The sequence below is a fragment of the Ranitomeya variabilis genome, chromosome 3, assembly GCF_051348905.1.
Source record: "Ranitomeya variabilis isolate aRanVar5 chromosome 3, aRanVar5.hap1, whole genome shotgun sequence".
NCBI lineage: Eukaryota > Metazoa > Chordata > Amphibia > Anura > Dendrobatidae > Ranitomeya > Ranitomeya variabilis.
The window spans coordinates 198,987,719-199,262,829 of NC_135234.1; the positions used below are offsets into that span (position 1 = coordinate 198,987,719).

At 45.5% G+C, this 275,111-nt stretch overlaps 1 protein-coding gene across 1 annotated transcript; it reads left to right on the top strand.

Annotated features, from left to right (window-relative positions):
- Positions 1–41,538: 41,538 nt before the first annotated feature.
- Positions 41,539–243,573, top strand: LOC143818061 (uncharacterized). The gene is made up of 2 exons (XM_077299491.1): positions 41,539–41,846; positions 243,256–243,573. The coding sequence occupies exons 1-2, from the start codon at positions 41,744–41,746 to the stop codon at positions 243,477–243,479; spliced, it is 327 nt and encodes a 108-aa protein (XP_077155606.1). The 5' UTR covers positions 41,539–41,743; the 3' UTR covers positions 243,480–243,573.
- The last annotated feature ends 31,538 nt before the right edge of the window (positions 243,574–275,111 follow it).

The window sequence follows — 275,111 nt, forward strand, 5'->3', positions numbered from 1 at the left end:
AGGGCCTGAGCTGTGCATTACAATAGCGTATTTTGTGGACCCCGATTCCCCACCTATGCTGCCGAAATACGTTACCAAAGTAGTCGTTTTCGCCTGTCAATCAGGCTGGTCTGGTCAGATGGGCGTGGTGTCTTCCTCCAGATCTTGCTTAGTTTTCCGTTGGTGGCGTAGTGGTGTGCGCATGCCCAAGTCCAGAATCCACTGCACAGGGGAGGGAAAAGAGCGCGATCTGCGCTATTCCCCTGGTGATCGGTGGGGGCGGCCATCTTCCTGTGGCCGCGCGTGCGCAGATCGAGCGCTCTTCTGCCCGGGGCTTCAGAAAAATGGCCGCGGGATGCCGCGCGTGTGCAGATGGAGATCGCGGCGGCCATTTTTCTGAAGCAGAGTTCGCATCTCGGCTTCAGGAAAATGGCCGCCGCGATCTCCATCTGCGCACACGTGGCATCCCGCGGCCATTTTCCTGAAGCCCCGGGCAGAAGAGCGCTCGATCTGCGCACGCGCGGCCACAGGAAGATGGTTGCCCCCACCGATCACCAGGGGAATAACGCAGATCGCGCTCTTTTCCCTCCCCTGTGCAGTGGATTCTGGACTTGGGCATGCGCACACCACTACGCCACCAACGGAAAACTAAGCAAGATCTGGGGGAAGACACCACGCCCATCTGACCAGACCAGCCTGATTGACAGGCGAAAACGGCTACTTTGGTAACGTATTTCGGCAGCATAGGTGGGGAATCGGGGTCCACAAAATACGCTATTGTAATGCACAGCTCAGGCCCTATTTAACAGTATTTTTATCTCATACAGAAAAAACGGGGTGACAGGTTCTCTTTAATTTAATATCTTTCTCTCAATTTTTCCCTCAAATGCAAGAATTGTTTTATCAAATCTAGGACGTCACTATCTTTATGGATAAGGAAGGTGACCCTAGCCCTGGGATATCAAACTACAGTCTTGTGACAAGGTTATATGTTCATTTTTTGGTGTCTTAAGTTTTGTCTGTTTAATGTCCAGTGTGAACATACTCTATTTTGCATGCATACCAACTTATACTCCAGTTAATTTTTTGGTTAAATTTCACGTCTCTGCATTTAGTGCAGGTAAGGGTGTGATCTCCCTTTCTTTGAGCTGGACATTACAATTATATAACTTTCCATTTGCTAGGTATGCATATTTGGGACCCGGTCCTGCTCGGCCCTTAAGGTACCGTCACATTAAGTGACGCTGCAGCGATATAGACAACGATGCCGATCGCTGCAGCGTCGCTGTTTCGTCGTTGTGTGGTCGCTGGAGAGCTGTCACACAGACAGCTCTCCAGCGACCAACGATGCCGAAGTCCCCGGGTAACCAGGGTAAACATCAGGTTACTAAGCACAGGGCCGCGCTTAGTAACCCGATGTTTACCCTGGTTACCAGTGTAAATGTAAAAAAAACCCAAAACAGTACATACTTACATTCCGGTGCCTGTCGCGTCCCCCGGCGTCCGCTTCCCTGCACTGTGTAAGCGCCGGCCCTAAAGCATAGCGGTGACATCACCGCTGTTCTTTGCTTTACGGCCGGCCGGCGCTGACACAGTGCAGGAAGCTCTGAGCAGCAGCGCGGACGCCGGGGTACGTGACAGACATCAGGTGACTATGTACTGTTTTTTTTTTTACTTTTACAATGGTAACCAGGGTAAATATCGGGTTACTAAGCGCGGCCCTGCGCTTAGTAACCCGATATTTACCCTGGTTACCATTGTCACGGATCGCTATCGTTATCGTTGGAAAGTTGGTCAGTGTGAAGGTACCTTTATTCCCATTTATGTCACTTTGAATCATGATAAGGTTTTAATACTAGAGGTTATTAGGACCATTCTGATTTGTGTACACCTTTGTGCTGATGGGATGGCTTTTACGCAATTTTGTTTAAAAACTGTGTTAAATAAGTAACCTTTGTTAGTTATATGCGCTACTGCTTTTACTTATTTATTTAGAACAGGGTATATGTTCATTTTGTTCCTCACGTAGGTTTTATGCATTGTTTTAACATTAATGAGGTATCTGATGGGCTCCAAATTTGTTTTACAGCAAGCCCTTGACCCCAAACATACAGAAATGTTACTAAAAACTATCTTCTATGTAAAGAAAAATAAGGAGTCCTGGAAATGATGACATGGCCCTCACAGAGCCCTGATCCCAACATCATCAAGTTTGTCTAGGATTACATGTAAAGATAGCCTCTTTAAAGAGGAATAGGACTTGAACTCTAGCACCACCTATTGGATGTAACAATTCTAAAAGTTAATATTGACTCTTTAACCCCTTCACCCCCGGAGCTTTTTCCGTTTTTTCATTTTCGTTTATCGCTCCCCTCCATCCCAGCGCAATAACTTTTTTTATTTCGCCGTCCATATGGCCATGTGAGGGCTTATTTTTTGCGGGACGAGATGTACTTTTGAACGATACCTTTGGTTTTACCATACCGTGTAACAGAAAATGGTAAAAAAATTCCAGATGTGATGAAATTGCAAAAAAAGTGCAATCTCACACTTGTTTTTTGTTTGGCTTTTTTGCTAGGTTCACTAAATGCTAAAACTGACCTGCCATTATGATTCTCCAGGTCATTACGAGTTCTTAGACACCTAACATGTCTAGGTTATTTTTTATCTAAGTGGTAAAAAAAAAATTCCAAAGTTTGCTAAAAAAAAAAAAAAAAAAAAAAAATTGCGCGATTTTCCGATACCCGTAGCGTCTCCAATTTTCATGATCTGGGGTCGGGTGAGGGCTTATTTTTTGCGTGCCAAGCTGGCATTTCTAATGATACCATTTTGGTGTAGATACGTTCTTTTGATCGCCCGTTATTGCATTTTAATGCAATATCGCGGCGACCGAAAAAACGTAATTTTGGCGTTTTGATTTTTTTCTCACTACGCCATTTAGCGGTCAGGTTAATCCTTTGTTTTTATTGATAGATCGGGCGATTCTGAACGCGGCAATACCAAATATGTGTAGGTTTGATTTTTTTTTTTTATAGTTTTATTTTGATTGGGGCGAAAGGGGGGGGGTGATTTGAACTTTTATATATTTTTTATTTTTTTTATATTTTTAACCACTTTTTTTTTTTAATTTTGGCATGCTTCAATAGCCTCCATAGGAGGCTAAGAAGCATGCACAACTCGATCGGCTCTGCTACATAGAGGTAACATACAGATCACCTCTATGTAGCAGAAAGGCAGGTGTACTTTGAGCGCCGACCACTGGGTGGCGCTCAAAGCAATCGGCCATCAACAACCATAGAGGTCTCAAGGAGACCTCTGGTTGTTATGGCGATGCACTGCTGACCCCCGATCATGTGACGGGGGTCAGCAGTGCGAGCACTTCCGGCCGCGCGGCCGGGAGCGCTAGTTAAATGCCGCTGTCAGCGCTTGATGGCGGCATTTAACTAGTTGATGGGCGCGGGCGGATCGCGATTCGGCTCGCGCTCATTGCGGCTTTAAGGTGGGCTCGCCGCCGGAGCCCACCTTAAAGCAGGGGATCTGCCAGCTGACGTACTATTCCGTCAGCTGGCAGAAAGGGGTTAAGGAGCCAATCCACATGACTTAGGATAATAAACCAATCCTGAAACTCCATTTGCAGACACATTTTTAAGAGGTGATTTCACCTCAGTGCAAAGCAGGTTATCTGATTTGACTAGGTTATAGGCCTCTGACTGGGGGGTTGAGGGCGCATGTTTCTCCTCGTCGAGAGTTCCAAGCAAGCAAAAGGAGACCTATAGGCCATGCAATGCTCTTCTAGGAAGTTAAAAATGCAAATTTAGAGGGGAAGAGAACCTGAAGTCTAGCTCTACCTATTGGATGTAGAAATCCTAAAAGTCAATATCAACCGTTTAATGACCCTTGCCAAATTACTTAGGATAAGTAGCATTGATGAGCAGAAGTGCTTGGATAACGTGTGTTTTATCCGAGTATCATGGGCGTGCTAGGATAATATGTTTGAGTCCCGGCGGCTGCATGTTTTGCAGATGTTAGACAGTCACAACACATGTGGGGATTACCTAACAAACAGTTATAACAAACGGTATCCAAACTCGTTCGCTCATCATTAATAAGTAGCCAAACTTCAAACTCTATTTGCAGACACGTGTTTCAGGGTGTTTGCCCCTCCTCAGCGCAAAGTAGGAGATCTGATTTGGCTAGGGTGGGATTACATGAAGAGACAGAAGGATTTGCAGAAGCCTAAATCCACAGCAGATATGTGGGTAGTGTAAGGCAGCTACCGGACACATGGTTGATGTGAGGTATGTATCACAGAGATGGTTGTCATCTGTGATGTAATCCTGAAGTATTGCTCTAGTGCAGATAGCACTAAGAGGTTTGTTTGGTGTATCTGAACCAGGTTTTATGGGCAAATTTGGGTTGACAATGGCGCTAGCGTATGAAAGGGGAAAATAAAACTGCTGCAAATATTAAAACAACACCACCTGGTTGTCCAACACTAAATGAAAGTTAAAAATATATAAATATCTGCGCTGAGTATATACCCCTAGGAATGAATAAGGCTTTTCCTCGCAATTGCTCACAGAATAAAGTGTTGTGGATGACAAACAGATAGTTAGGTTACCTTGTGTAGCAGAAGTGGAGGTTTGGCTCAACGTTCAATCTTTCGTTGATCCTGGGTCCGGGGTAGGGTGAAGATCTCTCAAGAATATTTACCAGTTGCGGTTCAGGAAGTCTTCAGGAGCGCTGTTCCGGCTGGTGACAGGTGCTCCTCTTGCTTCGCTGGTAGATTCTTACATGAGCGATGAGCGCTCGTGGCAGAAGGTAGCAGAAGACGGCAACGCACGTCCCTGATGAAGGAATCCGTGCATTCCGAAACGCATAGGAAATTGGCCACACGGAGCTATGTACACCTTCACGTACCCGATCACTTGATCAGTGACGTCACGCAAGGTCCTGCTTGCAGATCACCGGCTTACCGCGCGTTGCCGTCTTCTGCTACCTTCTGCCACAAGCGCTCATCGCTTGTGTAAGAATCCACCAGCGAAGCAAGAGGAGCACCTGTCACCGGCTGGGACAGCGCTCCTGAAAACTTCCTGAACCGCAACTGGTAAATATTCTTGAGCGGTTTTATGGGCAGCCTGAGAGATGCAAGGGACTGGCTGCCCACATACCTCACCTCTGGGTGTGGTTAACATGTTAAAATGGTGTCCGTTGTTTGACAAATGGTTGTGTGTGAAGGGAGAAGGCCTCCTGTGGGGTATATCCAAACCGAACTGGTGTACTGCACGCTATCCAGCCTGTGTGACCAGGACTGACTCTCAAGAAACTTAATCAAATGTAATTAAAAGGGAAATGCTTCCTGTTTTGCCTCCCAATAAATCAAACTGAGTAACATTCCTACTGTAGTTATACCTGATTTTACCTGTTTAGTCGTGTCTGACTATTGGATACAGTGGCTTACAAAAGTATTCACACCTTTGCTTTTTACCTACTTTGTTACATTACAATCTTTGTTTACATATTTTTGTAATCCAATTTGTGTGTGAGGCATCAGCGCTAAGTAGTCTAAGTTAGCGAAGTGAGAAAACTAAATTAAATTTATGGGATCAAATAACTAAAAATTGGCATGTACAGATTTTTTCCCCCCTTTGCTATGAGACCTCCCAAAAATTTCTGGTGCAAGCAATTACCTTCATAAGTCACATGCTTAGTGAAAGGAAGTCCACATGTGTGAAATCTAGGGCCCCCTTCACGTCTGTTTTTTATTTCCATATGCAGACCATTTTTAACCCCTTCGTGCCATGCGCCGTACTAGTACGGCGCTGCCGGCACTGCATTAGTGCCAGCCGCAGTACTAGTACGGCGCCCCGATCACCGCGGTCTCACGCTGAGCGCCGCGGTGATCGGGTGCGGGTGTCAGCTGTATATGACAGCTGACACCCCGCAGCAATGCCCACGATCGGCGCTGTCGCCGATCGCGGGCATTTAACCCCTCTGATGCCGCTGTCAATAGTGACAGCGGCATAGAGGGGGATCGCGCAGGGACGGGGGCTCCCTGCGCTCTCCCACCGGAGCAACGCGATGAGATCGCGCTGCTCCGGTGACCTGGAAGGAGTCCCCGGATCCAAGATGGCCGCGGGACTCCTTCCGGGTCATAAGATGACCCTGCTTGCCGGCGTCTGCTGAGAATCCTCATAGCAGGCGCCGGCAAGCCTGTGGAACGTGCCTGTCACATCGGTGATCAGACCGAGTGCTATGCACACGGTCTGATCACCGATCTGTGATGTCCCCTCCTGGGACAAAGTAAAAAAGTAAAAAAAAAAATTTTCCAAATGTGTAAAAAAAAAAAAAAAAAAATTCCTAAATAAAGAAAAAAAAATATATATATTCCCATAAATACATTTCTTTATCTAAATAAAAAAAACACCACACAATAAAAGTACACATATTTAGTATCGCCGCATCCGTAACAACCCCACCTATAAAACTATATCACTAGTTAACCCCTTCAGTGAACACCGTAAAAAAAAAAAAAAAAAAACGAGGCAAAAAACAACGCTTTATTCTCATACCGCCAAACAAAAAGTGGAATAACACGCGATCAAAAAGACGGATATAAATAACCATGGTACCGCTGAAAACGTCATCTTGTCCCGCAAAAAAAAAGCCGCCATACAGCATCATCAGCAGAAAAATAAAAAAGTTATAGCTCTCAGAATAAAGCGATGCAAAAACAATTATTTTTTATATAAAATAGTTTTTATTGTGTAAAAGCGCCAAAACATAAAAAAATTATATAAATGAGTTATCGCTGTAATCGTACTGACCCGAAGAATAAAACTGCTTTATCCTTTTTACCAAACGCGGAACGGTATAAACGCACCCCCTAAAAGAATTTCAGGAATTGCTGGTTTTTGTTCATTCCGCCTCCCAAAAATCGGAATAAAAAGCGATCAAAAAATGTCATGTACCCGAAAATGGTACCAGCAAAAACGTCAACTCGTCCCGCAAAAAACAAGATCTCACATGACTCTGTGGACCAAAATATGGAAAAATTATAGCTCTCAAAATGTGGTGATGCAAAAACTATTGTTTGCAATAAAAAGCGTCTTTTAGTGTGTGACGGCTGCCAATCATAAAAATCCGCCCAAAAAACGCTATATAAGTAAATCAAATCCCCCTTCATCACCCCCTTAGTTAGGAAAAATAATAAAATTTTTAAAAATATATTTATTTCCATTTTCCCGTTAGGCTACTTTCACACTAGCGTCGGTACGGGGCCGTCGCGCTGCGTCGGCCCGACATACCGACGCATACTGTGCAAGCGCCGCACAACGGGGGCAGCGGATGCTGTTTTTCCACGCATCCGCTGCCCCATTGTGAGGTGCGGGGAGGTGGGGGCGGAGTTCCAGCCGCGCATGCGCGGTCGGAAATGGTGGACCGTCGGCACAAAAAAAGTTACATGTAACGTTTGTTGCTGCCGGCGGTCCGCCACAACACGACGCAACCGTCGCACGACGCTTGCGACGTGTGTCAATACGTCGCTAATGTTAGTCTATGGGGAAAAAACGCATCCTGCAGATGACTTTGCAGGATGCGTTTTTTCGCCAAAACGACGCATTGCGACGTATGCAAAAAAACGCTAGTGTGAAAGTAGCGCTAGGGTTAGGACTAGGGTTTGGGCTAGGGTTAGGGTTAGGGCTGGGGTTAGGGTTGGGGTTTCAGTTAGAATTGGGGAGTTTTCACTGTTTAGGCACATCAGGGGCTCTCCAAACGCGACATGGCGTCCGATCTCAACGCGTTTGTTTGCGTTAAAAACGCATGCGTTTTTATAGAAAAAAAACAGAACACACTGAAAAGTCACCCACCACCATCAAGGTGATAAAGGGATCCAAACCCTAACCCTAACCCTACCCCTAAACTCATCCCTAACCGTTTAATGAACATTTTCTGACAGTCATAGTGCCACGTATTTCAGTGCCACGTATTTCAGTGCCACGTATTTCAGTGCCACGTATTTCAGTGCCACGTATTTCAGTGCCACATATTTCAGTGCCACATATTTCAGTGCCACGATATTTCAGTGCCACGATATTTCAGTGCCACGATATTTCAGTGCCACGTATTTAAGTGCTACGGTATTTCAGTGAAATACGTGGCACTGAAATATCGTGGCATTTACGTGAAATACGTGGCACTTAAATACGTGGCACTTAAATACGTGGCACCTTAATACGTGGCACTTAAATACGTGGCACTTAAATACGTGGCACTTAAATACGTGGCACTTATATACGTGGCACTTAAATATCGTGGCATGTACATGAAATACATGGCACTTATATACGTGGCACTTATATACGTGGCACTTATATACGTGGCACTTATATACGTGGCCACTGAAATATCGTGGCACTTATATACGTATATACGTATATAAACGTATTTCAGTGCCACGTATTTCAGTGCCACGTATTTCAGGTTAGGGGTAGGGGTAGGGTTAGGGGTAGGGTTAGGGTTTTTTGGTTTTTTCTTGTTTTCTTGTGTTTTTCTATAAAAACGCATGCGTCTAAAAAACGCATGCGTTTTACCGCGATTACATGCGTTTTTTCACACATGCGTTTTTAAAAAAAACGCAAGTGTGAAACCAGCCTTACCCTTGGGAAAATAAAAACATGGGGGCTAAAATATAATTTTCGTGGAAAAAAATATATTTTTTATTTTCGCGGCTCTGCGTTATAAACTGTAGTGAAGCACTTGGGGGTTCAAAGTTCTCACAACACATCTAGATAAGTTCCGTGGGGGGTCTAGTTTCCAATATGGGGTCACTTGTGGGGGGTTTCTACTGTTTAGGTACATCAGGGGCTCTGCAAATGCAACATGACACCTGCAGACCAATCCATCTAAGTCTGCATTTCAAACGGCGCTCCTTCCCTTCCGAGCTCTGCCGTGCACCCAAACGGTGGTTTATCCCCATATATGAAGTATCAGCGTACTCAGGACAAATTGGACAACAACTTTTGTTGTCCAATTTCTCCTGTTACCCTTGGGAAAATAAAAATGTGGGGGCTAAAATATAATTTTCGTGGAAAAAAAAATATTTTTTATTTTCATGGCTCTGCGTGATAAACTGTAGTGAAACACTTGTTGGTTCAAAGTTCTCACAACACATCTAGATAAGTTCCGTGGGGGGTCTAGTTTCCAATATGGGGTCACTTGTGGGGGGTTTCTACTGTTTAGGTACATCAGGGGCTCTGCAAATGCAACATGACACCTGCAGACCAATCCATCTAAGTCTGCATTTCAAACGGCGCTCCTTCCCTTCCGAGCTCTGCCGTGCGCCCAAACAGTGGTTCCCCCCCAATGTATGGGGTATCAGCGTACTCAGGACAAATTGGACAATAACTTTTGTGGTCCAATTTCTCCTGTTACCCTTGGGGGAAAAAAAATTGCGGGCTAAAACATCATTTTGTGGAAAGAAAAAATGATATTTTGATTTTCACAGCGCTACATTCTAAACTTTAGTGAAACAACTGGGGGTTAAAAGTGCTCACCACACATCTAAATAAGTTCCTTAGGGGGTCTTCTTTCCAAAATGGTGTCACTTGTGGGGGTTTCCACTGTTTAGGCACGTCAGGGGCTCTCCAAACACGACATGGGTTCCGATCTCAATTCCAGCCAATTTTGCATTGAAAAGTCAAATGGCGCTCCTTCCCTTCCGAGCTCTGCCATGCGCCCAAACAGTGGTTTATCCCCATATATGAAGTATCAGCGTACTCAGGACAAATTGCACAACAACTTTTGGGGTCCAATTTATCCTGCTACCCTTGGGAAAATAAAAAATTTGGGGCAAAAATATCATTTTTTGTGAAAATTAATATTAATTTTTTTTTACGGCTCTACATTATAAACTTCTGTGAAGCACTTGGAGGTTCAAAGTGCTCACCACACATCTAGATTAGTTCCTTAGAGGGTCTACTTTCCAAAATGGTGTCATTTGTGGGGGTTTCCACTGTTTAGGCACATCAGGGGCTCTCCAAACACGACATGGGTTCCGATCTCAATTCCAGCCAATTTTGCATTGAAAAGTCAAATGGCGCTCCTTCCCTTCCGAGCTCTGCCATGCGCCCAAACAGTGGTTTATCCCCATATATGAAGTATCAGCGTACTCAGGACAAATTGCACAACAACTTTTGGGGTCCAATTTATCCTGCTACCCTTGGGAAAATAAAAAATTTGGGGCAAAAAGATCTTTTTTGTGAAAATTAATATTAATTTTTTTTACGGCTCCACATTATAAACTTCTGTGAAGCACTTGGAGGTTCAAAGTGCTCACCACACATCTAGATTAGTTCCTTAGAGGGTCTACTTTCCAAAATGGTGTCACTTGTGGGGGTTTCCACTGTTTAGGCACGTCAGGGGCTCTCCAAACACGACATGGGTTCCGATCTCAATTCCAGCCAATTTTGCATTGAAAAGTCAAATGGCGCTCCTTCCCTTCCGAGCTCTGCCATGTGCCCAATCAATGGTTTACCCCAACATGTGGGGTATCGGCGTACTCAGGACAAATTGTACAACAACTTTTTTGGTCCAATTTCTCCTGTTACCCTTGGTAAAATAAAACAAATTGGATCTGAAGTAAAAATTTTGTGAAAAAAAAGTTAAATGTTCAATTTTTTTTAAACATTCCAAAAATTCCTGTGAAGCACCTGAAGGGTTAATAAACTTTTTGAATGTGGTTTAGAGTACCTTGAGGGGTGCAGTTTTTAGAATGGTGTCACTTTTGGACATTTTCTGTCATATAGACCCCTCAAAGTCACTTCAAGTGTGAGGTGGTCCGTAAAAAAAATGGTTTTGCAAATTTTGTTGCAAAAATGAAAAATCGCTGGTCAACTTTTAACCCTTATAACTCCCTAACAAAAAAAAATTATGTTTCCAAAATTGTGCTGATGTAAAGCAGACATGTGGGAAATGTTGTTTATTAACTATATTATGTGATATAACTCTCTAATTTAAGGGCATAAAAACGAAAAATTTGAAAATTGCTAAATTTTCATAATTTTCGACAAATTTCTGTTTTTTTCACAAATAAATGCAAGTCATATCGAAGAAGTTTTACCACTATCATAAAGTACAATATGTCATGAGAAAACAATCTCAGAATCACCAGGATCCGTTGAAGCGTTTCAGAGTTATGACCTCATAAAGTGACAGTGGTCAGAATTGTAAAAATTGGCCGTGTCACTTAGGTGAAAACAGGCTTTGGGGTGAAGGGGTTAAGGACTGCAAATACGGACACACGCACACCCATTGTATTCAATCGTGGTGCACACATGTCAGGTTTTTCACACGGACTGTGAGTCCTTGTGAAAAACGTCAGAAATGTCCCTTTTTGTAACGTACCACAGACGAAATGCGCACTGCATATGTGCACACTGATGACACAGAGATGACATCCGTGTGTCATTAGTGTGACATGTAGCGGCGACAGTGTAACAGTACAATTAGTGCTGTTCCCAGGCGCCGGGTGCTGCATGCAGCTCTCATCATTGTTGTCTGGTCTACCTGGAATCAGTGAGATCAGGCAATGCTGATGAGACTTTATAATATACACCAACCTTGCGGATATATTTTTTATTATTATCCCTTCTACCCCGTGTGCCCATTGCACACAATTGGGAAGGGAGAAAGGGAGGGCAAAACTCCCACATAATATACTAAATAAATTCAAGAGAGCATAATGCCCCAAAGCAGGAAATACACAGCATAATCAATTTGTTATGCAAAAGTATAGATTTATTAACATAGTACAAAACAAGATAACACTGGTATTTTGAGGGTGAGGTGTATGACTCATAAGTACACCAGCATAGGAATATGCACATCAAATCATGTGACAAGGGTAGAATGATAGAACCGCAGTTAATGTGTGTAATACCGCAGAGAAACGGGCAAAAAAGTGCAAATTGGGGATGTATAACTATGGGTAGAAAAAGGGGAGCAAGAGAAATCTATTTTTAATGGCACAATGGCCAGTCCACAAAAACCGGAGGAAAAGCCCCAATAACCAACTACCCACCCTCTATTGCAATATGCCCGGAAGAAAAAGTATGGCTAAGCCATAACCCATAAGCAAAGCTTACCCATGCTGATGAGACTTGTAGTCAGCACCCACTGTGTAGCGTGTTTTAAATAAATAAAAAAACAACATGGCGCGTAATTTTGATAACCAGCTAAGGAAAAGCTATGGGCTAGTGGCCAAAAGCCAAAAACGTTCCTAGGCTTGTAATATCAGCTCACAGCTGTTTGCTTACCCTTTACTGGTTCATATAGGGGAGATCCCTCCTAAAAAATGTCATGGGGTCCCCCTATTTTTACTAACCAACAAAGGCTAAACAGCCAGTTGCTGGTTAATATTAACCCCTACACGACTTGCACTGTACATGTACTGCTCATATCGTATCTCTCCCTTTCATGTGGTCTCTGGCACTGAGCACACATCTTTCCTGGCACATGTCAGCTGTTTTGAACAGCTGACATGTGCTCCTAACAGCTGCGGGTGGAATTGCAATTCACCCGTGGCTATTAACCTCTTAAATGCCACTGTCAATCTCTGACAGCAGCATTTAATGTGATCGTGCCGGAAGAGCATCACTAATCCCACCCATTGGAGCCCTTGTCACATGACCGCGGGTTGCCGATGGGTTGGCATGGCAACCCGGAGTATGCAACAGACCCCTGTGGTTGTTATTGTCGGATTGCTATGAGTGCCTCCCAGGGGTTGGCTATCGTAGCAAGTGAACACTTCTGCCACATAGAGGCAATCTGATCATTGCCTGTGTGTAGCAGAGGCGATCAGAAGATCGCAGCTTTCAGTCTCCCATGGAGACTATTGAAGCAAGTGAAAAGTAAAAATAAATGCTTTTAAAAATATTAAAAAATAAAAAAATATAAAAGTTCAAATTACCCCCCTTTCGCTCCATTCAAAATAAAGCAATTAAAAAATAACAACACATATTTGGTATCGCCACATTCAGAATTGCCCGATCTATCGAGATATAAAAAGAATTAACCCCTTCATGACCCAGCCTATTTTGGCCTTAATGACCTTGCCGTTTTTTGAAATTCTGACCAGTGTCCCTTTATGAGGTAATAACTCAGGAACGCTTCAACGGATCCTAACGATTCTGAGATTGTTTTTTCGTGACATATTGGGCTTCATGTTAGTGGTAAATTTAGGTCAATAATTTCTGAGTTTATTTGTGAAAAAAACGGAAATTTGGCAAAAAATTTGAAAATTTCGCAATTTTCACATTTTGAATTTTTATTCTGTTAAACCAGAGAGTTATGTGACACAAAATAGTTAATAAATAACGTTTCCCACATGTCTACTTTACATCAGCACAATTTTGGAAACAATTTTTTTTTTTGCTAGGAAGTTATAAGGGTTAAAATTTGACCAGTGATTTCTCATTTTTACAACAAAATTTACAAAACCATTTTTTTTAGGGACCACCTCACATTTGAAGTCATTTTGAGGGTTCTATATGGCTGAAAATACCCAAAAGTGACACCATTCTAAAAACTGCACCCCTCAAGGTGCTCAAAACCACATTCAAGAAGTTTATTAACCCTTCAGGTGTTTCACAGCAGCAGAAGCAACATGGAAGTAAAAAATGAACATTTAACTTTTTAGTCACAAAAATGATCTTTTAGCAACAATTTTTTTATTTTCCCAAGGGTAAAAGGAGAAACTGGAACAGGAACGTTGTTGTCCAATTTGTCCTGAGTACGCTGATACCTCATATGTGGGGGTAAACCACTGTTTGGGCGCACAGCAGGGCTCGGAAGGGAAGGAGCGCCATTTGACTTTTTGAATGAAAAATTGGCTCCAATCTTTAGCGGACACCATGTCGCGTTTGGAGAGCCCCCGTGTGCCTAAACATTGGAGCTCCCCCACAAGTGACCACATTTTGGAAACTAGACCCCCCAAGGAACTTATCTAGAAGCATAGTGAGCACTTTAAACCCCCAGGTGCTTCACAAATTGATCTGTAAAAATTAAAAAGTACTTTTTTTTCACAAAAAAATTATTTTAGCCTCAATTTTTTCATTTTCACATGGGCAACAGGATAAAATGGATCCTAAATTTTGTTGGGCAATTTCTCCTGAGTACACCAATACCTCACATGTGGGGGTAAACCACTGTTTGGGCACATGGTAAGGCTCGGAAGGGATGGAGCGCCATTTGACTTTTTGAATGAAAAATTATCTCCATCGTTAGCGGACACCATGCCGCGTTTGGAAAGCCCCTGTGTGCCTAAACATTGGAGCTCCTCCACAAGTGACCCCATTTTGGAAACTAGACCCCCCAAGGAACTCATCTAGAGGCATAGTGAGCACTTTAAACCCCCAGGTGCTTCACAAATTGATCCGCAAAAATGAAAAAGTACTTTTTTTTTCACACACAATTTCTTTTAGCCTCAATTCTTTCATTTTCACATGGGCAACAGGATAAAATGGATCCTAAAATTTGTTGGGCAATTTCTCCTGAGTATGCCGATACCTCATATGTGGGGGTAAACCACTGTTTGGGTGCACGGCAAGGCTCGGAAGGGGAGGCGTGCCATTTGACTTTTTGAATGGAAAATTAGCTCCAATCGTTAGCGGACACCATGTCGCATTTGGAGAGCCCCTGTGTGCCTAAACATTGGAGCTCCCCTACAAGTGACCCCATTTTGGAAACTAGACCCCCCAAGGAACTTATCTAGATGCATAGTGAGCACTTATAACCCCCAGGTGCTTCACAGAAGTTTATAACACAGAGCCGTGAAAATAAAAAAATAATTTTTCTTTCCTCAAAAATGATTTTTAGCCCAGAATTTTTTATTTTCCCAAGGGTAATAGGAGCAATTGGACCCCAAATGTTGTTGTCCAGTTTGTCCTGAGTACGATGATACCCCATATGTGGGGGTAAACCACTGTTTGGGCGCACGGCAGGGCTCGGAAGGGAAGGCACGCCATTTGGCTTTTTGAATGGAAAATTAGCTCCAATCATTAGCGGACACCATGTCGCGTTTGGAGAGCCCCTGTGTGCCTAAACAGTAGGAACTCCCCACAAGTGACTCCATTTTGGAAACTAGACCCCCAAGGGAACTTATTTAGATGTGTGGTGAGCACTTTGAACCCCCAAGTGCTTCACAGAAGTTTATAACGCAGAGCCGTGAAAATAATAAATGTGTTTCCTTTCCTCAAAAATATTTTTTTAGCCCAGAATTTTTTATTTTTGCAAGAGTAACAGGAGAAATTGGACCCCAAAAGTTGTTGTCCAGTTTCTCCTGAGTACGCTGATACCCCATATGTGGGGGTAAACCACTGTTTTGGCACACGTCGGGGTTCGGAAGGGAAGTAGTGACGTTTTGAAATGCAGACTTTGATGGAATGCTCTGCGGGCATCAGGTTGAGTTTGCAGAGCCCCTGATGTGCCTAAACAGTAGGAACTCCCCACAAGTGACTCCATTTTGGAAACTAGACCCCCAAGGGAACTTATCTAGATGTGTGGTGAGCACTTTGAACCCCCAAGTGCTTCACAGAAGTTTATAACGCAGAGCCGTGAAAATAATAAATGTGTTTCCTTTCCTCAAAAATATTTTTTTAGCCCAGAATTTTTTATTTTTGCAAGAGTAACAGGAGAAATTGGACCCCAAAAGTTGTTGTCCAGTTTCTCCTGAGTACGCTGATACCCCATATGTGGGGGTAAACCACTGTTTGGGCACATGCCGGGGCTCGGAAGGGAAGTAGTAACGTTTTGGAATGCAGACTTTGATGGAATGGTCTGCGGGCATCATGTTACGTTTGCAGAGCCCCTGATATGCCTAAACAGTAGAAACCCCCCACAAGTGACCCGATTTTGGAATCTAGACCCCCCAAGGAACTTATCTAGATGTGTGGTGAGCACGTTCAACCCCCAAGTGCTTCACAGAAGTTTACAACGCAGAGCCGTGAAAATAAAAAATCATTTTTCTTTCCTCAAAAAAGATGTTTTAGCAAGCAATTTTTTATTTTCACAAGGGTAACAGGAGAATTTGGACCCCAATATTTGTTGCCCAGTTTGTTTTGAGTACGCTGATACCCCATATGTGGGGGTAAACCACTGTTTGGGCGCACGTCAGGGCTCGGAAGGGAAGTAGTGACATTTGAAATGCAGACTTTGATGGAATGGTCTGCGGGCGTCCCATTGCATTTGCAGAGCCCCTGATGTGCCTAAACAGTAGAAACACCCCACAAGTGACCCCATTTTGGAAACTAGACCCCCGAAGGAACTTATCTAGATGTGTGGTGAGCACTTTCAACCCCCAAGTGCTTCACAGAAGTTTATAACGCAGAGCCGTGAAAATAAAAAATAATTGTTCTTTCCTCAAAAATTATGTTTTAGCAAGTAATTTTTTATTTTTGCAAGGGTAACAGGAGAAATTGGACCCCAACAGTTGTTGCCCAGTTTGTCCTGAGTACGCTGGTACCCCAAATGTGGGGGTAAACCACTGTTTGGGCGCACGTCGGGGCTTGGAAGGGCGGGAGCACCATTTGACTTTTTGAACGCAAGATTGGCTGGAATCAATGGTGGCGCCATGTTGCGTTTGGAGACCCCTGATGTGCCTAAACAGTGGAAACCCCTCAATTCTAACTTCAACACTAACCCCAACACACCCCTAATCCTAATCCCAACTGTAGCCATAACCCTAATCACAACCCTAACCCCAACACACCCCTAACCACAACCCTAACCGCAACACACCCGTAATCCTAATTCCAACCCTAATCCTAACCCTAATCCCAACCGTAACCCTAATCCCAACCCTAACCACAACTGTAACCCCAACACACCCCTAACCCTATCCGTAACCCTAACCACAAGCCTAATCTTAACCCTATTTCAAACCCTAGCCCTAATTCCAACCCTAACTCTAATTCCAACCCTAACCCTAAGGCTATGTGCCCACGTTGCGGATTCGTGTGAGATTTTTCCGCACGATTTTTGAAAAATCTGCAGGTAAAAGGCACTGCGTTTTACCTGCGGATTTACAGCAGATTTCCAGTGTTTTTTTGTGCGGATTTCACCTGCGGATTCCTATTGAGGAACAGGTGTAAAATGCTGCGGAATCCGCACAAAGAATTGACATGCTGCAGAAAATACAACGCAGCGTTTCTGCACGGAATTTTCCGCACCATGGGCACAGCGGATTTGGTTTTCCTTAGGTGTACATGGTACTGTAAACCTGATGGAAAACTGCTTCGAATTCGCAGCGGCCAATCCGCTGCGGATCCGCGGCCAATCCGCTGCGGATCCGCGGCCAATCCGCTGCCGATCCGCTGCGGATCCGCGGCCGATCCGCTGCGGATCCGCTGCGGATCCGCTGTGTATCCGCTGCCGATCTGCGGCCGATCCGCTGCGGATCCGCTGCGGATCCGCTGCCGATCCGCGGCCGATCCGCTGCGGATCCGCTGCGGATCCGCTGCCGATCCGCTGCGGATCCGCTGTGTATCCGCTGCCGATCCGCGGCCGATCCGCTGCGGATCCGCTGTGTATCCGCTGCGGATCCGCGGCCGATCCGCTGCGGATCCGCGGCCAAATCCGCACTGTGTGCACATGCCATAACCCTAACCCTAACCCTACCCCTAGTTCTAGTTCTAACCCTAGTTCTAACCCTAACCCAAGTGGAAAAAAATATATATATATTTTCTTTATTTTATTATTGTCCCTACCTATGGGGGTGATAAAGGGGGGGGTTTATTTATTATTTTTTTATTTTGATCGCTGTGATAGAACCTACCACAGCGATCAAAATGTACTTTGCCGGCCGGCAGATGCGGCGGGCGCACTGCGCATGCGCCCGCCATTTTGGAAGATGGCGGCACCCAGGGAGAAGACGGACCGACTTCGGGAGGCTCGGTAAGTATGAGGGGGTGGTGGGGGGGTGGATCGGAGCACAGGGGGGGGGATCGGAGGACCGGGGGAGCGGACAGGAGCACGGGGGAGCGGACAGGAGCACGGGGGAGCGGACAGGGGGACGGAGGGGGGTACCGGAGAGAACGGAGGACTGGGGAGGAGATCGGGGGCGGTGGGGGGGGGGCAGAACATGATTTCCAGCCATGGCAGATGCTATTGCAGCATCGGCCATGGCTGGATTGCAATATTTCACCATTTTCATAGGTGAAATATTGCAAATTGCTCTGATTGGCTGTTGCACTTTCAACAGCCAATCAGAGCGATCGTAGCCACGTGGGGGCAAAGCCACCCCCCCTGGGCTGAAGTACAACTCCCCCTCTCCCTGCAGATCGGGTAAAATAGGAGTTAACCCTTTCACCCGATCTGCAGGGATGCGATCATTCCATGACGCCACATAGGCGTCATGGGTCGGATTGGCACCGACTTTCATGACGCCTACGTGGCGTCAAAGGTCGGGAAGGGGTTAATCAGATCGGTGAACAACGTAGCGAAAAAAAAGTCAAAATGCCAGAATTACGTTTTTTTGGTCGTCACAACATTGCATTAAAATGCAAAAATGGTCGATCAAAAGATCGTATCCACACCAAAATGGTTAAAAACTTCAGCTCAGCATGCAAAAAATAAGCCCTCACCCAGCCCCAGATTACAATAAATGGAGACGCTCGGAAAATGACAATTTTTAAACAAACTTTGGATTTTTTTTCACCTCTTGAAAAAGAACCTATACATGTTTGGTATCTACAAACACATAATGACCTGAATCATAATGGACAGTCAATTTTAGTATTTGGTGAACATGGTGAAAAAAAAACCTGTTGTGGAATTGCACTTTTTTGCAATTTCACCTCACTTGGATTTTTTTTCCCTGTTTCCCAGTACATGATATGGTAAAACCAATGGTGTTCAAAAGTACAACTCGTCCTGCAAAAAACAAGCCCTCACATGGCCATATTGTAAAAAAGTTATGGAAAGCAGGGGAGCAAAAAACAGAAACGCAAAAACGGAAATGGGCTGCGGCATGAAGGAGTTAATAACCTAGGAAGGGGCCATGGATACTGGCCCCTTCCAAGACTAAAAACTTCAGTCCTCAGCCTCCCCAGAAATGGCGCATCTATTAGATGAGCCAAATCTGTCACTTACCCTTCACTCTTCCCACTTGCCCTGGTGTTGTGGCAAGTGTGGTCATACAGGTGCTTCTCAAAAAATTTGAATATCATCAAAAAGTTAATTTGTTTCAGTTCTTCAATACAAAAAATGAGACTCATACAGTGGGGGAAAAAAAGATTGGCAAGATGTATGTCTTGTATGTCTTCCATTTTCTTATTATTGTTCCCACAGTTGATTTCATCACACCAAGCTGCTTGCCTATTGCAGATTCAGTCTTCCCAGCCTGGTGCAGGGCTACAATTTTGTTTCTGGTGTCCTTCGACAGCTCTTTGGTCTTCTTCACCATAGTGGAGTTTGGAGTGTGACAGTTTGAAGTTGTGGACAGGTGTCTTTTATACTGATAACAAATTCAAACAAGTGACATTATTACAGTTAATGAGTGGAGGACAGAGGAACCTCTTAAAGAAGAAGTTACATGTCTGTGAGAGACAGAAATCTAAGTGCTAAGTACCATATATGCTGGTGTATAAGCCAAGATTTTCAGCACATTTTTTTGTGCTGAAAACGCCCCTCTAGGCTTATACACGAGTCATTGTCGGCGGAAGAGGAGGGGTGGGGGAGCAGAAGACATCATACTCACCCTCCTGGTGTCATAGCTGCATATCAGTCCCTGCATCTTGGGCGCCGGCATCTCTCTTCCTGTCTTCCTTTCTGTGCTGAGCGGTCACGTGGTACCGCTCATAGGTGTGGAGCACATATTCATTACTTTAATGTGCGGTATCACTGACTGCTCAGCACAGGAAGGAAGACCGGAAGAGAGATGCCGGCGCCCAAGATCCAGGGACTGATATGCAGTGCCAGGAGGGTGAGCAGGACTGGAGGAGGGTGAGCCATGCAATATTTACCTGTCCTCTCGCTGTGACATTCAGGTGAGAGGGCGCGATGGCTTGGTTAGTGCGCGCCCTCTGCCTGAACAGTCACTGCAGAGAGCAGGCGACGCTGAGGAGCAGCGGGCAGTGGCGAGAGGTGAGTATGTCAGGTTTTTTTTAAATCTCTGCAGCGACATTATATGGGGCATTATACGCTGCAATGCTATCCACTGGGCCACCGTGCTACCCTGTTAATGATGGCCCCATAAGATGCTCCATACAAAAATATGCCCCATATAATGGTGCATAAAAGTTAATGATGGCCCCATAAGATGCTCCATACAAAAATATGCCCCATATAATGCTGGATAAAGGTTAATGATGGCCTCATAAGATGCTCCATATTAAAATAGCACCGATCGTGGGCACTGCTGTGAGGAGTCAGCTGTCACATACAGCTGACACCCGCACGCAATCGCTGCGGCGCTTACCGTGAGACCGCGGTGATTGCAGCGCCGTACTAGTACTGCTTGTGGCACAAATGCAGTTGCCCCAGAGCAGTATTAGTATGGCGCATGTCGCTAAGGGGTTAAGTGGGAGAACTTGCACAATTGGTGGCTGACTAAATACGTTTTTCCCCAGTGTATATAGAGTAATTACAAACAGAGTGATCTGTTTAAAGTGTTTATTTCTGTTAATGTTGATGATTATGGCTTACAGCCAATGAAAACCCAAAAGTCATTATCTCAGTAAATTAGAATACTTTATAACAACAGCTTGAAAAATGATTTTAAAATCCGAAATGTTGGCCTACTGAAATGTATGTTCAGTAAATGCACTCAGCACTTGGTCGGGGCTGTATCAATGTGATGTGGCATGGAGGCGATCAGCCTGTGGCACTACTGAGGTGTTATGGAAGCCTAGGTTGCTTTGATAGCAACCTTTAGCTCGTTTGCATTGTTGGGTCTGGTGTCTCTCATCTTCTTCTTGACAATACCCCATAGATTCTCTGTGGGGTTAAGGTCAGGCGACTTTGCTGGCCAATCAAGCACAGTGATACTGTTGTTTTTAAACCAGGTATTGGTACTTTTGGCAGTGTGGACAGGTGCCAAGTCCTGCTGGAGAATTAAATTTCCATCTCCAAAAAGCTTGTCAGCACAGGGAAGCATGAAGTGCTCTCAAATTTCCTGGTAGATGGCTGTGCTGACGTTAGTCTTGATAAAACAGTGGACCTACACCAGCAGATGACATGGCTCCCAAAACCATCACTGATTGTGGAAACTTCACACTAGACCTCAAGCAGCTTGGATTGTGTGCCTCTCCACTCTCCTTCCAGACTCTGGGACCTTGATTTGCAACTGAAATGCAAAATTTACTTTCATCTGAAAACAACACCTTGAACCACTGAGAAACAGTCCAGTTCTTTTTCTCCTTGGCCCAGGTAAGATGCTTCTGACATTGTCTTCTGGTCATAAGTGGCTTGACACAAGGAAAGCGACACTTGTTGCCCACATCCTGGATACGTCTGTGTGTGGTGGCTCTTGAAGCAATGACTCCAGCAGCAGTCCACTCCTTGACAATTTCCCCAAATATTTGAATGACCTTTTCTTAACAATCCTTTCAAAGCTGCAGTTATCCTGATTGGTTGTGCACCTTTTTCTACCACAGTTTTTCCTTCCACTCAACTTTCCATTAATTTAATAATGATTGGATACAGCACTTTGTGAACAGCCAGCTTCTTTAGCAATGACCTTTTGTGGCTTACCCTCCTTGGAGTGTCAATGACTGCCTTCTGGACATCTGTCAAGTCAGCGGTCTTCCCCATGATTGTGAAGCCTACTGAAACAGACTAAGAGACCTTTTAAAATGCTTAGGAAGCCTTTGCAGTTTTTTTTGTTAATTATTCTAATTTACTGAGATAATGACTTGCGGGTTTTCATTGGCTGTAAGCCATAATCATCAACATTAACAGAAACACTTGAAATAGATCACTATGTTTGTAATGACTCTTTATAATATATGACTTTCACTTTTTGTATTGAAGAACTGAAATAAATTAACTTCAGTCTGTCCATGATTTGAGACTGGGATGGATGTTCACCTTCCAACATGACAATGACCCAAAGCATACTGCTAAAGCAACACTCGATTGGTCTAAGGTGAAAAGTGCAAATATTTTGAAGTGGTCTACTCATTGTCCAGACCTTAATCCAATTGAGAATCTGTAGTCAGACTTAAAAATTGGTGTTCACCAGAAGAAAACATCTAACTTGAAGGAGCTGGAACAGTTTTGTCTCGAGGGGAGAACAAAAATCCCACTGATGTGGAAAGCTCATAAAGACTTATCCAAAATGACTTGCAGCTGTAGTTGCCGCAAAAGGAGGCTCTACTCAGTACTGACTTTAGGGATGTGAACAGTTATGCACGCTGAAGTTTTCAATTATTTTGTCTGATTTGTTGTTTGCTTCAAAATAAAAAGAAAACCAAATGTTCACAGTTGTTGGCATGTTCTTTACATGAACTGAAGCAAACCCTAAAAAAACAGTTACATTCCAGGTTCTGAGGTAGCAAAACACATAAAATGCCAAAGGATTGAATACTTTTGCAAGCCACTGTATGCTCTAGGCCATTTCTCATCATGCTTCCCTGTTTTCCCTGGCTTTCTTCAATTGCTTGATATTCATTCCTGTGCTACTATTTACTGTGTCCAGCCAAAGTGCATAAGTAAACATAAGTATTATATAAGTGTGTCTATGTAATCATATGTTCTTGAATTACAAAATCCTGCAAATGTTCTGATCAAAACCATGCCAAAGTTAAACTGACCTAAATACCCATAGTAACCGATTAAGATTTTTTTTTCTGTTCAGGGTAGTTTAAGAATTGTGAGATTAGCTCTCACTAGTTGCAACATAGTCAGTTTTTCTTTTTACACATAAGGCCAGCTGCTTTTTAGAGGTCATGGAAAACAAAAGATTTCCTAAATATAACTTTATAAATCTTCCAAAAGATTCCATTTTATTTTGCAAATTGGAACACTATATGTAGTTTCGTTACTCCTTTGGACACAAATCTTCCACAATTATAGTAAATGGTCCATAATGAGTAAAAGAGAGGAAAAGTAATGAGTAGCTTAATGCTTTAATTCATCTATCATCCTAATTAACAACATTTGACAAACTATGAAGATACGCCAATGACACCACACAATTTCTGTTTATGCATCTGGGCAATATATTCTGGTCTTTACATAAACTTCCACTGGACAAAGGCCAGAGAGTGTGAGAGAAAGGATTGTGTATCTGACAGTTTCATTTGTTACATCTTGGCTATGCCTTTGTGATTATGCCTAAATTCTACTAATCACTATTTGTAGTTGATAAATATGTGGATGGTAGACCTCCACGATGTCTTTAGTCCTCAAATTAAGGTTTATTTTTACTAATTAGTAATTAGTCTAATTAGTTTGTGTAACAATATAATACTCATGAATAACCATACAAAAGTTGAAGCAGTTACCAAACAATAGGTGTTATTAGCAGGGGTTTGCTGTTGGATCCCAGAACTAGACCATGGCTTTTAAAGAGGTCCTGTCACCTCCAGGGAAACTTGATGATGCAAAATGAGACCAAACTAAAACCTTTTGTCGAAGAAAGATAATTAGGAAAACTAAACAATGCCCTTACTAATTTATTATACTAGCTGTGGCCTTTTAAGAGAGGGAGGTTGAAGCCAGGCACTGCCTCCCTATTTTGACAGCTATATGAGAGCTCCTGTTTCTGAGCTGCAGGGTGCCATTTTATTGAGGGACACTGCATTGCATATACAGACAGGAGATCCTGGTTGCTGTTCATGCTTGGTATATTGATATGCAAAGCAATGAGAGATGTATTATTGTGTAATATGGAGCAAGAGAAGGAAGAGACTAAAAGAAACAACTATAGAGGCGAAGGCTGACACAGCTACTACTCTGTGTGTCTGCTGTGGGCTACTTGTGTGTGTAGTGAGAGATTTAGAAAAAACCTTCAGAAGCAGCTACGTCCTCCTCCAATAGAAGAATCGGCGCCCTCTTCAAAGTTGGCATCTCTCAGAGAAAAGAATCTCACCACATCTTGCACTCTCTGGTAAAACGAAAGCAAAACCTGTGTCCCTGTGGTACTGATGTTATTATTCTGATTTGCTAATGACATGCATTTTTCAAAAACCATAGCAAAAAAAGAAATGTGATTTTACCACAATCACAATTTAAAAATTGACCCTAGCTGCATTATGTGAACGCAGCCTAAGGGTATGTGCACACATTGCGGATTTGGCTGCGTACCATGTAAACCTATGGAAACAAAAATTGCTGTGCAATGCTGCGGAAAATTCCGCGCAGAAACGTAGTGGTTTATCTTCCACAGCATGTTAATTCTTTGTGCGGAAACGCAGCGTTTCTGCACCCATTACTATACATTGAGTAAGGCAAATCCGCACATCAAAAAATGCAAGACAATAAGCAACAAATCCGCATCAATTCCGCATTAAATCCGCAACCATTTTGGCCTGTGTTTTCTGCCAAGAGATGCGGATTCTGTGTGGAAAAATCCGCATTCAAACATGTGCACATACCCTAATAAGTTCATCAGACGTTTGTATTTTTCTCAAATTATGGAACCTTTTTATGGGTAGTCCATTAATGGTGCTTTGAGCATTCGGTAGGTCTTCCTACTAAAGAACTGTTAGTTCCTATTTCTTCAAAAGGTTGATTCTCATGTGAATTCTTACCAGTAATCATGATGTCTGATGTTTCTTTTGTCTTTTGTAGGTGTCTGAAGAAAATATTGCTAGGCAGAATGTGACTGTATAGTTGCATATTAACAATCAGGGATTGCATTGTGCGACAAATCCAAGCTGTGAGGCATGATGCGTAATCATATACACCATCCAAAAAATCTTACTTGTCTTATTTTTTCAACCTGTTAATTATTTGTTGATACAGTAGCACGTTGCGATCCATCATTGTACTTCTCATCATCTTTTTACATACTGTAGCTACTATTGCTATTGCCATCCAGTTATTACTGCCCTTCCTGCAGCGTGTTGGAACTTACACAATGCCTAGGACTTGCATGCTACTGCACAAAGCACATTCTGCAGCCTCTCCTGTGCCTTTTTCTTTGCTTTACATCTGTTTTTACTAACGATTTAGAATTATCTACTGTATATCAATGCTTCTCAAACTGTGAGGTTTTTGGTGAGAGACATTGTTGAGGGTTCACTTTTTACATAGTTGAATATATAGTTGATGTAAAACGTCTTCACAACCCTGTTAGGGTATGTTTCCGCGTTCAGTGTTTGCAGCGCTTTGGACGCAGCTCCGTTCAAAGCGCTGCCGGCGTTTGTACGCGCGGTGATTCCGCATGTGTTCATTGAACCATGCGGAATCACCACATCCTATACATAGACTGTGATATTTATCTTGTGAAGATAAATGGACATGCTACAGTCTATAAAGATGCGCCACATGTCCGGTTACGCAGGTCTGCCACCTGCGTCTTTGAACGCATAGTGGAGATGGGATTTCATAAAATCCCCTCCACTATGCTGTAACATCTGGCCGCTGCGGATTGGACGGCAGTACGCAGCGTCCAATCCGCAGCAAATACTGAACGTGGAAACATACCCTTAAAGTTCCAGGTTTTTGTCAAGTAAAAGAACCATATCAAGAAGAATAAGTTGAGAACTTTTTCCAACTTTAATGTCACCCATAATCTGTACAATTCAATTGAAAAAAACCCGAAATCTTTTCTGGTGGAAAAAGAAAAATAAAGAATTAAAGTGGTTGCATAAATATGCACAAATAAAATATACTATGTTGACATACCCTTTGAATTTATGACAGAATTTAGTCTTTTTGGGTTGCAGTCTATCATCCCAGCACATCCAAGCATGCAAAAAAGAAACAATGTATTGGGCACCATGTGTGTAATAATGGACTACTAGACAAATTCTGTGTAAAACAAATGTAATTCAAAAGAAAAAATAGACTGGTACCAAAAAACAGTTGCACTTCCTACATTTGAACAATGTAAACCTTTATTAGATAACGAACACAAAATCCAAGACAAGACAAATAAAAACATTTAAAATCGTGCCAGAACCTTTTTCTTAGGCCAAAAATTAGCAGTGGTATACAACCATATGTCTGACATGATAATCAATAGAGCCATGTAAATATATAGGATATCTGAGATTAGTATAAATGGAGACTACCCCTAAAGTGATGTCAAATAGTGTCCTGTAAAGAAAACAGGTGCAATGCATATGTACAGGCAGTAAATAATACAGTATCAAAGATTTCCCCTGACCCACTTCCTCTGGACTGAGCAATGAAACTTGGCACAGTTATTAGTCCTTCTCTACATAGGTGCCAGCTAGGGACACACACTACCCCTGTCTCTTTAAGCAACTGTAAACACCTCGCTTGTAGAAGTTGACGACAGGTTGTTCCAAAAGCCTCAATGTGACTTCGGAAATCAAAGTCTTATCATCTGGAAAATGCTTGCCCTTCAAAAATAACTTCATTGTTGGAAAGAGTTGGAAGTCCGATGGTGCGAGGTCAGGTGAATTACGAGGATGCGGTAGAATCTGAAAGCCACCGGAGCATGCTTCCATTTGGGCAACATGTGAGTTGTTAACGTGCAGAAGGCAGATATCTCTGGTGAGCATGCCACGTCTCTTGGTTTTGATGGCCTCCCGCAATTTCCGCAGCAGTGAAACATAGTATGCCCCAGTGATCTCATCTCCCGAGAGCATGGTGCCGAGATCTCCATCTGCGCATGCGCTCCCCCCGGCCGGCAGCTATTTTCCCTGAGTCCAGTCAACAACATAGGAAACCATGTCACTGCGGGAGGCTCTGGGCTTTCACAAGATGTCGGCAGAGCCCCCACAGCAGCGGACACCATCAGCACAGGACACCAGCAGCACCGAACACCTGCAGCGGTGCGCCAAACCACACATCCGAATACCCTCTCATCCCAGCCTGTGGTCTGCAGCAATGCTCCACTCTTGCCTCCTCCAGTGGCGACCCTGGAACCCTACTTCACCACAGCCACCATCCCCAGTAAGCAATAAGACGCATAGATATAAAAAGCACCACCATTTTATTAAAAAAGGTTTTTTTTCCTACTTTTCTCCTCAAAACTTGGGGGTGCGTCTTATAATCTGGTGCGTCTTACAATCCGCAAAATACGGTATATATTGCTTTGATAAAAAAAAGCTAAAAAGAAAAAAATAGGAAAAACATCTAGAATTGCCAGTCTTTGCCCACTGTTCCTTACAGTAGTGCTCCAAATCTGTCAGATTGTAAGGGCATTACCTGTGTACAGGGCCCTCTTCAAGTTCCCCACAGATTTTCAGTTGGGTCAGGTCTGGGCTTTGGTTTGGCCATTTCAAAACTATGATCTTTTTTTGGCAAATCCATTGTTTTGTTGATTTGGATGTATGCTAATGGTTGTTGAGATGTTGAAAGGTCTAATTCAGAAAGTGGAAATTCCTCTTCCTCTTCAGCTTTGTTTTGTAGACGTCTGAAGATTTTGTTTGTTGCAAAACTGATAGATACCATATTTGAAACTGTTCACATTTTCCTCCACTTTGATTAACTCTCCAGTTCCAGCTGTGAAAAACAGATCCAAAGCATAATGCTGTCTTTACCATGCTTCACTGTGTGTATGTTGTTCTTTTGGTGATGTGCCCAGTGTTGTCTTTGCACTAAACTCACCTTTTGAAATTATTGCCAAAAAGCTCAACCTTGGTATCTTTAGACCATACAACGTTTTCCCACATGCTTTTAGCAGACGTGATGTAGGTTGGGGCAAAACAGACAGGCTTATATATTTTTCTTTGTTAGAAAAGGCTTCCATCTGGCTACCCTGTCCCACAGGCTGTACATATGAAAAATGTGCTAGATTGTTGTCACATGCAGTACACGATTAATATTTGTCAGAAATTCCTGCAGCTCCTTTAATGTTGCTGTACACCTCTTGGCAGCCACCCAGACCAATTTTCTTCTTGTCTTTTCATCAATTTTTGAGCGACGTTTAGTTTTAGATAATGTCACTGCTGTGTCAAATGTAAACTTGAGGTACAAACAATATCAAATATTTTAGTAAAAAATAGGTTATTTTTGTGTATAACTTTTTACATTTTTTTAAAGTTACCTTTTTTGTCTTTGACTAAGATAATGATGACCTTAGGATAGGTCATCATTATCAAATTGGTGGGGATACAATATTTGGCATTCCTCTAATCTACTCTTACGAGGTCCTGCAAATGACGGAAGTAAACAGGGAAGGAAGTTGGAAATCATAGCTCCAGAAATAGTGTAGGTGCTGTTCTCTTGCACTACATCTCAGTTCCCATTCATTTTAACAGGAAATGAGCTGCAGACATAGGCTACTAAACAGTGTACAGAGCTGTAGTTTTCTGAATTAATACACTATGTACTTGTACTGGGTTGTGAGACCAGACAACTGATCGGTGGGTGCGATAGGTGTCAGACACCTACCAATAAACTTTTGTTCATATTAGTTTTGGCACATTTGGCAGCACTGTGATAGAGTAATATATTGTTATTTGGGTGTTGGATTTCCTTGTTCACTATTTTTGTGATTATACTGGTTTGTTTTGTATTCAACTTGTTTTTATTGCACTATTGCACTTTATTATAAATTGAATAATTGATTGTTGCACACAAAGGGGGAGTGTGTGTATATATGGGTATACATACATATTATCCACAAATTTATTTGATTTATTTTTATCACATAATATATTATTAAAATATTATTTGCTGCAATATATTTATTTAATTTTTATACTGATCAGTTTGTATTTGCCTTGTCCTGCACATACGGGATTTATATTCTATCAATCCCTAGAAAACCTCGATTGGAGGAGTTACATAATATTAATATCTTTAATTGTACGTTTTATATTCTTAATAAAGAAATATTTGTTGGATATTGTTTTTAAATATTTTTAATAATAAAATTTCCATATATTTTGGTGATGTTTTTCTGTGATTGCAATTAATTTTAAAATAAAAATATATTTTATGTAATAATTTCTGGTCTGATGGAATTTTTTAAGGGTTAACCTACCAATATGATCAGAGGCGGATACAGATAGAAGAGGGCCTCTGTGCAAGTACAGTATATGGGCCCAATGTGGTCCAATAATAATGCAAAATTCTATTTTTTTGGTTGAAATCAGCCCTCTTACCTCTTGGGCCCTGTGTAGCTGCACATGCTGCACTAATTGTATGTCCGCCCCTGAATCTGATTTAAACTATCTTAAGTATAGGTCATCAGTATCTTATTCCTGAACAACCCATTTAACAATTTTATCTCAATGATACTTGAGCATTCAAAATCATAGTTGCCTTTCGGTGATATACTAAAAGGCAATCTCCAGGGTGATGGCCTATTAGGAATGTCCTTACATACTAGCCAGGAGTCACAATTTTTCCAGGACAATCCTGCTGCTAAAGGACTGGGATTATACAACTGTGCATATTTCCTAGCATTTAAGAATGTTTTAGGGCATAGCCGTTTTGCTCTTGAGGTGGTCTTACATGTGTCAGTTCTTGGCTTCAAAAGATGGATTAATATGCTCCTATGACTGGTCAGGGGGCCGTTGTTATGCTCTTGAAATGCCATGATATTCTTTTGACACTCCACCCAAACTACTCAGGTGTCATTGATACTATTGATTATGTTGTCAAGGGGTAAAATGGCCAGAATCACAGTTACCTCTAATCCTAGTTCTTAGAGTGGAATATTGGCTATATTATGTAGCACAGACAGGTAGGGCAGGGTTATATCCTAGCACTGCAGGTCTTGATTAGATAAACATGACTTGCTTCTGCTAAGAACAAGGGCCTGGGTTCACTTTGGTGAGTCAGTCTGCTGGATGTTTAGCTGAGTTGAGTGTGCTGGTAGTAATTGAGCATCCAAAATGTGAACTGTAGCTTGGAGAGAGACAAACGACGTGGAAGCTGCATCCTGTCCAGTGTGAGTTGTGCATGTACTTGAATACTTCTGTTTGGTGCTGGAAAATGCTGGAGCTCAGATTGAAGGTGATAATGAGGCTGGTGCCTAATCTGTGTATGAAGTTTGCTCCAGGAGAGTGGACTGAATTCTATTTGCGTGAGCCTGCATTAACATATGTGCCTAAATGAACTGTTTATCAGCTGTGATACCTTTGTGCCTAGAAGAGGCTGCTTTTGGTTTTGAATCCCTTGGAGTTTTTTGAAAGCAAGAAAACTATACCTGTTTGGACCAAACCGCAGTGCCTGAAGGCTGATTTTGTCAGTCTGGGAGGGAACCAATTTCCATGACCCCTTCCTAGGCTATTAATATCAGCCCACAGCTGTCTTGTTTAGCCTTTACTGGTTAGTAAATATAGTGGGGACCCCACTTCTTTTTTTGGGTGGGTGCCACTTATAATAACAAGTAAAGACTAAGCAAACAGGTGTGACCTGATATTAATAGCCTGAGAACCTTAAGGACTATTGGCCTCTTCCCAGAATATTAATATCAGCCCCCAGTTGTCAGCTTTCCCTCACCTGGTTATGAATATTAAGGGGGACCCCACGCCGCTTTATCTATCTATCTATCTATCTATCTATCTATCTATCTATCTATCTATCTATCTATCTATCTATCTACATGGATGTCACACGAATGTCACACAGACACGGACCACTGATCTCACCAGGAGTGTTTTTTTCCAGTACAGGAATCACCAGGACCTATAAAGGGGGCTTAAACTGTTTATAAAAAACTATACCAACTAGCTCAGTAAGCTAAATAGTGTGACCTGTGTGAACAATGCCAGTCTTGATGAATCGGGCCCTCTCTCTTTACATAATGCTCCCCTCAGGTAAGGTAGCAAAAACCTAGGGTAGTGCAGTGGTAGCACATTGTGCAGTGACAAGGCTGTGACCCAGTAAAGTTAAAAACAAAATTAATCAATTTACTTCACAGCGTTAATGTCCAACTCACAGCATTAATGTTCAACTCACAGCATTAATGTCCAACTCACCAAAACACAGCACATGATATCCTTCGGATTGCAACAGGGAACCATATCCTCTGGATTGCAGCTGATAAACACGCCAGTCCACCTCTGAGATCAGTTGCCGTGGGTGACTGCACCACTGTGTGCTTTGTGAGTGCCAGACTTCTCAGCTCCCTTGGCTGTTTGGCTTTGCTGGCCTGTGTTGCCTCACACAAGTTGAGCTCTGCAAGGCCGACTGCTCTGCACACTAGCAAAAGCCAAACTGACTCTGGCCCTCACACACCCAACCCTCTGCTTAAAGGGACTCTGTCACCTGAATTTGGAGGGAACAATTTTCAGCCATAGGGGCGGGGTTTTCGGGTGTTTGATTCACCCTTTCCTTACCCGCTGGCTGCATGCTGGCTGTAATATTGGATTGAAGTTCATTCTCTGTCCTCCATAGTACACGCCTGCGTAAGGCAAGATTGCCTTGTGCAGGCATGTACTACGGAGGACAGAGAATGAACTTCAATCCAATATTGCAGCCAGCATGCAGCCAGCGGGTAAGGAAAGGGTGAATCAAACACCCGAAAACCCCGCTCCTATGGCTGAAAATTGTTCCCTCCAAATTCAGGTGACAGAGTCCCTTTAAGGGTTTTTTACAAGCAACCTGTGGCCTTCAGCCACATGGAAAACTTGGCTAGGAAGGAAACGTACTGCACGACTACCATCCTGTAGTTTGTTTAAAAACACAAAAGCCCAAAAGGTTTTCTTAAATCTGTCCTGGACAAATAGCTTGTCCAGAACTAACACTTTCTTTTAATTTCACATTGCAATCACAGCTACTCCTGTGACTGCAATGCACTCCCATGGCCTCAATACGCCTCCGTGCGCATCCTGGGGGGAAAATACAGTGACCACTACATGTAACACCAGTCACTGCCTCACACAAGTGACAGATTCCCTTTAAAAGAATTTTACCAAATTTTTCTGAATTTCTGTTCTTAGTTCCAGTTTGAAAGCCTGTGTGGGATGATAGCTTCCATGATTTGTGATTAATCTGAAGTTTTCCTCTTTACCTACGGAAATCAAGTGTATTTCAATTCTCTTACATACTACAAACTATGATATCCTAGCTATAGTTTGTGTGTTAATGTCAGTTCAAGAGATTACAATTAAGCTAAGATCAAACGAGCATTTAAAAATTAGTCTATTTTAATTCAGAAAACTTGGATGATTTTCATCCATATTGTCATCATATTGTCATATGCAATTTATGTACCATCCGTGTGTCCGTTTGTTACGTCCGTGCTACGTCCGCACAGCATCTGTTTTTATACTTCAGCATTTTAAAATGTACATTATCAAATTCAGCTTCCTTTATTAAGAAATGCAATGCAGTGACAGACACTGATAGCTTGGGACCCTTTTGCAAGAAATATGCCTGGGCCCCTTCCCTGCCCGGAATGCTGCTTATGATGAGGACAAGCTGGCCATGGGAACCACGGAGCCTTGGGCTCTGAGCAACAGGCCAAATTGCCCTCATTATCACCGCCCTGCAAGTAGGGGCGTACATAGAGTTCACAGCGCACTATAGCGAAAGTTCTATTTGGGCTCCCCACCTCTAAAATATATATATATTTATATTTTTGTACTATTTGGTGAACAATCCTTTAAAGAGCCAGGCTGATTTTCCTTTTCTTTACAATTGCAGTATCATACACGAACCAAAAACAAATATGTTCATACATACAGTTCTGGCAAAAATTAAGAGACCACTGCAAAATTTTCAGTTTGTCTGATTTTTCTCTTTATAGGTATATTTTTTAGTAAAATGTAAATTGTTCTTTTATTCTATAAACTATTGATAACATGTCTCCGAAGTTCTAAGCAATAAATTTTGTATTTTCCGAAAATTAGAAATGGTCAAAATAACAAAAAAATGCATTGCTTGCAGACCTCAAATAATGCAAAAAAAAAAAACAAGTTCATAATCATTTAGAAACAACAATACTAATGTTTTAACTCAGGAAGAGTTCAGAAATCAATATTTTGTGGAATAACCATGATTTTTAAATCACAGCTTTCATGAGTCTTGACATGCTTTCCACCAGTCTTTCCCAGTGCTTTTGGGTGACCTTATGCCACTCCTAGTACAAAAATGAAATCAGTTCTTCTTTTTTTGATGGCTTTTGACTATCTGTCTTCCTCTTGATTACATTCCAGAGGTTTTCAATGGGGTTCAGGTCTGGACATTGGGCTGGCCATGACAGGAATTTGATGTGGTGGTCCTTCATCCACACCTTGATTGAGCTAGCTGTGTGGCATGGCTCATTGTCCTGCTGGATAAAACAGTCCTCAGAGTTGGGGAACATTGCCTGAGCAGAAGGAATCTGTCATGATCCTATGGTAGGATTTGAGCAGGAGCCTCGGGGGTTAATGGTGGTGGCCTCCCTTTTGTTAGGGGAGGGCTCTTTATATCTGCTGGAGGCTTGCATTCTTGTCAGTTATACTTCTAACCTCAGCTGAGTTAAGTGACCCCTGTAGGCGTGTGTGTTTGTGCCTTGTACTTGCCTTGTGAGTTTTCATCCCGTTTTGACCCGACCTGTCCCCCACGTCGCAATTGCCTGTCTTTTATGTTCTGTCTGTGGAATATCTTGCTCTCTGACCTTTGCTTGGTTTCTGACTTCCCTTTTGGTTGTTCCTTCGGCTCTGGTAATACCCGCTCGGTTTCCTGACTCCCGCTTGTACCCGGTTACTCTTCTGTTTACATGCTTGTCGGTGCCCCTACCGGTCACCCTCTGGTTGTACCCTCGGTGCTCCACTGATCGCTCTGGGAGCTTCGGCGGCTGGCCCTGCCCTAGCCCCTCTTCCTGTGATCACATGCCGCAGATCCTGCTCGCCTGCGACTGTGCCATTCTGTGTCTGTAGGTGCTATCTACCCATTCTGCGCAATGCGGGACTCATGTCCGGACCTGGACAGGTTGGTCACGGGGTCCCTGACATTATAACTGACCGCAACAGTAACCTTCTGTGGTTAGGGTGCAGTATGGACCCTGTCTGAGCAGGTGACGCACCTGTCTCAGATGCTGCAGAAATTAAACCTAGAGCAACAAGCCCTGGCCCAGTCCCAACAGCAGATGACAGATGCGGTTCAGGGGGCTCTGTCCTCGGAAATTCAGGGGGGCAGGAGCTAGAGAAGTCGCTCTGTTCCTCCCTGAACCCCCGGCTAAGTTACTTGATACGTTTTCCGGTAAAAAAAAATAATTTAGAGTCTTTAAGGAGGGATGCAGGCCCTTCTTCTCCTTAAGACCCTGCTCCTCTGGAGATGAAAGTCAGAGGTGGACATTGTCATGTCTGTGCTTAGGGGGGCTCCGCAAGCCTGGGAGTTTTCTCTTCCCTCTACGGCCCCTGAGAGAGTGTCGGTGGATGCAGTTTTTGATGCCCTAGGGCACATTTACGATGGGCCTGATTGAGTGCATCTGGCAGAGGATATGGTGATAAGTGTTTGTCAGTGAAAGCACTCGGCTGAGTGGTTATGCTCGGAATTCAGACGTTGGGCTGCGGAGAGTTCGTGTGATGATGCCGCTCTCCAGGGCTTGTTCCATAGAGTTCTTTCCGAACATCTGAAGGATGCCCTGGTGCTTCATCCTCCACCTGATTCCCTGGAAGATGCCATTACCCAATCGGTTCATATGGATCGCAGATTACGGACAAGAGGTGTTCTGCAACTGGAAACATCATTGTTCCCCAGTGGAGACAAAGCCGTGGCTACTTTTGAGGCTATGGAGGTGGGGGCTATCACTTTGAAAGAGAAAGAGAGAAGATGTCATCGTGAGACGCAGCTGTGCCTCTATTGTGGAGAGTCGGTACACTGGAAGAGGTATTGCCATTCCTGCCCTTCACCATTCAAGACGGTGGGAAATGACTTGGTCTGGGTGGTGGTCAAGGAAGCCATCCAGACCCTCAGGTATACTTTTCCTCATTTGCTAAAGTTTTGCTACCAGTGGAACTGTTGGTGGACGGCTGTCCTTATTATTCTACAGCTTTTGTGGACTGTGGTTCGTCCATCAACTTGGTCAGTCCTCACTTGTTTTAACAATGCAAGATAGGGACAGTTAGACTCCAGACTCCGATGAAAATGGTGGCCATTGACTCCTCTCCCCTCACTAAAGAAGGAATTTGTTACGTCTCAGAGGTCTTTTCCTTCAAAGTAAGCTCTGATCATGTTGAAGAGATAAGTTGTTTTGTCTTGGGGAACTTGCCTGCTGGGTTGGTATTGGGAATGCCCTAGTTGCAACGACATAACCCTATCTTCAATTGGATGACTGGGGAGATTGTTCAATGGGGTTCTAATTGTGTGAACCATGGTTGTGAATGTGAATTATTATCTGAACCCGTTAAGTCTGTCTGTGTCATCTGTCGGTCTGGAGGGTATTCTGGAGTACCTGAAGGACTTCGAAGACGTGTTCTCCGAAAGTGAGGCTGAGGTTTTACTGCTACATAGAGTGCCTTGCGAAAGTATTCAGCTCCCTGGAACTTTTCAACCTTTTCCCACATGTCATGCTTCAAACATAAAGATACCAAATGTAAATTTTCGGTGAAGAATCAACAACAAGTTGAATACAATTGTGAAGTTGAACAAAATGTATTGGTTATTTAAAATTTTTGTGGAAATTAAAAAACTGAAAAGTGGGGCGTGCAATATTATTCGGCCCCTTTAACTTAATACTTTGTTGCACCACCTTTTGCTGCGATTACAGCTGCAAGTCGCTTGGGGTATGTCTCTATCAGTTTTGTACATCGAGAGACTGAAATTCTCAGCCCATTCTTCCTTAGCAAACAAATCTAGCTCAGTGAGGTTTGATGGAGATCATTTGTGAACAGGAGTTTTCAGCTCTTTCCACAGAAGGTGGAAAGGTCTGGACTTTGACTTGGCCATTCTAGCACCTGGATACATTTATTTGTGAACCATTCCATTGTAGATTTTGCTTTATGTTTGGTATCATTGTCTTGTTGGAAGACAAATCTCCGTCCCAGTCTCAGGTCTTTTGCAGACTCCAACAGGTTTTCTTCAAGAATGGTCCTGTATTTGGCTCCATCCATCTTCCTATCAATTTTAACCATCTTCCCTGTCCCTGCTGAAGAATAGCAGGCCCAAACCATGATGCTGCCACCACCATGTTTGACAGTGGGGATGGTGTGTTCAGGATGATGAGCCGTGTTGCCTTTACGCCAAACATATCGTTTGGCATTGTTGCCAAAAAGTTTTATTTTGGTTTCATCTGACCAGAGCACCTTCTTCCATATGTTTGGTGTGTCTCCCAGATGGCTTGTTGCAAACTTTAGATGACACTTTTTATGGATATCTTTGAGAAATGGGCTTCTTCTTGCCACTTTTCCATAAAGGCCAGAATTGTGCAGAGTACGACTGATTGTTGTCCAATGGACAGACTGTCCCACCTAAGCTGTAGATCTCTGTAGTTCATCCATAGTGATCATGGGCCTGTTGCCCATCTCTGATCAGTCTTCTCCTTGTTTTAGATGAAAGTTTAGAGGGATGGCCGGATCTTGGTAGATTTGCAGTGGTATGATACTCCTTCCATTTCAATATTATCACTTGCACAGTGCTCCTTGGGATGTTTAAAGTTTTGGAAATCATTTTGTATCCAAATCTGGCTTTAAACTTCTCTACAACAGTATCACGGACCTGCATGTTGTGTTCCTTGGTCTTCATGATGCTCTCTGTGCTTCAAACAGAACCCTGAGACTGTCACAGAGCAGGTGCATTTATACGGAGACTTGATTACACACAGGTGGATTATATTTATTATCATTAGGCATTTAGGACAACATTGGATCATTCAGAGATCCATAATGAACTTTTGGAGTGAGTTTGCTGCACTGAAAGTAAAGGGGCCGAATAATATTGCACGCCCCACTTTTTAATTTTTGCATTTCCTTACAAAAATTTAAAATAACCAATAAATTTCATTCAACTTCACAATTGTGTTCCACTTGTTGTTGATTCTTCACCAAAAATTTACGTTTGGTATCTTTATGTTTGAAGCATGATATGTGGGAAAAGGTTGAAAAGTTCCAGGGAGACGAATACTTTCGCAAGGCACTTTATTATCGTAAATTTATGAATGCGTTTTCGCAGGTGGTTAAATCCCTTACAGATCTTACCCGCAAGGGAGCAGATGTAAAAGATTGGTCAGAGGCCGCCAAGGAGTCTTTTTTGGCATTAAAAAATGTTTCAAGTCCGCTCCGATTTTGGTACAACCAGATTCGTCCAAACATTTTATTGTGGAGGTGGACGCTTCTGACATGGTGGTTGGAACAGTGTTGTCCCAGGGACCTGCCACTTTGACTAATATCAAGCCAAGTGCCTTCTTTTCCAAGAAGTTCTCTTCCACCGAGAGAAATAATGATGTGGGCAATAGAGAACTTTTTGCAGTCAAGTTGACATTCGAATAATGGAGGCACTTTTTGGAAGGGCCGGCTCACCCGATTACTGTGATCACAGATCATAAAAATTTGGCATATATTGAGTTGGCGAAAAGATTGACCCCTAGACAAGCTCGTTGGTTGCTTTTTTTACCTGGATTCAATTTTCTATTACTTTTTGTCCTGGTTCTAAGAACGTTAAAGCCTATGCCTTGTCCCAAAGTTTTGAGCCTGTGTTTCCCCCCGAGCCGCCGTCCTCCATTCTTTGTCCTGGGGTGGTGGTAGCAGGGATCACATGTGAGTTGGAATGAGAGATTGTGGGGGCTCAGTCTTTGGCCCCTGCTTGTGTGTTTGTGCCTTGTGCTTGCCTTGTGAGTTTTCATCCCGTTTTGACCTGACCTGTCCCCCACATTGCACTTGCCTGTCTTTTAGGTTCTGTCTGTGGATTATCTGGTTCTCTGACCCCAGCTTGGTTTCTGACTTCCCGCTTGTTCCCTCGGCTCTGGTAATACCCACTCGGTTTCATGACACCCGCTTGTACCCGATTACTCTTCTGTTTACAGGCTTGTCGGTGCCCCAGACGGTCATCCCCCGGTTGTACCCTCAGTGCTCTGCTGATCACTTCGGGAGCTCCGGTGGCTGTCCCCGACCCTACTCCTGCGATCACCTGCTGCAGGTCCTGCTCACCTGCGACAGTGCCCTTCTGTGTCTGTAGGTGCTGTCTATCCGTCCTGTTCTGTGGAGCGTGGGACTCGTGTCCGGACTTGGACAGGTCGGTCACGGGGTCCCTGACAGAATCAACTGTTTTCCAGGATAACCTTGTATGCAGCTTGATTCATATGTCATTCGCAAAGAACAACCTACCCGATTCCAGCCTTGCTGAAGCATCCCCAGATCATCACCGATCCTCCACCAAATTTCACAGTGAGTACAATACATTGTGGCTTGTACGCCTCTCCAGGTCTCCGTCTAACCATTAGACAACCAGTTGTTGATCTGGGGATGCTTCAGCAAGGCTGGAATTGGGCAGGTTGTTCTTTGCGAAGGACGTATGAATCAAGCCGCATACAAGGCTATCCTGGAAAAACAGTTGATTCCTTCTGCTCAGGCGATGTTCCCCAACTCTGAAGACTGTTTTTTTCCAGCAGAACAATGCACCATGCCACACAGCTTGGTCAATCAAGGTGTGGATGAAGGACCACCACATCAAATTCCTGTCATGGCCTGCCCAATCTCCAGACCTGAACCCCATTGAAAACCTCTGACTATCCATCTTCCTCTTGATTTACATTCCAAACAAAGAAGAACTGCTTACATTTTTGTACCAGGAGTGACATAAGGTCAGCCAAAAGCAGTGTGAAAGACTGGTGGAAAGAATGCCAAGATGCATGAAAGCTGTGATTAAAAATCATGGTTATTCCACAAAATATTGATTTCTGAACTCTTCCTGAGTTAAAACATTAGTATTGTTGTTTCTAAATGTTTATGAGAAGTTGTTTTTTCTTTTTTGCATTATTTGAGGTCTGCAAGCAATGCATTTTTTTGTTAATTTGGACTATTTCTCATATTAAGAAAATTTATACAAAATGTATTGCTTTGAACTTCGGAGATATGTTATCAGTAGTTTATAAAATAAAAGAACAATTTACATTTTACTCAAAAAATATAACTATAAAGGGGAAAATCAGACAAACTGAAAATTTTGCAGTGGTCTCTTAATTTTTGCCAGAGCTGTATATGCAAACACACGCACGCGCATTCACTCATATGCACATAGATACATACCCACATATATACACATGCATACACACACACATATACATACACACATACACACATAAACACATGCACAGACAGACACACAGGGCCGGCTCCAGGTTTTTGTGGGCCCAGGAGAAAGAGGCTCAGTGGGCCCCTTTAACACATACTGCAGTTCATTATGCATAGATAAGACATATAAATATAGGTATTTATTTTTCTTTCTTTATTATGCTTTGCCTATATAGCGCTATCGTATTCCGCAGCGCTTTACATAGATTATCATTGCTGTCCCCGTTGAGGCTCAAAATCTAAATTCCCTATTTGGAATGTGGGAGGAAACCAGAGTTCCCAGAGGAAACCCACGCGGGAGAACATATAAACGTCTTGCAGATGTTGTCATTGGTGGAATTTGAACCCAAGACCCCAGCTCTGTAAGGCTGCAGTGCTAACCACTGAGGCACCATTCTGGCCTTATTATAGTACAATGCCAAAAATTTCACATATCGTACTTCTTACATTACATGAGTGATAGCTATTGTAAATTCTACAATATCATACAGCAGAGGGGATTCAGGTGATTGAGGGTCCACAGGTTTCAAGGGTTTTGTAGTATTAGAAGTAAATTGTATATTGACAAATGTACCCCAGCAGTAAGAACTGTCCTTAGCAGTGTACTCTTTACAAAAGTCAATTTCCTCATATATAGTCCTCCATATAGTATTTTGGGCACCACATAGTGCTCCATACAATATTATGGGCACCACATTATGTTCCATACATCATTATGGGCATAGTGCTCCATACAGTATAATGTACCCCATATATTACTTCATTCAGTATAATGAGCCCCATATAGTGCTTCATACAGTATAATGAGCCCCATATAGTGCTCCATACAGTATAATGAGCCCCATATATTGCTTCATACAGAATAATGGGCCCCATGTAATGCTCTATAAAAAATAATGGATCTATATAATGTTCCATACAGAATAATGGACCCCATATAATGCTCTATACAGTTTAATGTACCTCATATAATGCAGAATAATGGGCCCCAATGCCTCATATATGGCTCCATGCAGAATGGACCCCACATAATGCTCCATTCAGCATGGGCCCCATATAATGGTCTACACAGAATAATGGGCCCCATATATTGCTCTATACAGTATAATGGGCCCCAATGCCTCACATAATACTTCATACAGCATAATTTGCCCCATATAATGCTCCATACAGAATGGACCCCATATAATGCTTCTTACATAATGGGCTGCATGCAATGCTCCATGCATAAAAAATAAAATATTTACATATCCCTTTTCCCTCGCTGCTGCAGTCTTCTCTTCTGACTCTCAGCACTGCTCAGCGCAGAGGGCGCACTGTAATGACATCTTCGCACCCTCTACCGTAAGAGAGCCACAATATGTGGAAGATATCGAATCTGTAGAGGAACAGGGAGAGGTAAGTATATCAAACAGTTTAAAGCATGGGGGGGGAGTCATGTGTCCCTTAGTAAGCTAGTATCCCTAATGGCGAGGGATCCCCAGCACACGCCAGGTGGTGACACCGGCCCTGCCTGAAAGGGCCCCCTCCAACTCCGGGCCTCAGTGCAGCTGCCTCGCCTGCATCAGCGGTATGTCCTGACTTTTATTAATGTAACAAACTAAATTCACCCAAAAATGTGCAAAGCAAATTATAAACTTCCCCCCAACATTTGTAGCTGCTCTTTTTTTTGGTTACCAGAGAATTACTTTTAATGAGGACCCCCAAATATTAACTTAGAATTATCTGACATGGTATTAAAGATACTTTTATTGTATTTGTGTGTAATTTTATATTGTAGATTTTTTTGTACATGGCTTTGTCAATCTTGGTTTGTCAATGTCGCTACCATCCTGACTATCAGTAAAATAAACATTTGTTCCTTGGAAATCAATATCAGTACTTAGATTATCAATGCATTCTTTTGTCAGAATACGTTCTGGACTCTGGGTCACTTTCAGATGTCCGTTTTTCATGTACGTGTCCTGTCTTTGTTTTTCATGGATACTTTATGGTGGTGGTCCCATGCCAGTGTTTTTTTTTTGTGGACATGCCATGTTTGATAATCTGTGTTTTTAATGTAATGTGTTGGAATAATGCTTATTACTGTATATATTGCATTTACTACTATTTGATAGTGCATGAGTTTCTTTCTCCAGCAATAGTGTTTTATTGCCAATAAAGCATTGTAGAAAAGAAAAAGGAACCAGGAAGTTCCTGTTCCCTGTGTGTATAGGTGAAGCTCAGTTTTACTTTCAATTTGCAAGTTAGCAGACAAGATTCTAATATCCTAAGCTATAAGAAATACCAGTTGTAAGTTGTGTCATCTTTGTACCTGGATAAATGTATATTCATTGTTGAATGGCTGGATAGTACAGAGATTAATACGCTGCCAACAGATTATGAGCACAGTAACCCAAAGACCCTGAGAACAGCCCAGAGGAGAGAGAACAACAGTGTGCTAAAAAGAAGAAACAAAGATGGCCGCCAGCAGCAACTCTGTGAAGTTCACAGTGTCAAATCTGACTAACCAGAACTACCAATTCTGGAAATTCAAGGCAAAGATGCTGCTGATAAAAGAAGGTACGTGGAAATACACACAGGAGTTTAGACCTGACCCACTACCAGCAGACAGGGTAGAGAAGGATCAAAAGGCACAGAGCCCTTCCTCATTATAGATGATGATCATATTGTGCATGTATATAAATGTGAAACCACCAAAGAAATGTGGGAACAGCTACAGAAAGTGCATGAAAGGACAAATCTCAGCAAAAAGCTCTATTTAATGATAAAGCTATATCAGTGTAAGCTAAATAAGGGCCAAGATATTGTGGAGCACCTGCAGTTCATTGGTAATGATCTAAAAGGTTTCCATATTGCTGCACAATTACTAAGCGGTCTGCCAGAAAGCTATGACACACATGTAACTGCACTAGATGCGCACTCAGATTATGATCTTACATTGGAGTATGTCAGAGAAAAGCGTGTAGAAGAGTATAAGGAGAAAGACAGAGAGTGTAAGCAGCAGTGAGGTATCCAAAGCAGAATTTGCTTTAAAAACCAACGATATACCCAAAAATAAAAGAAAGTACATGTACTAAGTACATGTATGCTGTGTGTGTCTATGTGACTATATGAGGTGTATGTAATGAGCATGTTTTGTCTAGCATGTGTGCTGTGTACTTGTATATAATGTGTTTCTAAGTGTGTAGATTTCTATGTTTATACATTATACATTTGACGCTGAATCACCTCTCATGGACAAGCCGTGAAATGGAATAGTCAAGGAGTCCATGGTCAGAAGCTAGGAGGGTATGTCATAAACAGAAGGAAGAGATAAAGGCGTAGTCAGGTAACATTCTGAGGTCAGAATATCAGGAAATAGCGGATCAGAACAGAAAGGATTAAACAGACAAATGGTCAGATCGAGGTCCAAGGTCAGGCAATGAAAGATCTACAAACAGAACACAAGGCACAGAGACTACAAACCACACAGTAGCTTAATGTGTGTCTGGCAGAGGTCTGGGAGAACCAGCCCAGTTAAGTAGCCTGGCAATCACCTTGGTCAATGAACACCCAGAGACAGCCAGCACCTCCCAGTCTATGGCTGGACGGCCGAGCTGCCCATCCACACACAGACAGCCCAGCATGACCCTGCACTAGACTGGATGACTGAGCTGTCAATCAAAGTACTGACAGCTGCAGTACGCCCCTGTACAAGATTGGATGGCAAAGCTGTCAGTAACTACATCCCAGACACACTGAGAGGTGGAACCATGACAATCCAATATTCAAAATTTGTATGTGATTTAATGGTGCAGTATATGGCATTGTTAGGGAATAAAGACACATAGGTCCCCGACTCATCAAAGTGTGTTCAGCCAGATATCTGGCTTAAAATTCTTTGATAAGTCACAAAATTTTTGCACAGCTCAAGATTGCCTAAAGTTGCAAAATGTTTGCACATTTTCACACTAGTTTAATCTAGCTCTGCTAAAGTAGGCAGAGCTTAGGTGAAAATGGGGCAAGATGCTGCATCTCATCTATTTTGTAATGTTTTTATTGTTATTTTGTTATGTTATATGTTATGGTCCATGGACGTGCACATCACTTTTATGACGCACCATGATAAAATAAGACGTGTAATGAATCCAGCACTTCTCATCAAGCCTTGAATGAACAGCACCTGTCTTGGGACTTGATGAATCATGGCCATAGTAGCTGCCGTCTTGCCTTTAAGGGGTTGTTCAATATTCGGACAACCCCTTCTCAATCCCTATGTTTCCCCCAGCACAATAATATCACCTATTGTCACCTCCAGCGGTGTCTGCACGTGATCTCCAGGGTCTCAAGTGACATTGTTATATCATTCAATCCGGGCCCAGACCAATCAGCTCTGGCTTTGCTCTCCTACGAGCATAATTGATATCCTGAGGAAGTGACAGGGCAGTCAAAGATTTCACTTCCTCTTGATGTCTGAGCAAAGCCTGTGCAGATTGTGTGCAGGGATCACGTGTCATAACAAGGTCACATGATACTCCGGAAATCCAGTGGTGACACTGCTGGAATGGCACCAGCGCTGGAGGTGACTATAGGTGATATTATTGTACTGAAGGAAACAGGGATTCAGAAGGGTTTTGTCATGTCGGACACTGTTCAGACCAGGTCGTCTGACAGACAGCGGTAATTCCGCGTTTGACCACTGTTTGCTCATTGGCGTCGGCTAGTTTTCGTCTGGCTGCTCCGGGGTTAATTTATCTGATCCTCGGATTGGAAGCTGGGCCATGCCCATTTCCTTTAAATGGTTCTCCTGATCTTTGGGCGTCGCCGATTATAGCTTCTGTCTTATCCGTAGTTATCTCGGTCCGGAGTGGAGAGCTGGTTGTTGGAGAATCGTTGCTGGTGGTGTATTTTCGTTTGTCTTATTTACTCCTTCCTATATTTGTATTTATTTTGCCCTGCACATTTATAGTGTATTCCTGATTGACTGCGGCGTGGTGTATATTTTCCTTTATCCTTGTTTGTTATAACTGTGGGTATTGGTCTATTGCATTCACTGGGTGGTGGGCGGTGGTGTTCAGTCTAGGGCTGAATCAGGAGTCAGGGTGAGGGTGGAGGCCTGAACATGCACACCTTCAGTGTAAACTTCAGGTAGAGGGTCAGACAGGGTTTCCCTAGTCTGAGGGAAATTGCAGGGGCCCGGGTTATTAGCTCTCGCCCTCCTTGTATCCCCGTGACATTATAATCGGCCCAACAACAAAAAAAAAAAGGGGGGTTCCTTTATTTTTTTTTTCTTCTCTGTGTTTTGTCATGGATCCCATGACTTCCATAACCCGCCAGTTGGAGGCGCTGTCCCTACAGGTCACTGAGTTGAGGGGAGCAGTGCAGCAACAGGGACTAGCAGTATCTAATATACAGGCTGGAGCTACAGGAGGAGTTAATGAGCCCAAGTTTCCTTTGCCTGAAAAATTTGCTGGGGAACGCAGTAAATTTGTTTCTTTTCGTGAAGCTTGCAAACTGTATTTCCGTATGCGCCCGATCTCCTCTGGTAATGAGGCTCAACGTGTTGGCCTGGTGTTGTCATTATTAAGCGGGGATCCCCAAGCATGGGCATTTTCGTTGCCGTCTGATTCTGCTGCATTTAACTCAGTGGAGGGTTTCTTTTCTGCTCTAGAACACATTTACGACGATCCAGACAGAATGGCTCTAGCAGAATCTAAGTTACGCACTAATTTGCCAGGGGGAGCGTGTTGCAGAGGATTACTGTTCTGAATTTCGCCGCTGGGCGGTTGACACTCAGTGGAATGAGCCAGCATTGCGGAGTCAATTTATTCATGGAGTTTCTAATAGGGTTAAAAAAGCCCTCCTGATGTACGAGACTCCTGCTTCACTAGATTCCGCTATGAGTCTTGTTGTCCGCATTGATCGCCGTTTGTGTCAGGGGAATCATGAGACGCCGCCTGTGGGTGAAGGTTTAGGTTCACGTGAGGTTGCTGCAGGTGAGCCCACGGAATCTATGCAAATCGCAGGTGTGTCACATGTTAAGAATCGTACCCCTGTACTCAGGAAGCAGGGAGCCTGTTTTTTCTGCGGTAAAACTGGTCATTTTATTAATATCTGTCCTCTGCTGTTAAAGAAAAATGCAATGGCGGAAAACTTCTGAGCTCAGAGGGTGTGGAGGAGTCCAATCTGAGCTTATGTATATCCTCCATGATGATTTCTCAGTGCATGCTCCCTGCCAAAGTTGTTGTCTCTGGCAGAGAGATACCAATCACTATTTTTGTGGATAGTGGTTCCGCCACAAATCTCATTGATGAGGAGTTTGCGCGCACTGCTGGTTTTAAGATTGAAAAACTGCCTCATCCTATCCGTGTGGTCACCATCAATTCTGCTCCTCTTCCACAGGGGGAGATTACTGAGTTCGTGGCTGAGGTTAAACTCCACATTGGGGTTCTTCATTTTGAGCAGGTCACATGTAAGGTGCTCAAGAGTCTTCCGGCACAATTGGTTCTGGGTTTTCCATGGTTGTCTACACACAACCCAGTGATTGACTGGAAAACTCAGGACATAATCCAGTGGAGTGATTTCTGTCAGGAGAATTGCCTGGCCACATGTGTGTCCGCTGTGACTTCAAGCGTTCCTGAGTCACTTCAGGATTATGCGGATGTGTTCTCTGAGAAGGGTTGTTCAGAGTTGCCGCCACACCGCTCCTATGACTGTTCTATCAGGTTTAAACCAGGGGCCAAGGTGCCTAAAGCAAGGATGTTCAACATCTCCGGTCCGGAGAGACAAGCGCTCAAGGATTACATTTCTGAAAGTTTGAGCAAAGCGCACATCAGGCCGTCATCTGTTATGATCCTTAGTGGTTGAGGATCACGAATTACTCCAGCTAAGTAACAAACATAGGACAAGCTCTAGGGAGGTGGCAAACTGGACTGACCGCAAATCTGAACCTATCCAAACACACTAGAGGCAGCCGGTGAACGTGCCCAAAAATCCTAGACGTCTCGAGCCAGCCTGAGGAACTAACTACCCCCAGAGAGAAAGAAAGACCTCTCCTGCCCCCAGAGAAATAATCCCCAAAGATATAGAAGCCCCCAACAAATAACAACGGTGAGGTAAGAGGAAGGCACATACACAGGGGTGAAAACAGATTCAGCAAATGAGGCCCACTAATACTAGATAGCAGAAAATAGTAAAGGGGTCTGTGTGGTCAGTAAAAAACCCTTACAAAATATCCACACTGAGATTTCAAGAACCCCCGCACCAACTAACGGTGTGGGGGGAGAAACTCAGTCCCCTAGAGCAACCAGCAAGCGAGGAGATCACATCTTAGCAAGCTGGACGAGAAACATGATGAATGCTGATAATCAAAAAATGAACGGACAAAAACTTAGCTTGTCTTGGAGAGGCTGGGAGCAAGGTAATCACAAGGAATCTGAAGAGCACTGAATACATTGATAGCAGGCAAGGAACTGAGTATCCAGGTGAGCTAAATAGGAAACCAACCAAGGATAACGAACCAGCTGATGCAGCCAACCTGCATAAAGACAACACTACACAGTACCGCCTGTGACCACTAGAGGGAGCCCAAAAATAGAGTTCACAACAGTACCCCCCCCTTGAGGAGGGGTCACCGAACCCTCATCAAGACCCCCAGGGCGATCAGGATGAGCCGCGTGAAAGGCACGAACCAAATCGGCCGCATGAACATCAGAGGCGACAACCCAGGAATTATCCTCCTGACCATAGCCCTTCCACTTCACCAAATACTGAAGCCTCCGTCTAGAGATACGAGAATCCAAAATCTTCTCCACCACGTACTCCAATTCTCCCTCGACCAGCACCGGAGCAGGAGGCTCAAAAGAAGGAACCACAGGTACCACATACCTCCGCAACAAAGACCTATGGAACACATTATGAATGGCAAACGATGCTGGGAGATCCAAACGAAAAGACACCGGGTTAAGGATTTCCAAGATCTTCTAAGGACCGATGAAGCGAGGCTTGAATTTCGGAGAGGAGACCTTCATAGGAACATACCGAGAAGACAGCCACACCAAATCCCCAACACGAAGTCGGGGACCCACACCGCGGCGGCGGTTGGCAAAGCGCTGAGCCTTCTCCTGTGACAACCTCAAATTGTCCACCACATGGTTCCAAATCTGCTGCAACCTATCCACCACAGAATCCACCCCAGGACAGTCAGAAGACTCAACCTGACCCGAGGAAAAACGAGGATGGAAACCAGAATTGCAGAAAAAAGGCGAAACCAAAGTAGCAGAACTAGCCCGATTATTAAGGGCAAACTCGGCCAATGGCAAAAAAGTCACCCAATCATCCTGATCAGCAGAAACAAAACATCTCAAATAAGTTTCCAACGACTGATTAGTTCGCTCGGTTTGGCCATTAGTCTGAGGATGGAAGGCCGACGAAAAAGATAAATCAATGCCCATCTTAGCACAAAAAGTCCGCCAAAACCTGGACACAAACTGGGATCCTCTATCAGACACAATATTTTCAGGAATGCCGTGCAAGCGAACCACATTCTGAAAAAATAGAGGAATCAAATCGGAGGAGGAAGGCAACTTAGGCAAGGGCACCAAATGGACCATCTTGGAAAAACGATCACACACCACCCAGATGACAGACATTTTCTGAGATACTGGAAGATCCAAAATAAAATCCATGGAAATGTGCGTCCAAGGCCTTTTCGGGACAGGCAAAGGCAAAAGCAAACCGCTGGCACGAGAACAGCAAGGCTTAGCCCGAGCACAAATCCCACAAGACTGCACAAAGGAACGCACATCCCGCGACAAGGAAGGCCACCAGAAGGACCTAGCCACCAAATCTCTGGTACCAAAAATCCCAGGATAACCCGCCAACACCGAAGAATGAACCTCGGAAATAACTCTGCTGGTCCATCTATCCGGGACAAACAGTCTCTCTGGTGGACAACGGTCAGGTCTATCCACCTGAAATTTCTGCAACACTCGTCGCAAATCTGGGGAAATGGCAGACAAAATCACTCCCTCTCTGAGAATACCAGCCGGCTCAGAAACTCCCGGAGAGTCAGGCACAAAACTCCTAGAAAGTGCATCAGCCTTCACGTTCTTCGAACCAGGCAGGTATGAGACCACGAAGTTGAAACGGGAGAAAAACAGCGACCAACGAGCCTGTCTAGGATTCAGGCGCTTGGCAGATTCGAGGTAAATCAGGTTTTTGTGATCAGTCAAGACCACCACACGATGTTTAGCTCCTTCGAGCCAATGTCGCCACTCCTCAAATGCCCACTTCATAGCCAACAACTCCCGATTACCAACATCATAATTCCGCTCGGCAGGCGAAAACTTTCTTGAAAAGAAAGCACATGGCTTCATCACAGAGCCATCAGAGCTTCTCTGCGACAAAACAGCCCCTGCTCCAATCTCAGAAGCATCAACCTCGACCTGGAAGGGGAGAGAGACATCTGGTTGACATAAGACTGGAGCTGAAGAAAACCGGTGCTTCAGTTCCCGAAAGGCCTCCACGGCCGCAGGAGACCAATTAGTCACATCAGAACCCTTCTTGGTCAAATCCGTCAAAGGTTTAACAACGCTAGAAAAATTAGCGATGAAACGACGGTAAAAATTAGCAAAACCCAAGAACTTCTGAAGACTCTTAACAGACGTAGGCTGAGTCCAGTCATGAATAGCCTGGACCTTGACTGGGTCCATCTCCACAGTAGAAGGAGAAAAAATAAAACCCAAAAAGGAGACCTTCTGTACTCCGAAGAGGCATTTTGAGCCCTTCACAAATAAAGCATTAGCACGCAGGACCTGAAACACCATCCTGACCTGCTTCACATGGGACTCCCAATCATCAGAAAAGACCAAAATGTCATCCAGATAAACAATCATAAATTTATCCAGATATTCTCGGAAGATGTCATGCATGAAGGACTGAAACACAGAAGGAGCATTAGAGAGTCCAAAAGGCATCACTAAGTACTCAAAATGGCCTTCGGGCGTATTAAATGCTGTTTTCCATTCATCTCCCTGCTTAATGCGCACAAGGTTATACGCACCACGGAGATCTATCTTAGTGAACCAACTGGCCCCCTTATTCCGAGCAAACAAATCATACAATAGTGGCAAAGGATACTGAAATTTGACTGTGATTTTATTCAGAAGACGATAATCTATACAAGGTCTCAAAGAACCGTCCTTCTTGGCCACAAAAAAAAATCCTGCACCAAGAGGGGAAGAGGATGGGCGAATATGTCCCTTCTCCAAAGACTCCTTTATATAACTCCGCATCGCGGCATGCTCTCGTATAGACAAATTAAAAAGTCGTCCCTTAGGGAATTTACTACCAGGAATTAAATTTATAGCACAGTCACAATCCCTATGAGGGGGCAGGGCACTGGACCTGGGCTCATCAAATACATCCTGGTAGTCAGACAAAAACTCAGGGACCTCAGAAGGAGTGGAAGCAGCAATAGACACCAACGGAGTATCGCCATGAATTCCCTGACAACCCCAACTTGACACAGACATAGCTTTCCAATCTAAAACTGGATTATGAGCCTGCAGCCATGGCAGACCCAAAACAACAACATCATGCAAATTATGCAGAACAAGAAAGCGAATCACCTCCTGATGTACGGGAGTCATGCACATGGTCATTTGCGTCCAATACTGAGGCTTATTCTCAGCCAATGGCATAGCATCAATTCCCCTCAGAGGAATAGGAAATTCCAAAGGCTCCAGGACAAAACCACAGCGCCTGGTGTTGTGAATTATACTTTTTGGCTCCCTCTTGTGGTTACTAGTGATATGACTCTGGGATTTTCTTCCCTCAGTTTGCACCCAGCTGGGTCGTTAGTTCAGGGGTGTTGCTATATAAACCTCCTGGAACCTTAGTCCAGTGCCTGGCATCGTTGTAATCAGACACATTCTGTTTGCTCCTATCTGCTGGTCCTGGTTCGTGCAAAATTAATCTAAGTCCTGCTTCTTTGTTTTTTGGGTTATTTGCTTGCTCTCATTTTTGTCCAGCTTGTACTAAATGTGATTCCTGACCTTGCTGGAAGCTCTAGGGGGCTGGTGTTCTCCCCCCGGGCCGTTAGACGGTTCGGGGGTTCTTGAATTTCCAGTGTGGATATTTTTGATAGGGTTTTTTGCTGACCATATAAGTTATCTATATATATAATTGTCTAAGGGTTTTTCCGTCTGTCTGTCTGTCTGTCTGTCTTTCTGTCTGTCTGTCTTTCTGTCTGTCTGTCTGTCTTTCTGTCTGTCTGTCTGTCTGTCCTGGAAATCCCGCGTCTCTGATTGGTCGAGGCCGCCAGGCCTCGACCAATCAGAGACGGGCACAGCATGGCGACGATGATGTCATAATGGAAATCCCACGTCTCTGATTGGTCGAGGCCTAGCAGCCTCGACCAATCAGCGATGGGCACAGTATCGACGTAGATGTCATAATGGTTGCCATGGCGACGATGTCATAAAGGTTGCCTCGACCAATCAACGACGGGCACAGTCTGCCGCGAATTCTGGAATCATCATTGTCCATATACTACGGAGACATGCATATTCTCTATATATATATGCCTGGCGGCCTCGACCAATCAGCGAGGGGCACAGTATCGACGTAGATGTCATAATGGTTGCCATGGCGACGATGATGTCATAAAGGTTGCCTCGACCAATCAGCGACGGGCACAGTCTGCCGCGAATCACATACTACGGGGACATGCATATTCTAGAATACCCGATGCGTTAGAATCGGGCCACAGTCTAGTCTTTCTATATTCTGCTATTAGCTAGTGGGCCTCTCTTTGCTAAATACCTAGCTCATTCTTATGTTTGTCTTTTCCTCTTACCTCACTGTTATTATTTGTTGGGGGCTTCTATCCAACTTTTGGGGTATTTTCTCTGGAGGCAAGAAAGGTCTTTCTTTTCCCTTCTAGGGTTAGTTAGTTCTCCGACTGGCGCGAGACGTCTAGGATCAACGTAGGAACGTTCCCCGGCTGCTGGTATTTGTGGTGCTAGGATTAGATATATTGTCAGCCCAGTTACCACTGCCCTATGAGCTGGTTTTCTGTGTTTGCAGACTTAGCAATTATTCCTGAGACCCTCTGCCATTGGGGTCATAGCCTGGCAAACGACAAATCCATCAGATTCAGGGCAGCACCCGAATCCACAAAAGCCATAACCGGGTAGGACGACAAAGAACAAATCAAAGTAACAGACAAAATAAATTTAGGCTGTATCGTACCAATGGTGACAGGTTTAGCGATTTTTTTTAAACGTTTAGAGCATGCTGAGATAACATGAGTAGAATCACCACAGTAAAAGCACAACCCATTTTGACGTATATGACTTTGTCGCTCAATTCTGGTCAGAGTTCGGTCACATTGCATAGACTCAGGTCTCTGTTCAGAAAATACCGCCAAAGGATGAGCAGATTTGCGCTCCCGCAAACGCCGATCAACCTGAATGGCTAAAGCCATAGAATCACTCAGACTTGTAGGGGTGTGAAACCCCACCATAACATTCTTAACGGCCTCAGAAAGACCTTCTCTGAAATTTGCAGCCAGGGCACACTCATTCCATTGAGTAAGCACCGACCATTTCCGAAATTTTTGACAATACGCCTCTGCTTCATCCTGACCTTGAGAGATAGCCAGCAACGCTTTTTCTGCCTGATTCTCAAGATTAGGCTCCTCATAAAGCAGTCCAAGAGCCAGAAAAATGCATCTACATTAAGCAATGCAGGATCTCCTGGCGCCAGAGAGAATGCCCAATCTTGAGGGTCACCACGCAACAAGGAAATAATAATTTTAACTTGCTGAGCGGAATCACCAGAGGAACGAGGTCTCAGAGACAGAAATAACTTACAATTATTCTTAAAATTCTGAAACCTAGATCTATCTCCAGAAAACAACTCAGGAATGGGTATCTTTGGTTCTGACATATGGCTATGAATAACAAAATCCTGAATACTTTGCACCCGTGCAGTAAGATGATCCACACTAGAAGTCAGAGTCTGAACATTCATGTCTGCAGCTGAGCTCAAAACCACCCAGAGTTCAAGGGGATGAAAGAAGCTAAACAGACTGCAGCAAAGGAAAAGCGGGAGGAAAAAAAAAAAAATGTACTCAGGTCTTCTTTTTATCCCACTTCTGCGATGCATTAACCACTTTTTGGCCCTGCTATACTGTTATGATCCTTAGTGGTTGAGGATCACGAATTACTCCAGCTAAGTAACAAACATAGGACAAGCTCTAGGGAGGTGGCAAACTGGACTGACCGCAAATCTGAACCTATCCAAACACACTAGAGGCAGCCGGTGAACGTGCCCAAAAATCCTAGACGTCTCGAGCCAGCCTGAGGAACTAACTACCCCCAGAGAGAAAGAAAGACCTCTCCTGCCTCCAGAGAAATAATCCCCAAAGATATAGAAGCCCCCAACAAATAACAACGGTGAGGTAAGAGGAAGGCACATACACAGGGGTGAAAACAGATTCAGCAAATGAGGCCCACTAATACTAGATAGCAGAAAATAGTAAAGGGGTCTGTGCGGTCAGTAAAAAACCCTTACAAAATATCCACACTGAGATTTCAAGAACCCCCGCACCAACTAACGGTGTGGGGGGAGAAACTCAGTCCCCTAGAGCAACCAGCAAGCGAGGAGATCACATCTTAGCAAGCTGGACGAGAAACATGATGAATGCTGATAATCAAAAAATGAACGGACAAAAACTTAGCTTGTCTTGGAGAGGCTGGGAGCAAGGTAATCACAAGGAATCTGAAGAGCACTGAATACATTGATAGCAGGCAAGGAACTGAGTATCCAGGTGAGCTAAATAGGAAACCAACCAAGGATAACGAACCAGCTGATGCAGCCAACCTGCATAAAGACAACACTACACAGTACCGCCTGTGACCACTAGAGGGAGCCTGTTATGACCCCAATGGCGAGGGTCTCAGAGGAACAAGTAAGTCTGCGACGTACAAAAATCCAGCTCATAGGGCAGTGGTAACTGGGTTGACCATATAACTACTCCTAACGCCAACACTAGAAGTAGCCGGGGAACATGCCTACGTTGGTCGCTAGATGTCTCGCGCCAGCCGGAGGACTAACTACCCCTAGAAGAGGAAAACAAAGACCTCTCTTGCCTCCAGAGAATAGACCCCAAAAGTCGGATACAAGCCCCCCACAAATAATAACGGTGAGGTAAGAGGAAATGACAAACACAGAGATGAACTAGGTTTAGCAAAGAGAGGCCCACTTACTAATAGCAGAATGTAGTAAGATAACTTATATGGTCAACAAAAACCCTAACAAAATTCCACACTGGAGATACTAGAACCCCCGAACCGTCTAACGGCCCGGGGGGAGAACTCCAGCCTCCCTAGAGCTTCCAGCAAGGTTAGGATAAAGATTATGTACAAGCTGGACAAAAATGCAAACAAAAACAAATAGCAAAAAGCAAGAAAGCAGACTTAGCTTAATTTAGCAGGAACCAGGATCAGTAGACAAGAGCACAACAGATTAGCTCTGATTACAACGTTGCCAGGCATTGAACTGAAGGTCCAGGGAGCTTATATAGCAACACCCCTGACCTAACGACCCAGGTGAGCATACAAGGGATGAATGACATACCCAGAGTCAAATCACTAGTAACCACTAGAGGGAGCCAAAAGGTAAATTCACAACAGTACCCCCCCCTTAGTGAGGGGTCACCGAACCCTCACCAAGACCACCAGGGCGATCAGGATGAGCGGCGTGAAAGGCACGAACTAAATCGGCCGCATGCACATCAGAGGCGACCACCCAGGAATTATCCTCCTGACCATAGCCCTTCCACTTGACCAGGTACTGAAGCCTCCGCCTGGAGAGACGAGAATCTAAGATCTTCTCCACCACGTACTCCAACTCGCCCTCAACCAACACCGGAGCAGGAGGCTCAGCAGAAGGAACCACAGGCACAGCGTACCGCCGCAACAAGGACCTATGAAATACGTTGTGAATGGCAAACGACACCGGAAGATCCAGGCGAAAGGATACAGGATTAATGATTTCCAATATCTTGTAAGGACCAATGAAGCGAGGCTTAAATTTGGGAGAGGAGACCTTCATAGGAACAAATCGAGAAGACAGCCATACCAAATCCCCAACGCGAAGTCGGGGACCCACACCGCGGCGGCGGTTGGCAAAACGCTGAGCCTTCTCCTGTGACAACTTCAAGTTGTCCACCACATGACTCCAGATCCGCTGCAACCTATCCACCACGGAATCCACCCCAGGACAGTCAGAAGGCTCCACATGTCCCGAGGAAAAACGAGGATGGAAACCAGAGTTGCAGAAAAATGGCGAAACCAAGGTGGCGGAACTAGCCCGATTATTAAGGGCAAATTCAGCCAACGGCAAGAAGGTCACCCAATCATCCTGATCAGAAGAGACAAAACACCTCAAATAAGCCTCCAGAGTCTGATTAGTTCGCTCCGTTTGTCCGTTAGTCTGGGGATGGAAAGCGGATGAAAACGACAAATCAATGCCCATCCTACCACAAAAGGATCGCCAGAACCTGGAAACAAACTGGGATCCTCTGTCCGACACAATATTCTCAGGAATGCCGTGCAAACGAACCACGTTCTGGAAGAACACAGGAACCAGATCAGAAGAGGAAGGCAGCTTAGGCAAAGGAACCAGATGGACCATCTTGGAGAAACGATCACATATCACCCAGATGACAGACATGCCCTGAGACACCGGAAGATCCGAAATGAAATCCATAGAGATGTGTGTCCAAGGTCTCTTCGGGACAGGCAAGGGCAAGAGCAACCCGCTGGCACGAGAGCAACAAGGCTTAGCTCGGGCACAAGTACCACAGGACTGCACAAATGACCGCACATCCCTTGACAAGGAAGGCCACCAAAAGGACCTGGCCACCAGATCTCTGGTGCCAAAAATTCCCGGGTGCCCTGCCAACACCGAGGAATGAACCTCGGAAATGACTCTGCTGGTCCATCTAGCAGGCACAAACAATCTGTCAGGTGGACAAGAGTCAGGCCTACCAGCCTGAAATCTCTGCAACACACGTCGCAGATCTGGAGAAATAGCAGACACGATAACTCCTTCCTTAAGAATACCCACAGGTTCAGCGACTCCAGGAGCATCAGGCACAAAGCTCCTAGACAGAGCATCGGCCTTCACATTCTTAGAACCTGGTAAATACGAGACCACAAAGTCAAAACGGGAGAAAAACAATGACCAGCGGGCCTGTCTAGGATTCAGGCGTTTTGCAGACTCGAGATACATCAGGTTTTTGTGATCAGTCAAGACCACCACACGATGCTTAGCACCCTCGAGCCAATGACGCCACTCCTCAAATGCCCACTTCATGGCCAACAACTCCCGATTGCCCACATCATAATTTCGCTCTGCCGGCGAAAACTTCCTAGAGAAAAAGGCACAAGGCCTCATAGTAGAGCAACCAGGGCCTCTCTGCGACAAAACGGCCCCTGCCCCAATCTCCGAAGCATCCACCTCAACCTGAAAGGGAAGTGAGACGTCAGGCTGGCACAAAACAGGCGCCGAAGTAAATCGGCGTTTCAACTCCTGGAAAGCCTCCACGGCAGCAGGAGCCCAGTTAGCTACATCAGAGCCTTTCTTGGTCATATCCGTCAGCGGTTTAACAACGCTAGAGAAATTTGCGATAAAACGACGGTAGAAGTTAGCAAAACCCAAGAACTTCTGAAGACTCTTAACTGACGAGGGTTGAGTCCAATCATGAATAGCTCGGACCTTGACTGGATCCATCTCCACAGCAGAAGGGGAAAAAATGAACCCCAAAAAGGGAACCTTCTGTACACCAAAGAGACACTTTGAGCCTTTTACAAACAAAGAATTTTCACGCAGAATCTCAAAAACCATCCTGACCTGCTCCACATGCGAGTCCCAATCATCAGAAAAAAACAGAATATCATCCAGATAAACAATCAAAAATTTATCCAGATACTTCCGGAAGATGTCATGCATGAAGGACTGAAAAACTGAAGGGGCATTAGAGAGCCCAAATGGCATCACCAAGTACTCAAAATGACCTTTGGGGCGTATTGAATGCGGTTTTCCATTCATCGCCTTGCTTAATGCGCACAAGGTTGTACGCACCACGAAGGTCTATCTTGGTGAACCACTTGGCACCTTTAATCCGGGCAAACAAATCTGACAACAGCGGCAAAGGATACTGAAATTTGACAGTGATCTTATTTAAAAGCCGATAGTCAATACAAGGCCTCAAAGATCCGTCCTTTTTGGCCACAAAAAAGAATCCCGCACCAAGAGGGGAAGAAGAAGGACGGATATGCCCCTTCTCAAGAGACTCCTTGATATATGAACGCATCGCGGTATGTTCAGGTACCGACAGATTAAACAGTCTCCCCTTAGGAAACTTACTGCCAGGAATCAAATCTATTGCACAGTCACATTCCCTATGAGGAGGCAGTGCACTGGACTTAGACTCGCTGAAGACATCCTGATAATCAGACAAATACGCTGGAACTTCCGAAGGCGTAGAAGAAGCAATAGACAAGGGCAGGGAATCTCCATGAATTCCATGGCAGCCCCAACTTGACACTGACATAGCCTTCCAGTCCAAGACTGGATTATGGGTCTGTAACCATGGCAAACCCAAAACAACCAAATCATGCATTTTATGCAGAACAAGAAAACGTATTACCTCCCGATGTTCGGGAGTCATGCACATGGTAACCTGTGTCCAAAACTGCGGTTTATTTTTTGCCAATGGCGTAGAATCAATACCCCTAAGAGGGATAGGATTTTCCAATGGCTCAAGAACAAATCCGCAGCGCTTAGCAAATGACAGATCCATAAGGCTCAGGGCAGCACCTGAGTCCACAAACGCCATGACAGGATACGATGACAGTGAGCAAATCAAAGTTACAGATAGAATAAACTTAGGCTGCAAATTACCAATGGCGACCGGACTAACAACCTTAGTAAGACGTTTAGGGCATGCTGAGATAACATGTGTAGAATCACCACAGTAGTAACACAAGCCATTCTGGCGTCTATGAACTTTCCGCTCATTTCTAGTCAGGATTCTATCACATTGCATTAAATCAGGTGCCTGTTCAGACAACACCATGAGGGAATTTGCGGTCTTGCGCTCCCGCAACCGCCGGTCGATTTGAATAGCTAGGGCCATAGAATCATTCAGACCTGTGGGAATGGGAAAACCCACCATCACATTCTTAATGGCTTCAGAAAGGCCATTTCTAAAATTTGCAGCCAATGCACACTCGTTCCACTGGGTCAGCACGGACCATTTCCGAAATTTTGGCCAATACACTTCAGCCTCGTCCTGGCCCTGAGACATCGCCAGCAAGGCTTTTTCTGCCTGAATCTCAAGATTGGGTTCCTCATAAAGCAAACCAAGCGCCAGAAAAAACGCATCAATGTCAGCCAATGCCGGATCTCCTGGCGCCAGCGAGAAAGCCCAATCCTGAGGGTCACCCCGTAAAAAAGAAATAACAATTTTTACTTGCTGAGCGGAGTCTCCAGATGAACAGGGTTTCAGGGACAAAAACAATTTACAATTATTCCTGAAATTTCTAAATTTAAATCGGTCTCCGGAAAACGGTTCAGGAATCGGTATCTTAGGTTCTGACACAGGATTTCTGATAACATACTCTTGTATGCCCTGCACACGAGCAGCAAGCTGATCCACACTTGTAATCAAGGTCTGGACATTCATGTCTGCAGCAAACACAAGCCACTCAGAGGTAAAGGGGAAAAGAAAAAAAAATGAGAGAGAGAAAAAAAACCTCAGAACTTTCTTTCTTATAATCCCGCTTCTGCAATGCATTTAACATTTAATACTGGCCTGGCAAACTGTTATGACCCCAATGGCGAGGGTCTCAGAGGAACAAGTAAGTCTGCGACGTACAAAAATCCAGCTCATAGGGCAGTGGTAACTGGGTTGACCATATAACTACTCCTAACGCCAACACTAGAAGTAGCCGGGGAACATGCCTACGTTGGTCGCTAGATGTCTCGCGCCAGCTGGAGGACTAACTACCCCTAGAAGAGGAAAACAAAGACCTCTCTTGCCTCCAGAGAATAGACCCCAAAAGTCGGATACAAGCCCCCCACAAATAATAACGGTGAGGTAAGAGGAAATGACAAACACAGAGATGAACTAGGTTTAGCAAAGAGAGGCCCACTTACTAATAGCAGAATGTAGTAAGATAACTTATATGGTCAACAAAAACCCTAACAAAATTCCACACTGGAGATACCAGAACCCCCGAACCGTCTAACGGCCCGGGGGGAGAACTCCAGCCTCCCTAGAGCTTCCAGCAAGGTTAGGATAAAGATTATGTACAAGCTGGACAAAAATGCAAACAAAAACAAATAGCAAAAAGCAAGAAAGCAGACTTAGCTTAATTTAGCAGGAACCAGGATCAGTAGACAAGAGCACAACAGATTAGCTCTGATTACAACGTTGCCAGGCATTGAACTGAAGGTCCAGGGAGCTTATATAGCAACACCCCTGACCTAACGACCCAGGTGAGCATACAAGGGATGAATGACATACCCAGAGTCAAATCACTAGTAACCACTAGAGGGAGCCAAAAGGTAAATTCACAACAGGAGCCCAAAAATAGAGTTCACAACAGTCATCCTCGCCAGTGGCAGCAGGGTTCTTCTTCGTGAAGAAGAAAGATGGCGGATTACGCCCGTGTTTGGATTTCAGGGAGTTGAACCAGATTACGGTTCGTGATCCATACCCTATGCCACTGATACCTGACTTGTTCAACCAGGTGGCAGGTGCTAAGTGGTTTACCAAGCTTGACCTCAGGGGGGCGTGCAACCTCATAAGAGTCCGTCAAGGTGATGAGTGGAAGACGGCTTTTAATACACCTGAGGGTCATTTTGAAAATTTGGTGATGCCTTTTGGGTTAACTAACGCATCTGCAGTGTTCCAACATTTCATCAATGATGTGTTCTCGCATGTTTTGGGGAAATTCGTTATCGTGTACCTAGATGACATCCTCATATATTCTTGCGACCGTGATGCTCATTTAGATCATGTCAGGCAGGTGTTACAGCTTTTCAGAGAGAATAAGCTGTATGCTAAACTTGAGAAATGTGTATTTTTTGCTCAAGAGTTGCCGTTCTTGGGTTATATTGTGTCTGCTTCTGGTTTTAAAATGGACGCCGCTAAGGTGCAAGCGGTGCTGCATTGGGAGCGTCCTGATAACCTGAAAGCACTTCAGCGGTTCCTTGGGTTTTCTAACTACTATAGGAAATGTATCAAGGATTTTTCTATCATTGCTAAACCGCTAACTGACATGACTAAAAAGGGTACCAATTTCTCCGTTTGGCCTGAGGCTGCTGTTCGCACATTTGAGTTTCTCAAGAACAGTTTTGTTTCAGCCCCCATTCTTGTGCAGCCAGACGTATCTAAACCCTTTGTCGTGGAGGTCGATGCGTCTGAGGTTGGTGTGGGGGCGGTACTGTCTCAAGGCTCATCCTTGAGTGGTTTGCGTCCGTGCGCCTATTTCTCCAAAAAACTGTCGTCCGCTGAACGTAACTACGATATCGGCAACAGGGAGTTGTTGGCTATTAAGTTGGCCTTTGAGGAATGGCGACACTTCTTGGAGGGGTCGGTACATCAGGTCACTGTTATTACCGACCATAAGAATCTGCTGTATTTGGAGTCTGCCAAGCGTCTGTCTCCCAGGCAGGCTCGCTGGGCATTGTTTTTCACGCGGTTCAACTTTGTTGTCACTTACAGACCAGGGTCTAAAAACACTAAGGTGGATGCTCTGTCCAGGTGTTTTCCGGGGGGAGAACCTCGGGAAGACCCAGTACCCATTCTCCAAAAGGGTGTTGTGGTTTCAGTCCTCACTACCGAGGTTGAGGCTGAGATTGCCGAGGCTCAGGAGGAGGTACCATCTGAGCTTCCCATCAACAAATCTTTTGTACCGCTACATCTCTGCCTAAAGGTGTTGGCGGAGCATCATGATACTGTCCTGGCTGGCCACCCAGGGGTTAGAGGTACTTTGGAGTTGGTGTCACGTCGGTTTTGGTGGCCCAAAATCCGACAGGACGTGGTCTCATATGTGTCAGCTTGCACCACGTGCGCTAGGGCGAAGACGCCCCGCTCCCGTCCTGTTGGCACACTGCTTCCTCTGGAGGTACCTAGTAAGCCATGGACCGAAATCTCCATGGATTTCATCACGGATTTGCCTCCCTCAGCTGGGAACACGGTCATTTTGGTGATTGTGGATCGGTTTTCAAAAATGTCGCACTTTGTGTCTTTGCCTTCTTTACCTAACGCTAAGACTCTTGCTCAGGTGTTTGTGCAGGAGGTGGTCAGGCTTCATGGAGTTCCGTCTGACATCGTGTCAGATAGGGGTACTCAGTTTGTAGCAAAATTTTGAAAAGCATTTTGCTCACGGCTGGGGATCAAGTTGTCTCATTCGTGTGCGTTTCATCCCCAGTCAAATGGTCAAATGGTCAGGCCGAGCATATGAACCAAAATTTGGAGCAGTACTTGCGCTGCTTTGTCTCTGATAACCAGGAGGAGTGGTCTACCTTTCTTCCTTTGGCTGAGTTTGCGATAAATAATCACCGCCAGGAGTCGTCTGGGGAGTCTCCGTTTTTTTGTGTTTAAGGGCTACATCCTCAGTTTTGTACGTTGAGTCAGAGAGGCTCTTCCGGCGTTCCGGAGGAAGACCAGTTAGGAACACAATTGTCATCAGTCTGGAGGAGAGTGAAACAGCGCCTGTTGAGTGTGGGTGCTAGGTACAAACGTGTGGCTGACAGTAGGCGTGTGCCAGGTCCGGACCTGAGTGTGGATGACTGGGTGTGGTTATCCACAAAAAACATAAGACTCAAGATACCATCCCTTAAATTGGGTCCACGGTTTATTGGTCCATTTAGGGTCACCGCCGTCATTAACCCAGTAGCGTACCGACTGGAGCTCCCTACGGTGTTTAAAATACACAACGTGTTCCACAGGTCTCTTCTTAAGAAGGTGGTGGGTTCTGTGGACGCGGCGCCTATGCCACCTCCAGTCTTGGTGGATGGTAACCTAGAATTTGAAGTCTCCAGGGTGGTTGACTCTCGTGTGGTGCGCCGCACTTTACAATATTTGGTACACTGGCGTGGTTATGGGCCTGAGGAGAGGTCCTGGGTACCAGCCTCGGACATTCATGCGGATCGGCTGGTCAGGTGTTCATCGTCGCTATCCGGACAAGCCGGGTCCTATAAGCCGTGAGGGCCCTGGGGTCCCTCGTAGAAGGCGGGGTACTGTCATGTCGGACACTGTTCAGACCAGGTCGTCTGACAGACAGCGGTAATTCTGCGTTTGACCACTGTTTGCTCATTGGCGTCGGCTAGTTTTGTCTGGCTGCTCTGGGGTTAATTTATCTGATCCTTGGATTGGAAGCTGGGCCATGCCCATTTCCTTTAAATGGTTCTCCTGATCTTTGGGCGTCGCCGATTATAGCTTCTTTCTTATCCGTAGTTATCTCGGTCCGGAGTGGAGAGCTAGTTGTTGGAGAATCGTTGCTGGTGGTGTATTTTCGTTTGTCTTATTTACTCCTTCCTATATTTGTATTTATTTTGCCCTGCACCTTTATAGTGTATTCCTGATTGACTGCGGCGTGGTGTATATTTTCCTTTATCCTTGTTATAACTGTGGGTATTGGTCTATTGCATTCACTGGGTGGTGGGCGGTGGTGTTCAGTCTAGGGCTGAATCAGGAGTCAGGGTGAGGGTGGAGGCCTGAACATGCACACCTTCAGTGTAAACTTCAGGTAGAGGGTCAGACAGGGTTTCCCTAGTCTGAGGGAAATTGAAGGGGCCCGGGTTATTAGCTCTCGCCCTCCTTGTATCCCCGTGACAGGTTTGTCTGAGTAGTGGACAACCTTTTTAAAGGGAATTTGTCATGTCAAAAATCGTTATTAACCTGCAGATATGGGTTTAATCTGCAGGTTATCAGCATTCTAAAACTGCCCTGCAACAAGTGGAAATTAACTTTATTTCTCAGATTTTCAATCACAGAGGTGTGCTTCCAGACACCAGAGGAAGGGAAAGAGGGACAAAGTTAGCAAATTTTAGGCCACGCCTCTGACCACACCCATTTCACAACTAGTCATGCCCCAACCACACCCATTTAGCACTGCTGATCACAATGACACATGATGCTCCATATCGTATAATGGCCCCACATGATGCTGCGTACAGTATACTGGCCCCACGTGATGGTTCATACAGTATAATGGGCTCACATGATGCTTTGTACAGTATAATGGCCCCTCACAATGCTGGGTACAATGTAATGGCCCCACATGATGCTGGGTACAGTATAATGGCCACACATGGTTACCCCACCCCCATCATTGCCTTCTCCATCACTACACACACACACCTTTCACCGCGCTCCCCTGCAGCAGCCGGCAGCTTCCACTCCCACGGTGCTGAATGATGTCATCCAGCTGTGCCGCTGACTGCTCACGTCGCTGCAGCAGTGATAGACCTCTCAATGTCTCCTGTGCCAGTCAGTGTCAGAGCGAGGAGCAATATCTGCTCCAATCCGACACAGCTAGCGTCCGCTCCGTACACCTCTTACACACACGAATCCGCTCCATACACCTTGCACACGCGGCTCCGATCCGTACACCTCGTACACACAGGGCTCCGCTCCTTACACCTCACACACGGCTCCTCTCCATACACCTCGTACACACACGACTCCACTCCGTACACCTCGTACACACACAACTCCACTCCATACACATTGCACACTCTGCTCCGCTCCGTATACCTTGTACACACGGCTCCGCTCCGTACACACATGGCTCTCCGTACATCTCGTACACACGCAGCTCTGCTCCATACACCTGGGTACACACACGACTCTGCTCCATAAAGCTTTCACGCGCTGCTCTGATCCGTACACCTCTTACACACAGCTCCGTACACCTCTTACACACACAAATCTGCTCCATACACCTTGCACACGCGGCTCCGCTCCGTACACCTTGTACACACATGGCTCCACTCCGTACACCTCACACACACGGCTCCTCTCCATACACCTCGTACACACACACACACGACTCCACTCCGTACACCTTGTACACACACACACAACTCCGCTCCATACACATTGCACACTCTGCTCCGCTCTGTATACCTTGTACACACGGCTTTGCTCCGTACACACGTGGCTCTGCTCCGTACACCTTGTACACACGCAGCTCCGCTCCGTACACCTGGGTACACACACGACTCCGCTCCATACACCTTTCACAAGCTGCTCCGATCCATACACCTCGTACACACATGGCTATGCTCCATCCACACTGTAAACACCTCCTGACCTCACACATACTCTTACCCTCGTCCAGCGCCATGACAACCAGCAGAGTCCTGTACACGGAGGTCCTCCCGATCATGTGACCCCTGACTCCTCCCATCCTGTGACCTCAGCACAGGTCCTGTGCGCACAGAGCAGCCAATATGTGGTGTGCTGCTCTGCGGGTGCAGGGACTCGGGGAGCTGACCGGGTGATATTACACACCTCCCAACCAGTGCGGGACAACTAATGTCCCGCCCGTGATCGTGGGGCTGACTGTCAAAATCGGGTCAGTCCCGCTGGATCCGGGACGGTTGGGAGGTGTGGTAACGCTCATTACATAGTGAGCAGTGGCTGTAACTGTGCGCCATCACTGACTGACAGACAGCTCTGTACTCATGCACTACTGAACTGGTTGTCAGTCAGTGCCAGGGGCAATGTCCTGAGTGGTGACTGAAGCAGCGGCGACTGCTCCTCTGTGGCTGAAAACTGGAGGCCTCTGGGATGAAAAAAGTTCAAATTAACCCCATATCTGTAGGGTTAATAGCATTATGGGATGTGATAGGTTCGCTTCAAAATGGTTATGTCCTCAGTGTATTGAATAAAATACAAGCGTACTTACTTTCGGACCAGCGCAGATGTCATGACATTGTTTACAGCACAAGAGAAACCTATTATCGCTAAACTATGAAGGCTCTAGATCATCAATGTCTTCTGACTGTCTGCAGCGCTTATGTCACATAGACAATGAAATGAGATTACTGGGGGTGGGGGACAGCATTTGAAAGGGAGGAGTCATCAGTCCATGTGTTAAGAATGCATTTTTTATTTCATTGCGCACACCAGGAGCAGTCAAAAGGGGTTTTCTTCTACTGAACAATCCCTTTAATGTGTATGCAAAGCGTTTTGTCAGATCAGTGCTGTATTTTGTAGCATAGTCTGCAGTGTGATAATAGTCTGCAGTCTGTATTCACCTGATGTCTATTCACTCTATTGTCACTGCAGCTTACATAATTAAAGTTGTTACTTAACACATTTGATTGGTGTAAGAAGTAAAGCAAATCTGTCAGGGTTCTACGATTTGGGTGAGGACCCTCATTGTGGGCTGGTGTTTTTTTTTCGTGCCAGGGACGGAGCGAACGTACATCAGAGGGAGGAGATGGAGTATCCTATTTATGCTTGGTGTCACTGCCTCCGCGCACGGCAAACATTCTCACATCATAGTTAGAGCTCCGGTGCTATAATTAAGAATGCTACAGCACAGTTCATCTACTATATAATTGTCTAAGGGGTACTTCCGTCTGCCTGTCCTTCTGTCTGTCTTTCTGTCTGTCACGGATATTCATTGGTCACGGCCTTTGTCTGTCACGGAAATCCAATTCGCAAAGCAGCCACGACCAATCAGCGACGGGCACAGTCCGGCGCCAAAATGGCCGCTCCTTCCTCCCCGCAGTCAGTGCCCGCTCCATAATCCCCTCCAGTCAGCGCTCACACAGGGTTAATGGCAGCGCTAACGGACCGCATTATGCCGCGGTGTAACGCACTCCATTAACGCTGCTATTAACCGTGTGACCAAATTTTTACTATTGATGCTGCCTATGCAGCATCAATAGTAAAAAGATCTAATGTTAAAAATAATTAAAAAAAATAAAAAATCATTATATACTCACCTTCCGCCGCCTTTCCCGCTCCTCGCGATGCTCCGGTGACCGCTCCATGCAAGTGGCACGTTCTGGTGCCAAGGATGGTATGCGAGAAGGACCTGCCATGACGTCACGGTCATGTGACCGTGACGTCATCACAGGTCCTGCGCTCATACCAACCCTGGGACCGGAAGCTGCCGCGTGCACCACACACAGGGCCAGGACTTCAACGGGCCTTCGGAAGGTGAGTATATGTTATTTTAAGTTTGTATGCTACGTGGCTCTGTGCTGTATACTCCGTCGCTGTCCAATATACTACGTGGCTGGGCAATATACTACGTGGCTGGGCAATATACTACGTGGCTGGGCAATATACTACGTGACTGGGCAATATACTACGTGACTGGGCAATATACTACGTGGCTGGGCAATATACTACGTGACTGGGTGCAATATACTACGTGGACATGCATATTCTAGAATACCCGATGCGTTAGAATTGGGCCGCCATCTAGTTGATATATAAATAACAAAACTAACCTCCTGATGTGCCCATGAATTGCATGGGTGAAATGTGCCAAGTTGATTACAGATGGCTCAGGGAGTTCAAGAAATAAGAAACCTGTCAAGGTAAATATCAGTACTATAGTAGTATTATAGGGGTGACCAAATTTTTACCTGGTGCTCAATTGAAAATACTTGTCAGTAACTGTGATCATCTGATACAGCTTAGGAGCGCTGAGCAATACAAGTGCAATCTATTAAACTGGGAGCCAAATTGAGATCAATACAATGTATCAGTCGTGTAGTGATTGATGGGGTTAGCCTTAGGTACGTGCTCACGATCAGGAATTTATGCGTCAAACCTGCAGTGGCCAGATGTTACAGCATAGTGGATGGGATTTCTAGAAATCCCGTGTCCACTATGCGTCCACAGATACCTGCAGAGACTGACATGTGGCACGTCTTTTAAGTCCGCAGCATGTCATTTTCTCTTGCGGAGGTGCTCTCTGCAAGAGAAATTACATCCATAGAAATGTACTTAATGCGGTAAATCCACATGGTTCAGTGAACACATATGGATTTACCTGCGTTCAATAGAAGGCAGCGCTCTGGACGCAGCGAACATATGCTGCGTCCATTGAGCTGCTAGTTCCAGATCGTGGGCACCCGGCATTTGTGGTAGAGATTACTCAGCCCCCTGGAGATAAAAGCAACTATTTAAAGGGCAAGTGACAATAGTTAAAGAACAAATAAATTATATATAATTTATAATATATATAATAAATTATATAGAACAAAGGTATATTTAAGTGAATCTGAATCGAGGGCAAAGTGTAATAATAAGAAACTAATTATTATTATTTTTGGTATCTACTGTGGAAGGTCGGCTCACTTAGCTGCTCCACAAGGTAGACACAGGAACATTTTAGGTTAAAGTATCTGTGTGGTTTATTACTTCATAAACCATAAAGCCCAAAATAGTAACAAAAACAGCCTTTCTGGCACAAATGAAAATATCAAGTCCATACAAAGTCCTTCTCATTATGATCCCGTCTTCGGGACAAACACGCACAGCAGCTCTCGCTGGAGCTTCAGCCTGGAGGCTTCCTTCCTCTAAACAGCACAAACGGGAAAAAAAACGCCTGGACATTTAACTCCTTCCAACCACACCCATGAGGGGGAGATATGGAGGGTAGTTATCCCACCCATTTCTTAACCTACTCACCATGAAACCCAGACCCCTGAAAAGACCGATTTACTCTCAGCACATATCATGCTATAGGGAAACATGGGTTTCACATCACGCAGGATAACAACCTTTGTGACACATATCTCCCCTCACATATGGCGCCAGTGCCCCTGTCACATGTTCCCCCCTTTGCTCAAAGCCAGAGGCTTTGAGACCTTCGAACACTAAGCAGGGAATTCGGGAGAGGGCATATGCGTTCCCATGTAACTTCCCGGGTCTATGTGGAACCTGAAATACTGGAGGCCTAAGAGCCACCTAGTCACCCAGTCATTCTTACCTTTCTTTTCCCTTAACCATCTCAGAGAGGCATGGTCTGACACAAGTTTGAACCTCCGGCCTAGTAGATAATACTTCAGCATATCCACGGCCCATTTTATAGCTAGACACTCTCCACAATGGCATAGTTTTTCTTGCATGACGAGAGCTTCTGGCTCAGATAAAGGATAGGATGTTCTTCTCCATTTGCTTCCCGAGAAAGCACAGCTCCCAAGCTGACTTCTGACGCATCTGCCTGGACCACAAATTCTTTGCTGAAATCTGGTGCGACCAGAATCGGATGTTTACACAGAGCCCGTTTCAGCTCCTGGAATACCATCTCTTTGTCAGCAGTCCATTTAATTATCATCAATTTGGTGCCTTTAAGAAAATCTGTCAATGGTTTGGCTATTATGGCAAAAGTTGAGATGAATTACCAGTAATGTTGCACAATTCCAAGAAACGCCCTCACTTGCTTCTTGGAAAGTGGGTGCGGCCACTTCCAAATCGCATCGATCTGGTTTATTTATGGCTTGATTTCGCCCCTCCCAATAACATAACCTATTAACTTGGTCTCTTTCTTCCCTATGGCACATCTTTTTTGATTTATGGTGAATCCCGTATTTCTTAAAGCATCCAGAACTGCCTGTACCTTTGGCAGATGACTAGTTCAGTCAGGGCGAAAGACCACAATGTCATCAGGGTACGCTGCAGCATACTTCTTGTGCAGAGCAAGGATCCGATCCAAAGCCCTCTGGAGGGTGTCCGGGGCCCCCTGCAGTCCAAAGGGCATACTGTTTTATTGAAAATACCAATCAGGCGTTGAGAAGGCCACCTTCTCCTTGGCACTCTAGGACATAGCGATCTATCAATACCCCTTCGCCAGATAAGGGTTGTATGTACCTCGCAGGTCCAAGTCTCTCAATGAGTTCGTCCATGCGAGGCATCGGGTATGCATCAAAACTTGAGACTTCATTCAGCCTGCAATAGTCGTTACAAAACCGCCACTCACCATCGGGCTTTGGCATGAGGACAATGGGACTTGACCATCCACTTTTTTTACTCTATCACCCTGAGGTCTAGCATTCTCTTCACCTGATTTGATGTCACCTCTCGACATACTTCCAAAATTCTATAGGGCTTGAGGTTCATCCTTACAAGTGGTTCTGTCAACACGTCATGCTCCACCACCTGCATATGCCCTGGCAACTCAGAGAACAGGTCACGGTTCAGCTGCAACAGCTCCTGACACTGTTGCCTCTGGGCCGGCGTTAGTGCATGATGTCACCATTGCAGAGACTCTGTTGCTTTGGGACTTGTTCCCAGGCAAGGGGTTTCCAGTGATTCCTGGTCTCCCCAGGGCTTGAGCATGTTTACATGATAGACGGTGCGGCTTCCTTCGACCTGGCTGGTGTACCTTGTAATTCACCTTTACCAGTTTTTACACCACCTCACATGGGTGTTGGCACTTGGCTAGGAACTTGCTCTCTACCATGGGGATAATCACTAGCACATGATCCCCGGGCTGGAACTGCTTCAGCCTCGCTGATCAGTTATACACCCTTGCCTGTGCCTCCTGTGCTTGGAGAAGATACTCCTTAACCCCTTCATGACCCAGCCTATTTTGGCCTTAATGACCTTGCCGTTTTTTGCAATTCTGACCAGTGTCCCTTTATGAGGTAATAACTCAGGAACGCTTCAACGGATCCTAGCGATTCTGAGACTGTTTTTTCGTGACATATTGGGCTTCATGGTAGTGGTAAATTTAGGTCGATAATTTCTGAGTTTATTTGTGAAAAAAACGGAAATTTGACGAAAATTTTGAAAATTTTGCAATTTTCACATTTTGAATTTTTATTCTGTTAAACCAGAGAGTTATGTGACACAAACTAGTTAATAAATAACATTTCCCACATGTCTACTTTACATCAGCACAATTTTGGAAACAAATTTTTTTTTTGCTAGGAAGTTATAAGGGTTAAAATTTGACCAGTGATTTCTCATTTTTACAACAACATTTCCAAAACCATTTTTTTTAGGGACCACCTCACATTTGAAGTCAGTTTGAGGGTTCTATATGGCTGAAAATACCCAAAAGTGACACCATTCTAAAAACTGCACCCCTCAAGGTGCTCAAAACCACATTCAAGAAGTTTATTAACCCTTCAGGTGTTTCACAGCAGCAGAAGCAACATGGAAGGAAAAAATGAACATTTAACTTTTTAGTCACAAAAATGATCTTTTAGCGAATTTTTTTTTTTATTTTCCCAAGGGTAAAAGGAGAAACTGGACCACGAACCTTGTTGTCGAATTTGTCCTGAGTATGCTGATACCTCATATGTGGGGGTAAACCACTGTTTGGGCGCACGGCAGGGCTCGGAAGGGAAGGAGCGCCATTTGACTTTTTCAATGAAAAATTGGCTCCAATCTTTAGCGGACACCATGTCGCGTTTGGAGAGCCCCCGTGTGCCTAAACATTGGAGCTCCCCCCACAAGTGACCCCATTTTGGAAACTAGACCCCCCAAGGAACTTATCTAGAAGCATAGTGAGCACTTTAAACCCCCAGGTGCTTCACAAATTGATCCGTAAAAATGAAACAGTACTTTTTTTTCACAAAAAAATTATTTTAGCCTCAATTTTTTCATTTTCACATGGGCAACAGGATAAAATGGATCCTAAAATTTGTTGGACAATTTCTCCTGAGTACACCGATACCTCACATGTGGGGGTAAACCACTGTTTGGGCACATGGTAAGGCTCGGAAGGGAAGGAGCGCCATTTGACTTTTTGAATGAAAAATTATCTCCATCGCTAGCAGACACCATGTCACGTTTGGAGAGCCCCTGTGTGCCTAAACATTGGAGCGCTCCCACAAGTGACCCCATTTTGGAAACTAGACCCCCCAAGGAACTTATCTAGAAGCATAGTGAGCACTTTAAACTTTCAGGTGCTTCACAAATTGATCCGTAAAAATGAAAAAGTACTTTTTTTCACACAAAATTTCTTTTAGCCTTAATTTTTTCATTTTCACATGGGCAACAGGATAAAATGGATCCTAAAATTTGTTGGGCAATTTCTCCTGAGTATGTTGATACCTCATATTTGGGGGTAAACCACTGTTTGGGTGCACGGCAAGGCTCGGAAGGGGAGGCGTGCCATTTGACTTTTTGAATGGAAAATTAGCTCCAATCGTTAGCGGACACCATGTCGCGTTTGGAGAGCCCCTGTGTGCCTAAACATTGGAGCTCCCCTACAAGTTACCCCATTTTGGAAACTAGACCCCCAAAGGAACTTATCTAGATGCATAGTGAGCACTTATAACCCCCAGGTGCTTCACAGAAGTTTATAACGCAGAGCCGTGAAAATAAAAAATAATTTTTCTTTCCTCAAAAATGATTTTTAGCCCAGAATTTTTTTATTTTCCCAAGGGTAATAGGAGAAATTGGACCCCAAATGTTGTTGTCCAGTTTGTCCTGAGTACGATGATACCCCATATGTGGGGGTAAACCACTGTTTGGGCGCACGGCAGGGCTCGGAAGGGAAGGCACGCCATTTGGCTTTTTGAATGGAAAATTAGCTCCAATCATTAGCGGACACCATGTCGCGTTTGGAGAGCCCCTGTGTGCCTAAACATTGGAGCTCCCACACAAGTGACCCCATTTTGGAAACTAGACCTCCCAAGGAACTAATCTAGATGTGTGGTGAGCACTTTGAACCCCCAAGTGCTTCGCAGAAGTTTATAACGCAGAGCCGTGAAAATAAAAAATAATTTTTCTTTTCTCAAAAATGATTTTTTAGCCCACAATTTTTTATTTTCCCAAAGGTAACAGGAGAAATTGGACCCCAAAAGTTGTTGTCCAGTTTCTCCTGAGTACGCTGATACCCCATATGTGGGGGTAAACCACTGTTTTGGCACATGTCGGGGTTCGGACGGGAAGTAGTGACGTTTTGAAAAGCAGACTTTGATGGAATGCTCTGCGGGCATCAGGTTGCGTTTGCAGAGCCCCTGATGTGCCTAAACAGTAGGAACTCCCCACAAGTGACTCCATTTTGGAAACTAGACCCCCAAGGGAACTTATCTAGATGTGTGGTGAGCACTTTGAACCCCCAAGTGCTTCACAGAAGTTTATAACGCAGAGCCATGAAAATAATAAATGTGTTTCCTTTCCTCAAAAATATTTTTTTAGCCCAGAATTTTTTATTTTTGCAAGGGTAACAGGAGAAATTGGACCCCAAAAGTTGTTGTCCAGTTTCTCCTGAGTACGCTGATACCCCATATGTGGGGGTAAACCACTGTTTGGGCACATGCCGGGGCTCGGAAGGGAAGTAGTGACGTTTTGGAATGCAGACTTTGATGGAATGGTCTGCGGGCATCATGTTACGTTTGCAGAGCCCCTGATATGCCTAAACAGTAGAAACCCCCCACAAGTGACCCCATTTTGGAAACTAGACCCCCCAAGGAACCTATCTAGATGTGTGGTGAGCATGTTCAACCCCCAAGTGCTTCACAGAAGTTTACAACGCAGAGCCGTGAAAATAAAAAATCATTTTTCTTTCCTCAAAAAAGATGTTTTAGCAAGCAATTTTTTATTTTCACAAGGGTAATAGGAGAAATTGGACCCCAATATTTGTTGCCCAGTTTGTTGTGAGTACGCTGATACTCCATATGTGGGGGTAAACCACTGTTTGGGCGCACGTCAGGGCTCGGAAGGGAAGTAGTGACATTTGAAATGCAGACTTTGATGGAATGGTCTGCGGGCGTCACGTTGCATTTGCAGAGCCCCTGATGTGCCTAAACAGTAGAAACACCCCACAAGTGACCCCATTTTGGAAACTAGACCCCCGAAGGAACTTATCTAGATGTGTGGTGAGCACTTTCAACCCCCAAGTGCTTCACAGAAGTTTATAACGCAGAGCCATGAAAATAAAAAATAATTGTTCTTTCCTCAAAAATTATGTCTTAGCAAGTAATTTTTTATTTTTGCAAGGGTAACAGGAGAAATTGGACCCCAACAGTTGTTGCCCAGTTTGTCCTGAGTACGCTGGTACCCCAAATATGGGGGTAAACCACTGTTTGGGCGCATGTCGGGGCTTGGAATGGAGGGAGCACCATTTGACTTTTTGAATGCAAGATTGGCTGGAATCAATGGTGGCGCCATGTTGCGTTTGCAGAGCCCCTGATGTGCCTAAACAGTGGATACCCCTCAATTCTAACTTCAACACTAACCCCAACACACCCCTAATCCTAATCCCAACTGTAGCCATAACCCTAATCCCAACCCTAACCCCAACACACCCCTAACCACAACCCTAACCCCAATACACCCGTAACCCTAATTCCAACCCTAATCCTAACCCTAATCCCAACCCTAACCCTAATCCCAACCCTAACCACAACTGTAACCCCAACACACCCCTAACCCTATCCGTAACCCTAACCACAAGCCTATTCTTAACCCTATTTCCAACCCTAGCCCTAATTCCAACCCTAACCCTAAGGGTATGTGCCCACGTTGCGGATTCGTGTAAGATTTTTCCGCACGATTTTTGAAAAATCTGCAGGTAAAAGGCACTGCGTTTTACCTGCGGATTTACAGCAGATTTCCAGTGTTTTTTTGTGCGGATTTCACCTGCGGATTCCTATTGAGGAACAGGTGTAAAACGCTGCAGAATCCGCACAAGGAATTGACATGCTGCGGAAAATACAACGCAGCGTTTCTGCACGGAATTTTCCGCACCATGGGCACAGCGGATTTGGTTTTCCATAGGTGTACATGGTACTGTAAACCTGATGGAAAACTGCTACGAATTCGCAGCTGCCAATCCGCTGCGGATCCGCGGCCAATCCGCTGCGGATCCGCGGCCAATCCGCTGCGGATCCGCAGCCAAATCCGCACATGCCATAACCCTAACCCTACCCCTAACCCTACCTGTAACCCTAACCCTACCCCTAACCCTAACCCTACCCGTAACCCTAACCCTAGTTCTAACCCTAACCCTAGTGGAAAAAGAAAAAAAAAAATATATATATATTTTCTTTATTTTATTATTGTCCCTACCTATGGGGGTGATAAAGGGGGGGGGTTTATTTATTATTTTTTTTATTTTGACCGCTGTGATAGAACCTATCACAGCGCTCAAAATGTACTTTTAACGAATCTGCCGACTGGCAGATTCGGCGGGCGCACTGAGCATGCGCCCGCCATTTTGGAAGATGGCGGCGCCCAGCGAGGAGGCGGACGGACACCGGGAGCCTCGGTGAGTATAAGGGGGGGAGATCGGGGCACGGGGGGGGCGTCGGAGCACAGGGGGGTGGCATAGCAGCACGGGGGGAGCGGGCAGGAGCACGGGGCAGCGGAGCACAGGACCGAGGGGACCGGACCCCATAACGGAGCACTGGGGGGCGATCGGTGGGGTGGGGGGGGGGTCACATTAGTGTTTCCAGCCATGGCCGATGATATTGCAGCATCGGCCATGGCTGGATTGTAATATTTCACCAGTTTTTCAGGTGAAATATTACAAATCGCTCTGATTGGCAGTTTCACTTTCAACAGCCAATCAGAGCGATCGTAGCCACGGGGGGGTGAAGCCACCCCCCCTGGGCTGAAGTACCACTCCCCCTGTCTCTGCAGATCGGGTGAAATCGGAGTTAACCCCTTCACCCGATCTGCAGGGACGCGATCATTCCATGACGCCACATAGGCGTCATGGGTCGGATTGGCACGGGTTTTCATGACGCCTACGTGGCGTCATGGGTCGGGAAGGGGTTAATGATAGGCATTATTTTTGCCATACTCTCCTGCAGCTGGGTGAAATGCTCTATGATGCTCCAGTGTGATGTGACCTCAGCTTCCCAGTTTTCCTTGGCGATGTCCAGGAGCCCTGGCGGATGTCAACCATACAATAGCTCGAACGTTGAGAAGCCAGTAAACGCTTGAAGAACTTCTCGGACGGAGAAGAGCAGAAATGAAAACAGATAGTCCCAGTCTCGACCATCCTTCTCAATTACCTTTTAGAGCATTACTTTTAAGGTTTTATTGACCCACCCTACTAGGCCATCTGTCATGGTTCCCAATGGCAAGGGAACGTAAAAAACACATAAGTAACGAACGAGCTCTCGGGTGATGGAAACTCGAGTTGACCGTGAGCTAAATCTACCACACAACTAACAGTAGCCAGGGAGCATACCTACGGCTTCCTATATGCCACGCGCCAGCCGGAGGACTAACTACGCCTGGTAGAGGAAGAAACAGACCTGGCTTACCTCTAGGGAAATACCCCAAAAGATGATAGCAGCCCCCCACATGTAATAACGGTGAATTAAGAGGAAAAGACATACACAGTATGAAAGTAGATTTAGCAAAGAGAGGTCCACTTACTAGATAGCAGAAGGATACAAAAGAGGACTTCACGGTCAACTGAAAACCCTTTCAAAAACCATCCTGAAATTACTTTAAGACTCCTGTGTCAACTCATGACACAGGAGTGGCAATTTCAGCCCGCAAGAGCTTCCAGCTACAGAGAAATACAAAAACTGCAAACTGGACAAAAGGTACAAAACAAAAGGACAAAGTCCACTTAGCTGATCAGCAGACTAGTAGCAGGAACATGCAACCGAAGGCTCTGGTTACAATGATGACCGGCAAGGAAATGACTGGAGAGCAAGGCTAAATAGGAAACTCCCAAACACTGATGGAAGCAGGTGAACAGAAGAAGCAAAGTGCAAACAAGCCACCAGTACCACCAGCAACCACCAGGGGAGCCCAAAAAGCGGATACACAACAGTACCCTCCCCTTAAGGAGGGGGCACCGAACCCTCACAAGAACCGCCAGGGCGATCTGGATGAGCCCTATGAAAGGCACGAACCAAATCCGAGGCATGAACATCAGAGGCAGTTACCCAAGAATTATCTTCCTGACCATAGCCTTTCCATTTAACCAGATATTGAAGTCTCCGTCTGGAAATACGGGAGTCCAAGATCTTCTCCACGACGTACTCCAATTCACCCTCCACCAGCACAGGAGCAGGAGGTTCAGTAGAAGGAACCACCGGTACCTCATATCTCCGCAACAACGACCGATGGAACACATTATGGATAGCGAAAGATGCCGGGAGGTCCAAACGAAAGGAAACAGGGTTAAGAATCTCCAAAATCCTATAAGGACCGATGAACCGAGGCTTAAATTTGAGAGAAGAAACTCTCATAGGGACAAAACGGGAAGACAACCACACCAAGTCCCCAACGCGAAGGTGGGGACCAACACGACGACGACGGTTAGCAAACTGCTGAGTCCTCTCCTGGGACAATTCCAAATTATCCACCACTTGTCCCCAAATCCGATGCAACCGATCCACCACCGCATCCACTCCAGGACAATCCGAAGATTCAACCTGACCAGATGAAAAACGCGGATGAAACCCTGAATTGCAAAAGAAAGGAGAAACCAAAGTGGCAGAACTAGCCCGATTATTAAGAGCAAACTCCGCCAACGGCAGAAAGGCAACCCAATCATCCTGATCCGCAGACACAAAACACCTCAAATAAGTCTCCAAAGTTTGATTAGTTCGCTCCGTCTCGCCATTGGTCTGAGGATGGAATGCAGACGAAAAGGACAAATCAATGCCCAACCTGGCACAGACTGCCCGCCAAAATCTAGACACGAACTGGGTACCCCTGTCAGAAACGATGTTTTCCGGAATACCATGCAAGCGAACCACATTTTGAAAAAACAGAGGGACCAACTCAGATGAGGAAGGCAACTTAGGCAATGGCACCAAATGAACCATTTTAGAAAAACGGTCACACACCACCCAGATGACAGACATCTTCCGAGAAACAGGGAGATCCGAGATAAAGTCCATAGAGATGTGCGTCCAAGGCCTCTTCGGAATAGGCAAGGGCAACAACAACCCACTAGCTCTAGAACAACAAGGCTTGGCCCGAGCACACACATCGCAAGACTGCACAAAAACACGCACATCTCGAGACAGGGAAGGCCACCAGAAGGATCTAGCCACCAAATCTCTGGTGCCAAAAATTCCCGGATGACCTGCCAGAGTAGAAGAATGAACTTCCGAGATGACTCTAGTGGTCCACTCGTCAGGAACAAACAGTCTACCAGACGGACAACGATCAGGTCTATCCGCCTGAAATTCTTGCAAAGCACGTCACAAATCTGGAGAGACAGCAGACAAAACCACTCCATCCTTAAGGACACCAGCAGGTTCAGAATTCCCAGGAGAGTCAGGCTCAAAACTCCTAGAAAGAGCATCTGCTTTCACATTCCTAGAACCCGGTAAGTACGAGACCACAAAATTAAACCGGGAAAAGAACAACGACCAACGTGCCTGTCTAGGATTCAGGCGCCTGGCAGACTCCAAATAAATTAAATTCTTGTGATCAGTCAAAACTACCACCTGATGTCTGGCACCCTCAAGCCAATGACGCCACTCCTCAAATGCCCACTTCATGGCCAAAAGCTCGCGATTACCAACATCATAGTTTCGCTCGGCGGCCGAAAATTTTCGCGAAAAGAACGCACAAGGTCTCATCACTGAGCAGTCGGAACTTTTCTGCGACAAAACCGCCCCCGCTCCGATCTCGGAAGCATCGACCTCAACCTGAAAGGGAAGAGAAACATCAGGCTGGCGCAACACAGGGGCAGACAAAAAGTGGCGCTTAAGCTCCCGAAAGGCCTCCACGGCAGCAGGGGACCAATTGGCAACATCAGCACCCTTTTTAGTCAAATCCGTCAGAGGTTTAGCAACGCCAGAAAAACCAGCTATAAATCGACGATAAAAATTAGCAAAGCCCAAGAATTTCTGGAGACTCTTCAGAGAAGTAGGCTGCGTCCAGTCGTAAATAGCCCGAACCTTGACAGGGTCCATCTCAATAGAAGAAGGGGAAAAAATATACCCCAAAAATGAAATTTTTTGAACCCCAAAAACACACTTTGAACCCTTTACACACAAAGAATTCTCCCGCAAAACCTGAAAAACCCTCCTGACCTGCTGAACATGAGACTCCCAGTCATCAGAAAAAATCAAAATATCATCCAAATACACAATCATAAATTTATCCAAATATTCCCGGAAAATATCATGCATTAAGGACTGAAAGACAGAAGGTGCATTAGAAAGGCCGAAAGGCATTACCAAATACTCAAAATGGCCCTCAGGCGTATTAAATGCGGTCTTCCACTCATCCCCCTGCTTAATTCGCACCAAATTATACGCCCCACGAAGATCAATCTTAGAGAACCACTTAGCCCCCCTTATGCGAGCAAACAAATCAGTCAGCAAAGGCAACGGATACTGATATTTGACTGTAATTTTATTCAGGAGACGATAATCAATACAAGGCCTCAGAGAGCCATCCTTTTTAGAGACAAAGAAAAAACCGGCTCCTAAAGGTGATGAAGAAGGACGAATATGTCCCTTTTCCAGGGACTCCTTAATATACTCGCGCATAGCAGCATGTTCAGGTACAGATAGGTTAAACAAACGACCCTTTGGAAATTTACTGCCAGGAATCAGATCTATGGCGCAATCACAATCCCTGTGAGGAGGGAGTGAACCAATCTTAGGCTCTTCAAAAATATCACGATAATCAGACAAAAATGCCGGAATCTCAGATGGAATAGATGACGAAATGGACACCATAGGAGTGTCCCCATGAGCCCCCCGACATCCCCAGCTTAACACAGACATAGCCTTCCAGTCAAGGACTGGGTTATGAGACTGTAACCATGGTAATCCAAGCACCAAAACATCATGTAAATTGTACAACACAAGGAAGCGAATCACCTCCTGATGGTCTGGAGTCATACGCATAGTCACTTGCGTCCAGAACTGTGGTTTATTACAAGCCAAAGGTGTAGAATCAATACCCTTCAGAGGTATAGGGACTTCCAGAGGCTCTAAATCAAACCCACAGCGCCTGGCAAAGGACCAGTCCATAAGACTCAGAGCGGCGCCCGAGTCCACATAGGCATCCACGGTAATAACTGATAATGAACAAATCAAGGTTACAGACAAAATAAATTTGGACTGTAAAGTGCCAATTGAAATGGACTTGTCAACCTTCCTAGTACGCTTAGAGCATGCCGATATAACATGAGCAGAATCACCACAATAGAAGCATAACCCATTTTTACGCCTATAATTCTGCCGCTCGCTTCTGGACATAACTCTGTCACATTGCATTTTCTCTGGCGTCTCTTCAGAAGATACCGCCAAATGGTGCACGGGTTTGCGCTCCCGCAAACGCCGATCAATCTGAATTGCCATTGTCATGGACTCATTCAGACCTGTAGGCGCAGGGAACCCGACCATAACATCTTTAACGGCATCAGAAAGGCCCTCTCTGAAATTTGCCGCTAAGGCGCACTCATTCCACTGAGTAAGCACAGACCACCTACGAAATTTTTGGCAGTATATCTCCGCTTCATCTTGCCCTTGAGATAGGGCTATCAAAGCTTTTTCAGCTTGAATCTCCAAATTAGGTTCCTCATAAAGCAACCCTAAAGCCAGGAAAAACGCATCCACATTGAGCAACGCAGGATCCCCTGGTGCCAATGAAAATGCCCAATTTTGAGGGTCACCTCGCAGCAAAGAGATTACAATCTTAACCTGCTGGACAGGATCTCCTGAGGAGTGAGGTCTGAGAGAAAGGAATAATTTACAATTATATTTGAAATTCAAAAACCGAGATCTATCTCCGGAAAACACCTCCGGTGTAGGGATTTTAGGTTCAGAAATAGGAGCATGTATAACAAAATCTTGTAAATTTTGAACCTTCGTAGCAAGATTATTTAAACCTGCAGCCAAACTCTGGACATCCATGTTAAACAGCTAAGGTCAGAGCCATTCAAGGGTTAAGAGGAGGTAAGAAGCAGCTAGACAGCAATTAAGGGCTAGGCAGCAAAACTCTGAGGGAAAGAAAAAAAAAAAATTCCCTTCAACACTTCTTTTTCTCCTGCTTCAGCCCAAACAATTAACACTTTGTGGGCCGGTCATACTGTCATGGTTCCCAATGGCAAGGGAACGTAAAAAACACATAAGTAACGAACGAGCTCTCGGGTGATGGAAACTCGAGTTGACCGTGAGCTAAATCTACCACACAACTAACAGTAGCCAGGGAGCATACCTACGGCTTCCTATATGCCACGCGCCAGCCGGAGGACTAACTACGCCTGGTAGAGGAAGAAACAGACCTGGCTTACCTCTAGGGAAATACCCCAAAAGATGATAGCAGCCCCCCACATGTAATAACGGTGAATTAAGAGGAAAAGACATACACAGTATGTAAGTAGATTTAGCAAAGAGAGGTCCACTTACTAGATAGCAGAAGGATACAAAAGAGGACTTCACGGTCAACTGAAAACCCTTTCAAAAACCATCCTGAAATTACTTTAAGACTCCTGTGTCAACTCATGACACAGGAGTGGCAATTTCAGCCCGCAAGAGCTTCCAGCTACAGAGAAATACAAAAACTGCAAACTGGACAAAAGGTACAAAACAAAAGGACAAAGTCCACTTAGCTGATCAGCAGACTAGTAGCAGGAACATGCAACCGAAGGCTTTGGTTACAATGATGACCGGCAAGGAAATGACTGGAGAGCAAGGCTAAATAGGAAACTCCCAAACACTGATGGAAGCAGGTGAACAGAAGAAGCAAAGTGCAAACAAGCCACCAGTACCACCAGCAACCACCAGGGGAGCCCAAAAAGCGGATACACAACAGTACCCTCCCCTTAAGGAGGGGGCACCGAACCCTCACAAGAACCGCCAGGGCGATCTGGATGAGCCCTATGAAAGGCACGAACCAAATCCGAGGCATGAACATCAGAGGCAGTTACCCAAGAATTATCTTCCTGACCATAGCCTTTCCATTTAACCAGATATTGAAGTCTCCGTCTGGAAATACGGGAGTCCAAGATCTTCTCCACGACGTACTCCAATTCACCCTCCACCAGCACAGGAGCAGGAGGTTCAGTAGAAGGAACCACCGGTACCTCATATCTCCGCAACAACGACCGATGGAACACATTATGGATAGCGAAAGATGCCGGGAGGTCCAAACGAAAGGAAACAGGGTTAAGAATCTCCAAAATCCTATAAGGACCGATGAACCGAGGCTTAAATTTGAGAGAAGAAACTCTCATAGGGACAAAACGGGAAGACAACCACACCAAGTCCCCAACGCGAAGGTGGGGACCAACACGACGACGACGGTTAGCAAACTGCTGAGTCTTCTCCTGGGACAATTCCAAATTATCCACCACTTGTCCCCAAATCCGATGCAACCGATCCACCACCGCATCCACTCCAGGACAATCCGAAGATTCAACCTGACCAGATGAAAAACGCGGATGAAACCCTGAATTGCAAAAGAAAGGAGAAACCAAAGTGGCAGAACTAGCCCGATTATTAAGAGCAAACTCCGCCAACGGAAGAAAGGCAACCCAATCATCCTGATCCGCAGACACAAAACACCTCAAATAAGTCTCCAAAGTTTGATTAGTTCGCTCCGTCTCGCCATTGGTCTGAGGATGGAATGCAGACGAAAAGGACAAATCAATGCCCAACCTGGCACAGACTGCCCGCCAAAATCTAGACACGAACTGGGTACCCCTGTCAGAAACGATGTTTTCCGGAATACCATGCAAGCGAACCACATTTTGAAAAAACAGAGGGACCAACTCAGATGAGGAAGGCAACTTAGGCAATGGCACCAAATGAACCATTTTAGAAAAACGGTCACACACCACCCAGATGACAGACATCTTCCGAGAAACAGGGAGATCCGAGATAAAGTCCATAGAGATGTGCGTCCAAGGCCTCTTCGGAATAGGCAAAGGCAACAACAACCCACTAGCCCTAGAACAACAAGGCTTGGCCCGAGCACACACATCGCAAGACTGCACAAAAACACGCACATCTCGAGACAGGGAAGGCCACCAGAAGGATCTAGCCACCAAATCTCTGGTGCCAAAAATTCCCGGATGACCTGCCAGAGTAGAAGAATGAACTTCCGAGATGACTCTAGTGGTCCACTCGTCAGGAACAAACAGTCTACCAGACGGACAACGATCAGGTCTATCCGCCTGAAATTCTTGCAAAGCACGTCGCAAATCTGGAGAGACAGCAGACAAAACCACTCCATCCTTAAGGACACCAGCAGGTTCAGAATTCCCAGGAGAGTCAGGCTCAAAACTCCTAGAAAGAGCATCTGCTTTCACATTCCTAGAACCCGGTAAGTACGAGACCACAAAATTAAACCGGGAAAAGAACAACGACCAACGTGCCTGTCTAGGATTCAGGCGCCTGGCAGACTCCAAATAAATTAAATTCTTGTGATCAGTCAAAACTACCACCTGATGTCTGGCACCCTCAAGCCAATGACGCCACTCCTCAAATGCCCACTTCATGGCCAAAAGCTCGCGATTACCAACATCATAGTTTCGCTCGGCGGCCGAAAATTTTCGCGAAAAGAACGCACAAGGTCTCATCACTGAGCAGTCGGAACTTTTCTGCGACAAAACCGCCCCCGCTCCGATCTCGGAAGCATCGACCTCAACCTGAAAGGGAAGAGAAACATCAGGCTGGCGCAACACAGGGGCAGACAAAAAGTGGCGCTTAAGCTCCCGAAAGGCCTCCACGGCAGCAGGGGACCAATTGGCAACATCAGCACCCTTTTTAGTCAAATCCGTCAGAGGTTTAGCAACGCCAGAAAAACCAGCTATAAATCGACGATAAAAATTAGCAAAGCCCAAGAATTTCTGGAGACTCTTCAGAGAAGTAGGCTGCGTCCAGTCGTAAATAGCCCGAACCTTGACAGGGTCCATCTCAATAGAAGAAGGGGAAAAAATATACCCCAAAAATGAAATTTTTTGAACCCCAAAAACACACTTTGAACCCTTTACACACAAAGAATTCTCCCGCAAAACCTGAAAAACCCTCCTGACCTGCTGAACATGAGACTCCCAGTCATCAGAAAAAATCAAAATATCATCCAAATACACAATCATAAATTTATCCAAATATTCCCGGAAAATATCATGCATTAAGGACTGAAAGACAGAAGGTGCATTAGAAAGGCCGAAAGGCATTACCAAATACTCAAAATGGCCCTCAGGCGTATTAAATGCGGTCTTCCACTCATCCCCCTGCTTAATTCGCACCAAATTATACGCCCCACGAAGATCAATCTTAGAGAACCACTTAGCCCCCCTTATGCGAGCAAACAAATCAGTCAGCAAAGGCAACGGATACTGATATTTGACTGTAATTTTATTCAGGAGACGATAATCAATACAAGGCCTCAGAGAGCCATCCTTTTTAGAGACAAAGAAAAAACCGGCTCCTAAAGGTGATGAAGAAGGACGAATATGTCCCTTTTCCAGGGACTCCTTAATATACTCGCGCATAGCAGCATGTTCAGGTACAGATAGGTTAAACAAACGACCCTTTGGAAATTTACTGCCAGGAATCAGATCTATGGCGCAATCACAATCCCTGTGAGGAGGGAGTGAACCAATCTTAGGCTCTTCAAAAATATCACGATAATCAGACAAAAATGCCGGAATCTCAGATGGAATAGATGACGAAATGGACACCATAGGAGTGTCCCCATGAGCCCCCCGACATCCCCAGCTTAACACAGACATAGCCTTCCAGTCAAGGACTGGGTTATGAGACTGTAACCATGGTAATCCAAGCACCAAAACATCATGTAAATTGTACAACACAAGGAAGCGAATCACCTCCTGATGGTCTGGAGTCATACGCATAGTCACTTGCGTCCAGAACTGTGGTTTATTACAAGCCAAAGGTGTAGAATCAATACCCTTCAGAGGTATAGGGACTTCCAGAGGCTCTAAATCAAACCCACAGCGCCTGGCAAAGGACCAGTCCATAAGACTCAGAGCGGCGCCCGAGTCCACATAGGCATCCACGGTAATAACTGATAATGAACAAATCAAGGTTACAGACAAAATAAATTTGGACTGTAAAGTGCCAATTGAAATGGACTTGTCAACCTTCCTAGTACGCTTAGAGCATGCCGATATAACATGAGCAGAATCACCACAATAGAAGCATAACCCATTTTTACGCCTATAATTCTGCCGCTCGCTTCTGGACATAACTCTGTCACATTGCATTTTCTCTGGCGTCTCTTCAGAAGATACCGCCAAATGGTGCACGGGTTTGCGCTCCCGCAAACGCCGATCAATCTGAATTGCCATTGTCATGGACTCATTCAGACCTGTAGGCGCAGGGAACCCGACCATAACATCTTTAACGGCATCAGAAAGGCCCTCTCTGAAATTTGCCGCTAAGGCGCACTCATTCCACTGAGTAAGCACAGACCACCTACGAAATTTTTGGCAGTATATCTCCGCTTCATCTTGCCCTTGAGATAGGGCTATCAAAGCTTTTTCAGCTTGAATCTCCAAATTAGGTTCCTCATAAAGCAACCCTAAAGCCAGGAAAAACGCATCCACATTGAGCAACGCAGGATCCCCTGGTGCCAATGAAAATGCCCAATTTTGAGGGTCACCTCGCAGCAAAGAGATTACAATCTTAACCTGCTGGACAGGATCTCCTGAGGAGTGAGGTCTGAGAGAAAGGAATAATTTACAATTATATTTGAAATTCAAAAACCGAGATCTATCTCCGGAAAACACCTCCGGTGTAGGGATTTTAGGTTCAGAAATAGGAGCATGTATAACAAAATCTTGTAAATTTTGAACCTTCGTAGCAAGATTATTTAAACCTGCAGCCAAACTCTGGACATCCATGTTAAACAGCTAAGGTCAGAGCCATTCAAGGGTTAAGAGGAGGTAAGAAGCAGCTAGACAGCAATTAAGGGCTAGGCAGCAAAACTCTGAGGGAAAGAAAAAAAAAAAATTCCCTTCAACACTTCTTTTTCTCCTGCTTCAGCCCAAACAATTAACACTTTGTGGGCCGGTCATACTGTCATGGTTCCCAATGGCAAGGGAACGTAAAAAACACATAAGTAACGAACGAGCTCTCGGGTGATGGAAACTCGAGTTGACCGTGAGCTAAATCTACCACACAACTAACAGTAGCCAGGGAGCATACCTACGGCTTCCTATATGCCACGCGCCAGCCGGAGGACTAACTACGCCTGGTAGAGGAAGAAACAGACCTGGCTTACCTCTAGGGAAATACCCCAAAAGATGATAGCAGCCCCCCACATGTAATAACGGTGAATTAAGAGGAAAAGACATACACAGTATGTAAGTAGATTTAGCAAAGAGAGGTCCACTTACTAGATAGCAGAAGGATACAAAAGAGGACTTCACGGTCAACTGAAAACCCTTTCAAAAACCATCCTGAAATTACTTTAAGACTCCTGTGTCAACTCATGACACAGGAGTGGCAATTTCAGCCCGCAAGAGCTTCCAGCTACAGAGAAATACAAAAACTGCAAACTGGACAAAAGGTACAAAACAAAAGGACAAAGTCCACTTAGCTGATCAGCAGACTAGTAGCAGGAACATGCAACCGAAGGCTTTGGTTACAATGATGACCGGCAAGGAAATGACTGGAGAGCAAGGCTAAATAGGAAACTCCCAAACACTGATGGAAGCAGGTGAACAGAAGAAGCAAAGTGCAAACAAGCCACCAGTACCACCAGCAACCACCAGGGGAGCCCAAAAAGCGGATACACAACAGTACCCTCCCCTTAAGGAGGGGGCACCGAACCCTCACAAGAACCGCCAGGGCGATCTGGATGAGCCCTATGAAAGGCACGAACCAAATCCGAGGCATGAACATCAGAGGCAGTTACCCAAGAATTATCTTCCTGACCATAGCCTTTCCATTTAACCAGATATTGAAGTCTCCGTCTGGAAATACGGGAGTCCAAGATCTTCTCCACGACGTACTCCAATTCACCCTCCACCAGCACAGGAGCAGGAGGTTCAGTAGAAGGAACCACCGGTACCTCATATCTCCGCAACAACGACCGATGGAACACATTATGGATAGCGAAAGATGCCGGGAGGTCCAAACGAAAGGAAACAGGGTTAAGAATCTCCAAAATCCTATAAGGACCGATGAACCGAGGCTTAAATTTGAGAGAAGAAACTCTCATAGGGACAAAACGGGAAGACAACCACACCAAGTCCCCAACGCGAAGGTGGGGACCAACACGACGACGACGGTTAGCAAACTGCTGAGTCTTCTCCTGGGACAATTCCAAATTATCCACCACTTGTCCCCAAATCCGATGCAACCGATCCACCACCGCATCCACTCCAGGACAATCCGAAGATTCAACCTGACCAGATGAAAAACGCGGATGAAACCCTGAATTGCAAAAGAAAGGAGAAACCAAAGTGGCAGAACTAGCCCGATTATTAAGAGCAAACTCCGCCAACGGAAGAAAGGCAACCCAATCATCCTGATCCGCAGACACAAAACACCTCAAATAAGTCTCCAAAGTTTGATTAGTTCGCTCCGTCTCGCCATTGGTCTGAGGATGGAATGCAGACGAAAAGGACAAATCAATGCCCAACCTGGCACAGACTGCCCGCCAAAATCTAGACACGAACTGGGTACCCCTGTCAGAAACGATGTTTTCCGGAATACCATGCAAGCGAACCACATTTTGAAAAAACAGAGGGACCAACTCAGATGAGGAAGGCAACTTAGGCAATGGCACCAAATGAACCATTTTAGAAAAACGGTCACACACCACCCAGATGACAGACATCTTCCGAGAAACAGGGAGATCCGAGATAAAGTCCATAGAGATGTGCGTCCAAGGCCTCTTCGGAATAGGCAAAGGCAACAACAACCCACTAGCCCTAGAACAACAAGGCTTGGCCCGAGCACACACATCGCAAGACTGCACAAAAACACGCACATCTCGAGACAGGGAAGGCCACCAGAAGGATCTAGCCACCAAATCTCTGGTGCCAAAAATTCCCGGATGACCTGCCAGAGTAGAAGAATGAACTTCCGAGATGACTCTAGTGGTCCACTCGTCAGGAACAAACAGTCTACCAGACGGACAACGATCAGGTCTATCCGCCTGAAATTCTTGCAAAGCACGTCGCAAATCTGGAGAGACAGCAGACAAAACCACTCCATCCTTAAGGACACCAGCAGGTTCAGAATTCCCAGGAGAGTCAGGCTCAAAACTCCTAGAAAGAGCATCTGCTTTCACATTCCTAGAACCCGGTAAGTACGAGACCACAAAATTAAACCGGGAAAAGAACAACGACCAACGTGCCTGTCTAGGATTCAGGCGCCTGGCAGACTCCAAATAAATTAAATTCTTGTGATCAGTCAAAACTACCACCTGATGTCTGGCACCCTCAAGCCAATGACGCCACTCCTCAAATGCCCACTTCATGGCCAAAAGCTCCCGATTACCAACATCATAGTTTCGCTCGGCGGCCGAAAATTTTCGCGAAAAGAACGCACAAGGTCTCATCACTGAGCAGTCGGAACTTTTCTGCGACAAAACCGCCCCCGCTCCGATCTCGGAAGCATCGACCTCAACCTGAAAGGGAAGAGAAACATCAGGCTGGCGCAACACAGGGGCAGACAAAAAGCGGCGCTTAAGCTCCCGAAAGGCCTCCACGGCAGCAGGGGACCAATTGGCAACATCAGCACCCTTTTTAGTCAAATCCGTCAGAGGTTTAGCAACGCCAGAAAAACCAGCTATAAATCGACGATAAAAATTAGCAAAGCCCAAGAATTTCTGGAGACTCTTCAGAGAAGTAGGCTGCGTCCAGTCGTAAATAGCCCGAACCTTGACAGGGTCCATCTCAATAGAAGAAGGGGAAAAAATATACCCCAAAAATGAAATTTTTTGAACCCCAAAAACACACTTTGAACCCTTTACACACAAAGAATTCTCCCGCAAAACCTGAAAAACCCTCCTGACCTGCTGAACATGAGACTCCCAGTCATCAGAAAAAATCAAAATATCATCCAAATACACAATCATAAATTTATCCAAATATTCCCGGAAAATATCATGCATTAAGGACTGAAAGACAGAAGGTGCATTAGAAAGGCCGAAAGGCATTACCAAATACTCAAAATGGCCCTCAGGCGTATTAAATGCGGTCTTCCACTCATCCCCCTGCTTAATTCGCACCAAATTATACGCCCCACGAAGATCAATCTTAGAGAACCACTTAGCCCCCCTTATGCGAGCAAACAAATCAGTCAGCAAAGGCAACGGATACTGATATTTGACTGTAATTTTATTCAGGAGACGATAATCAATACAAGGCCTCAGAGAGCCATCCTTTTTAGAGACAAAGAAAAAACCGGCTCCTAAAGGTGATGAAGAAGGACGAATATGTCCCTTTTCCAGGGACTCCTTAATATACTCGCGCATAGCAGCATGTTCAGGTACAGATAGGTTAAACAAACGACCCTTTGGAAATTTACTGCCAGGAATCAGATCTATGGCGCAATCACAATCCCTGTGAGGAGGGAGTGAACCAATCTTAGGCTCTTCAAAAATATCACGATAATCAGACAAAAATGCCAGAATCTCAGATGGAATAGATGACGAAATGGACACCATAGGAGTGTCCCCATGAGCCCCCCGACATCCCCAGCTTAACACAGACATAGCCTTCCAGTCAAGGACTGGGTTATGAGACTGTAACCATGGTAATCCAAGCACCAAAACATCATGTAAATTGTACAACACAAGGAAGCGAATCACCTCCTGATGGTCTGGAGTCATACGCATAGTCACTTGCGTCCAGAACTGTGGTTTATTACAAGCCAAAGGTGTAGAATCAATACCCTTCAGAGGTATAGGGACTTCCAGAGGCTCTAAATCAAACCCACAGCGCCTGGCAAAGGACCAGTCCATAAGACTCAGAGCGGCGCCCGAGTCCACATAGGCATCCACGGTAATAACTGATAATGAACAAATCAAGGTTACAGACAAAATAAATTTGGACTGTAAAGTGCCAATTGAAATGGACTTGTCAACTTTCCTAGTACGCTTAGAGCATGCCGATATAACATGAGCAGAATCACCACAATAGAAGCATAACCCATTTTTACGCCTATAATTCTGCCGCTCGCTTCTGGACATAACTCTGTCACATTGCATTTTCTCTGGCGTCTCTTCAGAAGATACCGCCAAATAGTGCACGGGTTTGCGCTCCCGCAAACGCCGATCAATCTGAATTGCCATTGTCATGGACTCATTCAGACCTGTAGGCGCAGGGAACCCGACCATAACATCTTTAACGGCATCAGAAAGGCCCTCTCTGAAATTTGCCGCTAAGGCGCACTCATTCCACTGAGTAAGCACAGACCACCTACGAAATTTTTGGCAGTATATCTCCGCTTCATCTTGCCCTTGAGATAGGGCTATCAAAGCTTTTTCAGCTTGAATCTCCAAATTAGGTTCCTCATAAAGCAACCCTAAAGCCAGGAAAAACGCATCCACATTGAGCAACGCAGGATCCCCTGGTGCCAATGAAAATGCCCAATTTTGAGGGTCACCTCGCAGCAAAGAGATTACAATCTTAACCTGCTGGACAGGATCTCCTGAGGAGTGAGGTCTGAGAGAAAGGAATAATTTACAATTATATTTGAAATTCAAAAACCGAGATCTATCTCCGGAAAACACCTCCGGTGTAGGGATTTTAGGTTCAGAAATAGGAGCATGTATAACAAAATCTTGTAAATTTTGAACCTTCGTAGCAAGATTATTTAAACCTGCAGCCAAACTCTGGACATCCATGTTAAACAGCTAAGGTCAGAGCCATTCAAGGGTTAAGAGGAGGTAAGAAGCAGCTAGACAGCAATTAAGGGCTAGGCAGCAAAACTCTGAGGGAAAGAAAAAAAAAAAATTCCCTTCAACACTTCTTTTTCTCCTGCTTCAGCCCAAACAATTAACACTTTGTGGGCCGGTCATACTGTCATGGTTCCCAATGGCAAGGGAACGTAAAAAACACATAAGTAACGAACGAGCTCTCGGGTGATGGAAACTCGAGTTGACCGTGAGCTAAATCTACCACACAACTAACAGTAGCCAGGGAGCATACCTACGGCTTCCTATATGCCACGCGCCAGCCGGAGGACTAACTACGCCTGGTAGAGGAAGAAACAGACCTGGCTTACCTCTAGGGAAATACCCCAAAAGATGATAGCAGCCCCCCACATGTAATAACGGTGAATTAAGAGGAAAAGACATACACAGTATGAAAGTAGATTTAGCAAAGAGAGGTCCACTTACTAGATAGCAGAAGGATACAAAAGAGGACTTCACGGTCAACTGAAAACCCTTTCAAAAACCATCCTGAAATTACTTTAAGACTCCTGTGTCAACTCATGACACAGGAGTGGCAATTTCAGCCCGCAAGAGCTTCCAGCTACAGAGAAATACAAAAACTGCAAACTGGACAAAAGGTACAAAACAAAAGGACAAAGTCCACTTAGCTGATCAGCAGACTAGTAGCAGGAACATGCAACCGAAGGCTTTGGTTACAATGATGACCGGCAAGGAAATGACTGGAGAGCAAGGCTAAATAGGAAACTCCCAAACACTGATGGAAGCAGGTGAACAGAAGAAGCAAAGTGCAAACAAGCCACCAGTACCACCAGCAACCACCAGGGGAGCCCAAAAAGCGGATACACAACAGTACCCTCCCCTTAAGGAGGGGGCACCGAACCCTCACAAGAACCGCCAGGGCGATCTGGATGAGCCCTATGAAAGGCACGAACCAAATCCGAGGCATGAACATCAGAGGCAGTTACCCAAGAATTATCTTCCTGACCATAGCCTTTCCATTTAACCAGATATTGAAGTCTCCGTCTGGAAATACGGGAGTCCAAGATCTTCTCCACGACGTACTCCAATTCACCCTCCACCAGCACAGGAGCAGGAGGTTCAGTAGAAGGAACCACCGGTACCTCATATCTCCGCAACAACGACCGATGGAACACATTATGGATAGCGAAAGATGCCGGGAGGTCCAAACGAAAGGAAACAGGGTTAAGAATCTCCAAAATCCTATAAGGACCGATGAACCGAGGCTTAAATTTGAGAGAAGAAACTCTCATAGGGACAAAACGGGAAGACAACCACACCAAGTCCCCAACGCGAAGGTGGGGACCAACACGACGACGACGGTTAGCAAACTGCTGAGTCCTCTCCTGGGACAATTCCAAATTATCCACCACTTGTCCCCAAATCCGATGCAACCGATCCACCACCGCATCCACTCCAGGACAATCCGAAGATTCAACCTGACCAGATGAAAAACGCGGATGAAACCCTGAATTGCAAAAGAAAGGAGAAACCAAAGTGGCAGAACTAGCCCGATTATTAAGAGCAAACTCCGCCAACGGCAGAAAGGCAACCCAATCATCCTGATCCGCAGACACAAAACACCTCAAATAAGTCTCCAAAGTTTGATTAGTTCGCTCCGTCTCGCCATTGGTCTGAGGATGGAATGCAGACGAAAAGGACAAATCAATGCCCAACCTGGCACAGACTGCCCGCCAAAATCTAGACACGAACTGGGTACCCCTGTCAGAAACGATGTTTTCCGGAATACCATGCAAGCGAACCACATTTTGAAAAAACAGAGGGACCAACTCAGATGAGGAAGGCAACTTAGGCAATGGCACCAAATGAACCATTTTAGAAAAACGGTCACACACCACCCAGATGACAGACATCTTCCGAGAAACAGGGAGATCCGAGATAAAGTCCATAGAGATGTGCGTCCAAGGCCTCTTCGGAATAGGCAAAGGCAACAACAACCCACTAGCCCTAGAACAACAAGGCTTGGCCCGAGCACACACATCGCAAGACTGCACAAAAACACGCACATCTCGAGACAGGGAAGGCCACCAGAAGGATCTAGCCACCAAATCTCTGGTGCCAAAAATTCCCGGATGACCTGCCAGAGTAGAAGAATGAACTTCCGAGATGACTCTAGTGGTCCACTCGTCAGGAACAAACAGTCTACCAGACGGACAACGATCAGGTCTATCCGCCTGAAATTCTTGCAAAGCACGTCGCAAATCTGGAGAGACAGCAGACAAAACCACTCCATCCTTAAGGACACCAGCAGGTTCAGAATTCCCAGGAGAGTCAGGCTCAAAACTCCTAGAAAGAGCATCTGCTTTCACATTCCTAGAACCCGGTAAGTACGAGACCACAAAATTAAACCGGGAAAAGAACAACGACCAACGTGCCTGTCTAGGATTCAGGCGCCTGGCAGACTCCAAATAAATTAAATTCTTGTGATCAGTCAAAACTACCACCTGATGTCTGGCACCCTCAAGCCAATGACGCCACTCCTCAAATGCCCACTTCATGGCCAAAAGCTCCCGATTACCAACATCATAGTTTCGCTCGGCGGCCGAAAATTTTCGCGAAAAGAACGCACAAGGTCTCATCACTGAGCAGTCGGAACTTTTCTGCGACAAAACCGCCCCCGCTCCGATCTCGGAAGCATCGACCTCAACCTGAAAGGGAAGAGAAACATCAGGCTGGCGCAACACAGGGGCAGACAAAAAGCGGCGCTTAAGCTCCCGAAAGGCCTCCACGGCAGCAGGGGACCAATTGGCAACATCAGCACCCTTTTTAGTCAAATCCGTCAGAGGTTTAGCAACGCCAGAAAAACCAGCTATAAATCGACGATAAAAATTAGCAAAGCCCAAGAATTTCTGGAGACTCTTCAGAGAAGTAGGCTGCGTCCAGTCGTAAATAGCCCGAACCTTGACAGGGTCCATCTCAATAGAAGAAGGGGAAAAAATATACCCCAAAAATGAAATTTTTTGAACCCCAAAAACACACTTTGAACCCTTTACACACAAAGAATTATCCCGCAAAACCTGAAAAACCCTCCTGACCTGCTGAACATGAGACTCCCAGTCATCAGAAAAAATCAAAATATCATCCAAATACACAATCATAAATTTATCCAAATATTCCCGGAAAATATCATGCATTAAGGACTGAAAGACAGAAGGTGCATTAGAAAGGCCGAAAGGCATTACCAAATACTCAAAATGGCCCTCAGGCGTATTAAATGTGGTCTTCCACTCATCCCCCTGCTTAATTCGCACCAAATTATACGCCCCACGAAGATCAATCTTAGAGAACCACTTAGCCCCCCTTATGCGAGCAAACAAATCAGTCAGCAAAGGCAACGGATACTGATATTTGACTGTAATTTTATTCAGGAGACGATAATCAATACAAGGCCTCAGAGAGCCATCCTTTTTAGAGACAAAGAAAAAACCGGCTCCTAAAGGTGATGAAGAAGGACGAATATGTCCCTTTTCCAGGGACTCCTTAATATACTCGCGCATAGCAGCATGTTCAGGTACAGATAGGTTAAACAAACGACCCTTTGGAAATTTACTGCCAGGAATCAGATCTATGGCGCAATCACAATCCCTGTGAGGAGGGAGTGAACCAATCTTAGGCTCTTCAAAAATATCACGATAATCAGACAAAAATGCCGGAATCTCAGATGGAATAGATGACGAAATGGACACCATAGGAGTGTCCCCATGAGCCCCCCGACATCCCCAGCTTAACACAGACATAGCCTTCCAGTCAAGGACTGGGTTATGAGACTGTAACCATGGTAATCCAAGCACCAAAACATCATGTAAATTGTACAACACAAGGAAGCGAATCACCTCCTGATGGTCTGGAGTCATACGCATAGTCACTTGCGTCCAGAACTGTGGTTTATTACAAGCCAAAGGTGTAGAATCAATACCCTTCAGAGGTATAGGGACTTCCAGAGGCTCTAAATCAAACCCACAGCGCCTGGCAAAGGACCAGTCCATAAGACTCAGAGCGGCGCCCGAGTCCACATAGGCATCCACGGTAATAACTGATAATGAACAAATCAAGGTTACAGACAAAATAAATTTGGACTGTAAAGTGCCAATTGAAATGGACTTGTCAACCTTCCTAGTACGCTTAGAGCATGCCGATATAACATGAGCAGAATCACCACAATAGAAGCATAACCCATTTTTACGCCTATAATTCTGCCGCTCGCTTCTGGACATAACTCTGTCACATTGCATTTTCTCTGGCGTCTCTTCAGAAGATACCGCCAAATAGTGCACAGGTTTGCGCTCCCGCAAACGCCGATCAATCTGAATTGCCATTGTCATGGACTCATTCAGACCTGTAGGCGCAGGGAACCCGACCATAACATCTTTAACGGCATCAGAAAGGCCCTCTCTGAAATTTGCCGCTAAGGCGCACTCATTCCACTGAGTAAGCACAGACCACCTACGAAATTTTTGGCAGTATATCTCCGCTTCATCTTGCCCTTGAGATAGGGTATCAAAGCTTTTTCAGCTTGAATCTCCAAATTAGGTTCCTCATAAAGCAACCCTAAAGCCAGGAAAAACGCATCCACATTGAGCAACGCAGGATCCCCTGGTGCCAATGAAAATGCCCAATTTTGAGGGTCACCTCGCAGCAAAGAGATTACAATCTTAACCTGCTGGACAGGATCTCCTGAGGAGTGAGGTCTGAGAGAAAGGAATAATTTACAATTATATTTGAAATTCAAAAACCGAGATCTATCTCCGGAAAACACCTCCGGTGTAGGGATTTTAGGTTCAGAAATAGGAGCATGTATAACAAAATCTTGTAAATTTTGAACCTTCGTAGCAAGATTATTTAAACCTGCAGCCAAACTCTGGACATCCATGTTAAACAGCTAAGGTCAGAGCCATTCAAGGGTTAAGAGGAGGTAAGAAGCAGCTAGACAGCAATTAAGGGCTAGGCAGCAAAACTCTGAGGGAAAGAAAAAAAAAAATTCCCTTCAACACTTCTTTTTCTCCTGCTTCAGCCCAAACAATTAACACTTTGTGGGCCGGTCATACTGTCATGGTTCCCAATGGCAAGGGAACGTAAAAAACACATAAGTAACGAACGAGCTCTCGGGTGATGGAAACTCGAGTTGACCGTGAGCTAAATCTACCACACAACTAACAGTAGCCAGGGAGCATACCTACGGCTTCCTATATGCCACGCGCCAGCCGGAGGACTAACTACGCCTGGTAGAGGAAGAAACAGACCTGGCTTACCTCTAGGGAAATACCCCAAAAGATGATAGCAGCCCCCCACATGTAATAACGGTGAATTAAGAGGAAAAGACATACACAGTATGAAAGTAGATTTAGCAAAGAGAGGTCCACTTACTAGATAGCAGAAGGATACAAAAGAGGACTTCACGGTCAACTGAAAACCCTTTCAAAAACCATCCTGAAATTACTTTAAGACTCCTGTGTCAACTCATGACACAGGAGTGGCAATTTCAGCCCGCAAGAGCTTCCAGCTACAGAGAAATACAAAAACTGCAAACTGGACAAAAGGTACAAAACAAAAGGACAAAGTCCACTTAGCTGATCAGCAGACTAGTAGCAGGAACATGCAACCGAAGGCTCTGGTTACAATGATGACCGGCAAGGAAATGACTGGAGAGCAAGGCTAAATAGGAAACTCCCAAACACTGATGGAAGCAGGTGAACAGAAGAAGCAAAGTGCAAACAAGCCACCAGTACCACCAGCAACCACCAGGGGAGCCCAAAAAGCGGATACACAACAGCCATCAGTCTGTGGATCGTAAACAGAGGTTCGCAACTGGGCAATCTGGAAGATCCTACACATCTTTTTCATTACCTTGCTCATGAAGGGGGTTCCATGGAATGTCAAAATCTTCTTCGGCTGGCCAATTACTCTGGCAATAGGGTAGACCATGATGTCCCTGTGGATACAGCAGATGCACACATGTTTCCCTGGGATCAACTGGTGGGGAAGTGCAGCCCTTATCAGGGTCACCAAATTCCCTGAGTCCAAGAGTCCTGACATCAGTACTCTGTTCATCGTCACGGTACATGACTGTGGCCCCTCTGCAGGCTGATAGTCCACACTGCAGGCATGATTGACATAGTATGAAGAGAGCCTCCCTAGTCTACAGTCCATCTGCTCAGAGGACATAGGACAATGGGTGGCTATGTGTCAAGGCCTGTACCATCTCCAGCAGATCAGGTCTTTGCCAGCAGCCTTTGACAACTCCTCAGCAATGCCTTGGGATCTCAGACTCCCACCTGTGGTGACTCTACTACCCCTCTTTTGGGACTTGGGCTCCTGCTGAGTACCCCAATATGGAGATGCCCCACCTCCTGGCTTCCTTAGGGATCTCTCGACCACCTGGTACCTTTGTATGAGGCCTACCAGGTCCTCGGCATTCTGGGGGTCTCCATGTGCAACCCAAGTCTGCAGCAGCCTGGGGACAGAGTGATTAAATCTCTCCATGACCACCCGCTCAACCATCTGGGCTGGAGTGGAGGACTCCAGTTGCAACCATTTCTGGACCAAATGCAACAAGTCAAACTTCTGTGAGCAGAGAGATTTGTTACCATAATACGTCCAGTGATGAACCCTTTGGGCTCTGACAGAGACCCCTGATCATCCTGTAAGGCCAAGACAAAATAGGCTTTCTGAGATTCGCCAGTTAGAAAGGGGGTAGCACCTCTGCCCACTGCTCTGTTGGCAGCCTCTCCCGCTCTGCAACCCATTCGAAAACAGTCAAATACACCTCTATATCATCCCCCTGGGGTCATCTTTTGCATGGCTCGTCTTACCGCTTTCTGGATGTTTGAGTCATCTCCTTGATGTGGGGAGGGGTGGATTCTCTGCTGAGTAAATCTCCCACCAGGTGTTCCATCTGCCATTGCTGTTGTTGAATCTGTTGCGTGAGGAGTTTATGCATCTCCTGCTGTACCTGCTGTTGCTCACGGAACTGTTGCTCTTGGCAGTGCTGCTGCTCCCGATGCAGTTGGTGTTGCTGCTGTTGACTCAGGATCAGGTGCTTGATCAGCTCCTCCATTTTGTCCGATCATTGTTCCATCTCTGTAGCCGCCTTCACCCTGACCATATGATTTATCCACAGCTGCCTCCCGTGTTCCTGGAACATTGCCTGCATCCAAAACACCACTTGTGGAAGGTTGGATTACTGAGCTGCTCCATGAGGTAGACACAGGAACATTTTAGGTTAAAGTCTCTGGGTGGTTTATCACTTCAAAAACCATAAAGCCCAAAATAGTAACAAAAACAGCCTTTCTGACACAAATGAGGATAACAAACTTTGCGACATATCTCCCCTCATATATGGCGCCAGTGACCCTATCACACTATTCATTGGGAACACATTTAGGTGAGCTATGAAAATGAATGTACACACTGTGATCATTTCTTATTAATGGATGTGCACATATTGGAATGATCCCAGACTACGAATATGTTGGGAAATAAGTCAGTACCCAATATAATAATATTCTCCTGTAGAATTATTTACACTGCTGATTTTCTTTTAATATTTGTATCCAAGTCTGACCCTTTAAAGAGGCTCAGATTGGATAGACTGCATCTTAGGTAAGGTGAGGGTGTATATAATTTTAATATATCACAATAAAAGTTAATTTTTTAGCATAGGTAGTTCACCTTAGTCAGTGAATTGCCATAATATAGTGTATAAGGAGCTATGGGGGCCATCATACAGAATATAGGGAGCTGTGGGTGCCATGATATAGTGTACCAGGATTTGCGGAGGACATCATACAGTCTATATGGGGTTATGGAGGCCGTTATACAGGATTGTAGGGGCCATCATACCAGTTATAGTGAGCTGTGGGGGCTATCATACTGGACATAGGGAGCTGTGGAGACCTTATACAGTGTACAGGGAGCTGTGGGGACCATCAGGCAGTGTACAGGGTGCTGTGTGGATCATCATACAGTGCATAGTGAGCTGTGGGCACTATCATACATAGTATAGGGAGCTAGGGACCATCATACAGACTGTAGGGAGGTGTTGGGACCATTATACAGAGGGTAAGATGCTATGGGGACCATCATACAGTGTCTAGGGAGCTGTGGGAACCATCATACAGAGTGAAGGGAGCTGTTGGAACCAACATACGGAACATAAGGAGCTGTGGGGACTATAATGCAGTGTGTAGGCAGCTGTGGGACTATCGCACAGTATTTAGGGGGCCTCTCAGGACATTATTTCTTTTAAATGCATTTTTAGTTTTGATTGTGGCTTTGAGTGGGCATTATTACTTTTGGGGAGGGGCATTCTTACTTATTCTTACTTAAAAGAATACTCAAGGGTATTTATTATATGGAGGGGACACTATTATATATTATAACTTTCAAAAGAGCATATCTGACATTATTACTTGATAGGTAGCACAGTGGGGGCTTTACTACTTTCTATGGGATACTATTATTTTTATAGGCCCCTTCTATCTTGCACATTGTCTTTGTAGCACTAATTTGGGGAGTGGTAGCCATAGTAATGATGACATAATATTTGAAGTATTGGTATTACTGTTCCACACCGGAAGAGCAGGCAGGGTGGGGAGGTTGTGTAGGTTGGGAATAGATGGAGATGGTGCTGGAAATGTGAGAAATCAAATGTGTCTTTGTTGTAATCTCTGCAGACATTGTTAAGGCGGTGTGGACCAAATAAAAAGACAAGAAAAGTAAACGCCTCCATCAGAAAGAACGTCATCTTGAAGTCACTAAAACGTATATATCTATACTGTAATCTCTGTAGTATGGTTGGCAGGACTGGTATCTACCAATGAATGGTCACTGTATGTTGGTAATATCAGTCTTTTCAATAGCATTTTTTCTCTTTAATTTAGTAACATCTTAATGCATTTCAGTCATGCAGTGGTTCATGTATGATGATATTATTGGTCTTTATACAGTGTGTGTTATGTAGTGGTAATGGTCATATTATAATGTACATGGAGCGCCCCCACGTAAGGCAGTGGGGTACTCGGAGCCGGACCCTTCGGTTTTCAGTGGGGATGTCACGGTGGCTGACCCGGTCCGTGGCCCTAGGGGCATCCGTTGAGAAATGGGGGAAAGGTCTTTAAAGGGATAATGTTCGTGACGCCACCTGTGGTATTCGGTCAGGGTGACCGACGCTGCTTGGGGGTCCGCTGGGGATGATGTGATGGCAGCTAGATGGTATACCTTCCCACAGGTGAAGTGTATCCCCAGGGCTTCCCAGAGGTGTAGATGGTGATGGTGGTTGATGTAAGGCGCAGGGAATAACGAGGACACAAGGTTGCAGTCTCTTTGCCTTTACTGAAGGCTTCAGTGTCCACAGTCCAGGGCACCAGATCACAGGGCAGGCAGAGTCCGGCCAGTCTGAAGGCAAATCCAGAGTCCCCTTATCCAGGTGGAAATCAGTAGCCTTCCTCTAGCGCCTGGGTGTTGTAGTACCTCCCTGCTGAGCTTCTCGGTAAGGTCCTCACAACTATTGGAGATGTTAAGTCTCTTTCTCTCTGTCCCCCTGATGGATAGGATAGGACAAAACCCATATGACTGGTGGCCTGAGGCTTTTTATAGGGACCCTATGATGCCCCGGCCCCCACAAGTTGCCACCGTGCCTCCTGGGTATAAGGTCGGGCAGCTAACGTGGAATTAACTGTCCTGCCAGTCTCTGAAGTAAAGCATAGAGATCCTTACTCCCTCGGTATTCTGGCCACCGGGATTCTTGTGCCTCAGAAGGAGGCAGCCTTTCACAGGGCAGAACTCCTTCTGGTTTCCTCTCCTTTTGCTATGACTTCGTTTCTCACTCACTGCAACGCAAATCCCTTCAATGTCTCTTTCTTTGGATGCTGCCGCACGTGGGGCAGGCGCAGCTCCGTGGACCCTCGTCCTCCTCAGACCGCAGTCTGGATCTGGCTGGAACCCATTCCAGCCAGCTTCTGCCAAACTCCGTCAGGTTCTGGATGGGTGAAACCCAGCTCGCTTCTGCCTAACTTCCTAACCAAACCACCAGTTTTACCTAACTGTGAGGAGTGCCCTAATAGATAGAAGCATAGCTTCCCCTGGCGGCCTGGAGTGTGAAATGTGTGTTGTGTGGTTTGTGATACCTGGACAGAAGATCTCCTTTATTGCCTCCAGACGTAATATCACTCCCCCTGGTGGAAGAATAACATTACTGCAATGACCAGGACTCTGGGGCGCTGCACACACACTGTGTAGATGGTACTGGACATTGTGTAGAAGTATTATTTTTGCCTTTTATAGTAATAATTTTGGTAATATTGGTCTTTGCATTGTGTTTTTTATATTATGAAAAGTTGTATAGTGTAATTATATTTGAATAAATTCTCTTTTAAGTAAGGGAGGTTGAATGAGAAAACACATATTTTGGTGCTAGGCTGCCTGATCTTTTAAGACCCTAGCAATGCCTCTGCTGCCAGGTAAAGCTACTGAGAAAACTCTATTTGAGCAGTGGAACAGCAAGAAGCCTGAACTGAAACAGATAAAAATATTCATAATTAAAGTATTTGTGCATATTCCCAAAGAAAAATGTACCAAGTCAGAAACTCATGAAAAAGACAGTATTCTGGTGGGCTACAGAGAAATCCAGAAAAGATTAATAATACTGCACCCTGAAATGAACAAGGTCACAATAAGCATAGATGTAATGATTGATGAGAACTTTGTGTTGCTAAGGTTTCATGACATCATACCAGTAATCCAGCTAAATCAACAACAATTTTAGTCTCAATTTCAAAATAAGAAAACAAGAAAAAGGATATAGAAGTTTGGTTAGGTTCTTCAACCACTGAAGAAGCAACAGAAAAATCAGGTCAACCTGAAGTCAGGATATCGTCAAGATGAATCAAGGGTATGTCAGCTAAGTGTCTATTCTACTTAGTGAAAACACTACCTGAGTCAGAGCTGCAGTCATGGGATGAGATGCAACTATCTGTCTATAAAAAATTAAGCTGACTAATGCTGCTAATGAAGAAGTGAAGTCCCTTCATCAATTTCAAACTTGGAAACTCACCAAACTACCACGAGGCAAGAAAGCAATCAAATGTAAATGTTTTTTTAAGACCAAGTATGACTCCGAAGGCAAGGTTCACAAATTTAAAGCAAGATTAGTGTCAAAAGGATATTCTCAGAAATATGGTGAAGATTATGGTGCCACATTTTCTCCAGTAGCTAAGCAGACCACATTCAAGATTCTACTGGCTATATCTGCTGTACAAAAGATGTTTGTCAGATATTTGGATTTCAAAACTGCCTTTTTAAATGGTTTGAGATTGAGATACTGATTTGGCTTTTATCCTAAGTCATATTGCACGACTCGTTAAAGGGTTGATTGTGACTTGTAGGATCGCTACTTCCAACAGGTGGCGCTATAGAGTTAAGTCCTCTTTTTCTCAGAAGAGGCAATTTGCATATTTTTAAATGGTGTAATTAAAGAAGACTTGTACTTGACTCAACCTTGTGATTATATGAAAGGGGGTTAAGAGAATTTCGTTTGCAAACTACAAAAATCTCTTTATGGTCTTAAGCAATCGGCAAGAGCATGGAACACCAAAATGAATATAGTCTTATGGGAAGAAGGATTTAAAAGAGATCAAGCAGATCTGTGTTTATACACAAAATGTACAGACGGAAAGTGGATGTATATTCTATTATATGTTGACTATGTGATTATGGTTCATCAAGAGGAAACAGAAATTGCAAGATGACTCAAATTCTGAATCAGCATTTTGAAACTAAAGACCTTGGAAATGTGACATATTTAGGAATCCAGATCCAAAGAGAAGAAGATAGAAACTTTCTTCTAAACCAAAGTGAAAAAAGTTTGGCATGTCAGAAGCCAAAGGTATGCCAACCCCAATGGAACCATTTTACTTAAAGTTGGAAGGAAAAGATGGTTTGTTACCCAACAATGAGAAATACAGTCAGAGAGTGGGAGCACTTCTATACATAGCAGCTATGACTTGACCCGATATTGCAGCAACAGTTGGAATTCTCTGCAGATACGTGGAAGAAAGCACCAAAAGAATTAGAATGCCGTTAAGAGAGTTCTTTGATATTTGTGACTCAAGAAATACATTTAAGGATATCTGCAACAGGAGATCTACAATGGATTGTGAAAGTATTCACCACCTTTATTTTTATCTATTTTTTTACATTACAACTAGTGATGAGCGAATATACTCGTTACTCGAGATTTCCCGAGCACGCTCGGGTGTCCTCTGAGTCCCTAGCAACCAGGCAACCCCCACATGTACTTATGCTGGCTAACAGATGTAAATCATTCAGCTGCGGCAATAAAATCTAAATTTCCGAGCATTAAAAAATACTCGGAGGACACCCGAGCGTGCTCAGGAAATCTCGAGTAACGAGTATATTCGCTCATCACTAATTACAACCCATGTTTAAATATTTTAGTAATCCGATTTCAGCACTAAATAATCTAAGTTGGTGAAGGGAGAAAAATATAGGAATAAATTAAATTGATGGGATAGAATAACTAAAGATTGGCATATGCATATGTGTTCACCCCTTTTGCTATGAAGCCCCTACATTTTTTGTGTGCAAACAATTACCATCATTAGTCACATGCTTAGTGATAGGACGTCCAACTGTGTGTAGTCTAAGTGTCACATGGTATGTCAGTTTATATACACCATTTCTGAAAGACCACAGAAGCTGCAGCACCCTTAGCCCCTTTCTGACCTCGGCTGGGATAGTATGTCCGAGGTCAGATCCCCTGCTTTGATGCGGGCTCAGGCGGGACATGTCAGCTGTTTTGAACTGCTGACATGTGCCCGCAATAGCGGCAGGTGGAATCGCGATTCACCCGTCGCTATTAACTAGTTAAATGCTGCAGTCAAATGCTGACAGCGGCATTTAACTAGCGCTTCCAGCCATGACAATCAGAGGTCTCCTTGAGATGTCTATGGTTGTTGATGCCGGATTGCTATGAGTGTCACCCTGTGGTCGGCGTTCATAGCAATGCAGTAATTCTGCTACATAGGGGCGATCTGAGCTTCGCTCCTATGTAGCAGAGGCGATCAAGTTGTGCTAGCTTCTAGCCTCCCATGGAGGCTTTTGCAGCATGGCAAAAGAAGAAAAAAATGTTTTAAAAAATATGAAAAAAATAAAAAAAATATAAAAGTTTAAATCACCCCCCTTTTGCCCCATTCAAAATAAAACAATAAAAAAAAATACACATATTTGATATCGCCCAATATATCAATAAAAAAAAGGATTAACCTGATTGCTCAACGGTATAGCGAGAAAAAAATTAGAAACGCCAGAATTAAGTTTTTTTGGTCACCACGACATTGCATTAAAATGCAATAACGGGCGATCAAAAGAACATATCTGCACCAAAATGGTATCATTAAAAATGTCAGCTCGGCATGCAAAAAATAAGCTCTCACCCGACCCCTGATCACGAAAAGTGGAGACGCTACGGGTATCGGAAAATGGCACAATTTTTTTCTTTAGCAAAGTTTGGAATTTTTTTTCACCACTTAGATAAAAATAACCTAGACATGTTTGGTGTATATGAACTCGTAATGACCTGGAGAATCAAAATGGCAGGTCAGTTTTAGCATTTAGTGAACCTAGCACAAAGCCAAACAAAAAACAAGTGTGGGATTACACTTTTTTTGCAATTTCACCGCACTTGGAATTTTATTCCCGTTTTCTAGTACATGACATGCTGAAAACAATGATGTCGTTCAAAAGGACAGCTCGTCCTGCAAAAAATAAACCCTCACATGGCCATATTGACGGAAAAATAAAAATGTTATGGCTTTGGGAAGGTGGGGAGCAAAAAACAAAAATGAAAAAATGAAAATACCCCGGGTCACGAAAGGGGTTAAAGAGAACCTGTCAGCAGGATTTAGCCCTATAAACTAAATTCATGTCCATAATGATGCTGTGATGCTGATTAATATGATACCTGATGTGGAGGGATCCACTCAATGCCCGATGAATACTCTGCTTAGGAAATTTTCATAAAATAATGTCTTCTGTGCATCTGTGTGCTTTGGGGGAGGACATGGGGCAAGGTCTTCTTCTGGTTCTGGAATTTTAAAAAGGAGGCAGGTCACTGAAGCTGTATACTCCATAGAGGTGCCCTTTATTGAAGGATGGGCAGAAAAATGCCTTTAATTACACAAAAATTGTAAGGATCATTTTGAGCTTTCCAAAAGACATGTGGAAGACTTCTCAAATGTATGGAGGAAGGGGTTGTGGTCAGATGAGATCTAAATTCAACTTTTTGGCAACCAAGGTGAATGCTCTGTCAGGCCTCAAACCAACACAACAAATTACCCGAAGAACACCATTCCCACAGTGAAACATGGTGGTGGCAGCATCATGCTGTGGTGATGTTTTTCAGCTGCAGGGACACAGAAAATGGTCCAAGTTGAGGGGAAGATTGGATGGCCTAAAATACAGAGACATTCTTCAGCAAAACCTGTTTCAGTCTCTCAGTGATTTGAGACTGGGATGGAGGTTCATCTTCAAACAAGACAAGTACCCAAAGCGTACTACTAATGAAACACTTAAGTACCGTATATACTCGAGTATAAGCCGACCCGAGTATAAGTCGACCCCCCCTAATTTTGCCACAAAAAACTGGGAAACTTAATGACTCGAGTATAAGCCTAGGGTGGGAAATGCAGCAGCTACCAGTAAATGTCAAAAGTAAAAATACAATGCCTACAAGTAGTATTCAACCCCCTGCAGATTTAGCAGGTTTAATAAGATGCAAATAAGTTAGAGCCTTCAAACTTCAAACAAGAGCAGGATTTATTAACAGATGCATAAATCTTACAAACCAAAAAGTTTTGTTGCTCAGTTAAATTTTTATAAATTTTAAACATAAAAGTGTGGGTCAATTATTATTCAACCCCTAGGTTTAATATTTTGTAGAATAACCTTTGTTTGCAATTACAGCTAATAATCGTCTTTTATAAGACCTGATCAGGCCGGCACAGGTCTCTGGAGTTATCTTGGCCCACTCCTCCATGCAGATCTTCTCCAAGTTATCTAGGTTCTTTGGGTATCTCATGTGGACTTTAATCTTGAGCTCCTTCCACAAGTTTTCAATTGGGTTAAGGTCAGGAGACTGACTAGGCCACTGCATCACCTTGATTTTTTGCCTCTTGAACCAGGCCTTGGTTTTCTTGGCTGTGTGCTTTGGGTCGTTGTCTTGTTGGAAGATGAAATGATGACCCATCTTAAGATCCTTGATGGGGGAGCGGAGGTTCTTGGCCAAAATCTCCAGGTAGGCCGTGCTATCCATCTTCCCATGGATGCGGACCAGATGGCCAGGCCCCTTGGCTGAGAAACAGCCCCACAGCATGATGCTGCCACCACCATGCTTGACTGTAGGGATGGTATTCTTGGGGTCGTATGCAGTGCCATCCAGTCTCCAAACGTCACGTGTGTGGTTGGCACCAAAGATCTCGATCTTGGTCTCATCAGACCAGAGAACTTTGAACCAGTCAGTCTCAGAGTCCTCCAAGTGATCATGAGCAAACTGTAGACGAGCCTTGACATGACGCTTTGAAAGTAAAGGTACCTTACGGGCTCGTCTGGAACGGAGACCATTGCGGTGGAGTACGTTACTTATGGTATTGACTGAAACCAATGTCCCCACTGCCATGAGATCTTCCCGGAGCTCCTTCCTTGTTTTCCTTGGGTTAGCCTTGACTCTTCGGACAAGCCTGGCCTCGGCACGGGAGGAAACTTTCAAAGGCTGTCCAGGCCGTGGAAGGCTAACAGTAGTTCCATAAGCCTTCCACTTCCGGATGATGCTCCCAACAGTGGAGTCAGGTAGGCCCAACTCCTTGGAAAGGGTTTTGTACCCCTTGCCAGCCTTGTGACCCTCCACGATCTTGTCTCTGATGGTCTTGGAATGCTCCTTTGTCTTTCCCATGTTGACCATGTATGAGTGCTGTTCACAAGTTTGGGGAGGGTCTTAAATATTCAGAAAAGGCTGGAAAAAGAGATAATTAATCCAAACATGTGAAGCTCATTGTTCTTTGTGCCTGAACTACTTCTTAATACTTTAGGGGAACCAAACAGAATTCTGGTGGGTTGAGGGGTTGAATAAAAAATGACCCTCTGAAAAAACTTTTCACAATTTAAAAAAAAAAATAAACAAAGAAATAACATTCTTTTTTGCTGCAGTGCATTTCACACTTCCAGGCTGATCTACAGTCCAAATGTCACAATGCGAAGTTAATTCCAAATGTGTAAACCTGCTAAATCTGCAGGAGGTTGAACACTACTTGTAGGCACTGTAGATACCAATAAAAGTTACATTAATTGAGACATCAGTAGGTTAAGTGTTTTTGAATATCCATATTGAATCAGGAGCCCCATATAATGCTCCATAAAGTTTATGATGGCCCCATAAGATGCTCCATATTAAAATATGCCCCATATAATCCTGGATAAAGGTTAATAATGGCCCCATAAGATACTCCATAGACACATTTGCCCCATATAGTGCTGCACAAATGTTGATTATGTCCCCATAAGATGCTCCATAAAGATATTTGCCCCATATAGTGCTGCACATACGTTATGGCCCCATAAGATACTCCATACAGACATTTGCCCCATATAGTGCTGCACAAATGTTGATTATGGCCCCATAAGATGCTCCATACAGACACTTGCCCCATATAGTGCTGCACAAACGTTATGGCTCCATAAGATGCTCCATACAGACACTTCCCCCATATAGTGCTGCACAAACATTGATTATGGCCCCATACAGACACTTGCCCCATATAGTGCTGCAGAAACGTTGATTATGGCCCCATAAGATGCTCCATAAAGATATGTGCCCCATATAGTGCTGCACAAACGTTATGGCCCCATAAGATACTCCATACAGACATTTGCCCCATATAATGCTGCACAAACGTAAAAAAAAAAAGTGAATAGCACCCCCCAGAGTCGGATTTTCTCTGGGGTCTCGGTTACCGGGGGTAGCCGAGACCCCAGAGAACATGATTCGGGTTTTTTTACTGACCCCCGAGTTGCGATCGCCGTAATTAACCGTTTACCGGCGGTCACAAAAAACAAAACAAAACGCGATTTCCCATTTAATTTCTCTGTCCTCCGATGTGATCGCACATCAGAGGACAGAGAAATGGGGTCCCTGATCGCCCCCCGATACTCACCTGTCTCCCCTGGTGCTCCTCGTGGCTCCCGATGGGCGCCGCCATCTTCTTCCGGCAAAAAAAATGGCGGGCGCATGCGCAGTGCGCCCGCCGGCCTGCACCCGGGAGATCTTTGGGGTCTTGGCTGCCGGGGTAGCCGAGACCCCAAAGAACATGATTGGGGTCGGTTTTCATTGACCCCTGTTTTGCGATCGCCGGTAAGTAACTGTTTACCGGCGACCGCAAAAAAAAAAAAAAAAAAGCGATGTGTAATTCTCTGTCCTCTGATGTGATCGCACATCAGAGGACAGAGAAATAAGGGGATTCGGGGACCCTATCATACTTACCGGTGTCCCTGGGTCCTCCTGTGTCCTCTTCTGGCCGCCGGCTTCTTCCTTCTGTAAGAAAATGGCTGGCGCATGCGCAGTGCGCCCGCCATGATCTGCCGGCCGGCAGCTAGAGGAGATGGGGCTAAATTTAGGGTTAGGGTTAGGGCCAGGGTTAGGGTTAGGGCTAGGGCTAGGGTTAGGGCTAGGGTTAGGGTTAGGGTTGGGGCTAAATTTAGGGTTAGGGTTGGGGCTAAATTTAGGGTTAGGGTTGGGGCTAAATTTAGGGTTAGGGCTGGGGCTAAATTTAGGGTTAGGGCTAGGGTTAGGGTTGGGGCTAAAGTTAGGGCTAGAGTTAGAGTTGGGGCTAAATTTAGGGTTAGGGTTGGGGCTAAAGTTAGGGTTAGGGTTGGGGCTAAAGTTAGGGCTAGGGTTGGGGCTAAAGTTAGGACTAGGGTTGCGGCTAAAGTTAGGGTTAGAGTTGGGATTAGGGTTTGGATTAGGGTTGGCATTAGGGTTACGTTTGGGATTAGGGTTAGGTTTGGGATTAGAGTTAAGGTTAGGGTTGGGATTAGGGGTGTATTGGGATTAGGGTTAGGTTTGAGGTTAGGGTTGAGATTAGGATTAGGGGTGTGTTGGATTTAGGGTTCTGATTAGGGTTATGGTTGTTTTGGGGTTAGAGTTGCGATTATCCTTAGGGTTGTGATTAGGATTATGGATTGGGTTGGCATTATGGTTAGGGGTGTGTTGGGGTTAGGGTTGGAGTTAGATTTGGGGGGTTTCCACTGTTTAGGTACATCAGGGGGTCTCTAAATGCCACAGCCAATTTTGCGCTCAAAAAGTCAAATGGTGCTCCCTCCCTTCCGAGCTCTGCCGTGCACCCAAACAGTGGTTTACCCCCACATATGGGGCATCAACGTACTCGGGATAAATTGGACAACAACTTTTGGGGTCCAATTTCTCCTGTTACCCTTGTGAAAATAAAAACTTGGGGGCTAAAACATCTTTTTTGTGGGAAAAAAAATATTTTTTATTTTCACAACTCTGCATTATAAACTTCTGTGAAGCACTTGGGCATTCAAAGTTCTCACCACACATCTAGATAAGTTCCTTGGGGGCTCTAGTTTCCAAAATGGGGTCACTTGTGGGGGGTTTCTACTCTTTAGGTACATCAGGGTCTCTGCAAATGCAACATAATGCCCGCAGACCATTCTATCAAAGTCTGCATTCCAAAATGGTGTTCCTTCCCTTCCGAGCTCTGCCATGCGCTCAAACAGTGGTCTCCCCCACACATGGGGTATCAGTGTACTCAGGACAAATAGGGCAACAACTTTTGGTGTCCAATTTCTCTTGTTATCCTTGTCAAAATAAAAATTTGGGGGCTTAAAAATCTTTTTTGTGGAAAAAAAATTTTATTTTTATTTTCACGACTCTGCATTATAAACTTCTGTGAAGCACTTGGGCATTCAAAGTTCTCACCACACATCTAGATAAGTTCCTTGGGGGGTCTAGATTCCAAAATGGGGTCACTTGTGGTGGGTTTCTACTGTTTAGGTACATCGGGGGCTCTGCAAACGCAACCTAACGCCCGCAGACCATTCTATCAAAGTCTGCATTCCAAAATGGCGTTCATTCCCTTCCGAGCTCTGCCATGCGCCCAAACAGTGGTTTACCCCAACATATGGGGTATCAGCCTACTCAGCATAAATTGCACAATAAATTTTGGGGTCCAATTTCTCCTGTTATCCTTGTGAAAGCAAAAATTTGGGGGTGAAAAATTATTTTTGTGGAAAAAATATGATTTTTTTTATTTTCATGGCTCTACATTATAAACTTCTGTGAAGCAGTTGGGGGTTCATAGTGCTCATCACACATCTAGATAAGCTCTTTGGGGGGTCTAGTTTCCAAAATGGGGTCACTTGCAGGGGGTTTCTACTGTTTAGGTACATCAGGAGCTCTGCAAATGCAACATGACGCCCGCAGACCATCCCATCAAAGTCTGCATTCCAAGCGGCGCTCCTTCCCTTCTGAGCCCCGATGGTGTCCAAACAGTGCCCCCACCCACATATCGGGTATCAGCGTACTCAGGACAAACTGGTCAATAGATTTTGGGGTCCAATGTCTCCTGTTACCCTTGAGAAAATAAAAAATTGCAGGCTAAAAATCATTTTTGAGGAAAAAAAAAGGATTTTTTATTTTCACGGCTCTACTTTATAAATTTCTGTGAATCACTTGGGGGTTTAAAGTGCTCACCACACATCTAGATAAGTTCCTTAAGTGGTCTAGTTTCCAAAATGGGGTCACTTGTGGGGGGTTTCTACTGTTTAGGAACATCAGGGGCTCTCCAAACGCAACATGGTGTCCGATCTCAATTCCAGCCAACTCTACATTGAAAAAGTAAAACGGCACTCCTTCTCTTCCAAGCTCTGCGGTGCGCCCAAACAGTGGTTTTCCCCCACATATGGGGTATCGACGTACTCAGGAGAAATTGCAAAACAACTTTTCTGGTCTAATTTCTCCTGTTACCCTTGTCAAAATAAAAATTTGTGGGCAAAAAGATCATTTTTGTAGAAAAAATGCGACTTTTTATTTTCACGGCTCTACGCTATAAACTTCCTTGAAGCACCTGGGGGTTTAACGTGCTCACCACACATCTAGATAAGTTCCTTAAGGGGTCTAGTTTCCAAAATGGTGTCACTTGTGGTGGGATTCCACTGTTTAGGCACATCAGGGGCTCTCCAAACGCGACATGGCATCCGATCTCAATTCCAGCCAATTCTACATCGAAAAAGTAAAACGGCACTCCTTCTCCTCCAAGCTCTGCAGTGCGCCCAAACAGTGGTTTACCCCCACATATGGGGTATCGATGTACTCAGGAGAAATTGCACAACAACTTTTGTGGTCTAATTTCTCCTGTTACCTTTGTGAAAATAAAAATTTTGGGGCAAAATATCATTTTTGCAGAAAAAATGCGATTTTTTATTTTCACGGCTCTACGTTATAAACTTCTGAGAAGCACCTGGGGGTCTAAAGTGCTCACCACACATCTAGTTAAGTTCCTTAAGGAGTCTAGTTTCCAAAATGGGGTCACTTGTGGGGGGTTTCCACTGTTTAGGCACATCAGGGGCTCTCTAAACGTGACATGGCATCCGATCTCAATTCCAGCCAATTCTGCATTGAAAAAGTCAAACGGCGCTCCTTCACTTCCAAGCTCTGCGGAGCGCCCAAACAGTGGTTTACCCCCACATATGGTATATCGGCGTAGGAGAAATTGCACAACAACATTATTGGTTAAATTTCTGTTTTTACACTTGTGAAAATAAAAAAAATGGTTCTGAAGTAAAATGTTTGCAAAAAAAAGTTAAATGTTCATTTTTGCCTTCCACATTGTTTCAGTTCCTGTGAAGCACGTAAAGGGTTAATAAACTTCTTGAATGTGGTTTAGAGCACCTTGAGGGGTGAAGTTTTTAGAATGGTGTCACACTTGGTTATTTTCTATCATATAGACCCCTCAAAATGACTTCAAATGTGATGTGGTCCCTAAAAAAAAATGGTGTTGTAAAAATGAGAAATTGCTGGTCAACTTTTAACCCTTATAGCTCCCTAACAAAAAAAAAATTTGTTTCCAAAATTGTGCTGATGTAAAGTAGACATGTGGGAAATGTTATTTATTAACTATTTTTTGTGACATATCTCTCTGATTTAAAGGGAACCTGTCACCCCGTTTTTTCAAGATAAGATAAAAATAGCGTTAAATAGGGGCAGAGCTGTGCTTTACATTAGTGTATTTTTTGTGCCTTTATTCCCCACCTATGCTGCCGAAATACCTTTGTAAAGTCGCCGTTTTGGGCTGTCACTCATGCTGGTCTGATCATATGGGCGTGGTGACATCGCTGTTTCTCCCCCAGATCTTGCTCATCTTTCCGTTGGTGGCGTAGTGGTGTGCGCATGCCCAACAGGCGAATCCACTGCGCAGCTGAAGGAAAAGAGCGTGATCTGCTCTATTCAGCGGTTTATCGGTGGGCGCGGCCATCTTCCTGAGGCCGCGTGTGCGCAGATGGTAGTGCTCGGCTTCCCGGGGCTTCAGGAAAATGGCCGCGGGATGCCGCGTGTGCGCAGATGGAGATCGCGGCGGCCATTTTCCTGAAGCCGAGTTCGCATCTCTGCTTCAGGAAAATGGCCGCCGCGATCTCCATCTGCGCACGCGCAGCATCCCGCAGCCATTTTCCTGAAGCCCCGGGAAGCCGAGCACTACCATCTGTGCACGCGCGGCCTCAGGAAGATGGCTGCGCCCACCGATAAACCGCTGAATAGCGCAGATTGCGCTCTTTTCCTTCAGCTGTGCAGTGGATTCGCCTGTTGGGCATGCGCACACCACTACGCCACCAACGGAAAGATGAGCAAGATCTGGGGGAGAAACAGCGATGTCACCACGCCCATATGACCAGACCAGCGTGAGTGACAGCCCAAAACGGCGACTTTACAAAGGTATTTCGGCAGCATAGGTGGGGAATAAAGGCACAAAAAAATACACTAATGTAAAGCACGGCTCTGCCCCTATTTAACGCTATTTTTATCTCATCTTGAAAAAACGGGGTGACAGGTTCCCTTTAAGGGCATAAAAATACAAAGTTTGAAAATTGCAAAATTTTTAAATTTTTTGCCATATTTCTGTTTTTTTCATAAATAATCGCAAGTAATATCGAAGAAATGTTACCACTAGCATGAAGTACAATATGTCACGAAAAAACAATCGCAGGATCCGTTGAAGCGTTCCAGAGTTACAACCTCATAAAGTGACAGTGGTCAGAATTGTAAAAATTGGCCTGGTCATTAAGTACCAAATTGGCTCTGTCACTAAGGGGTTAACTTGAAGGACCTGGAGCAGTTTTGCCTTGAGAAATGTGCAAAAATCCCAGTGGCAAGATGTGGAAAACTCATAGATATGTATCCGAAGCAACTTGAAGCTGTGATTGCCACAAAAGGAGGCTATGCAAAGTACTGACTTTAGGGGGGTGAATTGTCCTATTTGTTGTTTGCTTCACAAAAAAAGTAAACTAAATATTATGTACAGGTGTAGGCATGTTCTTTACATGAATTAATGCTAGCCCTTAAAAGTTTGAGGGGAGTAAACTCGGGACTGACTTGTCATTTCCTCTGCCTTCCACCCTGAAACCAATGGTCAGACAGAAAGGACAAATCAATATTTGGAACAAATTTTAAGGTGTATTGTTGTGGCTGAGCAGGAGGAATGGTCTTCATTCTTACCTCTTGCTGGATTCACCTTTACCAGGCGGGTGAATCAGTCTACTGGAACCTTGCTTTTTTTTGTAATTATGATTTTCTTTCTTATTTTGGGGAATTATCTAGGATACGGTCTGAATGTCCTGGGGTGGAGGTTGTCATATAGAAACTTGGTGTCACACTTGGACATGGTAAGTCCGGTGGATGACGTGGCATATAAATTTGACGGGATGGAAATGAAGAGGAAAAGCCTAAAGGTAGGGAACGAGGGATGGGACACCTACTGACACCAACTTGTGGCTGACCCTAAGCTCCCCTAATGCCCTATACGTGTCCTTCCCCCCACCACCATCATGTGCCTAGTCCCCGACTGTCTCCTAAATGTACCCTGGCTATTGCACTGGCCTGCAAAGACTCTAGCCTCACCACTGCAGATGGTAACACACAGGGCAAGAGAGAAACACGGGATAGGCAAAAAGGAAATATGCACACTGGGAGAACAGAGTACAAAACACCACTGAAGGAATAAAAAACAACGTAATTTTATTATTTAAATATCATCTACAAATATCAAACAATATCATACAAAATGGCACAGAAAGGGAAAAAGTGAGGAGACATATTGGTACAGTAATGAGAGAGTGGGCACACAAATAAACAAGTGGAAAAATATAACAAAGTACAAGCAACCAGTGGCAGTAATGTACAAGTCTAGAAAGAGTTTAGCATGGCAGCTTTTTCAAAAGAGGTAGGCGAAACGCGCGTCAAGGGGTCAGCAGGGAGATGCGTGGACACTGCCATTCATAATGGGTAAGGTGGATTAATATATTTTTGATCTATGAGCCTGGTGATATACGTATTATATGTTTATTGATTGGTCACCAGTTCTTTCTAGACTTGTACATTACTGCCACTGAAGAAGAATACTATAACCATCGATCAGCTGATGGGTCATAGGATTATTTAAAGGGTGGTGGGAGTGTTTACCAAAAAACATCAGCTGCCCAACCTAACAGAAAAACTCCTCCAGCAAGAGACAGACATTAACTCTTGCTGGACCAAAAGGAAAAAACAACATTTAAATTGCAGCAGACCCAGAGCTGCCACAAATCCCATAATGATTTGTGACATTTGGGGATTTTTAGAGGTAGGTTCAAAAGAATATTGGGGCTGCTCAGATTTGCCAAAAATGGAATGTCGATAAGTAACTTTCGTTGGGTACAGTCTTTAAAGTACTGTAGGTGATAAGGCTTGGTTGTCATTAGTGATGAGCGAACATGCTCTCCACTACTCATTACTCGCCCGAGTATCAGTGTACTCGGTGTACTCACCGAGCACCGAACATTTCTGGGATTATTTGGCAGTAACTGGTGTTTCCACCCAACATTTTTGGCGGACTTTAGAGACCCAATCACGCTGCAGGGATTGTCTGCCAGGCCATGAAACGCCGCAGCCATCTTTGCTGTGGTCGTGCAGTGATTGGCTTGGCCGCACAGCATCATCCTGAGTATAAGAGACCTGGCGCCGCCCTGCTCGCCACATTCAGCTCCGGATTCAGCGAGAGTAGGGAGAGCTGCTGCCAAGATAGGGTCAGAAACGTGGATTTTATAGTTAGTGTAGGTCTGCAACTGTTAAATCCACAACTCCTGAGAAACCAACTGTCTTTTTAGGGCTAATTCGTGGGTCCCGATATTGCAGCGCTAGGTAGGCAAGGCACAGCATATCCACATCAGTGCAAGGCCTGCAGGCACTGTATGTGCGTACAGGGCTCCCACTGCATCCCTCCCAAAGCTCCATAACTGTCTGCTGCTGCTGCAGCTTCTTTACTATATACCTAGTTGCATTTTTTTTTCCCAAAAATTCACCCCCCCAAAAAAAATATACAATCTGTTCTGTCAGACTGAGGCCTGTTTAAAAATCATAGTTTGTCAGGCATACGTAGCATAGTTGTGTGTGCTAGCTTTGTGCCACTGTTTTTTTGTGTGTTTTAAATTCACCAAAAAAGGCCTCATATATCTGCGTGCTCCAAATTTGGGCATTTTAGGCAGTTTTGCCACTGTTTTTGTTGTCTGTTACTCTACTTATATACAGCACTATTTTGCATTTAAAAAAAACAGGCCACATATATGGCAGCCTCATATCTGCGTGCTCGAAGTTTGGGCATTGTAGGCCGGTTTACCACTTTTTTGCTGTCTGTTACTCTACTTATATAGCACTTTTTGCATTCAGGAAATACAGGCCACATATTTGGCACTATGATATTTCCGTGACAGGCCTCCTATATCTGCGTGCTCAAAGTTTTTGCATTTTAGGCTGGTTTTCCCCCGTTTTTTGCTGTCTGTTACTCTAATTATATACAGCACTATTTTGCATAAATTAAAATCACAAAAAAGCCCCAAAAAATAGAATACAGTCTGTTTTGTCAGGCTGAGGCCTGACTGGTGTTTGTGTTTGAAAAATCGTAGATTTGCAGGCAAATTGATCAGATATTATTTCGCTCCTAATAAATACAATTGTGTTGAAATTTTCAAATAGTGCAGTAGTCCATTTAAAATGGGCAAGGCAAGGGGCAAGGGACGGGGAAGTGGACTTGATGCTGATGGTGCATGCAGTGGACGAGGCCGTGGCCAAAGTGAAAGTGGGCCACAACAAAGACCCACATCTTCTCGCTCAAACTTCCTGTCTCAGTTTCTAGGGGACCGTAGCACACCACTATTGAAGCCAGAGCAGTGTGAAATGGTTGTTGGTTGGATAGCAGATAATGCTTCCAGTCACTTAGCCACCAGCATCACCACCATGTCTTCCACATGGTCAAGTCTGAGTAGCCGTGAGTGTGGCCCGGATATTCCTCACCCTGATCCTCCTTCCTCCCACCATGCCGAGTGCCCTGAGGCAACTGATTCCACACTTGGACACTCTGAAGAGCTGTTCCGTTTTCCATTTCAAGATTCCGGACTCTCGGCCGGTCAACTTGAAGTGATGACAGCTGAGATCGCATGTAGAGATGCCGAAAGCTTTGACCAGCCCCTGTCAAATGAAGGCGATGGTGGGAAAGTGTCAGAAGAGGTGGACGATGATGAGACACAATCGGCAGAGAGTCAGGAGGAGGAGCAGGGTGTGGATGTGGAAGACGAGGTGGTGAATGACTATGTGACTGACCCAACCTGGCAGGAGGACATGCAGAGTGAGGGCAGCAGCACACATGGGGAAGGAGGCATATCACCACAACAGCCAGGAAGAAACAGTGTGGTGGCCACAGACAGAAGGCGTGCATCCGTTCACCAACATGAGCGAAGTTGCCATTCCAACTGTTAGATCTTCCCGAGTCTGGTTATTTTTTAAAAACTCTCCCGATAACCCCAAACAGGCCATTTGCAGCACCTGCCATGCTCGCATCAGCAGGGGTAGCAAAACAACCAGCCTGACCACCACCAGCATGATCAGGCACATGGCAGCAAAGCACCCGACTTTGTGGGCTGAACCCCAGGCTCCAGGACTACTGTCTGCAGGTCACACCACTGCTTCTTCCACTGTTTTGTGGAAAAGCCAATCCCCAGTCCACCGTGTATGTGAATATGCCTCTAGCCCTGCGCCTGTTGTTGCCCACAGTAAAGCAGCACTATCATCAAGCCCGTCCACATCCTTGTCCCAGCACAGCCTTCAGTTGTCTTTGGAACGCAAGCGGAAATACCCAGCCAACGCCCCACAGGCCACAGTCCTAAATCCTAACATTTCTCTTCTGCTTGCGCTAGAAATGTTGCCTTTTAGGCTCACTGAGATGGAAGCTTTCTGCAATCTGATGGCGGCGGCCGTCCCAGGGTACTCGGTCCCCAGTTGCCACTATTTCTCCTGGTGTGCCGTACCGGCATTACACCAGCATGTGTCCCACAACATTACCCGTGCCCTCAACAATGCTGTTACAGGGAAAGTCCACCTAACCACGGACATTTTGAAAACCTCTCTGCTCACAATTAAAGAGGATGCGATGCAGGCAGAGCACGAGGACATGGAGCAAGGAACCATACAGGGGGATTACACTCAGCCTAGTCTCATGTCTTCTCAACGTGGATTGGTAGGCAATGAGGAGGAGGAGGAGGAAGAACAGGAGTTACATTCATGTGCTATAGACGGTATTACAAGCACAGCTGTCACACCGTCTGTTCAGCATTTATGGCCTGAGGACAGGGAGGAGGAGGATGAGGAGGATAGCATGGTCAGCCGTCATGTTGGTGAGGACACGGAAGTCTTGCCTGTCAGCAGTCTGGTACGCATGGCTGACTTTATGTTGCACTGCGTTTCACGTGACTCTCGCATTATAAAAATTTTGGGTGACACTCATTACTGGTTGGTGACACTTCTAGACCCACGCTACAAGGAGAACTTTCAATCTCTTCTGCCAGAGGCAGAGAGGTGTACTAAAATGTTGCAGTACCAGAGGGCCCTTGTAACGAAATTACTTAGAAAATTCCCATGTGAGAATGCTGGCAGCAGACGTCAGAGTTGTACAACCAAGGAGTCCAAGTGAAAGAGACAGAAGTACAATCCAGCTCAGGCAGGGGAACAATGGCAAAGTTCTGGGACAATTTTCTGAGACCCTCCCTTCGTGATGGCACAGAGGCAAGGGGTGCTGTCACAAGACGTGCAATGTTTGGGAAGATGGTGTGGGAGTACCTTGCAGATCGTACAAACGTCCTCTGTGATTCCTCTGTGCCTTTTAATTATTGGGTATCCAAGCTGGACATGTGTCATGAACTGACTCTCTACGCCTTGGAGATCCTGGCCTGCCCTGCTGCTAGCGTTCTGTCAGAGCGGGTTTTTAGTGCCACTGGTGGAATTATAACAGATAAGGGCATCTGCTGTTATGATCCGGTGACCTTGGAGCCACATGAGAGACTTTCTCAGGAGTAGGTGGTACCTGTACTGACCGCAAACCCTAAACTAACACCGCAACTAGAAGTAGCCGTGGGATGTACCTAACACGTCCTAGACACCTCGACACAGCCGGAGGACTAAATACCCTTTGAGGAGCCAGAGAGAGATGCAATCTGTTATGACCTGGTGGGTACGTAGCAGCACTGAAATGACCTGGTGGGTAAAACAAAAATAGGACTAGCTCTGAGGAGGTGGTAACTTTACTGACCACAATCCCTACTCCTAACACCAACACTAGAAATAGCCGTGGAGCGTACCTAACTCTGCCTAGACGCCTCTGCACAGCCTAAGAACTAGCTACCCCTAAAGATGGAAACGGAAAGCTATCTCGCCTCAGAGAAACCCCCAAAGGAAGATAGCCCCTCACAAATATTAACGGTGAGTGGAGAGGGAAATGACAAACTCAGAAATGAAACTAGATTTTTTAGCAAAGGAGGCCAACACTATCTAAATAGACAGAGATAGGATAGGTTGCTGTGCGGTCAGTATAAAAACTAAAAGTCCACGCAGAGTTTACAAAAATAACCACCACACCGACTCACGGTGTGGAGGGGCAAATCTGCGACCCCAGAGCTTCCAACTAGCCAGAATATTTCATAATGACAAGCTGGACAAAAGAGACATAAATAGAACTGAACAGAAGGTCATAAGCAGGGAAACACCCAAAAAGTAGCAGACTTATCTTAAGCTGAAAATGGACTGGCCAACAGAGAACTTCCAGGAAAGGACTGAATCCACAGGAAATACATTGACAGCTGGCATCCACTAAAGCCAAAAGCCCAGTTAAATAACAAGGCCAGGAAACCGATTAGTGAACGCAGCTGCTAAGTTCCACTTGAAACCACCAGAGGGAGCCCAAGAGCAGAACTCCCAAAAATACCATTCGCAACCACAGGATGGAGCCCAAGAACGGAATTCACAACAGTACCCCCCCTTGAGGAGGGGTCACCGAACCCTCACCAGAGCCCCCAGGCCGATCGGGACGAGCCAAATGAAAAGCACGTACCAAATCGGCAGCATGGACATCGGAGGCAAAAACCCAAGAGTTATCCTCCTGGCCATAACCCTTCCACTTGACCAAATACTGAAGTTTCCGCCTTGAAAGACGAGAATCCAAAATCTTCTCCACCACATATTCCAGCTCCCCCTCAACCAACACCGGAGCAGGAGGGTCAACGGAGGGAACCATGGGCACCACATATCTCCGCAACAAAGATCTATGGAACACATTATGAATGGAAAACGAAGCTGGAAGGGCCAAACGAAAAGACACCGGATTGATAATTTCCGAAATCCTATAAGGACCAATAAAACGAGGTTTGAACTTAGGGGAAGAGACCTTCATAGGAACATGACGAGAAGACAACCAGACCAAATCCCCAACCCAAAGCCGGGGACCAATGCACCGACGGCGGTTAGCAAAACGTTGAGCCTTTTCCTGAGACAATGTTAAATTGTCCACCACATGAGTCCAAATCCGCTACAACCTGTCCACCACAGAATCCACCCCAGGATAGTCCGAAGACTCAACCTGCCCTGAAGAAAAACGAGGATGAAAACCGAAATTGCAAAAAAAAGGCGAAACCAAAGTAGCCGAACTAGCCCGATTATTAAGGGCAAACTCGGCCAACGGCAAGAAGGTAACCCAATCATCCTGATCAGCAGACACAAAGCATCTCAAGTAGGTTTCCAAGGTCTGATTGGTTCGCTCCGTCTGTCCATTTGTCTGAGGGTGAAATGCCGAAGAAAAAGACAAATTAATGCCCATTCTACCACAAAAGGACCGCCAAAACCTAGAAACAAACTGGGTACCTCTGTCAGACATAATATTCTCTGGAATACCATGCAAACGAACCACATGCTGGAAAAACAAAGGAACCAAATCAGAGGAGGAAGGCAACTTAGGCAAAGGTACCAAATGGACCATTTTAGAAAACCGGTCACAAACCAACCAGATGACAGACATCTTCTGAGACACAGGAAGATCGGAAATAAAATCCATGGAAATATGCATCCAGGGCCTCTCAGGGATAGGCAAGGGCAAAAGCAACCCACTAGCACGAGAACAGCAGGGCTTAGCCCGAGCACAAATTCCACAGGACTGCATGAAGGAACGCACATCCCGTGACAAAGAAGGCCACCAAAAGGACCTGGCAACCAAATCTCTGGTTCCAAAGATCCCAGGATGACCAGCCAACACCGAACAATGGATCTCAGAAATCACCTTATTAGTCCATCTATCAGGAACAAACAATTTCCCCACAGGACAGCGGTCGGGTCTATCAGCCTGAAACTCCTGAAGCACCCGCCGCAAATCAGGGGAGATAGCAGAAAGAATCACCCCCTCTTTGAGAATACCAGCCGGCTCACGGACTCCAGGAGAATCAGGCAAAAAACTCCTAGACAAGGCATCAGCTTTCACATTCTTAGATCCCGGAAGATACGAGACCACTAAATCAAAACGGGAGAAAAACAAAGACCACCGAGCCTGTCTAGGATTCAAGCGCTTGGCCGACTCAAGGTAAATCAGATTCTTATGGTCGGTCAAGACCACAACACGATGCTTGGCTCCCTCAAGCCAATGTCGCCACTCCTCGAATGCCCACTTCATAGCCAACAACTCCCGATTGCCGACATCATAATTACGCTCAGCAGGCGAAAACTTTCTGGAGAAGAAAGCACACGGCTTCAACACAGAGCCATCAGAGCTTCTCTGAGACAGAACAGCTCCTGCCCCAATCTCAGAAGCGTCAACCTCAACCTGAAAAGGGAGAGAAACATCTGGCTGACGCAACACAGGGGCAGAAGTAAAACGACGCTTAAGCTCCTGAAAGGCCTCCACAGCCGCAGAGGACCAATTCACCACATCTGCACCTTTCTTGGTCAAATCGGTCAGAGGTTTAACCACAGTAGAAAAATTAGCAATGAAGCGGCGATAAAAATTAGCAAAGCCCAAAAATTTCTGAAGGCTCTTCACAGATGTGGGCTGAGTCCAATCATAAATAGCCTGGACCTTAACAGGGTCCATTTCAATAGCCGAGGGAGAAAAAATGAACCCCAGAAAAGAAACCTTCTGAACTCCAAAAAGGCACTTAGACCCCTTCACAAACAGTGTATTAGCACGAAGAATCTGAAATACCATCCTGACCTGCTTCACATGAGTCTCCCAATCATCGGAAAAAAACAAAATATCATCCAAATATACAATCATAAATTTATCCAAATACTCCCGGAAAATATCATGCATAAAGGACTGAAACACAGATGGAGCATTAGAGAGCCCGAAAGGCATCACAAGATATTCAAAATGGCCTTTGGGCGTATTAAATGCTGTTTTCCATTCATCACCCTGTTTGATGCGAACCAGATTATACGCCCCTCGAAGGTCTATCTTTGTAAACCAGCTAGCCCCTTTGATCCGAGCAAACAAATCAGAAAGCAAAGGCAAATGGTACTGGAATTTGACCGTGATCTTATTGAGAAGGCGATAATCTATACAGGGCCTCAAGGAGCCATCCTTCTTGGCAACAAAAAAGAACCCCGCTCCCAACGGCGACGAAGACGGGCGAATATGCCCCTTCTCCAAGGACTCTTTTACATAAGTCCGCATAGCGGTATGCTCTGGCACAGACAGATTGAAAAGTCGACCCTTAGGGAACTTACAGCCAGGAATCAAATTAATAGCGCAATCACAGTCCCTATGAGGAGGCAGAGGACTGGATTTAGGCTCCTCAAATATATCCTGGAAATCTGACAAAAACTCAGGAACCTCAGAAGAAGGGGACGAGGAAATTGACATCAGAGGAATGTCACTATGTATCCCCTGACAACCCCAACTAGTCACGGACATGGATTTCCAATCCAGCACTGGATTATGTACCTGTAACCATGGAAACCCCAGCACAACCACATCATGCAAATTATGCAACACCAAAAAGCGAATATTTTCCTGATGTGCTGGAGCCATGTTCATGGCTAACTGTGTCCAGTACTGAGGTTTATTCTTGGCCAATGGCGTAGCATCAATCCCCCTCAAGGGAATAGGACTCTGCAACGGCTCCAAGGAAAAACCACAGCGCTTGGCAAATTCCAGGTCCATTAAGTTCAGGGCAGCGCCAGAATCCACAAATGCCATTACAGAAAAGGACGACAATGAGCAAATCAGGGTAACAGACAAGAGAAATTTAGGCTGTAAAGTACTGATGGTAACCGACCTAGCAACCCTCTTAGTTTGCTTCGGGCAGTCAGAGATAGCATGAGTAGCGTCACCACAGTAAAAACACAGCCCATTCTGACGTCTGAACTCCTGCTGTTCTGCTCTCGTCAAAACTCTATCGCATTGCATAGGCTCAGAACTCTGCCCAGAGGACACCGCCATATGGTGCACCTCCTTACGTTCACGTAAGCGCCGATCAATCTGAATGGCCAGAGACATTGATTCGTTCAAACCAGCAGGCGTGGGAAACCCCACCATAACATCTTTAAGAGCTTCAGAAAGACCCTTTCTGAAAATAGCCGCCAGGGCATCCTCATTCCATTTTGTAAGCACAGACCACTTTTATAAATTTCTGACAATATATCTCTACTGCTTCCTGACCCTGACACAGAGCCAGCAAAATTTTTTCTGCCTGATCCACAGAATTGGGTTCGTCATAAAGCAGTCCAAGTGCTTGAAAAAACGAATCTATATTGAGCAATGCAGGATTCCCTGGCTCAAGGGAGAATGCCCAGTCCTGCGGGTCGCCACGCAACAGAGAAATAACAATCTTCACCTGCTGAATGGGGTCACCAGAGGAACGGGGTCTCAGAGCAAAAAATAATCTGCAATTATTTTTAAAATTCAAAAACCTAGATCTATTCCCAGAAAACAAATCAGGAATAGGAATTCTAGGCTCAGAAACAGGAGTTTGAACAACATAGTCTTGGATACTCTGTACCCTTGCAGCGAGATGATCAACACGTGCAGACAGACCCTGAACCTCCATATCAGCACCAAGCTCCTGCACCATCCAAAAATCAAGGGGAAAAAAAAGGACAAAACAAGCAACACAAAAAAAAATGACTCAGAACTTTCTCTTCCCTCTTTTGAGATGCATTTAACACATTGTGGGCCAGCTGTACTGTTATGACCTGGTGGGTACGGAGCGGTACTGAGATGACCTGGTGGGCAAAACCAATCATGGACTCACTACGGAGCAGCACTGAAATGACTTGGTGGGTAAAACAAAAATAGGACTAGCTCTGAGGAGGTGGTAACTTTACTGACCGCAATCCCTACTCCTAACACCAACACTAGAAATAGCCGTGGAGCGTACCTAACTCTGCCTAGACACCTCTGCACAGCCTAAGAACTAGCTACCCCTAAAGATGGAAACAGAAAGCTATCTCGCATCAGAGAAACCCCCAAAGGAAGATAGCCCCCCACAAATATTGACGGTGAGTGGAGAGGGAAATGACAAACTCAGAAATGAAACTAGATTTTTTAGCAAAGGAGGCCAACACTATCTAAATAGACAGAGATAGGATAGGTTGCTGTGCGGTCAGTATAAAAACTAAAAGTCCACGCAGAGTTTACAAAAATAACCACCACACCGACTCACGGTGTGGAGGGGCAAATCTGCGACCCCAGAGCTTCCAACTAGCCGGAATATTTCATAATGACAAGCTGGACAAAAGAGACATAAATAGAACTGAACAGAAGGTCATAAGCAGGGAAACACCCAAAAAGTAGCAGACTTATCTTAAGCTTAAAATGGACTGGCCAACAGAAGACTTCCAGGAAAGGACTGAATCCACAGGAAATACATTGACAGCTGGTATCCACTAAAGCCAAAAGCCCAGTTAAATAACAAGGCCAGGAAACCGATTAGTGAACGCAGCTGCTAAGTTCCACTTGAAACCACCAGAGGGAGCCCAAGAGCAGAACTCCCAAAAATACCATTCGCAACCACAGGATGGAGCCCAAGAACGGAATTCACAACAGCAATCCCTCCAAGTACAATGGACAACTGGCATTGACTCATGGATCCTGCACACCTAAATACCTAATAGAGCTGCAATCAGCAGAAACACCTGCCCTGGATTACAACCCCAAGACAACTGCACTGCCACCAACAACCACCGGAGGGAGCCCAAGAGCAGAATTCACAACAATCTGCCTGTCAACTGAAAATGCTGACAGGCTGACTCTTGTAAAAATGAACAACGGTTGGATTGGGAAAGACTTCTGTACACCACCAAGTGAAAACAGCGAAACATAACCTCAGATACATTCTCTCTTTTGGGGAGGTGTATTCTCATGCACCTCTTCACAACCACACATGGGTAGATGCTTCCAGATTTGGTCTGTTTGTTCTTATCCTCCTCCTTATCCTCATCCTCATCATCCAGAACCACTAGATGACCAGGTTGAACGTGCTCTGTACTTTTATGGGCTGGTGAATTTTGGGCAAGGGGGTTGTGCTGGCACTAGTTTATTTATTTAAAAAAAGACCCCCATTGGGGAATTGTTTGTTAGCTCCCTACTTCTTAACTCTGTCTCCTGCAATGTGTCCTTAAACTGCCACTAGATGACCAGGGTGAACCTGCTTTGTAAGGTGAATTTTGGGCAAGGGGGCTGTGATGGCACTATTTTATTTAGTAAAAAAAGGTCCCCACATTGGGGAATTGGGCATTACATTACACTGGGCTTACTTCTTAACACTGTCTCCTGCAATGTGTCCTTTAACTGCCACTAGATGACCAGGGTGAACGTGGTCTGTACGGTGAATTTTGGGCAAGGTGGCTGTGATGACACTATTTTATTTAGTAAAAAAAGGACAACAGATTGGGGAATTGTTTGTCCGCTCATGCCCTTCATTACAAGTCTCAGAGACCCACACCCCTACATTGGGCCTACTTCTTAACTCTGTTTCCTGCAATGTCTCTTCCTTATCTCCGATGACATGACCTGAGTGAACGTGTTCTGTACTTTTATAGGCCACAGAATTTTGAGCAAGGGGGGCTGTGATGGCAGTAGTATATTTTTAAAAAAGGTACCCCCCCATTGGTGACACCACATCCATGTTGGCAAAGACTTCATAACATTTGTGTACCTTAAAGAGCTCACTTGAAAAGCTCCTTTTTGTGTTGCCTGGTTGCTCACATTGGGCACAATACACTTCATATAAATTTGATAAAGCAATGCTGTTAGTTTGGCTCAGTAGTTCATTACAAATATTTCTTTGTCGACTATATTAGTTTCTCTCCTTGAGAGCCATAACTTTGGCTGCCTCAAATATACAAATGGTGAATATACAAATGGCGATTTGGAATCCAGATTAAAATACTGTATAACGAATGCATTCAGACAATCACATAGCTGCATTTCTTGTAAAACATTTACAGATGTGACAGACAGTGCTCATAGTAACACAATCTTGAGAAATGTTTGTTTATTCACTTCACAAACAGTTCTAAGCCTCTATATGTTTGTTGTTTGTCACTGTAAAACATTAAGGTTTACTGAAACTCTGCCTGTGGTGGTTTGATCTAAATCCTTGTGGCTTTTATTTTCTAGGGGTTTATGGCACCTCGTCTGATGACTCCATGATGTCTCAGTTTCATACAACCTTGAAAGCTGGCCATTTGTTGGGCTGGGTGAAACTAGAGTTACTACATAGTGTAAATCACTATATAAGACCAAAGAAACATGACTAAGACAAATGCCAAAACTGGGGTACCTGTACATTTACAGTGTGCTGATACCTGCATAATTGGGGATGCCCATGGAGTGTAGGTAATCTCCCAGGGGTTCTCTGTCTTGGTGTTGCTTCTCTGATATTCCAGACGGATGATGTTTAAAAGCCTCTTGTGGATGATGTAAGTATACTGTATGTAGTTAATCTTTATATATACTTAATCACTATATGTATTTAATCCTTATATGTACTTATTAACCTTTGAATGTTAATATATACAAAAGTGTACGCACTCACACTATTCAAACTATTCCTTGAATTTTGTAGTTTGCAATAAAATTGTGTTGTATTGCAAGTATTAGCCTTATTTAAAGCCGTATCTGAACCTTAGTGTTAAAAATATGGCAAATAAAATTGCCAAATTCTCTTGTAAATAATTCTGCAAAGAGGGAACCATCATACCATTAAAAAATACAAGTGGATTTTCATGGGCCCATCCAGTATGTGGGTTCCAAGGCGTAATGGGGTGCATATGACTATGCAGCAGGGCTGGCCTTGCTGCCAATGTGTAAAACAAAGGAGTACGGGAGTACAAAATGCATATTGTAAAGTGGATTTTCATGGGCCCATCCGGTGTGTGGGTTCCAAGGCGTAATGGGCGCATATGACTAACTATGCAGCAGAGCTGGCTTTGCTGTCAATGTGTAAATCAAAGGAGTACGGGAGTATAAAATGCATATTGTGAAGTGGATTTGCATGGGCCTTTCCAGTATGTGGGTTCCAAGAAGTAATGGGATGCATATGACTATGCAGCAGGGCTGGCCTTGCTGCCAATGTGTAAAACAAAGGATTACGGGAGTACAAAATGCATATTGTGAAGTGGATTTGCATGGGCCCATCCAGTATGTGGGTTCAAAGGCTTATTGGTGTGCATATGAATTGGTAGCAGGGCAGGCCTTGCATTCAATGCAACATTTTTTCAGGAGGCCCTCCTGGACGTCTTATGAAAGGGGTATGGTGGTGCGTCGTAATTATTGGCAACGCATCCACTCACAGCACAGGCTACAACAGTTTAGGAGACCCACTGTTTAATAATAGGGGTCCTCTCCCCTCTGTACCCGTCTGTCACTGTAAACTTGTTTACTGTAAACGATATCTATAACTCTGTATGTAACCCCTTTCTGATGTACTCATGTACAGCACCATGGAACTAATGGTGCCATATAAATAAATAATAATAATAATAGCCCTTTAAGAAGATTAATGCCGCCTGATGTACCAGTAAAAATAGGCTCTGTGACTTTAAAGGGGTTGTCCACTACTTTCAATTAACCCCCCAATGTATCCCCCCGGGGCCCCTGATGAATTGTGCAAATACCTTTTGTTGCCGTTTTTGCCTGTGAGCGGCGCTGTAGCGGCGGCTGAGTCCGGGTCACGTGACCCCCAGGCTGCAGCCGCCGCTTATTTCCGCCGACGTCACGTCAATTTCCAGGCTCTGGAAATTGACGTGACGTCAGCAGCAGGTGTGTCCCAGCCGCACAGTCAGCAGTCACTCATCAAGAGTGACTGGGCTGTGGGCGGGGCTGGTGGCTGCCTGCGGGGCTGTGCTGGGGGCGGGCGGGGCTAGGCAGGGATGATGAAGGTGCGGGCGCTGGGGTCTGTATGTTCGTGCCGGCGCCGGTGCTCTGCGTGCCAGCGCCGGTATGTAGGTACGGCGCCGGGGCTCTGCGCCGGCATGTGGGGGTGGGGGCCGGCGCCGGTGCCCTGCGTGCCAGCGCCGGTATGTGGGTACAGCGCCGGGGCTCTGCGCCGGTATGTGGGGGCCGGGGCTCTGCTGCCGGTGCCGGTATGTGCTGGGTCTGCTGCGGGGGGTGGGGTGGTCTTTGGTGTGTGTGTGTCTCTCTGTGTGCAGGCATTGTCCGATGGGACTACAAGTCCCATCGGGCTCTGCCTGCTACAGTAACAGTCAGTGACACATTAGCCAATGATGGGACAGTAGTAGTCCCATCATCCGGCTAATGTGTTGAATGTAAAAAAAAACAAAAAAAAACACATATATACAGTACATACACACATACAGAACATGCGACAACATGCGCCATGCGACGACATGCACCATGCAACAACATGCAGCATGCGACGACATGCAGCATGCTCCATGCGGCGACATGCTCCATGCGGCGACATGCACCATGCGACGACATGCACCATGCGACGACATGCTCCATGCGACGACATGCGCCATGCGACGACATGCGCCATGCAACAACATGCAGCATGCGACGACATGCAGCATGCTCCATGCGACGACATGCTCCATGCGACGACATGCTCCATGCGACGACATGCGCCATGCGACGACATGCAGCATGCGCCGACATGCTGCATGCGACGACATGCGCCATGCGACGACATGCGCCATGCGACGACATGCTGCATACGACGACATGCGCCATGCGACGACATGCGCATACAGTACATACATACAGTACATACATACAGACATACAGTACATATAACATAGAGTACATACTCACCATCACTTGTCACTTTGATCCCCGAAGCCATTGTCATCTGTAAAAAATATTAAAATAATAAACAAACAATATACTCCCTGATCCGCAGAAATCCAATTAAAACGAGTGTCCCTCGACGATCTCCCGTGGAGAGCAGGAGCCACTGCTGATGCAACCACTCTCCAGGGGCTCCAGGAACACAATGAGGGGAGGAAGGTATCCTTCCACAATGTATTCCCCCACAATGTATTCCTACGCCCCTGTGAGAAAATAGTCCCTAGTCTCACTTTATGGCATGCTGTATGAGAAAGTTCCCACGCAGCTTTTTGCCATAAAGTGAGACCAGTGAACTTTAGTAACCTCAGTGATACACTGCAGGAGCCATTGCCTCCTGTCAGTGTCACTGAGGGTCCTATAGAGCGGTGACATCAACCCTAACCCTAAACGTGACTGACATACGTGGCACTGACATACGTGGCACTGACATACGTGGCACTGACATACGTGGCACTGACATACGTGGCATGTGGCACTTACATATGTGGCACTGAAATACGTGGCACTGAAATACGTGGCACTGAAATACGTGGCACGTGGCACTTCCATACGTGGCACTTAAATCCGTGACACTGAAATATGTGGCACGTGGCACTTAAATACGTGGCACTTACATAGGTGGCACTTACATCGGTGGCACTTACATCGGTGGCACTGAAATACGTGGCACTGAAATACGTGGCACTGAAATACGTGGCACTTCCATACGTGGCACTGAAATACGTGGCACGTGGCACTTCCATACGTGGCACTTAAATCCGTGGCACTGAAATATGTGGCACGTGGCACTTAAATACGTGGCACTGAAATACGTGGCACTTACATAGGTGGCACTTACATCCGTGGCACTGAAATACATGGCACTGAAATACGTGGCACTGAAATCCGTGGCACTGAAATACGTGGCACTTCCATACGTGGCACTTCCATACGTGGCACTTAAATCCGTGGCACTGAAATATGTGGCACGTGGCACTTAAATACGTGGCACTGAAATACGTGGCACTGAAATACGTGGCACTGAAATACGTGGCACTGAAATACGTGGCACTGAAATCCGTGGCACTGAAATACGTGTCGCGTGGCACTTAAATACATGGCACTTACATACGTGGCACTTACATACGTGGCACGTGGCACTTACATACGTGACACTTACATACGTGGCACTTACATACGTGGCAAGTGGCACTTACATACGTGGCACTTACATACGTGGCACTTATATACGTGGCACTGAAATATCGTGGCACTGTCATAAAATGTTCATTAAACGGTTAGGGGTGAGGTTAGGGGTAGGGTTAGGGTTTGGATCCCTTTATCACCCTGATGGGGGTGGGTGGTTTTTCAGTGTTTTTTCTGTTTTTTTTCTATAAAAACGCATGCGTTTTTAACGCAAACAAACGCGCGTGTTCAAAAACGCATGCGTTGCCGAAAACGCGTCAAAACGCATGCGAAAAAACGCATGCGTTTTTAATGTTAAGTATAGGGAAAAAACGCATGCGTTTTTTAGCGCTAAAACGCAGCGTCCAAAAACGCAAGTGTGAAACCAGCCTCAGTGCCGGAATTGGCGCATCTAAGGCTACGTTCACATTTGCGTTGTGCGCCGCAGCGTCGGAGACGCAACGCACAACGCAAGCAAAAACGCAACAAACGCACGCTAAAACGCTGCGTTTTGCGACGCATGCGTCCTTTTTGGCCGAAAGTTGGACGCAAAAAAAATGCAACTTGCTGCGTCCTCTGCGCCCAACGCTTGCGGCCAAAAAAAACCATGCGTCGCAAAACGCAGCACAATGCATGTCCATGCGCCCCCATGTTAAATATAGGGGCGCATGACGCATGCGGCGACGCTGCGGCGCCGAACGCTAATGTGAACGTAGACTTACAGATGCGCCATTTCTGGGGTGGCTGCGGACTGGTATTTGTAGCCGGGGGGGGGGGACCAATATCCATGGCCCCTCTCTAGGCTATTAATATCAGCCCGCAGCTGTCTGCGTAGCCTTTCTGGCTATAAAATATAGGGGGACCCCACGTCATTTTTTTTGGGGGGTCCCTCTATTTTAATAGCCAGTAAAGGCTACGCAGACAGCTGCGGGCTGATATTCATAGCAGGCTACAAATATTGGCCTCGGCCGTCGGCTTTCCCCCTCTGGCGCAGAAAATTGCGCGGGAGCCCACGTCGTTTTTTTCAGTTTTTTATTAAATTAAACGCTCATTAAGCCCTGTTTCACACTTGCGTCGGCACGGGTCCATCGCTATGCATCGGGCCGACGTACCGACGCACGTTGTGAAATTTGTGCACGTCGTGGGCAGCGGATGCAGTTTTTCAACGCATCCGCTGCCCATTCTGAAGTCCGGGGAGGAGGGGGCGGAGTTTTGGCCACGCATGCGCGGTAGAAAATGGCAGATGTGACGGATGTGCCAACGGTCTGCCAAAACACGACGCATCCGTTGCACGATGGACGCGACGTGTGGCCATCCGTCGCGATCCTTCACTAATACACGTCTATGGGTAAAAAACGCATCCTGCGAGCACATTTGCAGGATCCATTTTTTTCCCAAAAAGACGGATTGCGAAAAACGCAAGTGTGAAAGTAGCCTTATAGAAACATCGGCCTTTCTATTATATATCTATGGATATATCTATCTATAGATATATTTATCTATAGATATATCTATAGATACATAGATGTATCTATCCATATATTTGGGTGCTTTCACACATCAGGTTTTTGCCGTGAGGCACAATCCAGCGAGTTTTGAAAAAAACGGATCCATTTTTTTCCGACGGATCCGTCTTTTTCTCATAGAGTTTCATCCGTTTTTTGCCGGATCCATCAAAAAAGCTGTTTCAGCCGGATGGAAAACACATACAGAGGAACGTTTTTTCTGTCTGGCGAAAAAATGCACAGCGACGGATCCGGCAAAAAAAGTATGAAACTGAGCTGTGAAATGATGAATCCGGCCTTGGAATCCGTTTTTTCATGCATGTTTCCATTCAAATCATGCACATTTTCCGTTTATTTACTTATTTCCAAAAACGGCATTAAAACCGCGCATAAACCGCACCAAAAAAAGCATAAAAACTGCACCAAAAACTGCATCAAAACTGCACCAAAAACTGCATCAAAACCTGGTGCAGTTTCGCAGTTTTGGTGCGGTTTTGATACAGTTTTTGGTGCGGTTTTGATGCAGTTCTTGGTGCGGTTTCGGTGCGGCTTTTTCCGCAGCATGTGCACAACAAGTCTGCGGCTCCCATAGACTTACATTGGTTGTACACTACACTGCGGATTTGATGCAATTCAGTGCAGCAAAAAACGCTGCGGATCTGCAATCAGATCCGCAACGTGTGCACACAGCCTTAGCATTTAGTGAACCTAGCCAAAAAGCCAAGCAAAAAACAAGTGTGGGATTGCACTTTTTTTGCCATTTCATTGCACTTTGAATTTTTTTCACATTTTCTGCTACACAACATGGTAAAACCAATGGTGTTGTTCAAAAGTAGAACTTGTCCCGCAAAAGATAAGCCCCCACATGGCCATATTGACGGAAAAATTATGGCTCTGGAAAGAAGGGGAGCGATAAACGAAAACAAAAAAGCTCCAGGGGGTGAAGGGGTTTAGAAACATGGATGTGGACATATCTATGGAAATAGACACAGATAGATATATATCTGTATGTATCTATCTATCTACTATCTATCTATCTATCTATCTATCTATCTATCTATCTATCTATCTATCTATCTATCTGTGTGTAATGGAGTGTGGGTTGGACAAATGTAAAAGAGGAGGTTGGACAGAAATGACATCACAAATCTTTTTGAAGCTAGAGGAGGGAGAGGAGGGAGGGGTTGGGTGTGTTTTGGAGAGGGTGTGCTAGGTTCAGGCTTAGTAGCAGTGCAATGCATCATGGAACTTGTAGTATTAGAGCACAATAACTCAGGAGAAAGGAAGTTGTCGATTAACCCCATGAGAGCTGAATCCAGCACTAAAATGTGCTGCTACAGCATGATAAAAGGTAATATTGCTAAAATAAACACAGTAGATGTTTTCAGTGGCCCATAATAGCAAGATTTATGAAAAAAAAAAAAAAAAGGTTATAGTAGTGGACAACTTCTTTAAGAGTCTCTCCTTCATAAATAAAACAAGATGGGTCTTCTTATGTGTCACACACCACATTGCCAGCTAGGGTTGTTAAATGTTACAATGACATTTCCCAGTGAATGCATTTGTAGTGGTTGAAAGCAATGTTAAAGTTGAAAAACGCTTCAAAAACGCTGCATCTGAACTAAGCCTAAGTGGGTTAGGAAATTTTCTGTCTGGGGTTAATTATTTGGCCTTACAGGCAAGTCATTAACCTTCAAAGGATGTACCTTAACATATTTCCCAGCAAAATCCGTTTTGGTTTCGTTTTAGTGTGTTTTTTGTTGCATCCGGAAAAATGGCATGAATCTCGGAAAAAAAATGTTTACAGCTGTGAACTAGGAGCCAGGAATGCTTCCAGGGGCGATCCCCATGATGTCCCTGTGTCGTTTGAGCAGTGTTTCCATCATTTTCAGATATTTTTAGACCTTAGAAGGACCCCCGAAGGAGATCACGGTAAAAATACTCGGGTCTCCCATAGACTTATATTGGGCACGTTGTTCTGGCCGAGTACCCGAGGATTCCAATCTGCTCGACCCGAGCATCGAGCACCCAAGCATTTTAGTGATCGCTCATCACTAGTTGTCATCTAAAAATATTAAACTTAAATTATCATCGCCGAAGTTGGGTCCAAAGCTCATTGGTTTGTATGAGATTCTGGAAGTGGTCAATCCGGTGTTTTTTTAGATTGAAGCTCTCTTTATCCCTTTGGATCCCTAACATCTTAAATAGATCCCTATTAAAAAGTTTGTTTTTCTGATGTTATCTCACTCATTCCTGTCTACTTTGCTTTCTGTCAATGGAAGTTCGGAGTATGAAGTACAGAGTATCGTGGGTCCAAAATTCTCTCCTAGAGTGGTTGTAGCCTCGCAGGAGCGGGCCTCAATCATGGATATCAGTACTGTAAATTACATGTGATAGCTGAGGGACCGTGGACTTCAATATTTGAGACATTGAAGGCAAATTTATACAAGTATGGTGGATATAACTGAAAATTCTCTGAATTCTAAATATTGTATTTGAGATGTTAGTAGTAGTGTAAGCAAAAAACTATGGGATGTTCTGTGGCTTATTCACACATATATCAATCGAGTTTTAGCACAGCTTGGTCAGATCATTTTCTACATTAACAGATAGTTAACATCAGCTGGCAAATTTTCTGAATATTTCTTCAGAGTCTCAACTCATGAGTCAACCCTAAACTGAAGGAAAGCTTTGTACATCTCATAGGAAAGCATTTAAAGCCCACATAAGTCTTCTTGAATTCATAAATTACCAAGAACCTTTAAATCTCCACAAGCAGATTATGTTTAGTATCATTGGTTAGTTTTATAGGGAGAAAACGGGACAAGTAGCACTTTCAGCGATGCATCTACAATGACAATATCCAGCTGCTGATCTTGACCTGTGGCTATGATTTCTCATGTGTACTGATGGGCATTACTGTGTTCTTTCACTTTTATTTTATACTGCCAAATTAAGACTTTAGTCTGTTAATAAAGGAGAAGGGGACAGCTTTTTGGTTTTTTTTGCATTACTTGGGGTGCCTGTACCTTTAGTGGTCAAAAAACATGCATAACTTAAGCAAAAATTGCCTTAGTTTTTTTACTGCAGTTTTTTGCTATGGAGTTTTTAGAGGTGAAACATATGAAATATGGGGTGTGTTCAATAAGAGTCTGTCATTAAGAAAATAAGGCATTGTAACACCATTATAATGTCATTTTTTTCTCAATGAACAGCACCATCAGAGTGCCTACAATAATAAGTGCCATAAAGAACAAGGAAAGTGCCTTATGTAAAAAATGGCAGCAAAATGCCTCCTAATGAATAGTGCCCCTCATAAACAATAGTGCCAACAGACTACTCTCCATAACAGTTTCATGGACACTGTTCGTCCTAAGTGTGATGCTTGTAAATGTCACATCTCACAGACAAACCATGTAGCAGGAGAGTCAAGACGTCCGGGCTCAAATACCAGTTCACCATACACAGGGGGGCAAGACAAAGAGTATACAGGTCACAGTCCGAGGTCAGAAGATAGCGGATCGAGACAAAGGGGCTAGGAAAGCAGATTGTCAAAGGCAAGGTCCAAGGTCGGGTGGCAAAAGATCAGAATAAAAGAGCACTAGAGAAGAAGGCACTGAACTAAAGATATGACTGGCAGTGGTCTAACTATTGTCAGCCAGCTAAATAGCCAGGAAATCACCCTGAAAGGCTGACACTTGAAGGAAACACAGCAGGCCTGGCTTGATTGAACTGCTGGGCAAGTCTTTTAACAATTCTGATATCCCAGCTGGTCCTTGCTATCCATATGGTGGCTCAGCTGTCACTCATAACACTGACAACCAGGCATGCTACTGGAGCGCCCCCACACCGCCGCAGGGCCGAGGGGTACCCGGAGCCGGGCCTCTGAGTCTCAGTTCTGGGGTTGTCACGGTGGCTAGACCCGGTCCGTGGCCCTGTCTGTCAGTGGGGGACGTCCGGTGCAATAAGTGGTGTTTTAACGGTGCAGTTGTGGGGTGCAGGTCGCGGTAAATAACGAGGACACCAGGTTGCAGTCTCTTTACCTCTTTACTGGAGATCTCTGGGTCCTCAGTCCAGAATACGGTTCACCAGGCTGCGCAAGTCCGGCCGGTCCAATGACACCTCCAGAGTTCACTTCACAGGTGGAAATCGGTGCCTTCCTTCTTAGCGCTATGTGTTGTAGTCCTCCCCTGCTGTGCTTACGGAAAGTACCCCACAACTGTTGTGTCTGTTTCTTAAGTTCCCTCACAACTCGATTAAATGATGTTCTTCTAATCGTCCGTCCCTCCCTGATGTTACGGTTAGAACGGCACCCGTTTGTCGGGTAGGCCTGGAGTTCTTCCGGGACCCTAGAGACGCCCCTCTCCCGCAATTGCCTCCCAAGACTTCATAGGTAGTGTTGAGCATTCCGATACTGCAAGTATCGGGTATCGGCCGATACTTGCTGTATCGGAATTCCGATACCGAGATCCGATATTTTTGTGATATCGGGTATCGGTATCGAAACAACATTAATGTAAAAATGTGTAAAAGAGAGAATTAAAATAAAAAATATTGCTATACTCACCTCTCCGACGCAGCCTGCACCTTACCGAGGGAAGCGGCAGCGTTCTTTGTTTAAAATTCGCGCTTTTCTTTCCTTTACGTGAGTCCCGGCTTGTGATTGGTTGCGTGCCGCCCATGTGACCGGGACGCAACCAATCACAGCAAGCCGTGACGTAATTTCAGGTCCTTCAGGATTTTAAAATTACGTTCCGGCGTTGTGATTGGTTGCGTCGCAGTCACATGGGAGACGCAACCAATCACAGCAAGCCGTGACGTAATTTCAGGTCCTTAAGGATTTTAAAATTACGTCCCGGCTTTGTGATTGGTTGCGTCGCAGTCACATGGGAGACGCAACCAATCACAAGCCGTGACGTCACGGGAGGCTGGACACGCGCGCATTTTAAAATGGGCGCGTGTCCAGCCTCCCGTGACGTCCCGGCTTGTGATTGGTTGCGCCGCGATCAACCAATCACAAGCCGGGAGGCTGGACACGCGCCCATTTTAAAGTTTTAAAATGCGCGCGTGTCCAGCCTCCCGGCTTGTGATTGGTTGACCGCGGCGCAACCAATCACAAGCCGGGACGTCACGGGAGGCTGGACACGCGCCCATTTTAAAAAGCGCGCGTGTCCAGCCTCCCGTGACGTCACGGCTTGTGATTGGTTAATGGCGGCCATGTTGCCGGGACGCGGACCAATCACAGCAAGCCGTGACGTAATTTCGTCACGGCTTGCTGTGATTGGTCCGCGTCCCGGCAACATGGCGCCGTGACCAATCATAAGCCGGGACGTCACTGGAGGCTGGACACGCGCGCTTTTTAAAATGGGCGCGTGTCCAGCCTCCCGTGACGTCCCGGCTTGTGATTGGTTAATGGCGGCCATGTTGCCGGGACGCGGACCAATCACAGCAAGCCGTGACGTAATTTCGTCACGGCTTGCTGTGATTGGTCCGCGTCCCGGCAACATGGCCGCCCTGACCAATCACAAGCCGGGACTTCACGTAACCAAGTAAAAGCGCGAATTTTAAACAAACAACGCTGCCGGTTCCCTCGCTGAGGTCCAGGCTGCGTCGGACAGGTGAGTATAGCGATATTTTTTATTTTAATTCTTTCTTTTACACATTAATATGGTTCCCAGGGCCTGAAGGAGAGTTTCCTCTCCTTCAGACCCTGGGAACCATCAGGAATACCGTCCGATACTTGAGTCCCATTGACTTGTATTGGTATCGGGTATCGGTATCGGATTGGATCCGATACTTTGCCGGTATCGGCCGATACTTTCCGATACCGATACTTTCAAGTATCGGACGGTATCGCTCAACACTATTCATAGGTGATATGTGTTAGACAGCCCGCCTTAAACTGACTGTCCTGCCGCTGTTTAGAGTATTGCTTGAAGCTGAATGTTATAATACTCCCTCGGCGTTCCGGCCACCGGTAGTGCGCCTCAGTAGGGTGTTGCTTCGGTCTTACAGCACGACCCCTGCTGGAATTCTCCTATCGCTTGATCTCGTTTCTCACTCAGCACAATCTATCTCGCTTCTAGTCCTTTCTTGAATCCCGCCGCTTCCCGGAGCTGGCGCGGACCCGTTACGTTCTTTCCAATGCCAAGCCTCTGTCAGGATCCCACCCCTGACAGAGACCCTACTGTCTCTTCCTCCACAACACCCTCTGCCACTGAGTGTTGCTTCGTCCAATCCAGTCAGCTTTCTGATCTAACTTCCTGCCTGACCCCCAGTTTACCCACTATGGTGGGGAGTGGCCTAATGAATAGAACCCTTAGCTCCCCCCGGAGGCCCGGCTGTGAAATGTATTGGTGTCTGTGATACCTGATCAGATGAACTCCTTCAGTGCCATCGGACGCACCATGGCCCCCCATAGTGGCGGAGCCACAGTACTGCAATGACCAGGACTCTGGGGCGCTGCACTCCCCCCTGGTTAAACACAGTACTCCGGGACTGGGAAGAAAACAACAATACAAGTTAGCAAAAAGACATACAATTTTTGTTGAGTGTAATAACAATAAGCATATTTGAACAGGCTTCCCTTTATGGGAGGTAAGGACACTTGAACGTTACAAACATGGTAAAATATCATAGCAACATGCTACAATTAACTTTTCTTACCCAACCGGGTATTCTACTAAGTGCAAACATTATTGAACAATAATTTAACTTTTGCCTTTAAGGATATACACTCGTAGTCCATTAAAGACCTTCCTATAATCACATTATAAGGTATTTCAACTTTTTCATTCTCCTTCTTTAAATCTGCAGGACCGCCTGTCCTATCGGCACCAGACCTACTGCCTCTCCTTTCAGTTACAGGACCGCCCCGTTCAGCCAGGGCCTACTGCCTTTTCAACTACTATACACAGTATAGAACATAACTTTTCTTTCAGTTCGAGAACACTGAGCCGGCTCTACTTGGCTCCTATAAGGACTCACCCACTAACCCTTACAGGTTCACTTTCTGTCCTTAGTAACACATTACTAACTTTCAATGGGGAACGCAGGGTTTACCTTCTATCCCCCCCCCCTTTTCTTATCAACATTATCAACTATCTTCTTTTCACAACATTAGCCTTTCTCATTTCTTCCTTCTACTTTTTTCTTTCAGAGAACATTATCAATATTTCTTCACATTTAACCAGTTAAACACATATAACTTTTCTCAGGTAAACATTATCATCGTTTTCTTCCATTGACATTATTGCTACCGATCTTAAAGCAATATCACCATTTACGTGCATCAAATGAACATCCCCTTTAAGAGAGGACCAAGTCTCTGTAAGGTAGCACATCTTCTCAAGCTACCAGTCCATACTCAGCAAAGGTTCCAGTGCGGTATCTTCGCAAAGAGTCTTTGTTTAAGTAAAACCAGTAGGGAGCGCCTTTAATAAGGTGCAAACTATGTACAACGAAGTTCCGATCATGCACTGTTCATGATTTCTCAGTTTTTTAAAACTTGTGCAAAAACTTTAGAAAGACAAACAAAAACAAAACAATAGGGATCCCAGGTCAACAAAAGGATCCCTTTAAGAGTTAACCCGGGACGGGTTCAGCAGAACAACAGGAAAACAGCAACTATTTACAGATTCATGGTTTCGAGGTTTATTCTTCCAAGTCTGGGGGTGGTCTTTGTCCCCCAGCCAATGTGGCACCCGTACTGGTAGCTGGTCTCTCAGATGCCATCAGATCGGCCGGTGCCTGGATTTGAAGGCTAATCCTGCTTGCGAGTTCGGTAGCTGCTACCAGGCGTACAGTGGTGATAGGAACAAGGTCTGGCAAATCAGGATCATTCATGATCGGGGCTACAGGGGGCGCTCTCTCAGGCTCACACCGTCGAACGTTCCGGGCACACCATCCTTGTGCGCTCCGATGGCGGGTGTAGGTCACCTGATCCCCCCTTTGTAACGGATCACCATTTCGACTGCAGCAGGGGGTTTTCACATTATAGCTAGTAACAAAGACGTCAGTTGGTAGCCCCGGCTCCTGTATGGAGCCCCATCCCCTCTTCGGGTGGTAGGCCAGCACGGTTCCCCGCTTTACCACGTCTCTCTTACTGGGAGCAGACTTCTTACGTGTCAGGTGGTTCGGTCTCGTCTCGATCTTTCCAGTGTTGTATTAAACATTGCTTATACTGCTCCCAGGTAAGTACCGCAAGGGTGAGGCCATCCTCCCGGGCCCCATCCGGCCCTGTCCAGGGGGTGTCCCACCGAAGGATCACCCCGTCTAGGCCCACACCTATGGGTTCTCCCATCTTGGTTGGTAGCGGAGGCACTAGCTTCCCCATCGCGTTGGAGGTGAGGATAACCCGCTCCACCAAGAAGGAACGATCATTGCCGGGGTGGGGAGCGGTCACGGGAGTAGGATCGATCAGGGGAGCCGGATCGGTCGGGAGAACAGAATCGGCCGGGGGAGTAGGGATGCCGTCCATACCTGCGCCTGATGTGATTCCACCGATGTCGCTCCGGTCCGTTGACAAGGACACTGGAATCGGCTGCAGCCCGGACCGCGGCTCCTCCGGAGTCATCTCTTGACGTAACTCCGCCCTCCATGATTCCGTGACTAGGATAGGCAGGCTCGGCTCCTCCACTGGTGTCTCCAAGGAGTCCAGGTCCCTCACCGGCGGTGGACGCGAGTCCTCTTCTGATGGGTGAGGACAAACCGAGATCACCTCGCCGCTGTTCGGGCACCTGCTATTCATCGTCGCTGTCCGGCATTCGGTGGCAATGCATGCATCTGACTCTGCCATTTCTCCAAGGTCGAGCCCCTCCTTCACCTCGTTCCCGCCATCGCAAGTCAGGGGGCGGTTCTCTGGTTTGAGGCAGGTCATCGCTTTGCAACAAGAGGCGCAGGGGGCGATCGCCGCTTCTGGCGCCACTTTGGTAGTCTCCTCCCATGGCACGCCCTCCTGCTTCTCTGGCGTAGCAATGGCGGCGGTTTTTGGCGGGAACTTTTGGCGGTAAATGGCGCAGCACAGTCTTTGCAACAAAGTACAGTCCAAGCACAGTAAATCACAGTTCCTAGGCACACATGACCTGATTCTTCAGGCTTAAGTAGATCCTGTTCGTGACGCCAAGTTGGAGCGCCCCCACACCGCCGCAGGGCTGAGGGGTACCCGGAGCCGGGCCTCTGAGTCTCAGTTCTGGGGTTGTCACGGTGGCTAGACCCGGTCCGTGGCCCTGTCTGTCAGTGGGGGACGTCCGGTGCAATAAGTGGTGTTGTAACGGTGCAGTTGTGGGGTGCAGGTCGCGGTAAATAACGAGGACACCAGGTTGCAGTCTCTTTACCTCTTTACTGGAGATCTCTGGGTCCTCAGTCCAGAATACGGTTCACCAGGCTGCGCAAGTCCGGCCGGTCCAATGACACCTCCAGAGTTCACTTCACAGGTGGAAATCGGTGCCTTCCTTCTTAGCGCTATGTGTTGTAGTCCTCCCCTGCTGTGCTTACGGAAAGTACCCCACAACTGTTGTGTCTGTTTCTTAAGTTCCCTCACAACTCGATTAAATGATGTTCTTCTAATCGTCCGTCCCTCCCTGATGTTACGGTTAGAACGGCACCCGTTTGTCGGGTAGGCCTGGAGTTCTTCCGGGACCCTAGAGACGCCCCTCTCCCGCAATTGCCTCCCAAGACTTCATAGGTGATATGTGTTAGACAGCCCGCCTTAAACTGACTGTCCTGCCGCTGTTTAGAGTATTGCTTGAAGCTGAATGTTATAATACTCCCTCGGCGTTCCGGCCACCGGTAGTGCGCCTCAGTAGGGTGTTGCTTCGGTCTTACAGCACGACCCCTGCTGGAATTCTCCTATCGCTTGATCTCGTTTCTCACTCAGCACAATCTATCTCGCTTCTAGTCCTTTCTTGAATCCCGCCACTTCCCGGAGCTGGCGCGGACCCGTTACGTTCTTTCCAATGCCAAGCCTCTGTCAGGATCCCACCCCTGACAGAGACCCTACTGTCTCTTCCTCCACAACACCCTCTGCCACTGAGTGTTGCTTCGTCCAATCCAGTCAGCTTTCTGATCTAACTTCCTGCCTGACCCCCAGTTTACCCACTATGGTGGGGAGTGGCCTAATGAATAGAACCCTTAGCTCCCCCCGGAGGCCCGGCTGTGAAATGTATTGGTGTCTGTGATACCTGATCAGATGAACTCCTTCAGTGCCATCGGACGCACCATGGCCCCCCATAGTGGCGGAGCCACAGTACTGCAACGACCAGGACTCTGGGGCGCTGCACTACCACTATCCATAGAGTGGCTGAGCTGTCACAGAGAATGGCGGGATTGTGACAGTCCCTCCTCTCCTAGGGGGCCACCGGACACCCTCGACCTTCCAGGAAATTTTAAATGGAAGGCCCTCACTAAACGATCCACTTTCACAGATCGAATACAAAATCTCAGATACAGATACCATAATCATACAGTAGTCCTGCGGAGATCACCCAAAACTACTTAGGGTAGTACTCTGTGAAGCATATCAATCACAAAAAAATTAAAAAATAATTAAAAGGAGTATATGCAGCGCCCCAGAGTCCTGGTCGTTGCAGTACTGATGCTCCGCCGCTAAGGGGGGCTATGGTACGTCTGATGGCACTGAAGGAGTTCACCTGACCAGGTATCACAGACACCAATACACTTCACAGTCTGGCCTCCAGGGGGAGCTAAGGGTGCTACGTATTAGGCCAATCCTCACAATCTGGTAAAACTGGGGGTTGGATAGGAAGTTAGTTAGAAGCTGACTGGGTTGGAACCAGGCAACATCCTGTGGCAGAGGGTGTTGCAGGGGAAGATTCAGGGGGGTCCCTGTCAGGGGTGCGATCCTGACAGAGGCCTAGCGAACTGAGAGAACGTTACGGGACCGCGCCAGCACCTGATCGCGGCGGTACCCTAAGAAAGGACAAGAAGCGAGGTTTATTGTGCTGAGTGAGAAACGAGATCAACGCAACAAGGAGAAACACCAGTAGGAGTCGTGCTGTAAGACGAGGCAACATCCTACTGAGGCGCGCAGCCGGTGGCCGGTACGCCGAGGAAGTATAGAGCTCCAGGCCTAACTTCAAACCTACGGCAGGACAGTCAGTTATAGGCGGGCTGTCTCACCCAAATCACCTAAGAAGACATAGGGGGCAACAACAGGAGAGGGGCGACACTAGGGTCCAGGAAGGGCTCCGAGCCTACCCGTCATACGGGTGCGTCCTAGCCATATTATCTGGGAGACGAAGAAGAACATCATAATCGAGTTGTGAGGGAACTTCAGAAACAGACACAACAGTTGTGGGGACTATCCCGTAAGCACAGCAGGGGAGGACCACAACACACAAGAGCTAGAAGGTAGGCACAGATTTCCACCTGCAAAGGGAACTCTGGAGGTGCCATCGGACCGGCCGGACTCCCACAGCCCGGTTAACCGTATTCCGGACCGAGGATCCTGAAGCCTTCAGTAAAGAGGTAAAGAGACTGCAACCTGGTGTCCTCGTTATTTACTGTGACCTGCACCGCACCACTACAGCATGACCACCCACACCTTTCATTGGGCGCCCCTCAGCAGGGTCACGGACCGGGTCTAGCCACCGTGACAACCCCAGAGCAGAGACTCAGAGGCCCGGTACCGGGTACCCCTCGGCCCTGCGGCAGTGGGGGCGCTACATATACTTTAATAACAGAGAATGAATAATAACATACAGTCAGTTACAAATATTAGAGCACTAGATGGTGGCCCGATTCTAACACATCGGGTATTCTAGAATATGCATGTAGTTTATTTATGAAAATTTTAGAATAATACAATGAATACACAGAATTCGGTTGGCCGGGCGCCACCAATTAGCGAAGTGTGGTTCAAATCCCACGCCAATTCGCGGCCGGAGTGCGCCTGCCGCTGATTGTTCGTGGCCGGCCACGTAGTATATAGCACAGCCACGTAGTATATAGCACAGCCACGTAGTATATAGCAGCCCACATAGCATATAACACAGCCACATAGTATATAACACAGCTCACGTAGCATATAACAGCCCATGCAGTATATAACACAGCCCACGTAGTGTATAACACAGCCCACGAAGTGTATAACACAGCCACGTAGTATATACCACAGCCCACGTAGTATATTGCACAGCCACATAGTATGAAGCACAGCCCACATAATATATTGAACAACCCACATAGTATATTGCACAGCCACTTAGTATATTGCACAGCCACGTAGTACATTGCACAGCCCACGTAGTATATTGCACAGCCACGCAGTATATAGCACAGCCACATAGTATATTGCACAGCCCACACAGTATATTACACAGCCCACATAGTATATAGTACAGCGACGTAGTATATAACACAGACCATGCAGTATATAACACAGCCACGTAGTCCCACATAGTATATAGCACAGCCAAGTAGTATATAGCACAGCCATGTTGTATATTGCACAGCCACGTAGTATAGCGCATAGTCCATGTAGTATATAGCACAGCCCACGTAGTATATTGCACAGCCCACGTAGTATATAGCACAGCCCACATAGTTTATAACACAGCCACGTAGTATATTACACAGCCCACGAAGTATATAGCACAGCCACGTAGTATATTGCAGTCAACGCAGTATATAGCACAGCCCACGCAGTACATTACGGCCACGTAATATATTACACAGCCCAAGTAGTATATAGCACAGCAACGTAGTATATAACACAGCCCATGCAGTATATAACACAGCCCACCTAGTCCTACATAGTATATAGCACAGCCAAGTAGCATATTGCAGCCACGAAGTATATTGCACAACCACATAGTATAGTAAAAAGGTTGGTCACACAGAGGGTTAATGGCAGCGTTAACGGACTGCCTTACACCGCGTTATGTCGCGGTGTAAGGCAGTCCTTTTAACGCTATGTGGGCGCTGACTGGGGGGGGAGTATGGAGGGGGCACTGACTGCAGGGGAGTAGGGAGCAGCCATTTCGCGGCCAGACTGTGCCCGTCGCTGATTGGTCGCGGCCAGCTGGCCGTGACCAATCAACGACGCGGGATTTCCGTGACAGACAGACAGACAGAAAGACAGACAGAAAGACGGAAGTGACCCTTAGTCAATTATATAGTAGATAAGTATCAAAACAGAGCTATTTGAATACAGGGTGCAGGTGCACCAGTAGAAAGTGTCACACCACAGACATTAGATGTGGGAAATAATATTCAAAAGAGTCAGAGTAAACCTCTTTTTAAAACTGTATATAAAAGTAAAGTGACAGTGCATCAATCAATGTTAAAGGGGGTACGGCTCATTACTACCACAACGGTATGATAATGTAAATATCCCAAACTTTAAGTAGGTCAATGACAAAATAGTAAAACCCATGCAGAAGAAGAGCCAGTGTTCCCATTAGTTACTCTTACCCATATCAATGTCCATTGATGAAGACATGCGCCCCTACGCACGTTTTGCTTTCGGCTTCCTCGGGGGGCCAATATCCCTCCTTTAATCACACCAGGATGTATTAAATGCATGGTTATTTGGCCAGTGGAGAAGTATGAAAGAGAGGCCTTTAGGCAGCTAAGAGGTAACAAAACATACACAGTTGACACACAATCCTTTGATATCCTTTAAGGATGAACTTCTATGTATTTTGGAGATGACATATGAGAGGGGCATAAACTAAAATTTAGATGGATTGGTGGTGAAGTGCCACATTGTCCCTACATTTTACCTTCTGCCCAAGGTCCATAAGGACCTGTATGCCCTCCAGGGCTTCCGATTGTCTCTGGCTTTGGAGGGCTATGTGATCCCTTTGTAAATTTATTGAACATTATTTACGTTCTCAGGTGGAAACGTTCTCCTATGTCCGAGACACTACGGATGTCCTGCGGAGCCTCGATGGCCTGTCCCTAGACTCTGATACGTTTCTTGTTGTGGCAGACGTTGAGTTTCTCTATACGAGTATCCAGCATGAGGACGGCCTGGAAGCATCACATTTTTACCTAGAGGCCAATAATTTGGATACTGATATGCAGGAGCTTGTGTTGGATTTCTTGCGATTCATACTCACACAATTTCTTTACATTCAAGGATCGGTTCTTTTTACAGAGACGTGGTACAGCAATGGGGACGGCGTGTGCGCCCTCCAATGCCAACCTCTTTCTTGGCTTTTGGGAGAGGGGTTTGCTGATGGATGGCATGCAGGCTGCTCCCCGATCCTTGGATGGTTTTGGTTGATAGACGATATTTTGTTTATTTGGCAGGGCTCTGCCATGGACTTAAATACTTTCATGTTTTGTTTTAATCACAATGAGTACAACATTAGACTCACCTACAACTATGATTGGAGAGTAGTTTCTTTTCTTGATGTGGAGCTGATGGTACAAGGGGATGGTTCGATACATACTGATATGTATTGTAAAAAAAATCTTAATTCACTTTTACATGCATCCTCTGTACACGTGGGCTCTACAATCAATGCTATCCCCACTGACCAATTTCTCTGGGCCCGCAGAATCTGCATTTCAGATGTATTATTTTAGGGACAGGCCAGAGACCTTGGGCAGAGGTTTAGGAATTGGCGTATAGCAATAGGAGTATTAAAAAAAAGGTTAAGAGCTAAAAACACCAATAGAGCTGATCTCCTAGTCCCACAGAGAAACACTTCAAAAAAGAAAAAGAAAAAGATGCAGATGTACGTTTTATCTCTACGTATAACCAGCAATGGAATACGATGCAGACCATTCTTAAAAAACATTGGTCAATTTTATTGACAGATACCACTTTAAATAATTACCTCTCCACTACCCCTTTGATGACAGCATGTAGAGTCAGGTATTTAAAAGAAACATTAGTTGCTAGTCATTACATCTCAAAACCTCCATCCCTGTTTAACAGCAGAGGAAAGAGGAAAGGATTTTTTTCATGCGGAAATTGTCTGGCCTAATTTGATATTAGGGAGTAAATTACGAGCACTACTACACATGTTGTGTACTATGCTATGTGTAGCTGTAAACCTGTAATCTAATTTACATTGGACTTACATCCCGAGAATGACGTGTGAGAATTCGTGAGCATGTGAGGCCGCCCATGAAGTGGATGACGTGGATTCCCTGAAAACAATTCTTAGACACTTTAGATTAAAACATAATTGTAATTCTGGGGATTTAAAGGATTGGGGTATTGACTGTGTCCATATGGGTATCCATGGTCGTGACAGTTCATGCGTCTTATCTTAACACAAAAAGAGTGTCGTTGGATTGTAACTTTAGGCACAATGGTGCCTTCTGGACTTAATGAGCAGCTGAGCTTCTCTTCTTTCTTGTAGTTAACCGGCGTAATTTCTGGACTGATGGTCATTGATTTTAATTTTCTCTTTGTCTCTTTTTGTCTAGTGTTGCTATATCAAAGAACTTTGCAATAAATACCTCTCTCTGAAAACAGTATACCTCTTAACCCCTAAGGGTGTTTTGCACGTTAATGACCGGGCCAATTTTTACAATTCTGACCACTGTCCCTTTATGAGGTTATAACTCTGGCACGCTTCATTGGATCCTGATGATTCTGAGACTGTTTTCTTGTGACATATTGTACTTCATGATAGTGGTAAAATTTATTTGATATTACCTGCGTTTATTTGTGAAAAAATGGAAATTTGGCAAAAATTTTGAAAATTTTGCAATTTTCCAACTTTGAATTTTTATGCCCTTAAATCACAGAGATATGTTACACAAAATACTTAATAAGTAACATATCCCACATGTCTACTTTACATCAGCACAATTTTGGAACCAACATTTTTTTGTTAGGGAGTTATAAGGGTTAAAAGTTGACCAATAATTTCTCATTTTTAGAACACCATTTTTTTTTTAGGGACCACATCACATTTGAAGTCACTTTGAGGGGTCTATATGATAGAAAATACCCAAGTGTGACACCATTCTAAAAACTGCACCCCTCAAGGTGCTCAAAACCACATTCAAGAAGTTTATTAACCTTTCAGGTTTTCACAGGAATTTTTGGAATGTTTAAACAAAAAATAAAAAATGAGCATTTAACCTTTTCACAAAAAAATTACTTCAGCTCCAATTTGTTTTATTTTACCAAGGGTAACAGGAGAAATTGGACCCCAAAAGTTGTTGTACAATTAGTCCTGAGTACGCTGATACCCCATATGTGGGGGTAAACCACTGTTTGGGTGCATGGCAGAGCTTGGAAGGGAAGGAGCGCCGTTTGACTTTTCAATGCAAAATTGACTGGAATTGAGATGGGACCATGTTGCGTTTGGAGAGCCCCTGATGTGCCTACACATTGAAAGCCCCCACAAGTGACACCATTTTGGAAAGTAGACCCCCTAAGGAACTTCTCTAGATGTGTGGTGAGCACTTTGACCCACCAAGTGCTTCACAGAAGTTTATAATGTAAAGCCATAAAAATAAAAAATCATATTTTTTCACAAAAATGATATTTTCGCCCCCAATTTTTTATTTTCCCAAGAGTAACAGAAGAAATTGGACCCCAAAAGTTGTTGGGCAATTTGTCCTGAGTATGCTGATACCATATATGTGGGGGTAAACCACTGTTTGGGCGCATGGCAGAGCTTGGAAGGGAAGGAGCGCCGTTTGGAATGCAGACTTAGATGGATTGGTCTGCAGGCATCACATTGCATTTGCAGAGCCCCTGATGTACCTAAACAGTAGAAACCCCCACAAGGGACCCCATATTGGAAACTAGACCCCCAAGGAACTTATCTAGATGTGTTGTGAGAACTTTGAACCCCCAGGTGTATCACTACAGTTTATAACGCAGAGCCGTGAAAATAAAAAATATTTTTTTCCCACAAAAATTATGTTTTAGCCCCCAAATTTTTATTTTCCCAAGGGTAACAAGAGAAATTGGACCCGAACAGTTGTTGTCCAATTTGTCCTGAGTACGCTGATACCACATATGTTGGGGTATACCCCTGTTTTGGCGCATGGGAGAGCTCGGAAGGGAAGGAGCACTGTTTTACTTTTTCAACACAGAATTGGCTGAAATTGAGATCGGATGCCATGTTGCGTTTGGAGAGCCCCTGATGTGCCTAAACAGTGGTAACCCCCAATTCTAACTGAAACCCTAACCCAAACACACTATTTATAGCTGATTTTTATAGCAGATTTTTGTTTGGCAGCTATCACACACTAAAAGACGCTTTTTATTGCAAAAAATAGTTTTTGCATCTCCACATTTTGAGAGCTATAATTTTTCTATATTTTGACCACAGAGTCATGTGAGATCTTGTTTTTTGCGGGACGAGTTGATGTTTTTATTGGTACAATTTTCAGGCACGTGACATTTTTTGATCGCTTTTTATTCCGATTTTTTTGATGCAGAATTACCAAAAAACAGCTATTCATGAATTTGTTTTGGGGGGTGCGCTTAACCCCTTCACCTCGAAGCCTGTTTTCACCTAAGTGACAGGGCCAATTTTTACAATTCTGACCACTGTCACTTTATGAGGTCATAACTCTGAAACGCTTCTACGGATCATGGTGATTCTGACATTGTTTTCTCATGACATATTGTACTTCATGATAGTGGTAAAACTTCTTCGATATGACTTGCATTTATTTGTGAAAAAAAACAAAATTTGTTGAAAATTATGAAAATTTAGCAATTTTAAAACTTTTAGTTTTTATGCCCTTAAATTAGAGAGTTATATCACATAATATAGTTAATAAACAACATTTCCCACATGTCTGCTTTACATCAGCACAATTTTGGAAACATAATTTTTTTTTGTTAGGGAGTTATAAGGGTTAAATTTGACCAGCAATTTCTCATTTTTGCAACAAAATTTGCAAAACCATTTTTTTTACGGACCACCTCACACTTGAAGTGACTTTGAGGGGTCTATATGACAGAAAATGCCCAAAAGTGACACCATTCTAAAAACTGCACCCCTCAAGGTACTCAAAACCACATTCAAAAAGTTTATTAACCCCTCAGGTCCTTCACAGGAATTTTTGGAATGTTTAAAAAAAAAATTGAACATTTAACTTTTTTTTCACACAATTTTTACTTCAGATCCAATTTGTTTTATTTTACCAAGGGTAACAGGAGAAATTGGACCACAAAAGTCGTTGTACAATTTGTCCTGAGTACGCTGATACCCCACATGTTGGGGTAAACCATTGATTGGGCACATGGCAGAGCTCGGAAGGGAAGGAGCGCCATTTGACTTTTCAATGCAAGATTTGCTGGAATTGAGATCGGAACCCATGGCTCGATTGGAGAGCCCCTGATGTGCCTAAACAGTGGAAACCCCCACAAGTGACACCATTTTGGAAAGTAGACCCTCTAAGGAACTAATCTAGATGTTTGGTGAGCACTTTGAACCTCCAAGTGCTTTACAGAAGTTTACAATGTAGAGCCGTAAAAAAAAATTCATATTAATTTTCACAAAAAATGATCTTTTTGCCCCCAATTTTTTATTTTCCCAGGGGTAACAGGATAAATTGGACACCAAAAGTTGTTGTGCAATTTAGTACGTTGATACTTCATATATGGGGATAAACCACTGTTTGAGCACATGGCAGAGCTCAGAAGGGAAGGAGCGCCGTTTGACTTTTCAATGCAAAATTGGCTGGAATTGAGATCGGATCCCATGTCGCGTTTGGAGAGCCCCTGACATGCCTAAACAGTGGAAACCCCCCACAATGGACCCCATTTTGGAAAGAATACCCCCTAAGGAACTTATCTAGATGTGTGGTGAGCACTTTTAACCCCCAATTGTTTCACTAAAGTTTAGAATGTAGCGCTGTGAAAATTAAAAAAATCATTTTTTCTTTCCACAAAATGATGTTTCAGCCCGCAATTTTTTTTTTCCCAAGGGTAACAGGAGAAATTGGACCACAAAAGTTATTGTCCAATTTGTCCTGAGTACGCTGATATCCCATACATGGGGGGAATCACTGTTTGGGCGCACGGCAGAGCTCAGAAGGGAAGGAGCGCCGTTTGAAATGCAGACTTAGATGGATTGGTCTGCAGGTGTCATGTTGCATTTGCAGAGCCCCTGATGTACCTAAACAGTAGAAACCCCCACAAGTGACCCCATATTGGAAACTAGACCCCCCAAGGAACTTATCTAGATGTGTTGTGAGAACTTTGAACCAACAAGTGTTTCACTACAGTTTATAACGCAGAGCCGTGAAAATAAAAAAAATTATTTTTTCCACGAAAATGATATTTTAGCCCCCACGTTTTTATTTTCCCAAAGGTAACAGGAGAAATTGGACCACAAAAGTTGTTATGCAATTTGTCCTGAGTACGCTGATACCCCATATATGGGGGGGAACCACTGTTTGGGCGCACGGCAGAGCTCGGAAGGGAAGGAGCGCCGCTTGAAATGCAGACTTAGATGGATTGGTCTGCAGGCGTCATGTTGCATTTGCAGAGCCCCTGATGTACCTAAACAGTAGAAACCCCCCAAAAGTGACCCCATATTGGAAACTAGACCCCCCAAGGAACTTATCTAGATGTGTTGTGAGAACTTTGAACCAACAAGTGTTTCACTACAGTTTATAACGCAGAGCCGTGAAAATAAAAAACATTTTTTTTTCCACGAAAATGATATTTTAGCCCCCACGTTTTTATTTTCCCAAGGGTAACAGGACAAATTGGACCCCAAAAGTTGTTGTCCAACTTGTCCTGAGAACGCTGATACCCCATATGTTGGGGGGGACCACTGTTTGGGCGCACAGGAGAACTCGGAAGGGAAGGAGCACTGTTTTAGTTTTTCAAAGCAGAATTGGCTGGAATTGAGATCGGACGCCATGTCACGTTTGGAGAGCCCCTGATGTGCCTAAACAGTGGAAACCCCCAATTATAACTGAAACCCTAACCCCAGCCCTAACCCTAGCCCTAACCCCAACCTTAACCCCAGCCCTAACCCTAGCCCTAACCCCAACCCTAGCCCTAACCCTAACCCTAATGGGAAAATGGAAATACATACATTTTTTTAAAATTTATTATTTTTCCCTAACTAAGGGGGTGATGAAGGGGGTTTGATTTACTTTTTTAGCGTTTTTTTGGCGGATTTTTATGGTTGGCAGCCATCACACACTAAAAGACGCTTTTTATTACAAAAAATAGTTTTTGCATCACCACATTTTGAGAGATATAATTTATCCATATTTTGGCCCACAGAGTCATGTGAGATCTTGTTTTTTGCAGGATGAGTTGACGTTTTTATTGGTACCATTTTCGGGCACATGACATTTTTTGATCGCTTTTTATTCTGATTTTTGGGAGGCGGAATGAACAAAAACCAGCAATTCCTGAAATTCTTTTAGGGGGGCGTTTATACCGTTCCACGTGTGGTAAAATTGATAAAGCAGCTTTATTCTTCAGGTCAGTACGATTACAGCGATACCTCATTTATGTAATTTTTTTATGTTTTGGCGCTTTTACACAATAAAAACTATTTTATATAAAAAAATAATTGTTTTTGCATCGCTTTATTCTGAGAGCTATAACTTTTTTATTTTTCTGTTGATGATGCTGTATGGTGGCTTTTTTTTTGCGGGACAAGATGACGTTTTCAACGGTACCATGATTATTTATATCCGTCTTTTTGATCGCGTGTTATTCCACTTTTTGTTCGCCTGTATGATAATAAAGCTTTGTTTTTTGCCTTGTTTTTTATTTTTATTTTTTGCGGTGTTCACTGAAGGGGTTAGCTAGTGGGATAGTTTTATAGAGCGGGTCATTACGGATGCAGTGATACCAAATATGTGTACTTTTATTGTTTTTTTTTTATTTACAAAAATAAATGGATTTACTGGGAAATGTTTTTTTTTTCTTTATTTGGGGATTTTTTTTATTTTATTTTTTATACATTGTATTTTTTTTTTTTTTACTTTTTACCATTGTCCCAGGGTGGGACATCACTATTTTAGATCAGATCGTTGATCTGACAGTGTGCATAGCACTCTGTCAGATCAACGATCTGACAGGCAACTTACAGAGGCTTGCCGGCGCCTGCTATTAGGAACTCTCAGCAGGCGCCGGCAAGCCAGGTCAGTAAATGACCCGGAAGGAGTCCCGTGGCCATCTTGGATCCGGGGACTCCTTCCGGATCACTGGAGCAGCGTGATCTCATCGCGTTGCTCCGGTGGGAGAGCGCAGGGAGCCCCCGTCCCTGCGCGATCCACCTCTATGCCGCTGTCACTACTCACAGCGGCATCAGAGGGGTTAAATGCCCGCGATCGGCGCTAGCGCCGATCGTGGGCATTGCTGCGGGGTGTCAGCTGTCATATACAGCTGACACCCGCACCCGATCACCGCGGCGCTCAGCGCGAGACCGCGGTGATCGATCCGTCGTACTAGTACTGCGGCTGGCACAAATGCAGTGCCGGCAGCGCAGTACTAGTACGGCGCATGTTGCGAAGGGGTTAAACCGTTCCACGCTCGGTAAAATTGATAAAGCAGTTTTATTCTTCAGGTCAGTACGATTACAGCGATATCTCATTTATATCGTTTTTTATGTTTGGCACTTTTATACAATAAAAACTACTATACAGTAATGTGTTGTTTTTTGCCTTGATTTCTTTTTTTTTTTTTTTTTTTTACGGAGGTCACTGAAGGGATTAGTGGGACAGTTTTATAGGTCGGGTCGTTACGGACGCGGCGATACTAAATATGTGTACTTTTATTGTTTTTTTTAAAAAAAATTAGATAAAGAAATGTATGTATTGGAACAATATATTTTTTTTTTATTTATTTATTTAGGGTTTTTTTTTGTACACATGATAATATATATTTTTTTAACTTTTTTGCTTTGTCCCAGGGTGTGACATCATATTAGGGTGTGTTTCCACAGTCAAGAAAAACGCTGCGTGTTTGACGCTGCGTAGAGCCGCAGTGTCAAACACGCACGTCCAGATGTTACAGCATAGTGGAGGCGATTTCATGAAATCCCATCTCCACTATGCGTTAAAACACGCAGGCGGCAGACCCGCGTAAACGCACATGTGGCGCGTCTTTTCAGAACGCAGCATGCCTGTTTACAATGCGGCGACACTCGGTTTCCGCGCCGTAAATTTACCATAGACAATCATTAGATGCGGTAAAACCACATCTAATGATTAGTCACATGTGTAGTAACTGCGTAAACGCAGCTTACTACGCATGTCTACTAATTCACATGCCAGCTAACCTGTCCCACCGCCGGAAGTCCCTCGTCCACTGCAGTTCTCGCGATAACTTAGCTTATCGCGAGAACTGCCCTGCACGTGACCGGGGGTTATCTCCGGTCACTAGGCTGGTTCTCACGGTCAGCTGATCAGCTGATTGTGAGAACGCTGCAGTGTAGGTGATCGCTGGAGAGTTATCTCCGGCGATCATCTACAGGCTCTGCTACATCTGGGTGTCAAGCATCCAGATGTAGCAGAGCTGGACTCGTCTAGACTGTGTGCACATACAACACACAACATTGAACATACACCATACAACATACAACATACACCATACAACATACAACATGCACCATGCGACATACAACATACATCACATACATGCAGTACATACAACATACATATAGACATACAGTACATACTCACCATCACCTTGTCACTTTGATCCCCGAAGCCATTGTCACCTGTAAAAAATATTAAAATAATAAAACAACAATATACTCCCTGATCCGCAGAAACCCAATTAAAACGAGTGTCCCACGACGATCTCCCGTGGAGAGCAGCCACATCAGCTGATGCGACCGCTCTCCAGGGGCTCCAGGAATACAATGACGGAAGGTATCCTTCAGCAATGTATTCCTCCACCTCTGTGAGAAATAGTCCCTACTCTCACTTGTGGCACTGCTGTGTGGGAAAATTCCCACGCAGCTTTGCCATAAAGTGAGACCCTGAACTCAGGTAGCCTCTTCAGTTATGTACTGCAGGAATCATTGTGTCATGTCGGACGCTGTTCAGACCAGGTCGTTCGACAGACAGCGGTAATTCCGCTTTTGACCACTATTTGCTCATTGCCGTCGGCTAGATTTTATCTAGCTGTTCCGGGGTTAATTTACCTGATCCTCGGATTGGAAGCTGGGCCATGCCCATTGCCTTTAAATAGCTCTCCTGATCATTGGGCGTCGCCAACTATAGCTTCTGCCTTGTGCGTTGTTATCTCGGTCTGGAGTGGAGAGCTGGTTGTTGGAGATTCATTGCTGGTGGTGTATTTTCCTTTGTCTTATTTACTCCTTCCTATATTTGTATTTATTTTGCCCTGCACATTTATAGTGTATTCCTGAGTGACTGTGGCGTGGTGTATATTTTCCTTTATCCTTGTCTGTGCTAACTGTGGGTAATGGTGAATTACCTCATTCACTGGGTGGTGGGTGGAGGTTTCAGCTTAGGGTTGAAACAGGAGGCAGGGTGAGGTTCGAGGCCTGGACATGCACACCATCAATGTAAACTTCAGGTAGAGGGTCAGCCAGGATTTCCCTAGTCTGAGGGAAATTGCAGGGGCCCGGGTTATTAGCTCTCGCTCACCTAGTCTCCCCGTGACATTATAATCGGCCCAACAACAAAAAAAAAGGGGTTTCTTATTTTTTTTTGTGTTTGTCATGGATCCCATGACTTCCATAACCCGCCAGTTGGAGGCGCTGTCCCTACAGGTCACTGAGTTGAGGGGGGCAGTACAGCAACAGGGACTAGCAGTATCTAATGTGCAAGCTGGAGCAACAGGAAGAGTTGCTGAGCCTAAATTTTCTTTGCCTGAAAAATTTGCTGGGGAACGAAGTAAATTTGTTTCTTTTCGTGAAGCTTGCAAACTATATTTCCGTATGCGCCCGATCTCCTCGGGTAATGAGGCTCCGCGTGTGGGCCCGGTGTTGTCATTGTTAAGTGGGGATCCCCAAGCATGGGCGTTATCCTTGCCATCTGATTCTGCTGCATTTGACTCTGTGGAGAGTTTTTTTTCCTCTCTTGGAAAAATCTACGATGAACCTGACAGAATGGCTCTAGCAGAATCTAAGATACGCACTATTCGCCAGGGGGAGCGAGTTGCAGAGGATTACTGTTCTGAATTTCGTCGCTGGGCGATCGATACACAATGGAATGATCCAGCATTGCGGAGTCAGTTTATACATGGGATTTCTGGAAGGGTTAAAAAAGCACTTCTGATGTACGAGACTCCTACTTCTCTAGATTCCGCTATGAGTCTGGTTGTCCGCATTGATCGCCGTTTGCGTCAGGGGGAGCATGAGACACCGCCTATGGGAGAGGGTTTAGGTTCACGTGAGGTTGCTGCAGGTGAGCCCACGGAGCCTATGCAAATCGCAGGGGTGTCACATGTGAAGCGTCTAGTCCCTGAGCTCAGGAAGCAGGGAGCCTGTTTTTACTGTGGTAAAACTGGTCATTTTATTAACATCTGTCCTCTGCTGTCTAAGAAAAAAGCAACGGCGGAAAACTTCTAAGCTCAGAGGGTGTGGAGGAGACCAGTCTGAGCTTATGTATATCCTCCATGGTGGTTTCTCAATGCATGCTCCCTGCTAAGGTTTTTATCGCTGGCAGTGAGCTGCCAATTACTGTTTTTGTGGATAGTGGTTCAGCCACAAATCTCATTGATGAGGAGTTTGCGCGCACAGCAGGTTTTAGGATTGAAAAACTGTCTCATCCTATCCGCGTGGTCACCATCAATGCTGCTCCTCTCTCTCAGAGGGAGATTACTGAATTTGTGGCTGAGGTGAAACTCCACATTGGAGTTCTACATTCTGAGCGGGTTACATGTAAGGTGCTCAGGAATCTTCCTGCTCATGTGGTTTTGGGTTTTCCTTGGTTGTCTATGCACAACCCGGTGATTGACTGGAAAACTCAGGACATAATTCGGTGGAGCGAGTTCTGCCAGGAGAATTGCCTGGCCACATGTGTGGCTGCGGTGACTTCAAGCGTTCCGGAGTCACTTCTGGATTTTGTGGATGTGTTCTCTGAGAAGGGTTGTTCAGAGTTGCCTCCACATCGTCCCTATGACTGTTCTATCAGGTTTAAACCAGGGGCCAAATTGCCTAAAGCAAGGATTTTTAACATCTCCGGTTCGGAGAGACAAGCGTTAAAAGATTACGTTGCTGAAAGCTTGAGCAAAGGGCACATCAGGCCGTCATCCTCGCCGGTGGCAGCAGGGTTCTTCTTCGTGAAGAAGAAAGATGGCGGATTACACCCGTGTTTGGATTTCAGGGAGTTGAACCAAATTACAGTTCGTGATCCATACCCTATGCCACTGATACCAGATTTCTTCAACCAGGTGGCAGGTGCTAAGTGGTTTACCAAGCTTGACCTCAGGGGGGCGTACAACCTCATAAGAGTCCATCAAGGTGATGAGTGGAAGACGGCTTTTAATACCCCTGAGGGTCATTTTGAAAATTTGGTGATGCCATTTGGGTTGACTAACGCACCTGCAGTGTTCCAACATTTCATCAATGATGTGTTCTCACATGTTTTGGGGAAATTCGTTATCGTGTACCTAGATGACATTCTCATATATTCTTGCGACCGTGATGCTCATTTAGATCATGTCAGGCAGGTGTTACAGCTTCTCAGAGAGAATAAGCTGTATGCTAAACTTGAGAAATGTGTATTTTTTGCTCAAGAGTTGCCGTTCTTGGGTTATATTGTGTCTGCTTCTGGTTTTAAAATGGACGCCGCTAAGGTGTAAGCGGTGCTGCATTGGGAACGTCCTGATAACCTGAAAGCACTTCAGCGGTTCCTTGGGTTTTCTAACTACTATAGGAAATTTATCAAGGATTTTTCCATCATTGCTAAACCGCTAACTGACATGACTAAAAAGGGTACCAATTTCTCCGTTTGGCCTGAGGCTGCTGTGCGCGCATTTGAATTTCTTAAGAACAGTTTTGTTTCAGCCCCCATTCTTGTGCAGCCAGACGTATCAAAACCTTTTGTTGTGGAAGTCGATGCGTCTGAGGTTGGTGTGGGGGCGGTACTATCTCAAGGCTCATCTTTGAGTGGTTTGCGTCCGTGCTCCTATTTCTCCAAGAAACTGTCGTCCGCCGAACGTAACTACGATATCGGCAACAGGGAGTTGTTGGCAATTAAGTTGGCCTTTGAGGAATGGCGAAACTTCTTGGAGGGGTCGGTACATCAGGTAACTGTTATTACCGATCATAAGAATCTGCTGTATTTGGAGTCAGCCAAGCGTCTGTCCCCCAGGCAGGCTCGCTGGGCATTGTTTTTCACGCGGTTCAATTTTGTTGTCACTTGTAGACCGGGGTCTAAAAACACTAAGGCGGATGCTCTGTCCAGGTGTTTTCCGGGGGGAGAACCTCAGGAGGATCCAGTACGCATCCTCTAAAAGGGTGTTGTGGTTTCGGCTCTCACTACCGAGGTTGAGGCTGAGATTGCCGAGGCTCAGGAGGAGGTACCATCTGAGCTTCCCATCAACAAATCTTTTGTACCGCTTCATCTCCGCTTAAAGATTTTGGCGGAGCATCATGATGCTGTCCTGGCTGGCCACCCAGGGGTTAGAGGTTCCTTGGAGTTGGTGTCACGTCGGTTTTGGTGGCCCAAGATCCGACAGGACGTGGTCTCATACGTGTCAGCTTGTACCACGTGCGCTAGGGCTAAGACGCCCCGCTCCCGTCCTGTTGGCACACTACTTCCTCTTGAGGTACCTAGTAAGCCGTGGACGGAACTCTCCATGGATTTCATCACTGATTTGCCCTCATCAGCTGGGAACACGGTCATCTTGGTGATTGTTGATCGGTTTTCTAAAATGTCGCACTTTGTGTCTTTGCCTTCATTGCCTAACGCTAAGACTCTGGCTCAGGTATTTGTGCAGGAGGTGGTCAGACTTCATGGGGTTCCGTCTGACATCGTGTCTGATAGGGGTACTCAGTTTGTGGCAAAATTTTGGAAAGCATTTTGCTCACGGCTGGGGATCAAGTTGTCTCATTCTTTGGCGTTTCATCCTCAGTCAAATGGTCAGACTGAGCGTATGAACCAAAATTTGGAACAGTACCTACGCTGCTTTGTCTCTGATAACCAGGAGGAGTGGTCTACCTTTCTTCCTTTGGCTAAGTTTGCCATCAATAATCACAGCCAGGAGTCATCTGGGGAGTCTCTGTTTTTTTGTGTTTACGGGCTACATCCTCAATTTTGTACTTTGAGTCAGAGGGGCTTTTCCGGCGTTCCGGAGGAGGACCAGTTAGGAGCACAATTGTCATCAATCTGGAGGAGAGTTAAACAGCGCCTGTTGAGTGTGGGTGCTAGGTACAAACGTGTGGCTGACAGTAGGCGTGTGCCAGGTCCGGACCTGAGTGTGGATGACTGGGTGTGGTTATCCACAAAAAACATAAGACTCAAAATACCGTCCCTTAAATTGGGTCCACGATTTATTGGTCCATTTAGGGTCACCGCCGTCATTAACCCAGTAGCGTACCGATTGGAGCTTCCTACGGTGTATAAGATACACAAAGTGTTCCACAGGTCTCTTTTAAAGAAGGTGGTGGGTTCTGTGGACGCGGCGCCTATGCCACCTCCAGTCTTGGTGGATGGTAATTTGGAGTTTGAAGTCTCCAAGGTGGTTGACTCTCGTGTAGTGCGCCGCACTTTACAGTACTTGGTACACTGGCGTGGTTATGGGCCTGAGGAGAGGTCCTGGGTACCAGCCTCGGACATTCATGCGGATCGGCTGGTCAGGTTTTTTCATCGTCGCCATCCAGACAAGCCGGGTCCTATAAGCTGTGAGGGCCCTGGGGTCCCTCGTAGAAGGCGGGGTACTGTCATGTCGGACTCTGTTCAGACCAGGTCGTTCGACAGACAGCAGTAATTCCGCTTTTGACCACTATTTGCTCATTGGCGTCGGCTAGATTTTATCTAGCTGTTCCGGGATTAATTTACCTGTTCCTCGGATTGGAAGCTGGGCCATGCCCATTGCCTTTAACCCCTTCCCGACCTGTGACACAGCGTATGCGTCATGAAAGTCGGTGCCTTCCCGACCTGTGACGCATATGCTGTGTCACAGAATGATTGCGTCCCTGCAGACCGGGTGAAGGGGTTAACTCCTATTTCACCCGATCTGCAGGGAGAGGGGGAGTTGTACTTCAGCCCAGGGGGGGTGGCTTCACCCCCCCGTGGCTACGATCGCTCTGATTGGCTGTTGAAAGTGAAACTGCCAATCAGAGCGATTTGTAATATTTCACCTATGAAAATGGTGAAATATTACAATCCAGCCATGGCCGATGCTGCAATAGCATCTGCCATGGCTGGAGACCCCGATCTGCCCCCACCCCACCCCACCGATCGCCCCCCCAGTCGTCCTTTTTGCCCCGATCTCCGTTCCGCTCCCCTCCTCCCTCCTGTCGGCTCCCCCGGTCCTCCTGTCCGCTCCCCAGGTCCTCCGATCCCCCCCCCCCCGTGTTCCAGTCCCACCCCCCCATACTTACCTAGCTCCGATGTCCCTCCCGGTGTCCGGCCGTCTGCTTCATGGGCGCCGCCATCTTGGAAAATGGCGGGCGCATGCGCAGTGCGCCCGCCGAATCTGCCAGCCGGCAGATTCGTTCCTGCACATTTTGATCACTGTGATAAGTTCTATCACAGCGATCAAAATAAAAAAAATAGTAAATAAATCACCCCCTTTATCACCCCCATAGGTAGGGATAATAATAAAATACAGAAAATATAATTATTTTTGTTTTTCCATTAGGGTTAGGGGTAGGGGTAGGGTTAGGGGTAGGGTTGCACTTAGGGTTGCACTTAGGGTTGCACTTAGGGCTAGGGTTGCACTTAGGGTTGCACTTAGGGTTGCACTTAGGGGTGCACTTAGGGTTGCACTTAGGGCTAGGGTTGCACTTAGGGTTGCACTTAGGGTTGCACTTAGGGCTAGGGTTGCACTTAGGGTTGCACTTAGGGTTGCACTTAGGGTTGCACTTAGGGCTAGGGTTGCACTTAGGGTTGCACTTAGGGTTGCACTTAGGGCTATGGTTGCACTTAGGGTTGCACTTAGGGTTGTACTTAGGGTTGCACTTAGGGTTGCACTTAGGGCTAGGGTTGCACTTAGGGCTAGGGTTGCACTTAGGGCTAGGGTTAGAATTAGGGTTAGAATTAGGGTTAGAATTAGGGTTAGGGTTGGAATTAGGGTTAGAATTAGGCTATGTGCACACGGTGCGGATTTGGCTGCGGATCCGCAGCGGATTGGTCGCTGCGGATTCGTATCAGTTTTCCATCACGTTTACAGTACCACGTAAACCTATGGAAAACCAAATCCGCTGTGCCCATGGTGCGGAAAATACAGCGCGGAAACGCTGCGTTGTATTTTCCGCAGCATGTCAATTCTTTGTGCAATTCCGCAGCGTTTTACACCTGCTCCATAATAGGAATCCGCAAGTGAAATCCACACAAAAAACACTGGAAATCCGCGGTAAATCCGCAGCTAAAGCGCAGTGCGTTTTACCTGCAGATTTTTCAAAAACTGCGGAAAAATCCACACAAATCCGCAACGTGAGCACATAGCCTTAGGGTTGGAATTAGGGGTAAGACTAGGGTTAGGGGTGTGTTGGGGTTACGGTTGTGGTTAGGGTTGGGATTAGAGTTAGGGGTGTGTTGGGGTTAGTGTTGGAGTTAGAATTGAGGGGTTTCCACTTTTTAGGCACATCAGGGGGTCTCCAAACGCGACACGGCGCCACCATTGATTCCAGTCAATCTTGCGTTGAAAAAGTAAAATGGTGCTCTCTCCCTTCTGAGCCCCGACGTGTGCCCAAACAGTGCTTTACCCCCACATATGGGGTACCAGCGTACTCAGGAGAAACTGATCAACAACTTTTGGGGTCCAATTTCTCCTGTAACCCTTGGGAAAATAAAAAATTGCGGGCTAAAAAATTATTTTTGAGGAAAGAAAAATGATTTTTTATTTTCACGGCTCTGCGTTATAAACTTCTGTGAAGCACTTGGGGGTTCAAAGTGCTCACCACACATCTAGATAAGTTCCCTTGGGGGTTTAGTTTCCAAAATGGGGTCACTTGTGGGGGGTTTCTACTGTTTAGGCACATCAGGGGCTCTGCAAACGCAACGTGATGCCCGCAGAGCATTCCATCAAAGTCTGCATTTCAAAACATCACTACTTCACTTCCAAGCCCCGGCATGTGCCCAAACAGTGGTTTACCCCCACATATGGGGTATCAGCATACTCAGGAGAAACTGGACAACAACTCTTGGGGTCAAATTTCTCCTGTTACCCTTGGGAAAATAAAAAAATCAGGGCTAAAAATAATTTTTTGAGGAAAGAAAACGTATTTATTATTTTCACGGCTCTGCGTTATAAACTTCTGTGAAGCACTTAGGGGTTCAAAGTGCTCACCACACATCTAGATAAGTTCATTTGGGGGTCTAGTTTCCAAAATGGGGTCACTTGTGGGGGGTTTCTACTGTTTAGGCACATCAGGGGCTCTGCAAACGCAACGTGACGCCCGCAGAGCATTCCATCAAAGTCTGCATTTCAAAACGTCACTACTTCCCTTCCGAACCCCGACGTGTGCCCAAACAGTGGTTTACCCCCACATATGGGGTATCAGCGTACTCAGGAGAAACTGGACAACAACTATTGGGGTAAAATTTCCCCTGTTACCCTTGGGAAAATAAAAAATTCAGGGCTAAAAAAAATTTTTTGAGAAAAGAAAAATTATTTTTTATTTTCATGGCTCTGCGTTATAAACTTCTGTGAAGCACTTGGGGGTTCAAAGTGCTCACCACACATCTAGATTAGTTCCTTGGGAGGTCTTGTTTCCAAAATGGGGTCACTTATGGGGAAGCTCCAATGTTTAGGCACACAGGGGCTCTCCAAACGCGACATGGTGTCCGCTAATGATTGGAGCTAATTTTCCATTCAAAAAGACAAATGGCGTGCCTTCCCTTCCAAGCCTGTTGTGAATTTGGATTCTGGGCTCCCCCGGTGGCCGCTTGTGGAATTGGACTTGTCATCCTCTTTCCTGTTTCACCTGGTTCCATCAGTAGTGGGTGTCGCTATTTAAGCTCATTTCTCTGGTGGTTTCTTGCCTGTCAACAATGTTATCTGATGCCTCTCAGTGCTTGTTCCTGCTTCTAGACAACTACTAGATAAGTTGGACTTTTGTCCATGTTTTGTTTTGCCTATTTGTTCCAGTTCACAGCTGAAGTTTTGTTACTGTGTCTGGAAGGCTCTCGTTGATCAGGGATTGCTACTCTGGCGTTATGAGTTAATGCCAGAGTTTAAGGTAATCTCTGGATGGTGTTTTGTTAGTGTTTTTCTGCTGACCATGAAAGTATACTATCTGTCTTCTGCTATCTAGTAAGCGGACCTCAAATTTGCTAAGACTATTTTCCTGCTGCGTTTGTTGTTTCATCTGAACTCACCGTCATTATATGTGGGGGGCTACTGTCTTCTTTGGAATATTTCTCTAGAGGTGAGCCAGGTCTTATATTTCCCTCTGCTAGCTATTTAGGTCTTAGGCCAGAGCTGGGCATCTAGCGATAAATAGGAAATGCTACCTGGCTATTTCTAGTTGCGCGGCAGGCTTAGTTCATGGTCAGTATAGTTCCATCTTCCGAGAGCTTGTCCCTCTATAGGCTTGCTATGATCTCTGCCTGCAGAGATCATGACAGTTTGACCGGCCAATAAAGTGTTAAAGACCCAGGTTGAGAAAGGAGAGTTATAAGAAGTCTGCTGGAATTTTTTTTTTTTTTTTTTTTCCTCCAGTCTGCCTTGCTGCAGTCTTTTTTCTCTCTCTCCTCCTAATCTCTGTATGGCTCTGTGTGCACCTGACAATAATGGATCTCCAGAGTGTAACTGCGGGTTTGAATAATCTCATCACGAAAGTACAAAATTTACAAGATTTTGTGGTACATGCTCCGGTATCTGAGCCGAGAATTCCTTTGCCGGAGTTCTTCACAGGGAATAGAGCTAGCTTCCAGAATTTCCGAAATAATTGTAAGCTTTATTTGTCCCTGAAGTCTCGTTCAGCTGGAGACCCTGCTCAGCAGGTTAGGATTGTGATTTCCTTGCTCAGGGGTGACCCTCAAGATTGGGCCTTCTCATTGCCAGCAGGGGATCCTGCGTTACGCGATGTGGATGCGTTTTTTCTGGCCTTGGGCTTGCTTTATGAGGAACCTCATTTGGAACTTCAGGCAGAAAAAACTTTGATGGCACTATCTCAGGGGCAAGACGAAGCTGAAGTTTTCTGCCAAAAATTCCGTAAATGGTCTGTGCTTACTCAGTGGAATGAGTGCGCCTTGGCGGCAACTTTCAGAGAAGGTCTCTCTGATGCCGTTAAGGATGTTATGGTGGGGTTCCCTGTGCCTGCAGGTCTGAATGAGTCCATGACAATGGCTATTCAGATTGATAGGCGTCTGCGGGAGCGCAAACCGGTGCACCATCTGGCGGTGTCTATGGAAAAGACGCCAGAAAGTATGCAGTGTGATAGAATTCTGTCCAGGAGCGAGCGACAGAATTTTAGACGGAAGAATGGATTGTGTTTCTATTGTGGGGATTCTACTCATGTTATATCAGCATGCTCTAGGCGTACAAAGAAGCTTGATAAGTCTGTTTCCATTGGCACCATTCAGTCTAAGTTTATTTTGTCTGTAACCCTGATTTGCTCTTTGTCATCCATTGCCACGGACGCCTATGTTGACTCTGGCGCCGCTCTTAGTCTTATGGATTGGTCCTTTGCCAATCGTTGTGGTTTTGATTTAGAGCCTTTGGAGACTCTTATTCCTCTGAAGGGGATTGACTCCACCCCATTGGCTAATAATAAACCACAATACTGGACACAAGTAACCATGCGTATCAATCCGGATCACCAGGAGATTATTCGTTTCCTGGTGCTGTATAATTTACATGACGATTTGGTACTGGGATTGCCATGGTTGCAGTCTCACAACCCAGTCTTGGACTGGAGAGCAATGTCTGTGTTGAGCTGGGGATGTAAGGGTATTCATGGGGACTTACCTTTGGTTTCTATTTCGTCGTCCATTCCCTCTGAAGTCCCTGAGTTCCTCTCTGATTATCAAGACGTCTTTGACGAACCCAAGCTTGGGTCGTTACCTCCGCACCGTGAGTGCGATTGTGCCATAGATTTGATACCGGGTTGTAAATATCCAAAGGGTCGTTTGTTTAATCTGTCTGTGCCGGAACATGCTGCTATGCGGGAATATATAAAGGAGTCTTTGGAAAAGGGACATATTCGTCCATCTTCTTCTCCCTTGGGAGCTGGGTTTTTCTTTGTCTCAAAAAAAGACGGCTCTTTGAGACCATGTATTGATTATCGGCTTCTGAATAAGATCACTGTTAAGTATCAATACCCATTGCCATTGCTTACTGATTTGTTTGCTCGTATAGAGGGTGCTAAATGGTTCTCTAAAATTGATCTTCGTGGGGCGTATAATTTGGTGCGGATCAGGCAGGGGGATGAGTGGAAGACCGCATTTAATACGCCCGAGGGCCACTTTGAGTATTTGGTCATGCCTTTTGGTCTTTCTAATGCCCCTTCAGTTTTCCAGTCTTTTATGCATGATATTTTCCGCGATTTTCTGGATAAATTTATGATAATATATCTGGATGATATTCTGATTTTTTATGATGACTGGGACTCTCATGTCCAGCAGGTCAGGAGAGTTTTTCAGGTTCTGCGGTCTAATTCTTTATGTGTGAAGGGGTCTAAGTGCGTTTTTGGGGTCCAGAAAATTTCCTTTTTGGGGTATATTTTTTCTCCCTCTTCCATTGAGATGGATCCCGTCAAGGTGCAAGCTATTTGTGACTGGACTCAGCCCTCCTCTCTTAAGGGTCTTCAGAGATTTTTGGGCTTTGCCAACTTTTACCGCCGATTTATTGCTGGTTTTTCGGATGTCGTTAAACCACTGACTGATTTGACCAGACAAGGCGCTGATGTTGCTAATTGGTCCCCTCATGCTGTAGAGGCCTTTCAGGAGCTTAAGCGCCGTTTTGCCTCTGCCCCTGTGTTGCGTCAGCCTGATGTGAATCTGCCTTTTCAGGTTGAGGTTGACGCTTCGGAGATCGGAGCTGGGGCAGTGTTGTCGCAGAAAGGTTCCGACTGCTCCGTCATTAGGCCTTGTGCCTTCTTTTCTCGCAAATTTTCGCCCGCAGAGCGGAATTATGATGTTGGGAATCGGGAGCTTTTGGCCATGAAGTGGGCGTTTGAGGAGTGGCGCCATTGGCTCGAGGGGGCTAGGCATCAGGTGGTGGTATTGACTGACCACAAAAATTTGATTTATCTTGAGACTGCCAGACGCCTGAATCCTAGACAGGCGCGCTGGTCTTTATTTTTTTCTCGCTTTAATTTTGTGGTGTCATACCTACCGGGTTCTAAGAATGTTAAGGCAGATGCCCTTTCTAGGAGTTTTGACCCGGACTCTCCTGGTAATTCTGAACCCACAGGTATCCTTAGGGAGGGAGTAATTTTGTCGGCCGTTTCTCCTGATCTGCGGCGGTCCTTGCAAGAGTTTCAGGCGGATAGACCGGATCGTTGTCCGCCTGATAGACTGTTTGTTCCGGATGATTGGACCAGCAGAGTCATCTCTGAGGTACATTCTTCTGCATTGGCAGGTCATCCCGGAATTTTTGGTACCAGGGATTTGGTGGCAAGATCCTTCTGGTGGCCTTCCCTGTCACGAGATGTGCGAGTCTTTGTGCAGTCATGTGACGTTTGTGCTCGGGCCAAGTCTTGTAGTTCTCGGGCTAGCGGACTGCTGTTGCCCTTGCCTATTCCTAAGAGGCCTTGGACACACATCTCGATGGATTTTATTTCAGATCTGCCTGTTTCCCAGAAGATGTCTGTCATCTGGGTGGTCTGTGACCGTTTCTCTAAAATGGTCCATTTGGTTCCTCTGCCCAAGTTGCCTTCTTCTTCTGAGTTGGTTCCTCTGTTTTTTCAGAATGTTGTCCGATTGCACGGTATTCCTGAGAATATTGTTTCTGACAGAGGTACCCAATTTGTGTCTAGATTTTGGCGGGCATTCTGTGCTAGGATGGGCATAGATTTGTCTTTTTCATCTGCTTTTCACCCTCAGACTAATGGCCAGACCGAGCGGACTAATCAGACCCTGGAGACATATCTGAGGTGTTTTGTCTCTGCTGACCAGGATGATTGGGTTGCTTTTTTGCCATTGGCAGAGTTCGCCCTCAATAATCGGGCCAGCTCTTCCACCTTGGTGTCCCCGTTTTTCTGTAATTCGGGGTTTCACCCTCGATTTTCCTCCGGTCAGGTGGAATCCTCGGATTGTCCTGGAGTGGATGCGGTGGTGGAGAGATTGCATCACATCTGGGGGCAGGTTATGGACAATTTGAAGTTGTCCCAGGAGAAGACTCAGCGTTTTGCCAACCGTCATCGTCGTGTTGGTTCTCGGCTTTGTGTTGGAGATTTGGTGTGGTTGTCTTCTCGTTTTGTCCCTATGAGGGTCTCTTCTCCTAAGTTTAAACCTCGGTTCATCGGCCCTTATAGAATATTGGAGATTCTTAATCCTGTTTCTTTCCGTTTGGACCTCCCTGCGTCCTTTTCCATTCATAACGTTTTTCATCGGTCGTTATTGCGCAGGTATGAGGTACCTGTTGTACCTTCAGTTGAGCCTCCTGCTCCGGTGTTGGTTGAGGGTGAGTTGGAGTACGTTGTGGAGAAAATTTTGGACTCTCGTGTTTCCAGACGGAGACTCCAGTATCTGGTCAACTGGAAGGGTTACGGCCAGGAGGATAATTCTTGGGTCAATGCATCTGATGTTCATGCTTCTGATCTTGTTCGTGCCTTCCATAGGGCTCATCCTGGTCGCCCTGGTGGATCTGGTGAGGGTTCGGTGCCCCCTCCTTGAGGGGGGGGTACTGTTGTGAATTTGGATTCTGGGCTCCCCCGGTGGCCGCTTGTGGAATTGGACTTGTCATCCTCTTTCCTGTTTCACCTGGTTCCATCAGTAGTGGGTGTCGCTATTTAAGCTCATTTCTCTGGTGGTTTCTTGCCTGTCAACAATGTTATCTGATGCCTCTCAGTGCTTGTTCCTGCTTCTAGACAACTACTAGATAAGTTGGACTTTTGTCCATGTTTTGTTTTGCCTATTTGTTCCAGTTCACAGCTGAAGTTTTGTTACTGTGTCTGGAAGGCTCTCGTTGATCAGGGATTGCTACTCTGGCGTTATGAGTTAATGCCAGAGTTTAAGGTAATCTCTGGATGGTGTTTTGTTAGTGTTTTTCTGCTGACCATGAAAGTATACTATCTGTCTTCTGCTATCTAGTAAGCGGACCTCAAATTTGCTAAGACTATTTTCCTGCTGCGTTTGTTGTTTCATCTGAACTCACCGTCATTATATGTGGGGGGCTACTGTCTTCTTTGGAATATTTCTCTAGAGGTGAGCCAGGTCTTATATTTCCCTCTGCTAGCTATTTAGGTCTTAGGCCAGAGCTGGGCATCTAGCGATAAATAGGAAATGCTACCTGGCTATTTCTAGTTGCGCGGCAGGCTTAGTTCATGGTCAGTATAGTTCCATCTTCCGAGAGCTTGTCCCTCTATAGGCTTGCTATGATCTCTGCCTGCAGAGATCATGACACAAGCCCTGCCGTGCACCCAAACAGTGGTTTACCCCCACATATGGGGTATCATCGTACTCAGGACAAACTGGACAACAACATTTGTGGTCCAATTTCTCCTGTTACCCTTGGGAAAATAAAAAATTCTGTGCTAAAAATCATTTTTGAGGAAAGAAAAATTATTTTTTATTTTCACGGCTCTGCGTTATAAACTTCTGTGAAGCACTTGTTGGTTTAAAGTGCTCACTATGCATCTAGATAAGTTCCTTGGGGGGTCTAGTTTCCAAAATGGGGTCACTTGTGGGGGAGCTCCAATGTTTAGGCACACAGGGGCTCTCCAAACGCAACATGGTGTCCGCTAACGATTGGAGCTACTTTTCCATTCAAAAAGTCAAATGGCGCGCCTTCCCTTCCGAGCCTTGCCATGCGCCCAAACAGTGGTTTACCCCCACATATGAGGTATCGGCATACTCAGGAGAAATTGCCCAACAAATTTTAGGATCCATTTTATCCTGTTGCCCATGTGAAAATTAAAAAATTGAGGCTAAAATAATTTTTTTGTGAAAAAAAGTACTTTTTCATTTTTACGGATCAATTTGTGAAGCACCTGGGGGTTTAAAGTGCTCACTATGCATTTAGATAAGTTCCTTGGGGGGTCTCCTTTCCAAAATGGGGTCACTTGTGGGGAAGCTCCAATGTTTAGGCACACAGGGGCTCTCCAAACGCGACATGGTGTCCGCTAACGATGGAGATAATTTTTCATTCAAAAAGTCAAATGGCGCTCCTTCCCTTCCGAGACTTACCATGTGCCCAAACAGTGGTTTACCCCCACATGTGAGGTATCAGTGTACTCAGGAGAAATTGCCCAACAAATTTTAGGATCCATTTTATCCTGTTGCCCATGTGAAAATTAAAAAATTGAGGCTAAAATATTTTTTTTGTGAAAAAAAAGTACTTTTTCATTTTTACGGATCAATTTGTGAAGCACCTGGGGGTTTAAAGTGCTCACTATGCATCTAGATAAGTTCCTTGGGGCGTCTAGTTTCCAAAATGGGGTCACTTGTGGGGGAGCTCCAATGTTTAGGCACACGGGGGCTCTCCAAACGCGACATGGTGTCCGCTAAAGATTGGAGCCAATTTTTCATTCAAAAAGTCAAATGGCACTCCTTCCCTTCCGAGTTCTGCCGTGCGCCCAAACAGTGGTTTACCCCCACATATGAGGTATCAGCGTACTCAGAACAAATTGGACAACAACTTTCGTGGTCCAGTTTCTCCTTTTACCCTTGGGAAAATAAAAAAATTGTTGCTAAAAATCATTTTTGTGACTAAAAAGTTAAATGTTCATTTTTTCCTTCCATGTTGCTTCTGCTGCTGTGAAACACCTGAAGGGTTAATAAACTTCTTGAATGTGGTTTTGAGCACCTTGAGGGGTGCAGTTTTTAGAATGGTGTCACTTTTGGGTATTTTCAGCCATATAGACCCCTCAAATTGACTTCAAATGTGAGGTGGTCCCTAAAAAAAATGGTTTTGTAAATTTTGTTGTAAAAATGAGAAATCACTGGTCAAATTTTAACCCTTATAACTTCCTAGCAAAAAAAAATGTTGTTTCCAAAATTGTGCTGATGTAAAGTAGACATGTGGGAAATGTTATTTATAAACTATTTTGTGTCACATAACTCTCTGGTTTAACAGAATAAAAATTAAAAATGTGAAAATTGCGAAATTTTCAAAATTTTCGCCAAGTTTCCATTTTTTTCACAAATAAACGCAGAAATTATCGACCTAAATTTACCACTATCATGAAGCCCAATATGTCACGAAAAAATAATCTCAGAATCGCTAGGATCCGTTGAAGCGTTCCCGAGTTATTACCTCATAAAGGGACACTGGTCAGAATTGCAAAAAACGGCAAGGTCATTAAGGCCAAAATAGGCTGGGTCATGAAGGGGTTAAATAGCTCTCCTGATCATTGGGCGTCACCGATTATAGCTTCTATCTTGTGCGTTGTTATCTCGGTCTGGAGTGGAGAGCTGGTTGTTGGAGATTCGTTGCTGGTAGTGTATTTTCCTTTGTCTTATTTACTCCTTCCTATATTTGTATTTATTTTGCCCTGGACATTTATAGTGTATTCCTGAGTGACTGCGGCGTGGTGTATATTTTCCTTTATCCTTGTCTGTGCTAACTGTGGATATTGGTGAATTACCTCATTCACTGGGTGGTGGGCGGAGGTTTCAGCTTAGGGTTGAAACAGGAGGCAGGGTGAGGTTCGAGGCCTGGACATGCATACCATCAGTGTAAACTTCAGGTAGAGGGTCAGCCAGGATTTCCCTAGTCTGAGGGAAATTGCAGGGGGAGATCATCATGGGACACTCGTTATTAATTAGACTACGGCGGAAAGGTAGTATACTGTTGGATTATTATTTTTAATTTTTTGCAGGCGATCGAGTATGGTAAGTATGGTGAAATTAAGAATATTAAAATACTTTTTTCTGGCTGTGTCTTTTTTTTAACCCTTTCACTACTATAGGATTAGTAATGGAGAGGCATCTTATTGACGCCTCTCTATTACTAACCGGGCTTAATGTCACCTTACATTAGCAAGGTGACATTTACCCCTTATTGCCCCATATCCCACCACTACAGGGGAGTGGGAAGAGAGGGGCTAAGTGCCGGAATTGGCGCATCTTTCAGATGAACCATTTCTGAGGCGGCTGGGGGCTCGTATTTGTAGCCGGGGGGGCCAATAACCATGGCCCCTCTCTAGGCTATGAATATCAGCCCGCAGCTGTCTGCATAGCCTTTCTGGCTATAAAATATAGGGGGACCCCACGTCATTTTTTTTGGGGGGTCCCCCTAATTTAATATCCAGTAAAGGCTATGCAGACTGCTGCTGGCTGATATTCATAGCCTAGAGAGGGCCATGGGTATTACCCCCTTCCCAGGCTACAAATATTGGCCCCCGGCCATCGGCTTTCCCCCTCTGACGCAGAAAATTGCGCGGGAGCCCACACAATTTTTTTTCCATTTTTTTTTTAATTAAACGTTCATTAACCCCTTCATGACCCAGCCTATTTTGGCCTTAATGACCTTGCCGTTTTTTGCAATTCTGACTAGTGTCCCTTTATGAGGTAATAACTCAGGAACGCTTCAACGGATCCTAGCGATTCTGAGATTGTTTTTTCGTGACATATTGGGCTTCATGTTAGTGGTAAATTTAAGTCGATAATTTCTGAGTTTATTTGTGAAAAAAACGGAAATTTGGCGAAAATTTTGAAAATGTCACAATTTTCACATTTTGAATTTTTATTCTGTTAAACCAGAGAGTTATGTGACACAAAATAGTTAATAAATAACATTTCCCACATGTCTACTTTACATCAGCACAATTTTGGAAACAATTTTTTTTTTTGCTAGGAAGTTATAAGGGTTAAAATTTGACCAGTGATTTCTCATTTTTACAACAAAATTTACAGAACCATTTTTTTTAGGGACCACCTCACATTTGAAGTCAGTTTGAGGGTTCTATATGGCTGAAAATACCCAAAAGTGACACCATTCTAAAAACTGCACCCCTCAAGGTGCTCAAAACCACATTCAAGAAGTTTATTAACCCTTCAGGTGTTTCACAGCAGCAGAAGCAACATGGAAGTAAAAAATGAACATTTAACTTTTTAGTCACAAAAATGATTTTTAGCAACAATTTTTTTATTTTCCCAAGGGTAAAAGGAGAAACTAGACCACGAACTTTGTTGTCCAATTTGTCCTGAGTACGCTGATACCTCATATGTGGGGGTAAACCACTGTTTGGGCGCACGGCAGGGCTCGGAAGGGAAGGAGCGCCATTTGACTTTTTGAATGAAAAATTGGCTCCAATCTTTAGCGGACACCATGTCGCGTTTGGAGAGCCCCCGTGTGCCTAAACATTGGAGCTCCCCCACAAGTGACCCCATTTTGGAAACTAGACCCCCCAAGGAACTTATCTAGAAGCATAGTGAGCACTTTAAACCCCAAGGTGCTTCACAAATTGATCCGTAAAAATGAAACAGTACTTTTTTTTCACAAAAAAATTATTTTAGCCTCAATTTTTTCATTTTGACATGGGCAACAGGATAAAGTGGATCCTAAAATTTGTTGGACAATTTTTCCTGAGTACACCGATACCTCACATGTGAGGGTAAACCACTGTTTGGGCACATGGTAAGGCTCGGAAGGGAAGGAGCGCCATTTGACTTTTTGAATGAAAAATTATCTCCATCGCTAGCGGACACCATGTCGCGTTTGTAGAGCCCCTGTGTGCCTAAACATTGGAGCGCCCCTACAAGTGACCCCATTTTGGAAACTAGACCTCCCAAAGAACTAATCTAGATGTGTGGTGAGCACTTTGAACCCCCAAGTGCTTCACAGAAGTTTATAACGCAGAGCCATGAAAATAAAAAATAATTTTTCTTTTCTCAAAAATGATTTTTTAGCCCACAATTTTTTATTTTCCCAAGGGTAACAGGAGAAATTGGACCCCAAAAGTTGTTGTCCAGTTTCTCCTGAGTACGCTGATACCCCATATGTGGGGGTAAACCACTGTTTTGGCACACGTCGGGGTTCGGAAGGGAAGTAGTGACGTTTTGAAATGCAGACTTTGATGGAATGCTCTGTGGGCGTCAGGTTGCGTTTGCAGAGCCCCTGATGTGCCTAAACAGTAGGAACTCCCAACAAGTGACTCCATTTTGGAAACTAGACCCCCAAGGGAACTTATCTAGATGTGTGGTGAGCACTTTGAACCCCCAAGTGCTTCACAGAGCCGTGAAAATAATAAATGTGATTCCTTTCCTCAAAAATATTTTTTTAGCCCAGAATTTTTTATTTTTGCAAGGGTAACAGGAGAAATTTGACCCCAAAAGTTGTTGTCCAGTTTCTCCTGAGTACGCTGATACCCCATATGTGGGGGTAACCCACTGTTTGGGCACATGCCGGGGCTCGGAAGGGAAGTAGTGACGTTTCGGAATGCAGACTTTGATGGAATGGTCTGCGGGCATCATGTTACGTTTGCAGAGCCCCTGATATGCCTAAACAGTAGAAACCCCCCACAAGTGACCCCATTTTGGAAACTAGACCCCCCAAGGAACCTATCTAGATGTGTGGTGAGCATGTTCAACCCCCAAGTGCTTCACAGAAGTTTACAACGCAGAGCCGTGAAAATAAAAAATCATTTTTCTTTCCTGAAAAAAGATGTTTTAGCAAGCAATTTTTTATTTTCACAAGGGTAACAGGAGAAATTGGACCCCAACAGTTGTTGCCCAGTTTGTCCTGAGTACGCTGGAACCCCATATGTGGGGGTAAACCACTGTTTGGGCGCACGTCAGGGCTTGGAAGGGAGGGAGCACCATTTGACTTTTTGAACGCAAGATTGGCTGGAATCAATGGTGGCGCCATGTTGCGTTTGGAGACCCCTGATGTGCCTAAACAGTGGAAACCCCTCAATTCTAACTCCAACACTAACCCCAACACACCCCTAATCCTAATCCCAACTGTAGCCATAACCCTAATCACAACCCTAACCCCAACACATCCCTAACCACAACCCTAACCCCAACACACCCGTAACCCTAATTCCAACCCTAACCCTAATTCTAACCCTAATCCCAACCCTAACCCTAATCCCAACCCTAACCACAACTGTAACCCCAACACACCCCTAAACCTATCCGTAACCCTAACCACAAGCCTAATCTTAACCCTATTTCCAACCCTAGCCCTAATTCCAACCCTAACTCTAATTCCAACCCTAACCCTAAGGCTATGTTCCCACGTTGCGGATTCGTGTGAGATTTTTCCGCACGATTTTTGAAAAATCTGCAGGTAAAAGGCACTGTGTTTTTTTTGTGCGGATTTCACCTGCGGATTCCTATTGAGGAACAGGTGTAAAACGCTGCGGAATCCGCACAAAGAATTGACATGCTGCAGAAAATACAACACAGCGTTTCTGCACGGAATTTTCCGCACCATGGGCACAGCGGATTTGGTTTTCCATAGGTGTACATGGTACTGTAAACCTGATGGAAAACTGCTACGAATTCGCAGCGGCCAATCCGCTGTGGATCCGCGGCCAATCCGCTGTGGATCCGCGGCCAATCCGCTGTGGATCCGCTGCGGATCCGCAGCCAAATCCGCACTGTGTGCACATGCCATAACCCTAACCCTACCCCTAACCCTAACCCTACCCCTAGTTCTAACCCTAGTTCTAACCCTAACCCTAGTGGAAAAAGAAAAAAAAATATTTTCTTTATTTTATTATTGTCCCTACCTATGGGGGTGATAAAGGGGGGGGTTTATGTATTATTTTTAAATTTTGATCGCTGTGATAGAACCTATCACAGCGAGAAAAAGGGACTTGTAACGAATATGCCGGCCAGCAGATTCGGCGGGCGCACTGCGCATGCGCCCGCCATTTTGGAAGATGGCAGCGCCCATGGAGAAGACGGAAAGACACCGGGAGCCTCGGTAAGTATAAGGGGGTGGAGATCGGGGCACGGGGGGGGCGTCGGAGCACGGGAGGGTGGCATAGGAGCACGGGGGGAGCGGACAGGAGGACGGGGGAGCGGAGCACAAGACGGAGGGGAGCGGAGCACAGATCGGTGGCTTGGGGGGGCGATCGGTGGGGTGGGGGGGGTGTCACATAAGTGTTTCCAGCCATGGCCGATGATATTGCAGCATCGGCCATGGCTGGATTGTAATATTTCACCAGTTTTTTAGGTGAAATATTACAAATCGCTCTGATTGGCTGCTTCACTTTCAACAGCCAATCAGAGCGATCGTAGCCACGGGGGGTGAAGCCACCCCCCCTGGGCTGAAGTACCACTCCCCCTGTCCCTGCAGATGGGGTGAAATTGGAGTTAACCCTTTCACCCGATCTGCAGGGACGCGATCATTCTGTGACACAGCATATGCGTCACAGGTCGGACTTTCATGACGCATACGCTGTGTCACAGGTCGGGAAGGGGTTAATAAACATCGGCCTTGCTATTACATATCTACTAGATGGTGGCCCGTTTCTAACGCATCGGGTATTCTAGAATATGTATGGTATCTAATGTAGTTTATTTACGAAGCGGTGTTTAAATCCAGCCTCAATATCGCTGATTTGTCGCGGCCGGCAGGGCTTGGTATTATCTATCGATCTATCTATCATCTATCTATTATCTATCTATTGTATCTATCTATTATCTATCGTATCTATCTATCTATCTATCTATCTATTATCTATCGTATCTATCGTATCTATCATCTATCTATCATATCTATCTATTATCTATCTATCGATATATCTATCTAGTTATCTATAGATATATCTATCGATAGATATATTTATAGATAGATAATAGATATGATAGATAGATATGATAGATAGATATGGGATTGATAGATCTATCTATCATCTATCTATCATCTATCTGTTATCTATCATCTATCTGTCTGTGTGTGTAAACATTATTCTTCAATGGAGTATGTAAATGAAGAGGTTGGACAAGAAATGACATCACCATTCTTTTTTTTGTATATCTTTATTGAGCTTACAAAAACACACAAATCTGCATGAAAAAAACGCATAAAAAAACATGTAAAAACGCATCAAAAACGCAGGTGACCTGCCAGTGACCTCAGGTGCAGATTTTACCTACGTCAAATCCTGAGCAAATCCTGATGCAATCCTGACCGTGGAAACATACCCTTATAGCGTCAGATCGCTGATTTGACACTTTGTACAGCCCTGTGTCAGATCAGCGATCTGACAGGCAGTGCAGGGAGGCTTGCTGGCGCCTACTCTGAGCAGGCGCTTGCAAGCCACCTTCCTGCAGGACCCGGAAAGAGCCCCGCCGCCATTTTAGATCCAGGGCCTGCAGGGAGGGGACACTCAGAACAACGCTATCGCATCGCGTTGTTCCGAGGGTCTCAGGGAAGCACGCAGGGAGCCCCCTCCCTGCGCGATGCTTCCCTATGCTGCCAGAACGTTGCGATCATGTTTGATCGTAGTGTTCCGGGGGTTAATGTGCCGGGAGCGGTCCATGACTGCTCCTGGCACATAGTGCCGGATGTCAGCTGTAATAATCAGTTGACACCCGGCGGCGATCGGCCGCGCTCCCCCCGTGAGCGCGGCTGATCGCCCATGACGTACTATCCCATCCCTGGGAATTAAGTTCCAGGTCACCTCGATGGGATAGTACGTCATATGGCAGAAAGAGGTTAATAGTATATTTGCACTGTCACTTTAAATTATACTTTATGTGCTGCACATAATGATGATTTACCTGCTATAAGTGATAGGCGATTAACTGGTATTTCTAGATTCTCTATGGACAATACTGCTAGCACTGCTGGCCTTATACATCATGGCGACCGTGCATGGAGAATGATTGGCAATGCAATAGAGTAGGATATTACCAGGGCTCATGTTTCGACCGCGACATCATTTCCGGTGCCTCTCAATGACATATGCGGCTCATTGATGTCATCGGGGATTTCCATGTTGGCGCCGGATATGATGTGGTCAGTGGCGCCCGTCTTGTCGGCCACATGCGCCGCCACATGGTGATTCAAGGAGGGATATAAAAGCAGGACATCGGTGACATGTACACCATATTGGCCCCCCGAGGAAGCCGAAAGCGAAACACGCGTAGGGGGCATGTCTTCATCAATGGACATTGATATGGGTAAGAGTAACTAATCGGAACACTGGCTCTTCTACTGCATGGGTTTTACTATTTGGTCATTGACCTACTTAAAGTTTGGGATATTTACATTATCATACCTTTGTGGTAGTAATGAGCCGTACCACCTTTAACCCCTTCCCGACCTTTGACGCAGCGTATGCATCATGAAAACCTGTGCCAATCCGACCTGTGACGCAGAATATGCATCATGGTCAGATCGCGCTCCTGCAGGCCGGGTGAAAGGGTTAACTGTAATTTCATCCAACCTGCAGGGACAGGGGGAGTGGTACTTGAGCCCAGGGGGGTGGCTTCGCCCCCCTGTGGCTACAATCGCTCTGATTGGCTGTTGAAAGTGACGTTTCACTTTCACTTTCAATCAGAGCGATAGTAATATTTTACCAATGAAAATTGGTGAAATATTACAATCCAGCCATGGCCGATGCTGCAATAGCATCAGCCATGGCTGGAGATCGCGATCTGCCCCCCGCCACCTATCTGCTCCCCTCCGTCCTCCGTCCTGTCATCTGCTGTCCTCCGCTCCCCTCTGTCCTCCTGTCCGCTCCCCCCGTAGTCCGATCCCCCCCCGCTGTCCGATCCCCCCCTCATACTTACCGACCTCCGGTGTCCCTCCCGGTTTCCGTCCGTCTGCTCCATGGGTGCCGCCATCTTCCAAAATGGCAGGCGCATGCGCAGTGCGCCTGCCGAATCTGCCGGCCGGCAGATTCGTTCCAGGTACATTTTGATCGCTGTGATGGAACCTATCACAGCGATCAAAATAAAAAAAATTATAAATAAACCCCCCCCTTTATCACTCCCATAGGTAGGGACAATAATAAAATAAAAATATTTACTTTTATTTTTCCACTAGGGTTAGGGTTAGAACTAGGGTTAGAACTAGGGTTAGGGTTAGGGTTAGAACTACGGTTAGGGCTAGGGTAAGGGTTAGGGTCAGAGCTAGGGTTAGGGTTAGGGTTAGGGCTAGGGTTAGGGCTAGGGTTAGAATTAGGCTATGTGCACATGGTGTGGATTTGGCTGCGGATCCACAGCGGATTGTCCGCTGCGAATTCATAGCAGTTTTCCATCACGTTTACAGTACCATGTAAACCTATGGAAAACCAAATCCGCTGTGCCCATGGTGTGGAAAATGCCACGCGGAAATGCTGCGTTGTATTTTCTGCACTCAATTCTTTGTGCGGATTCTGCAGCGTTTTACACCTGTTCGTCAATAGGAATCCGCAGGTGAAATCCGCACAAAAAAACCTGGAAATCCATGGTAAATCCGCAGGTAAAACGCAATGCGCTTTACCTGCGGATTTTTAAAAAACTGTGTGGAAAAATCCTCACACGAATCCGCAACGTGGTTACATAGCCTTAGGGGTAGGGTTGGAATTAGAGTTAGGGTTGGAATTAGGGTTAGGCTTGGAAATAGGGTTAAGATTAGGGTTCGGGGTGTGTTGGGGTTAGGGATAGGCTTGTGGTTAGGGTTATGGTTAGGGTTAGGGGTGTGTTGGGGCTAGTGTTGGAGTTAGAATTGAGGGGTTTCCACTGTTTAGGCACATCAGGGGTCTCCAAAGGCGACATGGCGCCACCATTGATTTTCAGCCAATCTTGCGTTCAAAAAGTCAGATGATGCTCCCTCCCTTCCGAGCCCCAACTTGCGCCAAAACAGTGGTTTACCCAAACATATGGGTTATCAGCATACTCAGGGAAAATTGCACAACAGCTTTTGGGGTCTAATTTCTCCTGTTACCCTTGGGAAAATAAAAAAATGGGGGGCTAAAAACTTATTTTTGTGGAAAAAAAAGGATTTTTTATTTTCACGGCTCTGCGTTATATATTTCTGTGAAGCACTTGGGGGTTCAAAGTGCTCACCACACATCTAGAAAAGTTCCTTGGGGGGTCTAGTTTCCAAAATGGGGTCACTTGTGGGGGGTTTCTACTGTTTAGACACATCAGGGGCTATGCAAACGCAACGTGACGTCCGCAGACCATTCCATCAAAGTCGGCATTTCAAAACATCACTACTTCCCTTCCGAGCCCTGGCGTGTGCCCAAACAGTGGTTCCCCCCCACATATGGGGTATCAGCCTACTCAGGACAAACTGGACAACAACTTTTGGGGTCCAATTTCTCCTGTTACCCTTGTGAAAATAAAAAATTGCTTGCTAAAAAATAATTTTTGAGGAAAGAAAAATTATTTTTTATTTTCACGGCTCTGTGTTATAAACTTCTGTGAAGCACCTAGGGGTTCAAAGTGCTCACCACACATCTAGATAAGTTCCTTGGCAGATCTAGTTTCCAAAATGGGGTCACTTGTGGGGGGTTTCTACTGTTTAGGCACATCAGGGGCTCTGCAAACGCAATGTGATGTCCGCAGACCATTCCATCAAAGTCTGCATTCCAAAACGTTACTACTTCCCTTCCGAGCCCTGACGTGTGCCCAAACAGTGGCTTACCCCCACATATGGGGTATCAGCCTACTCAGGACAAACTGGACAACAACTTTTGGGGTCCAATTTCTCCTGTTACCCTAGTGAAAATAAAAGATTGCCGGCTAAAAAATAATTTTTGAGGAAAGAAAAATGATTTTTTATTTTCATGGCTCTGCGATATAAACTTCTGTGAAGCACTTGGGGATTCAAAGTGCTCCTTGCACATCCAGATTAGTTCCTTGGGAGATCTAGTTTCCAAAATGGGGTCACTTGTGGGGGAGCTCCAATGTTTAGGCACACAGGGGCTCTCCAAACGCAACATAGTGTCCGCTAAAGATTGGAGCTAATTTTTCATTCAAAAAGTCAAATGGCGCTCCTTCCATTCCGAGCCTTGCCCTGTGCCCAAACAGTGGTTTACCCCCACATCTGAGGTATCGTTGTACTCAGAAGAAATTGCCCAACAAATTTTAGGATCCATTTTATCCTGTTGCCCATGTAAAAATGAAAAAATTGAGGCTAAAATACATTTTTTGTGAAAAAAAAGTACTTTTTCATTTTTACGGATCAATTTGTGAAGCACCTGGGGGTTCAAAGTGCTCACTATGCATCTAGATAAGTTCCTTGGGGGGGCCTAGTTTCCAAAATGGGGTCACTTGTGGGGTAGCTCAAATGTTTACGCACACAGGGTCTCTCCAAACGTGACATGGTGTCAGCTAACTATTGGAGCTAATTTTTCATTCAAAAGTCAAATGGCGCACCTTTCCTTCCGAGCCTTGCCATGCGCCTAAACACTGGTTTCTGACCACATATGAGGTATCGTTGTACTCAGAAGAATTTGCCCAACAAATTTTAGGATCCATTTTATCCTGTTGCCCATGTAAAAATGAAAACATTGAGGCTAAAAATGTTTTTTTGTGAAAAAAAAGTACATTTTCATTTTTACTGATCAATTTATGAAGCACCTGAGGGTTCAAAGTGCTCACTATACATCTAGATAAGTTCCTTGGGGGGTCTAGTTTCCAAAATGGGGTCACTTGTGGGGGAGATCCAATGTTTAGGCACACAGGGGCTCTCCAAACGTGACATGGTGTCCCCTAAAGATTTGAGTCAATTTTTAATTCAAAAAGCCAAATGGCGCTCCTTCCCTTCCGAGCCCTGTCGTGCACCCAAACAGTGGTTCCCCCCCACATATGGGGTATTGGCGTACTCAGGACAAATTGTACAATAACTTTTGGGGTCCAGTTTCTCTTTTTACCCTTGGAGAAATAAAAACAATGTTGCTAAAAGATCATTTTTGTGACTAAAAAGTTAAATGTTAATTTTTTCCTTCCATGTTGCTTCTGCTGCTGTAAAGCACCTGAAGGGTTAATAAACTTCTTGAGGGTATGTGCACACGTTGCGGTTTTTACTGCGGATCCGCAGCATTTTTGACGCTGCAGATCCGCAGCAGTTTTCCATGCTGTGTACAGTACCATGTTAACCTATGGAAACTAAAAACCGCTGTGCACATGTGCGGAAACGCAGCAGTTTATTTTCCGCAGCATGTCAATTCTTTGTGTGGAATCTGCAGCAGTTTTACACCTGCTCCATATTAAAAAAACGCAGGTGTAAAACCGCAGTAGAATCCGCACAAAAACTGCGGAAAATCCGCAGTAAATCCGCAGGAATAACGCAGTGTTTTTTGCCCTGCGGATTTATCAAAATCAGTGCGGAAAAATCCTCACTCCAGTCCGCAGCGTGTGCACATAGCCTTAATGTGATTTTGAGCACCTTGAGGGGTGCAGTTTTTAGAATGGTGTCACTTTTGGGTATTTTCTGCCAGATAGACCCCTCAAACTAACTTCAAATGTGAGGTGGTCCCTAAAAAAAATAGTTTTGTAAATTTTGTTGTAAAAATGAGAAATGGCTGGTCAAATTTTAACCCTTAACTTCCTAGCAAAAAAAAAATTTATTTCCAAAATTGTGCTGATATAAAGAAGACATTTGGGTAATGTTGTTTATTAACTATTTTGTGTCACATAACTCTCTGGTTTAACAAAATAAAAATTCAAAATTTGAAAATTACGAAATTTTCGCCAAATTTCCAATTTTTTCACAAATAAACGCAAAAATTATTGACCTAAATTTACTACTAACATGAAGCCCAATATGTCACAAAAAATCAACCTCAGAATTGCTAGGATCCGTTGAAGCGTTCCGGAGTTATTACCTCATAAAGGGACACTGGTCAGAATTGCAAAAAATGGCCAGGTCATTAAGGTCAAAATGGGCTGGGTCATGAAGGGGTTAACATTGATTGATTCACTGTCACTTTACTTTTATATACAGTTTTATAAAGGGGTTTATTCTGACTCTTGAATATCCTTTCCCACATCTAATGTCTGTGGTGTGACACTTTCTACTGGTGCACCTGCACCCTGTATACAAGTAGCCCTGTTTTGATACTTACGCTCTAATATTTGTAACTGACTATGTTATTATTCATTCTCTGTTATTAAAGTATATATATATGCTCCATTTTTTGTATTTGAACTTTCACAGATCGAGCTGGAACCCAGGATCTGTTCTTGGGTTAGGTATCTCTTCCAGTGGGTGAGGTATTGGAACGACATGTCCAAAACATCACTGCTCTAGAAGAGATCTGCATGGAGGAATGAGCCAACATACCACTAAGGCAGGTTTCACACGTCAGTGGCTTCGGTACGTGTGGTGACAGTTTCCTCACGTACCGGAGACACTGACTCACGTAGACACATTAAAATAAATGTGTCTCTGCACATGTCAGCGTGTTTTCACGGACCGTGTGTCCGTTTGCAAAACACGGAGACATGTCCGCTTTTCTTCGGCAGCACGGTCCGCAAAGCATCCCGCACACGTGCACACGGAGAACAGTGTGCACTCTCCTCCGTGTGCACGTACCGCCGCAGGAGAAACAGCGCTACAGTTAAGCGCTGTTCCCTGCTTGTGGTGCTGAAGGCGGCATTCATCTCTTGTACCCTGCAGCGCTCGCAGGAGAAAAGAGATGAAAATTTTTTGTTAAAAATAAAGTTTGGGGTCACCTCCCGCCTCCCACCCCTCGTGCGCCCGCCCGCTTGCAGAAGAAATACTCACCCAGCTCCCGTGATGCCTCCTCTCAGCGCCGGCAGCTTGTCCTGTGTGAGCGGTCACGTGGTACCGCTCATTACAGTGATGAATATGCGGCTCCACCTCCCATAGTGATTATTTGAAGGAATATATATATACTAGCTGTTTCCAGCCAGCTAACGCTCGGCAGGCTCATTGCTATCTAATTAACGCTGCTGGTGATTAAACTAAAGTAAATAATGACAACATTCAATAGCGCTTACGCAGGTGGTAAATTAACTTAAAATGAAGTTAATAACAATAATTGTGGTAATGTGGTGGGGGGGCGGGATTATCTGTGGTAATGTGGTGGGGGGTGGGATTATGTGTGGTGATGTGGTGGGAGCGGGATTATGTGTGATGTGGGGGGGCGGGATTGTGTGGTAATGTGGTGGGGGGCGGGATTATGTGTGGTAATATGGTGGGGGGCGGGATTGTGTGTGGTAATGTGGTGGGGGGTGGGAGTATGTGTGGTGATGTGGTGGGGCGGGATTATGTGTGGTAATGTGGTGGGAGGTGGGATGTGTGGTGATGTGGTGGGGGGGCGGAATTACGTGTGGTGATGTGGTGGTGGGGCAGGATTATGTGTGGTGATGTGGTGGGGCGGGATTATGTGTGGTGATGTAGTGGGGGGCGAGATTATGTGTGGTAATGTGGGGGGTGGGATTATCTGTAGTAATGTGGTGGGGGCGGGATTATGTGTGGTGATGTGGTGGAGGGGCGGGATTATGTGTGGTGATGTGGGGGCGGGATTATGTGTGGTAATGTGGTGGGGGTTGGGATGTGTGGTGATGTGGTGGGGGGGCGGAATTACGTGTGGTGATGGGGCGGCAGGGCCGGCGTCAGCACCCGGCGTACCCGGGCAAGTGCCGGGGCCCTGGCGAGACAGGGGGGCCCATTTAGGGCCGGCGTTAGGGGCAGGCTGCCCGCATGCAGCCCCTGAGGCAGACATCTGCGGTCCGAGGTGCACGCTAGAAGAGAGGAGGCAGAGGCAGCACGGAGCTCTGGGACTTTTGCAGCTGCTGGAGAGCCGCCCACAATCCGTCGCCATGGATACGCAGAGCAGAGTGACTTCCGACTGTCCAGTGCCTGGAGAATGAGCCGAGCGTCGCCAAACAGGAAGTGTGCAGCACCTGCCACCTGGAACAAAGGATTGCGGGGGCTGTTGTGTATCCGCTTTTTGGGCTCCCCTGGTGGTTGCTGGTGGTACTGGTGACTTGTTTGCACTTTGCTTCTTCTGTTCACCTGCTTCCATCAGTGTTTGGGAGTTTCCTATTTAGCCTTGCTCTCCAGTCATTTCCTTGCCGGTCATCATTGTAACCAGAGCCTTCGGTTGCATGTTCCTGCTACTAGTCTGCTGATCAGCTAAGTGGACTTTGTCCTTTTGTTTTGTACCTTTTGTCCAGTTTGCAGTTTTTGTATTTCTCTGTAGCTGGAAGCTCTTGCGGGCTGAAATTGCCACTCCTGTGTCATGAGTTGACACAGGAGTCTTAAAGTAATTTCAGGATGGTTTTTGAAAGGGTTTTCAGTTGACCGTGAAGTCCTCTTTTGTATCCTTCTGCTATCTAGTAAGTGGACCTCTCTTTGCTAAATCTACTTTCATACTGTGTATGTCTTTTCCTCTTAATTCACCGTTATTACATGTGGGGGGCTGCTATCATCTTTTGGGGTATTTCCCTAGAGGTAAGCCAGGTCTGTTTCTTCCTCTACCAGGCGTAGTTAGTCCTCCGGCTGGCGCGTGGCATATAGGAAGCCGTAGGTATGCTCCCTGGCTACTGTTAGTTGTGTGGTAGATTTAGCTCACGGCCAACTCGAGTTTCCATCACCCGAGAGCTCGTTCGTTACTTATTTGTTTTTTACGTTCCCTTGCCATTGGGAACCATGACAGTATGACCGGCCTACAAAGTGTTAATTGTTTGGGCTGAAGCAGGAGAAAAAGAAGTGTTGAAGGGAAATTTTTTTTTTTTTTCTTTCCTTTTCCTCAGAGTTTTGCTGCCTAGCCCTTAATTGCTGTCTAGCTGCTTCTTACCTCCTCTTAACCCTTGAATGGCTCTGACCTTAGCTGTTTAATATGGATGTCCAGAGTTTGGCTGCAGGTTTAAATAATCTTGCTACGAAGGTTCAAAATTTACAAGATTTTGTTATACATGCTCCTATTTCTGAACCTAAAATCCCTACACCAGAGGTGTTTTCCGGAGATAGATCTCGGTTTTTGAATTTCAAATATAATTGTAAATTATTCCTTTCTCTCAGACCTCACTCCTCAGGAGATCCTGTCCAGCAGGTTAAGATTGTAATCTCTTTGCTGCGAGGTGACCCTCAAAATTGGGCATTTTCATTGGCACCAGGGGATCCTGCGTTGCTCAATGTGGATGCGTTTTTCCTGGCTTTAGGGTTGCTTTATGAGGAACCTAATTTGGAGATTCAAGCTGAAAAAGCTTTGATAGCCCTATCTCAAGGGCAAGATGAAGCGGAGATATACTGCCAAAAATTTCGTAGGTGGTCTGTGCTTACTCAGTGGAATGAGTGCGCCTTAGCGGCAAATTTCAGAGAGGGCCATTCTGATGCCATTAAAGATGTTATGGTCGGGTTCCCTGCGCCTACAGGTCTGAATGAGTCCATGACAATGGCAATTCAGATTGATCGGCGTTTGCGGGAGCGCAAACCCGTGCACCATTTGGCGGTATCTTCTGAAGAGACGCCAGAGAAAATGCAATGTGACAGAGTTATGTCCAGAAGCGAGCGGCAGAATTATAGGCGTAGAAATGGCTTATGCTTCTATTGTGGTGATTCTGCTCATGTTATATCGGCATGCTCTAAGCGTACTAGGAAGGTTGACAAGTCCATTTCAATTGGCACTTTACAGTCCAAATTTATTTTGTCTGTAACCTTGATTTGTTCATTATCAGTTATTACCGTGGATGCCTATGTGGACTCGGGCGCCGCTCTGAGTCTTATGGACTGGTCCTTTGCCAGGCGCTGTGGGTTTGATTTAGAGCCTCTGGAAGTCCCTATACCTCTGAAGGGTATTGATTCTACACCTTTGGCTTGTAATAAACCACAGTTCTGGACGCAAGTGACTATGCGTATGACTCCAGACCATCAGGAGGTGATTCACTTCCTTGTGTTGTACAATTTACATGATGTTTTGGTGCTTGGATTACCATGGTTACAGTCTCATAACCCAGTCCTTGACTGGAAGGCTATGTCTGTGTTAAGCTGGGGATGTCGGGGGGCTCATGGGGACACTCCTATGGTGTCCATTTCGTCATCTATTCCATCTGAGATTCCGGCATTTTTGTCTGATTATCGTGATATTTTTGAAGAGCCTAAGATTGGTTCACTCCCTCCTCACAGGGATTGTGATTGCGCCATAGATCTGATTCCTGGCAGTAAATTTCCAAAGGGTCGTTTGTTTAACCTATCTGTACCTGAACATGCTGCTATGCGCGAGTATATTAAGGAGTCCCTGGAAAAGGGACATATTCGTCCTTCTTCATCACCTTTAGGAGCCGGTTTTTTCTTTGTCTCTAAAAAGGATGGCTCTCTGAGGCCTTGTATTGATTATCGTCTCCTGAATAAAATTACAGTCAAATATCAGTATCCGTTGCCTTTGCTGACTGATTTGTTTGCTCGCATAAGGGGGGCTAAGTGGTTCTCTAAGATTGATCTTCGTGGGGCGTATAATTTGGTGCGAATTAAGCAGGGGGATGAGTGGAAGACCGCATTTAATACGCCTGAGGGCCATTTTGAGTATTTGGTAATGCCTTTCGGCCTTTCTAATGCACCTTCTGTCTTTCAGTCCTTGATGCATGATATTTTCCGGGAATGTTTTGATAAATTTATGATTGTGTACTTGGATGATATTTTGATTTTTTCTGATGACTGGGAGTCTCATGTTCAGCAGGTCAGGAGGGTTTTTCAGGTTTTGCGGGAGAATTCTTTGTGTGTAAAGGGTTCAAAGTGTGTTTTTGGGGTTCAAAAAATTTCATTTTTGGGGTATATTTTTTCCCCTTCTTCTATTGAGATGGACCCTGTCAAGGTTCGGGCTATTTACGACTGGACGCAGCCTACTTCTCTGAAGAGTCTCCAGAAATTCTTGGGCTTTGCTAATTTTTATCGTCGATTTATAGCTGGTTTTTCTGGCGTTGCTAAACCTCTGACGGATTTGACTAAAAAGGGTGCTGATGTTGCCAATTGGTCCCCTGCTGCCGTGGAGGCCTTTCGGGAGCTTAAGCGCCGCTTTTTGTCTGCCCCTGTGTTGCGCCAGCCTGATGTTTCTCTTCCCTTTCAGGTTGAGGTCGATGCTTCCGAGATCGGAGCGGGGGCGGTTTTGTCGCAGAAAAGTTCCGACTGCTCAGTGATGAGACCTTGTGCGTTCTTTTCACGAAAATTTTCGGCCGCCGAGCGAAACTATGATGCTGGTAATCGGGAGCTTTTGGCCATGAAGTGGGCATTTGAGGAGTGGCGTCATTGGCTTGAGGGTGCCAGACATCAGGTGGTAGTTTTGACTGATCACAAGAATTTAATTTATTTGGAGTCTGCCAGGCGCCTGAATCCTAGACAGGCACGTTGGTCGTTGTTCTTTTCCAGGTTTAATTTTGTGGTCTCGTACTTACCGGGTTCTAGGAATGTGAAAGCAGATGCTCTTTCTAGGAGTTTTGAGCCTGACTCTCCTGGGAATTCTGAACCTGCTGGTGTCCTTAAGGATGGAGTGGTTTTGTCTGCTGTCTCTCCAGATTTGCGACGTGCTTTGCAAGAATTTCAGGCGGATAGACCTGATCGTTGTCCGTCTGGTAGACTGTTTGTTCCTGACGAGTGGACCACTAGAGTCATCTCGGAAGTTCATTCTTCTACTCTGGCAGGTCATCCGGGAATTTTTGGCACCAGAGATTTGGTGGCTAGATCCTTCTGGTGGCCTTCCCTGTCTCGAGATGTGCGTGTTTTTGTGCAGTCTTGCGATGTGTGTGCTCGGGCCAAGCCTTGTTGTTCTAGGGCTAGTGGGTTGTTGTTGCCCTTGCCTATTCCGAAGAGGCCTTGGACGCACATCTCTATGGACTTTATCTCGGATCTCCCTGTTTCTCAGAAGATGTCTGTCATCTGGGTGGTGTGTGACCGTTTTTCTAAAATGGTTCATTTGGTGCCATTGCCTAAGTTGCCTTCCTCATCTGAGTTGGTCCCTCTGTTTTTTCAAAATGTGGTTCGCTTGCATGGTATTCCGGAAAACATCGTTTCTGACAGGGGTACCCAGTTCGTGTCTAGATTTTGGCGGGCAGTCTGTGCCAGGTTGGGCATTGATTTGTCCTTTTCGTCTGCATTCCATCCTCAGACCAATGACCAGACGGAGCGAACTAATCAAACTTTGGAGACTTATTTGAGGTGTTTTGTGTCTGCGGATCAGGATGATTGGGTTGCCTTTCTGCCATTGGCGGAGTTTGCTCTTAATAATCGGGCTAGTTCTGCCACTTTGGTTTCTCCTTTCTTTTGCAATTCAGGGTTTCATCCGCGTTTTTCATCTGGTCAGGTTGAGTCTTCGGATTGTCCTGGAGTGGATGCGGTGGTGGATCGGTTGCATCGGATTTGGGGACAAGTGGTGGATAATTTGGAATTGTCCCAGGAGAGGACTCAGCAGTTTGCTAACCGTCGTCGTCGTGTTGGTCCCCACCTTCGCGTTGGGGACTTGGTGTGGTTGTCTTCCCGTTTTGTCCCTATGAGGGTTTCTTCTCCCAAATTTAAGCCTCGGTTTATCGGTCCTTATAGGATTTTGGAGATTCTTAACCCTGTTTCCTTTCGTTTGGACCTCCCGGCATCTTTCGCGATCCATAATGTGTTCCATCGGTCGTTGTTGCGGAGATATGAGGTACCGGTGGTTCCTTCTACTGAACCTCCTGCTCCTGTGCTGGTGGAGGGTGAATTGGAGTACGTCGTGGAGAAGATCTTGGACTCCCGTATTTCCAGACGGAGACTTCAATATCTGGTTAAATGGAAAGGCTATGGTCAGGAAGATAATTCTTGGGTAACTGCCTCTGATGTTCATGCCTCGGATTTGGTTCGTGCCTTTCATAGGGCTCATCCAGATCGCCCTGGCGGTTCTTGTGAGGGTTCGGTGCCCCCTCCTTAAGGGGAGGGTACTGTTGTGTATCCGCTTTTTGGGCTCCCCTGGTGGTTGCTGGTGGTACTGGTGACTTGTTTGCACTTTGCTTCTTCTGTTCACCTGCTTCCATCAGTGTTTGGGAGTTTCCTATTTAGCCTTGCTCTCCAGTCATTTCCTTGCCGGTCATCATTGTAACCAGAGCCTTCGGTTGCATGTTCCTGCTACTAGTCTGCTGATCAGCTAAGTGGACTTTGTCCTTTTGTTTTGTACCTTTTGTCCAGTTTGCAGTTTTTGTATTTCTCTGTAGCTGGAAGCTCTTGCGGGCTGAAATTGCCACTCCTGTGTCATGAGTTGACACAGGAGTCTTAAAGTAATTTCAGGATGGCTTTTGAAAGGGTTTTCAGTTGACCGTGAAGTCCTCTTTTGTATCCTTCTGCTATCTAGTAAGTGGACCTCTCTTTGCTAAATCTACTTTCATACTGTGTATGTCTTTTCCTCTTAATTCACCGTTATTACATGTGGGGGGCTGCTATCATCTTTTGGGGTATTTCCCTAGAGGTAAGCCAGGTCTGTTTCTTCCTCTACCAGGCGTAGTTAGTCCTCCGGCTGGCGCGTGGCATATAGGAAGCCGTAGGTATGCTCCCTGGCTACTGTTAGTTGTGTGGTAGATTTAGCTCACGGTCAACTCGAGTTTCCATCACCCGAGAGCTCGTTCGTTACTTATTTGTTTTTTACGTTCCCTTGCCATTGGGAACCATGACAGGGGGCCGGGGGGGATGCAGAGCCTGGCTGGGAGGACAAGATATGGGCTCTGATATACTGATTGGGTTGTGTTATATACTACGTGGTGGGCTGCTATATGCTACGTGGGCTGCTATATACTACATGGGCTGGGCTGCTATATTCTACGTGGGCTGCTATATACTTCTACGTGGGCTGCGCTATATACTACGTTGGCTGCTATATGCTACATGGGCTGCGCTGCTATATACTACGTGGGCTGGGCTGCTATATACTACGTTGGCTGCTATATACTACATGGGCTGTGCTGCTATATACTACATGGGCTGGGCTGCTATATACTACGTTGGCTGCTATATACTACTTGGGCTGCTTTATACTATGTGGGCTGGGCTGCTATATACTATGTGGGCTGCTATATACTACATGGGCTGCACTGCTATATGCTACGTGGGCTGGGCTGCTATATACTACGTTGGCTGCTATATACTACATGGGCTGCTATATACTACGTGGGCTGCTATATACTACGTGGGCTGTGTTATATACTACGTGGGCAGTGTTATATACTACATGGGCAGTGTTATATACTACATGGGCTGCTATATACTACGTAGGCAGTGCTGTATACTACTATGTGGGCAGTGCTGTATACTACTGTGTGGCTGTGCTATATACTACTATGTGGGCAGTGCTGTATACTACTATGTGGGCAGTGCTGTATTCTACTGTGTGGGCTGTGCTATATACTACTGTGTGGGCTGTGCTATATACTACTGTGTGGGCTGTGCTATATACTACTGTGTGGGCTGTGCTATATACTACTGTGTGGGCTGTGCTTTATACTACTGTGTGGGATGTGCTATATACTACTGTGTGGACTGTGCTATATACTACTGTGTGGGCTGTACTGTATACTACTGTGTGGGCAGTGCTGTATACTGCTATGTGGGCTGTGCTGTATACTACATGGCTGTTCTATAAACTACGTGGGCCTTGTTATATACTATGTGGCTGTGCTATATACTATATGGGCTGTTATGTGATACGTTGGCTGTGCTATATACTACGTGGCTGCGTTATATGCTACGTGGGCTGTTATATACTACATGGCTGTGTTATATGCTACGTGGCTGTGCTATATACTACGTGGGCTGTGTTATATAGTACATGGCTGTGTTTATATGCGATCATGAATCGTGGTATGTGTTAAAGGGGGGGCTCACTGAGACTCTTTTGCCCGGGGCCCTCAAAAACCTGGAGCAGGCCCGGTGGGGCGGGATCATGTGGGGTGATGTGGGGGGGCGGGATTATGTGTGGTAATGTAGTGGGGGGCGAGATTATGTGTGGTAATGTGGTGGGGGGTGGGATTATCTGTAGTAATGTGGTGGGGGGCGGGATTATGTGTGGTGATGTGGTGGAGGGGCGGGATTGTGTGTGGTGATGTGGTGGGGGGCGGAATTATCTGTGGTAATGTGGGGGGCGGGATTATCTGTGGTAATGTGGTGGGGGGCAGGATTATGTGTAGTAATGTGGTGGGGGGCAGGATTATGTGTAGTAATGTGGTGGGGGAGGGATTATGTGTGGTAATGTGGTGGGGGGCGAGATTATGTAGTAATGTGGTGGGGGGTGGGATTATCTGTGGTAATGTGGTGGGGGCGGGATTAAGTGTAGTAATGTGGTGGGGGATGGGATTATGTGTGGTAATGTGGTGGGGGAGGGATTATGTTGTGATGTGGTGGAGGGGCGGGATTATGTGTGGTAATGTGGTGGGGGGCAGGATTGTGTGTGGTGATGTGGTGAGGGCGGGATTAGGTGGGGGGAGGGATTATGTGTGGTAATGTGGTAAGAGGGCGGGATTATGTGTTGTGATGTGGTGGGGGCGATATTATGTGTGGTGATGTGGTGAGGGGGTGGGATTATGTGTAGTAATGTGGTGGGGGCGGGATTATGTGTGGTAATGTGGTGGAGGGGCGGGATTATGTGCGGTAATGTGGAGGGTTGGCGGGATTATGTGTGGTAATGTGGTGGGGGGCGGGATTATGTGTGGTGATGTGGTGGGGGGTGGGATTATGTGTGGTGATGTGGTGGTGGGGCGGGATTATGTGTGGTGATGTAGTGGGGGGGCGAGATTATGTGTGGTAATGTGGTGGGGGGTGGGATTATCTGTAGTAATGTGGTGGGGGGCGGGATTATGTGTGGTGATGTGGTGGAGGGGCGGGATTATGTGTGGTGATGTGGGGGCGGGATTATGTGTGGTAATGTGGTGGGGGTTGGGATGTGTGGTGATGTGGTGGGGGGGCGGAATTACGTGTGGTGATGGGGCGGGATTATGTGGGGTGATGTGGGGGCGGGATTATGTGTGGTAATGTAGTGGGGGGCGAGATTATGTGTGGTAAGGTGGTGGGGGGTGGGATTATCTGTAGTAATGTGGTGGGGGGCGGGATTATGTGTGGTGATGTGGTGGAGGGGCGGGATTATGTGTGGTGATGTGTTGGGGGGCAGGATTGTGTGTGGTGATGTGGTGGGGGGCGGAATTATCTGTGGTAATGTGGGGGGCGGGATTATCTGTGGTAATGTGGTGGGGGGCAGGATTATGTGTAGTAATGTGGTGGGGGGCAGGATTATGTGTAGTAATGTGGTGGGGGAGGGATTATGTGTGGTAATGTGGTGGGGGGGCGAGATTATGTAATAATGTGGTGGGGGGGTGGGATTATCTGTGGTAATGTGGTGGGGGCGGGATTAAGTGTAGTAATGTGGTGGGGGATGGGATTATGTGTGGTAATGTGGTGGGGGGAGGGATTATGTTGTGATGTGGTGGAGGGGCGGGATTATGTGTGGTAATGTGGTGGGGGGCAGGATTGTGTGTGGTGATGTGGTGAGGGCGGGATTATCTGTGGTAATGTGGTGGGGGGGCAGGATAATGTGTAGTAATGTGGTGGGATATGTGTGGTAATGTGGTGGGGGGAGGGATTATGTGTGGTAATGTGGTGGGAGGGCGGGATTATATGTTGTGATGTGGTGGGGGCAATATTATGTGTAGTAATGTGGTGGGGGCAGGATTATGTGTGGCAATGTGGTGGAGGGGCGGGATTATGTGCGGTAATGTGGAGGGTTGGCGGGGTTATGTGTGGTAATGTGGTGGGGGGCGGGATTATGTGTGGTGATGTGGTGGGGGGCGGGATTATGTTTGGTGATGTGGTGGTAATGTGGTGGGGGGTGGGATTATGTGTAGTAATGTGGTGGGGGGCCGGGATTATTTGTAGTAATGTGGTGGTGGGCATCATTATGTGTAGTAATGTGGTGCGGGGGCGGGATTATATGTGGTGATTCTTGTGTGGTGATGTTGTGGGGGGCTGGGATTATGTGTGGTGATGTGGTGGGGGGCAGGATTATGTGTGGTGATGTGGTGGGGGGCGGGATTATGGGTGGTAATGGGGTGGGGGGCGGGATTGTGTGTGTGGTAATGTGGTGGGGGGCGGGATTGTGTGTGTGGTGATGTGGTGGGAGGGCGGGATTGTGTGTGTTGGGGGCGGGATTGTGTGTGGCAATGTGTTGGGGGGCGGGATTGTGTGTGGTAATGGGGTGGGGGCGGGATTATGTGTGGTAATGGGTGGGGGGCGGGATTATGTGTGGTGATGTGGTTGGGGCGGAGCTACTGTGCAGAGGGCGGGAGTAGCGAGTAATAACGATGCCTCATATATATAGATATGTACAGTTAGGTCCATATATATTTGGACAGAGACAACATTTTTCTAATTTTGGTTATCGACATTACCACAATGAATTTTAAACAAAACAATTCAGATGCAGTTGAAGTTCAGACTTTCAGCTTTCATTTGAGGGTATCCACATTAAAATTGGATGAAGGGTTTAGGCATTTCAGCTCCTTAACATGTGCCACCCTGTTTTTAAAGGGACCAAAAGTAATTGGACAATTGACTCCAAGGCTATTTCATGGACAGGTGTGGGCAATCCCTTTGTTATGTCATTCTCAATTAAGCAGATAAAAGGCCTGGAGTTGATTTGAGGTGTGGTACTTGCATTTGGAAGGTTTTGCTGTGAAGGAAACATGCGGTCAAAGGAGCTCTCCATGCAGGTGAAACAAGCCATCCTAAAGCTGCGAAAACAGAAAAAACCCATCCGAGAAATTGCTACAATATTAGGAGTGGCAAAATCTACAGTTTGGTACATCCTGAGAAAGAAAGAAAGCACTGGTGAACTCATCAATGAAAAAAGACCTGGGCGCCCACGGAAGACAACAGTAGTGGATGATCACAGAATAATCTCCATGGTGAAGAGAAACCCCTTCACAACAGCCAACCAAGTGAACAATACTCTCCAGGAGGTCGGCGTATCAATATCCAAATCTACCATAAAGAGAAGACTGCATGAAAGTAAATACAGAGGGTTCACTGCACGGTGCAAGCCACTCATAAGCATCAAGAATAAAAAGGCTAGACTGGACTTTATTAAAAAAAACATCTAAAAAAGCCAGCACAGTTCTGGAAGAACATTCTTTGGACAGATGAAACCAAGATCAACCTCTACCAGAATGATGGAAAGAGAAAAGTATGGCAAAGACGTGGTACAGCTCATGATCCAAAGCATACCACATCATCTGTAAAACACAGCGGAGGCAGTGTGATGGCTTGGGCATGCATGGCTGCCAGTGGCATTGGGTCACTAGTGTTTATTGATGATGTGACACAGGACAGAAGCAGCCAAATGAATTCTGAGGTATTCAGAGCCATACTGTGTGCTCAGATCCAGCCAAGTGCAGCAAAACGGATTGGTCGTCGTTTCATACTACAGATGGACAATGACCCAAAACATAAAGACAAAGCAACCCAGGAGTTTATTAAAGCAATGAAGTGGAATATTCTTGAATGGCCAAGTCAGTCACCTGATCTCAACCCAATTGAGCATGCATTTCACTTGTTAAAGACTAAACTTCAGGCAGAAAGGCCCACAAGCAAACAACAACTGACAACCACCTCAGTGAAGGCCTGGCAGAGCATCAAAAAGGAGGAAACACAGCATCTGTGATGTCCATGAGTTCAAGACTTCAGGCAGTCATTGCCAACAAAGTGTTTTCAACCAAGTACTAAAAATGAAAATTTTATTTAAAATTATTGAATCTGTCCAATTACTTTTGGACCCTTTAAAAACAGGGTGGCACATGTTAAGGAGCTGAAACGCCTAAACCCTTCGTCCAATTTTAATGTGGATACTCTCAAATGAAAGCTGAAAGTCTGAACTTCAACTGCATCTGAATTCTTTTGTTTAAAATTCATTTTGGTAATGTCTATAACCAAAATTAGAAAAATGTTGTCTCTGTTCAAATATATATGGACCTAACTGTATATTATATATATATATTTATATATAGTGACAAAGTCAGTGGCAAAGTGCTGGAGGAAAAAATCACAGAGAAAATAGCAGAGATCATTACCTGCCGAAGCCTCCAAACAAATGCACTAGCAGGGCGCATCGGACCCGATTAATGATGGCAAAAACACAAGTGCAAAAAATACCGATGAAACAACCACTTTCAATCCAGTGTTGGCGGTTTGGCATTAGTGCACAAAAAGATAAGAGATAATAGTCTGTATGTGGCATTGTTCACACAGGCAATGCAGAGCATCTGGTTTACAGCCTATTACTAATGCACACACAGGCGGGCCGTCCAGTGCTACAAAATGCATGCTGTGTGAATAGAGGCCTACAGTTTACAGAGCCATCTTGGTCCAACTGCGCCCTGCAAGATAAAGTGCAAAAAAAAACACGTATCAATGTATGTAAGGTATTAGTTTATATTGGGGCCTCAATACGTAAGCTGGCAACCCGCGTCAAGGGTCCTTACATTTTGCCAGTCCTAACGCTAAACATTGAGTAAAAGCTCACAGACACAAAAAGAGGACTTAAAAATCCTCCAGAAAATTGAAAAAAATCACAGAGAAAATAGCAGAGATGATTACCTGCCGAAGCCTAAAGTGCTGGAGGGTAGATGTTTTGCTGAGGCTATTGACTTCAGTGATTTGAAACCCAGAAGTTTTCTCCAGCACACTATGTGTTGAGAGGGGTTAAACGGCAATTTTAAGGGCTGGGCTTTTGTGGACAACCATAAAGTGGGTGGGAGGATGTCTACCTTAACTCCACTCCAGAGTGTGGTCTGGGGTTTAAATAGTCGGCCTTCTGATGCATTCGGTCTTTGGTGGACCTGGAGAGAGGAACGCCAGTGCTATGTGTCCCGATAAGGAAGATGAACCATTATATGTGAATTTTCCTGAACAGGCGGATCCCCGCAACAACTCAGACCTTCCTGTACATAATGTTATGTTTTTTATTAGACAAGAAAGGCCTCGTTTATTTTTGCTAACTCTGCACTGGCTTATGCAGCACCCTTAATAAACCAATGAGAGTCTTAACCCCTTAATGACCGCCGATACGCCTTTTAACGGCGGCCGCTAAGGGTACTTAAACCACAGCGCCGTTAATTAACGGCGCTGTGGAAAAAGTGAATAGCGCCCCCCAGAGTCGGATTTTCTCTGGGGTCTCGGTAGCCGAGACCCCAGAGAACATGATTCGGGGGGTTTTTACCGACACCCGAGTTGCGATCGCCGGTAATTAACCGTTTACCGGAGGTCGCAACAACAACAAAAAAAAAGGCGATTTGCCATTTTACCCCTTAACGACCGCCGATACGCCTTTTAACGGCGGCAGTTAAGAGTACTTAAACCACAGAGCCGTTAATTAACGGCGCTGTGGAAAAAGTGAATAGCGCCCCCCAAAGTCGGATTTTCTCTGGGGTCTCGGTTGCCGAGGGTAGCCGAGACCCCAGAGAACATGATTCGGGGGGTTTTTACCGACCCCCGAGTTGCGATCGCCGGTAATTAACCGTTTACCGGCGGTCGCAACAAAAAAAAACGCGATTTGCCATTTAATTTCTCTGTCCTCCGATGTGATCGCACCGGCGAAATGGCGGGCGCATGCGCAGTGCGCCCGCCGCCCGGCACCCGGAAGATCTTTGGGGTCTCGGCTGCCAGGGGTAGCCGAGACCCCAAAGAACATGATCGGGGTCGGTTTTTACAGACCCCTGTTTTGCGATCGCCGGTAATTAACTGTTTACCGGCGACCGCAAAAAAAAAAAAAAAAAAACGATCTGTAATTCTCTGTCCTCTGATGTGATCGCACATCAGAGGACAGAGAAATAGGGGGATTCGGGGACCCTATCATACTCACCCGGTGTCCCCGGGTCCTCCTGCGTCTCCTCTTGCCGGCCGGCTTCTTCCTCTGCAAAGAAAATGGCGGGCGCATGCGCAGTGTGCCCGCCATCTGCTGCCATCTGCCGGCCGGCAGGAGAGACGAGTTGTGGCTAAAATTAGGGTTAGGGTTAGGGCTAGGGTTAGGGTTAGGGCTAGGGTTAGGGCTAGGGTTAGGGTTAGGGTTAGGGTTAGGGCTAGGGTTAGGGCTAGGGTTAGGGCTAGGGTTAGGGCTAGGGTTAGGGTTAGGGTTAGGGCTAGGGTTAGGGCTAGGGTTAGGGCTAGAGTTGGGGCTAAATTTAGGGTTAGGGCTAGGGTTAGGGTTAGGGTTAGGCTACTTTCACACTAGTGTTTTTTGGCTTCCGTCGCAATGCGTCGTTGGAGAAAAAACACATCCTGCAAAAGTGCTTGCAGGATGCGTTTTTTCTCCATTGACTTGCATTAGCGATTCATTGCGATGGATTGCCACACGTCGCATCCGTCTTGCGACGGATGCGTCGTGCTTTGGCGGACCGTCAGCACAAAAAAACGCTACATGTAACTTTTTTTGTGCAACGTGTCCGCCATTTCCGACCGCGCATGCGCGGCCGGAACTCCGCCCCCGCCTCCCCGCACCTCACAATGGGGCAGCGGATGCGTTGAAAAAACAGCATCCGCTGCACCCGTTGTGCGGCGCTTACAACGCTAGCGTCGGTACGTCGGCCCGACACACTGCGATGGGCCGAGTACGATGCTAGTGTGAAAGTAGCCTTAGGCTTCTTTCACACTTGCGTTGGTACGGGGGGTCGCAATGCGTTGGCCCGACGTACCGACGCACGTTGTGAAAATTGTGCACAACGTGGGCAGCTGATGCAGTTTTTCAACGCATCTGCTGCCCAGTCTATGTCCTGGGGAGGAGGGGGCAGAGTTACGGCCACGCATGCGTGGAAATGGCGGACGTGACGTACAAAAAAAGGTTACATTGAACTTTTTTTGTGACGACGGTCCGCCAAAACACAATGGATCCAGTGCACGATGGACGCGACGTGTGGCCATCCATCGGTGATACAAGTCTATGGGCAAAAAAGGCATCCTGTGGGCACATTTGCAGGATCCGTTTTTTGTCCAAAACGACGGATTGTGACGGATTCCACACGACGCAAGTGTGAAAGTAGCCTTAGGGTTAGGGTTGGGGCTAAAGTTAGGGCCCAACCCTAAATTTAGACCCAACCCTAACCCTAGCCCTAACCCTAACCCTAGCCCTAACCCTAACCCTAATCTTAGCCCCAACTCGTCTCTCCTGCCGGCCGGCAGATGGCAGCAGAGACGCCATCCATTTCTTTCCAGAGGAAGAAGCTGGCAAGAGGAGACGCAGGAGGACCCAGGGACACCGGGTGAGTATGATAGGGTCCCCGAATCCCCCTATATCTCTGTCCTCTGATGTGCGATCACATCAGAGGACAGGGGATTACAGATCTTTTTTTTTTTTTTTTTTGCGGTCGCCGGTAAACAGTTAATTACCGGCGATCGCAAAACAGGGGTCAGTAAAAACCGACCCCGATCATGTTCTTTGGGGTCTCGGCTACCCCCGGCAGCCGAGACCCCAAAGATCTTCCGGGTGCCGGGCGGCGGGCGCACTGCGCATGCGCCCGCCATTTTTTCCCGGAAAAAAGATGGCGGCGCCCATCGGGAGCCACGAGGAGCACCGGGGGAGATAGGTGAGTATTGGGGGGCTATTGGGGGCCATCGAGGACACTATTTCTCTGTCCTCCGATGTGCGATCACATCGGAGGACAGAGAAATTAACCCCTTAGTGACAGAGCCAAATTGGTACTTAATGACCGAGCCAATTTATACAATTCTGACCACTGTCACTTTATGAGGTTATAACTCTGGAACGTTTTATCGGATCCCGCTGATTCTGAGATGGTTTTTTCGTGACATATTGTACTTCAAGTTAGTGGTAACATTTCTTCGATATTACTTGCGATTATTTATGAAAAAAACGGAAATATGGCGAAAATTTTGAAAATTTTGCAATTTTAAAACTTTGTATTTTTATGCCCTTAAATCAGAGAGATATGTCACGAAAAATAGTTAATAAATAACTCTGAACTCTGCCGTGTGCCCAAACAGTGGTTTACCCCCACATATGGGGCATCAGCGTACTCGGGATAAATTGGACAACAACTTTGGGGTCCAATTTCTCCTGTTACCCTTGTGAAAATAAAAACTTGGGGGCTAAAAATCTTTTTTGTGGGAAAAAAAAATATTTTTTTATTTTCACTACTCTGCATTATAAACTTCTGTGAAGCACTTGAGCATTCAAAGTTCTCACCACATATCTAGATAAGTTCCTTGGGGGGTCTAGTTTCCAAAATGGGGTCACTTGTGGGGGGTTTCTACTGTTTAGGTACATCAGGGGCTCTGCAAACGCAACATTACACCCACAGACAATTTTATCAAAGTCTGAATTCCAAAATGGCGCTCCTTCTCTTCCGAGCTCTGCCGTGTGCCCAAACAGTGGTTTACCCCCACATATGGGGTACCAGCATACTCAGGACAAATTGGAGAACAAATATTGGCATCCAATTTCTCTTGTTACCCTTGTGAAAATAAAAACTTGGGGGCTAAAAAATCTTTTTTGTGGAAAAAAAAAATATTTTATATTTTCACTACTCTGCATTATAAACTTCTGTGAAGCACCTGGGCATTCAAAGTTCTCACCACATATCTAGATAAGTTCCTTGGGGGGTCTAGTTTCCAAAATGGGGTCACTTGTGGGGGGTTTCTACTGTTTAGGTACATCAGTGGCTCTGCAAACGCAACATAACGCCCGCAGACCATTCTATCAAAAGCCTGCATTCCAAAATGGCGCTCCTTCCCTTCCGAGCTCTGCCGTGTGCCCAAACAGTGGTTTACCCCCACATACTGGGTACCAGCATACTCAGGACAAATTGGACAACAACTTTTGGGGTCCAATTTCTCTTGTTACCCTTGTGAAAATAAAAATTGGGGGGCTAAAATATCTTTTTTGTGGGAAAAAATATATTTTTTATTTTCACTACTCTGCATTATAAACTTCTGTGAAGCACTTGGGCATTCAAAGTTCTCACCACATATCAAGATAAGTTCCTTGGGGGGTCTATTTTCCAAAATGGGGTCACTTGTTGGGGGTTTCTACTGTTTAGGTACATTAGGGGTCTGCAAACGCAACATAACACCCGCAGACAATTCTATCAAAGTCTGCATTCCAAAACGGCGCTCCTTCCCTTCCAAGCTCAGCCATGCGCTCAAACAGTGGTTTACCCCCACATATTGGGTACCAGCATACTCAGGACAAATTGGACAACAACTTTTGGGGTCCAATTTCTCTTGTTACCCTTGTGAAAATAAAAACTTGGGTGTTAAAAATCTTTTTTGTTAAAAAAAAAATATTTTTTATTTTCACGACTCTGCATTATAAACTTCTGTGATGCACTTGGGCTTTCAAAGTTCTCACTACACATCTAGATAAGTTCCATGGGGGGTCTAGTTTCCAAAATTGGGTCACTTTTGGGGGGTTTCTGCTGTTTAGGCACATCAGGGGCTCTCCAAACGCGACATGGCGTCCGATCTCAATTCCAGTCAATTTTGTATTGAAAAGTCAAATGGCGCTCCTTTGCTTCCGAGCTCAGCCATGCGCCCAAACAGTGGTTTACTCCCACATATGGGGTGTCGGCATACTCAGGACAAATTGTACAACAACTTCTGGGGTCCATTTTCTCCTGTTACCCTTGGTAAAATAAAAATTTGGAGGCAAAAAGATAATTTTTGTAGAAAAAATGCGATTTTTTTATTTTCACGGCTCTACGTTATAAACTTCTGTGAAGCACCTGGGGGTTTAAAGTGCTCACCACACATCTAGATAAGTTCCTTAAGGGGTCTAGTTTCCAAAATGGTGTCATTTGTGGGGGGTTTCCACTGTTTAGGCACAACAGGAGCTCTCCAAACGTGACATGGCGTCCGATCTCAATTCCAGCCAATTCTACATTGAAAAAGTAAAACGACACTCCTTCTCTTCCAAGCTCTGCGGTGCGCCCAAACAGTGGTTTACCCCCACATATGGGGTATCGACGTACTCAGGAGAAATTGCACAACAAAATTTCAGGTTAAATTTCTGTTTTTACCCTTGTAAAAATTAAAAAAAATGGTTCTGAAGTAAAATGTTTGCAAACAAACGTTAAATGTTCATTTTTTTCTTCCACATTATTTCAGTTCCTGTGAAGTACGTAAAGGGTTAATAAACTTCTTGAATGTGGTTTTGAGCAGATTGAGGGGTGCAGTTTTTAGAATGGTGTCACACTTGGTTATTTTCTATCATATAGACCCCTCAAAATGACTTCAAAAGTGATGTGGTCCCTAAAAAAAACATGGTGTTGTAAAAATGAGAAATTGCTGGTCAACTTTTAACCCTTATAACTCCCTAACAAAAAAAAATTTTGGTTCCAAAATTGTGCTGATGTAAAGTAGACATGTGGGAAATGTTATTTATTAACTAGTTTTCGTGACATATCTCTCTGATTTAAGGGCAGAAAAGTACAAAGTTTGAAAATTGCAAAATTTTAAAAATTTTCACCATATTTCCGTTTTTTTCATAAATAATCGCAATTAATATCGAAGAAATGTTACCACTAACTTTAAGTACAATATGTCACAAAAAAACAGTCTCAGAATCAGCGGGATCCGATAAAGCGTTCCAGAGTTATAACCTCTTAAAGTGACAGTGGTCAGAATTGTAAAAATTGGCTCGGTCATTAATTACCAAATTGGCTCTGTCACTAAGGGGTTAAAGAGACAACATTCCTTTGTATACCTCTGTGTGCAGCCAAGTGAACCAATGTGCTACAGTTGGTGCTAGAGGTGCGGGCAATTTCTCTAGGAAGCATGTGTGTCATCTGTGGACAAATCATACTTCCTAGGTGAAGGCAGCCATAAACTGGAAATCGACATCAGACAACATGGAGAACCTGATTAAGCACCTTGTGAAATCTCAGCAGAAGACAATTCAGCTGCTTACAGGCTCGGACTGGCCCACCGGAGGACCGGAGGATTTTCCAGTGGACCCAGGCACTGACACCTGCTGGCATACTGGCCAGCAGCTGCCTAGGGCCCCCACTGCACCAGGGGCCCCCAGTCAGTGGTTGTGGGCCCCCTGAATCAAGGGGCCCACCCTGTGCCAGCGTAGCAGCAGCTGGAGACAGGATCCTGTCCTCGCTGCTAAAGCAAAATGAATATTCATGCTTCCCCACACCCCTATGGGTGTGGAGAGGTGTGAATACCATTTCTCTTTAATAGCGGGCAGCGTTAGCTGCAGTTAACACTGCCCGCATATAAAGCCGCACCACACACACAAAGCACTGCACCACATACACACACAGCACCGCATCACTCTCTCACACAAATCACCACACCACATACACACACCCAGGCTCACAGACACACAGAGCAGCACATCCCGGTGTCCTGCTTCCTGTCGGAGACAGGCAGCCCAGCTGGATGATGTCATCATCCAGCACGCTGTCTCAGACAGAAAGCTGCCAGCGAGGAAGAAGCTACCGAGATGTGCTGCTGCTGGGAGGTGAGCTGTGCTGTGTGTTTGTGTGCCTGCATGTGTGTATGTGGTGTGGTAATTTGTGTGTGAGTGTGAGAGAGTGATGCGGTGCTGTGTGTGTGTGAGAGGGGTGGTGGGGAAGGCAATGATGCAGGTGATGGGCAATGATGGCGCTGGGGGAAGACAATGATGGAGGTGATGGGCAATAATGGTGGTGGGGGGAGGCAATGATGGAGGTGATGGGCAATGATGGTGAGGGTAGGCAATGATGGAAGTGATGGGCAATGATGGTGGGGGAAGCAATGATGGAGGTGATGGGCAATGATGGAAGTGATGGGCAATGATGGTGGGAGAGGCAATGATGAAGGTGATGAGCAATGATGATGGGGGAGGCACTGATGGAGGTGATGGGCAATGATGGAGGTGATGGGCAATGATGGTGAGGGGGAGGCAATGATGGAGGTGATGGGCAATGATGGTGGGGGGAGGCAATGATGGAGGTGATGGGCAATGATGGTGAGGGGAGGCAATGATGGAGGTGATGGGCAATGATGGTGAGGGGAGGCAATGATGGAAGTGATGGGCAATGAAGGTGGGGGAAGCAATGATGGAGGTGATGGGCAATGATGGAAGTGATGGGCAATGATGGTGGGAGAGGCAATGATGGAAGTGATGGGCAATGATGGTGGGAGAGGCAATGATGGAGGTGATGGACAATGATGATGGGGGAAGCACTGATGGAGGTGATGGGCAATGATGGTGGGGGAGGCAATGATGGAGGTGATGGGCAATGATGGTGGTGTGGAGGCAATGATGGAGGTGATGGGTAATGATGGTGAGGGGAGGCAATGATGGAGGTGATGGGCAATGATGGTGGGGGAAGCAATGATGGTGGTGATGGGCAATGATGGTGGGGGAGGCAATGATGGAAGTGATGGGCAATGATGATGGGGGAGGCAATGATGGAGGTGATGGGCAATGATGGTGAGGGAGGCAATGATGGAGGTGATGGGCAATGATGGTGGGGGGAGGCAATGATGGAAGTGTTGTGCAATAATGGCGGTGGGGGGGCAATGATGGAGATGATGAAATGGACAATGATGGTGGTGGGAGGCAATGATGGAGGTGGAATGGGCAATGGTGGGGGAGAATGATAGGGGTGGTGGGGGAGAAGGCAATGATGGAGGGGGTGATGAGAACAATGATGGGGGTGGAGAGGGGCTGCATTATACTTTATGAGGGGGCTACATTATATTCTGTGGGGGGACTGCATTATTCTCAGGGGACTACATTATATTCTGGGGGGCTACATCATACTATATGAGGGGGCTACAGTATACTCTATGGGGGGCTGCATTATATTCTGTGGTGGGGCTGCATTATTCTCTCGGGACTACATTATATTCTGGGGGGGCTACATCATACTATATGAGGGGGCAGCTGTTATGATCCTTAGTGGTTGAGGATCACGAATTACTCCAGCTAAGTAACAAACATAGGACAAGCTCTTGGGAGGTGGCAAACTGGACTGACCGCAAATCTGAACCTATCCAAACACACTAGAAGTAGCCGGTGAACGTGCCTAAAAATCCTAGACGTCACGAGCCAGCCTGAGGAACTAACTACCCCTAGAGAGAAAGAAAGACCTCTCTTGCCTCCAGAGAAATAATCCCCAAAGATATAGAAGCCCCCAACAAATAATAACGGTGAGGTAAGAGGAAGGCACATACACAGGGGTGAAAACAGATTCAGCAAATGAGGCCCATTAATACTAGATAGCAGAAAATAGTAAAGGGGTCTGTGCGGTCAGTAAAAGACCCTTACAAAATATCCACACTGAGATTTCAAGAACCCCCGCACCAACTAACGGTGTGGGGGGAGAAACTCAGTTCCCTAGAGCAACCAGCAAGCGAGGAGATCACATCTTAGCAAGCTGGACAAGAAACATGATGAATGCTGATAATCAAAAAATGAACGGACAAAAACTTAGCTTGTCTTGGAGAGGCTGGGAGCAAGGTAATCACAAGGAATCTGAAGAGCACTGAATACATTGATAGCAGGCAAGGAACTGAGTATCCAGGTGAGGTAAATAGGAAACCAACCAAGGATAACGAACCAGCTGATGCAGCCAACCTGCAGAAAGACAACACTACACAGTACCGCTTGTGACCACTAGAGGGAGCCTAAAAATAGAGTTCACAACAGTACCCCCCCCCTTGAGGAGGGGTCACCGAACCCTCATCAAGACCCCCAGGGCGATCAGGATGAGCCGCGTGGAAGGCATGAACCAAATCGGCCGCATGAACATCAGAGGCGACAACCCAGGAATTATCCTCCTGACCATAGCCCTTCCACTTCACCAAATACTGAAGCCTCCGTCTAGAGATATGAGAATCCAAAATCTTCTCCACCACGTACTCCAATTCTCCCTCGACCAGCACCGGAGCAGGAGACTCAACAGAAGGAACCACAGGTACCACATACCTCCGCAACAAAGACCTATGGAACACATTATGAATGGCAAACGATGCTGGGAGATCCAAACGAAAAGACACCGGGTTAAGGATTTCCAAGATCTTATAAGGACCGATGAAGCGAGGCTTGAATTTAGGAGAGGAGACCTTCATAGGAACATACCGAGAAGACAGCCACACCAAATCCCCAACACGAAGTCGGGGACCCACACCGCGGCGGCGGTTGGCAAAGCGCTGAGCCTTCTCCTGTGACAACCTCAAATTGTCCACCACATGGTTCCAAATCTGCTGCAACCTATCCACCACAGAATCCACCCCAGGACAGTCAGAAGACTCAACCTGACCCGAGGAAAAACGAGGATGGAAACCAGAATTGCAGAAAAAAGGCGAAACCAAAGTAGCAGAACTAGCCCGATTATTAAGGGCAAACTCGGCCAATGGCAAAAAAGTCACCCAATCATCCTGATCAGCAGAAACAAAACATCTCAAATAAGTTTCCAACGTCTGATTAGTTCGCTCGGTTTGGCCATTAGTCTGAGGATGGAAGGCCGATGAAAAAGATAAATCAATGCCCATCTTAGCACAAAAAGTCCGCCAAAACCTGGACACAAACTGGGATCCTCTATCAGACACAATATTTTCAGGAATACCGTGCAAGCGAACCACATTCTGAAAAAATAGAGGAACCAAATCGGAGGAGGAAGGCAACTTAGGCAAGGGCACCAAATGGACCATCTTGGAAAAACGATCACACACTACCCAGATGACAGACATTTTCTGAGATACTGGAAGATCCGAAATAAAATCCATGGAAATGTGCGTCCAAGGCCTTTTCGGGACAGGCAAAGGCAAAAGCAAACCGCTGGCACGAGAACAGCAAGGCTTAGCCCGAGCACAAATCCCACAAGACTGCACAAAGGAACGCACATCCCACGACAAGGAAGGCCACCAGAAGGACCTAGCCACCAAATCTCTGGTACCAAAAATCCCAGGATGACCCGCCAACACCGAAGAATGAACCTCGGAAATAACTCTGCTGGTCCATCTATCCGGGACAAACAGTCTCTCTGGTGGACAACGGTCAGGTCTATCCGCCTGAAATTTCTGCAGCACTCGTCGCAAATCTGGGGAAATGGCAGACAAAATCACTCCCTCTCTGAGAATACCAGCCGGCTCAGAAACTCCCGGAGAGTCAGGCACAAAACTCCTAGAAAGTGCATCAGCCTTCACGTTCTTCGAACCAGGCAGGTATGAGACCACAAAGTTGAAACGGGAGAAAAACAGCGACCAACGAGCCTGTCTAGGATTCAGGCGCTTGGCAGATTCGAGGTAAATCAGTTTTGTGATCAGTCAAGACCACCACACGATGTTTAGCTCCTTCGAGCCAATGTCGCCACTCCTCAAATGCCCACTTCATAGCCAACAACTCCCGATTACCAACATCATAATTCCGCTCGGCAGGCGAAAACTTTCTTGAAAAGAAAGCACATGGCTTCATCACAGAGCCATCAGAGCTTCTCTGCGACAAAACAGCCCCTGCTCCAATCTCAGAAGCATCAACCTCGACCTGGAAAGGGAGAGAGACATCTGGTTGACATAAGACTGGAGCTGAAGAAAACCGGTGCTTCAGTTCCCGAAAGGCCTCCACGGCCGCAGGAGACGAATTAGTCACATCAGAACCCTTCTTGGTCAAATCCGTCAAAGGTTTAACCACGCTAGAAAAATTAGCGATGAAACGACGGTAAAAATTAGCAAAACCCAAGAACTTTTGAAGACTCTTAACAGACGTAGGCTGAGTCCAGTCATGAATAGCCTGGAACTTGACTGGGTCCATCTCCACAGTAGAAGGAGAAAAAATAAAACCCAAAAAGGAGACCTTCTGTACTCCGAAGAGGCATTTTGAGCCCTTCACAAATAAAGCATTAGCACGCAGAACCTGAAACACCATCCTGACCTGCTTCACATGGGACTCCCAATCATCAGAAAAAACCAAAATGTCATCCAGATAAACAATCATAAATTTATCCAGATATTCTCGGAAGATGTCATGCATGAAGGACTGAAACACAGAAGGAGCATTAGAGAGTCCAAAAGGCATCACTAAGTACTCAAAATGGCCTTCGGGCGTATTAAATGCTGTTTTCCATTCATCTCCCTGCTTAATGCGCACAAGGTTATACGCACCACGGAGATCTATCTTAGTGAACCAACTGGCCCCCTTAATCCGAGCAAACAAATCAGACAATAGTGGCAAAGGATACTGAAATTTGACTGTGATTTTATTCAGAAGACGATAATCTATACCAGGTCTCAAAGAACCGTCCTTCTTGGCCACAAAAAAAAATCCTGCACCAAGAGGGGAAGAGAATGGGCGAATATGTCCCTTCTCCAAAGACTCCTTTATATAACTCCGCATCGCGGCATGCTCTGGTATAGACAAATTAAAAAGTCGTCCCTTAGGGAATTTACTACCAGGAATTAAATTTATAGCACAGTCACAATCCCTATGAGGGGGCAGGGCACTGGACCTGGGCTCATCAAATACATCCTGGTAGTCAGACAAAAACTCAGGGACCTCAGAAGGAGTGGAAGAAGCAATAGACACCAACGGAGTATCGCCATGAATTCCCTGACAACCCCAACTTGACACAGACATAGCTTTCCAATCTAAAACTGGATTATGAGCCTGCAGCCATGGCAGACCCAAAACGACAACATCATGTAAATTATGCAGAACGAGAAAGAATCACCTCCTGATGTACGGGAGTCATGCACATGGTCATTTGCGTCCAATACTGAGGCTTATTCTCAGCCAATGGCGTAGCATCAATTCCCCTCAGAGGAATAGGAAATTCCAAAGGCTCCAGGACAAAACCGCAGCGCCTGGCAAACGACAAATCCATCAGATTCAGTGCAGCACCCGAATCCACAAAAGCCTTAACCGGGTAGGACGACAAAGAACAAATCAAAGTAACAGACAAAATAAATTTAGGCTGTATCGTACCAATGGTGACAGGTTTAGCGATTTTTTTTAAACGTTTAGAGCATGCTGAGATAACATGAGTAGAATCACCACAGTAAAAGCACAACCCATTTTGACGTCTATGACTTTGTCGCTCAATTCTGGTCAGAGTTTGGTCACATTGCATAGACTCAGGTCTCTGTTCAGAAAATACCGCCAAAGGATGAGCAGATTTGCGCTCCCGCAAACGCCGATCAACCTGAATGGCTAAAGCCATAGAATCACTCAGACTTGTAGGGGTGGGAAACCCCACCATAACATTCTTAACGGCCTCAGAAAGACCTTCTCTGAAATTTGCAGCCAGGGCACACTCATTCCATTGAGTAAGCACCGACCATTTCCGAAATTTTTGACAATACACCTCTGCTTCATCCAGACCTTGAGAGATAGCCAGCAACGCTTTTTCTGCCTGATTCTCAAGATTAGGCTCCTCATAAAGCAGTCCAAGAGCCAGAAAAAATGCATCTACATTAAGCAATGCAGGATCTCCTGGCGCCAGAGAGAATGCCCAATCTTGAGGGTCGCCACGCAACAAGGAGATAACAATTTTAACTTGCTGAGCGGAATCACCAGAGGAACGAGGTCTCAGAGACAGAAATAACTTACAATTATTCTTAAAATTCTGAAACCTAGATCTATCTCCAGAAAACAACTCAGGAATGGGTATCTTTGGTTCTGACATAGGGCTATGAATAACAAAATCCTGAATACTTTGCACCCGTGCAGTAAGATGATCCACACTAGAAGTCAGAGTCTGAATATTCATGTCTGCAGCTGAGCTCAAAACCACCCAGAATTCAAGGGGATGAAAGAAGCTAAACAGACTGCAGCAAAGGAAAAAAAAAAAAAAAATGTACTCAGGTCTTCTTTTTATCCCACTTCTGCGATGCAATAAGCACTTTTTTGGCCTGCTATACTGTTATGATCCTTAATGGTTGAGGATCACGAATTACTCCAGCTAAGTAACAAACATAGGACAAGCTCTAGGGAGGTGGCAAACTGGACTGACCGCAAATCTGAACCTATCCAAACACACTAGAAGTAGCCGGTGAACGTGCCTAAAAATCCTAGACGTCACGAGCCAGCCTGAGGAACTAACTACCCCTAGAGAGAAAGAAAGACCTCTCTTGCCTCCAGAGAAATAATCCCCAAAGATATAGAAGCCCCCAACAAATAATAACGGTGAGGTAAGAGGAAGGCACATACACAGGGGTGAAAACAGATTCAGCAAATGAGGCCCACTAATACTAGATAGCAGAAAATAGTAAAGGGGTCTGTGCGGTCAGTAAAAAACCCTTACAAAATATCCACACTGAGATTTCAAGAACCCCCGCACCAACTAACGGTGTGGGGGGAGAAACTCAGTCCCCTAGAGCAACCAGCAAGCGAGGAGATCACATCTTAGCAAGCTGGACAAGAAACATGATGAGTGCTGATAATCAAAAAATGAACGGACAAAAACTTAGCTTGTCTTGGAGAGGCTGGGAGCAAGGTAATCACAAGGAATCTGAAGAGCACTGAATACATTGATAGCAGGCAAGGAACTGAGTATCCAGGTGAGGTAAATAGGAAACCAACCAAGGATAACGAACCAGCTGATGCAGCCAACCTGCAGAAAGACAACACTACACAGTACCGCTTGTGACCACTAGAGGGAGCCTAAAAATAGAGTTCACAACAGGCAGCATTATGCCCTATGAGGGGGCTACAGTATACTCTATGGGGGGCTTATTATATTCTGTGGTGGGCTGCATTATACTATATGAGGGGGGCTGCATTATACCTTATGAGGGTGCTACATTATATTCTATGGTAGGTACTGCGTTATACCTGAGGGGGTTACATTATATTTTGTGGGGTGCTGCATTATATTCTATGAGAGGAGGCTGCATTATATTTTATGAAGGGGGCTACATTATTTTATGAGGGGGGGCTACATTATATTCTATGAGGGGGCGACATTATATTCTATGAGGGGGCTACCCCTCTATGATTCTACCCCAACCCCTGCTACATAATTAGGCTGTGTACGACCTTATATTATATCCTGATATTAGCGTGTTTTACCGCACAATTGGTGGTCTTGTATTTATTTCTATGTAGTGACACAGTGGGCCCCAAGAATGATTTTCTCTGGTGGGCCCAAGGTGCTCCAGTCCGACGCTGGCTGCTTATGTAACAGATTCAGCAGCACCAGCAGCAGCTCCAACAAGAGCAGCAACAAGACTAGTTCTGGCAACAGCAGCAGATTAAGTTGCTTCCAGAGGCCACTTGTCAGTGACCAGCAGCCCTCCCCCAAGTCCAGGTAACAACACATACATCTGGAAGGCAAAAAATGACCCCTGGTGATGATGTGGAAGCTTTTTTAACTGTGTTTGAAACTGTGGCAGGGCGAGATAAGCTGTAGCAGTGGGCAGAAGTGTTGGCCCCCTATCTAACTGGCAAGCCTCAGAAGGCTTATTATGACCGGGTCTTACAAGATCCCTGGGTATATGCCAAACTAAAAACAGATACAGGCATGCTCAGGGGTGATTATGTCTGTCCAAGCTCCCAAATGTTCCAATTGCTACATCTGGTACAGAAGTGATTGCAGCCGGAGTCCTCCACCCAAGCTAAGATGGTATAGCAGGTCATAATGGATAGATTTATCCACTCCCTTCCCAGACAGATGCAGACCTGGGTTGCCCAGGGGACTCCCAAAATGTAAAAAACCTGGTGGGCATAGAGGAAAGGCACCAGGTGGTCGAGGGGTCCCTAAGGAAGCCAGGAGGTGTTGCATCCCCATACTGGGGCTACCCAGAGGGAGCCCGAATCCCAAAAAACAGGGATTAGAGACACCACTGGGGGGAGTCTGAGGTGCCAAGGGGTCGATGAGGGATTGCCAAAGGCCGCAGGTAAAGACTTGCTCTGCTGGACACATAGCTGCCCATTGTCCTAAATCCTCCGGACAGATGGACTGCAGCCTAGGGAGGCATTGTTCATACTATGATTATCCCTGCCTGCAGTGTGAACTATCAGCCCAGTGAGGGCCACAGGTTTGTTCCGTAACAATAAATGATGTACTGGTGTCAGGACTCTTTGACTTGGGTAGTTTGGTGACCCTGGTAAAGACCACACTCCCTCTCCAGTTGATCCCTGAAAACATGTGAGTGTATTCACAGGGATGCTAAGGACTACCCTGTTTCCAGAGTGTTTATAAAAACTAACTATGGGGATGAGACTTATGAGGTTGGGGTGGTTAATGACCTACTACAAGGCTGAAGGCCCACATAGAGCATTGTTCACACAAGGGTACTGCATAGTGTCTGGTTCACAGCCTATTAGTCATGCCTAGTGTTGAGCGATACCTTCCGATATTCAAAAGTATCGGTATCGGATTGGATCGGCCGATATCCAAAAAATATCGGATATCGCCGATACCGATACCCGATACCAATGCAAGTCAATGGGACACAAATATCGGAATGTAAATAAGCCCTTTCTGTCCTTCTATATGCTGTGCCGGAGGGGGGAAGAGTGTGGGCGGTGCGTGGGCGGACACTGAGTGTCTGTGTGTGTGGGCGGGGTCTGTGCGGGCCTGCCAGGGATCTGTACGTGCCTTCCGGGGCTGTATGCGGCGTGCAGGGGATCTATGCGGCGTGCCGGGGCTGTATGTGGGCTGCGCGGGCTCCATGCAGCGTGAGGGGGTCTCTGTGCAGTGTGGGGGGGTCTCTGTGTGGCGTGGGGGGGTGTCTCTGTGCGGCATGGGGGGTCTCTGTGCGGCGTGGGGGGGTCTCTGTGCGGAGTGCTGGGGCTCTGTGCGTGTGTGCAGGCATCGTCCGATGGGACTACAAGTCCCATCGGACGATGCCTGCTACACTGACAGTGATTGACACATTAGCCAATGATGGGACAGTAGTAGTCCCATCATCCGGCTAATGTGTTGAATGAAAAAAAAAATACTCCATACATACTCCATACATGCTACATACATACATACATACATACAACATACATACTGCATACATGCTACATACATCATACATACTGCATACATGCTACATACATACAATATACATACTACATACATGCTACATACATGCTACATGCTACATACATGCTACATACATGCTACATACATACATACATACATACTGCATACATACTACATACATGCTACATAAATACATGCTACATACATGCTACATACTACATACATACATACATACATACATACATACATACATTACATACAATACATACATATAGACATACAGTACATTAAACATAGAGTACATACTCACCATTACTTGTCATTTTGATCCCCGAAGCCAGTGTCATCTGTAAAAAATATGAAAAAAACAAGCAACTAATATACTCCCTGTCCGCAGAAATCCACGAGTGTCCCACGACGATCTCCCGTGGAGAACGGCAGCAACAGCTGTTGCGACCGCTCTCTAGGGGCCCCAGGAACACAAAGACGGGAGGAAGGTATTCCTCCGCCGCAGTAAAAAGTCCCTAGTCTCAATTTATGGCATTGCTGTATGAGAAATTTTCCCAGGCAGCAATTGCCATAAAGTGAACTCAGGTAACAGTGATGCACTGCAGGAGCCATTGTCTCCTGTCAGTGTGTCACTGAGGATCCTATAGAGCAGTGACACCACCCGATGTCACTGTTCTATAGGGGAGATCGTTGTGGGACACTTGTTATTAATTGGACTACGGCGGACAGGTAGTATACGGTTTATTATTTTACGTTTTTTTGCAGGTGCTGAAGTATGGTAAGTATGGTGAAATGAAGAATATTAAAATACTTTTTCCCAATGTGTGCGTGTTTTATTAACCCTTTCTTACTATTGGATTAATTACGGATAGGCTTCTTATTGACGCCTCTCCGTTATTAACCCGGCTTAATGTCACCTTACAATAGCAAGGTGACACTAACCCCTTATTACCCCATATCCCACTGCTACACGGGAGTGGGAAGAGAGGGGCTAAGTGCCGGAATTGGTGCATCTTACAGATGCGCCATTTCTGGGGCGGCTGCGGACTGGTATTTGTAGCCGGGGGGGGGGGCAATATCCATGGCCCCTCTCTAGACTATGAATATCAGCCCGCAGCTGTCTGCGTAGCCTTTCTGGCTATAAAATATAGAGGGACCCCACATCATTTTTTGGGGGGGTCCCCCTATTTTAATAGCCAGTAAAGGCTACGTAGACAGCTGTGGGCTGATATTCATAGCAGGCTACAAATATTGGCCCCCGGCCGTCGGCTTTCCCCCTCTGGTGCAGAAAATTGCGTGGGAGCCCACGCCGTTTTTTTCCTTTTTTTTAAATTCAACGCTCATAAAGGCCTGTTTCACACTTGCGTCGGTACGGGTCCATCGCTATGCGTCAGGCTGACATACCGACGCACATTGTGAAATTTGTGCACGACATGGGCAGCGGATGCAGTTTTTCAACGCATCCGCTGCCCATTCTGAAGTGCGGGGAGGAGGGGGCAGAGTTTCTGCCGCGCATGCGCAGTAGAAAATGGCGGACGCGATGGACAAAAAAACATTCACTTGAACGTTTTTTCGTGCCGACGGTCCGCCAAAACAATACGGATCCGTTGCACGACGGACACGACGTGTCGCCATCCGTCGCGATCCGTCGCTAATAAAAGTCTATGGGAAACAAAAAAACGCATCCTGCGAGCACATTTGCAGGATCCGTTTTTTTCCGCCGTATCCGTTTTTTCCACCAGATCCGTTTTTTTCCGCCAGATCCGTTTTTTCCACCGGATCCTTTTTTTTCCACCAGATCCTTTTTTTTCCACCGGATCCGTTTTTTTCTGCCAGATCCGTTTTTTCCACCGGATCTGTTTTCTTCCGCCAGATCAGTTTTTTTTCCGCCAGATCTGTTTTTTCCACCGGATCCGTTTTTTTCTCATAGAGTTGTATTAGCGCTGGATTGCGCCTGATGGCCACTCGTTTCATCCCTTTTTTGCAGGATCCGTCAAAAAAGCTGTTTCCGCCGGATGGAAAACACATACAAACGTTTTTTCTGTCCGGCGAAAAAACGCACAGCGACGGATCCAGCAAAAACCGGATGAAACAGATGTGAAATGATGAATCTGGCCTCTGAATCCGTTTTTTCATGCATGTTTCCATTCAAATCATGAACATTTTCTTTTTATTTATTTCCAAAAACTGCATCAAAACCGGTAAAAAAACGGAACGAAAACTGCATCAAAAACTGCACCAAAAACTGCACCAAAAACCAGCATCAAAACCTGCACCAAAAACTGCACCAAAAACTACATGTCGTGTTTTGGCGGACCTTCGACACGAAAAAACGTTCAAGTGAACGTTTTTTTGTCCGTCGCGTCCGCCATTTTCTACCGCACATGTGCTTCAGAAACTCCGCCCCCTCCTCCCTGGACTTCAGAATGGGCAGCGGATGCGTTGAAAAACTGCAGCCAGGTTAATAACGGAGAGGCGTCAATAAGACGCCTATCCGTTATTAATCCAATAGTAAGAAAGGGCTAATAAAACACACACACATTAGGAAAAAGTATTTTAATATTCTTCATTTCACCATACTTACCATACTTCAGCGCCTGCAAAAAACGTAAAATAATAAAACGTATACTACCTGTCCGCCGTAGTCCAATTAATAACGAGTGTCCCACGACGATCTCCCCTATAGAACAGTGACATCTGGTGATGTCACTGCTCCATAGGATCCTCAGTGACACACTGACAGGAGACAATGGCTCCTGCAGTGCATCACTGAGGTTACCTGAGTTCAAAGTCTCACTTTATGGCAATTGCTGCCTGGGATAATTTCTCATACAGCAATGCCATAAAGTGAGACTAGGGACTTTTTTTTACAGCGGCGGAGGAATACCTTGCTCCGTCATTGTGTTCCTGGGGCCCCTGGAGAGCGGTTGCAACAGCTGTTGCTGCCATTCTCCACGGGAGATCGTCGTGGGACACTCGTGGGTTTCTGCGGACAGGGAGTATATTGGTTGTTTGTTTTTTTCATATTTTTTACAGATGACACTGGCTTCGGGGATCAAAATGACAAGTAATGGTGAGTATGTAATCTATGTTTAATGTACTGTATGTCTATATGTATGTATTGTATGTAAGGTATGAATGTATTGTATGTAGTATGCATGTAGTATGTATGTATGTATGTATGTAATATGTATGTAGTATGTATGTATGTATGTAGTATGTATGTATGTATGCAGTATGTATGTATGGAGTATGTATGTATGTATGTAGCATGTATGTAGCATGTATGTAGTATGTATGCAGTATGTATGTTGTATGTATGTGGTATGTGTGTATGTAGCATGTATGTAGCATGTAGCATGTATGTAGCATGTATGTAGTATGTAACATGTATGTAGCATGTATGTATGTAGCATGTATGTAGCATGTATGTATGTAGTATGTAGCATGTATGTAGTATGTATGTATGTAGCATGTATGTAGCATGTATGTATATATGTAGTATGTAGCATGTATGTAGAATGTATGTAGCATGTATGTAGTATGTATGTATGTAGCATGTATGTATGTAGCATGTATGTAGCATGCATGTATGTAGTATGTATGTATGTAGCATGTATGTAGCATGTAGCATGTATGGAGTATGTATGGAGTATTTTTTTTTTTTTACATTCAACACATTAGCCGGATGATGGGACTACTACTGTCCCATCATTGGCTAATGTGTCAATCACTGTCATTGTAGCAGGCATTGTCCGATGGGACTGGTAGCCTGCACAGACACAAAGACCCCCGGCAGGCCGCACAGACCCCCCGGCAAGCCGCACAGACCCCGGAGAGGCTGCACAGACCCCCCGGCAAGCCGCACAGACCCCGGAGAGGCCACACAGACCCCCTGGCAGGCCGTACAGACCCTGGAGAGGCCACACAGACCCCCCGGAAGGCCGTACAGACCCCGGAGAGGCCGCACAGACCCCCCGGCAGGCCGTACAGACTCCGGAGAGGCCGCACAGACCGCCCGGCAAGCCGCATAGACCCCCCGGCAGGCCGTACAGACCCCCCCGGCAAGCTGCACAGACCCCGGAGAGGCCGTACAGACCCCCCGGTAGGCCGTACAGACCCCCCGGCAGGCACGCACAGACCACCCATGGTCCCGCACAGACCCCGCCCACACAGAGACACGCAGTCTCCGCCCACCCACCGCCCACACTCCATTATACTGCATTTTTGCACTGTGGGAACTTCCGATTCCGATTTCCGATATCGCAGAAATATCAGATCTCGGTATCGGAATTCCAATACAGCGAATATCGGCCGATACCCGATATTTGCAGTATCGGAATGCTCAACACTAGTCATACCTCTACTTACCTGTTGATCTGGTATTTTGCACCTGTGTTGCTAACATCTTGCTTTATGAGCTGGCTGCACCCTGCAGTGCATTTATTCCAAGATCTGAGCAGGTAAGTGTTGCTGCCTTTTCTTCATCTACCAATGTTGCAACACAGACTGTCCAGGCGTTGACTGATGTTTTAATCCAGGTCTTGGAGAAGAGCCTTTAGGAGAACACCCGCCGCCTCATTGGGAGCATGCCCAGGCATTGTAGGGAGGTCATACAGGCACGTGGAGGCCACACACACTGAGCCTCATTTCTTTGTCTTGAGGCATTTCCACTGAAGTTGGATCAGCCTTTAACTTGATTTTCCACTTTGATTTTGAGTATCATTCCAAATCCAGATATTTATGGGATATTAAATTTGATTTACATTGATCATTTTTATGTTTTATTGTTCGCAACGCATTCCACTATGTAATGAATAAAGATTTGCAACTGGAATATTTTATTCAGTGATAGCTAAGATGTGGTATTTTAGTGTTTTCTTAATTTTTTTTATAGCTTTTTGAGCAGTGTATAGTGGATGGGAGATATGCATCACAGAAGTGGTTGTTCTCTGTGATATAAACCTGGAGTAATACTCTAGTACACATAGTACTAGGAGGGGTTAATTGGTCATGGCATGACTGGGTTTATTGTGAGCACCTGAAGAGTTGGGCGGGACATCTGTTCACCATATCTCCACCCCTGGGAGTGCCTATTTGTCTCACACATGATCTGTGTGTGGAGGCATGCAGATCTCCAGGAGTGTGTGTTTTTGCTAAATGTCTGAGAAGTTGGACTTAAGCAAGCTAACCCGCACTACCCTTCAATGGACTTTTTACTGTACTGTATGTTTCACTTTGTGTCGGGAACAGGGTGTATTTAAGTTTTCCTGTGTTGCGGAGTGAAATAAACCAGCCAGACTTTTAAATAAAAACGGTTCCTGTGGTACCTCATCCTACACGAAAGTAAGTAGCTCAGATGGTAGAGCGAGTTATAATGAACCAGTTTTTGTACTCCCTTCCAAGGCTGATGCAGACTTGGGTTGCCCAGGGAGATCCCCGAAACACCGATGACCTGGTCAAACTGGTCGAAAGGGAGTTGAGAGTTCCTTGGGAAGGCAACCCACTCTATACTGGGAGTCCTAACAAGGGGCGGATGCTCAAAATGGGGTGGGATGTCCAAAGGGGCGGTGGAGCTCATACCGAAGGTATGTAATTTGCTGGACATGACATGGCCCAGGTCATATAGCCACCTGTTGTCCCCTAACCACCAAGCAGATGGACTGAAGCATGGGATGCTGGTGTTCATGCTACTCATATCCAACCTGCAGTGTGGACTGCCCACCCAGCGCGTGTCCCATGGTGTGGATTGTCCCTTAAGAAGTCTCACTACACCCAGAGTCTGACAGGTTTCGCTTCTACGTAATGGTGGGGGATAAGAAGGTAGTATATACTGAGGTCGACATTCCTGAGATAGGGGTGACTGGAGAAAATTTTGGGTCTGCCCAGCATAGGGACCTAACTCTAAAAGAGGCTTTCAATAGTGTAACTGTTATAAAGGGCATAGCATAGTAGGCATAGTAGCTGGGGGCTGACACCAGATTTCCCCATTTTAAGAGTGGGGAATTATTGTACTGGGTTACTAATGTCAGAAAGGAAATAGTGGAGCAATTGTTGGTACCAGAACCCTGCAGACAGAGGATGTTGGACATGGCCCATTCCCATGTCCTGGGTGGCCATCTGGGTGTGGAGAAAACCCAAGAACGGGTCACTCTGAGGTTTTAATGGCTCGTGTGTAACTGGGAAATCCTAAGGTATTGCAAGTCCTGTCCCACTGTCATGCCAGCTTCGGACTCTGTTCACACTGGGGAGTCTGTTGTGCAGTCTTAGACCTTCCTGTTGCTCAGCCTGAGTTTGGGCGTCAGCGGTGGCTTGTTCACTGATGTTCAGCTTGGCAGGAGTTAACTTTTTGATTAGTGTCTGAGGCTGCTGGGAACGCCTTTTCCCTTTTAGTATGGTTCAGAACATTCCTGGATGCCGACTATAGCATTTGTGTGTCTCTTGCATACCGGACCCATGTTGGAGTAGCTGTTGATACTCAAGTCTTTATTTAGGAGTTTGGTGAAGTATACCTTGTTGTTTGTACATTTACCTATTGATATTGTATTCCCCTTAAGGTACCGTTACACTAAGCGACTTACCAACGATCACAACCAGCGATCGTGATCGTTGGTAAGTCGTTGTGTGGTCGCTGGGGAGCTGTGACACAGACAGCTCTCTCCAGCGACCAACGATCAGGGGAAAGACTTCGGCATCATTGAAACTGTCTTCAACGATGCCGAATTCCCCCTGCAGCACCCAGGTAACCAGGGTAAACATCGGGTTACTAAGTGCAGGGCCACGCTTAGTAACCCGATATTTAACCTGGTTACCATTGTAAAAGTAAAAAAAAACACTACATACTCACCTTCTGATGTCTGTCACGTCCCCCGGCATCCACGCGCTGCTGCAGAGAGCTTTCCCTGCACTGAATGTGTCAGCGGCGCCGGCAGTAACAGCGGTGACGTCACCGTTGTGCTCTGCTTTACGGCCGGCCGGCGCTCACACAGTCAGTGCAGGGAAAGCTCCCTGCAGCAGCGCGTGGACGCCGGGGGACGTGACAGACATCAGAAGGTGAGTATGTAGTGTTTTTTTTTTACTTTTGCAATGGTAACCAGGGTAAATATCGGGTTACTAAGCTCGGCCCTGCGCTTAGTAACCCGATGTTTACCCTGGTTACAAGTGAACACATCGCTGGATCGGTGTCACACACACCGATCCAGCGATGACAGTGGGTGAGCAGCGACGAAATAAGGTGCTGGCCTTCTAGCTCCGACCAACGATATCACAGCGGGATCCAGATCGCTGCTGCGTGTCAAACACAACGATATCGCTATCCAGGATGCTGCAACGTCACGGATCGTTGTCATTCTCGTTGGAAAGTTGTTCAGTGTGAAGGTACCTTTACACTCATATTGTGTCATCCTGATAGTTTGCTTTGTGATGCAGTTTACTTTATTCCCTGTTGTTCTTTATCTGTGGTTTTCATTGCTGTTCACCCCCTGGGGTGGGGATTGGGGGTTTAGCTCAGGGCTGGACAGGAGATAGGGACAGGTCAGTGGTTCGGGCCTCCCTACGATCAAGGGTACCCCCGAGTTAAGAAAAGACAGAGCTCCCCCTAGTCTGAGGGGCAGTTCAGGGGCCCTGGTTCCTCATGTCCTGTTTTCCCATTGCTTCCTATGACACCCACCTGCCAGTTAACTGCTCCTACCTCTCAACCATCATAAACATGCCGTTTGAGCAAATTACCATGGTCCTGGTAGCCCCCAACTTTATCACAGAGGTGGTTATCCTCTGTTATGTAAACCTGGAGTAATGCTCTAGTACACATAGTACTAAGAGGGGTTAATCGACAATGGCATGGCCAAGTTTATTGTGAGCACCTGAAGAGTTGGGCGGAATGACTGTTCCACTATCTCTACCCCTAGGAGTGGATCACATTGTAAGGCCTGTTTCACATGTCAGTGGCTCCGGTACGTGTGGTGACAGTTTTCTCACGTACCGGAGACACTGACTCACGTAGACACATTAAAATCAATGTGTCTCTGCACATGTCAGCGTGTTTTCACGGACCGTGTGTCCATTTGAAAAACACGGAGACATGTCAGTGTTCCTGGGAGCGCATGGATCACACGGACCCATTAAAGTCAATGGGTCTGTGTAAAACACGTACCGCACATGGATGCTGTCCGTGTGCCATCCGTGTGCCATGCAGGAGACAGCGCTACAGTAAGCGCTGTCCCCCCAGCTTGTGGTGCTGAAGCCGCCATTCATTTCTTCTCTCCAGCAGCATTCGCTGGAGAGAAGGAATGAAAAATCAATGTTTTTAATTTTTTTGTGGGTAAAATAAACTTCCCGGCAACCTCCCCCCTCCCACCCCCTGTGCGCCGCCCGCTGGAAATAAAATACTCACCCAGCTCCCTCGATGCTTCCTCTCAGCGCCGCAGCTTGTCCTGTATGAGCGGTCACGTGGTGCCGCTCATTACAGTGATGAATATGTGGCTCCACCTCCCATAGGGGTGGAGCCGCATATTCATCACTGTAATGAGCGGCATCATGTGACCGCTCATACAGGACAAGCTGCGGCACTGAGAGGAAGCAACAAGGGAGCTGGGTGAGTATTTTATTTCCAGCGGGCGGGCGCACAGGGGGTGGGAGGGGGGAGGTTGCCGGGAAGTTTATTTTACCCACAGAAAAATAAAAAAACATTGATTTTTCATTCCTTCTCTCCAGCGAACGCTGCTGGAGAGAAGGGATGAATGGCAGCTTCAGCACCACGCTGGAGACAGCGCTTACTGTAGTGCTGTCTCCTGCACGGTCCGTGTGGTCCTCAGTCGGCACACGGGCGACACACGGCTGCCGCACGTGTGCCACACTGATGTGCCACGTGAGCTCACGGACACACGGACACGGATAACTCCGGTACCAATTTTTCCGGTACCGGAATTATCTGGACGTGTGAGACATGGCCTTAAATAGGGCCTGTTTGTCTCATACATGGTTTATGTGTGGAGGCATACAGACCGCTCCCGGCACTTTAACCCCCGAAAGGCTGCAATTGAACACAATTGCAGCATTCTAGGAGCAGGCAGGGGGCTGACAGCCCCTCTGCCTTTGGATTGGAGGCCCCGCAGCTTCCAGATCTTTGCCATGGTGACCGGATGTCATCATGACAACATCCGGGTCACCCAGCTAGGAAACTTGCTGATCATGCGCAGTGTATGATCAGCAAGTCTCTCTGTCAGTGCAGGCAGTTGACAGTTTCTGCAGAATGGAGATGCTGCTTCATCTCCACTCTGCAGAAGCGATCAGCCTGCAAAAAATGATAGTTCCATTGTGGGCTAAAGTAAAAAAGTTAGAAAAAAGTAAAAAAAAAGTTTTCCTATAATTGTAAAAATCTAAAAAAAAAAAAAAATCAAAAGATGAATGAAAAAAAAACAATAAAAGTATCAGCATTTGGTATCACCGTGTCCGCAACAACCTTACCTATAAAACTAGTGAACACCATAAAAAAAGAAATCAAAAACAAGGCAAAAAATAATGCTTTATGATCATACTGCTGAGCAAAAAGTGGAATAAAATGTGATAAAAAAGACAGATATAAATAAACACAGTACCGATGAAAACATAATTTTGTCCTGCAAAAAACAAGCTGCCTTACAGCTTCATCAGCTGAAAAATAAAAAAAAGCTATAGCTCTCACAATAAAGTGATGCAAAAATAATTTTTTTATAAAATAGTTTTTATTGTATAAAAGTGCCAAAACATAAAAAAGATATAAATTAGGTATCGTTGTAATCGTACTGACCCGAAAGATAAAACGGCCTTATTAATTTTAACACACACGGAACGACAACCCCCCAAAAAGAAATTCCTGAATTGCTGATTTTTGTTCGCTCTACCTCACAAAAATCAGAAAGTAAGTGATCAAAAAATGGTGCCAATAAAAACGACAACTCGTCCCGTAAAAAACAAGACCTCACAGGACTCCATGGGCTAAAATATGGGAAAATGATAGCTCTCAAAATGTGGTGATGCAAAAACTGTGTTTTGCTCTAAAAAGCATCTTTTAGTTTGTGACAGCAGTCAAACATAAAAACTCGATATAAATCTGGTATCGCTGTAATCGCACCGACCAAAAGAATAAAGTCGCCTAATCACTTACACTGAGGAATGGCGTAAAAAATAAATAAAACCAATTCTTCACATCCTGTTGATCTTCATTCTTCCTCCCAAAGATCGCAGTAAGGCTCGGCGCACAGTTATCCTGCGCTCTGCGTTGAGCTCTTACATCAGAATTTCCATGTAAATCTCTGAAATACATGATTCAGATGGAACCTCTGGCGGAAGATTCCTTATAATGAGGCAAATGGAGGCACTGGACGCCGTGTGACCTGTGATCCGACGGTGTTCATATTTTTAGGATTGCATAAAAGTACCGTTGGCCACAGTTTTGTGCACTTCTGAAAAGGACACTGCTGAACAGAGGCCAGACAGAGTCCAGAGTAACTCTGCTGCTTCATTATAGTGAATGGATCTCTCAGGGGTTTCATCTGAATCACAATACTCAGAGATTTAGATTGAAATACCAAAGTACGTGGTCAGCGTAGAGCGCCGGATAAATGTGATCCCAAACGTTATGTAAAATGGTCCCAATAAAAGCTTCAACTCAATCCACAAAAAAAAGCAACCCCTGGCTCAGGTCTGTCATCTGTTAATGGAAATATAGGAGATTTCCACATTACTGGTAGCACAAATCCTCTGGAAATGCAAAATGACTCCTCACCTGCCAAAAGAAATTCCACCCTCCCAAATCCAAAAGCCCCACTCCCTTCTGAGCCCCACAGTATACCTAAACCACATATTGTGTCCACGTTTGGCATTTCTGAAGATATTAGCCTGTGTAACTTATGGGTGCATGCCTCCAGAAGCACTGGGCATAATGTACTGGTGACTGCAACATACTGGTCATTACAGCATACTGGTCACTACAGCATACTGGTCACTACAACAGCAGTTTGCAATTTTCACTCGGGAACATTCATTGCTGCTTGTTTCTGGAAAATACCCATGGAGTCAAAATTGTCACAACACCTGTAGATAAATTCCCCAAAGGATATAGATTCCCAAATGGGGTCACTTGAGAGGGGATTCTGCTCTTTTAGCAATTAGTGGCTCTGTATATGGAGTCCACAAACTGTTCTAGGAAAATTTGCGCTCCAGGAGACAAATAGCGCACCATTCCTCCCAAGTCTCTCCATGTGGCTAAGTAGTACTGTACAGACACACATTCAGTAAAAATTGTGGTTCAATTTGGTGTCATTTTTACCCACTTCTTGTGTGAAAATGTAAAATCTAGGGCTAAGGCTGGTTTCACACTTGCGTTTTGATCTGCAGCGTTTTAGCGCTAAAAAACGCATGCGTTTTTTTTCTATACTTAACATTAAAAACGCATGCGCTTTTTAGCGTGCGTTTTGATGCGTTTTCGGCAACGCATGCGTTTTTTGACGCGTGCGTTCATTTGCAGAAATGCAACATGTAGTAATTTCTAGCGGCGTTTTTTTGCCGCAAAAAAATGCATGCGTTTATTCGCGGCAAAAAAATGCATTGCTGTCTATGTAAACGCATGCGTTTTTAAGCACATGCGTTTGTTTGCATTAAAAACGCATGCGTTTTTTTAGAAAAACACAAGAAAAAACAAGAAAACCCTAACCCTAACCCTAAACACAAGAAAAGACAAGAAAACCCTAACCCTAACCATAACCCTAAACACAAGAAAAAACAAGAAAACCCTAACCCTAACCCTAACCCTAGGGTTACTAGGGATCCTAACCCTAACCCTAAGGTTAGGAGCCCTAGTAACCCTAGGGATCCTAACCCTAACCCTAACCCTAGGGATCCTAACCCTAACCCTTAGGGTTAGGGTTACGATCCTAACCCTTAGGGTTAGGGTTAGGATCCCTAGGGTTAGGGTTAGGGTTAGGGTTAGGATCCCTAGGGTTAGGGTTAGGGTTAGGGTTAGGATCCCTAGGGTTAGGGTTAGGGTTAGGATACCTAGGGTTAGGGTTAGGGTTAGGGTTAGGATCCCTAGGGTTACTAGGGATCCTAACCCTAGCTATTTCTGTTTTTAGTGGGTTTTCTAGTTGATTTTGATGATTGGCAGCTGTCACACACTTCTCAGCATGCGTTTAAAAAATGCAAACGCAGGAAAAAACGCATGTAAACGCCGCAAAACGCAGCGTTTTTTTTCTGCATGCAAAAACGCATGCGTCTAAAAAACGCGGCGTTTTGCCGCGTTTACATGCGTTTTTTCACATGTGTTTTTTTTTAAAACGCTGCAGATCAAAACGCAAGTGTGAAACCAGCCTAAAACAAAATTTTGATGGTAAAAATGTAGTTAATTTTTTTCTTCACTGCCCAATGGTATAAAATTCTGTGACACACCCATGATATCAATATGATCACTGTACACCTAGATGAATTCACTGAGAGGAGTAGTTTGTAAAATGGGGTCCCTTATGGGGAGCTCTGCTGTTTTGGCACCTTATAGGCTCTCCCAGTGGGTCATGGCACATAAAAACCATAACAGTAAAATCAGGCGCTCCTTGCCTTCTGAGTTTTGCACTGGGTCTCAAAAATATTTCTCGATTACATGTAGGGTATTGGCGCACTCAGAAAAAAATGGAGTTCAGTTTGTTGTAAAAACAATTCACTTTGAAAAATTAAAAACTTGGGGCTAAAGCAACATTTTAGTGGTAAAAATGTAATTTATTGTTTCTTCACCGCTCAGTGGTATAAGATTCTGTGGGGCACATGTGGTTTCAATTCGATCACTGCATCCCTAGATGAATTCATTGGGGAGTGTAGTTTGTTAAATTAGTTCACATACGGGGAATTTCTGTTGTTCTGGCACCTCGGGGGCTCTGCCAATGTGACATGGCATCCTCAAACCATTCCAGCAAAAGATGAACTCCAATATGGTGCCTCTTCCCACTTGTGGGATATCGGCGTACTCAGGAGAAATTGCACAACAAATTGTATGGTGCAATTTCTCCTGATACCCTTAGGAAAATGCAATATTTTGTGCTGAAAACATATTTGTGGGGAAAATTCGATTTTTTTTTTTTTATTATTTTTTATTTTTATGGGTCTACGTTATAAACTTCTGTGAAGCACTTGGGGGTTCAAAGTGCTCACCACACATCTAGTTCAGTTCCAGGGGACTAGTTTCCAAAATGGTGTCATTTGTGAGATATTTTCACTGTTTAGGCAAATCAGGGGCTCTCCAAATGCAACATTGCGTTCGACAATTGTTCCAGCAAATTTTGCATTCAGAAAGTTAAATGGCGCTCCTTCCCTTCAGAGCTCTGTCGTGCACCGAAACAGTGGTTTTCTCGCTCATATGGGGTATTGGCGTGCTCAGGAGAAATTACACAACTAATTTTGGGGTCCCTTTTTTCCTTTTACCCTAAAATTGGATCTAAAGTCAATTTTTTGCGAAAAAAGTTAAATGTTCATTTTTTTTTTCAAAAAATTCCTGTGAAGCACCTGAAGGGTTAATAAACTTCTTGAATGTGGTTTTGAGCACCTTGAGGGGTGCAGTTTTTAGAATGGTGTCACTTTTGGGTATCTTCTTTCATATAGACCTGTAAAAGTTACTTCAAATGTGATGTGGTCCCTAAAAAAAAAAAAAATGGTTTTGTAAATTTTTTTTCAAAAATGAAAAATCCCTGTTTTTCTTTTAACTCTTAAAACTTCCTAACAAAAAAAAATTTGATTCAAAAATTCTGCTGATGTAAAGTAGACATGTAGGAAATGTAATTTATTACTTATTTTGTGATATACTATATCTCTGTGATTTAAGGGTATGAAGATTCAAAGTTTGAATATTGTGAAATTTTCCAAATTTTTGACAAATTTCCATTTTTTTCACAAATAAACGCGAGTCATACCAAAGAAATTTTACCACTATCATGAAGTACAATATGTCACGAAAAAACATTCTCAGAATCACCGGGATCCGTTGAAGCGTTCCAGAGTTATAACCCTCTTGGGTAAAGGTGTTAAATAGAAACGGTTCCTCTGATACCTCATCCCGCACCCAAGTGAGGATATTTGTTACAATCTTAATATATATTTACCTTGTAATGTCTTCACATCCTGTTCAGTTCGGATCCCAGAATTCCAAGCGGCGGAAGTTCACCGACATCCATATTGGGACACCCAAGTGATGGGTGGCTTAATATGGAAACTGCTGGTGGTACCAGCCTCTTGCGCAGTACCACCAGTGGAACACCAGTGGAACACCATCGCAACACACACACACACACACACACACACACACTGTATGCAGCCTCTTGCGTGGTACCACCAGCAGAACAGCGTCGTGAAAACGACACCGCCGGTATCAGCCGAATGATTCACTGACCGCCGCCATCTTTGTACAGGAGGAGCGCATGCCCAGTTTTAATGTGACAGCCACTATCTGTCTGCACAAAGATGGCGGCTGTCTGATTTACTGCACCTGCGTGAATTCCGCGTAGGCGCAGTGAATCATTCAGCTAATCCCGGCGGCAGATGCGCGACGTGTCTACAGGCAGAGGAAGCTGGTTACATTAAAGGGGTTTTCCCACGAATGAAAGTTCATTTTAAAAATTGTCTGTAATAAAGACATCCCACAATGGACAAAAATACTTTAAATCTCTCACACATACTCGTCGTATGTAGTTAGAGAATTGGCCACATACAGAGTTCGTATAGCCAATTAAGGACACTCCCAAAACACATTAAATAGACCAGAGAAAAACGGAGCATAAGTCCCATGTAGTAAACAAGATAAAAATACACGTTTTTATTTATAGAAAAATATATTTTACAACAATTATTCAAAGAATGCAATAATACAGCGAGGAAACATAACGGGAACACCAGAAAAAGTCCTCACAGCAGTGACTACCCATGGCAACCATCTCATCAGTAAAGTGCTATTAGTGCATACTAAATGATGACAGAACCGTTGAAGCAAAAAGTATACTGCCAGTCAGAATGTGTCCAAACCACCGTGGGGACCCGTTTTGCTCAATCAGCATATACTTGACTAGCATTGGTTCAAAAAGTTCTTACCCATCATTATGGTGCCAGGGGGATCACCGCCCTGGCACCATATTGATGGGTAAGAACTTTTTGAACCAATGCTAGTCAAGTATATGCTGATTGAGCAAAACGGGTCCCCACGGTGGTTTGGACACATTCTGACTGGCAGTATACTTTTTGCTTCAACGGTTCTGTCATCTGTCATCATTTAGTATGCACTAATAGCACTTTACCGATGAGATGGTTGCCATGGGTAGTCACTGCTGTGAGGACTTTTTCTGGTGTTCCCGTTATGTTTCCTCGCTGTATTATTGCATTCTTTGAATAATTGTTGTAAAATATTTTTTTCTATAAATAAAAACGTGTATTTTTATCTTGTTTACTACATGGGACTTATGCTCCGTTTTTCTCTGGTCTATTTAAAAATTGTCTGTGTCTGACCGTGTACGGAGCATACCACATCTCCTGGGCAGGGGAGGAAGCAAAAGACAATACTGACATTACAGCAGGGGATCACAGAGGATTTCTTTTGTCAGGTAAAATATTTCGCTAACTGTTTTTAAACAATATTTTACCTCACAAAATGTATCATCTGCGATCTCCTGCTGTAATGTCAGTATTGACTTTTGCTTCCTCCCCTGCCCAGGAGCTGTGGTATGTTCTGTACATGGTCAGACTCAGACAATTTTTGAAATGAACTTTCGTTCGTGGGAAAACACCTTTAAAAAGCAAATATCAACGCCAACATGGCTCCTCCTAAAAAGTACGCCAATGCACATGGGGGAGAGATTCTCAACGCTGCAAAGCCTGCACGCATCATTATCAAAGTGAAACTTGCAATAAGCCATATGTGCAACAGACAATGTTTTCAGCTCTGTAGAGCCTTTCTCAAGCTTGATAAAGGCTCTGTAGAGCTGAAACGTTGCATGTTGCACTTGTGGCTTATTAAAAGTTTCACTGGATAGTTTCCCATTTGTGAGTGCCACCTGCTTTCTTTCTTATTTTTTTTTTTATATTATTTGGTTTTTGGGCTACATCTGGTTGGCACCTTAAATGTTCATGTTGAAAAACAAAAAAATACCAAAAACCTAAATATATACATATATATTGTAGAGGTTTGAACTCACTCGGCTACGGTTGAGGTAGGCACAGGAAGCGCTATTGCTGCAATGTCCAGGCAAGTTTATTTAAACTTCATAAACCGCTCAGGATAGCAAAACAAAAGAACTGCCTTTTTCAGCATAAAGTGAAAACATAAAGTAAAAAGTCCATACAACATACAGCGGGTCCACTTGCTCAGGATAGTGTCAGCTTCTTTAGGCCTTATCACTTACCAACACACAGAAGATCCATACATCTCCAGACATTGAATGAGAGACTCAGCCTCCATTTTATCTGCCAGTCCATGCCCCTGGGGTTGGGATATATGAGCAGTCATTCCCACCCATCTCTTATGACTGCTTGTAAAACCCGGCCGGATAACACTCTCGGCACTATATGTGTTGGAGCATGCTTACGAGCTCACATCTAATAGCTGCGATGACACATATCTCCCCTCAAGGACTTGTCCGGTGGCCATCTTACATACCCCCCTCTGCCCAAAGCAGGGGGTGTGGCACCTTCTGCCAACAAACGGTGAACTCTCGACAGAGCATCAGCATTGCAATGCAGTTTCCCTGGCTTATGCTCCACAAGGAAGTTAAAATCCTGAAGTGCTGGGAACCACCTGGTCACTCAGGCATTGTTCCCTTTCTTCTCTCTCATCCAGTTCAGTGGGGCAAGGTCTGGCACTAGTCTAAATTTCCTGCATAAGAGGTAGTACCTTAGTGTCCAACATCCACTTGATGGCCAAATATAATTTTTCTCGCAGGATGACAACTTCTGGCTAAGATACATTATGGGGTGCTCTATCCCGGTTCACCTCTTGAAATAAGACAGTGCTCAGCCCGACATCCGATGCGTCCATCTGGACCGCAAACTCCTTTGAGAAATCGGGTGCTACCAACATCGGCTGTTTACACAGGGCCAGTTTCAGTTCCTGGAAGGCCGTCTCAACTTCTGTTGACCACTTAAACATAGCCGACTTTGTCACTTTAAGAAGGTCTGTCAGAGAGGCAGCTACCATGGCGAAGCTTGGGATAAACCGGCAGTTATAGCACACAATGCTCAGGAATGCCCTGACCTGCTTCTTTGAGAGGGGTTGTGGCTAACTCCGAATCGCTTCAACTTTATTTATCTGTGCCTTCCATAGAACATCAAATATCACCTGGACCTTGCCCAGATGGCATCAACAAATCATGGCTGAAGATCACAATATCATCCAGGTAGGCCACTGCGTACTTCTTTTGGGGAGATAGGATCCGGTCTATGGCTCTCTGGAATGTGGCTGGAGCGCCTTTTAACCCAAATGGCATCCTAGTGTATTGGAAGCATCCATCTGGTGTTGAAAAGGCAGTCTTCTCTTTGGAGACTTGGGACATGGGGATTTGCCAATACCCTTTTGTGAGGTAAAGTATAGCAATGTACTGAGCCGGACCTAGTCTCTAAATTAATCCATCGACACAGGGCATCGGTATGCATCAAACTTAGAAACCTCGTTCAGCTTCCTATAGTCATTGCAAAACCGCCATTCTCCATCTGGTTTTGGCACTAAGACTATTGGGCTGGACCAGCCACTCTTGGATTCCTCTCTGACTCCCAGGCTCAGCATCCTCTTTACCTCTTTTGAGATCACCTCTTGTCGGGCTTCGGGAATCTGATATGGGTTCAAGTTAACACGGACTTGTGGCTCCATCAGAACCTCATGCTCTATGACCTTCATACAACCTGGCAGCTCGAAGAACAGGTCCCTGTTACGCTGTAGCAATTCTCAGCCCTGTTGCTTTTGGGCACATGACAGTGTCTCTACCACCCTAAATTCATTCATGTCCGCTTCAGGCTTTGCCACCAAACACAGAGCTTCCACGGGCTCCCTATCTTGACAAGGCTTAATCAGGTTGATGTGGTATACCTGGCAGGACTTCCTCCCTGGTTGGTGGACTTTATAGTTGACATCTCCAACCTCTTCAACTATTTCATAGGGGCCCTGCCACTTGACCAGGAATTTGTTCTCCACTGTAGGTACCAGCACCAGTACTCGATCCCCATTGTCGAAGTGTCTAATCCTCGCTAACCTATTGTACACCCTTGACTGTGCCTCTTGTGATTTGAGGAGGTGTTCTCTCAGAAGAGGCATCACCTTGGCAATCCTCTCTTGCATCTGGACCACATGCTCGATTACACTACGGTAGGGTGTAGACTCTGTCTCCCATGTCTCTTTTGCTACGTCGAGGAGCCCATGGGGGTGTCAGTCATACAAGAGTTTAAAAGGGGAGAACCCAGCAGAAGCCTGTGGGACTTCTCTGATTGAGAATAGAAGGTATGGTAGTAGACAATCCTTATTTATGGCATTCTTCAACATGGCCTTTATTGAACCTTTCTACCAAGCCATCCATCTATGGATGGTAGACTAAGTTCTGGAGTTGTGTGATTTGCAGGGTTTTGCACAACTCTTTCATCACCTTTGACATAAACAGGGTCCCTTGGTCTGTCAGGATCTTTTTAGGCAATCCTGTTCAAGAGAAGACATGGACCAACTCTTGGGCGATTCACTTAGCAGAGGAGTTACGTAGTGGAATGGCCTCCGGGTGTCACGTAGCAGAGTCCAGTACCACCAAGATATGCTGATGTCCTCTGGCAGACTTGATCAGGCGTCCCACTAGATCCATGGCTATGTAATCAAATGACACCTCAATAATGAGCAACAGCACTAAGGGGCTATGAAAGTGGGCCACTGGGAAAGTCAGCTGGCAGGTGGGACAGGACCTACAGAAATTTACAATATCAAGGTAACAACTGGGCCAGTAGAACCTCTGGAGGATCCGATCCTGGGTTTTTTCTACACCCATATGACCACCTAACACATGTTTGCGGGCCATGTCGAACACTCTGCATATGTACGGCCCTAGCACCAGTAACTGCTCAATTACCTCCCTTCTCACCTTGGTGATCCAAAATATCAACTCCCCATTCATGGCAAAATATGGGTATCGTATGTCAGCCCTGGCTCTTGAGCAACACCATTAAGTACCATCACATTATCAAATTCCCCTTTTTAAAGTTAAATCCCTGAGTTGGGTGGTTCCAAAGATTCCCCCATTATAATTTGCCAAAGGCAACTAATCCCTAACTAAAGGCTATGCTAAAACATAACTTTTATTGAATTAATAGGACAGTTAAAAATGCAAAGTTAGCCTGTATTAACCACTGGGTTATTAGGGATACAAGAGTATTAGGAGACCATCTGATCAATTGCATTATTTATAGACATACTACCCAAGCCCATTCTCCTACACAGGGGGTGGGCAACACTCCACAAAATATGAGAACATACTGATCATATAGTCATTACACTATATTAAATCAAGAACTGCCTTTATATTATATAAAAAAAAATCAAGCTTTATTTGGACACAATAAAATACACACAAAATAATTAAAATAGTGCCTCAAACCAAAAACAAATAATCACAGGAGGTCAGCTGAAGCGTATCAACATACTGTAAATACCCAGGGAGAAACAAATGGGATTACAAATTCTTTTGGTGCTCCTAAAAAGGTGTAGGGTACTGGCTATAATTTTAGAGACTGTATTTACATCATATCCTCACCTATAAATTCAAAGTCAAAAGGGGATATCACCTTAAAATACAAAGTAAAGGATGAAGCAACATATTATCTAAAGTGCAAATGCATGAAAGATGCAACATCCATTTCAAATAGAATCATTGACCATCACCTATGCATTCAAAGGAAAATATGACCTTTAAATACAAAATAACGGATCAAGCAGCATATATCTAAAGTGAAGATGCATGAAAGGTGCAACATCCAAATTACAGTACATTAGGAATGGAACCATGCATACAGCGATTACGGAGCCCCAAATTGTTACCGCATTGCCAGCTACCATACCTACATCCTGATTGATTGCCAAGAGCAAAATTAACGTCCCATATCAATACATATTATCTGTGTCTGCTTCACATGTGCAGTGCCAAGTGACACGCTATACCTCCAAACCCCAAACAGACCAGTCATTTGTACCTTGTTTACTACCGCGGGGCATGCCTGAGGTCCCTCGCCTGGTTGAGGGTCAGCACTGCAGGCGGGATATGCAAAATATGAGCAGCGCCATCCTAAGCTGCGGTCCATTGGCTCGGTTGTCATGGGGCAACGGGCAACTATGTTACCTGGGGTATGACACCACCAACCAATTACACTATTGGATGGGGCCATTGACTCAGATACCTCCTGGGTTCATGGACATCCCCCCCTATTTTGGGTGTCAGCCCCCTTTGGGAACCCTAGTATTGGGATGCTCTGACCCCTTGCTTCCCCAAGGAACTCTCCACCACCTGGTAACTCTCCACCAAGCTCACTAGGTCATCAGCATTACGGGGATCTCCCTGAGCAACCTAGGATTGCACCGGCCTTGGTAGGGAGTGTATTAACCTGTCCATGACAACACTCTCCACCATCTGTGCTGAGAAGGAGGATTCAGGTTGCAACCATTTTTGAACCAGGTGTAGTAGGTCAAACATTTGGGAACGGGGTGGTTTGTCACTGCGATAGGTTGGCTGGTGCACCCGTTGCGCCCTGACAATCAGAGTCACTCCTAAGCATGCCAAGATCTCAGCCTTTAACTTGGCATACTTTTTTGCATCCCGCAACGCCAAGTCATAATAAGCCTTCTACAGTTCCCTTGTTAAATATGGCACCAAAACCTCTGCCCACTGCTTGGGAGCCAATTTCTTCCTCTCTGCCACCCTTTCAAACACCATCAGGAATGCCTTGATGTCATCACCCGGTGTCATCTTTTGCAATGCTCTTTTTACCATCTTCCTCACATGAGAGTCATCACCTGGATTTGGGGTTGGGACGGTTGCCTTGCTATGGATCACCTCAGCTAGGAGTTCCATCTGCTGCCTGTGCTGCTGCTGCATTCCCACCCATCTCTTATGACTAGTGTTGAGCGATACCGTCCGATACTTGAAAGTATCGGTATCGGAAAGTATCGGCCGATACCGGCAAAGTATCGGATCCAATCCGATACCGATACCCGATACCAATACAAGTCAATGGGACTCAAGTATCGGACGGTATTCCTGATGGTTCCCAGGGTCTGAAGGAGAGGAAACTCTCCTTCAGGCCCTGGGAACCATATTAATGTGTAAAAGAAAGAATTAAAATAAAAAATATTGCTATACTCACCTCTCCGAGGGAACCGGCAGCGTTGTTTGCTTAAAATTCGCGCTTTTCTTTCCTTACGTGAAGTCCCGGCTTTGTGATTGGTTGCGTCGCAGTCACATGGGCGACGCAACCAATCACAGCAAGCCGTGATGTAATTTCAGGTCCTTAAGGATTTTAAAATTACGTCCCGGCTTTGTGATTGGTTGCGTCGCAGTCACATGGGCGACGCAACCAATCACAGCAAGCCGTGACGTAATTTCAGGCCCTTAAGGATTTTAAAATTACGTCCCGGCTTTGTGATTGGTTGCGTCGCAGTCACATGGGCGACGCAACCAATCACAAGCCGTGACGTCACGGGAGGCTGGACACGCGCGCATTTTAAAATGAGCGCTTGTCCAGCCTCCCGTGACGTCCCGGCTTGTGATTGGTTGCATCGCGGTCAACCAATCACAAGCCGGGAGGCTGGACACGCGCACATTTTAAAATGAGCGCTTGTCCAGCCTCCCGTGACGTCCCGGCTTGTGATTGGTTGCATCGCGGTCAACCAATCACAAGCCGGGAGGCTGGACACGCGCGCATTTTAAAATGAGCGCTTGTCCAGCCTCCCGTGACGTCCCGGCTTGTGATTGGTTGCATCGCGGTCAACCAATCACAAGCCGGGAGGCTGGACAAGCGCTCATTTTAAAATGCGCGCGTGTCCAGCCTCCCGGCTTGTGATTGGTTGACCGCGATGCAACCAATCACAAGCCGGGACGTCACGGGAGGCTGGACAAGCGCTCATTTTAAAATGCGCGCGTGTCCAGCCTCCCGGCTTGTGATTGGTTGACCGCGATGCAACCAATCACAAGCCGGGACGTCACGGGAGGCTGGACAAGCGCTCATTTTAAAATGCGCGCGTGTCCAGCCTCCCGTGACGTCACGGCTTGTGATTGGTTGCGTCGCCCATGTGACTGCGACGCAACCAATCACAAGCCGGGACTTCACGTAAAGGAAAGAAAAGCACGAATTTTAAACAAAGAACGCTGCCGCTTCCCTTGGTAAGGTGCAGGCTGCGTCGGAGAGGTGAGTATAGCAATATTTTTTATTTTAATTCTCTCTTTTACACATTTTTACATTAATGTTGTTTCGATACCGATACCCGATACCACAAAAGTATCGGATCTCGGTATCGGAATTCCGATACCCGCAAGTATCGGCCGATACCCGATACTTGCGGTATCGGAATGCTCAACACTACTTATGACTACTCGTAAAACCCAGCCCTGGAATGGCCTAATAACTCTCTCAGCACTATATGTGCTGGAGAATGCTTTCGAGCTCACATCACCACGGCTAACAGCAGCGGTGACACATATCTCCCCTCAAGGACTCATCCGGCGGCCATCTTACAATATATATATATATACAGTATACATAATGTGTATATATATTGGGGGTGATATATTTGATTCCTGTGCTGAAAATATCTTAAATATAAAAAATGATGCAATCAAAAAAGCTAAAATGAAGGTATGATTAAACATGGACAGAGAATTGGTAGCTACTGATGTTGTTTATCTCTTGGAAGAACAAAAGATCATGCAGGTTAAAACATTGAACAGGCACTAGAGACATGTTTTTGGCTGATGTTCCTACTGAAGTAAGCAGTACCATAATATCTATGGCCAGCTTTAGCCTATATGGATAGTTAACTATCTGGGTATGACCATTTCAAGGGTTACAAGATTTAATTTTTTACACCTAAGTCACAGGGTTAGTAGTGGTATAAAGAACCCCAAAGAGCATCTCATTTCTTGGTGCATTGGCTACTAGGGATCTTGAGATTTTTCCAGCCTTGCAATTTTATACCTGGTAGGCAACTGTACTGTACCATTGTTTAATGTGTATTTGCCAAAAGTTCTTATTAACGAGTACATGCTTATGTTTCATTAATGAGACATGATAAGAGCTAATTACCAAGATGGAGTAAACAAAGCGAGTTAGGATAACGCAGAGATGGGACAGTTCTTTAGATGTAAACCAGCTGCCTCTAAAATGATTTCCTTTAACTGTTCAAAAACCAAAAATCCTTTTAGCCCTTTGACCCTTGAAGAAATCTCAGGAAATGCTACCATCAAGAGAAAACACACCCACGGGTCTTGGGCTTTTGTTAAGATGGTCTCATTTCTCTTGTGCCTCAAATTAAAAGTCCCTTTGAACACATTTGATGTGTTGTATTCAGAACATTGCACATTTATTCTGGGAAATAAAATATTAATGATAGGAAAGTTGGACTAGCTTTGTTCACATGTCCAGTAATGTATTAGAACAGATCCAGCAGCAATCCATTGGCAAATAAGTTGTGCAAATACAGCTTTTTTGTTCATGTTTAAAAAACATCTTTCAGCTGGATCTACTTTTTAAAGACTGAAGTCCATAGAAAACTTTTTAGTTCAATAGCTGTCCGTCGTCTGCCATTTGAAACAGATCCAGTAAGCAAAAAATGGATCCTTTTCAGATGAAAGAAAACTGAATGGCTAATTTACATTTTCCATAGACTTCAATCATCTAGCTAAAATCAGATTTTTGATAATGGACAAAAACGTGTCTGTACAACCTTTTTGCCAAAGGATTGCTGCTGTATCCATTCTAATGGATTATTACAGGACATCTGAATATACTTGTATACAGTACAAGAATTATCCAAAAAGTTGGAAAATTGAACTGTTTTTTTTAAGATAACGCCACCGGAAAAATTTTGTGTGCAAGGCTTTCCATAGTTAGTACTTTCCCAAGGTAGACAAGTCCTGACGATACAATCAGCGTTATCTTGTGTGAGAAAGGCCATTAAAAAATTCTGTCCGTCCGCAAGGGTTTCAAGTAAATATGAGTGGATTCAACAAACCAGGAAGAAATTTTAAGAGAGATTTCCGAGATAGTAAAAAAAAATGATGTGCCTAAAAACTAACAGGCAGGTAGTTGCTAACTACCTGTCTGTTCTACCTAGCACGCTTTAAGAGCAGTCAAACACCAGTCCTGTCGACGATTCTGCTGCTTCATGTCAACTGATCAGCTCTTCCTCCCCATGTTCTACTCTGTCGAGAGGGCATGACTGCCGGTGTCATGCTGACTGACAGCCAGCTTTCTGCAGTTAGGCTGTCAATCAGCATAGACAGTCATGTCCTGTTGACAGAGTGGAGTGGGACTCTATCTGCCTGTTAGTTCTTGGGCCCAAAGTAAAAAAACATTATTTTGGATAACCCTTTTAAGAATTTGGACAAAGATGGAGTAAAAGTTTGAATTTTTATTTAATTGACATCACATCAAATACCTTGTTCAGAGGGAAACTGAATTAATGTGTAATAAATACAATACAAATAATAAATCTGCTCATTTGCTAAGAAACAACTATACATTCTCAGCCAGCAATGCCATGAACATACAAAAGAGGTATAAGAATCCAACATAAAGGCATTCAAACTAATATGTATGGGCAAAATGGCTAATTAGCGATACAAGAACTGAGGTATTTTGTCTCACGGGCCGACATATCAATGGTGCAACCTGTGACACAGGAGCCCAAGAGGTAATGGGGCCCATTCCCACCTCCTAAGCAGCAAGTAGTTTCTGTCATAGACAAAACTATTGAACTGCAAAGAGCTCATACACTGTTTTGCACAGAGGGCTTTTCTGTCTGTGTTCACCACTGTTTTGTGTTTAGTAAAATGAAAGCTGTCAGGAACACTGGTGAAAATAAAAACAGGATATATAAAGATCTGTAAACAGATTTCACGATACAAAGTACATACCTGATAGGTATCTTAAACCCAATGAACCTGAACCTAAACCTCGAAGGTTTATGAGCTCTTCAGTATTTTCCTTATTTTTATATAAATTTGATCTAAAACTACATCAGATTTTTACACAAGTCCTAAATGTAGTTAAAGAGAACCAAATCAAACAAGTGCATCCTAAATATTAGACTTTCCCATTTTTTTAAATTAGGAAAGTGATCCAATGTTACATGCTTGTGAGGAGCAAAAGTATGTGAATCTTTGCTTTCAGTATCTGGTATGATGCCCTTGATGTCAAAACCTTTCTGACAATTGTTGTTTAGTCCTGCACATAGACTTGGAGTAATTCTTGCCTATTACTCCCTTCAAAACAGCTTCAAGTCTGTTATGTTGATGGGATTTTATCTATGAACTGCTCACTTCAGGGCTTTCCATGACACTTACGTAGGATTAATATGAGGACTTTGATTTGTCCATTCCAAAACATTAACTATATTCTTCCTTAGCGTTCTTTTGTAGAATGACTTGTGTGCTTTGGACCATTCTCTTGCTGCATGATCCTTGCTCCCCTGAGATTCAGCTTATACACAGATATTAGTGATGAGAGAGTGTACTCATTGCTCGGGTTTTCCCGAGCACGCTCAGGTGACCTCCGAGTATTTGTTATTGCTCGGAGATATAGTTTTCATCGCCTCAGTTGCATGATTTACAGCTTCCAGATACGCTGAATAAATGTGAGGAATGCCTGTTTGTTAGGGAATTCCCACATGTATTCAGCTTATCTGGAAGCCGTAAATCATGCAACTGAGGCGATGAAAACTATATCTCCAAGCAATAACAAATACTCGGAGGTCACCCGAGCGTGCTCGATAAAAACCCGAGCAACAAGTATACTCGCTCATCACTAACAGATATCCGTCAGACCAAGAAATACAAAAAATACATCTACAGAATGGGAGGAATAGAACTAAGCAACAGCACAATTGAAAAAAACTTGGGTATACTAATAGATGACAGACTGCACATGAGTCAACAGTGATGCAGCAGCAAAAAGGCAAACCTAGTTCTAGGATGTATTAAGATAATCCTAGAGTCTAGATCACATGAAGTAATTAACCCCCAATAACTCTTCCTTGGTCAGGCCTAATCTGTAATATTGTGTACAGTTCTGGGCACCATATTTTAAAAAAGGCATTGAAAAACTGGAGCAAGTACAGAAAAAAGCTAGTAGGATGGTGAGTGGACTACAAAGTATGTCCTACGAAAAACGGTTAAAGGATCTGGGAAGGTTTAGCTTGCAAAAAAGAAGGCTAAGAGGAGACTTAATAGCTGTCTATGGTATCTGACCTCTGCTGGAGAATCGATGCATCTGATGGTACCATGCTCCACATCTGGTGGGATTGTCCACCAATTAAAAGACTTTGGAATAAGGTGTTTAAAATTTACTTAAAAGTTTCTGGTGATGTCATTCAAAGTAACCCACAGCTGGGCCTACTGTCAATGGCCGCAGGTTCCTTCAGGAGCATCAAGGTAGGACTCCTAAAACATTGCATAACGGCCACTCATACTATCATTCCTAGGAAGTGGCGTTCTAGGACAGCCCCCAATATCGGGGATTGGATAGTTGAAATGGATTTCCTATGCAGGATGGAGAGGTTATCCATCGTTATAACAGGATTGGATTATGTTTTGCGAATCATCTGAATTCCTAACACTCTTGGAGACAAATTAGTGGAGTAGGGTAGAACAGAGAGGCAGTTAACAGAACCAGGAGAGATTTAACATTTAACTCTCCCCATACTTCTCACCGCAGTTCGCTTCTCTTACCCCCCTCCCCCCCACTTTTTTCCGTCCTTTTAATCCCCCCCTATTTCATACTTTCTAATACCTAATGATCTTGAATTCCCTCCATTTGTACACAAATGACTGGTGAAGTCTAAAATCTTTAAAGATAGTTTTGTAACCTTTTCTAGCCTGATGACTATCAACAACTAGCTTTCTGATGTCCTCAAAAATGCATGACAGCCCGGCAAACACTGCTTGTAATCGATGGTAAAATCATTACCGTCGGTCAGACAGCCGCGGTTCCCATGCTGTAAAATGGCAGCGTGAGCCTGCAGTGTGATCCCAGGTGAAAAGTTTACCTCCAGTCACTGGTGTTGGCTAATGGGACTACTACTCCCATCAGCCTACACCTGCTGCCGCTAATAACAGCAAGAGCAGGTGGTGGCTGATGAGAGTAAATAAATAATAAAAAAACCTGAGGTGGGTTCTCCTGTATTTTTGAGAACCAGCAAGGCAAAACTCACAGCTGCGGGCTATAACCCTCAGCTGTCAGCTTCAGCAAGGTTGGTTATCAAGAATAGAGGTGTCCACACTCCAATGTTTTTAATGATTTATTTAAATAATTTGAAAAAAGTGTGGGGTTCCCCACATTTTTGACAACCAACCAAGCTAGAGCAGACAGCTGGGAGTTTGTATTCTCAGGCTGGTAGGGGGCCATGCATATTGGCTACCCCAGCCAAAATAATAGCACCCTAACAGCCATCATTGTCAAAAATGAGGGGGACCCCATGCTATTTTTTAAATTATTTATTTAAATAATTAAATAAACTAGAGTAGGAACCCCTCTAGTCTTTATAACCAGCCATGCCGAAGCTGACAGCTGAGGGTTGCAGCACCAAGCTTTGAGTTTTGCCTGGCTAGTTATCAAAAATACAGGGGAACATTTTTTAAAAAAATTATTTATTTACAGCGTAGGTGCCAATGCCGGCTGATGAATACTCCCATCAGCCACAGCCTGCGCTCGCTGTTAGTAGCGGCAGCAGGCACAGGCTGATGGGAGTGGATCGCCCCCCTGTAGGGCAGTGGGGTACTTGGTACCGGGTCCTTCGTTCCTCAAGGGGGGATGTCATGGTGGCTGACCCAGTATATGGCCCTAGGGACGTTCGTGTAAAAGGGGGAAAGGTCTTTAAAGGGATAGTGTTCGTGACGCCACCTGTGGTATTCGGTCAGGGTGACCAACGCTGCTTAGGGGTCCGCTGGGGTGATGTTATGGCAGCTAGATGGTATACCTTCCCACAGGTGAAGTATGTCCCCAGGTCTTCCCAGTGTGTAGATGGTGGATGGTGAGAGGCGCAGTGAAGAAAGAGGACACAAGGTTGCAGTCTCTTTACCTTTTTACTGAAGGCTTCAGCATCCACAGTCCAGAGCACCAGATCACAGGGCAGGCAGAGTCCGGCCGGTCTGAAGGCAAATCCAGAGTCCCCTTATCCAGGTGGAAATCAGTAGCCTTCCTCTAGCGCCTGGGTGTTGTAGTACCTTACTGCTGAGCTTCTCATAAGGTCCTCACAACTGAGTAGATGTTCTAGATGTTGTGTCTCTCTCTGTCCCCCAGATGGATAGGGCAAACCCGTATGACTGGTGGCCTGAGGCTTTTTACAGGAACCCTAGCATGCCCCACCCTCCACAAGTTGCCACCGTGCCTCCTGGGTATAGGGTGGATCAGTAACTTGAAATTAGCTGTCCTGCCAGTCTCTGGAGCAAGGCATAAAGGACTGTTGCTCCCTCGGTGTTCCGGCTACCGGGATCATGCGCCTCAGAAGGAGGCAGCCTGTTCAGGGCAGAACTCCTTCTGGTTTCCTCTCCTTTTGCTATGACTTCTCCTCATGCTTTACAATACAGTTCTCTGTTCATGTCTCTTTCTTAGGGGCAGCCGCACATCGGGCAGGCACAGCTCCGTGGCCTTCTCTCTAGGCCTCTGACAGGATCCCACCCCTGTCAGGGACCCACTAGCTGAGCGAAGCTCAGCTAGCAACTCCTGAGCCAAGCTCAGTCAGCTTCTTTCTGCCTTCTGCCTAACTTTCTATCCAGACCACCAGTTTTACCTAATTGTGAAGAGTGCCCTAATAAATAGGAGCATAGCTCCCCCTGGTGGACTGGAGTATGAAGCGTGTTGTGTGTTGGTGTTACCTGGAAGTGAGATCTCCTTTATTGCCTTCAAACGTAACATCACTCGCCCCTAGAGGAGAATGACATTACTGCAACGACCTGGACCCTGGGGCGCTGCAGGAGCAGTAGTCCCATCAGCCAACGCCAGTGACCAGAAGAAAACTTTTTATCTTCGATCACAGCTGCGGGCACATGCTGATTTTACCTGCTGATCAGAAGCAGTGTTTGCTGCACTGTCATGTACCTGACAGCAAAGCAAACACTGGATGATTGGCTCCACCAGGGACCCGGGTTCAGGTTCGGGTACTGTTCTGGTATCTGAACTTTTTTTAGCTGTTCGGCCGAACCCGCCAAACCCAAACATCTAGGGGTCCAACCATCTCTAAAGAGTGTTTGAGGGAAGACATTCTATTTAATCAATTGGAAGGGCTTTGGTCCAGAAGAGAGCTTGGGAGCCTGGGGAGAACATGTGCGCCCCTACCGTCCTTGAAAGATTTTTCTGTCACTCTGGCCAAAAAAAGAGGGGGTGTAATAGGGAGTTCTGTTACATTTTGCCACTCGCACACCTTCTAAACGTTGCCCAACCCACCATGTGTATTGCACTGCTCCACCCTAGAGTTGGCCAGAGAGACGACCCTAGGTGAGAGTATTTGCTCTCCGAACCTACTGATAGAAGTTACCTTGACCTGGCAGGAAAGGTCTCTCTCCACTGCTGCCCATTTGGATTCTGGCTTAATTCATCTGTATATGGTCTGATGACTTCAACTCCCCACTCAACAGCTGGATCACCCTCTGACTATTGCCTCCATTGACAGATGACTTCTGACAGAATCTATTCAATTCATCATGCCGACAGTCATGCTGCGGATTGGAGTCCTGCGTACTGAGAAGATTTTCTTTTACGTGCCACCCAGATCTGTGAATTCTGTTTTCCTCGGCCTTTCATCGCTATGTCTACATGTGCTGGTTATTGACTGGTCCTCCGGTCAGGTACTTAATTGGGAATCGTATTGTGCTTCCAACTGCTTAGCAAAAATTACCCCAAAGAGTCCGCCTTCTGTGCCTTCGAACCTTTCTTTTCTTCCCGTCCAGTGTCATGCAGACTGGATTTTCTACCCTGATCTAACTACCGACAAGAGACACATCCGTCAAGTTCTGCTGCATCTCTGGGAAAATAATTTGTTTGCCAACTTGTCCAAATGTGTATTTGAAAAAACTTCCTTGCCCTACGTTGGCTACATTGTTGGCTAACTAGGTTGGCTAACTAGGGTCTTGAGATATATCCAGAGAAGGTTTCTGCCATTGCCTCCTGGCCTTGTCTTCAAGGTCTGCGTGCCAACCAGTACTTCATGAATTTCACCAACTTCTACAGGCAATTTATTCCTCACTTCTCATCCCCTATGGCATCTATCTCTGCCTTAACCAAAAAGGGGCTAATGACACAGTCTGGCCTGACTCAGCCACATCAGCCTTCCAGCGTATGAAAGAGGCCTTTGCGAGTGCTCTGGTGCTGGGTCTCTTGGAGATAGATGCCTCTTTTTTTGGTGCTAGGGCAATGCTCCTATAAAGAACTTCTTCGGGGAAGTTTGTCTCTTACTGTTTTTTCTTCAAACTGTTTTTGCCAGCTGACCAAAATTATACCATTGGAGATTGTGAGCTTATGGCTATCAAGATAGGTTTGGAGGAATGCGACATCTACTGGAGGGCACTAGCTCTCTGGTAATAATGTACAAGGACTGTAAAAATCTGACCTTTATGTAGTCCACCCAGCAGTTGAATCCTCATCAAGCCAGATAGGCACTCTTCATTGCTTGTTTTAACTTAACTACCTTCCAATAGGTGCCACTAGAATTCTAGTTCTCGTTCTCCCTGAAGAGACAATTTGCAAAATTAGCATATTTTCCAGAGGAGCATTGCGGCGTTAAGTCTCCTCATCTCGGCATGCTTAGCATGTCAATCTCCGCAAGGAGAAACTATACTTTTAACTTTGAATTACACTTCTGTCCTGCAGAGAAGAATGTCAAAGCAGACGCCCTCCGGCAATTTTGTGGAGGGGCCTCAGCATATCATTGACCTAGCCTAGATTATTGCAGCAGCTCCTGCCCTTTTTGAAGACATTCCTCTGGGCAAAACCTTTGTCCCTACTGCTAGAAGGAGGAGTGTTCTGTTATGGGAACATGAATACAGGTTGACTGGTCATATTTAGATATGAAAGTCCACTGAGCTGACTGCTCACTGCTTCTCATGGCCCTCACTGGTCAAGGATGTCTTGGACTTCATAACTGCCTGTTCACAGTGTGCAAGAAACAAGTTTTCCAGGGACAAGCCTCCTGGTCTACTCCAGCCTCTGCCGGTTCCGTCCACACACTGGCAATATATTCTTATGGATTTCATCATGGATCTGCCTCTCTCTGAGGCATATGGTACTATTTGGGTTGAGGTGGATTGTTTCTCTAAGATGGTTTATTTCATTCCCTCCGCTCCTAAGCTCGCCACCAATTTCTTAGAGCATCTGTTCCATCTCTGCAATCTTTCTCTACACATCATTTCCTACAACAAACCACGGAGTATAGATTCACCCAAAAACATTTGGTACAAAATCATGACAACTCTTTATTTGGAATAAATATAATACAGAAGTAAAACACTTGACAAACAGGGAACACTAATAGTACATGTGTGGCGGACTGAAAACTCAGAGTAGCACCGGGGAGACAGGAAAGGCCAGTGATTGACCAGGGCAGGTGAGAGCCATCAAACAGTATAAAATATATCCTTAAAGTGCACAGTGCAGATGGGAACCACCTCTACCTGGTAAATCACTATGTATTCCAACATATGCAGTCAATTTGAGGTAACGGAAAAACACAGTATGGCAACATATATTACATATACTGTAGCTGTACCCAATAAATCACCACATGTCAATATATTGGTCAAAAAAAGGGGGTCGGTATAAAGTGACAGAAAAAGGCAAAACCTGTCTTACCCAATAAAGTCAGTGCTGGTGTCAGTCAATCTTTCTCTACACATAGTCTCTTATCATTGAGTCCAGTTCACTTTGAAGTTTTGGAGAGCTCTGTGCAAGCTGCTGAATGTCCAGTTGGACTTTTCCTCTGCGTACCATCCACAAACCAATGGGTAAGTAAAACTAGTTAATCAGATTCTTGAGAACTACGTTCGACATTTTATCTTTGCCCTTCAGAATGACTGGGTGCAACTACTCCCTACTCCCCTGGGCCGTGTTTTCCTACCATAACCATGTTAGGGAGTCTTCTGCAGCATCTACATTGTTCTTGGTGTACTCCCAGCATCTTCAAGTGCCCTCTCACATGTCTGCTTCCTGAGGGGGTACAGAAAGTGATACCTTGGTTCCTAGTACCTGGTTCATTCACATTTTTGTATTGTCTCCTATTATCCTGGACTGTTTACTCATGTTGTTTGACATCCCTATTCCTGACTCCGTCTTTGAAAACTGAACCCGTACTACCTGCTCCAACTTCGGATTGTCTGACTACACTTCTATTTCACCTCCTGTATCTTGTACCTGTTTCTCTGACCCTCTGGTCAGCTGCTGCAGTTCCATGGACTGCGCTGGAGTGGTACCTGGTATCTACCAGAGGCCCAGCCCATCCTCACTATCAGAGGCCCTAGTGAAGACTCGATAGACACTTAGTCATGCCTCTCAAGGGTATACCCGGCCTATGACACAGTGGATCCACACCCAACAGCATTACACACATTTTGTGAAGATTAGACGTTTAGAGATCTCTTTCTATGAATAAACCAAATCTCATGCTCATACCCAATTGTTATCCCATTGGTTGAAACACCAGACTTTAATTTCACCGTCAAATTTTCTGCTAATCCTAGAGCTTCACATACTTTTGACATTAACACACATGTAATATCAGATAATTTTTCTCAATTCAAAAATTACAAAGTATAATATTGTTGACTATTTTAATTTATTTGCCTCTATCAAATTTTAGGTCAAATTTATGCAGAAATGTATAAAATTCTGAAGGGTCCACAGATTTTCAAACTTCACTATTGTTACTGTTACACCCGGTCCCGTACCTTTGCGGGGTCCCCGGTGGGACTCCCACTCTGCGCCGGCCCCACGCCATCCTGCTTCCTCTTTCCCCTGCTTCCTGACGCGCAGCCAGCAGGTCCTCAGTTAGAGTGCTTAGGTCGCGCGCGCACTCCCGGTCTCTTGAAGAGACAGCGCGCATTTTTCAAAAAGTACTTCTGACCAATCGCATGCTAGTGACTACTATTTTTAGCCCCTCCGCCTTAGGGAGGGTGCCGGAGCAACACGTATTCTCTGTTGCTAGCTTCCGGTCTCAGCTTGTGTGCTTTAGCTTCTGATGTCTTTTGCCTGAGCTCCGCTTACACTGTTTGTCTCCGCAGACTGTCAGCCGCCTGCCACCAGTTACTCTGGACGACGACCGTTCTGTCTACGGCAGTTCCGTCACATCCCGCCATTCAGCCATCTGTACCTCTGGATAACGCCAGTACCACCGGTGCCAGCTCCTACTCGTACACCCGGAACCTACTGGTCAGCTCCACGACATCTGCTAACCCTGCTTGTCCATCTGTCCCGCTGGGGCAGCTACCACGTGTCCGGGATCTAACTGGAGGTGGCACCCCTGTACTCCAGGCATTCCATTCTGACCCCACTCGAGGGGACTCACGTAGTCACGCCCCCTTCGGAGCCCCCCAGACCGTGGTCCCGATGTTCCACAGATTTATTAATAAAAACGAATGTGAACTTCACCACCTGTGCCTCCGCTTCCGTTCGTTACAGTTACTTTGAAAATTGATGTCAGAATGGCTGTTTAATCCTCAAAACAAAATGCAAAGAATTTCTTCAGAAGGAAGATTTGATGCAGCAATCCTAAAAGTCAGTATTGACCCTTTAACAAGCCTTATCATATGACTCAGGATAAGAAGCCAAAGCAGAAACTACATTGGCAATGCAATTCTCCTCTGTGAATTTAAACATGTAAATAGTCTCATTAAAGAGTCAACATAAACTTTTAGGATTGCTACATCCAAAAAGTAGCACTAGAGATCAAATCCTCTTCCTTCTTAAAAGGCTATTTGAATATTTAAATTGCCAGAGGATCATTGCATGACCTATAAGTCTCCTTACACCGGCATCGCACTCTCCTCAAGGAGAAACATTCTGTGACGCTGAGACACTTCTCATGGACAATCCATGAGAAGGGATAGTCAAGGAGTCCAAGGTCAAAAGCTAGGAGAGTACAACTTAAACAGAGGAAAGACACAAAGGTGTAGTCAGGTAATGGTGTGAGGTCAAAATACGAGGAAGATAGCGGATCAGAACAAAGGGGTTAAACAGATGCATGGTCAGAACAAAGTCCAAGGTCAGGCAACAAAAGATTATCAAGCAAAACACAAGGCACATAGAAAACCAACAACCTTTAGCTGAAGCTACACCTGGCAGAGGTCTAGGACTAACAACCCAGCTAAGTAGCCAAGCAATCACCTGGGTCAATGAACACCTGGAAACAGCCAGCACCTCACAGTCTCAAATTGGATGGCTGATCCATAAGTAACTGCATCTCAGACACACTAAGGGATTTTCATAGGCACCCATTCAGATGGAGACGTTTATTCTCAGTGAGGAAGGAAATCGTAGGACCTGGTATAAGAGAGATGCCGTAAAGTGGCTAGCAGGTACACATAAAATTGGCCTTTTTTATGCGCTAAACGCTCTCATTTTTCATATTTCTAGTGCAGTAATGCAGTTAAAAAAAAATTAAAAAAAATTCATGTTTCATGCTTGCATGTTTCAGCGCTACAGTGTGCTACCTTATTTGCTTGAACACTAAGGGATGGAATCATGACAGAATCTTTTCTTCTAGGGGGGCAACTGGACCGCTCTGTGCTGAAATCCATGGACAAATGAGTTCATGGTCTTTCCGGAATTGGCAATGGATCCAATTCCCCGAGCGGCCAGTTATGACAGACTTTAGACCGTGCACAGACTTCACAAGCAAGTTCAAAATCTTTAATATCATTATGCATAGATGGCCACCAAAAAAGTCTAGCAGTAACCCCCAGATGACCACTCAAGATGGATGACAAAAAGACTGACTGGCACTTCCAAGCTAATGTGAATAGGTGCATACAAGGAGCAGCAACCTCCATATACAATAAACAAAAAAAAAGTTGCACTCTGCATGTCAATATGGAATATATGAAATATGAGTAGCAATATTGCTTCTGGATACTAGACAAAAATGAGACACGTAGCACATAATTTGGCCAATCCATGCATGCCCAGCAACCAACGACAAGGTGGTCTCAAATCTGCTGGGTTCTAACTTGTCTAGTTTGAATACCTCTCTAAGACTGTAGTCTGAATTCCTGGGTAGATGTGAACATATATCTTCAAAGTCTGATTTTATGGGTAGGTAGGACCCTGTTGCAATTCAAATCCACCACATGCTGAAGGGCGAAGTGCTCGGTCAGAGAGCTAATATATAAATGACAAAAAGACTGACTGGCACTTCCAAGCTAATGTGAACAGGTGCATACTAGCAGCAGCTACCTCCATATACAATAAACAAAAAAAGTTGCACTCCGTGGTGCAAAGCTTGTTAATATGGAATATATGAAATATGAATAGCAATGCTGCTTCTGGATACTAGGAAAAAATGAGACACTTAGCAATCAAGATGGAATCATGAAACTCCTGTAACAGATGCAATGTTAGTGTGATGCTAGTCAGTTCTCACGGCCAAGCATTGAGTCAAAGTGGTCAAGGAGTCCAAGGTCAAAAGCCAGGAGAGTACGTCATAAACCAAATGAAGAGACAAAAGCGTAGTCAGGTAGCGATCTGAAGTCAGAGAACCAGGTGGATATCAGGGAGGGATATCACTGGCTCTGGAGAGACCAACTGTACGACAGAAGGTAATGACGTTACAGCCACTGCCAACAGTGGGGGGCTATGGAGGTCTTCATCAAATTATTTATCTGACCCTGCAACTGATATTGTGATGACTTCAGATTCTGACAATCCTTCACCATATCCTGAGTCATCTGCATTAAATTTGCCACCGGGTCACAAAGCGTGTGAACAGGATCCATACTGGCGAAAAAGAAAAATGTATCGGCCAGACGTAATGTGACGCTAGTCACTTCTCACGGCCAAGTGGTGATTCAGAGTGGTCAACGAGTCCAAGGTCAGAAGCCAGGAGGGTATGTCCTAAACAGAAGGAAGAGACAAAAACGTAGTCAGGTAACGTTCTAAAGTCAGAGTACCGAGAAGATAACGGATCAGAGCTGAAGGGGTTAAACATGCGGACAGGGCCGTTTCTTCAACAGGGCGGGCAGGGCGGCCACACGGGGCGCCGTGGGGCCGGGGGGCGCAGGAGAGGCCTCGGGCCCCGGTGGTCCCCTGCCCGCTGCTGCTGCTGTTTAAGGGCTGTCAGGGGCGCGGATGCCGCGCTCAGTGCTGAGCGCGGGCGCGCCCTGCCCGAACTCAGCTGCAAATCTGACAGCTGAGCGGTCAGATCATCGCCTCGCGTCGCCGCGCCCCCCCCCCCGCACCGCACATAATGGTTGCGGCCACCTCGGCGCCGCCACTCACCCATACCTCCCAACCGTCCCGATTTCAGCGGGACAGTCCCGCTTTGGCACCGGGGTCCCGCTGTCCCGCTTCGGGCATTTAAAATCCCGAATTTGCGGCCGCCGGTGAAGCCCCGCCCACTTCCGGGACGTAGAGAGAGCCTGTTTTTTTTTTTTTTTATATAAAAGCTGCCTCCTGACCGCCCGCGCAACACCCCCCCCCCCTCCCGCCCCCTGTGCGGCGCTGCCACGCTGAAGGAGAGAGCCTGCAGCAATCAAGAAGAAAGGTCAGCGATTCACTACCTCTGGCTGTGTGTGCACGGAGCTCCGGCTTCTGCTCTTAGCTGCTATCCCGGCAGAGAAGGAGAGACGGGGGAGGTGCCGGGATAGTGCAGAGCTGTGAGCAGGAGACTGAAGACTTCAGCAGAGAGCTGCACATGGACATCAGCCGCCCCTGCATCACAGAGGAGATTGTGTGTGTGTGAATTGATGTGTGTGATGGCTGCGTGTGTGTGTGTGTGATGGCTGGGTGTGTGTGTGTGATGGCTGTGTGTGTGTGATGGCTGCGTGTGTGTGTGTGTGATGGCTGCGTGTGTGTGATGGCTGCGTGTGTGTGTGTGATGGCTGTGTGTGTGTGATGGCTGCGTGTGTGTGTGTGTGATGGCTGCGTGTGTGTGTGTGTGATGGCTGCGTGTGTGTGTGTGATGGCTGCGTGTGTGTGTGATGGCTGCGTGTGTGTGTGTGATGGCTGCGTGTGTGTGTGTGATGGCTGCGTGTGTGTGTGATGGCTGCATGTGTGATGGCTGCGCGTGTGTGTGTGTGTGTGATGGCTGCGTGTGTGTGTGTGATGGCTGTGTGTGTGATGGCTGCGTGTGTGTGTGATGGCTGCGTGTGTGTGTGTGATGGCTGCGTGTGTGTGATGGCTGCGTGTGTGTGATGGCTGCGTGTGTGTGATGGCTGCGTGTGTGTGATGGCTGCGTGTGTGTGTGATGGCTGTGTGTGTGTGATGGCTGCGTGTGTGTGATGGCTGTGTGTGTGTGATGGCTGTGTGTGTGTGATGGCTGTGTGTGTGTGATGGCTGTGTGTGTGTGATGGCTGTGTGTGTGTGATGGCTGCGTGTGTGTGATGGCTGCGTGTGTGTGTGATGGCTGCGTGTGTGTGTGTGTGTGATGGCTGCGTGTGTGATGTCTGCGTGTGTGTGTGATGGCTGCATGTGTGTGTGATGGCTGCGTGTGTGTGTGTGTGTGATGGCTGCGTGTGTGTGTGTGATGGCTGCGTGTGTGTGTGTGTGATGGCTGCGTGTGTGTGTGTGTGATGGCTGCGTGTGTGTGTGATGGCTGCGTGTGTGATGCATTTGTGTCAAAGCTGCATGTGTTTGTGAGCTGCGTGCGTGTGAGCTGCGTGCCTGTGTGTGAGCTGCGTGCCTGTATGTCATTATACAGTATGGAGCATCATGTGTGGTCATTATACAATATGGAGCATCATGTGCGGTCATTATACAGTATGGAGCATCATGTGCGGCCATTATACAGTATGGAGCATCATGTGTGGCCATTATACAGTATGGAGCATCATGTGCGGCCATTATACAGTATGGAGCATCATGTGCGGTCATTATACAGTCTGGAGCATCATGTGCGGTCATTATACAGTCTGGAGCATCATGTGCGGTCATTATACAGTCTGGAGCATCATGTGCGGTCATTATACAGTCTGGAGCATCATGTGCGGTCATTATACAGTATGGAGCATCATTTGCGGTCATACAGTATGGAGCATCATGTGCGGTCATTATACAGTATGGAGCATCATGTGCGGTCATTATACAGTATGGAGCATCATGTGGGGTCATTATACAGTATGGAGCATCATGTGCGGTCATTATACAGTCTGGAGCATCATGTGCGGTCATTATACAGTATGGAGCATCATTTGCGGTCATACAGTATGGAGCATCATGTGCGGTCATTATACAGTATGGAGCATCATGTGCGGTCATTATACAGTATGGAGCATCATGTGGGGTCATTATACAGTATGGAGCATCATGTGCGGTCATTATACAGTCTGGAGCATCATGTGCGGTCATTATACAGTATGGAGCATCATTTGCGGTCATACAGTATGGAGCATCATGTGTGTTCATTATACAGTATGGAGCATCATGTGCGGCCATTATACAGTATGGAGCATCATGTGGGGTCATTATACAGTATGGAGCATCATGTGCGGTCATTATACAGTATGGAGCATCATGTGCGGTCATACAGTATGGAGCATCATGTGTGTTCATTATACAGTATGGAGCATCATGTGTGGCCATTATACAGTATGGAGCGTCATGTGTGTTCATTATACAGTATGGAGCATCATGTGTGGCCATTATACAGTATGGGGCACTGTGTGGCCATATTTTTTTGTTTATAATTATTGTATATGAAACAGTGTGATCGGCAGTGCTAAATGGGTGTGGTTGGGATGTGGATATGGGTGTGACTAATTATGAATGGGTGTGGTCAGAGGCGTGGCCTAAAATTTGCCGCGGCGCGCAAAGCGCGCCGCAAACTTTGTCCCTCTTTCCCATCTTCAAAAGTTGGGAGGTATGACTCACCTCCGCTCCGCGCTGGATGAACAGCGAGAATGAACAGCCAGGATGAGGCAGCTCGGCCACTCCCACACTGATAGCAGGGGCGCCGCGCTCTCGGCTGAGCACGGGCGCTCCCTGAGACAGTGATCAAAGAGCTAAGCACACACACTATCACTGTCAGACTAGGCTGCCTGGCTGTTGCCAATTTCAATGCTGGACAGGACAGGCTGCAGTCTAGTCTGACAGTGGTAGCAGTATAGCAAAAATGCCCACCCCCTGCCTATGGATTAGTCCTTCCCTTCCCAGCAGCCCCATTTAGCAGTCTGAGCGCGCTCAGACTCAGAGGGCAGAGGGCACTGACACACTGAACAGGTGAGGGGGTCTGAGGGATGGGATGGGTTGGGCTAGCCTTTTTTTTTGGATGGGGACCCCCACACCTGCCCCCCCCCCAACCACCCTTGGGGCATGCTGATTTGGCATGCCCCACAGCATGAAACCCGGGAGGGGGCCCAGCTGACTTACCTCATCTTTGGCAGTCTGGTGGCATCCTCACCCAGGCGAGAAGTGTTGGAAAGAGTTATGGCAGTAACTGTATACCTGGCAACCAATAATTTAGCTTTTCGAGGATCGTCAAATACATTGTTTACACCAAATAATGGACATTTCCTTGGGCTTATAGAGCTTCTTGGAAAATTTGAACCAGTAATGAGAGATCATTTAAAACGAATTACTTCCCAGGAAATCCATACACATTACTGTGGAAATTTAATTCAAAATGAAATTATCTGCTTGATGGCCTCTCAGGTGAAGAAATGTATTCTAGAAAAAGCCAAAAGATCTAAGTATTTTTCAATAATGTTGGACTGCACACAAGATGCAGGTCACACTGAACAGTTGTCATACACCTTAAGATTTGTTGATATAGATGATGATCACGTAGCAATAAAGGAACATTTTATTGGCTATCGTCCTGCTACTGATACATCTGGGGAAAGTCTCGCCAATCTCCTTTTAGAAGAGATTAGTAAATGTGACCTGGAATTAGAAAATGAACTGGCAGAAAAGCTGAATTATTCGGAAGCTATTAATGCTTTTGCAGCGGCTAAATCTAGAAGAGTCAGTTTCTCATAAATCTGCAACCTACAATTTTTAGGATCTGTTTCCAAAATAATTAATAGATATTATTTACCTACAACTTTGTTCTCACCGTTAATAATTAGCATACTTGTCCCTTTTCCCCAAGTTCTATATAAGTTAAAGGCAAATTATAATTTATTAAAAAAAGGGAAGATACAAGCCTGCTCTCTATTTATTACTCAAGCCCACAAAAATAATGTTTATTATTTTCGGTGCCGGGGGGGGGGGGGGGGGGGGAGAAATTTCCTACTCTCGCCCTGTGTCATTTTTGGGCTAGAAACTGCCCTGCATGCGGATGTCTGAACGAAGTCCAAGGTCAGGCAACAGATCAAGCAAACAGAACTCAAGGCACAGGAAAACACAGCACAAACCTCATAAGCTGAATGTACGTCTGGCAGAGTTCTGGGAGACACAGCTCAGTTAACAAGCATGGCAAATAATTCTGGCAGAGTTCTGGGAGACACAGCTCAGTTAACAAGCATGGCAAATAATTGGAATAAAGAACACATGGAGAATTTTCAGAAGATTCACTCGCTTGGTTGTTGTAGGAGAATTCCGCCCAGGGCAGTAACTTTACACAGTTATCGTGGTATGCATTGACGAAGTGGCGCAGGAATCCGGCCAGGATTTGATTGGTCATCTCCACTCGCCCATTGGATTTGGGATGGTATGCCGAAGAAAAATCCAGTTCTATTTTTAACAATTTACAGACCGCTCTCCAGAACTTTGAGGTGAACTGGACACCTCTGTCGGACAAGATGTGGAGAGGAAATCCATGGAGACAGAAGATGTGCTGAATAAAGTCATCCGCAGGTTCAGGAGGAGACGGGAGACCGGGTAGAGGAGCGAAGTGAGCCATCTTAGAGAAACAATCCAACATAACCCATGTCACTGAACAGCCGGAAGAAATGGGAAGATCCGTGATGAAATCCATTGCGAAGTGCTGCCAGGGAGCTGCCGGAATCGGAAGAGGCTGAAGCCTACTGGAAGGTAAGTGTTTATCAATCTTGTTATGGGCACATGAAGGACAGGCTGCGACAAACTCCTGGATATCCCTACCCATGGCAAGCCACTAGTAGTAACGGGTCATGAGTTGCTGAGTCTTTTTCTGACCGGCATGGCCAGCCAACCTTGGAAGAATGACCCCACCGCCCTAGGGGAAGCTGGGCAAGACCAATAGAGGCAACTGAAACTAACCTTGAAGGTTCAATAATGTGCTGAGGTTCTTCTTCCAGCTCAGGAGGCAAAAAGGTTCTGGAGAGTGCATCAGCCTTGACGTTTTTGTCAGCTGGATGGAAATGAAGGACAAAATTAAAACGAGCAAAAAACAAGGCCCACCAGGCCTGATGGGGATTCAGCCCCTGTGCGGATTGGAGATAAGCAAGGTTTTTATGATCGGTGAATATAACTACCTGATGAAGAGCAATTTGATAGCCAACAATTCCCAATCTCCAATGGAATAGTTCCTTTCTGCAGAAAAAAAAACCTTAGAAAAAAACCCACAGGAGATCATCCAACCGATTGACGATTTCTGGGTGAGAACCGCTCCTGCACCTATGGAGGAAGCGTCTACCTCAAGAAAAAATTGCTCATTAGAATTCAGATGATAGAGAATGGGTGCGGAAGCGAAGGCTTTTTAGAGAGAAACAAAGGCCTCCTCTATCTCGGAGGACCACTCCTTGGAGTTTACCCCTTTCCGGGTTAAAGCTGTGATGGGCACCACTCGGGTGGAAAAGTGTGGGATGAATTGCCGGTAGCAGTTGGCGAACCCCAGGAATCGTTGTACGGCTTTTAGCCCAGACGGATGCGGCCACTTGAGGACGGCAGACAACTTCTCTGGGTCCATCTTTAATCCTGTGGAGGATACAATGTAACCGACAAAAGGCAAACAGGATTGTTCAAAGAGGCATTTCTCAAATTTGGCATAAAGCCTGTTCTCTCTGAGTCTTTGTAGGACCAGGTGCACTTGCCTCCGGTGCGAAGCCAAGTCTGCAGAGAAGATCAGAATGTCGTCCAGGTAGACAACAACATAAGTATAGAGCAGGTCCCTCAAAATGTCATTAACAAATTCTTGAAAGACCGAGGGTGCGTTGCTTAGGCCAAACCACATTACCAGGTATTCGTAGTGGCTATCACGGGTGTTGAAGGCTGTTTTCCATTTGTCTGCTTCTCGGATTCAGATCAGGTTTTAGGCCCATCTGAGGTCCAATTTGGAGAAGATCTTGGCCCCTCGGAGATGATCAAACAGCACTGAAATTAGAGGTAATGGATATCTGTTTTTACCGTTATCTGGTTTAGGCCTCGGTAGTCGATTCAGGGCCGCAGGGATCCGTCCTTTTTCTTCACAAAGAAGAATCCTGCTTCTGCCGGCGAAGATGACTTTCGGATAAATCCTCTTGCCAGATTCTCTTGAATGTAGTCCGACATGGCCTGAGTCTCTGCTTGAGAAACAGTATAAACTCTCCCGCGAGGAGGAGATGTTTCGGGGAGAAGATCAATCGGACAGTCATATGACCTGTGTGGAGGTAGACTCTCAGCCTTTTTTTCCCAAAAACATCAGAGAAGGACCAGTAAGAGGAAGGTAACCCTGGCAGGGAAACTGGTTGGACTGGAGGCAAAATGGGATGAATCCAGGTTAGGAATCGTTTCATGCAGCAATCTCCCCGATGCAGAAATCTCCTGTTCTCCAGTTTAGGATTGGTTTATGCATCTGAAGCCATGGTAGACCTAAAAGTAAGGGATGAGAAAAACCAGGATACACATAAAAACGGATTCTTTCAAAATGCATTAGACCTACCCGATGTTCCACTGGCTCGGTCTGGAACTGTACGAGCTCAGTCAGTGGTTTGCCATTTACAGCGGTCACCAACAACGGATAAGGAAGACACTGGACTGGTATGCGGTAACGATCCACAACCGCCTGCTGGATGAAGTTCCCTGCAGCTCCAGAATCCAGCAAACAGAGTTCAGAGAATTCTATTGATCCGAAGGACACGGAGACCGAGATTTGCAAAGATGGAGAGGAATGTTTTCTACCTAGGATGGCCTCTCCAACCAAACCTAGGCACTGGAGTTTTCCGACCTCTTTGGACAGGTACAAATCAGATGTTCAAGACTACCGCAGTAGCGACAAATTCCCTCTTTGCAACGCGCCTCCTGGCAGCGACTGTCCAGACTTACGCAATCAACCTCCATGGCCTCAGGGGAGGAAGCTGGGGTAGCTGACTTAAGCTGGAGTCACACTAAACGACTTACCAACGATCACGACCAGCGATATGACCTGGCCGTGATCGTTGGTAAGTCGTTGAGTGGTCGCTGGGGAGCTGTCACACAGACAGCTCTCTCCAGCGACCAACGATCCGAGGAACAACTTCGGCATCGTTGAAACTGTCTTCAATGCAGCACCCGGGTAACCAGGGTAAACATCGAGTTACTAAGTGCAGGGCCGTGCTTAGTAACCCGATATTTTCCCTGGTTACCATTGTAAAAGTTTAAAAAAAAAACACTACATACTCACATTCTGATGTCTGTCACGTCCCCCGCCGGCGTCCACAGGGTTAAAACTGCTTTCGGCAAGAGCGCTGCTAATGTACGCGCTGCTGCCGAGAGCTTCCCTGCACTCAATGTGTCAGCGCCGGTGTTATGGAAATATTAGGGTTGGATAAATATATCCCTGTGTGTGCTGTGGCCGCTCCCAATTAGACTGAGTATTTTGAGCGCTCATCAAGAATGGACTGTACACAACTGTGACAGAACAACATTCCATCAATACTGCAACTTTATTGTACATACATAGTTTTATATTTTCACATAGAAAGGAGTGGTTAGGGGTTGTCAGGGGTGGTTAGTTAATTACCATATTGTCTAGCTCCTCTGTCATTGGTTATCTAAACATATATGGAATATTGTGATTAATGCTCATATGACAGAGGATTAAGCAACTAAACTTGAGTTCTGTGTCTAGGACAAAGTGGAGACATCTGATCAGCAGTCACCAAACATCTGACACTCTTCTACTTTTTGAGATGGAAAACCCCATATGATCTGTCTGGGTTATATCAGTTTGTCAGCCATTTTAAACCATTGATTATAATGTATATATTAGCTGTGAGTATATGAGTATTTATGATTATAGAGGAGTATACATGCAAGTGAGATCTACATGATATATATATTTCTATCACAAGCCCCCCTTAGATATCACTTGCCCTAATCCTAGCCTCCTGTCCCAAAGCGCTGCAACTCTTTTGTGCTGTCGGCGAACTGACACAAGCCTAACGCCTGTGCCCCACTCCGTACAGACTTTTCGCAAATGGGCGGTCAGGAGATCTGTCCCTAAAGGGGGTTCGTTGCAATCAGTCTCTTAGTCAATAGCAGGTGTAGTACGCGATGTGTAGTCTTTATCAGGTAGGTCATCTATTCGGTCAGGCCGCAACATCATTCTGGCTTGGGTGTCATCTTCTGGTAGGGGAGCTTTCTTGCGATGCGATGAGTGGATCCAAGCGGGTCTTCCCTCCAGTTTCGCAGAGTTTGGTGTCATCAGCAGCACTTGAACAGGACCATCAAATCTGGGATCGAGTGGTGTTCTCCTTACAAACTTTTTCCACCAACTCCCAGTCTCCTGGCTTCTAGGAGTGCATACCGGACACTGAATCTGGATCTGGCAATGAAGAAAAAAACTCGAGAATGGATGTTAGCAAGTTTCTTGGTGAGTTCAATTACATAAGCAGACAAAGTATCATATTGCATAGTCAGCTGCTGAGGGAAAGGATACCCCTAACCTGGGACTGGACACAAACAAAATTTCATACGGTGACAGCTTTGCTGGGCCTCTGGGAGTATGCCTAACACTGAGTAGTGTGATTGGGAGTGTGTAGGCCTAAGTCTGACCCTACTGCTGACTAGATCTCTCATGTGAGGTTTGCTGTGAATGTGGGTCCCTGGTCACTCTCTATCACTTCTGGGACCCCATGGCTGCATATCTCGTCTCTGAGAGTAGCTTCTTTGCAGTAGTCTTTGCTGACTGGTTCTTCACTGGGAAAGCTTCTGGCTGTCATCCTGAGAACATGTCCACGGCCACAAGGGCATATTTGAAACCTCCACTTGGCGGCATCTGGATGTGGTCTATCTGGATCCTCTGGAAGGGGTACAGTGGTCTGGCAAGACTATGTGTGGGAACTTTCTTCATCCTTCCAGGGTTGCATTTGCCCCAGGTCAGACAGCTGTTTATGAACTTGGCTGTTAGGGTGGAGATTTCTGGGGCGAACCAGTAAGCACCAATCGGATCATTCATCTGTGCCTTTAATCTGTGTGTGGGCCCATGTGCCCACTGGACCACGATGAGGTACATGCTTCGGGGTAAACAGGGTTTGTAGTCCATTGAGTATACCCTTCCTTCTTCATGTGCTGCTCTCTTCTGCATCCAGCATTCCTTCTTGTCCTTTGGGGCTTGCTCTTGCAGCTTTTTTGAGCAGATCACAGGATGTCATCTTGTCAGGTTTCCTGTCTTCAGCCGTCCTGTAGTAGCCGTCCGGCTCTACGACCTCTTCCACTTTTCCATATTGTCTTCCCTTGACTGCTTCTTTGGCTGCCATGTCCGCCATGTTGTTGCCTCGTGCCCCTACTGTGTTCAGTTTTCCATGCGCTTTGACTTTTAGTACTGTACTTTTGGAAGTTGAAGTGTGTTCAGCAGGTCCTTAATGGCTCCATGATGCTTCACGGTTGTTCCGCTTGCTGTGATGAAGTCCCTTGCAGCCCAGATGGGTCCGAAGTCATGTGCTATGCCATGCAAGTACCTTGAATCGGTATACATTTTCTCAGTCTTGTCTTCTGCCATCTGGTAGGCCTTCATCAGCGCGATCAGTTCTGCTTCCTGGGCTGACAGACTGGGCAGCAGACTTCTGGACCACAGGATCTCTTGATTGCTGGTCACTGCACATCCCGTGTGGAATCTTCCTTCATCATCTGCAAATCTGGAGCCATCCACATAGAGGATCAACTCTGGGTTGGTTACTGGCTCTTCTGCCACCTTGGGTAGTCCTGCTGTTTCCTGTGGCATGATGCTGAAGCAATCATGGTCATCCGTCCGGAGCAAATTCAGATCCCATGCAGACTTTTTATCTGAGGGTCCATATCTGTATCCCCCCTTGGGAGTGGGAGTAGAGTGGACGGGTTGAGGACTGTGCATCTGGAAATGGTGACATTGTCGGGCAGGAGTAGAGAGCACTGGAGGCGAAGATGCCTGGCGGTGGAGAGATGTTTTGGCTGGGTTTGGTTGAGGATTGCTGAGATGTCATGCAGAGCCAGGATTTCCAATGGTTTTTCCACTGATGTCAGTAGTCCTGTCCAGGAGGGCGTGTGCTGCAACTGCTGCTCTCATGCGGGAGGAAGAGGCTTCCCTTGCAACTGGATCCAGGCAAGCTGAAAAGTAGTCCGAAAGTCTCTGCTTTCCCCCCTGAAGCTGTGTCAGGACTCCAGTAGCAAGGCCTTCTTTTCTCATCAAGTAGAGACGGAATGGCTTCTCGTAGTCAGATGGGCCTAGTGCTGGCGCTGAGACTACTGTGCCTTTTAACTTCTTGAACGAGCTGAAGGCTGCATCAGTCAGGAGGAACTGGGTCACGCTGTTTTATTCACACAGAGGCTGCATTAGGATGGAAGCATCAGGGATCCAGGCTCTGCAATACGAAACTAGACCAAGGAAGGCCTATAGCACCTTTGGAGTTGTCGGAGGGACCATCTTCTCCACTGTGGTCTTCCGGTCATCTGTCAGGCGTTTCGCCTGGTGAGCAATACAGTGTCTCTGGAACGTAACGCTTCAGACACCACTGGACTTTGTTCTTTGAGATCTTGCAGTGCTGCTCCACCAGGTAGAGTAGGAGACACAAGGAAAGGGCTTTACACGTGTCAAAGTCAACTGCACAAAGGAGTAGATTGTCCATGTATTGTAGCAGGGTTACTTCTGCTTGTTCTGTGACTCAGTTGGTGAGGACTGTGGACATTGCTTTGGTGAACCGTGAAGGGCTGTTCTGGGCCCACTGTGGCATCACTGTCCATGTGTGGTGTCCCCCCTGGTGCATTAAGGCAAACAGGAACTGGTCTTCCGGATGAAGGGGAACACTGGAGAAAACATTAGCCAGGTTGTTCACTGTGAACACTTTTGCTGTGGCATGCACATTTGAGAGCAGAGTGTGCGGATTCGGCATAATTGCAGTTTCAAACACCGTGGTGTCATTCACAGCTCTCAGGTCATATACCATTCTGAACTTGGCTGGCTCTCCTTTTACAGTCTTTTTCTTGACGGGGAAAAGGAGAGCAGGGTATTGCAAGGCGATGTGCAAGGAACAATGATTCCTATTTCCAGGTAGACCTTCAGTTGGTCAGAGGCAGCTTGACTAGGCCTGGCCTGGGCCTTACGAGGGTATGGGGTACATGGCTTGAGTGACACCCGTACTGGGGCAACTTGAGGTTTTCTCATGTGCTGGGGTCCCTTAGACCATAGACTTTCTGGTACTACATCCAGTACCTCCTTGGGTAGGCCTCATCGATTGTTTAATGTTCTTGTAGGGCCGCCAGCATGACTCTTCTCGGGTCAGGGATGAAGAAAGTGTCACTGTCCCATCTTCCTGGAACACTGTGGTTGCCTTCAGCTTCTGCAGTAGGTTCGCTCCCAGTAGGTTGAGTGGCAGGTCCTTTACACCACAAACTGGGACAGGATAGAGTGTCCTGGCTGAGTGCACACGCTCAGTGGCTTTGTAAGCTGAGAATGTCTGACTTGACCATCAATGCCCATGCGAGACACAGAGGATTCTGATAGGCAGGTGGGATCAGTGAGTTCCACAGGTGTCATCACACTTCTGGCTACACCACGTTGGATCTGACAACGCCATCCACTTTAAGGGTAATTTGAGGTATTGGTCCTGCAGATGAAGTTTTACATGTCAGGAGCATAGTGTCTTGCGGGCCTGGCTTGCTTGCCTCTATCCTTTGGACGGGGTACTTCACTGCTTTCTGCACTTCTTCCTTGACCTGTTTCTCTGGACCAACTCTTGGGTTGCATGGGTCCAGTCTCTTCGGGGGCGTGGGTGCCCTGCACTGGTTCTGGAAATGGTCAAACTTGCCACAGATGTAACACTTGACACTTCTTCTGTCTTCGTAGGGTGGTTGCGCTTCCAGGTCAGTGGTCACCATGAGAGGGGCTGTCTTCTGCACCCCTGGTTGGGACTCAATCCCTTTGGCTACTGTGGACAACATGATGGGTACTGCAGCGGCAGCGGGGTCCGGCCTGCTGATTGAAGCTGCGGTGGTAAGACGGGGCCTGCAGGTGCATTCGTGGCGAGGCCCGGGGGTGCCATGAGACCGATGAGACCGACGGCTGCATCCAACCCAAGGTCTTGGGGCATTACAGGGGCTGCGGCTGCATCTGCCGTCACTTCTTACCCCTGCTCCAACATAGCTTCTCCCCTTTGCTAACCTTATTGAGGTCGGTGTCTCCTCTCTGGAGTCTGCAGCGGTTCTTCCGGTGTGTTGATCGGCACTTTGCAGCGTCTTCACCTCTGGCTCCCCTTCCGGCGTTCTCAGCAGCACGGCACCCGTTTCCTTCTTTGCGCTCTTTGTGGTGCTATAATGGCGGCAGTTTTGGCAACAATTAGCAATAAACAGTCTCCTAGGCGCACATAAAACATTTTGCTGGGTCAGTCCACTGCTATTGACCTGTTCCTAGGCCTAGCCACTATCAGTGGTTTCCTGATTGGCTGTCTCAGTCCATGCACAAAGACCTGTGCCAACATTTGCCTGTGTATCTGGTCTTGAATGGTGAAGCCCAAGTCTTGGAATACTTGCATTACTCTGCCATGAAACTTCTTTACAGACTCTGTCTTGTCTTGGCTCATGTCATGGCTTGTCCTGCCAATCTGCCTTTGGCCCACTCTCTGAGCTGTTCAATTAGCTGTGGCCCTGACTCCCAAGCGTGTACATCTAATTCTGCTGGAAATTTGAATTGTTCCTTTATGATTGGCCAGAGTGCATCACCTGCTTCTATTTTCATTCATGGCCCAGAGATCATTCCAGGTGGCTGCATATGTTTACTGCTTCTGCTACATTCTTCGGTAAAATGGCATGGGATGCATCCCTGGGTCTGGAAGATTGTCACCTGACTTGAAGTGCAGTGCACATAGTGTAATGGTGGTGCCTCTATCTGCCCTTGCATTCTTGGTGCCTGTGGGTTTCTTTTCTAGTACTGGACAGCATGTATGATGTTCCCTCTTCATCTTCATCAGAGGAATAGTTGTGATAGCTTGTACTGGGGTCGTACACTGACTGATATTGGACTTAGAAGTTGCTTTTTTATGTGAGGATGTCTCCCCCCTTGCTGAAGCTGTGATGGATTAGGCTTATAGTTCTATGTTGGTGTGAATGTAGGCAGCTCTGACCGGTGCTGAAGTTGTACATTATCAATACATGGTGAAATCAAAGTTCATGTAAAACCTTAAGGGTTACAATATTGTTGACTGTGAAATGAGGTAACGGAGGATCTGTCAGTGAGCTCGTTCTGATATCATTCCTCCCCCCTCTGCACCCAGGGCTGAGCTGCCTGCTGCCTGATGTGTCTGGGGCTTGCCTACTGCATTGTGTGTAGTGGGATTTTCACTTTCTTTCCCCGATATCACAACTGGCAATGGCTGGTTTGTGCCAGGGGCATAGAGGGAAACCTTGTGCTGTAAGCACCATATTGTTTGAATTGGGCGTTGGCCCAGCTGGCAACAAAGAGGAAAAAAGAGGAAGAAGAAGGAGGAGGGGTTGATGAGTGAGACAAAGGAATAGTAGGAGGGGAGAGAGAATGTGGACAAGAGGGAGGAGAACATGGGAGGTGTGGAAGAGAGAGAGAGAGGGAGGAGAAGAGAGGAGTGGAGAAGGAGAGGAGAGAGAGGGTGAGGAGAGATGGGTGTGGAGAAGGAAAAGAAGGAGGAGAAGATGGAGGGTATGGAGGGGAGAGATAGAGAGGGGGAGAGAGAGAAGAGAAAAGTGTGGAGGAAGAGGAGAGGAAAGGAGAGAGAGAGAGAGAAGAATGCGGAGAGAAAAGACTGACAGAGAAAAAGGAGGATAGAGGAGAACAACAAGAATAATAGAGAGGAGCAATTATGCCTTCTCCCTGTAGGGAGAGACGGGGTGCGCCACATACTGTGCAAAAATACTACCTACTGCGCAGATTCTCCCGTCTCATACCCACAAAAATCACTTCCTGGTTTGCTCACATAACTTTCTGTACCACCTAAACGATGTAAGCTCTGCTGCTACTTCATACCATGTATTAGCATTCAGCAATCTAACATCAGCTAACTTCCCTTATTTTCCTTTCTACGTCATGCCACTCCGCAGCTTGAAGTCTGCCATTCTAATGAATTTCACGTACTTTATACCTTCCAAAAATCTTCACATACTTAACACCTTCGTGTCCTGCCACTATCTAGGGGCTGTTTTCTCATCAGGAAGTAAAAAGACTTTCCTGTTGCTCGGCCACTTTATTCCCCATGGCAAAAGCAAAAAATGAAAAACACAAAAATGAAAAAAGGTACTAAAAAAAAACTTCTAAAAATGAGTACATAAAACTGTAAGAAAAACCCAAAATGATAAGAAAAACCGTCAAAAACTTAGCTCACAACCAAAAACTCAAAATTTTGATACAAAAGGAAAAAAAAAAACTTTTTCCAAAAATAAATAAATAAATAAAAAATAAAAAGGTAAAGAGATTGAAGATTGAGGAAAACTTAATTAAAAATTTTAAAATGCCGCAAAAAGAAAAAGACCCTTTAAGAGAGTAAAAAAAATTAAAAATGAAAACGGCTTTTCTCTTCTCCTTTTTTTTTTTTTTTTTAGAATCTCTGCGCTCAAATGCAGTCAGAGACACACTTCCTCTTTTTATTCCGTATGCTATTGCAATGATATCAAATGTCACTAAAATCACATATCTGAAAACATGTATGTCACATCAAAAACGATAGATACAATTTAACTTAACTTCTTCACAAAAAGCTACACATAGCCAGCATTGCAGCTGAAAACAGTCAGTAAAAAAAAAACCCGATGTGACAGTGTGATTTACAATGCATATCTCTCTGCTAAACAGCAGGGAGAAAGAGGAAGTTCGGAGAAGACAGAGAAGAAAGAAAAAAAAACTTTCTTTTACAGTTATATGCCCTTAAAGCGGCAATAGTACATGACACAAACAGAAACAGATAGACAATCCGAGAGATGCCCTTTTTAAATTCTGTGACACGTGCAGGTTGCGCTGGGAACAGACTACTGCCAATCGCACTGGCACGCATATGCCGGGTTCTACCACCCTCCGCTCCGGTCGTCCTGACTGGCCGCCGGCTACGGGAATCTGCAGTAGCCCTCTAAGTTATCACTACCCGTACCTGGAACATGGGACTACCTGCCCCGGAACTCTACCTGTTCCTCCTATGCACGGGAATCCTGCAATAACTTATCGAGCGATTTGACCTCCTGCGGTCTGTTTCCCAGCAACCACAAACAAAAGTCACTTTTTCCTTCTTCTCTCGGATTTTACACAAACACATACACGGTCCACAGCAGACACCTCCCAGGGTGGATTCGTGGCTACGGATTTTTTACACTACCTGGGAATTTGTGACCAGACCACACCTGACCGGCAAGAGGTATAGACAAGGACTGGGCACAGGGGACTTTCAGGTAAGATGATAACATTTTCTTACCTTACTTATGGAGCTGCGCAGTCTCCTGCCCCTGTGCCAAGGCCACGTCTACAACTTCTGTTTCTCCGGTTAGAAGGATCCCGTGCGTTTCATCCGTGCCTCGCTGTTGGGGGCCATTTGTTATGGAAATATTAGGGTTGGATAAATATATCCCTGTGTGTGCTGTGGCCGCTCCCAATTAGACTGAGTATTTTGAGCGCTCATCAAGAATGGACTGTACACAACTGTGACAGAACAACATTCCATGAATACTGCAACTTTATTGTACATACATAGTTTTATATTTTCACATAGAAAGGAGTGGTTAGGGGTTGTCAGGGGTGGTTAGTTAATTACCATATTGTCTAGCTCCTCTGTCATTGGTTATCTAAACATATATGGAATATTGTGATTAATGCTCATATGACAGAGGATTAAGCAACTAAACTTGAGTTCTGTGTCTAGGACAAAGTGGAGACATCTGATCAGCAGTCACCAAACATCTGACACTCTTCTGCTTTTTGAGATGGAAAACCCCATATGATCTGTCTGGGTTATATCAGTTTGTCAGCCATTTTAAACCATTGATTATAATGTATATATTAGCTGTGAGTATATGAGTATTTATGATTATAGAGGAGTATACATGCAAGTGAGATCTACATGATATATATATTTCTATCACACCGGCAGTAACGGCGGTAACTTCACCACTGTGCTCTGCTTTACGGCCGGCGCTGACACAGTCAGTGCAGGGAAGCTCTCGGCAGCAGCGCGTGCATTAGCAGCGCTCCTGCTGAAAGCAGTTTTAACCCTGTGGACGCCAGGGGACGTGACAGACATCAGAATGTGAGTATGTACTGTTTTTTTTTTACTTTTACAATGGTAACCAGGGTAAATATCGGGTTACTAAGCGCGGCCCTGCGCTTAGTAACCCGATATTTACCCTGGTTACAAGTGAACACATCGCTGGATCGGCATCACACATGCCGATCCAGCGATGACAGTGGGTGATCAGCGACCAAAAAATGGTCCTGATCATTCCCCAACGACCAACGATCTCCCAGCAGGGGCCTGATCGTTGGTCGCTGTCCCACATAACGAGATCGTTAGCGGGATCGTTGCTATGTCACCAAAAGCGTGATGTTGCAAAGATATCGTTAACGATATCGTTATGTGTAACTCAGCCTTTAGGTGAAATAGAACCCAGGTGGTAGGGCCTTTTGTCTCATTTAATCGCCTTGGCACGTTCCTGAAAACGCAGATCTATTCGGGTTGCAAGGGATATCAGGTCATTCAAGGTGGTAGGCCTGTCCCATCCCGCCAGCTCATCCTTCATTCTTCTCGACAAACCCTCCCAGAAGGTAGCCAGCAAGGACTCATTGTTCCAGGATAAGTCGGACAAGAGAATGCGGAACTGAACAGCATACTAAGCCACCGTGAGAGTTCCATGACGTAGGCGGAGCAGAGATGAAGCTGTCAACATGACAAGACCAGGTTCATCGAAGGTCCTGCAAAATGCTTCTAGGAAAGACTGGAGATCATTAATCAGAGGGTCCCCCTCTTCCATAGAGGGTTCAGCCAAGCGAGGGTCACTCCAGCAAGGTGTGACATTATGAAACCCACATTGGCTCGGTCAGAAGCAAATATATGCCCCAGGATTTCAAAGTGCAGCATGCACTGATTGATGAAACATTGACACTGAGTGGGATCGCCATGGAAGCGAGTAGGAGCTGCCAGGCGAGGACCTTTACTTGCCGTGCAGGCGGGTACCTGGTGCTGGTAGATGAGTCAGCTGCAGTCGGGGTCAGCAGGGAATCCATGCGGGTAAACAAGCTGTGAAGATAAGTCGTGATCTTAACCTGTTGATCCTTTAGACGGACCACCTCTTGGCTAAGCTCCACAGTTGGAGGTCTCTGGATTCCAGCGGGTTCCATGGCCGGAGCAATTTGTAACAAATGGAAGCGGAAGCACAGGTGATGAAGTTCACATTCGTCTTTTATTTTTTGAGTGTAACCTCGGGACCTTGGTCCGGGGGGCTCCGAAGGGGGCGTAACTAGTTAGCCCCAGGTATCCATAGCAAAATTCCTCGAACAGGACCAGAATGGAATACCTGGGGGACACAGGTGCTACCTCCAGTTAGACCCCGGACACATGGCAGCTGTCACAGCCGGAAAAATGGATAAACAGATATAACAGATATGATGGAGCTGACCAGCGCACACCGAGTATGAGATATGAAACTGGCTCTGGTGAGGGAAGTCAGATTCAATGTAGATGGGAGGAAGCTGGCTCCAGCACCTTTAGCGTAGTCCAGGGGTTTGGATGGCGAGTGGTGGAACGGGATGGCACTTGAGTATAAAGTTGCAGGTGTCGTCTTAGGATAGCCGAACCACTGGTCACTGATATTCTGCGGAAACAAACAGTATAAGCAGAGTGCAAAACGGAATGCTATAACAGCGCAGACAGGAGACGAACAGAACTGGAAATAGCAAGAGTAGAAACTCGTTGCTCCGGCACCCTCCCTATGACAGAGGGGCCAGAAGTAGTAATCAGTGCGCTGCCATTGGTTAATTGGAATTTTCAAAAAAAAGTCTGCTGTCCCTTTAAGAGACTGGAGGTAAGCGCACACGTGTCCTAAGCACTCTCCCTGGAGGCCTGCTGCCAGGAAATGGGAGAGAGAGAAGCAGCAGCAAGATGCCAAGGAACAGACAGAGGATCCACACAGGAACCTCGCAGAGGTACAGGGGCAGTCTCGGGAGCAGAAGCGGGTGAGGGACCAGAACTGGGAGCAGCGATAGAACCGGGTGCAGGGCCAGAACCGGGTGTTGCACTGCATTTATGGGTAGGCATACATACAGGTCAGAAGAGGTTTCACATTAGATAGGTTCCCAACAACCAGAGATCACCTTGTGGAGATGATTAGCACATAATTTAACACGTAATACTCTATGGATGAGCAATATAATACCGATAAATTTTAGAACAATTTTTGGAGGTTTAGGTGCCACCGAAATGCACCCAAGAGGACGTAAATATTCTGTGGATGAAAAATATAATACCAATACATTATTTTTGCAATTTTTGGGAGTGTTAGATACCACCAAAATGTTCTGAAGAAGACATAATACTTTATGGATGAGCAATATAATGCTGAAAAAAAATTGAACACTTTTTCTGAGTTTTATACCACTGCAATGTACCCCAGAGCACGTAATAGTATATGGATGAGTAATTCAAACCATATATATTTGGAAATGCTTTTTTTAGGGTCTTATAGCACCAACATCTACCACAGAGCATGTAATACTTTATGGATGAGTAATTGAATCCCACAGGTTGCAAATTACCATTTTTGTGTCTCAGAACTCTCTTTAAAAAGGTCCTAGACTGGGGAACACCTAACTCTTTGACATAGAAATTCAAGATTGTTGATGCACTGTGGAACAGTTGACCGCCTTGTCCCTCTTGATCACTAGCTGCAGTCAAAGCATTTTTTCAAGTTTAATACCACCGTTATCTACCATAGAGCACGCAGTACTGTATGGATGAGTAATTGAATCAAGAATAATTTTACAACACTTTTTGTCAGTGTTATATGCCAACGAAGTGTACCACAGCCCAGATAATATTGTATGGATGAGAAATTAAATGAAATCCAGAAAAAAATTTCAGAGCTGTTTGGAAGTGTTAGATATCACAGAAATGTACCCCACAGCATGGAATACTGCATGGGTGAGAAACTAAACCCAACAACATTTTTAAACACTTTTATTGGAGTGTTATACAGTGATGAGCAAAAGGGTAACAAGGTTTTGAACTTTTGACTTTCAGGCTCCATATTTCACCATCCACTACTGCTTTGAAAGTGAGACTACCATCATTTCATAGGCAATCATCTTGGCTGTCTCATACATAAATTTGACTTGCAACTATTTAGCATAGTTATGCCGAATCTTATCATGTCATTGCATTGTTACTGTTTTGTTTGTAAAAATCTAAAATTTTAAATGTTTTTTGGAAGTGTTAAATATCACAGAAATGTACCCCAGACCACGGAATACTGTATGGGTGAGTAATTGAACCCAGAATATTTTTTAATTGCTTTTTTTCTAGTGTTAGATATCACATTAATGTACCCTGCACCACGCAATTTTTATGGCTGAGAAATTTAACCCAGTAAAAAATGTTAACGCTTTTTGGAGTGTTAGATATCACAAAAATAAAGGGCTGTCAGTATGATGGTTCAGCTTCAGCACCAGTATCAACACTACAGGACTCTGATTTATTATACTGTGCACACACAGTACTGTGCAAGCACTCTCTCCCTCCAATACGAAGTGTCACGGAGCTGTGCAATGGCGTCAGTGTGCCGAGCTGGACGGCACCTGTTCTTTTATAACTCCTGATGATGTCACATGGGCTGCCAATCACAGTAATGCCACATCCAAGATAGCTACGGCATTACAGTGACACGCAGGCAATCCAGCATGTTTATTGGCTGTGTAACAGGTGCCAAACATGCAGGGCCGAGGATTTTAGTTTTACATCAAGCACCGCCCAATGTTCGCCGAGTAACAAGTACATCTGAGCACCCAGATACTTGAGTGATATCCCAGTATTATCTTGCATGTTTGCTCATCCCTAGCTATAGCATTACATAGTGCACTTTATTTGTTTGTTATGTATAGAGATGGCTACTCTTAACTTGCACCTGTACACACTAGCTTTCTGTTTGGAAGTGACAGTCAGTCTTTTGTTATTTGTATATTGGCTCTCTGACCGAGAACTCACCCACTCGCATGTGTCGGTTTCAATTGCAGCAACTACCCACCTACCCATAAATGGAGTCTTCAGCCTAGGAGAGTATTCACATTAGATAGGTTCCCAGCAACCGGAGATCGCCGAGTCTTTGGCTTCTGGGCTCGCATGAATTGGCCAAATTATGTGCTAAGCATCTCCATTTTTTATTATCTCGAGCAGTAATGCAATTAAAATGTAAGGTATTTCATCTTTACCTTATTACAGAAAGGGGCCAGATGGTGGAACATTATTACATGTGTATGGGTCCATGAAGTGGGACATTATTATAGAAAGGAGCCAGGATGTAAGACATTTTTACATGAAGGGGCCAAGACTAGAGATATTATTATAGAAAGGGGCCCAAGATGGGGAACATTATTACAGAAAGGGGCCTGGATAAGAGGCAATATTATAAAAAGGAACTAAGTTGGAGAACATTATTATTACAGAAAGGGGCCAGAATGGAGAACATTATTACATGAAGGTGCCCATGATGGAGCCAGGAACTAGAACATTATTACATGAAAGGGCCAGAGTGAGGAACAGTATTATACGGGGTCTAACAAGTATGTCTTTATAGGATATAGTACACTATGAGGGCCTTTACATATGGCCAACATGCTGGTTGGGGCACAGGTCTGAACTCGGTACTGGGGCTCATCGGACTCTAGTTATGCCACTGGGGATGGGGCTTAAAAGGAAAATGGGTGTAACTTGGCGATACTGTGATACTCTTACTACCAAAAGAAAGCTATATATGCCTAACCAGCAATTGAAAGCAAGTATTACAATATGACTAAGTGCCCATTTATACTGGCGTTAAATGACCAATGATCAGCTATATTCAAGATTATCATCTTTCATTTAACAGGGTAAACACATGGTGATTGGCAGTCTGCTTAAACTAGTCGATATTTGGGAAGCGAGCAATCCTCCTTCCTTCTTTTTCAGCCAGTATAGATGGGTCTTAAAGAGAACCTGTCTGCACAATTTGTAAAGTAAAATAAAGACATGGTTTGTACTTTAACAAGTGGACATTCATTTTGTCTCCATATCTGTCACCCCAAAAATCGTATATGAGCTAGTGCGCAGGCGTTGGGAAAGGTCAGAGAGGCCTGGCGCCTGCGCACTGCAGTACTTTGCTCTGCCCTCAACAGGGCAGACAAAGTACGCCTGCGCCGGAGCCACGGCAGGAAGACAAGAAGAGGACGTCATCGTATGAAGATAGGAGGCCCCGGACCGGACTGCGATGCCCATTGGACCCGGAGCGCAGCGGGACCAGCCCTGGGTGAGTATAATATAACCTGTTTTTCTTACCTTTCAGGTTACATTGGGGGCTTATCTACAGCATTACAGAATGCTGTAGATAAGCTCATATACGATTTTTGGGGTGACAGATTCCCTTTAATTAGATTTTCTGTAAATAAAACTTGCAAGAAATGAACAGTGGGAGTGTGGTGTGTTCTGTAAGGATGGTGTCTGATATGTTAACTTTGAGTGGGCTGCATTGCCTGATATGTGAGTGATGCCTATGCTGCGTGAGTCTGATATGTGAACGGTGTTTGTGGGCTACATGTGTCCAATTCACTGTATACAAACTGTGTGGACAATTATTAGGAAATTTGTATTTTTGATGATTAATTTTATTATTGACCAACTACAGTGCTGTCAGTCAATCCAAAAGGTTAATAAACCTGAAATCTGAATACTTAAGAAAGTAAAAGTGAGGTTTAATCTTTTTTTAGGAGAATATCTATGTTTGCTTAATTATTGGGCAACGATTGGTGTACAGAATTATTATGCAACTAAATGAAAAATGTTATTTTCCCATCTCAATTGTTTATTTTCATATGTTAAATTGAGAATAATAACCAAACAAGCTCAAAGTGTATCAAAATACATTTCTGACCTTTTTTAAAAAGAGCATTGAAGAAAGAAAGAAAACTTGCGGAGGGGTTTGGCAGTTGATTTTGAGTCTATTTTCCACTCAAAAAGGTCAAATAAGCTAATCTTTAATAATTCTTGTAGATTGGGAGCCTTTGCGGGCAGGGGCCTCTCTCCTCCTGTACCAGTTGTGACTTGTATTGTTCAAGATTATTGTACTTGTTTTTATTATGTTTACCCCTCCTCACATGTAAAGCGCCATGGAATAAATAGCGCTATTATAATAAATAATAATAATAATTCCAGCCCATACAGTACCCCAGCTCCACCTTGCTGACGTCAGGGTTGAAATGGAGGCCTGTACCCATTACTGATCCAGCCATGAACCCACCCATTTGGTTTGTCAAGAGTCACTCGGATCTCATCAGTCCATAAAACCTTTAAGGGTATAATTCCACAGTCAGGATTGGCTCAGTATTTGCTCAGGATTTGACGCAGGTGAAATCTGCATCTGAGGTCACCTGCGTTTTTGATGCGTTTTTTTCATTACTTTTTTTTGTCACTTGAAATAAAGCTTATTGAAAGTTGGCTTCTGGAAAAAAAATGATTTCCTGTTTACAGATAGGGTATGTGCACACAGTCAGTAAACGCTTCGGGTTGAACGCTGCGTACATCTGCAGCGTCCAACCAGCAGCGTCCAGATGTTACAGCATAGTAGATGGGATTTCATGAAATCCCATGTCCACTATGCGTTCAAAGACACAGGCGGCAGACCTGAATAAACGGTCAAACGACATGTCTTTCCAGAAGGCAGCCTTTCTATTTACGATGCGGTGACGCTCAGTCCCCGCAGCGTAAATTTCACATAGACTATCATTAGGGTATGTTTCCACATTCAGTATTTGCTGCGGATTGGACGCTGCGTACAGCCGCAGCGTCCAATCCGCAGTGGCCAGATGTTACATCATACTGGAGGGGATTTTATGAAATCCCATATCTACTATGCGTGTTCAGACGCCTCCGGCTTCCCTGCGTATACGCACATGCAGCACGTCTTTCTAGACCGCAACATTTCTATTTATCTTGCGGAGACGTTCAGTCTCTGCAAGATAAATAGAACCATTCTATGTACAGGATGCGGTGATTCCACATGTGTTCATTGAACACATGCGAAATCACCGCACGAACAAAAGCCGACCGCACTTTGAACGGGTATCTGCTGCATTCAAAGCACTGCCGTTCTGGACCTTGGAGACATAGATGCGGTAAAACCGCATCTAATTATTAGTCACATGCATGTTAACTGTGGAAATGCAGCTTACTACGCATGTGTACTAATTTACATATGTTGAATCTTGTGTCACATCCGAAAGTACGTGACAGGGCGGTGTCACACTTGCGAGTGTGATGCGAGAAACTCGCTTGAGTCTCTCGCATCAACACCCGGCACTGCCGCCGGCACTCGGACCGGCGTGTGCAGCTGCATAGAATACAGGTACCTGGAGTGCCGGGTGTTGATGCAAGAGACTCACGTGAGTTTCTCGCATCACACTCGCAAGTGTGACACCAGCCACACAGGAAGTTCCTGAAAGCAGAGAGAGGTCAGTCATATGTAATGTCCTTTCCTTTTTGTTTTTTTACAAAATAAAAAAAAAAAAAAAAAAAAATAGCGTGGGGTCCCTCTTTATTTGTTAACCAGCTAGAGTAAAGCAGACTAGTGGGACTGGTATTTCAGTCTGGTAGGAATCCAATATCCATGAACCTTATCAGACGGATAATACCAGGCCACAGCAGTCTGCTTACCTTGGATGGTTAGCAAAAATAGGGGGATCCCCTCCAAAAAAATAGCATGGGGTCCCCCTGTATTTATTAACCAGCCAAGTAAAAAGCAGACTGCTGTGGCCTGGTATTTCAGGCTGGTAAGGATCCAATGTCCATGAACCTTACCAGCTGGATAATACCAGGCCGCTGCAGTCTGCTTGCCTTGGATGGTTAGCGGTTAGCAAAAATAAGGAGATCCCCTCCAAAAAAAATAGCGTGGGGTCCCCCCTATTTTTGTTAACCAGCCAAGGAAAAAGCAGACAGTTGTAGCCTGGTATTCTCAGACTGGTAAGGCCCATGGATTTTGGCCCTCACCGGCCTAAAAATAACAGCCCACAGCCGCCCCACAATTGACGCATCCAAAGATGGCACTTTACCTGGCTTTTCCCATTTGCCCTGTAGCAGTGGAAAGCGGGGTAATATTTGTGGGGTTGATGTCACCTGTGTATTGTCAGGTGACATCAAGCCCGGCTTAGAAATGGAGAAGCGTCTATAAGACACCTATCCATTACTAATCCAATAGTTGTTCCATGTTAAATAAAGACTCAGCCAGAATAAAGTCTTTTATTGAAATAAAACACAACACAGTTTCCCATCTCTATTATACAGCTAATCTATCCAACTCCCTCGATCTCCTGTAATAAACATAAAATAATAAACCAACACAAATACTCCCTGGTCCAACGTAGTCCTAAATAATGAGTGTCCCATGACGAGTTCAGCTCTGCTACAACTGGATGCCTGGCTCAGCGTGACATCCAGACATAGCAGAGCTTGTAGATGACCACTGGGGATAACGCTCTGGCGGTCACCTGCACTGCAGTTCTCACGATAAGCTGACCATGAGAACTTACTTGCCTAGTGACCGGAGATAACCCCAGCGGTCGCCTTCATGGCAGTTCTCGCGGTCAGCTCAGTCATCACAAGAACTGCAGTGGACGCGAACTTCCGGCGGTCCCAATGTAGGACATTATTTAAATTAGTACACGAGTAGTGAGCTGCGTTTCCGCAGTTATTACACATGTGACTAATAATTAGATGTGGTTTTACCGCATCTAATCATAGTGTATGGGAAATTTACAATGCTGGGACGGAGCGTCTCCGCATCATAAGTGGACATGCTGCGGTCTATGCGCAGCATGTCCATCTCTGCAGGTCTACCGCCTGCATCTCTGAATGCATAGTAGAGATGGGATTTCATGAAATCCCCTCCACTATGCTGTAACATCTGGACGCTGCGGGTTTAACGCTGTGGATGAACGCAGCATCAAACCCACAGCGTTTACTGACCGTGGAAACATACCCTAACAAACGTTTCAACTTTTGTGTCTTGTTCAGTGGTAATCGGGCTTCAGTCATGTCATGTCTCTGAGCACTGAACACTTTGTACTTCTGTGCTCTCCAGGGAGGTTGCAGTTCTGGAGTATAACGGCACTTCATGTTTGATTCTTCTCACATGTTTTTTTCTCAAAATGTTTTTTGCAAGCCTGTTGACTGTTTGCAACAAAACTTTTGGTGGTTCTGTGATCACACCCCAATATCTTATTTCAAGAATACTGTATCCCTCTATATGCCGTGTAACAATGTTTTTTACTTTTCAGGGTCAGTTAAATCTCTTTTTTGGGCCATTTTGAAGGAGGAAAACAAGTTGCCTAATAATTTTGCACACCTTGATGAAGAGTATTGATATCATTAAGCCTCACCCTCCTTCATTACACATATGCATATATCACCTGATGTGCTTAATTCAATAAACATTCAAGTTTATACAACCTGAAGTTGGAAAATCTGCATAAAATGATGTAGTCAAAATACTCGCTTATCTAATAATTCAGCACACTGTATATGTGTGCAGTGTGTGCTACCTGTATGGATATGTGAGTGGAGTGTGTGCATCATGTGTCTTACAAGTGGGTAGCGAGTGTGTTTCTGGTATGTGAGTGATGTGTGTACTTTGTGTCTCATATGTTTGTGCTTTGTGTCCTATATTTGTCTGATATGTGAGTGGTGTATGTGCCACATATGTTAAATATGTGAATGACTTGTATGCTACTAAATCTGAGTAGATATTGTGTTGCAAATATCTCAGTTTTGAGTGATGTGAGTCCAGTTTGTGTAAAAAATAATTATTTTTTTTTAAATTGCAAAACTACCATTTTGCATATTATAAATGCTTTTTTTTGTCAGTACACATAATTGGTTCATATGGAATTGTCCAGTCAAGGCTAATTTTTGTTAATGCGCTTTCATTTTTTCCTAACTTTCTTCCAAGAGCCATAACGTTTTTTCCACCTTTCACCTTACCAAATAAAGTGCTTAAAAAGAGGGGAAAAAAGTTCCATGAAATGGAGAGGGGTAAAAAAGCAAAGCCACAGTTGTGTTAATTGTTCAGTAAAAATCACCTAGCATCATGATTCTGCAGGCCAGTATAAATACAGTGTTACCAAACGTTTATAGTATTTTTCACTTAATTCAAACAAATTCATAAATTTGAAAATTTTAAAAAACATTTTGGCCACACTCTTTAGGCAAACCCACGTACAATTCATTTATACCCTTGCAAGAGGAGATGCTAGAGGGGGCATGAAGGCTCTGAAGGACATTCGAATCTTTTTATATTGGATTAAAGGGTTTTCGAATTGCAAAAAATCATGTATCAAACCCCATACAATCTTTATTATTAAAATGGAGGGCAAACCATGCCACCAAGAAGTGACCAAACCACAACAAAAACAAAACAAAAACGTGTTCCACCCAGTTAAGAACTATGGGGTAAAGCTAGCAGTCCCTACACCGGTTCCTAGATGATAGCTGCCTGCCGGCGGAGGTTGGCACCCTAGGGGGGAGCGTATTGGCGCCCCCGCTCCTCGATGACTGACCCTAGTGGCCCTGATGGACCCTACAACCTCTGGTGAATCCCACTACCCATAGGCTAAAGGACCACTAATTCTAAACAGACAACAACTCTTCTACGGAACGCTAGCACCCATAGATATTAAAAACAATATGAACACTCCAAGCTGGGGCTATCAGTGGAAGCCAAAAGAAAGATCAATATGCTGAACACCAAGTGTGTGAAAACAGGATACACTAATACTCGTTTGTCCAGTGTGTGTGTCAGCACAATACGGATCAACCTATATCACCGCAATTCTGATATCAGTGCATAGCCCGCACGTGCTTGAGGCCACCAACTGACACTAATGTACACACACCATCTGTTATCGATATATACACTATTGGTGTTCAGCAGCCACCATGACATAGATACTGTTGAAATTGTTGATACTCATCTGTATCACGCCAGACTTCCCACACCGTCTGTCCTTTCAATATTAACGCCTCAACGCGTTTCGCCTGCCTAGGCTCATCAGGAGGCTCGATGGATTGATAACTTTGTGTCCCACATAGATTGGCCAGCTTGGAGTGTTAGGGGCATATCTGCCAAATAGCCACCTAAGAGAGGTATCTATTTCTGCTCAGACTCTCCAATTTAATCACCGGTCTGGTCCTCATGTGTTCATATTGTTTTTAATATCTATGGGTGCTAGCGTTCCTTAGAAGAGTTGTTGTCTGTTTAGAATTAGTGGTCCTTTAGCCTACGGGTAGTGGGATTCACCAGAGGTTGTAGGGTCCATCAGGGCCACTAGGGTCAGTCATCGAGGAGCGGGGGCGCCAATACGCTCCCCCCTAGGGTGCCAACCTCCGCCGGCAGGCAGCTATCATCTAGGAACCGGTGTAGGGACTGCTAGCTTTACCCCATAGTTCTTAACTGGGTGGAACACGTTTTTGTTTTGTTTTTGTTGTGGTTTGGTCACTTCTCTGAAGGACATTCAGCAGACCTCTTGGGAGAGCAGGCAGTAGACCCAAATTCAGGACAGTTCTTCTGTATCCAGAATTGTTGGTACCTATAGATTTATTGCTTATTGGTCAGAGATTATTTTTGCACAGTGTGGTGCAGAAAACTGGTGAAAATGTGTAGATAAAAAGTTGCAGAAAAAGCAGTATTTACTCTACATGTGAAGAGAGCCCCAGCATTACATTTTTATTACATTTTTAGGGTTTGTGGGAAATAAATTCAATCACGCTGTAAGCAATTACTATTAGAGTTGAGCGACTTTTACTTTTTTAGGATCGGGTCGGGTTTCGCGAAACCCGACTTTGTCAAATGTCGGGTCGGGTGAAATCGGCCGATTATTGCGAAAAGTCGGGGGCCAACTGAAACACGAAACCCAATGCAAGTCAATGGGGAAGCAAAGTCGGCAGTGAGTGGAGGACAGGAAAACACCTACAGTGCCCATTTTAATGCCAAAAACATCCATTCTTGTTACTTAAGCTTGTCAATCTTAATTTACCTTATAATAATAGTTAGGCATTGAAAATTGGGGGTCATTTGGCTAAAGTTGTGGGGGGGGGGGTAGGGCTGGCTCAAGTTTTTCGTGGGCCCAGGAAACGCGGACTATGTCACGGCGGTGGAGCAGGGAGAGGTAAGTATTTCAACTTTGCAAGTGCTGTGATCCTGAGCAAGCAGGGGGGGCCCACTCATTCGCATTGGCACTGGCACAGGGCCCCTCAAAGTACGGCGGTGTTTGACGGCGGGGGCGCCTCCCACCGGCAGAGACACTTTTGCGTACTATGAGGGGCCCTGTGCCAGTGATGTCGCCAACGAGTATGCCCCCCACCTGATGAAGGAACTTGCACTTTCATCTGCACCTTCCTCTTTG

Bases quoted from the DNA above. Each gene is read 5' to 3' on its own strand.
- LOC143818061 (XM_077299491.1), top strand. From the start codon at position 41,744: ATGGCCGCCAGCAGCAACTCTGTGAAGTTCACAGTGTCAAATCTGACT. The intron at 41,847-243,255 runs GTACGTGGAAAT...TTGTCTCCGCAG, and splicing joins GATGCTGCTGATAAAAGAAG to ACTGTCAGCCGCCTGCCACC.